At 38.6% G+C, this 288,358-nt stretch overlaps 1 protein-coding gene across 2 annotated transcripts; it reads left to right on the top strand.

Annotated features, from left to right (window-relative positions):
• The first annotated feature begins 94,972 nt into the window (after window positions 1-94,972).
• On the top strand, window positions 94,973-207,815 carry Plppr5 (phospholipid phosphatase related 5). Of its 2 annotated transcripts, none has more exons than XM_052178511.1 (6): window positions 94,973-95,685; window positions 138,452-138,584; window positions 141,825-142,075; window positions 179,842-180,018; window positions 190,965-191,084; window positions 206,902-207,815. In XM_052178511.1, the coding sequence occupies exons 1-6, from the start codon at window positions 95,449-95,451 to the stop codon at window positions 206,932-206,934; spliced, it is 951 nt and encodes a 316-aa protein (XP_052034471.1). In that variant the 5' UTR covers window positions 94,973-95,448; the 3' UTR covers window positions 206,935-207,815. The 2 variants fall into 2 exon arrangements, with proteins under 2 accessions (XP_052034471.1, XP_052034470.1); XM_052178510.1 differs by having other exon boundaries at window positions 190,965-191,099.
• The last annotated feature ends 80,543 nt before the right edge of the window (window positions 207,816-288,358 follow it).

The following is a 288,358-nucleotide window of genomic DNA, read 5'->3' as shown; positions in this document are numbered from 1 at the left end:
AAAAAACCACCGGCCCCTCCTCATTCTACTGAGACTAAGACACAGAACATATTTTAAAATCATATGAACACATTTTGGAATAGAATAAAATTGACTACAAAAACATGAGTAGCAGAATCACAATATGCCTCTTTCGATAATAAGAATTATCAAAGACAATGAGATGTGCCTACTTAGGAAAAGGTTTCTAATATTAGAAAAACATTCTTTATACACGAGTGGTGTTCTGGTTGTATTTTTGTTTATTTTATATTTTAGAGTTCTCTGGGTAGAGGAGCCTGAATTGAGGAAATGCTTCCATAAGACTGGCCTGTGTATAAGCCTGTGGAGCATTTTCTTAATCAGTGACTCATGTGGGAAGACTGAGCCCACGTGAGGGGTGCCAGCCCTGGGCAGGTGGTACTGGGATGTATAAGTAAACAGGCTAAGCAGGCCATTAGGAGAAAGCCAGCAGTCCATGTTCCTATATGACTTTTGCTTCAGTTCCCAATTCTAGGTTCTTGCCTTGAGTTTCTGCTTCAAATTCCATGAGGGACAATAAATGGCGTAGAACTGTATGCTGAAATGCTTCCACCCACCACCACTACCACACACACACACACACACACACACACACAAGTTGCATTTGGTTATGATGTTTTGTCACAGCAAGGAAAGCCAGTTAAGGCAAGCAGGCACCAGAGTTGTCTCTAATATCTTTCCCAGCTAAGTTAGCTTCAGCTATGTGGTGAGGTTCCTAATAAAGAAGCAGCTTTCATGTTGAAAGCTCTTTGCTCTTCTTGAGTCTGGCGCTGTGCAGATAAAAGATAGATTGATATCAAATGATGCCCAAGAAGAAGGAAGGAGAGGCTCCTGGTCCTGGAAAGGCTTGATGCAGCAGTATAGGGGAATACCAATACAAGGAAGAGGGAGGGGGCTGATTGGGGAACAGGTGGAAGGGAACAGGCTTATGGGACTTTTGGGGAAGGGAGAAACCAGGAAAGGGAAAATCATTTGAAATGTAAATAAAGAATAAATCTAATAAAAATATTTTTTAAAAAAGAATTGCTGATGAATAGTTATGAATTCTAAGGATTTAGTGTAAATATAACTGATTTTTATATAAAAATTTAGATTTGTGATTCTTTTAAGATTATAATATAACATTCAAAAGTAAATAATAAAATAATGATTCCTTAAAAAAGATAGATTAAATCTCAATCATCAGATGAGCAGACCAGCAGAAAGTTCTCAGAATCTAAGGGAGAAAGAATTGTCTCATCACTTTATCTGTCACTACAAGTCAAAATGTTGAGAGAGAAAATCCTTGTGTGGATTTAAATTTATATATTGCACTTATCAGCAATACATAAACAGGATCATAACATCCCAAATCAAGGTGGCAGGTAACCACAAGGAAGGGAGAGTCTATGGTAGGACAATTAGGAAAGAGAACCAAGGAAGCCTATGTGCTTATGTGCCTATGTTTAGAAGAATCCATGTCATTAGACACAGAGTTTCCTTTAGACCTCTAAGTGATGTTGTAGTTTCCTAAAAAAAAGTATGCTTAAAATAACGCATGAATAGCATTTTGGATAAGTTAAGCAGTATCTTTTACTTTCTTCTTTACACTTACTTCTAAACATAGTTGAGTACTTTAAGATTTGGAAAAGAGTAGCCCCCTTTTTGAAGATAGAAATTACAACTAGATTTGTTACACTATATTTGGCAAGATATAATGTAAACATAGTATAAAAATTGGGGCTAGTTCAGCTTATACCACAGAAAGCTAAAGTGATTAGTTAACACCATAGTGGCTTCTTTTTCTCAGCCAATGGATCTAATCAAAACTTATACTACAATTTATGTTGCTATTGACAAAAAAACGCTCTGAGCCTTTGTGTGGTCACATGTCTGAAAGAGCAGATGTTGGGACTCACTGAAAAGTACCCTATGTGTGTGCACCTCTGATCAACCCTGTAGAGTGGGCTGCTGACATCACAGGAAGCCCAAAGATGTCACTTGTTGGTTTTTCCGTGTCTGAGTTAAGATTTGTGGGAGAAAAACAAATCTGTCTATTTCTTCAAGTAGTGGAGATTACTCATCACCTAGACTTCTACCTATAAATAGGAGCTCCAGTGGGGCGCATTTCCCAGCTTCCCACATACTAGCTCTGGTCCCTTGATTATGTGCAAGCAAATCTGGGATTATGTGTACATTTCCTTAAACAGGGAGAATATATTCTTTTACCAACAATTTTTCTCTCCTATTACTGCAAATGCAAACATCGTGAGAATGGACTTTAGACTACAAAGGAGAGATACTTGGGGAGAGTGGAGAACTGTATTGTAAGGCCATTCCACATCCTGTTACTAGAGTAGGATTTACAGCTCTCTTTTTGGTAATGTTACTATGTTTTTCTTCATTAAATGTGATGACTAAAAAACTCCTAAATAAATAACTTGTTTTCAAATTGACAGAGTAATAATGGAATTGCCCTTTCCCGGGGTAGTCAGTTTGAATGTGTCTGTCCTTTTTAACGAGTCACTATTAAATTCAGAGTGTGATATATGATTCTTCCTGTCCTCATGGAGACCTGGAACACTTGTTTGCCTTTTAGAACTCACAGAAATCTTACGGTTTAAAAATCAAGATGAGAGCTCATTGAACATAAAGTTTCCCTCTTCCTTCCCCCCTTCTCTGCTTCCTACTTCCTCTCTCCCTCCCTTCGTTCTTCACTCACACTGTAGAAAATTGTACCTAGCCCATTGCCACAGTACCCTAGAGCATACAAGGTTATTGGAGTTATTGAGCATTTCAACCATTTTGTAAAAATCTTCAATAGAAGTTACAATCAATAGTCAACACAGTGATTTTTGCATGAACACCTTGCTTATGTTTATGAAATACTTGTGGCACAGAGGCATGATGAATGAAAATTAATTAATACAGAATAGGATTATAAATGTAGGAATACTAATAAAATGTAGAAGATTGTGGGAATCTTTGGCAATAACAGTATAGCACTGATTCAATACAATCATATGAATTTCTCTTTGGAAATCTTTTCTGCTAATGTACACTTTTAAGGATGCAATTAACATTACAAAATAGTAATAATGTCCAGTCTCTTATTGTTTTAATCACCATTATTACTTTGCTCTAAGGACTAATGATGAATAGTTGTAGTGAAATTAAACTAAGTTACTGATGTTTCTTAAGTCATTTCAAATGGGATGCATTATTTAGTTTGAGGAATACAAAAAGTACCAGTTTTACCTTCTAATTATGTTTTTCTGAGACTAATAGTAACATTAATTAGCATTCAATTTGCATTCATAATGAAAATGACTCTAGAATTTAAATTTTTCATAGTAAAGCCATAGGCAAGTTAAGTAGTTTTTCTATGTATATTACTTCCCATGCAAAAATAAAAAATTTCCCCTGAGTAGAGGGAGGAAAAATCCAATTATAACATGGGAAAATGTCACCAAAATTATGTCATTAATGGTTTGAAAGACCTCCCTTCAGTAATCTTTTCTTGAGAACAGTGCCAGCTATTTCTGAACCGTCACAATAAAATTATGAACAAATGTAAAATATCATTTGAGGTTATCATACCTTGATGGGTATTACCTAGGGTATTTGTTTGTGAAGGCTACTGTAACCATGTACCAAGTAACACAAAATTTCCTCCCACCTCAACTCTAGCCTCATTCTAGAGCTAGAGGTCAGAAAGAAAAGTGTTAACAAAATTGTATTCTTTCAAGAACTATCTTGTTGGTTATGGAGGGCCAGCTTCTATGGTCTTAATATGTGTATTCAGATTCCTTCACACAGGATACTAGATGGATCAGACTAGAGCCTACAAGAATGGCTTCATTTTACCTTACTTGAGGTTGTAAAGGCTTTCTTTCCAAGTACTGGAAATTAAATGTAGTGGGGATTCAAATTTCAACATACAAATTTGGGGGATGTACTAGCTATAGCATAACATCTAGGAACTATAATGCCCATTTTCTAACATGAAGAGATCTCAAACATCACTTGACAGAAGGGTACGATGCATCTGTTTCCCTGAGGTTTGAATTCTGGATGATCATATTGAACACTCACAGGCTGCTTGTGGTCCATACTGTTAAAAGCTCAGATATAATAGTTGACTTGAACCCCCAAATTTACATTTTTGGTGGACATTTATTAGCCAATTTTTTCCTCATTACTCTGATCAAATACTTGCAGAGAAGAACTTTAGACAAGAGGATTTGTTTTGGCTCATTTGTTTGAGAGTGTAAGCCACCATGGCAATGGTGTTGTGGCATCGGGAGTCTCAGGTTCCTGGTCACATTGCAGAGCAATGAAGGCATGTAACAGGAGCATGGAATGGCTGCTTGTCCCAACCTGCAGGACAGTCAACAGGGTCCCTGGAAACACCTAGGAAAAGACGAGAGACAAGAGACTCAAGGAAATGGACAGCACGTCTGTACTCTGATCAAGCTGTCAATCTTTAATTTTCACACAAGGTGTTATAAAGGCAAGCAAGCAGGTGTGGGGAGGGGTGAAAGGGAAAAGTCATTGTATTCGGGGAACAATCTCAGGGGGCTAGCATCATTTCTCAGCAACAGTTTCTCTGAATTGTCTCTCAGAATCTCAGGGAAGATTTGGCATGTGCAGTAGGAACTTGGCATCATATTTCCATCATGAGGAGGTGAAGTGAAAAGGAGTTGCTAAGGTAATCTAACCACAGGTGAACTTCGTTTGTTTGAGCCCACTCGGGTGAGCTCTGTATGTACTGACAATCTTGCTTACTTGGCTAATCTTTAAACTAGTACATTTCCGTCTAAAGGCAGCCTAGAGAAAGCAGGCTAGAAATGGCTGAGAGGAGGGGGTTTTGATATCTCTGTGAGAATGGCTCCTGGCAGCTGCTCACACTGAGTCTCTAGTAGAAAATCAGAGATGAGTGCTGGTGTCAAGCTTACCTTCTCATTACATTTTCAATCCAGGGTGCCAGCCTACAGAACAGCTCTGCTGTATTCAGAGAGAGTCTTCTACTCTGGAGGTCAAAAACTCTGGAAATGCACTCACACACACTCAGAGTTTTGCTCCCTAAGTGTTTCTAAATCTCACTGAGTTGATAACCATTGCAGTATTGTTACTATATATATGAAACTGATGGGGAAAAGAAAAAAAAGGAACCCATAAAGGGTTCATAAAGGAAGTCATAAAGTCCCAGAGTGACTGTCAAGGTCAAGATTTAAGCAGTCACAAGAAACCTCTCTCCTATGGGCAAAGAACTTAACCAAATCCTGCCTTTTTATAAAGTTTATCTGAGTTCCATGATTGTCCATTTATTTTAGCTAGCATCATACTAAATGTAAAGAGCAGGGTACAGGAAGTTTTAGCTATGTGGAGAACTGTCTGCAGCACTTCGGAACCTACACCATCTTTAAATGCCAATAATAGGTCCAAGTCATTAGGAGGACAGACTTTTCTGAGATAATTTCCAAATAGGCCTAGAGGTAGGCATTCTGCTTTCTCTCCTCTTGAAGGAGACTGACCACCAATGTATACAGAAATAGGACTTACAATATGGGAATTTAGGATTTTCTTTCTGTTTTTATATTATTCTTACACACTGTACTAGTCGCTTTCATTATTGCTGGGACAAAATATCAGACAAAAAGCAAACCAGTGGCAGACTTCATTTTGGCTCACAGTCTTGTCATGGTGGGGAAGGTATGGTCATGGGGTGGAGTATGAGGTGGCTGGTGATGTCACATAGGCAGGTAGGAAACACAGGAACGGAGCTGATGCTCAGTTCACCTTTTCCTTTTTATCTAGCTCAGGAAGTAGGTTGGCTCCTCCCACCTCGTTTAGATCTCTGGAAATACCCACCCAGGCACGCCTAAGGCATGTATCCTAGGGTGGTTTTTTTAAATCTTGTCAAGCTGACAATGTAAATTTACCTTTGCTTCAATCACTCACATAATTCCACATAAACATCTGATCTAGACATTTAAAAAAGATTTTGTGTTTTTACTCATCTGCTTTTGTAAGTGTTGACTTGTGTCGTCCATCATGAAGAACGTCATCAAAACATTTCCTGATCATTTTGAATAACTAATTCACGGTCTTGACCCAGGTATGCCCCATTAGGTGGTTTTCATATCAAGCTCATTTTACTTTGAAATTTCCAAACAGTTTAACAGCAATGATGGGCATGTCCTTAGACCATTAGCTGGCATTGAACTCAGCATTGAGGATAGCAGCTCCCTTCTCTACTTTCTTAGAAACAGGGACACATGTAGTGTGAGACAGGTTTCCTGGTGAGATGCCTTCTAAGAACATGCTTGATATTGTGAAGATTTTTTTGGACAGGCACAGGGGTTAGGTAGAGGTGCTCACTAGACTCCTAGCCATCTTACCAACAGATGCAGTCCAATGTCATTTACCTGACTGTACATGGGTAGATGTGGAAGTAGTGGATGATCTTACAAGCCAGGGGCCCTGTTTAGAAAAAAAAAAAAACAAAAACATCCTTTTGGAAGCTGAGCACAATGCAAGCAGAAGATAAGACAAAGTTAGCTTTATAATGACAATTTATTGAACTTCCACAGAGCATGCCACCATATGCAAACTGGATTTCACAGTGTCTCTGCTCTTTCCTCTATGCCAACAGGAAAATATGTTTCCCAGTCACCAAGGCTCAGAGTATAGAAGCAACACAATTTTCCCCTGCTTCATCTTTGTAGAGGTAAGTACACTAAGCATTCGTGTCTAGAGTGTGCACTTTTCAACTGAGAGATCTGCCATTCTGTGTAAGAGGCCACAACCATTCCTTCCATATGGACTCCGTGCACCTTCCTCCTGACACACTGATGATGTCACTGTGGAGCCCTGCAGTGGCTCAGGTCATTTGTGGCTGAAGTTTTTAATGACTAGGGTGGTTGGGAGCTCTGATACCATACTCACATGTCACACAACTGTCTTCTTAAATCTGGAATTACATTTTTATCTTTATTGGCACACCTCTTCCTTTCTGCCTCCTTCTATTCTCCTTTGTATAAGGCTTTCCGTAGCTTGGTACTTCGCAGTCTCCTTCTACTCCATCTAGAATTTCACAGGGTGCCTTAGCTTGATTGGTTAGTGTAACTGAACTTGAAAACAGATTAGTTAGGAACGCAGAGGTTGAGGTTGCAGCCACCATTGCTCACAGATCTATGTCCATTCCCTCAGCTTCATTTCCCTTCTCTTACTTTCATCCCCCTGCACCATGATAGTTTCTACCAGCTCCATCTTGCTCTTCTGTTAGCCTCATTTTGTCCATCATAAATTGAACTTGGGGTGAACCATCACTAACATTGGCCTTTCTAGATCATGCCTTTACAGCCTACATGTTAATAGCAGATTATCAATCACAAGGGTACTTGAAGCCAGCTCAAACTGCTAGTATATGTGGCCTTTTTTCTGACTCTGTATGTGTCATAAAAAGTGCACATGTACTAGCAGTTTTATATGTATATGTAAAGATAAAGTTGAACACATTGTAATATATCTTACAGTGATATGCATGCAATTCCCATGTTGTGATGAATTATATTAAATTTTTGATTAAGCCAGAAATGCTAGACTGAGAATAACATCTTCCCATGATGTCTTTAATAGGATTACAGCTTAGGCTCAGACATCACAATTACTTTCTTGGAGTCTTCCTTCTCTTTGATTACTATGTCATTAAAAAAATGACCTAGGGCAATCTAATGAAAGGAAATGTAGGAATAGCTGGTGGTGAGATGGGAGTATGAACTTGCCTGGGTTTTAAAGTTTTAGATGTTTTAAAATACACTCGAATGCTTTAAGAAGACAAGGTTCAAGATTCTTATGAGAGACTAAGTGTTATAAAACTCCAATAAAAATGGAATGTTTAGTCAAACTAACAAAGGACTACTGCTTTAACATGGGCAACACATTCTAAAGATAGCAGCCAAGTAGAGAATGAGGACAGTTCTTTGTAGTTGGGTGTAAACACACCTCTGGTGCTAAATCCGCCAGTCTTTATTTTATGCTATGAAAAGCAGAGGGAACAGGAGGAAGGCTCTGAAAACACAGTCAGACCATAAGTAAAACAAGTGGGTGGGAGCTCCTAGACAGAGAAGCAGAGCTGGAAGCAAGCACAATGGATGCTCTGTGGGAGAAATCCAGCCAGGAAGAAATCCTAGGGTGAGTTGGGGATACTCGCCTCAGCACCTGCAGAAGAAATCCAGGCACATAAGTGGATAAGTGAGGGAAGAAAAAGGTTGGGCCTGAAAGGCAGCAGGCAGGATGGCAACGAGGTGTCTGCATGTGAACTTGGGAAGAAAAGTTTTGGACAGCATAGCATGGGATTTGGACAGGAAGTGGGGGATAGTTTCATCAAAATACATTATCTACTTGTATGAACTTCTTAAAAGTGGAGAGAGGGAGGATTAGTTTAGATGGTATTTTAGCAGTTGTTGATGTATGAGCAGAGGTTGTTAGATGTTCAACTTACTTGAGTGATGGTAACTGATGCATGAGAGTTCAGTAAATGGAGAATACATTTAAAAAAAAAAAACATTTCCATAGCAGCCATAAGTCCACATAGCTATCTATGCTCAGCTAACGAAGGGTAAAAATAGACATGTGAGGTTTCACTTAAGAATATATATGTATGTTCATGTAACAACCATCTATGGGAAAAGAGGTCATGAATTTGAAATAGACCAAGGTGCAGTATATATGGGAGGATTTGCAGGGAGGAAAGCGGAAAAGGGAGATGTTGTAATGAATTATAATCTCAAAATAAAGGAAGTAATAACAATTTAAAATCATAAACAGGTATATGGTTTCTTCACTTACCCTATCCATTGTGGTTGTCAGGCGCTGAACACTGTGCACAATAGCCAGTCCTGTGGCTCTGTTTTCTCTGTGAAAAAGAATAGCTTTGTTTCATGCTCTACGGGCAGGGAGGCCAGGGGTTACAAGCTCAGCTCTTCTTCCCTGATGCGTTTCTGGCAAGATGATATACTGCAAGGGATGCTGGGAGCTATGTGCCCACTGGAGGTGGAGGAGGGCTGTTTCAGGGCACAGGATCACATACCTTTTCCCAGGTCAAGTCTTCTTTTGTGGGAGAAGTTATCTGCTGCACAGGGGAGCTAGAGATTGCAATGATCAGAGGACACAGCTGAGAGGATCTGATTGCTCCTGGAGTTGTTTATTATTTCAACACTGGCTCTGAGCCTGCCTTGAGTGCACTCTGGAAGGGTTTCCTGCAAAACACCTTAAATGTCGTGCTAGCTGAAGGATTTATGCACATATATACCCAAGCCTAAAGCAATTTCATTTAATTAGCTAGGCAAAGTAGAAGGTAATGGTTTGGCTCTTTCCTGCACTTTTTCCTTGTTGCTTGACTCTTAGGCGCCTCAGGTCTCAGGGCAGGTTTCTCAGCACAAGCGCTTTGCCTTAGATGCCCTACTCGCTCAAGACACAGCATAACCAGCCCTCCAAGACGGACTGTTGTCGAACTCTCCTGCTCTCTTCATAGGGAGCTTCTTGGCTTTTTCTTCATGATGAAAATAACTGCATGTGGGTTCCATGTTCAGAATTTAAAGCAATCATGGTTAATAAGTTTGAGAAAAACATTAAGGAAGATTTCCACATTTTCATGTATTTATTTCAATTTACTGAATGCTGTCTATGTAGGAGATATTATATTAGGGATATGTTGGTAAAAGTACATTCTAATTCTGTCTTCATAGATGCTACATTTTCATAAGCTAGGGAAACAAAGGATAGACATGTGAGCGGAGCATTTGGAGCCTCAGCTGTGATGGAAGACGAAGTGTGGATGGAGAATGGGAGGGAGGCTGTAGAAGTGCCATCCCATAATTTTTCCTGATAATGTTGCCACTGCTGTTAATTCTGTGAATATTTTAACATATAAATCACCACAATTTCATCTCTCAAATTTTATTTTAGCTTTTTAGACTTAATAAGACATGGACAGAGTTTGAAAGGTCAAAAAGTGTTTAAAATAATGAGAAGCTGCAGAAAACAAATTATTTGTTTCCTTCCTGTAAGGAACCATTTTATCAACCTTTCTGAAACGCGCACGCGCGCGTGTGTGTGTGTGTGTGTGTGTGTGTGTGTATGTGTGCGCGCGCACGCATGCATGTACGTGTATGTGTGTGCATGCATATGTGTGTGTGTATGTGATGCTGTGTACTGATTAATAAACAGGTATTATTTGTAGCTCTTTCAAAAGTGATGAGGAAATTTGCTTTTATAATACCTATGTCTCCTATGTGTTACTGAGAATTCCATTATAGACAGACCACAACTTTTAGGAAAATTGAAACCGTGTTTGTTTGTTATTCTTATAGTCTTGTGGACTCTACTCAAGTATGGTACTGTGTATGGGGATACATTTAATTTTTACATATTCCTTTTTGTTTTTCTTGCAGTTGATTTTTACAGAGAATCTAATTCTTGGCATGGTTTGATAGAGTGTTCATTGGTTTTTCTTCTGAATCCTTTGGGGCTACTCATTCTTCCGACTTTAGGTATGGTCCACAGCAGCTGTCTGGGTTTGCCTTTGCTGTCACCTTGAGAACACCTTGTCCCCTCCGCCCTTCCTTCTGTTGTGATATGTCCTTCTATTCTAGGTCTGTTTCTTGGTATATTGTCTACTTACTAGAAATAATCTGCTAGGAGATGCTCAAAAAGGCTTGATTCACTTTCTAGTGCTATAACAAATTACTGCAAGTTTATCACCTTTTATTTTTCAAGCCTAGAATTCTGGTTTAGGTGGTAAAATAAATGTGGGCAGGACTGTCTTCATTTCTAGAAGTCAAAGAAACAAACCCTCTCTTAGCTTCACTTTGAAAAAACTGTGGACATGCCTTGGTTGGCTACACAGACTCAGATCTGCAAAAGCTAACAAAGACAGCAGTTGTGCGTGAGAACTCATGATACATCACCGTGGCAGCCTCTCTTGTCTCCCTCTTATACCTAAACAGTGTTGATTCTTTTATTTTTGTGTGTGTCTATGTATATGGCTGTGTCCACAAATGCCACAGTGTATGTGTGAAGGTAGTATGGGAGGTGATAATGGGAGTTAGTTTTCTTCTTTCATGTATGTTCTCTGATAGAATTTTGGGGGTTACTTATATATACTATCATATCAACTGCAAATACAGATGTCTATATTTCTTCTTTGCCAATTTGTTTCTCCTTGATCTCTTTTTGTTGTCTTATTTTTCTAAGTAGGACTTTGAGTACTATATTGAACAGATATGGGGAGAGTGGGCATCCTAGTCTTGTCCCAGTTTTAGTGGGATTGTTTCAAGTGTGTCCCACTTAATTTGATATTGGATGTTGGTTTGCTGTAAATTGCTTTTATTACGTTTAGGTATGCACCTTGAGTTCCTGATCTCTCCATGAAGAGGTGTTGTATTTTGCCAAATGCTTTAGGGCTTGAGTGCAAATGCCTTAACCTGCTGAGCCATCTTGCTATTGTACACTTTTAAGGACACCTATGATCACACTGGTCCCACTTGAGCCTCTTAGGGCATCCTGCCTGCTGTAAGGTCAGTTTGATGGTAAACTTTTCTTCATCCCCAATCTTCATATTTCTTGCCACTTAAAGCACCACATTCACAGATTATAGGGCTTAGGACATGTGCAGTGTGTTTGAAAAGTTCATTGCTTTGCTCACCATGGATGCCTAAAAAATATGACTTGAAACTTTGATTGCACATGAGCATCTAATTGATGGATTTGCTGGATGTGAAATTCTAGATTTATAATTCCACTCACAAACTGTAATATCTAACTTCATTCTCTTATAGCCAGCATATTATTCTTTAATTCAGATTATATTCTGAGTTTCAAAAAATTTAAGGAATTTCTTAGAACTCATGGCATAAAATTTTACAAATATATACATCTATTTAAATATATTTTATTCACTCTTTGGGGCTCTGAAACAGGACATTCAATTCTGGAGAGCATATTCTTTACTTCTGAGACTGTATACTAACTATTCAAATTATTTTTAAGTTTTCTTCTGTTTTCTCTATCTGGAATTTAGAGTTTGATGGATGGAGACCCTCCATATGACAACACATAAGTAGAGAAATGCTCTCCCTTTTTATGTACAAGCACACAGAAAAATGTATTCAACATTATACATATATTAATGTATTTATCATTTATTTATTATAAATAACATGTAAGAGTTCCTCTGTTGTCTTCACCAGTGTCCTGACTGAATTAAAAAAAAATAGGTATAGCTAGACATGGTGGTGAATGCTTTTAAGTAGGTCCCTTGGGTAGCAAGGTTAGGATGATTTCTGTGGCTCAAGTACAGCCTGGTATACATACTGACCTGCAGGCCAGCCAGGGTGATATAGTGAGATACTGCCTACAGGAAAAAAATACATTATATATATGTATATATACATATATATATATATACACACACATGCATATAATATGTATTATTATATAAGACTGAACTCTTATTCTTTGGTCATCAATTTTTCTCAATTTAGAGATATAGTAGTTTTTCATTTTAGAAAAGGGTTTACATAAATGTTTTGCCTGATACTGTATTCTTGTCACCTTGTAAGATTTATTTTTATATCTTTATATTCTCTCATTATCTTCTAACTTCTTTCTAATATTTAACAACATGAAAATATGTATCTCATTAAAAATGGGAGACAGTGTTCAGAGCTTCAGGGCTAATTAATATCCACTTATCAATGATTGCATTCCATGTGTATTCTTTTGTGATTGCGTTACCTCGCTTAGGATGATATTTTCCAGTTCCATCCATTTGCCTAAAAAATTCATGAATTCATTGTTTTTAATTGCTAAATAGTACTCCATTGTGTAAATATACCACATTTTCTGTATCCATTCCTCCATTGAGGGTTATCTGGGTTCTTTCCAGCTTCTGGCTATTATAAATAGGGCTGCTATGAACATAGTGGAGCATGTGTCCTTATTGCATGCTGAGGAATCCTCTGGGTATATGCCCAGGAAAGGTATAGCAGGGTCCTCCGGAAGTGTCATGCCCAGTTTTCTTAGGAACCGCCAGACTGATTTCCAGAGTGGTTGTACCATCTTACAATCCCACCAGCAGTGAAGGAGTGTTCCTCTTTCTCCACATCCTCGCCAACACCTGCTGTCTCCTGAGTTTTTAATCTTAGCCATTCTGACTAATGTGAGGTAAAATCTCAGGGTTGTTTTGATCTGCATTTCCCTAATGGCTAATGATGTTGAGCATTTCTTAAGGTGCTTCTCAGCCATCCGAATTTCTTCAGGCAAAAATTCTTTGTTTAGGTCTGTACCCCATTTTTAATAGGGTTATTTGGTTCCCTGGGGTCTAACTTCTTGACTTCTTTGTATATATTGGATATTAGCCCTCTATCGGATGGATATAGGGTTGGTGAAGATCTTTTCCCAACTTGTTGGTTGCTGTTTTGTCCTTTTCACGGTGTCCTTTATATCAATATGATTCCCATGAAGAAGGAAGAAGAGGGCCCTAATCCTGGAAAGGCTTGATCCAGCATTGTAGGGGAGTACCAGGACAGAGAAAAGGGAGGGGGAAAGATAGGAGAATGGATGGAGAAAAGAGGACTTATGGGACATATGGGGGGGGCACTGGGAAAGGGGAAGACTTTTAAACGGTAAACAAAGAATATAGAAAATAAATTTTAAAAAATTAAAAAAAAATTAAAAAAGGGAGACAGGAGCTAGGGAGAAGGCTCAAGCAGTGAAGAGCTCTACTCTGCTCTTCTAGAGTGCAAGAGCTCAATTCCCAGAACCACAGGGCTGCAGTCTTCTGCAACTCCAGATCTAGAGTACCCTTTTGGGCCACTTCTGGTTACTGCACATGTGTGGTACCTAGATATACATTAAGCAAAAATATTCTCACAGAATTTTTTTTTTGAAAAATCAGCATCCTCTCATGCTAAAAATCTTGGAAAGAACAGGAATTCAAGGCCCATACCTAAACATAGTAACAGCAATATACAGCAAACCAGTAGCCAACATCAAACTAATTGGAGAGAAACTTGAAGTAATGCCACTAAAATCAGGGACTAGACAAGGCTGTCCCATCTCTATATATGTTTTTAATATAGTACTTGAAGTTTTAGCTAGAGCAATTAGATAACATAAGGAGGTCAAAGGGATACAAATTGGAAAAGAAGAAGTCAAATTACCACTATTTGCAGATGATATGATAGTATACTTAAGTGACCCAAAAAACTCCACCAGAGAACTCCTACAACGGATAAACAACTTCAGCAAAGTGGCTGGTTATAAAATCAACTCAAGCAAATCAGTAGCCTTCCTATACTCAAAGGGTAAGCAGGCTGAGAAAGAAATTAGGGAAATGATGCCCTTCACAATAGCCACAAACAATATAAAGTATCTTGGAGTAACTTTAACCAAAGAAGTGAGAGATCTGTATGACAAGAACTTCAGATTCTGAAGAAGGAAATGGAAGAAGACCTCAGAAAATGGAAAAATCTTTCATGCTCATGGACTGGCAGAATTAATATAGCAAAAATAGCCATCTTACCAAAAGCAATATACAGATTCAATGCAATCCCAACTCAATTCTTCATAGAGTTTGAAAGATCAATTCTCAAATTCATCTGGAATAACAAAAAAACAAACAAACAAAAAACAACAAAAAAAAAACTAGGATAGCTAAAACTATTCTCAACAGTAAAAGAACTTCTGGGGGAATCAGTATCCTCAACCTTAAGCAGTACTACAGAGCAATAGTGTTAAAAACTGCATGGTATTGGTACAGTGACAGGCAGGTAGAACAATGGAATAGGATTGAAGACCCAGAAATGAGCCCACACATCTATGGTCACTTGATCTTTGACAAAGAAGATGAAACCATCCAGTAGAAAAAAGATAGCCTTTTCAACAAATGGTGCTGGCTCAACTGGAGGTTAGTATTCAGAAGAATGTGATTTGATCCATTCTTGTTTCCTTGTACTAAGCTCAACTCCAAGTGGATCAAGGACATCCACATAAAACCACACACACTAAAACTAATAGAAAATAAACTGGGGAAGCCCCTTGAGGACATGGGCATAGGGGAAAAGTTCCTGAACAGAACACCAATAGCTTATGCTCTAAGATCAAGAATTGACAAATGGGACCTCATGAAATTGCAAAGTTTCTGTAAGGCAAAGGATACTGTCAAAAAGACAAAACGGCAACCAACAAATTGGGAAAGGATCTTCACCAACCCTACATCTGACAGAGGGCTAATATCCAATATATACAAAGAGCTCAAGAAGTTAGACTCCAGAGAACCAAATAACCCTATTAAAAATGGGGCACAAAGCTAAACAAAGAATTTTCACATGAAGAACTTCGAATGGCTGAGAAGCACCTTAAGAAATGTTCAACATCATTAGTCATTAGGGAAATGCAAGCCAAAACAACCGTGAGATTTTTACCTCACACCTGTCAGAATGGCTAAGATTAAAAACTCAGAAGGTAGCAGGTGTTGGCGATGATGTGGAGAAAGAGGAACACTCCTCCATTGTTGGTGGGAATGCAAGTTGGTACAACCATTCTGGAAATTAGTCTGGTGGTTCCTCAGAAAACTGGGTATGACATTTCCAGAGGACCCTGTTATACCACTCCTGGGCATATACCCAGAGGATTCCCCGGCATGCAATAAGGACACATGCTCCACTATGTTCCTAGCAGCCTTATTTATAATAGCCAGAATCTAGAAAGAACCCACATGTCCCTCAATGGAGGAATGGATACAGAAAATGTGGTATATTTACACAATGAAATATTACTCAGCAATTAAAAACAATGAATTCATGAAATTCTTAGGCAAATGGTTGACACTGGAAATTATCTTCGAAAGTGAGGTAACTCATTTACAAAAGAGCACACATGGAATATAGTCACTGATAAGTGGATATTTGCCTAGAAGCTCTGAATACTCAAGAAACACTCACATATCAAATGATTCCCAAGAAGAAGGAAAGAGAAGGCCCTGGTTCTGGAAAGGTTTGATACAGCATTGTAGGGGATTACCAGGACAGAGAAGTGGGAGGGGTTGATTGGGGGAATGGGCAGAGGGAAGAGGGCTTATGAGACTTACAGGGAGGGGGGAACCAAGAAAGGGAAAATCATATGGAATATAAACCATGAATATAGAAAATAAAAAATGATTTAAAAGAATTGAATGAAGGTTTTGAGAGTAGGGTTAGAACTATAAGTGACTATGTTACTGTTTGGAAAGTAATATTTGGATATTGCTTGTAATTGATTCTGGCTGAACTAAGTCCATGGTCACTGATATCTCCAGGATTCATTACCACTGGCTTATTCTGTTTTAGTTTTGTACTGTAGAACTTACTGCCATTATTCTAAGTACCTATTACATGTAATTAAAATAATTTTTGTAAGGTTGAATCAAGAAAGAAAGTAAAGTTTGAGGAGATATTAGCAGTATGGATTACCTTGGGTTCAACTCCACTCTCTTTTATTGCACTTTGTGACTTAACAGCTATCTGCCTTCACATGCTTAGAAGGGGAAATTATTTTAAGGACAAATTTATCAATAGGTGCAAGATAAAAATACAATTTTCAATCTTCTCTATTATGAGATTAAAATCAAAGCATTAAATTATTTATTCTCTCATGAAAATCTTACTGCATTTCAAAATTATTCTGATTTTAATTTTATATTTTCTTTCATACTTGGCTATTTCATTCAAATATTTTCTCTCAACTACTGTTATGGTCATTATAAATAATTATTATAAAATATACTTATATTCAACTCTAAATTTTATTAACAACAAAGTAGAAAAATTAATCACTACTTTGATTTCCTCATGGTCTCTGTAAAAATATTATTGGTCTATCACACAGCGCAGTTACATGATAAACTCTGTGGCCCTCAAACAAGTAGGAGTCCTGTCCCGACACTGAGAATTATTCCACAAATCAGTTGTTTATAGGTCTATTATCATACTTTCTGAGTATTTATGTAAACAGGAATTGTGAACTTCTGAGGCCTTATGAAGAGTCTCCTTAAGGCTTTGTAGATTCATTGGATGGAGGGAAGAAGAGTCATCTTAGCCTGTTTCACCAACTCAGAGGGGAACAGTGGGAGGAGTGCTTAATAGTTAAGGAAAGAAGATAAAAAAGAAATCTATGTTATTTATTGGCCATTCCTTCTGCAGAGGGGTATGTCTTAATATTGGTAGAAGATGCATCTCCAGCATCAATATATTTATCTTATAATCTAAAAGATGACAGGAACAATTATAGATTGTTTCATTGTTAATGAAATAATTGCATCAATGAAGTAGTGGTTAGTGGTGGAAGTTTCCTGGGAATATATTTTATTTCTCACATTATGACAATATGTTACACATATTGCGCTCAATGGATGGCCTTATACTCAAGTACATGGATCCAGTGGGCTATTAGAAAGAAAAATCAGAGATATGAAGGTAGGAGGGGGAAAGTGGAAGTGTCTTGGAGGGGATGAAGAGAAGTAGAAATAGATAAAACCAAAATATACTGTATATGCAGACCCAAACACACACCATACATATACCACACATACACACACATACATACACACATATACATACATACACACACATACACATACATACATACACATACATACACACATACCCACACATCACATACATACCCACACATATGCACACATAGCCACACACACACATATACACATATATACACACATATACATACATGCATACAGAGAGATTAAACTCTTAAAGACTAAGCAATGTAATTTAAAATAATACTGTACCATAAAAAAACTCATGCCCATAATATCACAAATATCTTAATTCTCCAATATTTTAGAATAGAGGAATGTGGAAGGAACTAAAAACTATGTTGGAAGGAGGGAAGAAGGGCTATTCTAGCCTGTTCAGTAACTCAGAAATTGTCTCATGTTTTCTCCATTTCTCTTTGATTGGAGCATACATTGTCTTCACATCTGCCACAGATTTTTTGTTTCTCTGCAAACCAGTAGCACACCACCTCATTCCTATCCCATGCGGTACATTGTAGACTTCGTTAAATCTTAATCGCTACTTGTGATTGCTGATAATTCTCTCTCTTGTTTCCTTTTTTCCATCACTGGATAAATGTGTTTTGGTGAATTACTCCTGAGCGCACAGCCAGCGCATTGCCACCTGCACATGTTCCCCCTGCCGGTTCCAGGGCGTTGGGAACCTGGCAATCACACTCTCTCCCTTACAGGAGCATTCAGACCACACAAAGGCAGCTTCCAGGGCTGTCTTGTCGCTTTCTCATCCCTTCAGACTCTTGTGCTGAGATGACTTTAGATAACAGAAGACAGGCCTTCTAGCCAATTGTAACTCTTGGACGCTGGAACACCCGGCTGTGATTTTTTTAAATCTAAGATAAGAGACCTTGGTTGCTGTACTGCTAACTTTCAACAATAATATGAGCAGAATCGTTGAGAAGATTCAGCGATTAAGACTCTACCAGAATGGGCTTAGTATGAACAATTGTGAAAAAACAAAAACAAAAACAAAAACAAATGCCCAGCAAAACCCACCTTATGAAAAAAATCCACTGAGGTGAAGAATAGGAATCAGTTAAATTTTTTTTCAGTGGCTGTGTTCTAATGAATGTTTGCCCTTTTCTTACTAGGTTCATTTTTAAGAACAACAAAACAAAGAAGAACCAGTCGCTGTATGCTCAGTTTCTTGATATAGCTGCCACAGATCAGTCTGCCAGGTGATCTAAGTTAGCAGAGCCTGCTCTGCTCCCTGGATTTCCTGACTGGAGCTGTGTTGCTCCCCGTTGCTCTCCCTGTTGTGCTGTTCTGTTTTAACACAGACCCACGATGCTAACCTCTCCCATTATGTTCTACTCTTTAGTGTTTCTGTTGTCCCCCAACAGTGATACCACGTGAGGACCAAATCTGTAGCACATGGGACCTTGGGAGATGCTGACCACAGCAGCAGCTTTGGTTTTAAGAACATTTTTAACTGTGAGACCATTTCTAACATTTGATCTTTAAACTGTACTTTATGCCTGTCAGTCAAGCACAAATACCCACATCTTAGCAGTCAGGTTTATTTTTCTTTCATTCAGTTCCCAGGTTTTCACTCTGTAAAAGTCAAAGCACTAACCCAGAAATAGTGGCTTATGCTACACTTGCAAGGCTGGGGCAGAAGGTTTGCCATGAACTTCAGGCCTACTGGGCTATAGTAATGCATAATATATAAGATATTAATAATAATTGTATTTAATTTTATAATAAAAAATGCCACACATTGACTAAGATAGGTGATTTGATAGGAAGAAATTTTCAGACATGGAAACAAAGTCAGATCTTAAAGGAAATTTATTGTTAGTCATAAAAATGAGGAGTTCATTTAGGGAAAGAAAGGTAAATGCTGAGTTGAATCAGAGTGGGAGAAGTAGTTCCTACCAAGGGTCTACTCAGACAGTGAGGCATGTGTACAATACCATCCCTCCTTCTGGAAATAGGGACTCAGGTTACTTTTAGGCAAAATGGGACTTCTCAGAGTACTTATTATCTAAGCTCATCAAGGCTGTAATTTGGAAATAAGATTTATTAGCAAAATGAGAGAATTCCCCCCCAATACTATGTCCTCACAATGCCTTGAGTAGTCCTTTCTGTCCTCTTTGCATAGGATATAGAACTTTATACATATTAATTACTTAAATTCTACAACTTATAAAATTAATACACACTAGTTTTCTGAAAAAAATGTTTGAGGTGGTACTTCACACTAATTATTTGTACTAATTAACTATATAAAATATGCAAATTATCTTTGGGTAATCCTGTGATTATTAATGTTTGACATTCTAATTTTAGTTAATTATAAAATTAGAACTTTAAAACCATCTGTCGATCATTTTAAGTGCTAGGGAGGAGCTCTGGTAAAAAGTAAAACCAGTTCTATCTAAATATAGACTTCTGCATGTTATTGAGCTCCCAAAGAGTGCAGTTTTCATGTGGATTTAATTTTGGCAAACCAAATATTGACAGCAAAGAAAAAAATGAGCAAAAGCTTTCCCATTGGGGATGAGACCATGGAAGACAGTGGATGTCTGAGAGCACAGCGTTCCCTGAGGCAGAGGTCTGAAGTACTTTACCCCTTTCTCAGGAGAAAAAAAAATCTCCTTTCAGAAATATTTGACAAATTGTTCGCTCCTGTAGAAAGTGCTATTATTTAATTTAAAGGGTTATATAAGTTGTGGATTGCCCTGGTGCTGTTTGTCTTTTGATGCTAATTCTGCATCTCCAAGGGGGCTGCCCCGATTAAGAGTGGATGGATCATTCAGGTGATTTCATGTGAACCTTCTCCCCATTTTAACCGATTAAATAAAGGCTGGAGCCTGTGATTGGGCAATGGATGGTAAGGTGGGGCTAGAGTTTTTAGAGAGGGAGAAGAGGGGAAGGAAGAGAGAGGTAGGAGACTGGAGAGAGAGAAAGATGAAGAGGAGGTGGAAGGAGGAGCAAATCCAGTGGCCCAGAGAAGCCACAGGTAGCAAGGGCTCTCACAGTTGGAGAACAGAGTGGTGTAGTGGTGAATCTGCCCAATCTAGGCATGCAAGTTATAAATATTGTAACTGAGTTGTGTGGTTTTTGCACAGGCTTATTGGGATTGGAGAGTTACTACACCATGAAGTTCCGTGGCAGACATAACTAGAGGAACAAGAACTGTGTTTATTCTCTCACCTGAAACAATAAAACGCAATCATAGTTAACTAGTTTTCAGGCTTCAGATCTCAGCCAGGATGCCAAAAAAAAGGAGACTCAACAAGGTTAGTGTTTGACGCTGCCATCTCAGAGAGTTTACTTCATAGGAACTGAGGGCCCGTGGAGAACATGGGCTCTCTCTGAGCTGAAATATGAAGTGACTCTGTATGGTGGGGCAGACCCAGAGCGCCACAGAGGGTCTTCCCTCAGCATTCACCTAAGCTCTGTTCAGTGCAAGCATGTGAAGGAACTAGTCAGGGCAGGATAATAGTAGGGACAGCTAGTGGGAAGGAGTGGGATAAACAGTCCCTGGAAATTATGTAAGGCTGAGAATAATGTATGCTTACTGAACAACTCATAATTCAAGGGGTAGTATGCAGACTGCTCAAGAGCAAATTGACTTACAGTTGGTAAGACTAATGTTACCTCTCATGCTGCATGCTCATGACTCACAAGCTTACGTCAGGCCTTCCAAAGATCAGTCTATTACCAAGAAGCTCTGCCATAAAACCATGATTAAGAATTTTTGGGAAGCTCTGTTAGTGACTGTTAGGTACTGGCTGGCGTTGCTCCTTCTACCTGTCGGTTATACTAAGTTCTTTGTTCTTACATTCACATGATCAGCTGCTGGCTTTAGCATGGGAGAGAGAGAGAGAGAGAGAGTGAGAGTCTGGTCTGTTGCAACTAGCAGCATTGAAAGTGAGGACATGAGAGAGGATAATGTATGTATACCATACATACTCCGTGGCTTTAAGAGTAGAACAGGAGGTGTGTGCCATCACTAGCTTGTGCCCTGCTCTACCCTCCTCTGTCTGTCTTGGTTGTCTCATACCCATCAGCATGCCTCTCCTTCCTCCTCCTCAGCATTCTGGATCTTTCCATGTTAGTCCTTCATGATGCTTTTAATTCTAGTTTCTCTTCTCATTTCAGTGTTGGTGAGCAACTCGACATTGCCATTAAGGGGCTTTCCCCTTACTGCGGAGAGAGAGCTCCCACTTCCATCAATTATCTGACCAAGTGGTTAAACATAAGAAGGCTGGCATGGTGCTCACTGTTCTATTACTGTGAAGCGACATCATGACTAAGGCAACTCATAGACAGAAGCATTTCCCTGGGGTCTTGCTTACAGTTTCAGAGGGTTGGCCCACTATCACCAATGCAAGAAGCCTGGAGGCATTCGGACAAGCAGGGTGCTGAAGAAGAAGCTGAGAGGGACAGCCCAGTGGGCAGTCAGAGAGAGGAGAGTACAGAGGGTCTGATACAGGCTTTTGAAATCTAAACGCCTAACCCTGCGTTTCAACCCTAACTATGTGCCATAGTTTCTCCAACAAGGCCACACCCACTTTTAACAATCCTTCCAAACAGCTCCTCAGCTAGGAACTAAACATGTAAGCCTACGGAGGCTAACCCCTTCAAATCACCACACTGACCAAGGGGACTGTTCACAAAGATCTGAATCAGTTCATACAATCATCCTGAAGGACACATCAAATGTCAATCAATAAGTAGAAGATGAGTGGTTCTATATCAACATAGTGAAATGTGTTTCAGCAGTAAAGGGAGAAAATCAATTTATGAATTTATCAATACAGACGAACTTCAAAATAAGTATAAGTATGGGAAACTGAACGTCTCCACTTTTTAATTTTTTTCAGATATGTTAGAAGATGAAAATAGTGGGTAGTGAAATAGGCAGAAGAGTCTTTGCTGGAGTGGGAGGAGGGAGAGGATTGCTGTATTAGCTACTTTGTTGATGTTTCTGATATCCTGTTATTGATGCTGTTCCTGTGATGAAACACCATGACCAATGAAACTTACACAAGACAGAGTTTCTTTAAGCTTGTGGTTCCAGAGGGATAAAAGTCCATCATAGAGGGAGAGAGCCTGGCAGCTGGTGGCAGACAAGGAGCCAGAATGGGAAGTTGAGCGCTCACATCTTCAAACTGAAGCACAAGTAAGAAGCAGGAAGAGGAAATTGGAAGTGGTTTTTAATCTCAAAGCCTATCCTTGTAGGGTGTCTCCCCAGCAAGGCTCTAGGATCTAATCCTTTCCAAAAACTACAACTAGCAGGGTCCACAAATAACTGAGCCTGTGGCAGGCACTTTCATCCAAACCCTTGACTGGTTTTAACCAATGTAAACAATATGGGCAAATTTGGGAGTTGACAGATTTGGTCATTGTTTTGATCATGGGGACTTTTATAGATGAACATATCTCCACTCTGCTAAAATTGTCCAAAAACTTGAGAAAAGTTTTTAACAAGGAAAAAAATGTCATTTTTTATATTTAAATTACTTGTATATATTTTGAAATTTTCTTTTTTTATATCTTTCTTTTTTTTATTCGATATATTTTTTATTTACATTTCAAATGATTTCCCCTTTTCTGGTCGCCCATTCCCTGAAAGTCACATAAGCCCCCTTCCCTCCCCTCGTTCTCCCACCCACCCCTTCCCACTTCCCTGTTCTGGTTTTGCCTTATACTGCTACACTGAGTCTTTCCAGAACCAGGCTCCACTCCTCTATTCTGGTTTTGCCGAATACTGCTACACTGGATCTTTCCAGAACCAGGGGCCACTCCTCCGTTCTTCTTGTACCTCATTTAATGTGTGGATTATGTTTTGGGTATTCCAGTTTTCTAGGCTAATATCCACTTGATGGTGTGAGTACATACCATGATTGATCTTTTGAGACTGGGTTACCTCACTTAGTATGATGTTCTCCATCTCCATCCATTTGCCTAAGAATTTCATGAATTCATTGTTTCTAATGTCTGAATAGTACTCCATTGTGTATATATACCACTGAAATTTTCAAGTAGACCAACACATATAAATTTACACTGGAGTACTTATTTGACAATTTTGTGTGTCTGTGGCAAAATAGAAATAAGAACAATGTCATTGATAATGTTTTGGGGGATAATAATTGCCCATCTTCAGGTTTGTTTCTTAAAATTATCTCTACTTGCTTCTATGTTTCTTGCTTATCTATAAAGCGTGTCTACTTTAAATTAAAATTGATTAAAATAGTTAATTGAGTGAATAAAGGGTGAATTTATTTTTTTAATTTATCACTCATTAATAAGATTCTCCATTTTATGGTTATGTGTAATAGCTCCTTTTGTCCTTTTTCGGCTCAACAATTTTAAATGACATATTTTTGAATATTCATCAATAAAGACAGAACACCATGCTCCTCCTCCTCATTGCCTCTCACTATGAAATGTTTGGAATGCAAAGCCCTTGTCTTGATGCAGTGAACCAGACCATTGCCATGGAGGAGAGGTTTATCTTAGATCCTTTGCTGATAATCTGTCATATGAAGGAATGCTATTCAGCGATAAAAACAATCAATCCACATAACAACACGGTGAAGTGTGGGAAATCAGTCTCCACAGATTAAACACGTAGTGATTATGTTTGTATTTCATTCTGAGAAATTGTAATACAGGGGCAGGAAACACAAGTTCGTCAGAGGTTAGGACAATGGACTCTGGCTACACAAGGCTAAAGGAGGGAAAATTCTGGGCTGCTGGAAGTGTTTTATGTTGTGTGTGTGGTGACACAAAATTTCTTTCAAGTCTCCATATTCTTGATATATAAGCTTTTGATTTGATAATGAACGTTCAACAAAAATGTTGAATTACTCAAGTTGTGATTCCAGAGACACGCGCTTTTCTATGTTAGTAAAAATATACTTAGTTTAAGGATAATTCTTGTCTTTATATAGGGTACATGAGTACTTTAGTGATTGATCAAAGAAATAATTTCTTTTATGATTTGTCAGCATGATCATTAAATCTCTAGTGACATTTTGCCTACGTGTCTAGACTCCGCGATTTGCACCTATGGCATTTCATCAGCTTGCTAGTTTGTTTATGTTTTAGAACCCCGACCCAGAGATCAGTCCCTCTTATTTGCTGCTTATAGCAGCTTGAATAAGATTAACTCTGGGGAAGAGCATTTCCCTTAAAGTGGCTATTAAAAGAATGGAATAAAATAAAAGCTGCTAGTTCGTAAGCTAGAACATGAAATACAGGGTTTTCAGAGGTTAAACACCCATACAAATGTAATGCTTAAAACCTGCCCAATGTATAGCTTGTTGAGAGAATAGAGACAAGTCAAGACGACTAGTGTTCCATTGATCCGCCTGCCTGTCACTGTACCAATACCATGAAGTTTTTAACACTATTGCTCTGTAGTACTGCTTGAGGTCTGGGATACTGATTACCCTGAAAGTTCTTTTACTGTTGAGAATAGTTTTAGTTATCCTGGATTTTTTGTTATTCCAGATGAATTTGAGAATTGCTCTTTCTAACTCTATGAAGAACTGAGTTGGGATTTTGATGGGTATTGCACTGAATCTGTAGATTGCTTTTGGTAAGATGGCTATTTGTACTATATTAATCCTGCCAATCCACAATCATAGAAGATTTTTCCATTTTCTGAGGTCTTCTTCGATTTCCTACTTCAGGTCAAACATTTTGCAATGTTAAAATTGCATCACTATATTCAGTGCCCAGGAATATGTCTGGTGCATAGTAATAAAGAAATTAAGCAGAGTACTTAAAATATGCTGGGATGGTGAAGAAAAAAATCATACAGAACATCATACTTTCTTGCTGTTGTACTTTGTGTATAGAAGCTGGACTTACATCTCAAATAGGACATCTTTGAAGTATGAACTTGACTGTACTTCATACCTAACAATCTAAAATGCCTATGCACTAAGTAATTGCATAAGATTAATCATGACTAAACCCAATTTAGACAGCAATAAAACAATGGCACGAGAATTGTACAGGAAGCTGGAACTCTCACAAACATAAGTAATAACTTTGGAGAATTGACTCTGTAACTTGCTAGACCATTTTCCAGAACAGCGTGAACACTTTAAACTGCTTTGAGTCATAGTTATTGTTTTCCTGATACTTATGACTCTCTGCGAGATCTAGTTTAGCAATCCATTTATCTCCATTTATCATGAATGTCCAGTTCAGTATGATTTGCTCCCTTCTGAGAATATGTGTTATCTGTTGGTTGATTTAAGTCAATTAAATTGGGAGCACTGTGCTATAAAAAGTGAAGATTTGAAGAAAGAAATGATATAGTTTCTGCCTTCAAAGTGTCTGTTACTTCTAACATTAGTGGAAATCAGGTCTTTTGCTGAATGTGACATTTGGTCTTTTTCCTGCTGAGTCAGTCTTCATCTTAAATTCCTCAGCCAATAAAATAAAACTAATAATATCACTGTTGGGGAAAAAAGTGAAGAATAGTATGGCAATGTTTAGAGATGGAACTTGCTAGTGAGCTACATGTTAGATCAGTGCATTTTGGAATGCTTGGTTGTATGAAGCAACAAACAATGAAATCAATCTATTGTCCTTTGTGTTGGAGCTGAAATCTAATATAGAGTAGTATTTATTCACGTTTCTTAAAATGGAAATTATGTAAAATGGAATTTTAAAGTTAAGGTAAATAATCAAATCCGTGGGTTAAGTAGAATAATTCACATGTATACATTTGAATAAAGCTTGGCATCTCTTCACTCTGCCACTTGGGGATGACTCACATAGATGTGAAGTCTTTTCAAGTAGTGCCTGACAGTGTCATGGTCACTTACACTAATTTAGATGCTACTCTGTCTTCGACAGCATGGGCCAGCATGATTAATTTCCAAGACCACAGTCTAAAGTTGTTCCTACAAATGCTAATAGCCATAATGCTTAGTGTGCTGGCTATAAAAGAACTCTGCTTTTTATCTTAGAAACCTGAGTTTTCTGAACTGTAACCATCCTTCTTAGTTCATGCTATCCCATCTCAGTATGTGATGTTTCCTGAAAGTTTTGGAGCCCCTCTGTGCCTCACACTGGCCTTAGAAGTTATTTTGTATTACCCCTATACACACACTCATTTACATATGAGTACATAAATCATCTGATTCTACAAAGCTGTTGGTCCCAGGAACAGAATGGATTTGTTCACATCTGCACTTAGAAAAGACTTTATAAATTTTGCTTTCAGGTGAATTCCAAGATACAATCACACTGCTTTGTGTTTATATGTACACACACATATAGATATATCTTTTTTATTTATTCATTACTCAATTAGACATATCCATATTTTCTCTGGATCTAAGTAATAATGATGGAAAATAAATTGGCTCTTGCCTTCATGGAATTTACAGACATAAACATGAGTAGTCTTTCAATATTTGGGAGAAATTTTAGTTTTAGAGGAGGTATAATTTACATCAAACTGTTAACAGAATGTGGGAAATATCCCATATAGTCCCTGGTAGGAAAATTGTAACTCTTCTTTACTAGAGCATCTTCACATACTCGAATATTGCTATAATTGATGAATCTACATTGATGTTCTGTTACCATGACTTCTATTGTGCTTTCTCTTGGTGTTCTACATTCTGTGAGTTTTGAACAGTTCATAATGATGTATATTGTCCATTAATCTATTTTGAATGGCTGAAGAGATGGATCAACCAATATAGTTCCTGTCACACAAGCATGATTTTAGATTTCCTAGAATCCACATGGTTGTGTATGTCTCTGACTCAAGTACTGAATAGGAAAGGTAGAGACTGGCAGATTATTGGTTCTTGCTGGACAGCCAGTCTAGGCAATGAGAAAGTTTTAGATTCAGTGAGGACCTTGTCTCAAAAGATATTATGGAGATTTATGGGGAAAATAAACAGTTAACATCAGTCTCTAGTCTCAACATGCATGCGTTGGTAAACATACACACACACACACACACACACACAAAACTTCACTGCATTTAACATTTGGATCTCTTAAAGTTTATAGAAACTGCATAAAGTTATCATTTTTTTTTCGTATTTCCTATACAAACGTTTCTAGCCTGAATGATATTTGGATTTCTGAACCAGACCATTCTATATGTAATGCATTTTTAGAGCAGATGACCTCACACTTGTGTAAAGACTCTGGTTTCTCATTACCTTACAGGAAAGTTGTTTTGGGAGACAGACTGTGAGCTGAGGCTATTTGTGGGTGGGAAAGTAATTCTCTCCCTTTAGCATCACTGTGCACTTGCATCATTGGACAGTTATCTTGAGGCTTCTGGACCAAGCCTCAGGTGGCTGATTTCTGTTTCAAAAACCCACAGAGTTTCAAGTGATTTGTTTGGAATTTAGAAATGATTCTTGGCACGGAGGGATTCAGCCTTAACATGCCATGAGGTGTTTGATTATACCAGACTTCCTATGTACAGTCTGAACACCATTGTACTGTACACAGAACTATTTCCTTGATTCAGTGACTCCCGAGGCAACAAATATTTGTGGAGGCTAAAGCACTTGTTTCAGAACACAACAACTAAGTGACAGAGTAGGATCCCCCAGGAACTGGAAGATTCTTTCTACTACTTGGTATTTATAATCTGTACTATGATGTGCTGAATTCCATGTGTTCAAGCCAAAAATAATAACCAAGAAGTGTAATGGATTTTTCACAGGAATAACATTCTTGATTAGCAAATATCAGGCAAAGAGGAAGAAACATGTCACCCAGAGAGGCAGTACCAGAGAAATTAAAACCCAGCCATTGTTATCTGCCATCCTTTCCATGTCTGAGGCACATTCAGGGAGTCTGTTGATGACACTTCAATTTCTGTTATTCCACATTCAGGGAACCCAAAAGCAATGTCCTGGACCCAGGATTCTTTCAAGTTCTATTTTGTTTGATGTAAGAGTGTGACTAGGAGAAAGATTATTCAGTTTTATATACCTTTTGGTAAGTGTATGTATATTTTGTTTGTTGTTATACACACATGAACATTATTTCCTCCATTCAAATATAAGCACAAATGTGACCAATATAGCTGTGCATTGAAGACCAGAATTAAAAAATAATTTAAGTTTCTGAAATCTGCAGGGAGCTTAGGCAAACCAACTAAAATTATTCCGTTGGAACTTAGCCCTGGCATGAGCCGAGACACCATCACCCCAGGGAGAATGGCATGGAAGTTTTTGTAAGAAGATAGAGGAAAACATTGGTTTCTCCCTTTAGGAAAAAATATCACATTTGAATTATTTGAGAATAGTGCAAGAGTTCATAGTTATTCCATCTGGTCCTAAACTTTGAGAATTTCAGAAATAGACAGAAGCTGACAACTTCATTGAGCCAAAGGGTACAGCATCCCTCAGGGTTTTCCTCCAGCATGTATAGCAGATGGATGTCTAGACTGTTTCTGAACACCTCAGGGACACAATTCCACAGAGTTTTAATTATGGTGAGCATTTCTAGAATATGTCAACATGCTTATACATAGTTTTCCTGCTTCCTATGGAAATAGTGAGGATAAGATTAGATAACACAAGCAGAATGCTGAGCATGGAGATTAATGCATCTTATTTCTACTTCCTTTTCTCATAAAATTAAGAGGAAAAATTCTAGGAAGAGAATTTTAATTTATAATTGCATGTATAATATTTTCTAATAGAATCAAATAAAGTGAAGGAGATGAGATTTCATTTCTCTCTGCACTCTTGGCAACCATTCCCAGGTATGAAGAACAATCAGTCTTGCATAGCAGCATCCCAAAAGTTGAAATAATCCATTTATCAGAGGACCTATTAAGGCTCAGAAGATTCAGGAAATAAGGAAAACTCCCAAGTTTCAGGAAGTTCGTCAAAACAATGTTTTACTATATCTTACAAAAACTTCCATGTCATTTTCCCTGGGGCAACAGTGCCTCTGTTCATGACAGGGCTAAATTCCAAAAGAATAGCTTTAGTCGGTTGGCTTAAGCTACCTGCAGATTTCAGAGACTGAAGTCTTTAATTCTGCTCTTCATTGCTCAGCTGTATTGATCACATTTATGCTTAAATATGAATGGAAGAAGAACTAGTAAGAAGCATGGGGCCCATCCCCAAGGCTATACAAGCATTAAACAGCAGGAGGGAAGGAAGACTCTATGATGTACAGTTGCTCGCAGTTCATAGAGGGCATCTCTAGAGATATGTCATACTTTCTAATGGTAAAGCTAGAGGCACTTGAATTATCATTCATGATCCTATATGCAACTCTTCACTCACACTGCTAAAAGTGACACCAATAAACTTGTAGGTTCCCTGAGACAGACTTGGTAGGAATTGTGTCTTCGATTTGTTATTGGCCTTCTGTATGGAGGAAGAATACATTTTGTTTGTGTCTTTGCAGAAAAAGACACACAACTGAGAAAAAAGTATGAAATGAATAGATAAAAATAGAGGGATTGTGGTAAAGAAGGTGAAGAAGGGAAGGAGGAAAGAGAAGAACAGGGAGGAGAGGATGAGGAGAAAGGAGAAGAGAAGGATGAGGAGGAGAAGAAAGAAAAGGAGGAGAAGGAAGAGGAGGAGGAGGAAGAGGAGGAAGAAGAGGAAGAAGAGGAGGAGGATGAAGAGGAGAAAGAGGAGGAGGAGGAAGAGGAGGAGAAAGAGGAGGAGGAAGAGGAGGAGGAAGAAGAGGAGGAAAAGGAGGAGGAGGAGGAGGAAGAGAAGGAGGAGGAGGAGGAGGAGGAGGAGGAGGAGGAGGAGGAGGAGGAGGAGGAGGAGGAGGAGGAGGAGGAGGAAGAGACTGAAAGGGAGAAAGGAATACCAGACAGGATATCAATGACACACCAAAAGATCAATTCCATCTGAGTTGTTTTTTTTCTTTTTTAAAAAATGTTTTTAGAACTCAAGAAGGTAGAACCTAGAGAACCAAATAACCCCATTAAAAAGTGGGGTACCGAACTAAACAAAGAGTTTTTCACATGAAGAACTTCGGAGGGCTGAGAAACACCTTAAGAAATGTTCAACATCATTAATCATTAGGGAAATGCAAATCAAAACAACCCTGAAATTTCACCTCACACCAGTCAATGTGGCTAAGGTCAAAAACTCAGGAGACAGCAGGTGCTGGCGAGGATGTGGAGAAAGAGGAACACTCCTCCACTGCTGGTGGGATTGTAAGATGGTGCAACCACTTTGGAAATCAGTCTGGCGGTTCCTCAGAAAACTGGGCATGGCTCTTCCAGAGGACCCTGCTATACCACTCCTAGGCATATACCCAGAGGATTCCCTAGGATGTAATAAGGACACATGCTCCAGTATGTTCATAGCAGCCCTATTTGTAGTAGCCAGAAGCTGGAAACAACTCAGGTGTCCCTCAACAGAGGAATGGATACAAAAAAATGTGATTATTTACACAATGGAGTACTATTCAGCCATTAGAAACAATGGATTCATGAAATTCATAGACAAATGGATGGAGCTGGAGAACATCATACTAAGTGAGGTAACCCAGGCTCAAAAGATCAGTCATGGTATGCACTCACTGATAAGTGGATAATAACCTAGAAACTTGGAATACCCAAGAAATAATCCACATATTAAATGATGTCCAAAAAGAACAGAGGAGCGGCTCCTGGATCTGGAAAGACTCAATGCAACAGTATAGGGGAATACCAGAACAGGGAAGTGGGAAGGAGTTGATGGAGGAACAGGGGGAGGGAAGAGGGCTTATGGGACTTGCGGGGAGTGGAGACCCAGAAAATGGGAAATCATTTGAAATGTAAATAAAGAATATATCGAATAAAAAAAAAAGAAAAAAATTTTATCTATTGAAAAGGGAAGTAAAGGGAAATAAAAACAGTTTATGATAAGATTAAAGATTTACATGGAAAATATCTCAGATAAAGACGTTAAAATTGACAATTTTCATGGAAAATTAAAGAATAAAATGGTAGACATGTAAAACATTGCTAAATTAATTGAGATGAGATAGAAACATTTTATGATAGAATTGAAGATTTACATGGAAAATATTTCTGATAAAATTGTAGAAAAATGTAGAAAACACATAAGAATTGAAGATTATCATGGAAAATTTTATATAGATATAAAAGTATCCTAAGTTGATTGAAAGTGAAATTATAAACATTTTCTGATAACTTGAAGATTTGCATGGAAAATATTTCTGATAAAATTGAAGAAATATATAGAAAAACATGTTAAAATTAAAGATTATCATGGAAATTATACAGATAAAGTGATAGCCATAAAGATAATTCTATGTTGATTGAAGGTGGAATTATTAACATTTTCAGATAATATTGAAGAGTTACATGGAAAGTATTTCTGGTAAAATTCAAGAAATAAATAGACAAAGATGTTAAAATTGACTATTTCATGGAAAATTTTACATATAAAATGGTAGATATAAAAACTCTTTCTAAATTAGTTGAAGGTGGAATTAGAAACATTTGTGATAAAATCAAAGATTTACATTGAAAACACTTCTGATAAAATAAAGGAAGTATATAGAAAGACATTAAAATTGAAGATTATCATGAAAAATAATGCAGATAAAATGGTAGACATAAATTAATTTCTAAATTAATTAAAAGGGAAATTACAAATATTTTCTGATAAAAGTGAAGATTTACATGAGAATTATTTTGTTAGTCTATGTCTTTTTATTGGGGAATTGAGTCCATTGTTGTTAAGAGATATTAGGGAATAGTGATTGTTGCTTCCTGTTATTTTTGATGTTATTTTTATGCTTGTGTGGGTATCTTCTTTTGGGTTTGTTGGAAGAAGATTACTTTCTTGCTTTTTCTAGGGTGTAGTTTTCCTCCTTGTGTTAAGGAGGTGCATTTTCCATCAATTATACTTTGTAGCACTGGATTTGTGGACAGATATTGTATAAATTTGGTTTTATCATGGAATATCTTGTTTTCTCCATCAATGATGATTGAAGAGTATGGCTGGGTATAGTAGCCTGGGCTGGCATTTGTGTTCTCTTAGGGTCTGTATGAGGTCTGCCCAGGATCTTCTAATTTTCATCGTCTCTGGTGAGAAGTCTGGTGTGATTCGGATAGGTTTGCCTTTATAAATTACTTGCCCTTTTCCCCTTACTGCTTTTAATATTCTCTCTTTGTTTAGTGAATTTGCTGTTTTGATATTCTTGGAGGACTTTCTGTTCTGGTCCAGTCTGTTTGGAGTTCTGAAGGCTTCTTGTATGTTCATGGACATCTCTTTCTCTAGGTTAGGGAAGTTTTCTTCTACAATTTTGTTGAAGATATTTACTGGGCCTTTAAAATGTAAATCCTCGCTCTCATCTATACCTATAATCTTTAGGTTTGGTCTTCTTATTATGTCCTGGAGTTCCTGGATGTTTTGGGTTACCAGCTTTATGCATTTTGCATTTTCGTTGACTGTTGAGTCAATGTTTTCTATGGTATCTTCAGCACCTTAGATTCTTTCTTCTATCTCTTGTATTCTGTTGTTGATATTTCCATCTATGACCCCTGATTTCTTCCCAAAGTTTTCTATCTACAGAGATGTCTTACTCTGTGATTTCTTTATTTTTCCTACTTCCACTTTTAGATCCTGGATGGTTTTGTTCAGTTCCTTCACTTGATTTTGTTTTCCTGTAATTCTTTAAGGGATTTTTGTGTTTCTTCTTTAAGGGCTTCTGCCTGTTGACCTATGATCTCCTGTATTTCTTTAAGGTATTTTTGTGTTTCCTCTTTAAGGGTTTTTACCTGTTGACCGATGTTCTCCTGTATTTCTTTAAGGGAGTTATTTAAGTCTTTCTTGAAGCCCTCTATCAGCATCATGAGATACAATTTTAAATCTAAATCTTGTTTTTCCGGTGTGTTGGGGTATCCGGGACTTGCTGTGGTGGGAGAATTGGGTGCTGATGTTGCCATGTGGGCTTGGTTTCTGTTGGTAGGGTTCTCGTGCTTGCCTTTCGCCATCGGTTATCTCTGGTGTTAGTCGGTTTTGCTGCCTCTGGCTGGAGTTTGTTTCTCCTGTGGGCCTATAAGCCTGTGTCCTTACTCTTCTGACCTCCGAAGTGAAAGCACTGCTGGGAGATCTCTCTCTCTCCTGGTGGGCTATGCACAGAAGGCTGTGGACTTTCCCGGTTCCGTGGAGCAAATGGCAGCAAGAAGACTTCATTCAGTCCCAGCCACTCCACTGATCTTAGGCGCTGTGTGCTCCTAGCTGTTCCCCTCCAGAGAGAAGGTGGAGATCTCACCTCTGTGCTCAGAAGTGAAAGCGCTGCTGGGAGATCACTCTCTTCTGGCAGGCTATGCACCAGAATCAAGACTCTTAAAGTTTAATTAACAAATTAGATTTATGTATCAATAATAATTTCAGAGCCAATTGATAATGATAAAAGCTTTATCCCAACATTTCTAACCTTGTGAAATCCTAGCTACTTGTGGTTAGTAAACACCATGTGGATACAGGTCAGCTGCCATCTTGGTTCCTCCTCTGCTGAGTTGTTTCTTAATAATTTGATTTTTCTGGCATTTGACACAATAGATGTACGTGCTTTTAGATTATAAGTAAAACACATTTGATATTACAGATTCTATTTGTTTTTGAAGTAGGAAGCTCTGGTATCTAGTAAATGAAGAATTCAACCAGGACTCTCTGTCTTTCTGTCTCCATGTCCAAGTCCTGTCCATGACTCTCTCTGTCTCTGTCTCTGTCTCTGTCTCTGTCTCTCTCTCTCTCTCTCTCTCTCTCTCTCTCTCTCTGTGTGTGTGTGTGTGTGTGTGTGTTCCGTTTCCACAGATGCTCATTGTTGATACCAGTTAATTTAAGCAGGAGAATACCAGTTATCTCTTCCCTATTAGTAAGTCTATTCTTCTTGTCATCTGTGTGATAGGGCTCAGTTCTACTGACTATGTCCTCACAATTGGCAGAATGAGTTTGCAAGAAAGTCTGTGGCCAGGTGCAAGCAGTTCAATTTCCTCAGCAGAAACTGAAGCACTCTAGAAAGGTGGTGGAACTTTAGTTTTCCACTTGATGCCCTGTCATTGATTGCCCTGAAGGGAGGGAATGGAAACTTGCTGCTTGTTTCTCTCTCTCTCTCTCTCTCTCTCTCTCTCTCTCTCTCTCTCTCTCTCTCTCTCTCTCTGTGTGTGTGTGTGTGTGTGTGTATGTGTGTGTGTGTATGTGTGTGTGTGTATGTGTGTGTGTGTGTGTATGTGTGTGTGTTTGTATGTGTGTGTCTCTGTGTGTCTATGTATCTCTGTGTATCTGTGTATCTGTGTGTAAGGCTTTTATGCAGAGTGTGGAGCTATGGAAGTGATCTTAGAGCAAGAAACATTTTTTTGCTTGTTTTGTGTTTTGTATGTGTGTGGGAGTGGGGGTTCTGTTGTTGGGAAACATTTTCTACAACTGCTATCTGATTTGGAGCAGCTTTCTCCAGAGCTGCATTTGGGTTGTATCTAATGGCAGCTCCTTAGCCTGCAGTGGAGGCTCCACTAGCTTCTGGGATAGATAAAAGGCAGCAACGAAATGACCATGTGGTTTTTTTTCTTTGAGTTTGTTTATGTAGTGAATTGCATTGATGGATTTCCTTATACTGAACCATCCCTGCATCCCTGGAATAAAGCCTACTTGATCATGGTGAATGATCGTTTTTATGTATTCTTGGATTCGGTGGGCAAGAATTTTATTGAGTACTTTTGCATCGATATTCATAAGGGAAATTGGCCTGAAATTCTCTTTCTTAGTTGGATCTTTGTGTGCTTTTGGTATCAGCGTAATTGTGGCTTCGTAGAAGGAGCTGGGTAGTGTCCCTTCTGTTTCTATTTGGTGGAATAGTTTGAAGAGTATTGGTGTTAAGTCTTCTTTGAAAGTCTGATAGAATTCTGCACTGAAACCATCTGGTCCTGTGCTTTTTTTGGTTGGAAGCCTATCTATGACCCCTTCTATTTCTTTAGGGGTTATGGGTCTGTTTAGATGATCTATTTGATCCTGGTTTAATTTTGGTATTTGGTATCTGTCTAAGAAATTGTCCATTTCCTCCAGATTCTCCAGTTGTGTTGAGTACAGGCTTTTGTAGTAGGATCTGATGATTTTTTGAATTTCCTCAGTTTCTGTTATAATATCTCCCTTTTCATTTCTAATTTTGTTAATTTGGATACTTTCTCTGTGCCCTTTGGTTAGTCTGGCTAAGGGTTTATCTATCTTGTTGATTTTTTCAAAGAACCAGCTCCTGGTTTTGTTGATTCTTTGTATGGTTCTCTTGGTTTCTACTTGATTGATTTCCGCTCTGAGTTTGATGATTTCCTGTCTTCTCCTCCTCCTGGGTGAATTAGCTTCTTTTTGTTTCAGGGCTTTCAGTTGTTCAGTTAATCTTATAGTGTATGCTCTCTTGAATTTCTTTTTGGAGGCACTCAAAGCTATGAATTTTCCTCTTAGCACTGCTTTCATTGTGTCCCATAGATTTGTGTATGTTGTGCCTTCAATTTCGTTAAATTCTAAAAAATCTTTGATTTCTTTCTTTATTTCTTCCTTTACCAAGGTTTCATTGAGTAGAGTCTTGCTCACTTTCCATGTATATGTGGGCTTTCTGTTGTTTTTATTGTTATTAAATACCACTTTTACTCCATAGTGATCTGATAGGAGGCATGGGATTATTTCAGTCTTCTTATATTTGTTGAGGTCTGTCTTGTGACTAACTATATGATCGATTTTGGAGAAGGTACCATGAGGTGCTGAGAAAAAGGTATAATCTTTTGCTTTGGGATGAAAAGTTCTATATATATCTGTTAAATCCAATTGTTCCAAAGCTTCAATTAGGCTCACTGTCTCCCTGTTTAGTTTCTGTTTTCCTGATTGGTCCATTGATGAGAGTGGAGTGTTGAAGTCACCCACAATTATTGTGTTAGGTGCAATGTTTAGTATAGTAAAGTTTCTCCCTTCACAATAGCTACAAACAGCATAAAGTATCTTGGGGTGACTCTAACCAAACAAGTGAAAGACCTATATGACAAGAATTTCAGATCTCTGAAGAAGGGAATCAAAGATCTTAGAAAATGGGAAAATCTTCCATGTACATGGATTGGCAGGATTAATATAGTTAAAATGGCCATATTGCCAAAGGCAATCTACATATTCAATGCAATCCCCATCAAAATCCCAACTCAGTTCTTCATAGAGCTAGAAAGAGCAATTCTCAAATTCATCTGGAATAACAAAAAACCCAGGATAGCTAAAACTATTCTCAACAGTAAAAGAACTTCAGGGGGATTCAGTATCCCAGACCTCAAACTTTACTACAGAGCAATAGTGATAAAAAATGAATGGTATTGGTACAATGTCAGGCAAGCCGATCAATGGAATAGGATTGAAGACCCAGAAATGAACCAACACACCTATGATCACTTGATCTTTGACAAAGCAGCTGAAACATCCAGTGGAAAAAAAGATAGTCTTTTCAACAAATGGTGCTGGTTCAATTTGAGGTCAGCATGCAGAAGAATGCGCATCGATCCATTCTTATCTCCTTGTACTAAGCTCAACTCCAAATGGATCAAGGACCTCCACATAAAACCTGACACACTGAAACTAATAGAAAAGAAACTGGGGAAGACCCTTGAGGACATGGGCACAGGGGAAAAGTTCCTGAATAGAACACCAATAGCTTATACTCTAAGATCAAGAATTGACAAATGGGACCTCATAAAACTACAAAGTTTCTGTAAGGCAAAGGACACTGTCAAAAGGACAAAACATCAACCAACAGATTGGGAAAGGATCTTCACCAACCCTAAATCTGCCAGAGGGCTAATAGCTAATATGTACAGAGAACTCAAGAAGGTAGAACCTGGAGAACCAAATAACCCCATTAAAAAGTGGGGTACCGAACTAAACAAAGATTTTTCACATGAAGAACTTCAGAGGGCTGAGAAACACCTTAAGAAATGTTCGACATCATTAATCATTAGGGAAATGCAAATCAAAACAACCCTGAGATTTCACCTCACACCAGTCAGAATGGCTTTGGTCAAAAACTCAGGAGACAGCAGGTGCTGGCGAGGATGTGGAGAAAGAGGAACACTCCTCCACTGCTGGTGGGATTATAAGATGGTGTAACCACTTTGGAAATCAGTCTGGCGGTTCCTCAGAAAACTGGGCATGGCACTTCCGGAGGACCCTGCTATACCACTCCTGGACATATACCCATAGGATTCTCCAGCATATAATAAGGACACATGCTCCACTATGTTCATAGCAGCCCTATTTGTAGTAGCCAGAAGCTGGAAACAACTCAGGTGTCCCTCAACAGAGGAATGGTTACAAAAAAAAATGTGGTATATTTACACAATGGAGTACTATTCAGCCATTAGAAACAATGAATTCATGAAATTCTTAGACAAATGGATGGAGCTGGAGAACATCATACTAAGTGAGGTAACCCAGTCTCAAAAGATCAGTCATGGTATGCACTCACTGATAAGTGGATAATAACCTAGAAACTTGGAATACCCAAGAAATAATCCACATATTAAATGATGTACAAAAAGAACAGAGGAGTGGCCCCTGGTTCTGGAAAGACTCAATGCAACAGTATAGGGGAACACCAGAACAGGGAATTGGGAAGGAGTTGATGGAGGAATAGGTGGAGGAAAGAGGGCTTATGGGACTTGCGGGGAGTGGGGACCCAGAAAATGGGAAATCATTTGAAATGTAAATAAAAAATACATCGGAAAAAAAAAGAAAAAAAAAGATTAAAAAAAAACAAAAACAAACAAAAACAAAAACAAAACAAAACAAAACAAAAAGGCAGCAACAAAAGCCTGTGAATCCATCTTTTTCTTTTTAAGATGGCTCTTCTACCAGGAGCAGATGTTCTCTAAATTGCCCCATCTTGTGAAATTCCTCTGTTCAGGTCTGATTGCCCAATCCCCAGATGCCAGACATTTGAGAGTTTTGGGTCTGTCACACCTTTTTTTGTGCCTATTATGACTTCATCAGTCTTGCCAGAATTTGCTTGTTCTCCTACCATGGACAAACAGTCACCATCTATGTTGGAACAAAAGCTAACTTCCCAGACAGTGTGCTTGCTAACCTGGGATCTCTTCCTGTGACCCAGCAATCATTCTTTCCCAACAGCATCCAAAGTTCTGTTGAGCAAGGGATCTGGGGGGAAGAATGCTACTCCATCTTGAGGCAATTCAAAGTTCTCAAATGCTCTTTAATATATTTACAAAAGGGCATAAGTTTAACAGTTTCATATATGAGAACATGTATTTGTACATTGTAAAATATATGAATTATGATGAAATGCAACACATGCCATGTATTAAAAACCTGCATTATTCACCCTGTTAGGGCATTACATAAATCTTGCAATTAAGTTTTTAAAACAACTCTACATTTACTATGCTAATTAACAGAGATTCAGGAGATGAGATAATTTTCTTAAGACCACACAGATAGTTAAATTGCAGATATATTCCATAATCCATTCTAATGTCAAAGTCCACATTAATAGCTTCCAAAGAAGATTAAACATTTTGGTTTGATACTAATTAAAATTACAGAAATAGTTATTATAGATGGTATTTATCTATAATAACTATTTGAGTAAATAAAAATGGAAGGTATATGTTTTCAATTTTGGCCTTAGGAGATTAGAAAGTAACGTGTGAACTTGAGTTGAAGTATGTAGGAAGCAACTATATTAAAATTCAGGAAGAAAGAACATCCCATAAAGAGGTATTAACTATCAAATATTAGAAAGGGCTCACAAATCATTCAGTGGAGAAAGACCCTTGCTTCTCATCTAATAACCTGAGTTCAACACCTAGACTTCACATATAAGTAGGAAAGAACTGAGTCCATAACATTGTCTATGGAACTAAAACCATTACAGGAAGTTTGGCAAGGCAGAGCAGGTTGAGACCTGAAGACTCAGGTGGGCAAACACCTGAGACTTAGGCAACCCTGGCTCCTTGCCAGATTCCTGACCTAGAACCCAAACCATGCTTCTCCCATAAAAGAAACATACCCTATGGTCACATAGGCCCCAAACAGAGTTCTCCATGCTAATGAGGTACCTAGAAGTCCAGGGGTCTTAGCCAATAAGCTTCCCCTTCCAGACAAAAGGTGTTTCATCTCAGGCCTACCCTGACAAGACAGGTGGGCAAGGTGTGCTCTGCATCCCTTTCTCACCATGAATAACCAATAAACTCACTAGAGCCATGGACTGTCCTTTTCATCAAGTTCCACAGCAGGGAGCCAAAACGAAGGCATTTGCCTACAGACCCACAGCTTAATTCTCTTGGCACTCCCAGCACAACTGCCATCAAGTCTGCCTTTGCCAAGATAAGCACAATCACCACCGGGACAAGTTGTAACTCCTCCCCTTTCTCTTTGTCCCTGAGCTAGACAATGTCCCCAGTCAGAAGGCAGCAACTCCATTCTCTGCTGTTCCACAACTCCCAGAAGTACCTGGATGTTCAAGAGTCTGAGAACCCCACGGCCTGGAACCCTCACAGGCCCAGGAATTGCCCCCTCCCCCGTGTGACCTTCTCACATTTCAGACTGTACTCCACTCAGTGTCTACTACCACTACTTATACTAGTATTGCTATTGCTATTGGTTTTTATTTTTTTAATCTGGAGAGAACAATGTGAAGCAATAGGAATCCCTCAAAGCACTCATAAGAGAGTTCCTATCCAAGATGAAAAGAGATAAATTCTTTCTGTTCTAGGTTCACAGTCACACTGTATTTCTTTCTTTTTCTTTTTTAAGATTTATTTATTATATTTATATGAGTGAACTGTGGCTGTCTTTAGACACACTAAAAGAGGGCATCAGATCCAATTACAGATGGTTGTGAGCTATCATGTGGTTGCTAGGAATTGAACTCAGGACCTCTGGTGAGCAGTCAGTGTTCTTAACCACTGAGCCATCTATCCGGCCCAACACTTTGTTTCTAAGATTCCTCTTTACCCTCTAATGATCCTTTTCCCTTAAACAGTGTAAGATGCTAACCAAACTTTACTCATCAAGTTTACTCACATTAAACTTTTCATTCATTTTATGCAAATTCCATTTCTTATTAATTGGAATGAATTTTTGAAGTTTATTTTTATTTCTATTTGTGTGCATGTACATGTACATGCATGTATGTGTGTGTGTGTGTGTGTGTGTGTGTGTGAATTCAGATTCCATGGATGACATAAGAAAGCATTGGGTTCCCAGGTACTGAAGTTATAGGTTGTTATGACACATTCTGACATGGGTGCTGGGAATGAAACAGATCCTTTGGAAGAGCAGTTGACAGCCAGGCTCTAAGGGTGTGAAAACTGGGATGTATCTTTTACTTCAGTATTCCACCATGTTGGTCCATACAAGAGTGGACCAACTCAAGAGTGCAGCTGGGAACTTAGTAATCAAGTCTGCCTCCTGTCTATATTAACTCTGTCCCCACATCCAACTCATTCTCAATTTTAAGTATTTTCCCCTCACCAGTGTTTCTAAATCCACCTATTTTTACCACATGCACTGCCAGCCTCTAACCAAGTCATCATCATGTTTGGTTAATGCCCAGCTTTCAAGTAGAGCCAACAAGCTTCCTGTCAGACAGCTGTCAAATGACCTTTAAAAGGAAATAAGTACATGTCAGTGTTGTCCTTAGAAGTCCCCAGTGGTCTTGCTTAAGATAAAGAAGGAACTTTAAGAGTCTGTTTAAAACTATTCTGAACATCAAGTCTTTCTCTTGAGGGTGTATTCTCTCCCCACTGTTTAAATTTCAACCTCACCTCTACTCTGAATTCCCTACTCATGCACTGTTTCCCAGACTGCCTTGTCATTTCAAGACCCTTACCCAAGGAGGCGTCTGTTCAGAACTTTGAGATCTGCTTGAATCCAATATATGAACCCAATATATGAAATGCTACTTTGATTTTGTTAAAATTCGTAGTTATTTATATTTTACAAATGAGGGTTCTGCCTATGCATCGTGTGCATGCAATGCCTACAGAGGCCATAAAAGGGCACGGGACCGTCAGGATCTAGAGTTACAGATGGTTGTTAGTTGCTGTGTGGATGCTGCATTCTATTAGAGAAACACAAACTGGATTTGACACAGATGCACAGGGGAACTGAGCAGGCATATCAGACCTTTACCACTGCTGATTTTCTGGGTCAGTGTTGGTCCCGCAAGCATAGCTGCAAGACCAATCTTAAGCTATTGTAATCATAGCTCTCAGTTGAACTAATTGGCCTTTTGATACAGTGCCATGATTAGCAAAGTCCCAGAAACATCCATCATGTTGATTATGCAAAATATCTGAAGGCTCTGGTGGTTTTAATGAGAAATGTCCCCCATAGGCTTAGGTATTTAAATACTTGGTTTCAGTACATTTCTAAAGTCATGCATATTCCTCCAAAAATTGATATTGTCAGGTTCTTTACAGCATCTCACTCTCTTTTGGGTTAGTGATTTCTCTGTTGCTGTGATAAAATACCCTGATGAAAGGTGACTTAAGAAATAACAAGTTTATTTTACCTCACTGTTCCAGAGGGAGAGGTTGTGATGGTGGAGAAAGCAGGCACCAGGAGCAAAAAAGAGTGATCACACCTCCAACTACAACCAGAAATCAGAGAGTGAATGAGAAGTGGGGCTGGGCTACAAACTCTGAGAACAGTCCTGATGACCTATTTCCTCCAGCAAAGCTCTACTTTCTAAGGGTTCTACAACCTCGCTAAAATGTGCCAACAATTAAGGACCAAGTGTTGAAATATATGACCTCATGGGGGACCTTTGAATCATCACAAGGACCATTGATTTAGGAACAGATCAGTCATAATTCTACTATGTCTATGAGGACATGCTGGATTCCTCTGATGACGAACAACGTTTCTGTGTCTTATTTATTTATATGTGCATGTATATGTGTGTGCATGTTTCAGGTATGTGCAAGTGCATATGTGTGTGTTTGGTATATGGTTTGTGTGTGGGTGAGGTGCATAGAGCACAGAAGTCTACTGGGCAGAGCAGCACTGTGGATACCCAGTGCCACCTTCTGAGTGTCAGCTTGGGAGAAGCTCCCTGTGGAATCGCAGAATCATTTGTGGCCAAGTGTATGGAGTTAATGAGATATGTGTATAGGGGAGGCTGATAGAGCCATCGGAGAAGGGATGCTTCAAAGGTTGGTTTTCTCATCTTGAACAATTTCCATTATGATAGAATACAGAGTTTCAAATTATGCTTAAATTGTGTCCCCCCACCTCCGTGGATGTATACAGCCATCCAGCTACACCTATGAACACTTACTCATTCAATGTACTTAGTAATAACCATCAATTTTCCTTCTAAAAGCAGAAACAAAATTATTTCCCATGATATATTATTGAACACACATTATTCAAGCCATTTTCATGTTTCTGTCTGGTTTCAATAGTCTATGTTTGTTTCTTGTCCTTAAGCCTCTATGTGCCTTTGATTTTATTGAGAAAACTGTTCTTTGAGCATCAAAACAACCACATATCTGTTATAATGACCATATCCTTTGTAAAAACTGTTAGTTACTAATTACTGACCATTGTCTCTTCTGGTTCTAACCAACTGCAAAATAGTATCATGGGACTAAATCCTAAAGACATTTAGCACTAACTTATCCTGCTTGACTCTGAGATTAGACTGTATATCAACTTTTCTGAATAGAGGCTTCCTCGATGCCAGAGATAAGTACTCTACAATCATAGACCGCAATGGCAATCAAAGCAAGCAGAGAAAAATGGGATCTGCCATGACTTTCTTGAGTTTGATGTCCAACATGGTGATGGGATTTCAAGTTGGGTCCTCATGTAAGTAGATTCTAGGCATTCACAAGAAAAGTCAGAGTTATTTGGCAATGGAGCATTTCAATACCTTGGTCCTGTTTCACTTAGTCACAGTATATAGACACTAAATTCTCCAAGAGCTTCCCAGGCACGCAGCCTTACACTGTGATCTAATGTGTGCTCAAGCTGCTTACTCTGCAAGAACTAAGGGAAAGGGAAATTGGAGAACGAACATTCTTCCTCAGAACCACCAGACTTTGTATTCACACGTCTTCACGTCTTCACTGCCAAGCCCAGGGCCAGCCATGGCTCTCACCTTTTCTTGACATCTGGGAAGTTCTGATACAGCTTAAGACAAACCATCATGGCATAGCCCAATGGTCACAAAGCCAAAGATCATTCCTTATTCAGTCCCAACTTCAAACTCTGCCCATCTACGCTGCCAAACACTTATTTGAAAATCCACCAAAATCCAGCACGAAGTGAGAGCACACCAGTAACACAGTAAAGCTCCCCAAAAGGCCTCACCATGATGAACGTGGGTCCTCTTATTGTTACATTCCCAGCCAGAGGCCAGAACCAAATCCTATTTCCCTCTCATTAAATTGTAATGAAATTAAAATAAAAACTTTCTTTCCTTTCCTGTTTTTATTTTTGGCAACAATTTCACTCATGCGGAAACTGCATTCTTTTAGGAGCACCACCGTCTAATAAACTGAATACATCAACTTCCGGTTTTAATTACTCCAATTTGAATTTAGTCAGTTTCCAACCTCTTCCCTGATGAAATGCCATCAAAGAATCCAAAGGACCAATGCAATTTCCAAGGTGCACTCAGCTGCTCTCTGTATAGAACAGACTCTATATAGAACAGACAAAATAATTTCAGTTCCCCACAGCAAGGATCCCTGTCCATCTTTACCAGTGCTGAACCAGAGCAGAATGAGAAAAAAACGTGTGGATGCCTGGTAATCTGAGTCAGGTCACACCAAGTGTAACCTGGACCATCAATTCATTGTGAAAAAGTCTCTGGTAAGAGGTCACTTGTGACATTGCTTTGAAACATTTTTCTGTTTTGCAAAAACTAGAAACTTGTTTTGATGGTTTTCCCAGCCTCCAAGGCTTCTTTGAAACCCTCTCAGTTCACTTTGCTGCCTTTCATCTCCCTATCTCTTTTGAGCCCGATGATGATTCTGGCATGTGGATGGGCAGATGTGAGCACACTGCCTGTCTGGGGATACACTCCTGCCTCCCCTTCAGATCTAGGCACTCTCCCTTTCAAAGAGCTCACACTCCAGAGTGATTGCTCTGCATACCTTGCCTTGCAGATCTCCTGCCCTGTTCCTGGATTTCCCTAAGTTCTAAACACCTAAAGGCATCTTAGGCCTTGTGCCACTTGCCTGCTATTCTTACCTCTTCCTCCAGAATTACCATGGTCTGTGAAGCTTGTGTCTTATAAAGAATCTTCCTTTTCTCCACTTGTGCCACAGCTGGATATTACCTGAGCTTAATTAACTCACTGCTATTGATTTTTCCAAGGTTTCCTTTGCTGGATCAAAGGGGGATAACTCTTTTCTTCCCATGGACACTTTGTCAAATGCTTCCTTCCTTAGGGAGAGCAGAACTGGTTTCCTTCCCTGACATTTTAGACACTGCTCTTTGCTCTTTTTCCCTGAGGTTCTCCATTTGTTCCTAGTTTACCCCTCACTGTTAATCATCTTTCCTGTTACCAAGGCCCAACTCAGCCTCCAAGCTTTCAAAATTTTAAAAAACATCTTCTCTACTTTCTTGTAAGCTCTTATTAGACACTGGATCTTTACTTAGAAGATATGAATGATTAGTTCTTATTTATTGATGAGAACATGAGGAGTAATGAGGGTAAAGAGCTAACTGAGTTTAAGAGAAACATACAAAGAAGAGATAGTGGAATTACCTCCCATCCAATTTAGTAGAGTGTCCTTGTCTCTAATAAGTACATGCCCCATTTCTATTTTAGCCAGCACTCTCCTGGAATTGAGAGAAGCAAAGAGTGGTGCCCATGTTTTCCTAAGACATTCGATGTACCGGAGAAGGGCCATGTGTCCTTGTAGTCAGCTTTCTAGATCCTGAGTTTCCAAAATGTTATAATATGCTAGCTCTCATTACTAAAATCAACCATTTCTGTTTGAAAAAAATTGCAAAATTTACTCTACCTTTCCAGATATGACAGGGCAAAGGGGTAATTGCGTTGATCAATAGAATCCAAGCTCATGACATTATGCCTGGGATGTGAGCAACCATAGTGGAAGGAGAATCTGTCAATCAATTCATTTCATATACTCAATTCAACTACATGAAGACCTTGGTACACTGATCCTATTAAACTTGGGAATATTTCTTTATTATGCTCTGTGATACTGATACCTTATTCTAGTGTTGTTTATAAATATTAAGAATGTTTTATTCTACCTAAACTTCTAAAAAAAAGGGGGCAGAAAAAATTTAATATCTAGAAGATCATGAAGGTTGCTAGGAAAGTTTATCTTCTAGGAATGTCAATAGCCATGCCTAGAAAATCTTACCAATATGGCTGCTTAACCATGGGCTGAACAAGGGTGACACGATAGACATGCCAACATGGACTGGGGGAAGACCTCAAAGCCTTGACCCTATGCAGGCAACTAAGGGAATGCTGAGAATGGGAGAAATCACCTTCTCCAGAGAGGGTTTGGAAGGAGGACAGGGAAAGGAGAAATGTAGTTGTTTTATAACTTCTAAAATAATTTCTAAATATAAAGTAAGTCGTAACAAAAAGATTCAAATAATATTTAAACTGAAAATTTTACCCCTGGTTCATTTCTTTGGAAAAAAATCCCATTGTTAGTAGTTTGAGGATAACATGTTTTCTATTCCTATGAAAAATAAAATACTTGATAATGCATAAAATGTTGTGTCCATTCTAGAAGGGCTTCTAATTAGTGAGGATGTTTTTTGTTGTTATGTAAATTCATCTGTGTTTTAATTCCTTTGAAAGGGTTCAGTGAATAGATGTGTGCTAGTTTTTTAATCCAATTCCTTACAAATTGGTCACCCAAGTTAGTTCTGATGTTTAATTATGAAAATCTGTGCTAAGATGAGTGTCATATGTGTATCCATTTGTATTTTTCCCATTGTAGCTGGAAAAATCAACAAGTATATCATATCCTTAATATTTTGTAGATGTATTAAGAAGTTTGAGATATTCTCAGACACCTACAGACTAAAATGTATCAGTGGAAGAGACACCTACTGCTCAACTTTCTTAACACCAAGCAAGTCTAGATCATAAGCTACTCCTCATTTCAGTTTCATTACCTACAGATGAGGCTACTTTCCAAAAGGAGGGATGGCTCAGAAATAAAAGCATCTGTTATCTGTTTCAGAGGGTGCAGGTTGGGTTCCCAGCACCCGCATGACAGCCCTTAACAGTCTGTGACTTCAGTTCCAGGGGATCCATCACCCCCTACTGTCTTCCATGGGACTGACTGAGCATGGTATGCATACGTGCAGGCAAAACACCTAGACATATTAAAAAAAGAACAAAGAAAAAATAATTCTGTAAACAGTTTAGAATAAGTTTGATTGTGATGTTTCCCAGTGTAACCTGTTTCTCAGTGTCACTGTGATTTTTCTGTTCTTCAATGCTACATTGACCTGTCTAGTAATATTGCTCAGAAAAGTATGCCAGAAGCTGGAAAGAACCCAGATGCCCCTCAAAGGAGGAATGGATACAGAAAATGTGGTATATTTACACAATGGAATACTACTCAGAAATTAGAAACAATGAATTCACAAAGTTTTTAGGCAAATGGTTTGATCTGGAAAATATCATCCTCAGTAAGGTAACCCAATCACAAAAGAATACACAAGGAATGCAATCTCTGATAAGTGGATATTAATTAGCCCAGAAGCTCTGAATACCGAAGGCACAAATTGCATAACAAATGACTCCCATGAAGAAGTATGGAGAGGGTCCTGATCCTGGAAAGGATTTATCTAGCATGGGAAGGGAATATAAAGACAGAGAAAAAGGAGGGAGGTGATTGGAGAAGGGATGGAGAGAAGAAGGTTTATGGGACATATGGAGAGGGGGGATCCGGGAAAGGGGAAATCATTTGGAATATAAACAAAGAATATAGAAAATAAAAATATTAAAAAAATAAATGTATATTATAGTTAAAAAAAGAAAAGTATGTAATATATTTTTTTCATTTATTTATTCACTTTACATCTTGATTGCAGCTCTTTCTTGCTCCTCTCCTCAAAGTGCCATCCTTTCAAATATCTCCCCATGTTATCCTCTCCCCTTCTCCTCAAGAAAGGGGAAGCCCTTCTTGAGTACCACCCCACTCTAGGACATCTTGTCCTAGGAAGACTAAGCATTTCCTCTCCCACTGATGCCCAACCAGACCGTCTAGTTAGGATAAGGGGATACAATAGCAGTCAACATGGTCAGAAACAGCCCTTGCTTCAATTGCTAGGTAACATATGAAGACTAAGCTGAAGATTTGCTCCGAATGTGTAGGGGTCCTAGGTCCAGCCTCTGCATGCTCTTTAGTTGGTGCTTCAGTCTCTGTGAGCCTTCATAGACCCAGGTTAGGTGACTTTCCAGGTCTTCTAGTGGTGGCCTTGACCCCTGAAGTTTGCTCAATACTATTCCCAACTCTTCCATAAGACTTTCCAAGGTCTTTCTGATGCGTGGCTATGTGACTTTGCAGCTGTTTCCATGTGATGCTGGATGAAGCCTCTCAGGACACAGTTATGCTAGGTTCCTGTCTATAAGCACATCAGAGTATAATAAATAGAGTCAGGGGTTGGCTCTCTCATATTGGGTCTCAGGTTAAGGTACTTCTTGGTTGGCTATCACCTCAGTCTCTGCTCCATCTTTATCTTTGGGCATCTTGTAGGCAGGGAAAATTTGGGGTTGAAGGTTTTGTGGGTGGGTTGATGTTCCCCCTCCCTCCTGTGAAGTCCCACCTGACAACAGAAGGTGGTAACATCAGCCTCTATATTCCCCGCTGGTGGGAATGCCAGCTAGGGAGAAAAGTATGTGTTCTTTAAATATAAAGAAATGAAAATGAGATAAAATTAGAATAACTTTTGAAACACTGTCTATTTTCATAATAACCTCATAATTTGGATGTGTTGTTTGTTTTATATTTTTGGTTTCGGTCATAACTTTGCCTCTCTATTATTATACAGTTCCTTGCTAAAACACCAGTAGCCAAAGAAAGAAATTATATCATAGATTCATAGATGGCATCACAAACAAAATTTTTATGCTTTGCTTTTAAGGAGATAATCTATTCTAGGCTTACTTGTGAGACAAAGCAGGTGGGTTTGGGAGCCTTAACTCAGCTGTAGTTCAATATTGCTCACATTTTCGTCCTTAAAACTTTTAAAGCCACAAGCTGGGAGCCAAAAGAAAAACAGTAAACAAAACACAGAAACTAGCTACCCAAGATAAATTAAGTATTTATAGATAAGTGGACTTTAAGTCTACTGACAATCAATCTAGTAGCATGTATCAAGGTTAGCATATGAGTCTGAATTATAGTACTCATTTATTTGTTAATTTGACCTCTAGTTTTCTTCACCGTAACATGCATATTTCATTCTTTTTTCTATTTTTTTTAAAATTCAATATATTTTTTATTTACATTTCAAATGATTTCCCCTTTTCTAGACCCCCACTCCCTGAAAGTCCCATCATCTCCCTTCTCTCCCCCTGTCCTCCCACCCACCCCTTCCCACTTCCCCATTCTGGTTTTGCCGAATACTGCTTCATTGAGTCTTTCCAGAACAAGGGGCCACTCTTCCTTTCTTCTTGTACCTCATTTGATGTGTAGATTATGTTTTGGGTATTCCAGTTTTCTAGGTTAATATCCACTTATTAGTGAGTGCATACCATGATTCACCTTTTGAGTCAGGGTTACCTCACTTAGTATGATGTTCCCCATCTCCATCCATTTGCCTAAGAATTTCATGAATTCATTGTTTCTAATGGCTGAATAGTACTCCATTGTGTACTATTTTTTGCATCCACTCTTCTGTTGAGGGATACCTGGGTTCTTTCCAGCTTCTGGTAATTATAATTAGGGCTGCTATGAACATAGTGGAACATGTATCCTTATTACATGCTGGGGAATCTTCTGGGTATATGCCCAGGAGTGGTATAGCAGGATCTTCTGGAAGTGAGGTGCCCATTTTTCGGAGGAACCACCAGACTGATTTCCAGAGTGGGTGTACTAATTTGCCACCCCACCAGCAGTGGAGGAGTGTCAAGGAAGAAGTCAAACTATCATTATTTGCAGATGATATGATATTCTACCTAAGTGACCCAAAAAACTCCACTACAGAACTCCTACAGCTGATAAACAACTTCAGAAAAGTGGCAGGTTATAAAATCAACTCAAGCAAATCAGTAGCCTTTCTATACTTAAAGGATAAGTAGGCTGAGAAAGAAATTAGGGAAATGACCCCCTTCACAATAGCCACAAACAGTATAAAGTACCTTGGGGTGACTCTTACCAAACATGTGAAAGATCTGTATGACAAGAACTTCAAAAATATGAAGAAGGAAATGGAAGAAGACCTCAAAAATTGGAAAAACCTCCCATGCTCATGGATCGGCAGGATTAATATAGTTAAAATGGCCATTTTACCAAAAGCAATATACAGATTCAATGCAATACCCAACAAAATCCCAACTCAATTCTTCACAGAGTTAGAAAGAGCAATCTTCAAATTCATCTGGAATAACAAAAAACCCAGGATAGCTAAAACTATTCTCAACAATAAAAGACATTCTGGGGGTATCAGTATCCCTGACCTCAAGCAATACTACAGAGCAATAGTGTTAAAAACTGCATGTTTCATTCTTAATTCATTCATATATCAATTCATTTGGTTGGTGATTATTTATTGAAATTTGATTATATTAAAAGTTGTGTTGTAAGATATAGAGATACATTAGTGAACAACAACAAAAAATTATTTGTGCCTTCATAACTAATGGACAAATAAATAGTTTACGATTCACTAAACTGCCTCAACTATCCACTTATATTTAATATAAAATTCAGAGATTTTCACATTTTATAAAGCTTTCTTGAAACCATCTCAGAGCACATGAAAGCCATTTTATAAGGTTTCAAATATAAATTCACCGAGGGAGGGCCATATAATTCCTAAATGTTCATGTGCTTAATTCCACATCTTCCATAATTGTGAAGCAACAGTTGATACTACTATAGAAAAGAATAGATATATAAGACATGATTGCTCTTAGCCTAGGCAGGCCTCTAACATGATGTGCTGAGAAGCTGAACTTGAACTACTAATCTTTCTTCCCCCATTTCCCAAACACTGAGATTACAGAGGTACACTACCTGTCTTTCTGATAATTTGATTTTTATCTATTAATATTATGACACTGGTAAACTCTATCTTGGCAACTAAAGCCAAAACCTTGACTTCTCAGTTATATGCTAAATCAGTGTTTGTGTGTACAAATGAATTCCAAGGTCAACACCTGGAAGCTATGGCTTACTTTTTGTTTTTGAAGTGCGATTTTTATTTCTGTATCCTTTTCTAGTTCCTTAGAAAAATGGTAATATAGGAACCAACAAATGATGACTTATGGTACAGACTATGTCAAACTTTATTTACTCTGAAATCTTTCCTGCATAAGCATTCTGACAAGCATTCTGTAAAGGTGAACTTTAGCTAATTCTCATCTACCCAAGCAAATATCCAAATCAGCTGTTCAAGAGAAAATACATTAAATTTTGTATTTTAATAACAGATGTAGCATTTCTTTTACATTCCTTCTGAGTTTCTCTTACCAATGATGCTGGAGGAAGGGAAAGAGCAATTGATATTGATTCAGTAATTTAAAATTTTGGTGACAGTCATAGGTAAAATTTCCATCCTTCAGATCATCTCTCCTTTTCTATGTCCAAAGGAGTTTCATAAAGTAAAATGGAGAACTATGTTATCTCCAACCGAGTGAGAAGCAACTCAATGAATGTGGCATTGAGTCTAATGCAACGTGATCTGGGAATTCATCCTATCTTGGTCTTGTCATAATCTAGATATCTTCTATTCTTGACCCAAATTATCCATCACTTGTTTTTTCTAACAAGTCTTGGGAGTAATTTCTGGATATTCTAATTGTCTACATTTGACTATAAGGCATCCAGTCCCTGTCACACCTTAGTGGAACCTCCAACATTTATGAGTCAGGATCTTAAACCATCTGCATTTTTATATACATCACACCCCAAACGCATATCACATTTTCCAAGATACTTCTGTGACATGTAAGGGTTATAAACAACTTGGAAGTTTCCTCTAAGGAAATTTTTATTTAAAAACCTACTACACTACATATTAATAAATGTCTTTTGCATTAATTCTTAAATGAGTTCCTTCTGGCTGATTTTGAAGGACTTCAGGAAGAACAGTTTGTGAGTTGTGAAATTCTTCAATGTAGCATATTTTATATAGCAGCTGATAGACCTGTCTACTACTGAGTGCTGCAGAGGACAGGTGCATATATGCTTCAGTGTGAAACGAACTCTGTTTTCCAGGTGGTGCTAGAGAATATCTGATTTTTCCTGGTACTTTTTTCAATTTAACAACTGCCCTGGCTTATTTGGGCACTTGGGATGGAGCTAGAGAAGTTGTAATTATAAAGCATAACCTCCATTAGGTAGATATTTGATGGATGCTAACTTACCTGTTGAAGTGAACAAGTGTAAGAGAGAATGCGATCCTTTCTCTTGGGGAAAAGGGACTGGAATAGGTATTATAGTATAAAAGTTGTTACCAGCAATTTTTTCTAAGTCATTTGCAATTTTAGAGACATCCAGTTTGCACTAGGGCATAATGAATCCCAGGAGATTTGAACATTGTTGGCCCAGTTTTAAAAGTGTTTAACTGGCCTGTTAATGTCCTGTGAGTTCCTAGCACTGCCATTAGGTCTGTCAGTCTAATTAGGTTGCATGCTCACTGGGCACGGCCTGTGAGGTCTTTCCTTACGTTTCCTGGAAGATGCTGTGCACTGTATCTTAATAAATGTCTTTGGCACTAACTCTCATAGAACAGCATTCAAAACAGTTTAATATCGTAAAATATATCACATGATTTATGGAACTAATATTCCATTCATTTTAAAAATTGGTGCTAATTTTTATGGAACACCCTTGGAAGTTTTTATTTTTTTCTTTCTTCTTTTTTTAAACGGTGAAGAAAAGTATTTAGTCATGCCTGTAGGTGGTAGGTAGATGTTAGGTTGTTAGACTCTTTAGGATTTTATAGTTCTGTGTCTACATATATAAATTTATCTTTAAAGCATAGTATACTATTTATTCCTGAAATAATGGGGAAGTGATTTATTGATTAACTATTTAAATCCATAACTCAAAAATACCCTGAGGATACCCCACTTCTTTATTAAACTGAATTGATTAGTATTAGTTTATGAAAGTCTACTTTTTGGTATCCAAATGGCTAATTTTATTGAAATGGCTCAGTGAGAAGGAAAGCTTGCTCTGTAAGCATGGGGATCTGAATTCATATCCTCAGTACCTATGTCAAAGAGCCAACCCCAGCTGTGAAGCATGAAACTTGGTGGATCTGAAGAACTCGCAGGCCACCCTAACAAGCTGAAAAGGCAAATACCCAGTTCACTGAAAGACCTTGACTCAAAACAATAAGGCAGAGAGTTATAGAAGAAAATGCTCCCCCTCCTGCTACACATATATTCACAGGTATTCGCACATTCACACTAATTTACATGAATCATACGCCCACATCCATCATACTCATGTGCATGTGTGCATGTGCATGCCCCCTTCCCATACACAAATTATACCCAGGAATGGTATATCTAGGTCTTCAGGCAGAACTATTTCCAATTTTCTGAGGAACTATCAGATTGATTTCTAACTTGGTTGTTCCAGCTTGCAATCCCACCAGCAATGGAGGAGTGTTCCTCTTTCTCCACATCCTTGCCAGCAACTGCTGTCCCTTGAGTTTTCGTCACCATTGTAATTGGTGTAAGGTGTATTCTCAGGGTCGTTTTGATTTGCATTTCCCAGATGACTAAGTATGTTGAATATTTCTTTAGGTGCTTCTCAGCCCTTTGAGATTCCTCAGTGGAGAATTCTCTGTTTGGCTCTGCACACCATGTTTAAATGGGGTTATTGGGTTCTCTGGAGTCTAACTTCTTGACTTCTTTGTATATTTTGGATATTAACCTACTATCAAATGTAGGATTAGAAAAGATCTTTTCCCAATCTGTAGGTTGACATTTTGTTCTTTTAACAGTGTCCTTTGCCTTACAGAAGCTTTTCAGTTTCATGAAGTCCCATTTGTCAATTGTTGATGTTAGAGTCTGAGCCACTGATGATCTGTTCAGGATACCTTCCCTTGTGCCAATGTGTTCAAGGATATTTTCTACTTTCTCTTCTATTGGATTGAGTGTATCTTCTTTTATGTGGAAGTCCTTGATTCACTTGGAATTGAGCATTGTACAAGGAGATAAAAATGGATCAATTTGCTTTCTTCTACATGCATATTGCCAGTTAGATTGGCACCATTTGTTGAAGATGCTTCCTTTTTTTCCACTGGATAGTTTTGGATCCTTTGTCAAAGACCAGCTGACCATAGGTGGGTGGGTTTATTTCTGGGCCTTCAATTCTATTTCATTGATTTATCTGTCTGTCTCTGTATCAATATCATGTAAGGTTGGGGTTTTTTGTTATTGTTGTTCTTTTTCTTTTAATCAGTATTTCTCTGTAGTACAGCTTGAGGTTAGGGATTGTGATTCCCCCCAGAAGTTCTCTTATTTTTGAGAATAGTTTTTGCTATCCTGGATTTTTTGTTATTCTGGAGAATTTGAGAATTGCTCTTTCTAACTCTGTGAAGAATTAAGTTGGAATTTTGATGGGGATTGCATTGAATCTGTAGATTGCTTTTGGTAAGATGGCCTTTTTTACTATGTTAATCCTGCCAATCCATGAGCATGGGAGATCTCTCTGTCTTCTGAGGTCTTCTTTGATTTCTTTTTTCAGAGACTTGAAGTTCTTGTCATACAGATCTTTCACTTACTTGGTTAGAGTTACCGCAAGGTATTTTATATTATTTATGTCTATACTGTATGGTGTTGTTTCCCTAATTTCTTTCTCACCCCATTTATCCTTTATGTAGAGGAAATCTATTAATTTTTTGAGGTAATTTTATATCCAGCCACTTTGTTGAAGTTGGTTATCAGCTGTAGGAATTCTCTGATAGAATCTTTGGGGTTGCTTATGTATATTATCATATCATTTGCAAGTAGTGATACCTTGACTTCTTCCTGTCCAATTCATATTCCTTTGGCCTCTTTTTGATGTATAATTGTTCTAGCTAGAGTACTATATTGAATAGTAAAAAAGTGGGCAGCCTTGTCTTGTCCCTGATTTTAGTGGGATTGTTTCAAGTTACTCTCTATTTAATATGATGTTGGCTGTTGGTTTGCTCTATACTGCTTTTATTATGTTTAGGTGTGTGCCTTGATTTCCTGATCTCTCCAAGGCTTTTAACATGATGGGGTGTTATATTTTGCCAAATGCTTTTTCAGCATCTAATGGGATGATTGTATGATGTTTTCCTATGAGTTTGTTCATATAGTAGATTCTGTTGATGGATTTCTCTATCTTGAACCATTCTTGCATCCCTGGGATAAAGCCTACTTGATTTTGGTGAATGATAATTTTGATGTGTTCTTGGATTTTGTTTGCAAGAATTTTATTGGGTATTTTTAATTGATTTTCATAAGAGAAATTGGTCTGAAGTTCTCTTTCTTTGTGGGGTCTTTGTGTGGTTTGGGTATCAGTATAACTATATCATCGCAGACTGAATTAGGTAGTGTTTCTTATGTTTCTATTTAGTGGAATAGTTTGAAGATTATTTGTATTAAGTCTTCTTTGCAGGTCTGTTTGAATTCTGCACTAAAACTATCTTGCCATGGGCTTTTTTGGTTGGGAGACTTTTAATGACTGCTTCTATTTGCTTAGGGTTTATGGGACTGTTTAGATAGTTTAACTGATCCTGATTTAACTGTGGTATGAGGTATCTGTCTAGAAAATCATCTATTTCTTCTAGATTTTTCATTTTTGTTGAGTATAGGCTTTTGTAGTAGAATTTGATGATTTTTTTGAGTTCCCTCAGTTTCTGTTATTATGTCTCCCCTTTCATTTCTGATTTTGTTAATTTGGATACTGTCTCTCTGCCCTTTAGTGACTTTGTGTAAGGGTTTAACTATCTTGTTGATTTTCTCAAAGAACCAACTCATGGTTTTGTTGATTTTTGTATAGTTCTCCTTGTTTCTCCTTGGTTAATTATAGACATGAGTTTGATTATTTCCTTCCATTGACAGGTGTCTTTGTTTCTTTTTGTTTTAGAGTTTTCAGATGTACTGCTAATTTGCTGGTGTAGGATCTCTTCGATTTCTTTATTAAGACATTTAGTGCTATGAATTTTCCTCTTAGCCCTGATTTCGTTGTATCCTATATGTTTAGGTATGCTGTGCCTTCATTTTCATTAAATTCTAGAAAGTTTTTTTCTTTCTTTCTGTATCCCCTGATCAAGCTATCACTGAGTAGAGAGTTTTTCAGTTTCCATGAGTATGTGGGATTTCTATTGTTTTGTTGTTTTTGAAATCCAGCCTTAGTCTATGGTGATCTGATAGAATTCATAGGATTAATTTAATCTTCTTGTATCTGTAGAGTATTGTATCTTGTATCTTGTCAATTTGGAAGAATGTACCACCTGATGCTGAGGAAAAGGTATATTCCTTTGTTTTAGGGTGAAATGCTCTGTAGATAGGTTTTAAATTCACTTGGTTCATAAATTCTGTTAGTTTCACTGTTTATTTTCTGTTTCCATGATCTCTCCATTGGAGAGAGTGGGGTGCTGAAGTCTCCCACTATTATTGTGTAAGGTTCAGTGTATGTTTTGAACTTTAGTAAAGTTTCTTTTGCAAATATGGGTGCCCTTGCATTTGAGGCATCGATGTTCAGAATTAAGAGTTCACCTTGATGGATTTTTCATTTGATTAGTATGAGTTGTCTTTTGCCACAACTGTTTTCCTGTGTTTCTTTAAGGGATTTATGTGGTTCCTCTTTAAGGCCTCTATCTGTTTGTGTGTGTCCTCCTATATTTTGTTAAGGGAGTTTTAATATCTTCCTGAGGTCCTCTATCATCTTCATGAGATGAGATTTTTAGGTCAGAATCTTGCTTTTCAGGTGTATTAGGGTACTGAGGGCTTGCTGTGGTGGGAGAACTGAGTTTTAATGGTGCCAAGTGGCATTGGTTTCTGTTGCTCTTATTCTTGTGTTTGCCTCTCACCATCTGGTTATCTCTGGTGTTTTATTTTTTCTTATATTTTTTTATTCGATATATTTTTTATTTACATGTCAAATGATTTACCCTTTTCTGGCTCCTTGTTGTCTCAGACTGGGGATTGCCCCTCCTTGTAGGCAGATGGAGCTCTGTGAGCTGGGTTAAAGCAACCCATATCTTCTCGGAGGCAACAGTGCTATCTGTGGTTAGGGAGTTTTTCTGTGTCCCTCTTTAAGGCAGGCCTCCTATGACCCTTGTTACAGCAGACCTCCTATGATCCTGGTTACAGCAGGGTTCCCGGGAGACAGCCTGTGTTTGGGAGTGGGAGTAGGGGCTGGAGCACTAGATCTGTCCTAAGCAGAGTTGCAGACCACAAGGAAGATGTATCTCTGGCCGGGTAGATAGGTCCTATGTCTTCTGGGCTCAGTGGGGGTCCCAGCTAGGGCAGGTATTGGGGTGTAGAAGGTATCACCTGTGACCCAGGTTATGACAGACCTCCTGGATGTCAGGCTGTCTCTGGGTATGGAAGGACTTATTACCCCTTCTAAGTAAGCATTAAGCATCATTTCTTGGTTGACTCTAACCAATCAAGTGAAAGACTTATATGATAAGAACTTCAAGTCACTGAAGAAATTGAGGAAGATATCAGAAGATGCTCATGGACTAGTAGGATTAACAGTAAAAATAGCCATCTCACCAACAGCAATTTACAGATTCAAAGCAATTCCCATCAAAATTCTAATATAATTCTTTGCAGATCTGGATAGAGCAATTCTCATCTTCATATGGGGAAAAAACCCAGGAAAGAAAAGACAATCCTGAACAATAAAACACTTTTGGAGGTATCACCATTCCTGACATCAAGCTATATTACACAGCAATAGTAATGAAAACTGCATGGTATTGGTATAGGAACAGATAGGTTGATTAATGGAATGGCATCAAAGACACTGAAATAATCCCACACATCTATGGACACTTGATTTTTGACAAAGAATGCAAAACCATACAATGGAAAAGAGAAAATATTTTCAAGAAATGGTGCTGATCTAACTGAATGTCTGCATATTGAAAATAAACATAGATCCATATCTATCACCCTGTACAAAACTTAAGTCCAAATAGATCAAAGACCTCAACATAAACCTAGACACACTAAACCTAATAGAACAGAAAGTTTGGGATATCCTTAAACTCTTTGGTACATGATCAAACTTCCTGAAAGGAACACCAATAGCTCAGGTTCTAAGATCAACAATTGATAAATGAAACTTCATAAAACTGAAAAGCTTCTATAAGGCAAAGGACACTGTCAATAGGACAAAATGGCAGCCTATAGATTTGGAAAGTATCTTCACCAACCTTACATCTGATAGAGTGCTAATATCTAAACTTTATAAAGAACTCAATAAATTATACACCAACAACCGAAATAACCCAATTAAGAATGGAGTACAGAGCTAAACAAAGAATTCTCAATAGAGGAGTCTAGAATGGCTGAGAAGCAAAAAAAATAAATGTTCAAAGTCCTTAGTCATCAGGGAAATGCAAATCAAAGAATTCTGAGAATCCATTTTACACCGGTCAGGATGATTAAGATCAAAAGCTCAAGAAATAGCACATGCTGAGGATGTGGAGAAAGGGGAACACATTTTCATTGCTGGTTGGAGTGCAAACTTGCAAATTTGGAAATCAGTTTGACAGCCTCTCAGAAAGCTTGGAATAATCTACCTCAAGGCCCAGCTATACCACTCCTGAGCATATACCCAAATGATGCTCCACCATGCCACAAAACACTTGCTCAATTATTTTTATAGCATGTTATTTGTAATTCCCAGAAACTGGAAACAACCTTGATGTTCCTCAACTGAAGAATGAATGAAGAAAATGTGGTGTCTATATAAACAATTAAATACTGTTCACCTATTAAAAACCAGACATCATGAAATTTGCAAGCAAATGGATGGAACTTGAGAATGTCATCCTGTGTTAGGTAACCCAGATCCCAAAGGACATGCATGTTATGTATTCACTTATAAATGGATATTAGCCATAAAATACAGGCTACCGATGCTACACTCCACTGACCTAAAGAAGTAGTATTCTCTTTTATTATTTGTGTCTATATAATTATGATACAAATAAGTCCAGACCGTAGGAAAATGTGTGGGAGGGAAGAAAGAAACTGTATGTGTGGGACAAAAAATCTTAGTCTAGAGAAAATAATATTAAAAAAATGACTAATTAGAATAACTCATACAGCTAAGAGAATCAGGGACCATGACAAAATAAAGAGCAGACACACTTTTAGGCCTTAACTGAAATATGTTAACCATTAATAGTGTGGAATGTGTTTTGGTAAAATCAAGCAAACAAATAAACAAAAAACACCATACAAAATTAATAATTAAAAAACCTCATTTGACTACTTATAAAGATTTAAAAATAAATAAAATGATAATAACATACTTTTTAGAAGTTAATAAGAGTTAAATTTCTAATAGAGCTTGTGAGATACAAGCCCAGCATGTCAACCATGTTCTTTTGATATCATGTCCCATGTCTATAACCAAGTCTAGATAAGAGAGCTGATTTCAAGTCTGTATTAGGAAATGCCTGTGAAGTAGGAACATCTGTCATGGAGAAAACAGGGAAGGTCTCATTGCACACAGGCTTCCTATCAGAATGAACGTGGAATGAATGGGTTTTCACTGGACAAGCAAGGAAATTTTTGAGCACTTATAAAAAGAGTAGTTCTCCAGGTAGAAATTCAACAAATACACTTAAATCTACAAATTCATGAGAATCTCATAAATCTCATTTATTCTCATAAATCTACAAATTCATGAGAATAAGTGCATCTACATCTCTCCATACCTCCCGAATCCTTGGGTCCTTTGGAAAGTACCAACTCAATTATTCTGAACATTGCAAATTAAAACAGGTATTATATGCCTTAACATTCCCATAAAATATATATTTCAAAATAATCAAATATGAATCAAAACTTCCCTTTAGAGAAATCTTATTTTACAGGTGTGTATCTGTGCATGCACCTGCATGTATAGATATGGCATGTTAGGGTATGTGAGCACATGCATGCTACAGTGGGCATATTGAGGTCAGAACAAGCCCTTGGTCTTTGGTCCTGTGTTTCTTCTTACTTGAAAAATAGGTCTCTGTCATTTGTTGCTATGCCACATATGCTAGACTAGATGATTTAGGTGCTTACAAGTCTTCTCCAGTATCCACTTACTATCTCACCTTAGCATCAGTGGGATTATTGGCATATATAGCAGTGCCTATCTTCATAAAGGTTCTGGGTATTTGAGAACAAATTCTCACACTTTCATGGCAAGCATTTTACCCATGATCCATCTATACACCTCTCTTTATCACATGTTTGGGCTAATAAATGTAAAGGGAATGAAAAACCTATAGATCACCATTCTGCACCTCCTACACACAAATGTTATATAAACAATCTAGGTAACAATCATACACAGATTCTAAGATGAAAGGGCAATCAATACTCTGTGTCTTTGTAGGTGTACACAATACAAAACTGAATTAAGATTGGTCAAACTTGTTCATGACCAGGAGCCATTTATAGGGCGATATGGAATAGAAAAGAATACAATAAATGATATCAAGGAGAATCAAGTTAGATGCAGATTATAAAAAAATTAATTATATGTTGAAAATTCAAATTCCTGCAATTCCAAGAAAGATGTAGAAAATATTAAAGCAGAAGAATAAGGTGGAGAAGGAGAGACTAAATACTTCAAAGACATAATATGTGTGTGTGTGTGTGTGTGCATGTATGTGTGTTCTATAAGGATGCTTATCTTTTAAGAGGATGAGAAAAAGCAGTGTCTGAGATTGACTTCAAAATTTCTCAGTGGTAGGAGATATATCCACAGAGCTACTAGCAGTGGCTTTTATTTATTTATTTGATACAGCTGCAGCTGTTTTATTTTCTGTATGTATCAAAATTTCTAGAACGGAAAGTTTTTAAAAAGTCATGGAATAATCACATCACATTCCTTAGAGAAAATATTTGAGTCAGATAATTTCACCATTAAATACACTGTAAGGAAATCATTCAGCTCAAGAGCTTAAATTCAGTGTGTTATTTTAAAAAAATGATGAATTTGTTAGTGAGCGTGTTAAGGAAGATGTGGAGGTAGTTGGAGTGGAAATGAGGGCGGATATGGTCATAGTTTATTATTTACATGTATGAAAATCTCAAAGAATAAATTAAAAGTTCACAAAATTAAGTAGAAAATTAAATCATACAGTATTTAAAAATATGCTAACCTCTGTATTATATCTTCTGATTCCTAATTTCTTCAGTGACCTGGGCAAGGGTAACTAGATTAACCAATCTTAAAACCTAGCTTTGTCACAGAAAATGTCTTTAAACTGGAATTCAGCTAGAATACCTTCCTGTGTCTTCATTTGCACTCCATGTTTCTAATAATATGTAGAATTCTGGAACCAAAGAGTCAACGGAGATTATGAGGATTCCCTTGGGACCCTGACTTGCCTTGGAATTTCATATTTCATATTTCAATACTGTTGCTACTCTTCTGATGTGAATGCTTTACCATAATCTGAATGCCACCACTCAGCCAGGACACCTTCAATCACTGTCAAGGTCTGTGTTATTCATGGAATTTTCCAGTCAGCCTATCCTAGCTGCCAGCTACCTTCCTGTTTCTCCTCCCCCTTTGTCCCCAATCTTCTTCCCTGGTTTCTCCTTTTCTTACTTCTGTGCTTGTGATGAATACCTGGTTGCAGGGTTTTTCACAATAGGTTGTGTTCTACTCAGTCAAAGTGAAATTCCAAAGTCAAAATTGTTATATAAGCAGTGACAAATGGATAAATACCCTTCTTATAAAAGATGCTAATGTTCAGCTAGCTAAAGTTTTTATGCATGAAGTCAGTTTATAACTGATCTCTAGTAAGAACTAATGGTTGAGCTATTGTTTACAAAACATTTCATCATATTTTATTAAAAATATTTTCTCTAAATTTTGAAATGTCCATAATTCTAGTAAGCATTGTTGTATCATTTATATAGTCATCTAGTTATTTTCTGTATTCCTCTGAATATTTTAAAGTGTTTTCTGTCATTTAAGCTGAATTTCTTTTTAGATAATGTAGAGATAGTAGCAATGGCTTATGTATTAGAGACCAAAATAAAATATCAATTTATCCCTGACTTACTGTAGGTCATTATTGTGAACTGGAGAGCAGTTGGAATTAGCTAAGAAATGGATCTCTGGTTGTGTCTGTGAGGAGTTATCTTGTGTATTTGAGATGTGACAGCTTGCCCATTATGGTTGGAATCATTCCTTAGTCACGGAGTCCTGGGCTGCACAAAGTGGAAAACATGAGCTGAGGATTAGCATGTACACATTTGCGGTGTTCTGACTGTCTGTGGATGTCATGTGACTAGGTACTTCAAACTCCTGCTGCCTTGACTTTTTAGCCATGATGAACTCTACCTTGAACTGTGATCTAAAATAAATCCTTTCCTCCTAAAAATTATATTTAGCAGAGTATTTTATTGCAGCAAAAGGAAAAATAAACTAAGATATAATGATATGCACTTTGCATGGATTAGGTTTCTTTTAACTTTTGGACTTAAATATTACTCAATTATTTATTATTGGTTTTATTTTCCTCTATTATTAAGGTGGTAGTGCTGAGTTATTTGGGTAAAAATTTTGTGTGCTTATTCAGAATATTATTTCTCCTCACTACTTAAAAATCTTTTTAGGAAAAAATAATTTTTAAAGTAATGCAGTTTATGTTTTTTCATCTTAATGATAATATAATTAATATTTTATTTATTATAGGGATAAATAATACTTTTTATGCTTTGAATAATATTTGATGAAGTTCAAAACAGCACTTATTTTCAAAACATTAGAAAAAGCTTACTACAAAGTATTTATTTGTAGGCCAACTCATCTTATTTTCTACGGAATCACATTGCTATCTTTTGGTACCAGGAAAATTGAAATCTTGCCTACATTAATATTATTTTGTTTTGTCTTTTTTCCTTTCAATCTTGATTTAAGTCCTTAATTTCAGTGCAGATTTTCAAGTCCAGAAACAAGCTTTGAGTTGTACACAAGAGATGCAACTAGGCCCAGCATGCTAACCACTGACAGCAGCTTGGAACCATAGGTAGGGTATGGTAGCAGCAGGGGATTTTATTCAATTGAAAGTTCATGATTATTTTATGTGTTACATAAGACAGCAGTCAAAAGTTATCCAAATAGTATTCAGTAGGGCTCAGATCAAAGTTGGTGAAATTCAGATCTTTTATGAGGTAATCTTTCTTCCCTTTTCTTTTATTTCATCATAACTCATTTATTCCCACCCGGTTAAAATATCCCTATGTAACTTATAGACTAATAAGACCCTTGTATTTGTGACTGTCAAATTCCTTAATTCATTGCAACTTTAATTAAGGCCACACTCCATGCCCAACAATAAATGGCCAACACAAAATAAGCTCAAAGGCATTTTTGAAGATTTTTTTTTGTCTTATTTTGCTTTGCTTGAGCATTTTTTTCTTTTGTTAAATCTTCCCGGTCTCTTGCTTGTTTACCATGCTTTCAGATTTTGAATTTAATGTTGTATGTATGGACCTGTATCTGTATATACTCATTTCCTCATGCTATTTCTTACTTTATTTTTTATTGTTTGATAATTTATTTTAACTTTTTATGTTCGCCTTTTTTACTGAGTTTTTGTTTTCTTAAAAGAGAGAGAAAGCAGACCTGGAATTGGAAGGGTGGAGAGAATCTTAGAGGAGATGAGAGAGGAAAAATCATGATGGTGCATGAAAATAACTTTATATTTAATAATAAAATAAAAACACTTCTCCAACTCTTATGTCTCTACTTTTCTTTTTATTTTTCTTTCCCCTTTTCCCCCATTCCCTTCTCCCTCTTGCTCTGGCCCCGCTCATTCCAGCCCTGTCTCTACTTTTCTATATATCAGTTTTCGGCACTTAAGTTTTACATGTTTTTTTAATCTTGTGCTAGCATATATTATAAGAAATGCAAATTGGCATTATGTATTTTTCTAAGTAGAATTATACTTTTAATGTAACCTATCTCAAGAATATTTTGGATAAATAATCATGTATGTACAATAGCCTACCATATAACTTCCTGTAACCTATTTACAACATTTACAGTTCATATCCTTGGTTTTATTTTATTTATTAACATGATGTATTTTATTCTGTGCGCAATCCAACATCTGCATATATTAGCTGTTTGATCTCTTGTGGCAACTCTGAGAGACAATTGCTATATCTTCATTTTATAGATTCTGTAATACGATCTAATCCTGAAAGGTGCCGACCCTGATGCAGGTCACCAATCCTATTCTACTCTGTTCCCTTTCCTTTTACGTGATATTTGAGCTTGATTTTATATGACTTAATTCAGCTTGTGTTGTTTCTTGGAAATTTCATTAAATTACGTATCAGATCAATTAAATGAAAGTATCACATATATCCTTTTAAAACTTGGGTCCTAGAGATTGCTATTGAATTAACTACTTGGCAAGAACCATTTTCGCATTTGCCTTTGTTTTCTCCTACATTCACTAATGAAAGCACACATTCATTAACAAAAAACACACTTAAAGTTTCACAGGATATTAGATTTGCCTAAACTGCTGGGTGTGAGAGACTAGAAAACCACACAGATGAATTAATTAAGGGGGGCATTGAAGTTTCTAATTTTAGAAATATTTTTGGAAAAAGTAAGGTTGAACATGGTTCACAAAAATTTAAACTAATTTTGGTTCTTTCATCTATGTTTTTCAGTAACTCAATCTTTAACTTTTCTTTATATTTAATCATTTTTACCCAAGTATTTTTTGATTACATTCTATACCACAGCACCATAGCATCTCGAAAACTCCTTTGCTTTTCAGTTTTTACAGATATAATACAGGTTGGAAGATTACAAAAATATATATAAATTTGCATTAGTAGACTCTTTTTGTAACTTTTCTATATGTCTTTACCTCATTCAGAGAGAAGCAATCGTGTGGGAAGTGTTGCCTCAAAAGCCATTGAGTAAACAAGAAGATCTCCACATTGGAAGGGCAGAGGGCAGAGTTTCTCTCTCTCTCTCTCTCTCTCTCTCTCTCTCTCTCTCTCTCTCTCTCTCTCTCTCTCTCTCTCTCTCTCTCATTAATGTATTCTCTTTTGATGCCAGGGACTGAAGATTCTATAGATCCATAGAACAATACCTAGGTACAAAACCTAGAATAGCCTCTCTATCCCTATCCTTTACCTGTTCTTACCTTTGTGATTGCAGGTCATGGTTATACCATCCACCCAGAGGCATAGAACCTGTTTCTGTCATTCCTGGAGATCATACTGACTTTTCCTCTCTATTCTTTTTGGACCCTGTAAAAAAAAATCATCACTGAATCCTATTACTTTCTGAATAGCCTTTCGAGATCTAGCAATTTCTACCTCTGTCTATTGTAACAGTTTTGGTCCAAACTTCCACATTCCTGCATCAGGTTTTAGTGCTACTTTTTAGGAAGCTTTGCAGATAAACAGCTAGTGTAAGTTGCTATGAACACCAGCCAGATCAGATGTAGGGAAAAAACAATAACTGTCTGCTATGTTTAGAAAGACATCAAATTCCTTACTGTCTGGCTTAGGCTGTCTCCTCCCTCTCTCACAGTTGACCAGGCACTTCTGTCACTTCATTTGAACTTTGCAGATGACCTTCCCTTTGCCTAGAATGTTCTTTCTCTGACCCTGAAGCACTGGATTTCAAATATCTTAAATGCCCTTCCTTACGGGGCTTTCTGTTACCACCCATATTAAAGTCATGATTCTCTTTGCATCTTCTGCTACTCAATCATGTTCATTTCCTTTTAGTACATTTTGCATTCACAATTGTATATTTACTCACCTTATGTGTCTCTCATGAGACGCTAATCTTCATTTGGATAGAGACAGTTTCTATGTGCTTTATTGGACAATGAGCCTTTCTCCCAAAGAGTTGATGGTAAAGGACTGGGAAGATGGTTTAATAGGTTACGTGTTGGCTGAGAACATGAAGACCTCAGTGAGGATCCATAGAACAATACCTAGGTACAAAACCTAGAATAGCCTCAAATATATGCACATGACTACAATGGTAGAGGTAGAAACCGATGTATCACTGGGGCTTGCTAGCCAGCTAATCTAGCTAAATGTCAATGTGTGCTGATTAATTGGGTCTCCCTTGTCTGGCACCTTGGAGGCCTGTGAAAACAGCAGCCTACTGCAATTCACTGTTTATCTTGTACACATACAAGCTAACTTTCTGTTAGTTTTCGTTATGTCCTTATAACAGTTATCCTAAGCAAATGTGCAAAATTTTATAAAGTATTTTTAGTTGGAGAGTTATGAAGAATCATTATGGAAAAATTCTACTGAAATTGTATCAAGGGGCAGACATGAATTATGTTTGAAAAGATGGAGCAAGGGATTCCTGGGTGTCAGTAGAGAAGGGCAGAGAATATTCAAATGGGAAATAGCATAGTCTGACTAAATCAGGACAGCTGATTAATTGGGTGTGTGTTTTAAGTACGTTTCCTTTGCTGTGGTGAAACATCACAGCTAAAGCAATTTGTAGAAGATCGGGTTTAGGTTTATCTGTGCCTTATAGTTCAATAGAGCCTTTGATAGAAGAGATGAGACACGATGTCAGACACAGCTGAGAACTCATGTCTGAAACCAGAAACAGGAAGCATACAGAGCACATTCAAAATCATGTTAGTCTTTTGAAACCTCCAAGTTCTCCCCATACAGCCATCAAATATGGATTAAGTATTCAAATCCCCAAGATTTATGGGGGTATCCCATTGTATAAGTTCATCCTTTCTTAGTTAAAAAATCACTTTAATCTGATGAAAAAAATCTAATACTTTAATGCTGTTTCAGCTGTTTTAGGATTTCATGAATTTTCTCCCATGTAGTGAAAAGTAGCATTTTGGGATCTAATTCACATGCTATGCAATTACGCATTTGCCTTCTCATGACTCTCTTATTGAACTTAAAATCCCCTCCTCTAGCTGTAACCCAGGTGTCTCATATGGCACAATGTAGTTCTTTTGAAATTATCCTTTTAATAATAGGCTTTAACTTTGGTTCTGGATGACCTCCCCTTTTATTCAATGCAAACTTTATTCAAAGGATTATAGTCTAGAAATGCCTCAAAATACTGTTCTTACTTTTCACTGTTACTGGAGATTAAGTATGACTATAAACCTGAAATAATAACTACAAGTGTCTTCATTATAGAAACATTAAATAAAAGACAAGTTAGCAATCATCACTTATTCCTTCATTTACTTCTCAGGGGCATGTTGTTCTTGGTAAGATGCTAGATGATTATTTATGATTCTGTTGAGGCCAGTCTCATTTTTCTTATAAATTCATGGAAAGGTGGTTCAGTTAAAGTCAGACTAAGTGTAATAAGCAGGAATCATAGCTAGAGGGCCCCTTTGTCTCTACATGCTCTGGTCTGTTGATTCCAGAAAGCTGAGAGGGTGGAAGTTGGGTTGACATCATTGTTCTTGATAACCAAAGACCAACTGGCAAAATTCGTAACTATGCAGGTTTGTAGGAATAAGAACCATGGGTAAGAACTGCCATTGCAAGCTTATTTTATGAATATGGATATAGAATATATTGAATGGATTCAAGATTTGGGTATTAATAACAATGTGTTTTAATAGCTTAGATACAACTCTATAGTATAGCATGCTCTCTCAGGTTTAAAGGAAATTTCAACAGTCAATGAAAAACAATAATCAAGATATAATGTTATCTGTGATACAAGTTTGTGGTTGTGCTGTTCCATGAAAAGACCTGAAGTTGGCCTGAAAAAATATTTAGTGATAAACAAATGGTACAAAAGAATCCAAATGTTTGAAGAATCCTAGCCTTGCTGCATTCAGTGGCTCCGTCTGAACAGGAAGGTTAGCAATCCAGAGTCTGGGGAAGAAAGCATTTCCCATGTATCTGTTTTTAAAAGGAATTAAAAAAAAAAACATGCAAACAAAACCATTTGCAATCAATAATAATGCTTTCCTGGAGCTTTTATTATGGATTACGGCTGCTTAAGAGAACATTATATAATTGTGTGCCTGTATTTAAGATACAGTTACAACCCAGTGAATATTCCTCCATGCTATTGAAGGAGGTTTGCAGGCTAGCATGTAATAATTAGAGTGACACGCTGTATTAGGGTAAAACAGAACTAATTGCTAGTTTTGAGAGTTCACATAGAAGTTTGGAGAAAAAGACTGCAGATACTAAGTTAGAAACAAAGTTTCTAGGAGAAAAGCAAACTTTGACTTGAAGTAACTTCAGGTTATTTCAGGCAGATAAGAACAAGAGGTCAGGGAGACCTTGTCACTTAAGGAGCAAAGGATGGCCGGAGTGTTGAGCTAATCCCACACAAAGCTGTTTTCTGTCTGGGACTTTCCACTTTGCCTCATTCTTTACTGATTGATTACATATATGGCATATCAGCTCTTCTGGTCTCTGTGTGTTTGCAATTGTTGAATTGCCAATCTAGATCAATAACAGGTTCATGACATCTTCTATATTAGTTACTTTCTTGTTCCAGTGACAAAATATATGGCAAAAGCACATATACACAATCTAATATTATTCAACCACAAATAACAATCCTATATACAACACACATAGGAGAATATTATCCAAATACAATGAGGTCATTTGCAGAAAAATCATGGAAGCAGAACGATTACTTTATGTTAAGTAAAACAGGAAAGGATGAAGCAGAAATTTCTGGTTTCTTTGGAGACTCAGTTGCATTATGGAGCGTTTTTCTGGAGATCGTCGTACAAGAGGATGTTTTTTGCTGAAGGAGACACATGTTGAGAACAAACATGTGTTGTTTTATTGGGAAGCAGCCTGAAAAAGGGCATATGATGTTTTACTTGAGTGGACGCTTGAGACAACATGGGATATTTGGAAAGTGTCTACATATAACCCAACAAACAGTGGATGAGGGTTGTGGTATTGGTTCACCTTGCCACTCTTAGATGATCATCTTTTGCCGTGACTTTGTAGAGAGAAACACACCAAGGAACTTGTTGTTGGTGTTCCAGTGGCTTCTTGCCACTTCCACAGACTCAGGCCAGTTGGTAGAGCCTCTCTGCTTCTTCTGCACCAAACAGTCATTGTTAATTCATTAATGTGTTTGTGGGTGGATTGAGCTACTACAGCTGATTCATGTGTACTGAACTGCTGATATCCTGATAACACAGACTGAATTTGCTTCAATGAACTATTGCTAAACAGGATCACATCCTCCTTTGCCCTACTAACCTTTCATTTCCAGTTCCTCTGGTTGGTGGTGGGCTAGGAGGGAGGCTAACACATTTAAGTGCACTTTTTTTTTATATTTGTTACTCATTTTTTTAATATTTTTATTTTCTATATTCTTTGTTTACATTCCAAATGATTTCCCCTTTCCTGGATCCCCCCTCCCCATATGTCCCATAAACCTTCTTCACTCTATCCCTTCTCCAATCACCTCCCTCCTTTTTCTCTGTCCTTATATTCCCTTCCCATGCTAGATCAATCCTTTCCAGGATCAGGACCCTCTCCATACTTCTTCATGGGAGTCATTTGTTATGCAATTTGTGCCTTGGTTATTCAGGGCTTCTGGGCTAATTAATATCCACTTATCAGAGATTGCATTCCATGTGTATTCTTTTGTGATTGGGTTACCTCACTTAGGATGATATTTTCCAGATCAAACCATTTGCCTAAAAATTTTGTGAATTCATTGTTTCTAATTGCTGAATAGTATTCCATTGTGTAAATATACCACATTTTCTGTATCCATTCCTCCTTTGAGGGGCATCTGGGTTCTTTCCAGCTTCTGGCTATTATAAATAAGGCTGCTATGAACATAATGGAGCATGTGTCTTTATTGCACGCCAGGGAATCCTTTGGGTATATGCCCAGGAGAGGTATAGCAGGGTCCTCTGGAAGTCTCATGTCCAGTTTTCTGAGGAACCTCCAGGACTGATTTCCACAGTGGTTGTACCATCTTACAGCCCCACCAGCAGTGGAGGAGTGTTCCTCTTTCGCCACATCCTTGCCAACACCTGCTGTCTCCTCAGTTTAAGGTTTTGAAACATATAAGCCTACAAAAGGGCAAGAGCCACAGGTTCTTTCTCGTATGTGGAAAGCAGCAAAGTTGAGCTGCACATAGAATAGCAAATTCTGTAGAGCCAGAGAGCGAAGCAGAAGACTGGATAAAGAGAGGCTTTAATATATTAAAGATCACATGGACACATTAGCATATAGAATGCATGCCAGTCAATGAAATTTATCTCCAGAGGGAGGTAATTTAAATCTATGTAATGTTTGGGAAGAATTAAAGGGCTAATAGTTTATTTCCTTCCCTTGGCACAGTACCTAGCACAGTCATGGTTGGTATTCAATGAGAGCATTTAAAAGAGGATGCTCACTGTTCTTTAAGAATTAGATACTGCATTCTCTTTGCTATAGACAGACATAACACTGCCAGCAAGCATCCAGACAAAAACAGCTGGATAGAGGTGGATGACCTGATTCAGCAAAAGTGCTTCCAGGGGCTAGAGAGATAAACAGGGTTTAATAGAGTCACACAATTATTTTTGTGTAAAAACAAACAAACGAAGAAAAGCTATTTTCAATTGGCAAAAAAAATCTTTTTGAAAATGTATAAATAATTTTGAGAAGTATTTAACCAAGAGGCAGAGTCTGAAAGTGACATTCATTGTAATTAATTTGATGGATATAAGCTTTTTCTTCATTAGGCAAACTTCTAAACAGTTTTATTTAAATAAAATTCAAGGAAACCTAATTACATTGACTTATAGTAGAAGAGTTATTTCTCTGATCTTCTGTTTGATTTAGACACCTTTCAACATTCTCTAGCAATAAGTCAATGATCTGTCAGCATTTAAATGCACTAGGAGCTTTCTATGAAATACGTATCTAATATACATGGTCTTTGTCAAATGAAAGCCATTTGGATAGACTGAATTCTCCTAGGAGCCAGAACCTCCTTAGCATTAATTCTTGTAAGAGTTTACTATCATATTTAGAAATAAAATATAGAATATGAGATCACTTAAAACAGAGTAAATACTGAAGTATTGTTTTACTGTGTGTAAAAAAAAAAGTAGATACTTTTTTTAAACCAATTTGAGAATTTGTGTGGCCATCGAGATTTCTAAATTCAGATCATTGGAGAGCAAGTGTTGAACTCCAAGCTGGAGGTTGTAAGTTGTTTCAGGAGTAGGTATCGGAGCTGCCTTTTGGTATGTGTGCCTATTTTTCATTTTAAGTGAAAATCAAGTGGAAGTCAATAAAGTAGGCAGCGATATCTATTTCAAACCACCCACTTAATTTTTGTTGTTTATTTTACTTTATCAAACTATGAGTCAAACTAACTTTAAGCATGTTATTCAGGAAAAACAGCCAATCACCTAACTCTGCATTTATTTAGCAGGTAAATTAGCTTTCTGCATATTAGTCGTGCTCAATGTAAACAACAGACAATGTCCATAATGAATTTCAGGGAAATAAAGCAAAAAACCACAATGCTGTGAGGAGGCAGGTGTGCTATGCAGGCTCTATAGAATAATTTGGGGAAGGAGAACACTGATTGCTGAATTCATTATAAGAGATTGTTTTGTTTATTTGTTGATACAGTGTAATAGGCAAAGGTTCTTTTGTGTATCCACTCCACCATACAGACTGTCCCTACACACCCCAGGGAAGCTGTGTGCACTGAGTCAGGTAGTGGAAGCACCGCCCCATCCTATGGAGGTCTGAAAGCTTCCCTGCTCTCAAAGCATCCTAAGGTTCCAGCCTGACTCAGAATGAGACGACATAGAGATAGGATCTTAGGCCAATATGAGGACATCATGGTGGATTGAAATCTGATATAATGGCTGCTCTTATAATCCAGATAATTTTGGACAGAGGAATGGGGTGCACACATGAAGATGGTGTAAAGGCTAACAAGAAGGCAGGCAGGCATGTGGCTGTAGTGATTGTAGTATCAGCAAAGGAAAGCCAAGGATTACATCTGTTGGAGAGGCTGGACAAAGCATGAGTCTCACCTGAATGGTCCAAGAAAACCCACGCTGCCCACATGTTGACTGATAAACAAACTAAGATCTGAACTTGGGGATTCTGTAAGATCACCAAGTTCTCTTAACTACTTGGTCAACCTCTCCACTCCTCAATGTCAGTTTTTAACTGGTGTAATTTTATGCACATATGATGTGTACAGCTTTTTGATTTATGTATGTTAGCATGACTAAACCAACACAATTTTCAGATCTTTTATAGTTACTATTATCATTTTCTCTGGAGAAAAAAATTCAAAGCTGTTAGCATAGTGATTATGTTAAATAGCATTATGTTCTTTAAAAATTGCTCTTTCTGAGTCAGGAGAGAACATCAGGATACTTTGAGAGCAGGGAAGTTTTCAGACATCTATGCTATACTTCTGGCTTACCCAAGTGAACTCTGCCATTTCCCATACACTGATGTCAAAGGCACATTTCTGAGAACTGCCCCTTGTGTGCCATACGTTCCTATATCTAGCTCTCTGCCAGCACTGACGGCCTCAGCTGAGAATTGTCTTCCAGGACTAGTGGACTCACAGCTCTTGGTCTAAGTTGGGGAGCCACTTGGAGAACTATTCTGCCACCAACTAAGGTTTTCTTTCATCAGCATCTCGGTTGACAAGTCTGTTTTTCCTGGAATCTGACCATGTCCTCATTCGACCCTCATTAACTCTCTATTGGTATAAATGCCAGCAGTTAACAGCTTGTTTCTTAAAGTCTGATTTGTATTAGGAGTTCTGAGAACTCTACTGTAGGCAATGTCTCATTGGATTTCCACAAGTTGTTTCTGGTAAATTGGCCATTTAACATATGAGAAACACTAAGGTCCTGAGAAATTAAGTCATGTTAAATTGTGTTATTGCACAGCAAGGGATAGACAGAGCCAAAATATAAACCTCAGTCAAATTCTTGACTGGATTTCTTTGCTTGCCACTTTCAAAAAGTGAATTGGTTTCTTAGACTTCTTCAAAGTTGAGTGATGACATAATATATGATTCAGTTGACTTATATAGTAATATATTAATTATACTAGCAACTATGTTACATTCTTAGAAACTATCTCAATTCTGTTTTGTGTTCATATCTTTACCTTTGGAATAGAAAAGTAAATAACTGGATGATTAATAAATTATTTTCATTTACTGTTTTATTTTTATTTTTTACTTAATAAATATTTATCTTACATTTTATATTAAAATTATCTTTAATTTTAAAAATAAAATACTTAATTAAAATAAAATAAATTAACTTTATCTATATAAATTTTATTTATATAAATATAACATATTGTGCATATGTATGTGATATGTATAAATAATATATATTATATGCATAGTGTATAATAGACATAAATATATAAAATAAAAATAATATATTAGAATAAAATAAAACAAATAAATTTAAATTTTGTATTAAAAATAAATAAATATTTATTAAATAAATTAATAAGTAAATGTTTAATTATTTTATTTATTCAATTAATTTACGTAATTAATAGTTTTTATCTTTCTCAAGTTCTGTACAGAAAATCATTATTGAAAAGTATGATTTTAAGATGGTAAGAGCCAGATGAGCTGAGTGATTAAAATAGAACTGTTTTCCAGATACAGTTAGGGGAGTTTCACATGCTAATTCACAACAGCTGTGACAGCTTGTTAAGACCTGCATAAATTAAAACCAGATAAAATCACAGCATCAAATCAGGGTCAGTCATCAAGTCCAACCTTGGGGCTGATAACTGCTGGACCATGGGGAGTCAGATTTCCTAGGGATGGAGACACGAGAGGCTGCCCATGCTCTAATTCTCCTTAAAGCACAGACAGATAGTGCTAAGTCAATTCAGTGGGTTTAAGAAAATACAGTACAAGAAGTTGGGGTAAGTGATAGAAAGGGCAGAATTATAGAAAAGGGAGTAGATTTGATTAAAAATATTTATATTTGAAATTATTAAACAATATAAAAATAATTTTATTAAATGAATTGTGATTTGGGATTATTTTCCCATGACCATTCCAAAAATTTATTAAATAGCCCCAGATATACTTTTGCCATTTTATGCTACATATTTATGTGAAACAGCATTATCAGAGTTATTATGCAGTAAAATATTGATTTATTCTAAAGAATGTTGAAGGTGCTCTGTGCTGTGTCCTACAGTATCAAATATTCAACCAAGATTAAATACTTTATGTAAAAATGATCTTTTCCATCTCATTAGTATGCATATTTGCTATTGTTGCTAATAAATGCTAAAATTCTATATATACTAAAGAACTGTTTAAAATAAATTTCATGAATTGTTATCAGTAAAAAAAATTTTCCCATAACCATTTTTGTAAATATTTACATCTCTCTTGTCTTCTATTTTGAACACTGAGCTTTTAATCATACGTTTGCAATGTTTTCATCTCTCTTATCAAAAGAAATGGGCAGAGGGACCACACAGTACTTATTTTCAAGGCAAGTTCTAGCTCTGGAGTTTCACATGGGAACCCCTGTGAGAATCCCTTCTTGCTCTGTTGTTTCAAAACATGGCACTGGATCAATCGTTGGATTTGGCAGAACTTAAATTATTCTGATATCCGATTCTTCACAAAGAAGGCATATTCAAGCTTTAGTTTCTAAAAGAAAAATAATAGTGTTTGTGTCTTTGTTATTTTTCCAAAAGAGAAGGAAAAGAAGGATGGGGAAAGGCTGTGGAAAGATATTATCAGGAGAGTGAAAGAAACATTTTCTGGGTCTCTGGGACTGCCTTTGAACTTCAGGATAAAGCTTTGTCCTCATAAATTTTCTTTTAGGGTTTTAAATCTGAACACTTGGGTCCCTTAACACACACACACACACACACACACACACACACACACACACACACACTCCCACATCCATACTCACACACACACATACACATACACTCACATACATACACATATATCACACACATACACACATGCACACTCACACACACATACACATACACTCACACACATACTCACACACACACTTACACACACACTCACACATACACATACACTCACACACGTACTCACACACACACACTCACACGCACACACGCACACTCACACACATACATACACACTCATACACACATACACGCACACACACACTCACACACACACTCACACATTCACACACACACACTCATACACACACCTATAAATACTTCAAAAAACTCTGCTTTTGAATTGGGTTGTCTTGTTTTATTTTAGGCAACTTCTCATCTAAAATCTGGAAGAGGGGCTTTAATGTCAGAGCTAAATTAAAGAGAAAGCAGTTCTTGTTTTCAGATAACCAAGAGTTGTCTACCTGCGTGAGAACACTCTGTTGGGAACGCTCCACTTCCCCCTGACCTTTTTCTTCCCACATTGATTGGTGGAGTCCTGCCTACACTCACATTCTTTTATATCTCCATGAGTTTCCAGACTTCCACTTCCCTGATCACAGTGTCAGATGCTAATACCACAGCTCATCTTCCTATTATTGGTGATCACCTTTAAAATTGACTCCGCACCCCGCTCATAAGAGGTGACTTTCAACCATTTTCAGATTGGCTTTAAGCCATACTCCACAAGGTGAAACCTATTCCTATGGAGCCAAGAACCTGTGGCTAAACAGATCATAGGAACTTGAGAGAACCTATGACTACTAGTCTCCTGAATAGGCTAAACTAACTCCTAATGATGTATTATTAAACCTGGAGACTAATGCATCTTTCAGTCCTCACCAAAGAAGCCACTGTTTTCAAGAGATGGCAATTTTCAGGTGATAGAGACCCACAACTAGTTAGGGTACAGAGAATGAAAGAGTACAGAATTCTTAGCCCTAAACAAAACCTGTGCCTCATACCTTTCTCCTAAGGCTCATGGATCATTGCAGAAGATGAGGCAGGCAGATTTTAAGAGCAGTGGATAATGAAAAGGAAGCAGTGCTTTCTGGATTCAGCAGGGCAGATGCACATACGAGCCCACAGGAGTTATTTTGCTACCCTGCACAGGATCTGTGCAAACTCAAGTCAGGAAAAAAGATCCCAGTATGGAGGGGATCCATAAAATCCCACCTTTCTGAGAAGTATTGCTTAATAATAGTTGCTGGAAAAAAAAGAGGAAGAATATGTTTTAAGAGTTTAACCCCTAGTAAGTCAACTATGTTCTAATGGAAGGCCACATGCTTCAAAAGTAAAAGGCCAGTACAAATAAATTTGACTGTGGAATAACTTAATTGGGGAAAAAAAAACACCAAAGAGTAGACCTGGAATGTGTTGATTGAGCGGCTGAATATAAAAATATTATTAAAACATACTGTATAAAATTCTCAAAAATTAATTTTTAAAAATGAGGAGCTGGGCAATGGTGGCACACACTTTAATCCCAGCACCTGGGAGGCACAGGCAGGCAGATCTCTGAGTTCAACACTAACCTGGTCTACAGAGTGAGTTCCAGGACAGCCAGGGTTGCACAGAGAAACCCTGTGTCAAAAAAACAAAAAAGAGAAGGAAAGAAACTGACCCTGCCTCACCCCCCCCCCACCCCTCAGGAATGATTTGCTCTCTTCTAGTATCATTTTTGCTATGAGTACCTCTATGCATTTTTAGTGGTCAAGAAAATAAAAGGGGGACAAAAGATCTTCACTCTGTTATGTATTCCAGCCACTGTTCTACTGCCTACATTATTGAGCCTCAAAGTCGTGTAACAAAAGAGTCAATACAGTGGTTCTGTTTTCTGAAATGGAATGTTCTTTTTTGACTAGTCCACGAGGGTTTTCTAATTGTCTAGATGCATGGTTGCATGATTTCCATGTCTAATAGCTCAGACTCTGTTGTATGACATGTCCTTGCTTGATAGGAAGACCCTGTCTCTGGGCTGTACCTATCATCGTGAATATCCCTCTTAGTGTTTTTGACCAAGAGTAAGCAGATGAAGTACTCTTCTTTCACGGGCTGCTTTATTCTCCTTCATCTTATACTTTTCTCTGAAAAACTTTGTAAAACATCATGCACTAAGGAAAAACATCTGTAATATCATTTAATTCCACTACAAGTGGAACATTGGTGAGTAGACACATATTAATTGCAAAGATCCATGACCCAAGAGGGAAGCTGCAGTTTTCTGTTTCTTTGATAATCACAGACTCTGGGGCTGAAAGAACCTATTCTAGGAAACAGTTACTCAGAATAGCTGTCTCACTCCCTATGTCAAAAAAGGAATTCGATCTGCAGATCCTTCAATGTTTAGAAGAATAAAACTTTCCTGATGGAAACTGTGAGCCAATGAATGTCACTGTTACACAGTTGAGTGAATTTCTGCCTCCACTGGTGCAGAAAGGAGAAACAAAATAGGCAAATACTATTGCTCTACACTCTTGTCTCTTATGGTTACTTAGGTGACATTTAAGATCATTTTTTACTCAATCACGCTTTTTTCTTCCTTCGTAGAGGTTCTTTTTTTTTTTAAAAAAAAAAATCTTCCAAGATTATCTTTTATTTCTAAATTTTCTTTTCTTTGATTCAATTGACATTTTATTTATTACACACGTATTTACTTATTAAATATTTGATTAAATATTTGATTAAATACATGCCAGATGCCATGGAGTTTGAGTCAGTGTAAATATAGAAGCAAATATTTATTTATTTTGTAGGAGGCATGGTGGTACAAAAAGAAAAAATGTTATACCCGCATATATAATCTCAATGATGGCAACTATAGTAACTGTAAATCACTTTGAATTATGTGAGCCTAAGTAGAGGGTTAGGGAAATTGGAGATGACTTCCTCAGGAAGTGATGCTAGTATTGAAATATAAGGAGTGAAGAGTTGCTAGTTAAATGGGAATGAGGGATATCCCAGGTATTATAGCACAAGTACAGATGTTTTATGATTGGAGGTAGCATCGCCATAAGCTACACAAAGATAGGTGTAGAGTTAGGGGACTATGGAAGCCAGAGAGGTTGGCCTATCACTAGTGGGGCTTCTGGGACAATGTTAAGAAGACTTCTTTGTGTTAGGCAGTAAAGGAAGCCATGGAAAGGATTCAACAATAGAGAGAGGACATTAGATTGAACTTAACAAGGATTGTCATGCACATGGGGATGGCTTACTCTGCTGCCCTATGTGAATGTATGTTGTTTTTTTTTTTCCCTGTACCATGTGTGGATCATTCAAATCAGTATCAAGAGAATCTCTAGGTCATGCGGTTTGTACCTTCTTTGTTTTTCAATCAGGTAATGTACATGGCTTTTCATTACTTTTAAGATAAATTGTAAGCCATTAGATCTATTATTATTATTATTATTATTATTATTAAATTTCTACCATCTGGATGCAATATTCTTTCTAAACTAGCTTCCCTCATCTCACCAAAGCTAGCCCCACTTTTTGTCTAAGACAGTCTTCTACCAGTTTCCCAACCATGCCTGTAACTGTCATTTGTTTGTTTTTAAATGGAGACTTTTGGAACTTGTGGTGTGTCATTTTATTTTACTAAAATTTAAATATATCTGAGGTTCTACTCAAATCTTATTAGTTCCATGGACTGTGCACTAACAACTCTAGACCACTAAGTAGTCTCATATTCATTATGTTCTACCAGCACAAATATAATTATGGCTAAAGCAAGTCTTGCAGGAGTAGATTATTTGCAGGGATATGATTTACCTTCCACTTTTAGGTACCATCATCCTGACTTTCTATCACTACTTAGATTATTAACCTCCTTAAGTAATGCCAATTTTGCTTGATTTTGTCATGATGGCTTATTTTAGTGAAAATTTAGAATATAGAGTAATATTTAAGAATATATTTATCTTAAAATTCAAGGAAAGAAAACACAGCATTACAAAGGAATTTTAATCCAGCAACAGGGCTTCTCTGGCAAGTGTTCACATCCAAGCACCTTCTAGGTCTGTGTGATCTGACTGGAATAACATATGCCCCTTTAATGCCCCTTGGCTGGAATACAGACACACCCTTAATACACACCTTTAATCCCAAACAATGAAGATAAAGTTACTTTAGTGTGAAGGAAGCAGTCACATATGAAAGTGACATCTAATTGAAGGGCAGGGAAACTGATGATTCAATGGAAGATTTGACAAAATTAGAGATAATCCTATCTCTGACAAAACAACACAAGGAGAAGCAATTTGAGGGAGAGAGAGAGGCGGGGAAAGGGAGAGAAGGGGAGGGGAGGGAGAGGGATTGGGAGATGGAGAGGGAAAGGGAGAGGGAGGGGGAAGGCAGTTTTGCATGGACAGTTTTACAGAGGCAGGTTATAGGTAAAGAGAGAATGATTGAGAGAATGAGAAGGAGCCAGAAGATTAGAACAGATGCCAGAGTTAGTTTGAGTCAAGCAGAGCAATTCAGCCAGAAGCTGAGAGAAGCCAATTTGAATCAGTCAGCTAAGAGAGGCCACTGGGGCAAAATAACTTAGTTGTTACAGCCAGTCGGTGCTCAGAAACTGCTAGAAGTGGGTGCGTTTATTCAGTAGTAAGCTGCTGAGATGACAATTAGATATGGAAAATGAAACTTGCTTTAATATACCAGAATTTGAATGTAAGTACAATCATAAAGTTTCAAAAAAAATTCTTCAGAAATACTTTTACTTGCTACTTGATAGACTGCTGTGACATAATCCTATAATGTCTTTTATTGTACATTGTTGCTGGACAGTTTTTCCATTTCACCATGGGTGTGAATAATGCAGTTAAATCATACTTTCTTTTGTTAAGCCTCAATTATTTCCTTAGGAGAGACTGAGAAATATATATCTACTAATTCAAGTGTCCAATTACTGTTACTTATCACCTAGTAGCCTTCCTGCAAACTTTAACTTCAGATAGTATAGAACAATATTCATTTCAGTACAAACTCATTAGCAGCAATTTTTATTGTTGCATATATTTTCTGTGTTTTTCTACAAAAATTATGGTGGCATTGCTTTGCTTTGAATGTGGATAAGTAACATCACTTTTTGAGTATTGGAAAAATGCTTCAAAAATGCTTCAAAAGAGTTATTTCTTCTTTATTCTTTTGTCTCTTTTTATTATCTTCATTTCTTCCTTTTTATTCCCTTCCTTTCTTCCTTCCCTTTTTTTCTCTACTTCTGTCAAGGTTTCATTATGTAGTTCAACCTAGCTGGAAACTTCCTGTGTAGCCCATGTTGTATATGCCCTTATGTACATATTAGAGTAAAAGGGAATGGAGTTGCAGAAGACAATAAGGAATGGGGAATGGTAGCTTCATAAATAGTCTAAAAAGGTCACAACACAGCATTTAAATCTGATAGAAGTTCCTTCCACAGTTACTCGTGACAGTGACTTTGGACATTGTTTTTGCTTTTCACAAGCAAAGACCAAGAATTTATCCGAATGAGACACTGGTGATAAATCAACAAGTATTACTACCATAGTCTAAATCTGAGTTTTCAGTTAGGAAGCCTGGAAACCACATATGCAGGAAATGCAACATTCTGGAAATCTTAGGTGCATTAGGTAGAAGAGTGTCATTCTGCCTGGGAAAACTATTGTTAATACACAACTCAATCAAGTCTTATCCAGCAAGCCTAGTGAAAGATGTTACTATAATGTTGTCAAAGTATTTAATATTTGATCTGTATGAATTATGCCACAAGCTTCCTTATTTCCTCTGTGAATAGCTTATTACAGAGCTATCTTTCTAGCAATATGCAAATATGTGTGCAAAGAATTTTATCCATCTCATTTTGACTTAGTTATCAGAACACATAACACCTTCCGAAGCTGAAGCCGAAAGCCTCAAAAAGTCTTTTCATTCCACTCCCAGTTCTCACATCATCAGCACAATTCAGATGGAAATTCCACAGAGATGTGCTATTGCTAGTGGATTGGATGTCTCTGAAAAATTTGACCTCCCAAATTTGATTTATTTAGCATATTTGCATTTTAATAGTTTTCTCCCTGAAAGGATAATCGTCTCATCAAGATGGACGGCTACGGTTTTACAGAGTCATTCATATTCCTCAGCTCATTTATCTGTTTTTATTACTGTTCCATATAACTATACTGTGCAATATGCAAGCACGTGTGGATGGATCCTATGCACCTGAAACGAATGCTTCAGCATTTTAAAAGATGGAGGGTTTGGAATTTTGGTGACCTGAGAGATACTCATGTTGTAGTTCTGACAGTATGCTGAGTCAGGTTCTCAGTTTGAAAGTTAAAGACAGCCAACATTTCTGTAGCTCTTTTCATGTATATGCGCTCATTTCATGACATGTCCAAATTCTTGAAATGGTTCAATAACCTTTTAAAAGCTACAAGTAAACCATTGAGAGAGACAACTCCTTCCCTCCTGGTATCTGCCGTCAGGATTCTAAGCTTGCTGTAAATCCCAGATTGAGGGTTGGTGAGTGGGCATGGCTAGTGGCTGCAGTGTGATAGTAAGCAGCTGTAGACTATTACCAGGTTGAACTGTTACATCTCCTTTTTACTATATGCTACTCCATACCAAACTCCATTTACTCTATTTTATTTTTTTAATTTATCTAAGTTGAAACAAATCACTTTATCTCTTTCATATTATATCTTCTAGAACAATCTATATCTCCAAAGGAATTGCTACACTTCTTTACCACTAAAACAATGTTGCCAGTTATCATGGAAGAGGGATAGAGAGACTAAAACCACATCTACAGCCTGCCTAACTCTTGAATAGGATCGTCCTCTTAATATATTGGTATGTAGCCTGAGAAACCCACAATATTCCTTATAATAATAGAAAAGACTGCTATATATCAGTCCCCATCATTGTTTAGCACCATCTTTCAAGTGTCTATATATCAGAATATGGATGGGCTTGTGGAGAAAAATATACTAGATCTACAGAAGGCATCACCTTCTGTGTAAGACTAAAACTATAATATATCATAAGTTTTATTAAGATGCTGATATAATCTATAATATTTTTATGTTGAAAGTCTTTATGGGGTTTCTTATTGCAACACTTCTCCTGTCTTTTGAGCACTTCTTACAATGTGTGTTGAATGCATTGACCGCCCCCCCCCCCCCCGGCCTCTCCGCTTACCACTATTTCCATCCTCATACTCCTTCTCATCCATCTTTGAGATTGATGCATGTTTTCGTCTTCTTTCTGCCCATTGAATCTAGTGTATGTTGACCAACTAGTCTTGGGAGTATAATTGCCCTGTTATGTGTTCAGCCTATTAGACATCAAGGAACGGAAAGGAAGGAAAACTGACTCCCCCTTTCCCAAAAGCTAACAAAGGCCAATAATTTCTCAGCTAGTAGTGAGATTTCCTGCCCACCTTCATTCTCCTATGCTAGGATTTTGTCTGGCTAGATTTGCAAAGGTCTGGTGTGTGCTGTCACAGTTACTGCAAATTCATGTGCCTCCGCCATGTTGTAGCTGTAAAATCCTATTTATTTGATGCCCGTGCAATCCCTAACAAGCCCTGATCTAGTCGTCAATGCCAGGGCTCTGTCTTTTTTAAGAATGACACAATTGAGTCATTTGGTAAAGGAAGCCTACTATTAAAACAGGCTTCCTTTACCAAACAAAAATGCCTTTGAGAGGTGATGTATTGTGTTTACTTATTTTTAGTATTGTATATGTTTTCTAATGGTTGATGCACCATTTTGTGTAATCAAATAATTCACTTAATTCACACAGCATTTGTAGGACTGGTATATTATATTACAATGTGTTGTGACTGTCTTAAAAATAGCTACTTCATGGGTCAAACATCTATTCTGCTTGTCATTAATTGTGGGCAAGTTGTCAAGGTTCTAAAAATAAATGGAAGATAATGATCTTTGTTTCATAGAATTTTATGAAGAATCATGTAGCACTAAAACATTACATATCTGAATATGGTAAATAGTCAAATGTTTCTCTTTGCCTTTCATTATGTCAGTAAATAAACAGCATAGTACAAAGTTTTAGAAAAAATTATTCTACTGAATATCCTGCTTTGAGTGTGGAAATGTATAGTACTTATTTTTGTTAACAGATGGAAGATAATCTGTTGTACCATACCTGATATGGATTCTTGTGTAGTATTTGAAATTTTTAAAGGATATGATTTATTTTTAAAAAACTGACAACCACTAGTTTGTACATTTCCTAACACAAGATTATGTTAGTCAGTGGTTTTTAAGAACTGTCTGAGCAGAGCTGGAGTCTCCGTGCCGTGTGAAGGTACGATGAGAAGTGAATGGTTTCCCTGGTGGTCCTCATCATGTATTCATCTCAGCAGGAGAGAAAGGGGCACAACGTAAGTTCAAAGAAGGCATGGCTGCTGCGGACAGCATTAGGAAACCCCTGAGATACTACCCACTTCTCACCACCCTTATCTCCTCTCACACTAGACGCCATTACCTGCCAGCAAACGACTTGTTGCAATATCTGAGTGTAGCCAGGGGTTTCCCTATAAGGATTAATAATAATAGGCAAATAAATTTCTGATTCCTAGATAAAAATTATGTCCTTTTATTCATGTTTATTCCTGGCTACAGCTGAAGGGAGACCACACTTCAGACGCCAGTGTTTATGGTATGAAAATCATATTGAGGTGGCTGTAGTGAAGTGGTGCTGTTAGGGAGGTGTTAAAATGTGCGCCATTGATTCAGCTTTAACTTAGGCTTCCTGACATTTACAATGAGGTTGTAAAAATTAACTTGCTCCCTAACTTAACTTTAAAGAGCTCAACCATATATCTATTGGATCGGGATGCTTAGACATCATTAAACATGAGTATTTGTAATTTATCATTCCCAAGTGTTATAACTCATGTGATCATCAACTAGATCTCTCAGCAAAAAAGAAGCTCGGTGGTGACCTTGACAGGTTGACACATTTTAAGTTTCCAGCAAACAGCTGTTTTCACCACTAAAAATGGAGCTTCTCTATGGCTCAGCTTGATAATGTCTGTCTGACTGTCCGTCCGTCCATCTGTCTGTCTGTGTCTCTATCTATCTATCTATCTATCTATCTATCTATCTATCTATCTATCTATCTACATCTATTTATCTATATATGTATATCATCTATAAATATTTATATCTAGGTAAATAGAGAAATATAGATAGATAGATGATAGGTAGATTTGGAAGGTCAATAGGAGCTGTGATGGACTGAAATGTATCCCCTTGACCCTCAAAGCCATGTTAAAATACTGACCCAACACAATTATATTTAGAGACAGGACCTTTGGGGAGACCATTGAGGACAAATGAAGAAATAGATGTGAGGCTCTAATCAGATAAAAATGGTATTCAGTAAGAAACTTCATTTATGTAGGCTCAGAAGAAAGGTCGTCTGAGGACACACAGAGACATGTACATTCCTGCCATATGCAGACCCTTGTGAGGGGCTTCCACTGAAGCCACTTCCTATGGCACCTTGGTTTTGAACTTCCCATAATCATTATTGTGAGGAAAGAGATTTAAATCCTTAAGCTCCACAGTCTGTGGTTTTTGTTTTGTTTTGGTTTGGTTTGGTTTGGTTTGGTTTGGTTTGGTTTGGTTTGGTTTGGTTTGGTTTGGTTTGGTTTGGTTTGGTTTGGTTTTGGAAGCCTGAATAAAGTGCCTTGGGCTCTCTATGCTTCATGCCCATGGTCTTGTCCCCAGGCTCACCAAACACCAAGGTAAAAGATCTGTGTCATTCAGAGTGCCTGGCCTTGTTAGTTTTACTGCATCAGGCTGCAGATAGATAGTGTTTAAAAGTCTGAAGACTCAAGCTATAAAACAAGGTCTTGGAGAGTGACAGCCACGTCGATGCTGCTCCTTCTGTCCCAAATGTACTGCAGCAGTGCCAAAAGTCAGGTATTTGTTTCTTTGAGGTTAACAAGCCAAATGTGAACCTCCTAGCACACTTCTGAGGAAGGTTTGACTAGGCTACTCATCTTTCTCTTTGGATCCAAACCATATGATCAACAGGCTCATTATTCAAATAAAACCTTGCCACAAGTGCTGTTGTCCTTAGCATTTATATTGGTATGAGTCTGATGAATATCAGGGGGTCCGAGAGTCACATAGCCTAGATTTGCAACCTGCCTGGAATCTGGTTTCATCCAGTCATTTAGATCGATTTCAGGATAAGAAATACACACACTCTGTTAAAATAAGAAGTATACACAGTCTGTTGAAATAATTAAGCTGCTTGATTGTGACAAACCATGATGTCTCAGTGAGAAAAGCACTAGCTGAAGTAAAAGGGGTTGGGGGGACCAGGAAAAGTGGGTTTCTCTTCTTTACCCTGTAGATAGGTGACTTCACACAGGTATACACTTGGGACTGGGCTTCTTCCTGAAAGGTTAATTGGATTCAAATAGAAGATCAGCCTCAAGTAGGTGGATTCAACTAGGGGATCTCTGTTGTTTGCTGTCTTCGAGAATGATTCTGGACTTAGGGAAAAGAGGCTTTCTCCGTGATCTGTCTGCTTTGCTCAGCATCAACACCACGTGAGGAACGCAAAGATGAGAAAGTCATCACCAGTTTTGAAGCGCCTTTCCATGGAAATTAAGTGATCTTCTAGAGTTCCATTTCAGTGAGGTTTTTTCTCTGCTTATTTGAGATACCCATTGAACCTGGGTATTAATTTACTCAGGGTTATTAAATTACTCAGAAATTTGAGGGATGGCCCAAGGTGGGCAGGGGAGACTGCTTAGTGAGGATGAGTGATTGGTGCTGATTTAATAATAAAATGGAAACCAGAAAAGTGAACAGAAGAATTTGCAGTGTTCTTGAGTTCTTGAGATCTTGAGTTCAAATCCTCAGATTCAACATTATAAAAAGTCACTAGTCACACATGCCTTTAAGCCCAGCATTAGATGGCAGGGACCGGTAGATTCCAGGAGCTCACTGGCCAGGAAATCTGCAGGTCCAGTGAGAGACTCTATTTCAAGGGAATAAAGTAGAGGCTGATAGAACAATTAACCTCTTCCCTCACACACTACACACACACACACACACACACACACACACACACACACGCACACGCACACGCACACGCACGCGCACAAGTAAATAATAAAGTATTTCACCTTCTTCCTATTTTCTCCAAGAATTTGCAAAGATACACAAAATAAATTTTAGTTAAGAAAAGAAAATATAAATACTTTAATTGGTAAATCAGAAGATATTAAATAGTTGAACAGTTTATCCTTAAGGATACAAATCTTTAGAAACTGCATCACTGTAAACAAAGTAGTTTTAAGAGAAAGTTGGAGGAAGAACTCATGAGAGAAATATGTCACTGCAAATTCTTTTGTTTGCTTTTCTGGTTTCCATTTTATTATTAAATCAGTGTTGCCAATTGTATTTCAGTATCCTTTCCCACCATTATTATAGTCAGTGTTTCAATGTGTAATGACATCTTCAATATAATGCAGTGGATGAGGATAAAATATTTGTTTGGTTTTACTCATTGATGATTTTCTTTAATATGTCTTTTTGATTCATATTGATATCCAATAAAAATAGAACAATAAATCATAAAACCTTAATTAACTTCATAAACTAAGGTATCCTGAGGGAACTTTAGCTTTTATTGGTAGAAAACTTCCACATATTTTGTTAGAACTCTAAATACTCACCAAAGCATGCATTTTTTGCTTCGATGACATGGCAAAGCATGACAAGTTTGAAACTCAGATCTTACTGTTTGCTACTATAGTGGTTTGAGGTATAACAGGTTTTTTTTATATGTTTGAATGTATAATGTATGTGTATTTGTGTGTGTGTACATGTATGGTGTATGTGTTGTATATGTGCAAGAGAGTGTATGTAGTATGTGTGTATGTGTGTGCTTTGTATGTGTGGTGGGTGTGTATGTATTGTGGTATGTGGTATGTATGCAAATCTGGTTGTGTGTGGTATATGTATGTGGTATGTATTGTGTAGTGTAAGTATGAATGTATGTATGTGGTGTGTGTGTGTATCAGTGTATGTGTGTCATATGTTTATGGGAGAGTAGGAGACTGCATGCATGTGGCAGCAAGCATATTTCATGATTGTTTTTTCTTTTAATTGCATTTTTGGGGGCAGTGTTTCTTGTTTCTGCCACACTGCACTCCAGGCTAGCTGACCAGGCTGTCTTCCTGGGGATTCTCCAGACTGCCTCCCATCTATATGCAGGATTTCTGGAATTCCAGAGGAATGGCACTGAAGTCAACACATTTTTTAAGATGAGTTCCAGGAATTCATGTTGCCAAATTTGTAAGCTAGTGATTTCACCCACTGAACCATCCTACCAGCTCAGGAGACAGACTTTGTTAAGATTCATACTAAAAAATAAATAAATATTTTTTTTAAAAAATGCTAGATAACTTGTTTAAAAAATAGCAAGCAAACAAAAATCTCAACAAGTGGAGAGGAGGTTTCTTCAAATACCTTGGGTTTTCTCTTTCTTCCTTCCTTCCTTCCTTCCTTCCTTCCTTCCTTCCTTCCTTCCTTCCTTCCTTCCTTCCTTCCTTCCTTCCTTCTTTCTTTCTTTCTTTCTTTCTTTCTTTCTTTCTTTCTTTCTTTCTTTCTTTCTTTCTTTCTTTCTTTCTTTCTTTCTTTCTTTCTTTCTTTTCTTAAATCATGATAAACCATAACTACTTCCTACAGAACCAGAAAATAGTTCTCTTCAAAGACCATTAATCCTGCCAACTCCCTCCAGTTTCCTGAAGTGATAAGACAGGGGTCACTCTTAGTTTCACTCTCTTCTGAAACACAGTGTGCAAAATGTTAGCATTAAAATTACTCTTCCTATGTGAGACTCCTGAGAGTGCAGAGTCTAGTTATAAACACATCAGAGAATTAACCACTCAGGATTATAACTCCTGATAATTTCAAATTTCAAAAATGCTAGTAGTTGCTGTGGTCTAGATATGGAATAAGGAATCACTCTGAATGTCTACCATCTGCTGTGTTCCCATGTCAATCATTTTCCCAGCACATTCAAGGACAAGCAAAGGAATGCCAGTCAGTATTCACATTTTTATATTTGAGCATCGACATGCAAATATCACCAGCTAGATTTGACCCACATCTTTTGCTTCACTGCTAAGGACCCTCTGTTTCTCCAAGCATTGGAAGGATTTGTGATTTAGTTTGGGATGATTCTCATTAATCACAGCACACATAATGACTTCCAGGTATTCTCAAGGAGCATGAAGCACAGACAGCTCAGCAGGGCTTTAGGCTGGCATTTATCCAAATGGATCAATGAAGATTTTGCTGGTGTCACCGTGGCTAGATTATATTGCTGTGGTAAAGAATGAAAGTTGTAGTGCTGACCTCTGATTGTCATGAATGGCCTGGACTCTGCATTATATTTAGGTGAGGAAAGCAAGGCTATCAACAATTTTGGAAGCTGTAGAAGCTGTGACATTGAAATGCCATGGCCAGGACCCTGTACTCAGGACTTTACAGAGAAAAGATACTAACACAGATTGGCAGCATCCCTGATCCTTGGGCTAAAGTGTTGACACTTCAAGTTGTCACATCCTTATGCCCATTTTCTTCAAGCTGTTTTAAGCTATTCTCAGGGAATCTGAATACCTTGAAATGCCCCCTGGGATCTTAGATCTACAGATTTATACCTAACACAACAATGTGCATTTTGATGCTTAAAACATACAGCAAATAATCCGGCACCTAAAGCCTGGGAAGCAGAGCGTCCAGAATTTATCTGAGTAATTGTGAGTTGAAATCAGAGATGGAAAAACACCTAGAACTGACTTAGATGAGACCGTCTGTACAACTGATCGTGTGTGTTTTCTAATTCAGAATTTCCCAAGGCATTAATATTTATGAAGCATTTTGTAAATATAAGCCTTTCAACATCTGTGCAGTTATGATTTGTAAGCTGAATTTTACAGAAGAGCAAATGGACTCAGAGAAGCTCAGTCATTTTTAGGGATACACAGTGAATATGACCAGCATGTCTCAGTTAATGCTTGCCAACTTAATAATTTGAATTTCCATAACACAGAAGGATTCAGTTTGGGGCATATTAACTATTTCTATTCTTTAACAGCAGTCATATTTTATAAACTATTTGTCTCTTTTGGATAAGTCCATTAATTTCATACACACACTGTCAGGGGAAAAGGTAGTTTCAGCAAAGAAATACATGGTTTGTTTATGGTAACCATGTTGAAAGTAAAGATTTAAGATACTGGGAATGCAGAAATCTCAAATAATTATAATATAGTCACAGTGTAGGGCACCTGGTGGCCTCTGTTGGAAACAACCAACTACTTGTCAAGTCAGAAGCATCTGCCCTTTGAGATAAAGATAGTGTTGCAGCTGGAACATCAAACACACACACACACACACACACACACACACACACACACATTGTCATTCTAGCACCTCCTCTTGAGAAAGCAGCTATCTGCCTGCCTAGTGCTGGACCTCCTTCTGTGAGAATGCAGTCTTCTCTGATGTTAGTCATGATAAGTCAAGGATGTTATCAATAATACTCAGACCTTTTCGATGTGTCTTTCATGATGTCATGTTTTGGGCTTATAGAGCACTTCTTTTTAAAAAAATATTTATTTACTTATTTGTTTGTTTACATCCCAAATGCTGCCCCCTTTCCATCCCCCCTCACTGGGGCCTCCCTGGCTATTCCCCCACCCGGTGCCTCAAATCTCTGTAGGATTAGGCACATCTGTTCCACTGAGGTCAGATATGGCAGCTCTGTTGATGAATGGGTTCTACAGTCAGGCTACAGTTTTAGGAACAGCTCCCACTCCACTTGTTGTGGGGGCAGGTAGAGCTGCATATCTGCTACATATGAGCCATGGGTGTAGGCCCAACCCCTGAATGCTATAGAGCATTTTTAAGGACCTTATTTCATGAACAATTCCTCATCCCATTCCTCCTCCCCCATCTCCAAGAGGATGTAGCACCCCTGGGACCTCAGTCTCTCAAGGGTTAGGTGCATCTTCTCTCACTGAGCCCAGACCCATGAGTCCTCAGCTGTATATGTGTCAGGGGCCTCATATCAGCAGGTATACGCTGCCTGGTTGGTGGCTCAGAGAGAGGTCTTAGGGGTCCAGGTTAGTTGAGACTTGGTCTTCCTATGGGGTCACCCTCTGTATTAGTTTGGGTTCTCTAGAGTCACAGAACATATGGATAGTCTTTATATAGTCAGGAAATTTGTCGATGACTTACAGTCTATAGTCCAACTCCCCAACAATGGTCAGCAGCAGCTGTGGATGGAAGTCCAAGGATCTAGCAGTTTCTCAGTCCCACGAGGCAAGCAAGCAAGGAAGAGAGAGAGAGTAGAGAGCGAGTCTTCCTTCTTCCAATGTCCTTATATATCTCCAGCAGAGGGTGTAGCCCAGATTAAAGGCTGTAGGTCTCCAGCAGAGGGTGTGGCCCAGATTAAAGGTGTGTGCATCCATGCCTTTAATCCCAAATGATCTTGAACTCTGAGATCTCCTTGTCTTAGCCACTATGCTTCAAGGTCTCCATTGCCAAGATCCAGGTCAGAAACTTATATCTCCGAGCCTCCAAATTAGGATCATAGGTGAGCCTTCCAATTCTAGACTGTAGTTCATTCCAGATATAGTCAAGTTGACAACCAGGAATAGCCACTACACCCTCCTTCTCAGCTTCTTCAAATCTTTCCCTAATTCAACCACAGGGGTCCCAGACTTCTGTCCTTTGGCTGGGTTTCAGCATCTGCATCTGACACTCTGACTCTTTTAGCTGCTTATTGGGCCTCTCAGAGGGCAGCCATGCTAGGCGCCTTTTCTTATTCTATTTCAGCACTAGTCTCTATTCTCAGCAGAGTTTCCATCAATTTATATGTTAATATTTAAGATTCTTCGTTAGTGCAAAGTCATCTAGCTTTTCAGTCCTGAGTCTCCACAAACATCACTCACTCAAGCCTGGCAATGTAAATCTGGGTTGGTTGTGTAAATGAGGAACACTTAATTTTCCAGAATGGTCCCTACCTAACCTCATGTGAAACCTCTGTATTCACCACAGTCCACCATCCCAGTTTATACAGAGGGTCAAGTTCTTTCCTGGGTTTTCTGTTCATTTGTGGGTTTTTGTTTTTGATATTTCAGGGTGACTTTCATTAAACTGAACACTTGGGGGGAGGTGGGAGTGGGTCAGGTAGAGGGGCATATACTCAGAGGCAGGGGGTGGGAGAAGGGGTTGAGGGCTTTTTGGGGGAAGGTGGGAAAGATTTTAGCATTTGAAATGTAAATCAAGATTATATTCAATTAAAAACATTAAAAAAATCTATATATTGTATAGTAGGAATTGTAATTTACCTACTAAGAACATGTAAGTAAATTTAAACATATATTTATTTTAGAATATTGCCCTGCAATGTTAGTAAATTACATATGAACTATGTAAGTCATCTTAATATGAAACATTAATAAAATGGATATTAAAGTGTTCAGTTAAATGAAAGTCATTTGTGGTTTTCTTTCTACATTCAGGATTTGCATGTTAGGTGTTGTAAATACATGGAAATAAACATTTACTATGTCTTCATATCTTCTCTGGAATACACACAATCCTCAATCTCACCCTCTCCCCCATCATATCCACGCCCCCTCTTCAGTAAACTGAATGTATAACTACACACGATCCACAAAATAAAATCTCATGATTAATTCGGTTCTAACCCTTGTGCCTTAGAAGATTATTTCAGTAACAGAGAAGCTGGTTGCTAACCATCTTAAAGAGCAGAGATGAGATATTCTGCATCTTTCCAGCAAGCATCTTGGGTCCTCAGAGCTCAGCAGGGAGAACCCTTCATTCACTTTTCATTTGTCATGTTATTCACAAACACTCAGCCCATGGTGAGTCTCTTTGTTCCTGTACGTGGTGTCAGCGTAGATCTTTTAGATCTTCGCTTTTGGCACATCTTTCCTCAGTCGGTGGGAGGATAACTATGAAGCACATGGGGAAGGGCCACGCCTTTCTTATGCTGCTGTGCCATCTTCCTGTTTCCTAGCAGATCAGATGCTCTTAGATGGAATGCAAGGGAGATACTAGAACTGATCAAGAGTTCCCCGAGGTTTGTCTTAGATGTTTACTGTGACAAAATGAGGGATGGTGATGCCGCTGGTGAAGGCATGCACATCTGTATATAATACGTATTACTATGACGTGAAGATAACAGGTTGAGCTTTCACAGTTTCTTATGAATTATACAGTCTCCTTGGGTGGTATTATATGGAGGAGTTTGAAGGACAGAGCAGCACTGTGTAAAGAGAAGTTGATTACTGTAATACGTTTGCAAACACAAAGATATGATTAAGGTGCGATTAAGAATTAAATTAAATTACAAATTTAGTTCTGATTAAATTTAATCCAAAAGATTAAACATCAATATTGCTATTTTTAATCTGACCAAGTCTAGACAAATATTAAGGCAGGACTTCGAAAACTTCTTTGTAGTTGAGAAGATATATGTTAGGAAAGGATTGCTTAAATGACTTAATAGAAAATAAGGTGTAAAATACACTGAAATAAGTACCTTGTTTGGAAAGGGTAATTTAAATATTCTCACTGTTATCAAAATTTTCACAGAGGTAAGAAAATATGGTCACTTTTTTCCCAAAAGGAGCTCAGGTGTAGCAGAGCCCAGGGATCTATAACACATATGGCCTGGAACAGGGCTATGGATATGTAGTCTGCTAAAATATTCATAGAAAGTGATAGTTATGACGTCCTTATAATGTAAGGAAAGATTCAATATTAACTTTGAATTTTAACCTTTGATGGTTAGCTAACCATGGTGCAGCCAACAGCATTCTTTGGCCATCTAAAATGAACAAATCACGAGTGACCTAAAATTCTGGAAGGGGAAAGTATCTTTAGTTCTGAGAAAGAGAAACTCTAAAGGAGCAGATAAAAAAGAAACACATCTCTGTACTGTGTACTGTGCAAGCTTCTAGAGAGCCCAGGTCCGTTACAAAGGCTCCCATGCCAAGGGCACCAGCTGACTGGTGACAAATTTTGGATTAACCTCCATTACAATAGGTTCATTAACTATATTTACTTTTAGAAAAAATAATTAAATTAGGAAGAATTTAAACACCATTTTATGGTTGATGCAACAGACTCTAGAGTATTTATCTCTTCTGTTGACTACGTTGAGTGGACTTAGGCTGAGGGGTGGTGAGGCTTATAATAACTAGACTAGAGATGAAGCAGAAGCCCAAAGAAGCCATGATTCTTGTCCAGGTGTCTAGTGCAGGTCACTGGCAGAGCTCCCTTCCAGCCCAGGCAGGGCCACATTTGCTGCTCAGCCTATTCTTTCTATATCTCTGTGACTATGGCCTAATATGGGCATCAAGACCATGAGTCACACCCCTCTGAAAGGTTAGGCATTAGACAGGAGGAGCCACTCTATGTGCTTGGTAGCAGAGTGAACGTGTTCTTTTTTTTTTTTTTTTTTTTAAAGACATTAACTCAATGCCTGCAATGTGTCCTGCTGCCAACAGAGTGTGAGACAGAGCAAGGGCTTTGCTACAAGCAATCAATACACACTAGGGCTATCACAAAATGTTTTAATTTTGAAAATATATGAACATTTCCATCCACTGTTTAAAGGGTGATACTTTTAATAATTAACATGCTTACAAAAAAATAATCTACTGAGTTGGTAAGGCTAATGAGTTTCTTAACCAGGAAACCAGAGGAGCAGTTCAAACCCCTCTATATGGCCTTGGAGTGAATTTCTGAATGAAGTATTACATCCTGCATCTTTCCAGTGGCCACATTTTCATACAATGGCAGCTCACTCGCGTACTTTACCCCCACAGGCCAAAATTGCCTGTCACACACATCACTAAGAGTGATCTATCAAGCGTGCTCTGAAATAATTAGTTGCTGAATGATATTTGTGATTACATGGTGGTCCATCTCACATTTATTTAATATTTCAGATATTCAGTGTTGTTACCATCACATCCTCAAATTCAGTGATTTGCCTAATTAAAACTGCTGCCTAATAAAAACCTGTTGTATTTTCATGTTGATAAAGGCCCACCTCCAAAAGCCATCATATTACAGTCTATTAAAATGTATGAACATCCCAGAAATCTGGTGGGTAATTCCAGATTCTAACGAAAAGAGCAGAGTTCTTAAGGTTATCTTCCCCAACTCATCTTCTGCACATGATTTTTTCCCTGCCCGGTGGATTGGTTGGTGTGAGCAGGGTCAGGGTAGCTTGAAGATACTGCTTTGTGTGCAGAGCTCACGAGTCATTGCAGGATGAGCTCTGCATACATATAGCTCCTAAGCTACTTATATATCCACGCACACGCGTGGATACCTACGTAAGATTGCATTTTGTATGCCTGTGCGGTGACTCCGTAGTATAGGTCTCCTGACCTCAGAGGAATCCCTGCAATCCCCTCAACTCTGGGAATAGCAAGATGAGGCACATAGTTCTTTTCCTGTCCCTGGTGACTGGTACCCCTGGGTCCCAAGAATCTGCAATGCCTCATCTCCCAAGCAGCTAATCAGAGGAGGCTAAACGTGGAACCAACCAGAAAAGAGCCGGTTTACCCAAGATGATGCCTCTGAAGCTAGGGACCTTGAATCTGTTGGTTTATTTACAAAGCCTTGGGAAACTGGAAGGGAGGCAAACCCACCAGAATCTATAATCCTCTGAAGTAATTTCTGTCATCGCCTTGGAAGCTACACTGCTTTGGCTGCTGTCCAGCGCTGGGGGGTCACAGAGTCCGGGCAGCGCTGTGAGCAGAGACTGCAATTCGGCGGTGCTACCCGGACACTTTGCGCTCTGGTGGGCTTTGCGCTCCGAAGATGTGTCCCTGCACCATCTTTCCAGGCGCTGTGCGGGAGGTCTGAAACAGCCCAGCTGGTGCCTCGAAAGGGAGTTTCTAGAAGCTCTATCTCTGCTGCCTCCCCTCCCCTTCAGATTTGGAATTTTACCCTCGCCGGGGAGCTGCTGCAGCTCCACAGCATCCGCCCGCCCTCCGAGGGAACGAGGTGCCACCGACGCCGCTTGCCTCCAGGCCAGCCCAAGGGCTTGACCCCAGTGTCGCGGTGTCGCGGATGCTCCCGTGCAGGGGCTGGGGACTCCCCGCCCTTGCGCGCGACCCCGCGGCCAGGCAGGCGGCGCTTGCGGCGGGCAGGGGGCGAGCAGGGCAGATGGGACTCGTCCGGGGGTAGCCGCCTCCTCTGCATCCTGCCCGCGCATCCCGGAGCCCAGCCGCATCCTCCGCCTCTGCCTCGGCGGCTGCCAGCCTCCGCCTCACGCCACCTCGGCTTGCCGCCGCCCCCGCCTCCGCGCCCCCGGTGGCTGTGCCTCGGTGGAGCCCGGAGGGGGCCTGTGGCGCGTCGGCCGCCCGCTCGGCTCGGCTTGGCCGGGAGGCGTGCATGCCCCTGCTGCCCGCGGCGCTCATCAGCAGCATGCTCTATTTCCAGATGGTGATCATGGCAGGGACGGTGATGCTGGCTTACTACTTCGAATACACCGACACGTTCACTGTGAACGTGCAGGGATTCTTCTGCCACGACAGCGCCTACCGCAAGCCCTACCCGGGCCCAGAGGACAGCAGCGCGGTGCCCCCGGTGCTCCTCTACTCGCTGGCCGCTGGCGTCCCGGTGCTCGTGGTAAGCCCCAGGCTTCTAGCCTTCTCTTGCCTTCTGCAGGTTGAGGCTCCGCCAGGAGGACCAGGGAACACCAACCTTCACCATCTAAGTTCTTCTAACTTGGTGGCAGCCCTCTTCCCCCAGAGGACATCCTTCTGGAGAGCATGGGGGTGGGTGAAAAGAAAGCAGCCCTGTCTCTCCAAACCACTTCTGCACCCTCTGCTGAGCCTGCAGGGCTGCTGGGTGGCTCAAAGACAGGGACTAGACCTGCAGGTGTTGGGTGGGTGGTAGAGATGGGAAGGGGGTGAGCCTCTGAAACAAACAAACTTGATCCGTTCTGTGGTCCTTATCTGGTCTTAGTCCTGAATTTCGGTAGGTAGGCAGGGGAGCAGCAGCTTGGGGTGGGGTAAAGGAGTCACATGCTGGGATGGGGAAGTGACCCCCTTCAGCTGAGGCTGGGGCACTGGACACATGCTCCTGTTTCATCTGCCTCCTTTCCCTATGGATCACAGTCAGGTGGATTAAGCTGAAGACCAGCTCACAAGTATCTAAAAATGTCTTTGGGCATCTGTAACTGAAGAGGCCTCAGCAACAGGGCTTTGCTGAATAGCAGGGGCAGAGAAGCCCGCCTCACAAGAGCACTTTAGATTTATTTAAAGGCTATCCTCTCCTTGGACTACACTAGCGTGTCCTTCTCTCTTCCTGGCTGGATTTAAAGTTTCTCTCTCTCTCTCAATCTCTCTCTCTCTCTCTCTCCTTCTCTCCCTTCCTCATGTCTGTGTGTGTGCACGTGTGTGTGTGTGTGTGTGTGTGTGTGTGTGTGTGTGGTGAGAGAGAGACAGAGAGACAGAGAGGCAGAGGCAAAGAAAGAGACAGAGAGGGAGAGGCAAAGGAAGAAACAGAGACATGACAAGACTTTATTAGACTATATAGAATGCTTTCACACACAGGAGATATAACTCTTAAGCTAATAATTACACCACAATATACATACATAAACACAATACTAAGATTTTTTTAGTAGCAAATGAGTGATGCTTCTTAGGAGACCAACCTCCCTCACTAGAGTTCCTTTACATTGACAAAATATCTGAGGCTCCTTTCCCATGGTGCTCCATGTTCTTTCTTCCCTCCCTCTCTCCCTCCCCACAGAAGGACTAGTGAAGTCAGAGAATGAAAGGGAAGGCAAGGGAACTTGAGCTTTTATTTTCCAGAGCCAAACTGGGGAATCATGATTGTAAATAAATGTATCTGCTTCATTCAATTTTAAAAGTCTTTTGTCTCCTCTTCAGGGAAGTGATTTAAGAAATTTCAAAATGAAAAGTTCTTATCACAAAACTGGAGTTAAGCAAGCAAGTTCTTGCCAGCTTCAGAGTAACTCTGTTTATCAGACAAGGATGATTTCAACCTCGGCTTGAGGGCGATGGTTGGGGATGTGTTAAGACTTTCTTGTCCTTGAAAGCCTTTACTTTGTTATTGTTTTTGACAATGGATTTGATAAAATGTGTCAGAAATCCTCAGCGCAGTTTCAAGCTCCAGTTCTCTCCCTCCCAGTCTGAAAAGTTGCCAGAGCAAAAGCTGGCCTAGTTTCCGGGGACTTTTTGACTTCGCAGCTTCTGTGCTTTCGGGCACACGCTTTCTAGGAGACTAAATGGCTCAGAGATTTTTCTTTTTTAATTTTTTAAAGGAAAATGCCAATTGCTTTTGGGTCATGGATATATGTGCAACCACAATCAATGATGTCTGTGATTTTTATTTCGGTAATAGCCATTCAGTTTCTTCCACGAACTAGTACTCATGAGTCTCGAACCAACTATCTTTGGCGGCAGGTGCCAGTAGAGAGTTGAGGGTACATTGGTCCAAGATTTTTGGTGACTCCTCGCTTAGAGGAGACCCAGGAAGAACATAAGAGGGGGAAGGGAGCTAATCACTGAGAGGAACTGTACTGCTGCACTCGTGCATTTAAGGATCCCACCTCTCCTTACAGCAGAGGAAATGTGTCATGGCTAAACACATCATGAAATGACCGGAAAAGGTACATCTATCTGGTGTTCATATATCCATAAGACCAGTGCCAAGTGTCATGCTCCTGTTACTGTCAAAGAGCATCTGTGAGAGACGATGAGGGCTGGCCGCCGGGGCTGGAATGCAGAGACAGAAAACACAGATATTTGTGAGAGGGAGGCTACACCTGGGCTTTCTCTTTTGACCATTAGTGCTCAGATATGAATGAATAGATTTAAGACTGACTGTGAAAAGAAGGAAGTGTTGAGTTTTGGATGGCTGGACTAGGTTTCACTCTCTGCTCAGAGGAACAGTACGTTCTGTGATGACATGAAAAGCCACAACAGCAGTGGCAGCTCCTCTTCTCCATTCTTGTCAAGAACATGGCCTTAAGCATAAAATAGCAACAACATCAGCAATATCCAACCACAGGGGAGTTAGTACTTTATTTTTGGATCCTTGAATATATTCTCCACACACCAATGTGAGAAACCCACTATTTGCATCATCTCTGAGATCCACCAATATTTTCATAAAATATTTTGTTTTCATTATTTTATTTCCTTCATATGGGTCTTTTCCCTGCATGTATGCCTGTGTACCACATACATGCCTGGTGTCCAAAGAGGCAAAAAAAAAAAAAAAAAGTATTGGATCCCTGGAACTGGAGTTACAAGCAATTATGAGCCGCTATGAGGTTGCTAAGAATTGAATCTCGATCTTCTTGAAGAGCAGGCAGTGCTCTTAACCACAGAGTGATCTCTCTACCCCTTTCATGAAAGTATTTTGGGAAGCAGGTGCTGAGCTCAAGGGTCAAAGTTAAAATGTAGCCCTAAAGCCCTAATGATTTTAACCCTAGTCTATCAAACGTCTAAGCTTATACTCTTTCTATTATAATATGTAAATTCAATCTGCTCATGAATAATTATTCTAATTAAGTGTTTCAAACCTTTTCCTTGTATCACATTTAATATATTTTGACTGGTAAGGTTTATCTTTATTTATTTGTTTACTTAATTTTTATATATATGTTCCTAAACCTGAAAAGTGATCTTGAGAAGTTAGTCTCCTCAGTATTCCAACCTGTCGATTACTTTTTATCTGTCCAAAATTTAAAGGCTGTGTCTTTTGAATTGCATTACATTTATTTTATTTGCCTATTTATGAGAGGTAAGGTATACCCTTCCTGTATATAGGAAGTAGCCTGAGACTTGAAATACTTAATCTTGAGATTCTAGGCACATGACTTTACATGGCTGAACTTTAGGATTGGAAAATCCATTTGCTGTGAAACTTTTTGTTGCGAAACCTTGAACAATTTGTTTAAAATTTTCATTCTCAGTTCTTCCAGTCGCAGAATTTGGCACATCAAATCATTTATAATATGCAAATATCCTTCTTGGCCCATGACCCACACTTTCTCACAGGTCGGTGACATGTATGTTGTACTTTTGTGGTGCTGAGGATTGAACCCAGAAACTGATGTTCTTAGCCCATTATTTTATACAAAAATACTGATCAGGAAATGTTTCTTGAATTCCCTGTATTCTAAATATTTGTTAGAGTACCTTCTCCAAGGGTAATTTCAGACATGAACTCCAGTTGCACATTTAAGTAGTTTACAGTGTAGTTTGAGAAATTAAAAACACACTAATAATCACAGTAACTGTTAAAATGTATATGCTTGGCTGGGTGTGGTGGTACATAACTGCAGTAGTAGCACTCAGCGACTGAGGAAGGAGAATCATCAACGTCAGGCTAATCTGAATTACTTAGTGAGTTGAAGATTAGCCTTGGGTATACAATAAGACCCTGTATCCACAAAACAAAAACTATCAAAACAGTTTAGTTCCTGTCACTGAAAAAAAAAAAAGGAAAGAAAGTAGATTCATATATATATATATATATATATATATATATATATGAGAGAGAGAATATTCAAATGTACCATCTAACCTCTGGTGACACAGAGGACAAGATCACTGTCTTTTGAAGGTCTGAAGGAAGACTTCATGGAAATGGCTGCACTTGAGAAATACTTTATTTATTTAAGTAACCGTTGACAGTGCAGACATCAGAAGCCTTGTGTAAATAGTAGGAAAGTGCTGTGTTTCAGAGCTACATTCCCAGACTTTGGAAGGTATCCTAAAGAAGGGTTGAAATTAATAGTGGAGTTAAAAATTCTCAGGAGCAGTTTTGTGGGCAAACCCATGAACTCAGAAAATGTAGAACATTCTTTTTGAACAACTGTTGGTCTGCCTTCTTTGTGAGAGTGGCATTTGTTGGGGGAAATGGGGTACACGGTTGGAGACAAAGGCTGAAGTCATGTGAGTTTCACCTAATATATCAGCAGTGGATTAGGGACATAGTCTGATGGGTGGTATTTCAGAACATGACAGGGCAGATAGGTGGACATCTAGGATTTTTTATATTACCAAAATAGGTACCAAAGAGTTTTAACTTCCATGGCTGGATCATGTGATATTATTTCAATAGTACATTCAAGAAAAACAATACAACTTTGATTTTTCACAAAGATGACAAGCCTTATAGATGCTGAATTGATTGACCCACTTAGCATTTCTTAAAGCAGATTTTCACCTAATATGAATATAAGCTTAATAGGTGACTTTGGTTTTCACTAAGTAAAAGAACTGGTGGTTGGAATGGCCTTTGCTCCCCAAATTTAGATTTGGAGGCTACCAAGATGTATCCCCCTCTAGATTTTTGTGCAGCATGGTTGCCTTAGCCAGTGTGGCCACAGGGGCAGAGCTGGTTTGAAGGTTGGGATATGCCCAGGTAATGTTTTAGAACTCGATTTTTAGGAAGGAGCCACTAGCTCCTGAGACTTGGATTTGAGGAATGTGCCCACAGCTTCATTCCGAGCGCAGTAGAGGCAGATGATGACAGACAATAATTTTCTCCTCAGGGGGTTCTTTCTTTTATAAAGCCTTGCCTTGGAAATCCACATCTGTGCTGTGCCACAAAAGGGTGTTAGATGAGTCTGCACTCTTAGTCTGGATTCTCTTACTAATTAGCCAGCTGCTTAGACCAAATTTTCTTATTTCATAAACGAGAGATTTTAAAAAAACAAACTCATAATTCCCAGTGGAGCAGGGAGGCTCATGCCTGTTATTCCTGAAAAGGCAGGTAGATCTCCGTGAGTTCTAGGCCAGCCTACTCTACATAGGGAGAGCAAGGCCAGTCCAGGATGCCTAGTGAGATCTTATCTGAACTAAAATGAAAAAAAAACAACAAACACACGCACACAAACAAATAACCCAAATAGCCCCAAATCACATTTAACTCCTGGAGAGGTAATACATGCCGAAATTCAGATTCTGAATTCTCTTGCTTGGGTTGAAGTCTAGTTGGTCATTTTGCAGTGGTAGGAACTTAAGCCTGTGTGTCAATATATCTATTTCTTCCATGATAAAATGGAGATGACGGGAGAATTGGCTTTGTGGGGTTATTGTGGATATAAAATCAGTTACTATGCATGAGAAGCAGAGTAGGGTCCCTCTACACTTGATGTGTTGCTTTATTCAGTGCCACTGGGACAGTGCCCTCCCCAGTCACAGGTCCCATCCTTACAGCCGTTCTATCAATGGCTCAGCGAGGGATCATTTTCAGAATATGGTTATTTAAATTCATTAATACAGTTCATTTCCATAGTACAGTTATGAAGGCGACTTATGTGTAGGGAGGATAAATGGACTGTTCCAGGGTCTTACAATGACTGTGCTATCCTTGTAAGCCTGTGGGTTTACCTCCCTCTTGGTAAAATCCTTTACTCCTGACATGCTAACTAGTCTGCTAAGATTTTTTTTTAGTCATAATGATTCAAGCCAAGAAAGTCAACATCTTTCTCAAACCTTTTGTCCTGGATTTCAGTTTTTCTAGTTTGATGGTAAACGGTGTGGCCCGCTGTAAAGGATGGTCTCCATGTGTGATGTAGGAAATTGCTGCTTCCTCTTCAGCTTGGAAGTGTTTGCAGAGAAGTGGGTGGTAGCAGGAGGGAGTCAGAATTCTGTTGTTCTGCTTTGAAGCCTGGCTGTTATCTCAGCGCCACACACACCGAGCAGGGGCTGCAGGCACCCACATTTGTGGAGATCCAGTCTCCTGGATTTGCAATCTGTGGTGAGACCCTTTCTCTAGGGTCTGTTTCTGAAAACAAGGAAGAATCAGTACTAGAGTTTCACAGTGCCATAAATGCATGGAAACTGGATGCATGTGTATACATGCACAAGCAAAATTTAAGATATATTATTAAGATTCCCTAAATGAACTACTCTTGGGGAAGGGTCTGTGGATCTGTTTGAATCTCTGCTAATTCCTTTTGTTGCTCCTTAGGAATAAGCAATGGTATCCATTCACCCAGATGCCCCTTTCCCCTTACTCCTCCCATTTCCCTTCCCTTTCTATTTTTAGAAGTTTCTCTTGGTCCCTCCTCATTTTCTTCATCACCACTTCTTTTCATTCTGATAAGGAAGTGGTGGCAGGAAGCAGATGCATGGCTGGATGTCTCTCCCTGCCTTCTCTTTTTCTACCTCTGCTCCCTCTCTTTCATCCTTGCCTCCCTTCCTGCTACCTGTCATCGCCAAGTCATCCTTGTCATATTTTTCAGTTACCTTAACTGAAATATGTGGGCTTACCCCTCTCTATCTTTCAAAGCTTTGATGAATAGCAGACAAGAAAGGAAGTAGACAACGTCACTTCATAACTGCGATGAAGAGACATTGTGAACAGGTCTGTCAGGCTGTGTATCCACCCAGGCCTTGGCCGGAGAGGTCTGTTTCTGTAGCTCATTTTGACAGACTTATGCATGTATTCGTCATCTAGAAAAATGTATGACTTTTATATTTTTTCACTGATTTTCCTATACAAAGACTGGCAGAGGTAGAGAGATAGCGTCTAAATGGGTCTAATTATTTGGACTGTAACTCTAGTGTGTTATGTTGCTTGATAAAATACTTCAGCAATTAAATATTTTTAAGATTGTTATTAAGAACCATCTTGGTCATATTTGCATAAGTACCGTTTTGGGGAACGGTACTTATCCCATCAAGCAGAAATCTATAGACTTTTTCTATGATAACAGGGCATCAACCATGCAGTAGGCACAGTGCTATTAACCAGACTGATACAAAGGATAAGAACTCCTACTCTTGAACAACTCAGACCCTGTGAGTAAAATTATCTCACAGCCTCAGCTCTCTTGTCTATAAAACAGACATAAGAATACTTAACATGATCTCTTACATGAATTAAAAGCCATGTGTGTGCTAAGTATTCTGATGCTGGTAGTTGCTCTTCTACTATAAACGACAGCTAGTCTTACTGATAGCAATGAATAAAATAACATCACACATGCCTAATTATTTTTGAATGAATGAGGTAAGCCATTTGCTGTTCACATTAATTCTTTCATCTAGTGTGTGCACCTCAAGAGAGGTTTAGCAATTTGCTTCCATTGGTCAATGACATGTTGAAAATCTGAACCTATTACTTCAAGTCCAGGATTCTGGTAGCTCTGTAGAGTTGGCCACTCATTTGATTCATAGTATAAATCAAATCTGCCTTTCTAGCAGCAGAAATGTTGAAGCATATTGAGTTAATATCATTGTGGTCATATGCCCATTTATCTAGAGTCTTAGTTAAGAAAAATCAAAGAAGATAAAAAAATTAACTCTTGGAAATAGGAGCTTAAAATCTATGTTCAAAGATATAAACTCTATTTCTAAAATCATTACAAAGGTCGGTAGGACTTGATTTTCTGAGATCTATATTCTCTCTCTCTCTCTCTCTCTCTCTCTCTCTCTCTTTTGTTTTTTTTGTTTTGTTTTTTTGAGACAGGGTTTCTCTGTGTAGCCCTGGCTGTCCTGGAACTCACTCTGTAGACCAGGCTGGCCTTGAACTCAGAAATCCACCTGCCTCTGCCTCCCAAGTGCTGGGATTAAAGGCGTGCACCACCTCCACCTGGCTTGAGATCTACATTCTCAATCACATGATGTCACAGCAAGAATCATTGCCTATAGTTAGGAAGATCTTTTTAACAGGCCTGGAAACTCATGGAATATTATTTGGATGAATGATATTCTAAAATATGTAAAATGGAATTATATCAGTACTATTTGAACTATTTCTGAGAATGCCAGTTTTCACTCAGCAGGCTGGTTACTTTTTTAGTTTTATTATGACAGATGTAGTTTGAGAATCATTGTCAGCAAAATTACCGTTTTTGAAGGGATTAAAAACAGAATTTTGGATTTTTTCAAAACAGGTACATTAAAAAATAATGACAAATTTTGTATACATATTTCACACAGAGAAAATGTGAGTGCATCAGTGTGTGTGCATGTGCACGTGTGTGTGTGTGTGTGTGTGTGTGTGTGAGAAAATGTGTTTAACATTTAATGCATTTATAAATTCAGTTTTATCTCCCCTGTGCCTCACTTCTCTGATGCTTTTTCTTCTCCAAATCAGCTTCCTAGAACATTCTTTGCAGTCTAAGCAGTAATCCCTTGGCTTGGATCTCTTGGATTCTACAAGTTGGATGTGAATTATGATATTCAAATAATTTTGTGCTGTAGATTTTAATGCATTATTATTCATATTCCAATTATTAGAGTAGAGAGTTTTTCTGAGTCAGAATTTTGACAATTTATTCATTCAGTTTTGTTTTGCTGGATATCTAGATTGTTGTTTTTGATAAATAAGTTATGAGGGCACTCATTGAGGTTGTGTGATGAAGTTATAATGAATATTAATTCAAATATTGGGCCAGATTCTGCTGAGCTTTCAGTTATTTAATAGCTTTCCATTACTGCAGGCAGAAGTGTCCAAATAACTTTTAAGTTTCATGAAGCCTCAGCTCTTTGTCTACAGAGATGTTTTAGATTAATGAAACGCTGTTTGAAGGGTCAGCACAGTCAAGGTAGGATTTACGTCATTGAATTGACACAGTGAAAACCAACAATACTTGGATTCTTCTGTATTCAGTAAAACTCAACCATTATGGAATAGGGTATAGACCACACCAGAATCTTAATCCATTTTTATTTAGGTATGGGAATATAATCCCATTCACATTGCTTGAATTTTTTTCTTTCTTGTATAAATAGACATTTTTAGTAACTCATCATGATAATTAAAAGTCACTCTTTTCATCAATGTAGAAAATCCTTTTATTTCTGTTCTCATTGCTAATTAAGTCAGCTGTTAATTAACATACCGATAACAAAGAGGCTTTGGCAGATTATTTGAAATAAGAAGACCTGTTTTAGATTTCTGTCATTGTGACAACATACCTGGGATGATTAGCATAAAAGAAAGAAGGGTTCAGTGTGATTCATGGTTTCAGTCCAGAGTCACTTGGCTTCTGGGCCTTGGATGAGGGAGACAGTTTATCAAAGTCCAAGTACATGAAGGGACAAAGCTATTGACCTCGCATTGGCCAGGCAGCAGAGAAACAATGTTTGCATTTATAACAAAGCCCTTCTCCAAGAAGCCATTTAAGTATTACTTTGTCAATGGATTAATCTTCCAGTGAACTCAGAGTACTCATGATCCAGTCCTTCCCTAAAGCCCCAGCCCTACACACTGAAGGACCAGGGACCAAAGTCTTCAACGCATCATCTTCATCCCTGGAATCAGAGCATCAGTAAGCTTATATGTACTCATGCATATGACAGACATCATCCTAAGGCCATTTGCAGACATCATAATTAAGGGACTTAATCTTTTTTTAAGCCATCATTTCTTGGACATATATACTCCAGTTACCTCAGCTAGACAGTGGAAAGATAATTACATTTGTCTTATAGCCACTTACATAGTATGTTAACCTGTGGAATGCTTATTTATTTACTGAGAATATACATCGTATTAGGCACAGTAAAGAAAGTTCTAAAATAGGTGCAAATGGCATAATAGAAAGCAGGGCTACGAAAAGTTCCTTTACTTCAACCCGTCTCTGTTTCCCCTCCTCTCCTTTCAGATTTTCTTGCTCTGAACAAATATGTGGTGAACAGCTTTTACAGGCAGCTTACTTTGAGGTGAAGGCTTGAAGGGGTTAAATTAGTTGTTGTGACTATCAAAAACAGGGATGAAAGTCTCTCCTATACTCAAAGGAGAATTTAGCAATGGTTAGAACATTATAGGGTATTGAAACCAATGCATTGCAGACATATCTGCATTTTATTAAACTAATAGAAGTCAGACTTGTGTAGCTATAGCCCAAACCTCGATGTGTTTCCCATGCATTCAATAGTGACAGCAGAAACTGTACTTTGTTGAAATCTCCATTTTGGACTCAGTACCCTCTCAGCTGGGGTACATAGAAGCATCTTGTGTTTCCAGAGACCTCATCAAAGCAGAATGTCACGATCTCACAGACACTGAACCCGGGCAGTCTCTGAGAGATGCTGCACCTGGGGATTCATCTTGGAATTTCAAATGAACCCTTGACATTTTCCTTTGAAAGGACAAAACAGTATCTTTGGGTTGGTGACAATGACCTCTTCCTTCCCATGTGCCTGGGCAGTATTTGTTCAGTTACTAAACTGAATGAAGAGTCTTAGTCATAACTACGTGACACTCCTCTTAGTCTTTCACAAAGGAATGTCTGTTTCCTCTTTTTTTTTTCTGGTTTCTCATCACATGGTTACTTGGGGTCCCCTTGTTTTTCTGGGCGAAGTCTGGAATACAGATATCAGCCTCTAGAAGATGCTTTTATTCAAACCACACAATCCGTCTCTTTCTGGCATTGCATTTTTTGAGGTTTGTAAATTTGCTGTGAAATAGAACATGCATCCTCATAGCTAGACCTCTTCAATTATGAATGAGGAACTTAGGAATTCTCTTTTTTTGTCTTTTAATTTTCTAATGAGTTGCCAGAGAGATAAGGTGACATGTTCAAGACCACTCAGTTAATGAGCAGATTACACGGGCAGCTAATGTTTTTAGAACACTATACTGTTAAGCATTGCTGCAAGTGCTACACCTATACTAATTTAGCCTTCTTCTCAACATTGGGGTTATAGGTGAGAACATCAAGGCTCAGAAAGAGTCAGCAACTAACCTATGACACACAGCATAGAAGTGCTATGCCTTGACCGGATGCTTCTCCTGTCCTGGTTTTGATTTCTCTTGAAAGCATGAAACTTAACCCATGGCGGATCTCTTTGTTTGGCAGTGTTATTTAGGAAAGAAAAATGGACAGTGTGTGTTATAATGACTTTTTTTCTTATGAAATATATTATTGACCCAAAAATTCCACTTAACACTGTGTTTATATTTAACACGTACTTAGGATTTGAAGATGCAACAAAAGCTGTGGGGGAAAAAAACCTTTAAGGGGCTAAAGAGGTTGCTCCATGGGCAAGTTCAGATCCCAGGCAGCCATGTAAAATTACTGGGCATGGTGGTGTGTGTGTTTGCTTACAACCCCAGTGTTTTTGGGGCTGGATACAGGTAGATCAAGGGGCTTATAACTTAGGCCAGGTAGCACAATCAGTTCTAGTCAGCTCCAGGTTTCTTGAGAAATCCTGGCTTAAAACCAAAGTAGATAGCCCACCCAGAGACTGCCCTACCTGGGTATTCACCCTATAAACAGCCAACAAACCCGGACACTAGTATAGATGACAAGAAGTGTATGCGAAAAGGAGCAGGCCATGGTTGTCTCTGGAGGGGCCCTGCCAGAGCCTTACAAATACAGAGGCAGATGTTAGCAACCAACTATTGGGCTGGACATGGGGTCCCCAATGGAGGAGCTGGAGGATGGTTCAGAGGAACTGAAGGGGTTTACAGCACCATGGGAAGAACAATGATTTTGGCCACCCAGATACCCCAAGACGACTCCCAGGGACTGAACCATCAACCAAGGGGCACACATGGTTTCAGCCAAAAATGTGGCAGAGGAAGGCCTTGTTGGGCATCAGTGGGAGGAATGGCTCTTGGTCAGGTAAATACTCAACAGAGGCCCCAACATAGGGAAACCAAGTGGGGGCAAGAGGAAGTGTGTCAGTTGGAGGGGCAGGGGAAGGGGTTGGGGTGGTCTTAGGAGAGGGGAGATCTGGAAAGGTTTTATCCTTGGCAATGTAGATGAAGACGATATTCAATAAAAAGAAGATAAAAGAAAAAAATCCGAGACAAACTTCTGGCCTCCACACATGGTTGGGTATACCTCCTCAAACACACATAAACACGCATGCACACTAATACATATGAAATGAATGAATAAGTCAATAACATTTGAACCCCAACTCAGTGTTGGCTTTTCGACATTTTTTCTTTTCATTTTTTTAATATCTATTTTCAACCAAAATGGAAAGCCATATTTGGAGTTTGACAGGTAGCTGAAAAAGAATCCATCCATCCAGTTTTGAAGTACACATTTTAAATTCTTACACTGTGGTTTTAACATAAATAACTATATCACTATCATAGAGAATATCATATACAACTAAGACACTGTATTTACCATCAGTTTTTGAGCAAGAGGATGAGAATATTATTTAGTTGTATAAACATAGTTGGGGAAAAGCATAGACATTATGTGTGCATAGTTTAATCTCCTGTTTTTTAAAGGACACAGTGTTCTTAGTGCTAGCCTGAGAATAACAGACACAACTCTTTTCTGGTCTTTTGCACTTTCCTGCAATCCTGAGGCTCGAAGGCAGTTCTCTGTGATGCTGAGCTCATGATATTCTCTTTGTACATTTACATATCCTCATCCTTAATGTTGGCAGCTTAAATTTGGGCCATCTCTTTGATACCTCTTTCCTTGATGCTTGGAGCCAACTTCTATCTGCTGTCGCTATGGTTTCCTTTTTACACGTGAGCATTCTTTTTTTTTCTTGCCTTTACACTCGTTTTTTAAAGATAAAGGACTTGTGAGTATAGAATAGATTGCTTGGGTGAAACAAGATGTAACAAAGAGCAATTCATTGGCCTGCCACACATGAACCTTGCTCTCCTCCTTGCCCTGCTGCTGACCATCTTCTGTACCTTGAAAACAAGCCATTTTTTCCCAAGCCTATGCATCACCAGCTATCATGTTTGGAAAGGGTGAGCTCCAACTGGGCACAAGACTGATCCCTTGCTGCCTCAGGCAGTCCTTTCTGTGTATAAAACAAGGCTGACTATAAGGATATTTCATTTTAAGATGAAATAGTGTGTCCCTCTGAATCCTTGGCTCCCTGACCTGTCTCAACCCTTTGAAGACAAATGGACTCACTTCCATGGCTTCCCAATATTTGAAGTCATTTCTCAGTTTGCCTGCCTTTCAGGAGTCTGAGAATAGTCCTCACATGGCCATGGATTTAAATGTGCTGTACTGTTCCAGTGGCTGCCCACAATTGACTGTGCTTGAGATCTAGTGTGTTCTCATATTTACCACTGATGGTGTACCTCAAGAGGACTTTCACCCCAAAGCAAGTAGAAGGGGGATTTTTCCTTCTTAATGCACTACCATGCCCATAAACCTATTAGCCTTTGGCTAATATGTATAGGCATAGAAGCTTCTTGTGGTCAGGTACTTAATTTATACAAGGAACAGAAACAAAATCTCCCAGAAGACTGACTTCTTGGCTTTCCACACTTTAAACTTGAGCCTCAGGCAAATTGTTCTAATTGAATTTACCATGTTGGAATTAGATGGTTAATAAAACACTTAATTAAGTATACAACATACAGTATATTACATGACGACCACATGGTTGGTTACCCATTGTGTTAATTGCATAAAAGCTTGTTGGCTGTCAAAGATTATAGATTCCTATAGAGTAACAAATGTGCATTATAAATATGTTTGTTTCTTGTTTACCACCTAACTACCTTTCAGTGATAGCCATAAATAATTTGTGTATTTAAAATAATAGAATTAATAGAATTAAAAATCTTTTTATTCCAATTTTGCATTAAAATATTTAAGAATTTCATAGATAAACACAAAGTATCTATCTTAATTATCGCCATGTGTCCAGTTCCTCCTGGACACTCCAAATAAGTCCTTCTGCCAACTCTGTCAACTTCATGCCTTCCCCTTTTGTGTCCAGTTGAATTCAGTTATTGCTGCTGGTATGCACATAGATTTTGAGGCATTCTGTTGAAGCATGTGCGGTATCCTAGGGGCCACACCTCTGAAGAAAAATAACTAGTAGCTCTCAACTGCCAATTGCTCATCGTTTATGGATAGGATCTTGGGTGTCCCTCCATATTCCTCTTGGACTGTTTACTGGTCTGGTCTTGTTCAGATCTTGTTCAGCTGCTGTGGCTCTGTTATGTCGGGGTAACAGTGATTCCCAGAAGTTCTCCTGAGCTTTAGGGATGTACTCATGTATCTGTCCCACTTAGGGCTGAGTACTCACAAGTACATACTCTCTGCACCTTGATTGACTGTAAGTTCCCTTATTAATCATAAGACATTCTTGTTAAATGTTATTAATATACACAAGTGCATGCCATATTGTGATAAAATGTACTTAAGGGCATTATCTACTCACAGAAACTTACGTTGTCAAGCCCATTATTTTTCTAAGCTCTAGATAGTTAACGATTTACTGTATTTTACAGGCGCTAATTTTAAATATTTTCCTATGTGTATTCATTTATCTTTTCATTTAATCTAAGTTATGTAAAACATACTCCAAAAGTAAGCCTCATTTACTTTAAGTGAAGAATATTTCTAATACCTCTAATTTTTCATTTATACACCCCTGACATCCTTATTATTTTGCTCTATAATCACTGTTTCCTTCTTATGTTTTAAATTATATCTAGCACATACTTTCAGAAGTTTAAATTGTCTCTACAAGAGAGTTTTCGTTGTAGCTGTCCATTTTTAAAAATAAAGCATGATATTTTATGTATTTTAATATACTTATGTTTTTTTCTTAACTAAATCAGAAGTGCTGGAAATATTGCTAAGTAATATGGTTAGTTTTTGCTTGGTTAGCATGCATGTGTTAGATTCCTAGATTTCGGCATACAGACACACACACAGACACAGACACACACACACTCACACACACATACATATATACATACACACATACACAAACAAACACATACATACACACATATACACACATAGACAAATGCACACATGTACACACCCACACCAACACTCACACACATACACAAACACACACACACACACACATACACACATAGTTACCTAAGATCACATTGTTATCATTTTTCCTGTTCATCAGTTAAATCATTTTACATCTGAAGCTTTTATGTGTGATCAAATTAAAAAACCTTGTGTGTTTGCTCCCACATGTATGGGATTCATACGAACGTGGAGGGAGGGTAGAGGTTGGTGGCTGGTGTCTCTCTCAGTCAGTTTCTACCTTAACTTTTGAGATAAGGTCTCTCCCTGAACCTCGGGCTCATCCATTCAGCTATACTAACTGGCCAGCAAGCTCAGGGCCTTTGTTTCTCTTCCTCTCTATCTCTGATATTGTAGGAATACTTCACTGCACCCACATTCTTTAAGTGAGTGCCACATATTTGAACTCAAATCTTTATCCTTGTGCTGCAAGCACATTGCTGATGGAGTCATCTCTGCAGCCTCTAGAAAACTTGTTGATGGTGTTCTGATGTTGCATTTAGATGGCTAGCAGAGTTCATGAATGGCATGAGTCAGGAGTTTAGAGTCATCCAGGGTCTCTGAAACGTGCTTTGTACATTTTTATTAGCGATCATATATTAAGATGAAACACTAGCCTCAGTACGTGGAACTATTTTTGAGGAGAGTTTCTTTCCTTAGAGAGTGATAAAAAATTAGTGGCACTTTAGACAATGACATTAACAAGGAGAGACAACTCAATGTTGCATAGGCAAGCAAATCACGCACAATGTCAATTAACTCAGGCAGAGCCGGGAACATGAAATTACCATTTTATTGTTTATGGATTCTCTCACAGAAACTTCCCAATTGGACTTCCCAATTAGGCTGAAATGCCAAGTGTGAGGAAATTAGCTCTCCACCTTCTCAAATAGGTGCATGTGAAACAGTAGACTGATATCTTGTCATAGAACATGATGTGGTCCTCAAATATATCCCCTCTCACTTGTATTCGCTGAAAGAACAACTGTTGGGTCCTTCCTGGCATAATGGTGTTTTATGGTAAACGGGTTTTAGATGTTCAGACCCAGAAGGCAGGATTCACAGGCTAGGATATTTTAACTGGTCGTGACAGAGGAATAGTGTAGGAGGGTGAAGGGATGAGGGGGATGGAAAGGGGAACCATTAAAACAGAGGATATGGTAGTAAAGGAAATGAAGGAAAGAAGATTCAAAGAAGATGGTATGTGCAATCATTTGGGCAGAGAGTTTGGTAGGCTGAGGGAACTATGCAAGACTGGATAGGAAGTTATTTACAATATTAAAAGACTGAGTACAGAGCAGGCTTTAGTGAACACTACATTTCCAAGCACACGTGAAGGCCATATCCACTGCTTGTGTAAAGAGCTAAGTCTAAACTGTATATTCTTGCCTCTCAACCTCATTTAATCTTCTCAGCCTACCTGTCAGCCAAAAGTAATTCTATATCTGTGAATTATTTAATTTAGTAAACTGTCAAGAAAAATAAAACTATTGGTTTAGAGTTTTAAGGAATCTAGGACAATATTTAGCACATGGGTCTTAGGTGACAAAGTTGTTTCAGAAATAATATGTTTGTCCTTATCAATTATAATTGCAGCTGCAAATTAAAATTAGCTAGAAATTAACTTTTGTGATATATATATATGTATATATAAATATCATAATATATGACTAGTAAGACATTAACTTGTGATATATATATATATATATATATATCACTTTATATTTTCAATTAATTCTTTTCATGGACAATACTAAAGCTACAAAGTAAATATTGTACAATCTTAAAGGTTATGCTGAGAATCAACAATTAAAGTTTAAATTATTACAGTTATTTCTGCTTTGCTTCTGTAAATTATTAATTCATCTCAACTGAAATTTTCCCAAATTGAATAATTGTGCTCATCGGTATTAACTGCCTTCAATCATCTCAGTACGAATTGAAAATTTAGGTGAACTGTATCCATTTCCACACTGTGGAAGCTAGCAATTTAAAGTTTAATGCTAAAATTCTTTCTTGAAGATATTGGCATTTCTATGAAATACAACTATAGTGTTCTGGGTAGGTGAAATGCAGATTTTTCCAGTTTATAGAGTATCAAGGATTAAGCATGTCTGGCTTTCTTGTCAGATGCACTGTCCTTCTAAATTTGGTCATCTAATTAAGATTTCTATTCATGGGAAATGGCTTCAAAGAGCACATAAAAACCAGCTTTTCATGAAAGTCCTTTCATTGGATTCATTACATTTGCATAGCCTTTATGGTGGGAATGTACTGGTGTCTTGGCTTCTTCCACTTAGGAGGGAGAGCTGAAAGGAGTCGAAAAGGAGAAATGCATAAAGTTTGCAAAGGATGCTTGTAAGAGCAGTTAGGTCTATGGCATGCTGATGAGAACAGACCATAAGGAGCTGAAGCAGCAAAATGGTTTGGCAGTATCAGCAGTCCAAGTCCAAAAAACCGGACATGGAAGAAAGGAGACAGAAGATTCAGAGGAGTACATTATTTAATTTTTTAAAATAAAAAAGACACTATAACAGCCCTGATGCTCAAGGTAAAAGTTTGATCAAAGAAGCAGATGAAACCTCTGTTGAACTGGGAAGCGGGTGGGCCAAGACAAGCTTGGATGCTTGGGCAGGTGGGCTTCTGGGAAGCACCTCTAACATGGAGTCACCCAGATATCAGATACCCGGGCTGACCCAGAGCTAAATAAGGGATGGAAGCTGAAAATGGAACTCTGGGAGGGAGAGCAGAGCACGCCCATGTGGAGGATGGAAAGAGCTGGGGAATGGAAGGAGCACCTGGAATGGAAGGAGCACCTGGAATGGAAGGAGTACCTGGTTGATCAGAATTAAAGTCAAAGCAATAGATTGTGAGATGAGGTTCCAGGCACACATCCTGGGACATAGGATCTGATAGCCCATATCAGGTTTATCAGCCATTATAGACCAGAAACTATCCTCAGAGGCAGTATTCTATGAGTTGGGATGATCCAGATAGAGTTTAAATAACAGATAGAATATAATTGAATTAAGGAGTCTCTTGTGTGCATATAACCTTCTGGACTTGCAATTTTTAGTCTAGAACCTCCATGCCATTCGTCCTGGCATTGATGTAGACCATGACAATGAGACTATGTGATAATGAAAAGAGCAATAATAAAGTCTCTCCCATTAAAAAATGGCACTTTAAAAATGTGTGTGTGTGTGTGTGTGTGTGCGCGTGCTCACATGCACATGTATATGGATATATGTGGAGACCAGAAGAGGCATTAGATCTCCTAGAACTTGTGGTCGGCTGTGAGTCTGTGAGCTGCCTGATGGGGATTTGGGAACTGAACTTTGGTCCTCTACAAGAGCACTCTTAACAGAGGAGCTACGGTGACAGCCCCAGGTCAGCACCCACTTTTTCGACATTCTACTACTCAGAGAATAGCTCAGTGATACTATGACATTGTATCACAGTCATTTACAGATGATAAAATCATGGCTGAGAAAATTTTGAGTTGTCCAGTCACACAGACAAAATAGTTGCAAAGTTTAGATGAGAACTTTTTTGCTAGCATTTTAAACCTAACATAAGGTTAGGTTAGGTTTAAAATGCTACAAGGAGATAGCATTTCCAAACCTTATTTTAGTACCAAGGAGAACACTCAAGATGTGCCTCCCCCCCCCCACTTAACAAGTGGCTATTTTGGGTTACCTTGTTGGGTATATTTTGATTTGGCTGAGAGATAATGAGAACTAATATGTATGAAGGTAGATTTAAAAATCAGACGAGGCTGGGTTTGCTATTGCATCTTCTATTAATTAGTGCAATGGGTGAGGGTGATCAGTCACTGTTCTCTTTGCTTCCCAGTTTCCCTACAGTGGGTGCTCATTGTATAGGAGCTTATACTTTGAAAGATGCTAATGGAGAAGGAGATTGAATTTTTACCACAGCTATGTTGTCACTTTTTTGTTTCGTTTTTTTTTTTTTTAACTTGCACTCCTATTCAGAAGAAAAACCTGCAACCCAACCACTAAGTTAAGTAAGTTAAGCACAATGTTAAGTAATTTGAACTGGAATGTATTGGTTCTATAACCCACTGTTTCCCATGACTCTCTACCACACATTCTGGGGTCCACTGGGGGATTTGAAAGGAAGAAGTGTCTGTGTTTCACTTCGTCCATTTGATTTTTGTACCTTGTGGAATTTGTATGAGAATAAAGAGTCTCAAACACATGGGAATAAAGAGAGCAGCGATTAATGTGCGTTTGAGGTTTCCAAAGAAGCCTCAAACCAACAATAATGGAGAGGGTTAGCACAAGGAATCAAAATTCAACACATAATCAAATAGCTAAGATGCCACTGGATGGCACAGCACTTACAACGTAAGAGGTACTAGTTCTGCAGATAGAAACATATTCGACTAAAGAGCCAACCTAGCTTTGAACTGAAATATACAACCTTATTAGTTTATGTACTATGGGAATTTTGAATTAGGAGAAAATTAAGAACATAAGTAGAATGAGTATGTTAGAAAATTTCAATAGTTGCCCCCTTCAGAGTGTTGTCTTAAATGTGTTCATATTTAAACACTATCTTGTATGTTTTTCTGTTAATTTTGTTTTTCTAAATTACTCTCAATTTATGATAGCTACCAAATGAGTAGAAATAATAAAGATGATAAATTTTAGGACTTGTGGATGCTAACAATGAAAGAAGAGACTTCCCTGTGCCTGGATATCTGGGAGGAAAACTCACCGAAGCACTGCTGAGGATGTGCTTTGATAAATTTTCCTCCCAGGTGTACAGTCTGGATATGGTTGTGTGGAACAGAGACAAGCATCTGCCACTGGTGTTGTGCCATGGACTGCATGGTAATGGAACATATGCATTGCCCTGGTTAGATCTTCCTGCAGCATATCTAGGGACACAATTTGTGACGTGGTTTTAATTTACATCTCCCTCCTTCCTCCATTCCTTCTTTTCTCCTTGCCTTCTCACCTTCCTTTTTCCATGTCCATCCTCCCCTCTCTTCCTCTTGTATCCCCATCTTTCTTTCCCATTTCTCCCATTCTCTTTTCTTCTGGCTTTACTTTCTATATGTCTTAAGGAGTAAGTGGATGGGTGCCTTCTTCATGCCAGGAAAGGATCAGAGTTCCAGTGATGCAAAGATTAAAAATCAAATATCAGAAAATTGTCATTGTGATACGGTCAGTGTGGACATTGTTATTGGAATCAAAACTGTTGATGGGCCAAAGTTGGAGAAATCTATAGATTTTATAAGGCTTATGTAAATTCACATTAATGATCTGTTTTATAGCTATACCATCAGAGGTTGATATTTTTGAAAGGATGCCTTTATGGTTTCTTTTCTAATTTATGTGACTGTTTCACTAAACCTTCCTTAAAGCTCTATACTGAGGAGATGTGAGTGTGTGTGTGTGTGTGTGTGTGTGTATCTGTGCAAGTCTATTGATGTGTGTGTGCACGAATGTGTGCAACATATCATACAATGAAAATATTCTGTGAGAACATGCCCACTATGAACCAAAGGATAAATCTTCCTCTTAAGCAAATACCAGAGATCAATAAAAGCCTAATACAGAAAACAAACTAGTTAAAAACATACCAGAAAGAAATTATGTTTAAATAATGTCAGGATGAAGAAGTATACAAATAGAAATAACTCATAAAGAAGAGTTTATTAAACTTGCTGTATTTCAGTAGTTCATGGGCCTACAAAGGTCATTTATGAATCCTCTGTGGTAGAGAAAGATATAGTCAAGAAAAGAAGAGGTTAGAAATCCTAGAAATGTTAAAGCATGCCCAAAGAAATAGTAATAACATTGGTTTTAGGTAGGAAGGTATTAAAATCCAGCTTGATGTACAAATTTTGTGAGCTAATTTTAAACTATGTAAAAGTAATGGATGATAAATTTATCATCCATTGATTGGTACAGATTAGACATCAGACGTAATTGACATGTGAGAGTAGGATCTAATTCAGGAACATGAGTGATGTCAAGACAGTTAATTAGAAACCCCACTTGGCACATCTAATGTATTGGGTTTATATTTAATCAGTCTATCTATCTATCTATCTATCTATCTATCTATCTATCTATCTATGCCCAGTAGCTTCATGAACTCTCCAACATGTGGGCATTTTACTTTTTAAAGATCAAGACATTATAATGAGGACAAATAATGAATAGTTTTCTCAAAGCTTTCTCTATATTTAATTTTGTATCTGTATGCTCTTAGAACATTGATCAGATATGCATGCTAAATAAAGCTCTGAAAGATCTATCCATGACATTAATGCAGTTCTCTCCTGAGATCTGGATCCTTCTGAAATCTTAAATGGTTTTAATAATCATGGTTTCTATGCCATTATTCATAGCTTGAAATAGACCAGAAGATATGATCATCCAGATCCTGAGAACCAATAAAAGTTTAATGAAAATTATACTTAAAATTTTCTACTTTCAAAAATAAAAAATAGAAGAAATGTGCATAAATACACTAGCCCTATATATCCCAAACATAATTCAAACATGTAACCAATATAAAAGTATATTAATTGTGTCCTCTCCATTCTTTTGTATGTGTATGGGACGGGGCTTTGAGACTTCAAAATCCACTCACTGTTTTATTATTCTTTAGGACTTTTTAGTTTGTACCAGCCCTTGCTGTAACACAAAGCTTGGTAGATGGGTACTCAAGGCTGTTGACAGTTACTTTGCTAGGATAGTCTAGATTCTCCTCTGCATTGTTCTAAAGAATCTCATTGGTTCAGATTTAGTTTTCATGTAAGTTAAGGAGAATTGATTTAACATACTATGTATCTACAACATATGATTTTCATCTGTATTTCAGAAGAGAACAGAATAGATTTTAATACACACCTGTATCCAAGTTCTACTGTACTAACACAGAGCAAATAGCTTGGACAACTAAAAGCAGTGATGGACAACAAACATGAAGATTTGAAATTTCCCTACCTAATTCTCTTGCCACATTGTGAAGATTCTCATTCTCTAATAGTTTGTGAATTGTTAGGCATGCAATGTGCAGATGCAACTATGTAATAAATGACTCTTTATAATACATCCAAATAATTACAATACCATACCAATTTTAAGTATATTATATATATATATATATATATATATATATATATATATATATATATATATATATGTATGGGTCAATATATATTTCCCTTCCATGTATCATCCTATGAGAGGAAATAATTAAATAATTTACCTATGTGTTCAGATTCTTCCACCCTCTTCTTTTTGCCCGTTCTATGCATTACAGAAGCAAATAAATGTTTCTCATAGCATAATTATACATTTTTGCTCTTAAAGGGGCTTATCTCATCTCTAGCATGCACCATGCCAATGTACCCTGAAGACTGAAGGTGTCTATATTTTATGGACCCACATTTCTCTAGCTCTGTAAGAGTCATTTATTACATAGTTGCATCTGCACATTGCATGCCTGACAATTCACAAACTATTAGAGAATGAGAATCTTCACAATGTGGCAGGAGAATTGGGTAGGGAAATTTCAAATTTTCATGTTTGTTGTCTATCACTGCTTTTAGTTGTCCAAGCTATTTGTTCTGTGTTAGTACAGTAGAACTCGGATACAGGCCTTTCTATATGTTGAAAACAGAACCTACTTATCTCTTCCTCAATTTTACTATAGGTTCCTGATCATGGTAACATCTACAGGTTCTGCTTTCTACATTTCCTACACAATTAACTCTTGCAGAAGTTTGTGCCTCTATTTGTGCATAAATCACAGAAGGATAAGCTCCTATTAGATGGATGGTAAGGGAAGACTGTATTTTACCATCTCCAAATACATGCAGATATCTTGTTGTAATTAAGGTACTATTACCAATGTGTCTTTGTGGAAACCTACATTCAGAATGCAAACATTGGTAACAAATGCACTGCTGCAACCTTAAATGGCTTCAGTTCATTTATATGCATGAGTTCACACTTCTCACTGCTTCCTGTTCCTATCCAAGTGCATGAATCACATGCTGTAATTTTTGTCAATGGAAGGGACAATGTAAAATCTGTCTTCCTTTAGTTCTAATTTGCAAAAACATCACTTGCCTGGATGCTTTTCTGCAAAGATTGAATTGGATCAAAATTCATCATGCATATGAACTACATATAGTGGAGACCTACTCACTAACTTGGTGGAATGGATTAAGTAATAAGAAGCCTAGGTATGACATGTTTGAGAGTAGAGAGAGTGAAAACATAGTATGCTGATGGATGCTTTAGATATCTGGTCTTTGAACAAAATATGTACTCTGAAAGGAACTGTGGCAGAAGACAAGCATTCTAGGGGGGAAATCTGGTACAGAGAAGCTTTATAGACAAAATGGAACAAGCTGAAAGACAATGGAATTCAGTTCCCAGAAATCCAGGACTGGGAATATTAAGAAAATCCTTTGCTAAATTAAAGATTATTGACTTAGCCAGCATTACAATTCAGCAGCAAGACATTGGAATTGGGGTAACAGATAGGAAAAGAAAATGGTGGCCTTAAGAGATGAGGAGCTCAGGGGGTGATCACAGTAGAAACCCAAAAATGAGGATCAAGTAACAGAAGTCAAGTACAAAATAGAAGCTGTAATTTCAGAAACAATACATACATTTGGTTATCAAATATTAGTCAGAGTGTTCACCCTGAACTAGGAGACTGGAAACTGAATATCACAGCTGGTGGAAAGTATGCAAATCTCCCCTTCCTAAGGAAGGAGTCTTGGGAGATTCAGGAATGACAGAGCATAGTTTGACAATGGAGAAATGAATGCATTTTTTCTTTCATCTTTGTGAAGAGTATACGAGGCAGGGGGCAAAGCTAACACTGACATAGGAAGAAATCCCTGCAATCCATTTTAGGTTCTTTTCCTCCTACTCCTTCCCTAATTGCTTCCATCAGTCAAGTGAAATCCATTGTCAGGTCCTTTAAGGTCATTCTGTTTGGTTTGGGGAATTACTTCATGGATTCACAGAGCAAGGCTTCCTTGAGTTGCAAACGTTGTGTGAAAAGCTTACTGCTCACACCACATCAGTCAAATTAACACATAACAACCTGGAATGCTTGAATGCTTGGATTCTTACCTCTGGCATTTTCTTGCAATACTGAATATGGCTGGTCACAGCCCCTCCTCTTGAAAGTCTGCCCAACGCTTCCATTACTCTCCTCTGCACTGATATTCTCAAATCTGGTCTTTGTTCCTGTTTTATTTAGCACTCCCCAAATACAGGTTACATCTCAAAACTCACTCTCACCCCTCCTGCCTTTTCCTGTCATCATTTGCTCACATTCCCTTGCTTTTCTGCAGCTGGATTATTACTGGGAAAGAATTATTGCAATAGCACTAATTGAGATTTTTTTACTTTTCTCTTCCCTCCTTTCCTCCATGAGCACATGTCTGAAAAATAAATCTGAGCTCCCTATGCCCCCTTACAGGCACTCATGGCCTTTCACTGTGATGAAAATTAAGTTCCAGTGTCTCCGGAGAATCCCAATACATTCATCTCATACTACGTCCATAGCTAGTCTATATGGCAGTCAAATGAACTAGCTATCTTCTAAGGACAATTTTTGTGTGTGTGTCTTCTTCTCAAAGACTATATTCTACTTTGTGCCACATGGTAGCCACTGGCCCTAGTTTGCGTTTTTGTTCCTATTATTTTGGTTTCAGTATTACTAAGTTTCATATCTCACATTCAACAGGAGAGTAATTTGGGTGGTAAATTATATTTCCACCCTACCTAGTAGGCTGTTCCTTCTCAATTCTTGTTTCTCCTCTTAGTCATTCCCCTCCCCCTCATGTTATGAGAATTCCTTCCCCAGTGGATATAAACAATGTTTCTTCCCTTCTTACAAAGTCTGAGCAGCATAACAATGTTTGTTTCACTCCAGTTCATTGTCGAAACCAATATGTTTATTGAAGTTGCAGAGCATGGGTGACCCTAAAACAGTTACATTTGCATGGTTCATAGCCAGCATAGATGATGAACCAATTACATCAGTGGTTCTCAGTGGACCATATACATCAGTGGTTCTTAGCCTTCCTAATTCTGTGTTCCTTTAATAAAACAGCTCCTCATGTTGTGGTGACCAACACCCATGAAGTTATTTTCTTTGTTCCTTTATAACTGTCATTTTGCTAGTGATAAATCATAATATAAATATCTGTTTCCCAATGGTCTTAGGCAACCCCTGTGAAAGGGTTGTTTGACCCCAAAGGGGTTGTGACCCACTGGTTGAGAATCACTGATATAGATATTTCCCCATCTCGGTCCTCTAATGTTCTCCCCGACCCCCATGGCAATATGTAGTTGAGCAAAGTTGCATAGAAATGGCAGCGAGCATCTAGAATATCAGTGCTGCATAAATAACTCTCCTCATCTCATTCTTTTTTATGAGTGGATGTCAACAGGCCATAGGCCTGCTCCTGATTGACTCCTGAGAGCAGGCACACCTCATCTGATGAAGATGGCAGCTGCCTTGCTCCTAGGGTAGTACCGTACAACACCTAGTCTCCACTTCACTTCAACTACCCTTGTAAACATAGCTTGATTTTTTCACAGACTGTGAAAAAAATATTGACTTTCATAATAATTTCCCCCATTCCTCACACTCCTATCACTAATTTAAGGCAGTCTGTTCTTGCTTTTAATCTCCACATCTACCAAAATGATAATGGAGTCATCTGTATTTATGAATAAATATGCTTATATATAAATCTATATTAAATCTTGTCATTATGGTACTTTACAAATTTAGATCCATACTGTATCAATTAAATTGGCTTTATTTCCAAACATTAGAAAACTCTATCTTAACCATTTACAGAGAAAAGAAGCTATATTAGGTCATACACAATTGAGTCAATGTGTCTCCATGATGATTAATTCAGTGTTGACAATTAAAGCAGTGATCCAGGTACCCTATCCCTGAATCCTGTCCTATAATAAGTGTCTTCTCAATGGCGATTGGCTTTCTTCATGATTGAACAATTGATTGTTCTAAAACCAAACCTGAATATGATAATATCCAGTGGAATCAACAGTTCTGAGACTCAAGGATCTTTGAAAGCAAGGAGACCTGATTTAGAAGTACCCATCTCCAGTAGACATCTTTTGCCTCATTGGCTCAGATTTTTTTCACATATCAAGTCTTAGACACTGTTGGTTGAATACACAGGGCCATTGGGATTGACAATTTATTTATACTTTGGGGCTGAAAGTAGCCTGGCCTAGAAAGGTCATTTCTTCCTGAGAGAAATGGAAGAGGTAGGATTAAACAACGTTCTTTATGAAAATAATAATATTAGCTAGAAGCAACTTTACATTTTATGCATGATTGTTAAGTAGAGCTATAGTTTTATTAACCTTACAATTAAAAAAAATTAATTTGTCTCACTATTCCAGTGGTATCATGAATTATTAAAAATGTATGCTAAATAAACTTTTCAAATGAATGGTCAATATTGCAAATAGGTTCACTGTAACAGCACTTTAAGTTAATTTTAAGCTAATATGGAGAAATTAAAGTTAAGATTTTGAGAAATAAGAAAGCTTGCTTGGGGTTTTAATATCTATTTAAAATTGGTGGCCAACAGTCTATGCTCAGAATTGCTCATTACATGGAATCTTTCCCAGTGATTTCTGAGAGACAATGTTGCCAAGTATTTTAGTCCCAGGACTCAAGTGTTTGCATGATTTCAAGTTTCTGTAATAACTATCTTTTGGTATTGAACCACAGATTTCCCATGTCTGTCAACTGTGAAATGGGATAAGCATGGGGTCAGAAAACTGTAATTTTTGAAATGTTCTGTAGCTCTCAGGAGATCTTTCCAAGTGGGAGTGTTTACAAGTCAAGGAGCAATACTGTTTCTAATATGTAGGTTCAGACTCAACAGTATGCAAGACCCTTCAAGGTTAACACAAGGTGAAAGCAGAGAATTGGAGGCAGTTGTTGGGCTTTGGCACAACAGTGCCACGGTCTGCAGATGCGTGCTAGGGGAGCCTTCTGTTTTGTACTGTCACAGGGAGCAGAATGGAAAGTGTTAGAAATGACACTCTCTGTCATCATGAAAAGAAACTAGAACTAGGTACACTCAAAATAAAATATTCTAAAGAAAGCATAAAGTATGGTCAAAGGACAGTGCTTCTGTAGCCATCCTTGGGCGTTGATGAGCAGTCATGAATAACAGAGCCAGAGGCCCAGGATATGTAATTTTATGTTCTCAGCAACACTCTGGCTAAGAGTTAAGACACCAGGACTATAAATATTTGACAACTGGCAATAGGACTTGCCAAGCAACCAGGCCCTAAGATTATTTATGTTCAAGTGTTCTCAAGAATTGGAAGGGTTGGACTGGGTAGATTGATTTCTTACTGAAAAATCAATAATTCTGATTTCTTCTCAGATTCATAAGTTCTTCTTAATTATTATTGTTACATATATGAACACACACATATTAATACCACCTACTAAGTCAATTTAGTGTTGACTTACGCATATGCATTTCAAGCTAACTATTTAGGGTTGGCTAAACTATTTGTAGACTCATCACTGGAGAAGATTTATTCTCTCTCTCTCATCAACCACTGATTTCCTGTAGCTCTTCATCTAAGGGTGGGGCATTGCTAGATTTACCCCTCCCTCCTAAAATGTTACTTCATTCCCCTTCTTCAAACTGCATTCTGAAGGAAAAGAAAGAACCTGACTGTTCCAGGTATGGTGGAAAAGAAATTTTATGTAAATATGTAGGAGAGCATAGCCAGAGACAGAGACATATCTGGGGGCATCTAGAGTGAGCGTGACCATGTGAGGAGGGAAGGAGAGCATTACCAAAATGTGTAAATTATATAGAGAAGACCTCTGAGATAGGGTAGGTAGTTCAGTCTCCGGGCTGGAATGTGAGTTGTGAGTTGATCATCTCCCAAATCATATCTACATACATACATACATACATACACATATTCCCATGAATTTATGGGATAAACATGTATATACAATGTATATAATTATATAAAATATATAATTTATAGGATGAATACCATATGCTGAAACTAAGGTATTTTGACTGATTTTTTTTAAATGTATTTACTATTATGTAATGGAAGCCTTTAAATTGGCTTTCTTAAACATTCAATTGCTTTAGGGATGTCAGAGTTCCACATTTGAATTGTAATTATACCACTTCCTAATATACCATGAGCTGCTCAGGTATGTTGTCCTTGTACCAGTAGCAAATGAGGCCACGCTGCAAAATGAGTTTATTTTCCAAGATTTGTCTCATTCATTTATTTTTGGGTTTCAATCACGCCTTTCTCTGCGCTTCCTCATTAAGACCAATAGCTCAATGAAGTGTAAGGATTTCCTATGTAATCATCATTTAGTATCCTGAAAAAAGCAGGTTAAAAATAAAATCTTTCCAATGTCTAGTCTTTATTTTATTCTTCAGTAAAAATCAGCGGCCTTAAGGACAGTCGGTTTAAAGATGGAAAGAGATGAAATACCCCCCCCCCAAAAAAATTGACCATCAGGAGCCACATGGATTAATATGAGATTGGAAGGAATTTCATTTCTACTTTCCCAGGCAAACCTACTACCTCAAAAGCTACTTTTCATTAAAAGGACAGTGAGGATTTCTTTAATGTAGCTGTGGACACTAGAAGATAACTAAACTTCCAATCCCAGCATACAATAGAAATCATTGTTTTATTACAGAAAAGACAAAGGAAACGAAATTGCACAGCAATGGCAGATAAAGGAAGAACTATTTGGTGCTTGGCTGCTGCCAGAGAGTGAGGAAGAGACTCATGCTAGGTCCATGGCAATCCTCCAATACAGCTGTCAGGAGATACCTCACAGTCAAGTGGGGGAAAAGTGTATCTTTTTTTATACTATAAAAAAAAAAATCAGTGGCTCTTTGTAATTTGTAGATCTGAAAACAAAGGTAAATTCAAGTGTTCTCCCCTGGTTATTTTCTATTGCACTCAACTTTCAAAATTCTGTTTGAGTGGCTTTTATACCATATCTTAACCTTAAGAGAAATATTTATTTGCTTCTCTGTTAACCGTTCATCTTTTTCCTAAAACCTTGTTTCCCAGTAAGATGATGGTAAGATTTGTTGAGAACTTTCTTTTAAGAGATTGTTCCTGAGCTTAGACATGTAGCCTAGTTGTAGAGTACTTGACTCTTTTGCAAGAAGACTTGGAGATGATTCAAAGCATAGCATAAACAAGACTTGTGGCACAAGACTGTAATCCTATCCCTTAGGATATAGATTCAAGAGGTTCCAATTTCAAGCTGATCCTTGAGTACATAGCAAGTCTGAGGTTATAGGTTATGAGACACTGGCTGGCCTGCTAACTTCAAGGATCTAGCTGTCTTCATTGGCCTGTGCTGGGAATACAGATGCTCGGGGCCACTCTAGCCTTTAATGTGGATGGTGGGATCTGGTATTGGCTTCATGCTTAAGTGGAAAATACTTAACTTTTATACTTGGAGCTCTCTCTCCAGCCTCTGAATGTGCTTAGCTTCATTACCCATGGTGTATTGCAAACTGTGATATATAGATAGATAGAGATAGAGATAGAGATAGAGATAGAGATAGAGATAGAGATAGAGATAGAGATACATAGATATGATATAGAGATACGGATACATAGATACATATATATGTATATATACATATATGTATGAATATTGTCCCCCATAGAGACTGAAAAATTAGTGTAAGCATTTCTCCATTATCCCACATTATCAGAGTACTCAAATATCCTGTCAAGTGTTGCAGGATCTCTTACTCCATTACTCTATTACTTCAGGCACTGCTATCGTAATATGAGTTGGACAGAACCTTTCCCACTGACCTTTAGTGACAGCTATTATCCCCGCATCAGAGAGATCCCTGAGCTTACCAACTACCCAGCCTAATTTACTAGACTAGTGACAAGCCAGTGAGAGGCTCTGTCTCAAAAAAAATACAGAGAGTGCTTAAAGACAAGCACACATGTCCAAAAAGTGTGAGTGTTGAATTTCTTTTCATTTTACCACTCATTTAAATTCTTTATACAAACCCATCTTTAGTTATAATACTTGGAAATATTCAGTGCAGCACAAAGACATAATCATTATTTGTTTAATCTAAATACCTAAAATCCCTTTTAAAATACCCCTCACACGTTTAAAAAACTATGACTGGAGTTTCAAATACTTTGAACTCTCTAGGGTACCTGTGAGAATACTGATGGCTGGACAAAAACCCCATAGTTTCCATGTCAGAAAAGTACCGGGGCACTGCTGGTGCTGGTGCTGGTGCTGGTGCTGGTGCTGGTGCTGGTGCTGGTGCTGGTGCTGGTGCTGGTGCTGCTGCTGCTGCTGCTGCTGCTGCTGCTGCTGCTGCTGCTGCTAACCCAGGCATCACCTTGAATACCACTGCCCTCTGAGCTGTCAAAATGAGCAGGAGCCTTATCCTTTGCAAGTAAGGTAGGAGCTGACACACTTACTGTACCCAGTGGATTGGTGACAGCTTCCAGTGTTTTTAGACCTTGCTAAAACCTTTAGTATGGGTCAACTAAAGGCTGCAAATCATGACCCAAGGGAATGAGTCCGATTCTTGGCCTCATATCTTCTCTGCTGCCTTTTGATCCAGCAGTTATTAAAATCTGCCCTTTCCCCAGGCTCTGGGGAGCCTGTCACTTTAGGTCCACCCACAATCCTGACTACTATTAGTATTACAGAAATCGCTTTATCCGAGTGGCCTTCCTTTACATCATTTGTATTGAGTGAAAATAGCAGCATACCCTTGGTTGTGGAGGGGGTGGGGTACTGCTTTGTGGATTAACTATTTACAGAGCAGTTAGCCCCCATAAACGGTACAGAGCCGAGCTTTCAGTGTGTACGCAGCTGCTCTCAGTACGCCCATCAGGACAGCATGTCACGCAGTCGTGGTTACAGTTGTTACTGTGAAGAAACACCGTGGCCACCACAGATCTTACTATGGAAAGTGTTTAGTGAGGGCTGCCGTACAGTTTCGTCCATTGTCATCTGTCATCATGGAGGCAAGCACTGCAGCATGCAGGCCGACATCGTGCTGGAGAAGAGCTAAGAGTTCTTCATAAGAATTGGCAGGCAGCAGGAAGAAAGCGTGACACTGGGCCTAGCTTGAGGTTTTGAAACCCCCAAAACCCACACCCTAAGATCAAACCCTGGGCCTTATGCATGCTAAGACACAACGCAGCCCCACAAACAAATTTTATAAAAGGACATTTTGTATCATTGCCATACATTTTCTTTAAAAAATTTCCTAAATAGAATGAAGCCATAACATACAATGCAAACCAATATTATTTTTTTAATTTTAAAATTTTAGACAATTCCTGTTTTCTGCTACAGACTATGCCTGCGAGTCTGCTGAGAACCTAGGATAGTCTTATGACTGAAGAATTTTTGATCCTATAACCACTGGCTCCCAAGATCTGTTCAAGCACCTCAGGAAAGAGAACATGTAAAATCACTCCTGAGTTTTTTTTTTTTTTTTATATTTTTAACCCAATATGGATACATATTCCTTTTATACATTTCACTTTGATCCTGTGAAAATCTTAATTGCAAGTGTGCCCAGAATAGTGCTCAAATTAGTAGACACTCCAGCAACAACTTCACAGTATGAATGAGGATATGTAGCATGTGAGGCAGTGTGTGGGCTATTCATTGTTATCCAACAAAGTGCATAGATTTTAAAGTACCATTTTGTCTATGACAAATGAATATGCTTTGGCCAATAAAATATAATTGAATGAACTAATGTACAAAGAAAGTGTAAACGTGAGTTTTCAGGGCTCAAATTGTGAAGATATTACAGTAGTTTGTAAATGCTGGGAGAGGTTGTATTCCTATTGTAGCACCAATTATTTTTCATTTCCTCAGTTCATTCAATTCCATACGAATCTTGTAGCTTATCCTAGGAAATCATGTTCAGACATGCCAGCCCCTACATTGTCATCAGTAATGGAGAAATACACAATGTGGTTGGTCTATGTCAGGACACAGAGCTCATGAAACACTATCTCTGACAATATTTTGCCCCAGTTGAGCTCATAACTTCCTTGACTAGACTGAGTTTCATGATCTAAATAGAAACATACAAAAATTTTAAATGTTTGCCCTGGCTATACTTTCCCATATTACTGATGTTTTTCAGATATTATTTTACTCGTGTCTGAAATAAGTCAGACTTGACAAATACTATTACACTAACTCCATCACTTCTGCCATTGTAACATATCTGCAATGGTTTTCTAGCATCAAACCAGCCATGAATGATTATCTTTGATGAGACTTTCTGATTCGATGCTTAGGAATGAAACATGAAGTTATTTGAACTCTGACACTGGGGAAAAATCTATCATGATTGCATTTATTTTGAAAGGTTTGCTTTATTATTTGGCCATTTGGGAGTTTAGATAACCAAGAGTAGGCTTGTGTGTGTTGAGGCATAAGAGCTAAGTTATGTGCTCACATTGCAGATGGTTCTATAATTATATCTGGAGATGCATGATTCGTAGATGGATTTATGTAAGTTACTATTTGCCCGGAAGGCATGGCTTTTTACTCACTGGCAAATGAGTAATTGATAAGAAAGGATAAGATAGCATATCAGTTCCCAGAGAATGCATGGAGATGTAGCTGCGTCACTAGGAAGGTACAATAGGTATTGTAGATCCAGCTTGATAGGCGAGGGGGCATTTGAGGTTTCCATAATGCTCAATAATGCACAAGATGGCGAGCCAATAGGAGCTATTTGCAATGTGGAGTAATTCTAGTTCTGGAAGATCTGTGCATGGGATGCAAGGCTTCTGACCATCAGGCAGGGCTAAGGAGAATTCTCTTGCCCCCTAGAGCACCATCAGTTTCAATGGAGAGAGGACACTCTTTCAAAGAACAATGTTTGCCTGGTCCTACATCTATGGGTAAATAGACACAATGTTTAGCCCTTCATAATATACCTTCTAAGCTACCACATTTCCCACTGGATTAACAAGGACAATAAACTGTCATATGTTTTCCAAAGAGGTTGTGTGAGAATATCCTTCAAAGTAGAGTACCAGGGAGGATTTGCCTCTGTTGATAGAAAAGAGATGATAAACAGTCCAGAGGAGGAGAATTGGAAAACAAGATGTGGGATGGTCCTGTGGTTGCTGTGCCAGCAAAATTTAGTCCTCAGCTGGACTTTAATTTCCTTTCATTCTTTTCTTGACCCAGGGAATGGATAGCTTGTGCTGAGGTCCATTGAAAGTGCCCATGAGAGGCTGGCCTGTGACAAACTGGCTAATGCTTCACATATGAGCCATAATTGTCCCTCTAGAAATGTTGTTCCTTTTTCACTCTTATGAATGAATAGCTGCTGCCCATGGCAAGCAGGAGGGGATGTGCTCTTGAACTGATCTTCGATACGTATCCTTGTTCATTATCTCAGCTGTCTTTGGAACCAGCTTTTATTTGTTAGCCCATAACGGAAAACACACGTTACAAGGAAAACTCTGCTAATGATGTTTCTACCATGCCTACATCTGGCTTTTATAACTATACCGTTGTGCTTCCATCTCTCCAAATGCCTGGAAAATCAAACCAGTTTTCTCTCTTCCCAATGGTTCCTGCTTTGTATATCTAATGAGAAGTGCAGCCAACGATGGCAGAATCAAGAACCCCTTAATAAAGGTGAGACGATGCTCCAAACTACAGGTCCTCAAGTTCTCGTGTGAGCCATCTGGAGGAAGTGAAGTGATTCCCCTGAAAAGAGAATCTACAGAAGCAATATGGAGTTAGGAAAGGTGGTTGAATGCTCCTTGAGTTTGTATTAGAGAACTAGAATATATCTGAATGAGATCAGGAAAGTCTTTCTGTCTTCGATTGTCTTGTAGATATCTATAGTGTTGTGAGTCTTAATGAGATGCTCGGTGCCCAACATCTTCTTAAGACTGCATGTATGCTAGAAATAAGGTAAAACTCCAAGGCACAACCTGTGTTCCAAAGCAAGGGTCCACCCTGAAATAGTCAGAGCTTGAAGGTTTGTTCCTAGACAGAAGCTGAAATGAAATGCTTTCTAACTTGGATTCAGATATGGGTTAGACCAGTAACCCTGTGGCTCAGGCTTGTTTGGTTCCTCTTTTTCTCTCTGAATAGTTTTCTTGCCTATTAATGAGTAGAATGAGCTGGATTTCATTCATCCATATGGTGTTCACATTTACTGTCAGTCACTGAGCTGTAAAACTGGAAGCATAAACACTGTACAATCCCTGTCTCTGAGAAGCTGTCAACTGAGTGCAGGAGACAGATGTCGCTGACAGTTATAAAAGCCATACGGAATCACCATAATAAATGCACGAAATGCCACTGAAACACAGAAAGAAAGGATAGACTACAGTAGGCATGGAATAAATTTGCAACAGAACAAGTGATAATTAAAGCATGCCTCAAAGCCCTGAACATCAGGCCATATTAAGCCATGCATAAAGGCATGGAAGCATAGAAATAGCTGGTATGTTGTGGGATAAAATTGTTTGGTCATGTCTATAGCATAGAATGTCCCAAAGCTTTGTAAGAATTGCAGAAGCTGAGAAAGGTTGGTTTAAGTTCAGCAGTAAAAGGCTTCCTATAACCTCCTGTTAATCTGTAGGCTGTGAGTTTATGCTGAAAGTCTAAGCAGGGCATTTGGATGGCATGAAATTTGGGTTTAATAGAGCAAACTGATAGTAGACAGTTTGAAAAGCAGAAGTGAAGCTCAAGTATACTATGATGCAGGGAAGAAATGACAAGGTAATAGATTTTAAAATAGGAATAGAGAAGTAAATGTGTTTGAAATAGAATTAAGGTATAATCAGGATTTGAAACTGATAGTTGTTCGGTTAGGAAGAAAAGCATCTTCTTAAATAATACTCTCTCCTAAACAATATGGTAACTTTAGTAAATAATGATGATGATGATGATGATGATGATGATGATGATAATGTATTATAAATAGACCTCAAAATTTGCTAAGAAAGTAGACGTTAAGTGCTTTTACCACAAAGATATCATGTGAAATACTAATACATCAATTTACTGTCCATCCAAAATGTGTGTATATTTTAAGACATCACTAAAATACACAATTTTGTTATTAAAATAATATAATGAAAAGTCACTGGTGGAGAGAAGCATGTTAGAGAAACAGAGGAGCTACTGTGATAGGGAAGAGCTTCAGCTTGAGTCTACCAGCGGAGGTTGGTGGGTCCACAGAGATCACATGGGAGATCAGGAGGTTCAGAGTGGGAGCCAGCGATCCACTGTGGATGCCAGAGTACAGTAAGCAGACCTCAGCTTCTTAAGCTATCTCACCCTAATGGGAGCCCTGCATCCAGAGTTCATGGGAGACATTAGTGCTTAGGACATAAGTGCTCTGTCCTCAGGGGACAGAGGTTGTTAAACCCTTAGGGTAAAGAAACTTTAATGAAGAAGCCTCCTTAGAGAAAAGGCAAAAGAACCAAAGTAAAATACTGGGAAACATTAACTTTGTGTCTGCAAATGACTAACCAGAGCTTTGAATTCAAGCTCAAGATAAAAATGAAATGGAAGTGTTAGAATCCATATATCCTAACCTTAAATCAGTCAGAGAAGAGAGTATAATTGGAGGAAAATCTCAATTTGAAATGCCCCTACTTTCACCAAGTTGTAGTTTGGACTAGTTTGAATAGTCTTACCTGTTGCAGATAAGACTGACTATAGGTTATTTTTTTTAGTATAGGATAGGGTTTATTTAGGGCATGGGGAAAGGAGTTGAGAGGGTAGAAAGAGAGAGACACAGAGAGACAGAGACAGAGAGACAGAGAGACAGAGAGACAGAGAGAGACAGAGATAGAGAGACAGAGAGACAGAGACAGACAGAGACAGAGACAGAGACAGACAGAGACAGAGATAGAGAGACAGAGAGACAGAGAGAGACGAGAGAGAGAGAGAGAGAGAGAGAGAGAGAGAGAGAGAGAGAGAGAGAGAGAGAGAGGAGTAGAGGCCTGGCATGAGCATGTGGAGGGGGAAGGGCAATGGGGAGGGGAGAGCAGGGGAAGAAGAGCATAGGTTATTATTAATAACATCATCTGACTGAAGCCAATGCTATTGGCATGGATACCTTTATGACTATTCTTAATGGTACCACTGACTATGACGATGGCTAACATTTACCTCTAGTGCCCATGTCTCTGCCTCCATGACAACTCTGTCTAGCATAGCCTTTACTGAAGTCAAGCTGAAAGCTCCCATGAGAAAGACTTCCTCCTCACTCCTAACACTGACTTTTTTGCTCAAACAACTGCCCAAAAGCAAACTGCATTGAACTGAATTGCATTGAGTTCTTTCTCTATATTGCTTTTAAAGTAGCCTCTCTTTCTTGTCTGTCTCATGAGAATTGGGACTATCCTATCACTGACTCATTCTGTCAGATCTTTCTGCGATTTGTCACTTTGTCTGCCACTCAATTAGACAGAATTGTTTTGGATTAAAGGTGTACACTAAAGGCAAGACTGCACTCCAGCCAGAGGGATTAAAGGCGTGTGTTCCAACCACAAGAAATAAAGGTGTGTGGCATGTCTGCATTCCAGCTGGATCATATCTATGGATGTGATCCCTTGCCAAAGCAGTCATGTTCCTGGATTAGAATTCCTCTTCAATTGACTATGAGGGATACTAAAAGAGTGAAATTAGTATTTACACACAGGTGAGCCCAGAATAGCTGGCTCATTTATCCACAAGTCATCACAGATGAAGCCAGTGACTCATGACACCATTCCCAGAATGTCCTACTTGCCCACATTTTCTAAATCATGCAAAAAAAAAAAAAAAAAAAAAGCACCGCATATGAAGTCCTTTACAACTCTCAATTATTTTGCTTGAGATCATCAAATTGTATCCTGATCCCTTCTTTGAACATCAATGTTTTACTATATCTTTAACACAGAAGATTGTTTACCTAACTACAGCCTAAGTACGCCATATTTGATTACAGTTCTGGGTAGTTAGGTTTGAAAATGTGAGTGCAAAAGCCATAGATGTCAGGTCCTCCAGAACGAGATTGTTGTGAGCTACCTAACATGAATGATGGGAACTGAGCTTGAACCTACTGAAAGAGTAATATTCGCCCTTAATATTCAGTCATTTCTCTGGCCCCTTAATTTGCTATTTGGGATGCTTCTTTGAATTTATCGCTCAAGTTCAAGATAAGGTTCTTATAAATTGTTAAAGCAACCAAAGAATCCAGGTCTGGCTTTCAGAAAGATGATAACAATGTAGATATTCATAGAGCAGCCAGGATATAAGATGACGTGACTCCATGGAAAGAAGAAAAATGACATTGAGTGACGTGTGTGCCTTTACCTAATCTCTGCCCATTCCCCAATTAGGGTTTGAGATATCCCTCCACACTGAGAACTATTTCTGGACGGTTAATCTGCTTTGACTTTGGATTTCTTATCACAACAGACAAATGACACTGAGCAATTTCTGCAGTGCACAAGAAAGGAGCTCAGTGTGAAAGAGGCTGAAGTGCAAGCAAGCAGGAGGACAGTGCGAGGAAGCAACTTGAAAAAGTAACCCTAGAGCCAGTGGCCCAAGGAAAGCAGCTCTGAGTCTGGAAGAGAGCTAGTAACTGTGATTTACCAAGATCTGGTTATAAGAAGCAGAATATTGGGGGAGGGGGGAAAAGAAGCAGAATATTGAATAGACCTTTCCTACAGCAAAAGGAAGATGTGAAAGGTAAAACACAGACCACAACATTTTAATTTACTGAAGTTATGATGTACTGATGATGGGGTTCAGTCATGTATTCAGTAAGCATTACTGGCTATCTATGGTGTTGTAAGGAGTCTGTGTGTTCACAGCCTAAGAGGGGCATAAAGCCGAGTAAGGCAAGATCAGCCTGGAAGCGCAGGCTCAGTGGTAGCCGCCTGGTGAAGAGAAAGGACACAGCAATTGTGTCAGGAAACTGGGACATCACAATGTGAAGTAGATGGTACATTGTTAGAATATGGGCTATTTTTGTGGCAAAACAATTAAAATGAATATTGTTCCCAGAAAGCATCACAATAGCCCTTTCTTTTGAGAAGCATCCAATAACAGAATATGAGAGACTGATTCAGAGAGGGAGACTGAGGTAATATCAGACACATAGCTAATATATCTTACTTCTCCTGAGGTCCTTCTGAGAGGAGATGTACCTGTGAAAAAAGTTTCTTGTCTCCTTTGGCCTCATGCACTATTTTATCACACAGCCATTCTACTTCACTAAAGCCAAAGTTAAAATACAGGAGGAAGTTGGAAGCTTTAGTCATTTAGAATTCAATCCAGCCTCACCAAAGAGAACTAGACTTAGATAGAGCTCATCTTGATTTGTTCTGGATTAACCTTGAACTTTTACTGTCTTGGATAAGAAAAAGGATACAGCCACAAAAGGAATCTGGAACAAAGAAGATACACAAAGGTGTTTTTCATACGGATGTGAAGGTAGATCAAATATTTAACCTTCTGTGGTCTCCCCTTTTCTGCCTTTCATTTGCTATTTTGAATATCTTATTTTCATAGACATTAATTTTTATAGAGACCTCAAAAAAATTTTTTTTTGCTGTTTTAGTTTTCCATTGCTATAGCAGAGTTCTTGAGACAGGGTTGTTCCTGGAGTTTTTAGGGTCAAATCCCTAACCTAGGCTTGGCCATCCATTCTCAACAGGCCAGTTATGCAAAGAAGTAATTATGAAGAACAAAAAAAAAAAAAGACTTACTCAATGCGGCCACATTTGGAAGAGTAGGAGAGAAAGAGTTCCACTGACCTTTACTATCTGTCTTTGGGAAACTAACATGAACTTAAGATTTCTTATTTTTTAACTTTTTTAAGGTTTATTTTTACTCGTGTGTGTGTGTGTGTGTGTGTGTGTGTGTGTGTGTGTGTGTGTGTTGGTGTGTGTGTGTTTGTGTGTGTGTGTATGAGAGAGAGAGAGAGAGAGAGAGAGAGAGAGAGAGAGAGAGAGGGAGAGACTGCTGCATGTATGTACTACCCATGGGGACCAAGAGTTGGAGTTGAATTCCCTGAGTTGGTGTTATAGGCAGTTGTTAGTCACCCAATGTGGGTACTAGGAACCAAACTCAGGTTCTCTGGAAGAGTAGTAAATGTTCTTATCCACTAAGTCATCCCTCTAACCCAGAAGTGTGGGTTTAAATAGAGAACAGCAGATACACACAACTCAGCAATTATCTATCATCAGGGTGCAGTCTTACACACTATCACTGTCTGGTTTGACAGGCTGTCAGGACTGTGTGTAATCTTTTTCTTAGAGCCAAGTGTCCCCATGGACTAGGGAAAGTCATGTTTATTTGGAACCTTTTGGGTTTTTGTTGCTGTTTTTGGTAATTTTTTTTATTGTCTGATTACCAAAAGGATGGCATAGACACATGGCTTGGGGAAATGTGTTTTTAACATATGAATCTGGGGGCACATAAGCAAACTATAGCATATAGGGAATGTCAGGAACTCCTTAAAGCATCTTAAGTAACCTTAAAAAGAGAGACTGAAAACAACCAGTGCCAAATTAGCAGACAAATGGTTGGTTCTGGTTTCTTTTTCACTTAATTTTAATTTTTGTTTGTTTTGGTTGTGGTTTTTCAAGGCAAGACATCTCAGTGTGAAGTCCTAGCTGTCCTGGAACTCACTCTGTAGACCAGATTGGTCTCAAATTCACAGAGATCCACCCACCTCTGCCTCCTTGCTGGGACTGAAGGCACGTGCCACCATTGCCAGGCTATTTTAATTTCTTAATACTGGGCGGGCACCCTTGTCGTGGTGTGCATGTGGGAATCAGATGCTAACTTTAAAGAGTCTATTCTCTCTTTCCTTCCTTACCTGTGCCCTGAGGGTCCAAGCTGGGCAGCCTAGCTTGCATCATACAGGCTTTGCCAGCTGAGCTATTGTCCTGAAGAGTCTTCTTCATTAATTTCATAGCTAATATCTGTGGTACTAAATGAAAGCAAAAGTTTCTGATTTAGCATCAGATCTAAGATTTCATTTAAAAACTTTTTATTGATTTTTGTGAATTTCACATCATGCATCCCAGTATCCCCCTTCTTTGTGTGCCTAGTCTTTACCCTTGCAATACCCTCAACAGAGGAAAAAAAATCTAACTGTGGAAGCTATAGTGTGTCGTAGTGTGTCTCACATTATTCCCTTTTGTCCATACTTCTTTGCTTGGTACAAGGCCTCTGGTTTCTGCTACTCTATCAATACTGGAACCTCATGGGGACTCGTCTCCAGTATCCTGTTGTTACCCTGAGTCATTGAGATACTATAGTTTTGGATCTGTAGGAATAACCCCTTCATGCACTCCAAAAGTTCACCAATGGGGCAACAGTATTGAACCAATTCAAAACCCTGAATCTGTGTCTGAGAGATATCTGAGCAGGTCAGCCTACAGGCTATCCTAGTCTCAAACCCACAGGGCCAGCTCACCCAAACCCTCCAAAACCCAGGCTAACTCTATCCTGCTGCCCAGGTGAGATGCAGGGCCTGCTCTCCCAAATGTTACAACATGTGAAGAGCAGGGACCTCTCTTGCTCTTATGACATTATCAAGACCAGCTCTCCTGTCCACCACTGATTGTAAGGGTAAAAGGGAGAGGAGGATAGCTCTCCCTTGCTGACTCACCCAACTGGTAGACAAGAGGCTGGGGGGGGAGGGGGGAGGGGAGTGGCTCTGCCACACTCACATGCTTGGGGCGGAATCATCCACAACACCCACATCTAGAGCCAGCTTTGCTGTGTCTCCCAGGTGAGGGCCAGGGCTTGCTCTCCAGAGTGCTGCTTCTGCTTGACTTTGTATTATCCTGAAAGAGAACTAAAAGTGTCATCCTGAGCGAAGTAACCCAATCACAAAAGAACATACATGGTATGCACTCACTGATAAGTGGATGTTAGCCCAAAAGTTCAAAATAAGTTACAATTCACAGACCACAGGAAGCTCAAGAAGAAGGAGGACTGAAGTGAGAGTGCTTTGGTTCCTCTGAGAAAGGGAACAAAATACAGGAGCAATAAAGGTGACAAAGTGTGGAGCAGAGACTGAAGTAAAAGCCACCCAGAGACTGCCCTACCTGGGGATTCATCCTATAAATAGTCACCAAAACCATAAGACTATTATGGATGACAAGAAGTGCATACCAAAAGGAGCATGCCATGGTTGTCTCCAGAAAGGCTCTGCCAGAGCCTTACAAATACAGAGACAGATGCTAGCAGCCAACTATTGGTCTGGGCATGGGGTCCCCAATGGAGGAGCTGGAGGGTGGTTTGGAGGAGCTGAAGGGGTCTACAGCCCCATGGGAAGAACAATGATTTTGGCCACCTAGATGCCTCAGGACTCCCAGGGACTAAACCATCAACCAAGGGGTACATATGGTTCCAGCCAAAAATGTGGCAGAGGAATGCCTTGTTGGGCATCAGTGGGAGGAAAGGTCCTTGGTCAGGCGAAGGCTCAATAGATGCCTCAACAAAGAGAAATCGAGGAGGTGGGAGTGGGTTGGGTGGAGGGGTCTATACTTGGAGGTGGGAGGAGGGGTTGGAAGTCTTCTGGGAGGGAGGAAACTGGGAAAGGTTTTACCATTTGAAATGTAATGAAGATTATATTCAAGAGAGAGAGAGAGAGAGAGAGAGAGAGAGAGAACTAAATATTTAACTTTCCTACATTTTCATGTTCTTATCATTACAATGAAATAATTTTCATTCTAATACCTGGCTGAGGGCATGTAGGAAAACCACTGCAATTGTACGAAGATCAGTAGAACATAGCCAGGTCTTTGTACACCAGAAAATGAAGCCTAGTTCTCATCACTCATCCTTGAACATTCCCTCAGCTTCTTTACTTACAAGACTTACGGCAATATTTTACTTTACTTGTCTTACGAAGATTAAAGTAACACATTTGTAGTACAGTGTAAATAATAGACTAATTATTAGAACTTTTTAATAATGTCTCAGAATAGAACCATCACAAGGTTATACATCCATGAACTGACTTTTTCTCGTAATAAATATTGTATTGATATGTTTTCGAATCAATATGTTTATATAAGATCTCTCCAAAGTATTTGCAGAAAACATAATTTATATAATCTTTTATCACGAGAAATCTTCATAAATACTAACTGTACAAACCAATGGGATACACTGTGCCTGTTTTCCCCATCTCTCTCTATAAAATGCATTGACCATAGAAAATTCCATTTTGTATTTTAGAGAATAGTCCAGATTTAAGCAAGGTACAGCCAGTTTTTAAAAACGTGAAAATTACATACTAAAATAGCTGAGAATTTTCTTAAGGACTTTTGTATATATCAAGTATTATATTTCATTTTTATTTAAAAATTTATTATTTTAATAGTTCATAAATTTGAGAGAAATATAATTTATGTATGCTGAAAAAAATTAAAGTTGAAGGGTCTTCATAGCAATTGTGCATTGTGTTTACATAGAGATAGTTACCACCTTTTAAATGAAATTAACTTTCATTCTAGTGAAACTCTAACATTCTTTAATCTTTTATTTCTTTGCAAGATAATAGTTGGAGAAACTGCAGTGTTTTGCCTACAATTAGCCACAAGGGATTTTGAAAACCAGGAAAAAACTATTTTAACCGGAGATTGTTGCTATATAAATCCACTGGTACGCAGAACTGTCCGATTTCTTGGTATGTATTCGTTGACTTATTTTTATTCTTCTCAATAACAATAGTCATGTCTCTCTGAAGACAACTTTTAAGATCACCCTAGACATAATTTCCACATTAAGAAAGAATAAAGCCCATGAATATTATTTTTTAAGAAACTGAAGTGTATGTACTTAAAATTAAAGACTTATACATTAATGGGGTTTCAGAGTGGATGCATGGGGAGGACTAATAACCTGAGTAGGTCATTGGAGAATGACAACTTGGCAAAGAATGAGTATGATGCTTAATAGACCATACTCCTTAGACTGGTCCTGAGCTGGTTTTCGCAACAAACTAAGATACACTGAGAGTTTTGTTAGAGAACAAGAGACACCTACACTTTCTTTCATACTATTCAACAGAAATAGAATAGATGAACCAATTTTGTGGAACAACAAAGTTTATCATGAATTAGCTGAATTTTGATAAACATTCTGAGGTTTCATTTGTGAGCCTGAAACGTATGAATGCATGTCTCATGTTATGTGGCTCAAGATGAAAACTTTGGAGACAACAAACGGTGCACACTATTCGATAGATAGTTATTACACTAGAGACTAGGTTTAGAAGATTTGGGAGTCATGGTCTCTCTGAAGACTAATGGTCTTTACATGGAAGGCTCAACTTCTCACTATTGTCAAGTGACAGATCTTCATAGCCTCCAGGTATCTTTTGAAGGACACACACACACACACACACACACACACACACACACCCTAAAAACTATTTTTCCTTTGCATAAGTAATGGAATATTGACTCTCTTTGCAAATGTGAATGATTTAATAACAAAATAAGTAGCAAGCAATAACATTTGCAAAATTAAAAGAACTTGAAATCAGTATGTTCCTAAGTACTATTAAATAAATTTGGTTGGGTTATTGTGGTAAAACAGTCACTGCATTTGCATGCCTCTTTGTAAAGAACATGCATCCCAATGAAGAGTGTGCCTATTGATTGCCATGCTTATTGATTATACGGTTTTCCTTCCATTTTTGCTCCTTCACGATGACCTGAGGGTTCTCATCTGCTCTAATACAATGAAACTCATTGAAGCAATGCTGCATAAAAGTCTTGCACTTCACATAGGGACTTCGTTCTTTGGGTCAAAAGAGTGGCTGTGCCTGCAGGATCCACTTTGAAAATTATCTGTGCCACCAACAGCAATAATGGCTTTGGACCTGAGATACTGACATTTGAGATCTAAGACATATTTGGAAACTTTTCAAGTATCAAGAGACATTTCTATACTCTGCTCAAGTATTTCTATTTTAAACAAGGAGACCTATTACACTAGATAAAAAGAACAGTTTAGTTAAGAAAGTGAGTACATCTTAACCTACATTTCAGGGAGTATAGATGTTTCAGATGCCAGTACTTTTCTTAAACATTCCTGGAGGACAAAAATACGTGCGCTTTTCTGCATTGCATCTCACTGGCATCAGTTTATGCCCAATTCTCTGCCACGCCCGATTTTCTGCTTCTATTAACTGTCTTTGGTATGATATTTTAGCCACGGCTAAGAAGTTAAAAAAGAGACGCTTGCTGTTTTCTTTCAAAACATAAATGAGAAAAATCAGTTTGTATCACTTTGACATTTGGATACTCAAGAGTTTTGTTCTGTGTAGGCTTTTGTGCACAAAGAAATCTTACACAATATTTTGAAAATTAAAAGAATATTTAATACTGGAATGCCATTTGATCTTTTGCAACTTTCTTGATGATTTCCCAGTACAACAGCCAATCATGGAAGGCTTGGAAAAATAGTCCTGAAATCTATAACTAAAAGGAGAACATCTCACTTTCATAATAATATAACTTTTTAATAGACATACTCTTTGGGAAAAATTATGTCGCCATATGCTTGAAAGTCCTTGGAAATGAAGAAATGGCTCAGCAGTTAAAAGCACATTCTGCTTTTATAGTGGCCTTTGGTTTTATTTCTAGAACCCACATCGAGGGGCTCTTAACCACCAGGAACCCCAGTTTCTGGGCATCGGGAATGCTCTCTTCTGACCTCTGTGGGAGCCTGCACAGATGTATTGCACAAATATACATCCAGGGACACACACATATCTGTCATATAAAAGAAATAAATAAATCTTGAAAAAATAAAGATAAAATACAAATCCTCGTGGATTTAATTACCTCAAATTAGAAACCAGTAGATATCTTCACATTCAAAGCACACCTTTAAATGCTGTATTTGATGCATATCATTGATATTAATGACAAGAATTATAGAAAAATATTTTTTGATCATAAGCAAATCTTCAATCATATTTTAGAAATGAAATGGACATCCACACATCTAATACTAGTAATTTATTTGGCCTTTGCAGCTTTCATGGGGTAAAGGGCCAGTGACCTTCAAGTTAAAAAATGTTTTTGGTAGTCAAGCAAATGCAAATTTATTACAAAAGGAAAATAAAGTCTGCATAATTAAACTTTTACTTTCATGTAACCACAGTAAAGAAATATTAATGCTGTCAAGACAGTGGAGAATTGGAGCCTTGATTGCCTGCTTGTTTCCTAACTCGTTCCAAAGCAGATAACTAGAAAGCAAATCTATACAAGATAAAGTGGGGCACTTGGTAGCTGGGCTGTGCCTCTGACAAATGTGTTTCTGAAGGCAACGTGGAAATTTAATCCAAGAACATTCTGCTTAAGATTTCTCTGTGATATTTAAATGCAAACTGATGACATTAGATTTTCCTGCTAGCGGGTGACTCGAGCAGAGGTGTTACCCATGTGAATAGGCTTAGGCCTATTCACAAAGAGACACAACTGTTTTGCTTTATGTTGGTGTGATTTAAAGAAAATGTCAAAAATAGGGAAAGAAAAAGAGATTGCTAACATTAGCAAAATGTGCTCAACTGCATTCTCTTAGGGGATCTGTCTCTTCATTTAAAAACCTGCATCATCCAAACATAGTCTCAGAATGTATTTTCTTCCTTTATTTTGTGGTTTACAAACCTGCCATGCCTGAAAATGTAGCCAGTGGTAGACAGCTCAATATGTTAAATAATTTAACACCCTTAACTCTGCCAGAAAGCCAAGGAAGAAACCGAGGAGAGGTAAAATGTAAAGAACTGAGAATAACCCATGTATGGAATCCGGTACAGTTTCTAAGATATTTTCATACCGTCTTATTATAGAATAAAGTTATTTTTTTTAAGAAAAAAGAAAGCTAATACTGTTTGTTGTCTTTTCTTCCTTAGGAATTTATGCATTTGGACTGTTTGCTACAGATATCTTTGTAAATGCTGGGCAAGTGGTTACAGGAAACCTGGCTCCACACTTTCTGGCTTTGTGTAAGCCTAACTACACAGCACTGGGATGTCAGCAGTACACACAGTTCATCAGTGGAGAGGAAGCGTGCACAGGCAACCCAGACCTCATCATGAGAGCAAGGAAAACATTCCCATCCAAAGAAGCTGCCCTGAGTGTCTATGCTGCCATGTATCTGACGGTAAGCATTGGCCAACAGCGCATGCTCCTGGGCACTGGCCAACAGCGCATGCTCCTGGGCATGTGTTTGCCTTCCTTCAACTGTGGATTTCTTGTCTGCCCCATGGCATATATAGAGTCATATATAGAATCCTAATGGTTTTCTTTTGGCCATTCCATCTATTTCTAATCATTGCTGATTTTTCTGTGATGATGTTAACTCAGCTGGCTCTCTTGAGGTCATGTGTAGGTAACTGATTTCATAAAAAAATATATTGCCATTGGAATTTTGGTTAGTAAATAAGTCTGCGTTTATATTAAATAAGACTCAATGGAAACAAATTTGTTCCTTAGCACTCCCTACGATGTTGTAATAGTATAATTTAGAGTTCTGGGAGTATAATCTAGAGTGTCTGGGTTCCTGACTGCCTACTCAAGCTCTTAGATTCTCTGGTGCTGGTGGAGAAGGGACTCTTATTTTTGAAGACTCTTTTGTTGCTGGTAATTACATCATTATAATATCTGCATTGATATTTTAATATTTCCTCATAAAACTAACAAAAAATAACTTTAAATATTATTTTCCTTTTATTGGTGAGTATTTGCCATCATTTTGGTGGTGGGATCCAGGCTCTGAATGTTGGCATCCTAAGACCTTGAAGCAGGGAAGACTGATCACAGTTGCTTGTTGACTGATCACAGTTGCTTGTTACTGACAGCAGGGGTGGGGAAAGGGCAGCCTTGGCAGATAGGTCTTGACCCAGGTATGTGTGTCCTTAGCTTTCCCACCATCCCAAAGGGTGTTCAGCTGTGGGGTTGAACTACAACGTACAAACTTGTTCTCCGAGGCTTTCTGCAGTGAGAAGTTCCGAGAGCTTAGAGGTCTGTGGGGCTCCTTCTCAGATCTACTCCTTTCAGATTTCAACGTAACAAGAAAAAAATTGTGAACAAAATAAAAATCAAAAATCTGGCCCAGTTTGAAAGCAAATTTGATTATTTCTAATGGCTTGGAAAAGCTCAGAATTATTTTTATACTCCAGAAGCTCTATGATGGTGGGGGTGTGTCAAATGTAATTGTCAGACAGCCATTAGAAGCATAGAGAGTCTCTAGCACTACCTAGTGATATTTCTCTCGAAGACTGGAAATAAAGATTGCTAAGTAGAAGAAAACTTTAAAAGGGAAAAATACGTACCAATGTGCATAACATTTCCAGTGCAAGATAAATTTAGAGGTCACGGAGTATATATTTTAGATTGCCATGGTTCATTTTTTTTAACATAGCATTTTGCTTGTTGTCCAGATTGGTTTAGAATCCACCCTGCAGTTTAAGCTAGCCTCAGGCTTGTGGCAATCGGTTCACTTTAGCATCTCAAGTGTTGGGCTGAGACTTAATTTTAAGCCTATGAACCATGATAATTGTACCCATCACTGCCTGGTCTTTAAAAATGATGCTATCAAGAAAATTTGTATAGCACTTGGGAGTCAGTCTTAGCCCATCATTTTGTATGCCACTTCCTGCTGACTGTTGTAAAATATTTGCTACAATTTCCCTAGTTCTTATTCATGCTGCTCCCCCAATATGTTTCCAAATTCCCTAGTTTCTTCAGCCTATCAGCTTTGCATTCTCCTATACATTGTGAGGTACCTTTCTTCATTGAATGAAATGTGCTAACATGCATATTCTTTCCCATTCACTTGAGTGCAGCCTTCTCCTCTGCTGGAATATGCAGCACTCAGTCCTACAAGGAAGGTGTTAAATGAGTGAATCAGAAGGCATGAGGCGGTTTTTTATCTACTGTCTTCATTTAAATCTGATGTTGACTTTTGGTATCTGTGTAGGGACTCTAAATATATCTGCACATGAATATGTGATCAAACAATGATGGAAGGGAAATTGCAGAGTGCTTTTTGAAGCCAGAGACTGCACCCTCTTTGAGTACTAATAGATGATAGATTTTCTATGTATCCAGCCTTTGCCAGTGATGATGAATATGCAACTAGAATAAAATACTTAAATGTTTAATATCCTAAATTGTCCTTGAAAGACATTGCTACAGGACTATGCGTTGGCCCCTCATGTTCTAGAATAATTTAGACTCTATTCTGCTGTCCACCTGAAGGTATTTCTTTCAGAAATTCATGCTTTGTAAACTTCATGCTTTGGACATAATGAAAACTTTACATACTTTACTAACAATAATTAATTATAATGACTTCAGCAAATATTTACTGACTCATCACTTAACTTTTTTGTACATATTACTAAATGTTAGCTTCTATTCATGATTATTTGTACTTAATAATTCATCATGTATAACGGATTTTGAAAGCGTGTAACATCGTATAACTGTTGGTACTTATTTCTCGCATTTATAGCTGGAGAGACTGAGAGAGTAAAGTTCTTTATTCAACCACAGCTTTTCCTGGTGATGAAGATCTTCAAGATACCTCAAATAGGGAAACACTAAATGTTGCTAGCTCCTGTTTGTTCACAGTTAGCCACAATATACCTTCCTCCTGCATTACTTCACAATCCAGTACAGTTTAAAGCTGAGGCTACATACAGTGAGGAGATTAGAGAGCAGTCCTGTGCTGAGAAACCTTCTATCCTTAAGTGCTGTTCAGACTGAGTTAAGACCCCTGCTTGTAATTACAATGATGGGCACCTCTGTCTTTTCAACAATAGATTCTGTTCTCTGCTAACTGCTCTCTCCCCTTTCCTCACCGCCCCTTTGTGTGTGTGAGAGAGAATGTGGGTGGCTGCTATGGCAACTCTGAATATAAACCTGCTGCAAACACAGGATTTCCAGTCAGGATTTGCCATTATATGTGAACTTATATACAATTGTATTTTGCCCCAGTTTAACTAGTGACACCTTGGGAAAACTTCATAAGAAAAAAATGGGTGTTTCAAAATAATTTGGTCCCATAGAATCATTGCCAAAAGTTTAACAAGTAGGTATTTAAGAATGGTCTTCTGAGCAGTATTCTTTATGAAAATGATCTCATGATTGTGTATAGAGATTTGTTTCCTTACTGTGAGGACATATGTAAACTCATGAGAATAAAGAGATGGCAGTATTTGAAAATGAACTGAGGAATATTTACTTGATGCTTCACTGTGTGACTTAGCATAAACTCAAGGAATTGGAACTATCTCTTAGGATATGACTTAAATTAAGGTTTTCAGTGATAATTTGATTATGGTATTTTCATATACACTGACTAATGAGTTTTCAAATTAAAAGCAAGCAAGAAAAACAAAGCTTCAAAGTTGAGAATGAAAGATCATGTTTGATGAATTTCCAGTACACCCATACAATTTGAGACAGAAAAGCGTGCTATGACCTTAATTTTTCTTGTAATAAATATAATTATAATAAGGGGGTTGGAAAGATGGCTCAGTGGTTAGGATCACCGGCTACTCTTACAGAGTATCTGAATACAATTCTCAATACCCACATGGTGACTCACAACCATTCTGTAACCCCAGCTCCAGGGGATTCTGATGCCCTCTTCTGGTCCTCTGCAGGAAGGAGGCATGCACATGGTACATAGACATTTATGCAGGTAAAACACCTAAACTAAAAATGTAAGAACGTAGAAAATAAGTAATAAACCAGAGTGGCTAAGTCATTGGCCCTTAGTTTCACCGGGTGGTACTCCCTGTTAGCCCACTCTAATGCTAGGAGACAGTAACAGCTTCTCTCCTGGGCTGGAGTCAGCTCACCAGTCAGCTGGAGTTTGCCTCAGTTAGTACAACTGGAATAGGTGGGTTTCGCTCATTCCTATGAGATCTTTCTTAGTCAACTTGCCAGGTTGTGTCTCAGCACTGCCTTCCAAAATGTTGAAACCCCAAACTTTAACATGCTCAGAGCCTTTTGTTCCTAGTTCCCTCTGCATTTCATCACGATGGTCTATCTATCCAGGTCAATCACGGAGTACCTGTAGATGGAGGAGTTGTCCACTTAGATTGTTAAAAGTGGATATAATGCCACAGGAGGAATTGGTGGCCATTACATGATTTACCAATTTTTCTCCAAATAATGGAGAGAAAAAAAAATACTGCTTTCCTCTGTCCTTGGTGCTAGTGGTCAATTATTGGCACTTCCCTTCCCTTTCTTCCCTCCCTTTCCACACAATCTTCTGTTGTAGTGATCTCACAGCACCCCACGTATACTAACCACAAATCACAAGATGCTAAGACAAGGCTTAGAAGAACACACCCTACTAGCCTCATAAGACACATCTGAAATCATATTTAAGGGGTAACATAGGGTAGAACAAACACATCCTGGGCTCCTATTCTGTATTCGTCTTCATTGTCTTGTGAGGTCCAGGTGCCATCACCAAGCTGTCTTCTCAACTTCCACTTATAAGAGTAATTTAATCTTAAAGTGTATAAGGTCAGTGTGCTTCATATTCCACTGGGGCAAATTTGATCAAGTGTCTGCTCAGACAAATACCAAAAATATTTCTTGACGCATGGTCAATTCAATGCTATATGACTTTGATGACTGGTGTCACAGCTGTCATTATTAGTCAACTGACACTTTTCTTGTCAGCTTTCAGCTCAGTGTTACTGTGTAACATGAGAGAAAAGACAAAAGCCACGTAGAAAACGCCCTCCGTGTTCCTTTAAGTCATTCTGTATCTCCACTCTCTTGAACTTGGCATTTTAAAATTTTCTATCTAATGCACAACTTCTAACACTACGTTGGGAAGATACATTAAAGAGTTATTCATAACAATAAAGCAATACTGGCACTGATCTGAAATTGTGCACATAAAATTAACTAAATGGGTAGAATGATGACAAACAGCTAAGCAAATGATTAAAAATACACAACTACTGCATATTTTTCTGCATAGGTTTGTCTTTCCTGGCTTCTAGAAATAAGATGTATATTTGTATGTTCAGTGACTGACATGTGGATTTTTTTTAATTGTATCTGGCTTTTCAGTCATATCCCAGAAGTCTCTGCATTAACAGTGTGTCAGAACCTCTGAGCGTTCTGGGTTCTCCAGTGCTGCCAGCTGACTTATTTCTGGCTAAAAGCAAATAGCACTGACATTTTAGTTAGAACATGTGGGCTTATTATCGGTGAATATAGTATTCACTGTGCTTTTTACTCAAATACTGAAAAGAATGTCATAGACAGTCCTATGTTGGGCTTTCTTAGGAGTTAACAGAGCAGTTTGGGGACTGCAGTAAGCTGGATGTTCTCATTAGGAAAGGAAGTCTCAACAGGACAGGGTAAGACAGGAAGAGTTGCATTGTAACTATTGTTGGCACTATCCTTGGGACACCTTCACCATATGAATCTTCAAAATTACATTTTATGACAGCGTTATTATGAAAAGGACTTTTGTTTTGCTTTCTGTTTGTTTTTGAGACAGAGTTTCTCTGTCTAGCCCTGGCTGACCTGGAACCTAGTCTGTAAACACAATGGCCTTGAACTCACAGCAATGTGCCTGCCTCTACCTTCTGAGTGTAGCATTTAAAGATATGCATCACCACCATGAAACTGAAAAGAGACATTCTTTAGGTATTGGAAGTTTTTTAAAATATAATTTATAATGTAATATAACAAAAACCAATACACATGTATTGGAAAAAACAGGAAAATAACACAAGGAAAGGGATAAGAAACATAAGCTTAGAAACTTACTCCTTTGCACATGCTGGAATCCATAAGAACTCTAAACTGGAAGCCATGTGTTTTATATGTATGTATATATATATATATATATATATATAGATAGATAGATAGATAGATATAGAGATAGAGATAGAGATAGAGATAGATAGATATAGACATAGATATAGATATAGATATAGATATAGATATAGATATAGATATAGATATAGATATAGATATAGATATAGATATAGATATAGATAGATGTGGATGTGGATGTGGATGTGGATGTGGATGTGGATATAGTTATAGATATAGATATAGATATAGATATAGATATAGATATAGATATAGATATAGATATAGATATAGATATAGATATAGATACATATATATACACACACACAGGCACACACACACAAATATATATGTGTATACACACACACACAGGCACACACACACATATAACAATGCAAAGGACCTTTATAGTAAAGAGAAATATATAACAGATATATTATATATGTTTATATATACATAAGATAAAATTAACAACGACAACAAATCCCTCCTATGACACTGAGATGAGGAACTGCCAGTGATGTCATTGATGTCATTGTGTTCAGTTTCTGTTCACCATCTACTGCTGGGCGTGCAGCCTGCCCTTGGTAATAATTTGTTTCCCCAATGAAACTTACTTGGAGAAAACTAAATTTTCATTTGCAAGCAGTTATCGTATGGAGATAGCTTCTGGGTTAGAGATGGGGGGGCATGTGCCCACTTAAACTTTTATCTCTAGGTCCTCAGCTGGTACAGATCCCTGCCAGTCAGTCCTGTGCATGCTGCCTTAGTCTTTGTGAGTCCATATGTGCTTCAGTTCTGTTGATTTAGATGGCCTTGCGGTTTTGATGTACTTCATCCATACTGGCTCTTGCATTCTTTTTTCTTTCTTTCTTCCCTTTTTTAATTAGGTATTTTCTTTATTTACATTTCAAGTGTTATCTCTTTTCCTGGCTTCCCCTCCAAAAACCCCTATCCCTTCCCCCTCCTCCTGCTCACCAACCCACCTACTCCTCCTTCCCTATCCTGGCATTTCCCTACACTAGGACATTGAGCTTTCACAGACCAAGGGCATCACCTCCCATTGATGTCCATGAGTGAGATAACAAAATCACAAAAAAAAAAAAAAACCACACATGTTATGTACTCATGGATAAGTGGATATTAGCCCAGAAGCTTGGAATACCCAAGATACAATTCACAGACCACGTGAGACTAAAAAGAAGGAAGACCAAAGTGTGGATACCTTCTGTCCTTCTTAGAAGGGGAAACAAACTACCCATGGGAGGAGATACAGAGACAAAGTGTGGAGCAGAGACTGAAGGAAAGGCCATCCAGAGACTTCCCCACCTGAGGATCCATCCCATATACAGTTACCAAACCCAGAAATGATTGTGGATGTCAACATGTGCTTGTTGACAGGAGTCTAATGTAGCTGTCTCCTGAGAGGCTCTACCAGTGCCTGACAAATACATAGGTAGATATTCGCAGCCAACAATTGGACTGAGCACAAGGTCCCCAAATGGAGGAGCTATAGAAAGAACCAAAGAAGCTGAAGGAGCTAGCAGCCCCATATGAAGGACAATAATACGAACCAACTAGTACCCCTAGAGTTCCCAGGGACTAAACTACCACCCAAAGAGTACACATGGAGGGACCCCATGGCTCCAACCACATAGCAGAGGTATTTGAAGTTTTATTGAACCTAAAACCTTTGAGTATTTGTTGGTTTGTCTCTAATTTTAAGAGAATTTAGTACATTTCTCTGGATCTTTAGAAATCTCTTAATCCGCAGGCATGCTACAGATACATTGAAACATGGATAAATCTGCTATGAGCATGGTATGTAAGACAAGAATAATTGGAGTGACAACTGTCGGTCTGTCTGGCAGCGAAGATGAGTGCCACACACTTTTGGCAGGCAGCAGGATGGGTCCCTCAGAAGTGACACCTGGATTGCGCTTGAGGTTGAATGTGGTTTAGAAAGTTGAAAAGAAACAAAGGCAAGGGCCAAGAAACAAAGAAACAATCAATACCGAGGGCAAGACCTCAGGGTTCCAATATATGGGTGTGTGAAAAAAAATGTGAGATTTAAGTAGTAGAGAGAGTAACAGAGCAGAAAGGCTTTGTAATGAAACTCCCCAGTTCCAGTTAGTGAACAATATGTAGTTAGAAAACGATTTGGCCTAGAAGCAGCACCTGATATGATTACCTTGGACCCAATTTCACATATGCTTCTCGCATCCTTGAAGGTACCTTGGCCTCACTCTCTACACTGAGTTAAACCTGTGATAAAGTTTCAAAATGGTCTGACAGAGAAGATGGTCACAGGATTTCAGACAATGACGATTTGGATTTGTCCAGCTTCCCGAACACCGAGATCCCTACTGCTCATGAGACCAAGTTCAAAGAATATGAAGAGACATTTCTGGTTCTAAAAGCTGAAATGAGCTAGGAACCTAAGCTGCCCTCAACTGGAGTCCTCATAGACTGAGACCAAGGGTCGAGCTGCTAGGGACTCTTGAATATTCTCTCCAGAGCCCAGGAATAGGAAGTTAGGCCAGCATTTGGACCAGTACCCAGAGCGCGCATTGGGATTCTTATACCATCACCAACGGACACTACTGTTCATGTGGCCAAGACCATTAGCCACACTATAGATTTCAGCTTGCCTGATTGAGCTCCAGCCTCTGTCTCCAACTACATTTACTGGAAAGCTACCACTGCGTAGCTTCCTTTTGGATACTTTATAAGGTACTGCCCAGCAAGGGATTTCCAGCCTGAAGCTCAATCTAATGAGGTTCTCTACTCATCAAATGGATTTACATGTAAGTGGTTCAACATCCAGGGACAGCTTATAGCACTTTAATTTCAGCCATCAAACTGAACCAAAAAATATAGTTTGAATAGAGGCAATTTCTCGGAACCTCTGCTGTTTTATTACCTCCAATGTTACATTCTTACAAACACAGTCTACCATGAGCTATTTGTTGATGCCATTTTAGAAAAACCTTGGAAGTGGAATGAAGGGCTTCAAATCACAAACAGAAGTTCCTCTATAATAGCATAGCAATCTGAGGCATTAAATTGTTATTATTAGCAAGGGCTTACAGTGAGGAGCACTTTTCACACGATGTGTTTGCTGTTTTCTTCCTCTACATAGGTACTCAGCGTTGTTAGATTCCAGACAATGTAGAGAAATGTACCCTTAAATTCCCCTCTATCAAAACAAACAGCTAACGGTTGCACAATTAGCTTTCCATTAATTTCAGTATCTATCTATAAAGAAAGTTCTAGAAAGACAAACTTACACTTCTTCAGCAGATGATCAAGTTACATCATAGGTTTTACCCTCATGCCCCATCCCCCAACAAATCTCTTCCTTTCCTCCTTCCTTTCCTCTCTCTTTGTTTGATTCTTTCCTTGTGCTGTCCATAGTCTCTCTCTTCCTCTCTCTCTCTTTCTCTCTCTCTCTCTCTCTCTCTCTCTCTCTCTCTCTCTCTCTCTCTCTCTCTCTCTCTCTCCATCTTAAACTATTGCTCCTGATGAAGCATAGCTCCAGGTTTTCAAAGGAAGCGTCCTTTTGCCTTTAGGCACCGTCATGCTATTTCTGACTGGATGCTCTATCTCTCCTAATTGCTCTCCCATCTCAAGGCCCTGCATGGCCACAAGTCTCTCTCATTCTGAAGGGTGATTGATCTCAGCCCTCTTCTCCATGAGCCAGGGGCTCGATCTTTCCTTATGCTCGGGAGCGCGGGTGCTTTTCATCTTTCTTCTGCATTGGCTTCCCTCTCTTTAAGTCATTAAAACCCTGATCCTCTCCAAATTCTCCAAGTGTGTTTCTTCTCCCACTCAAATGCCTTACTGAAGTGTCAGGAAACCATCTACTTGTCTCAAAGAACAGATTATTGGCTCTCTCCAAGGGTGACCTCACCCTTCCCCCACTTCAATGTCTTTTCTAATGAAATCCAAACTGTCTCGATGGGCTTTATCTCTTTTCTATCTTTTTTAGCTCTAGTCCTAAAAATATCAATGTAAGGAGTGTCCCACCAGCTCCTTCAACCTAAGATTTCTCAGACCAGAATCAACCCGGTCGACCACTGTTTTAACTTAGCTTTGTGTGTGTCTTCTGACTTGATGATTGACATTCTTCCCCTCCCAGTTACCTAGCAATAAACTGAGTCATTCTGAACTCCTCCTTCTCCAGCACCCCCACATCCAGATGTCTGACTAATTCTGTTGCTTCCACCTTTGAACTATCTCTGGATCCCAGACTTTTCCTTTTCCCTCTGTGTTCCTACTGTTTTAATTCAGTGCCTTTGTACTGCTGGCCTTGACAGTTAGAAGTGCTTGTTAAAAAAGATTCTTAATATAGCTTTCCCCACCCATCCACCCCACAGTAGGTGCTAGAATAACATGAGTTTTAAGTACTTCCCTATTTGTATAGAAACTTTCTTTTTTTTTTCTCTTTTTTTTAAACTTTTTTTTATTCAATATATTTTTTATTTACATTTCAAATGATTTCCCCTTTTTTAGCCCCCTACTCCCCGAAAGTCCCATAAGCCCCCTTTTCTCCCCCTGTCCTCCCACCCACCCCTTCCCACTTCCCCGTTCTGGTTTTGCCGAATACTGCTTCACTGAGTCTTTCCAGAACAAGGGGCCACTCCTCCTTTCTTCTTGTACCTCATTTGATGTGTGGATTATGTTTTGGGTATTCCAGTTTTCTAGGTTAGTATCCACTTATTATTGAGTGCATACCATGATTCACCTTTTGAGTCTGGGTTACCTCACTTAGTATGATGTTCTCCAGCTCCATCCATTTGCCTAAGAATTTCATGAATTCATTGTTTCTAATGGCTGAATAGTACTCCATTGTGTATATATATACCACATTTTTTGCATCCATTCTTCTGTTGAGGGATACCTGGGTTCTTTCCAGCATCTGGCAATTATAAATAGGGCTGCTATTTATAATTAGTATATAGTATATAGTATATACTATAATTAGTATAATAGTAGAGCATGTATCCTTATTACCTGCTGGGGAATCCTCTGGGTATATGCCCAGGAGTGGTATAGCAGGGTCCTCCAGAAGTGTCATGTCCAGTTTTCTGAGGAACCACCAGACTGATTTCCAAAGTGGTTGTACCATCTTACCGCCCCACCAGCAGTGGAGGAGTGTTCCTCTTTCTCCACACCCTCTCCAACACCTGCTGTCTCCTGAATTTTTAATCTTAGCCATTCTGACTGGGGTAAGGTGAAATCTCAGGGTTGTTTTGATTTGCATTTCCCTAATGACTAATGAAGTTGAGCATTTTTTAAGATGCTTCTCCGCCATCCGAAGTTCTTTGGGTGAGAATTCTTTGTTTAGCCCTGTACTCCATTCTTTAATAGGGTTGTTCGGTTTTTCTGGAGCTGGCTCTTATCACCCCTCCCAAACTTTTTTCATTGGATTGCTTTGACTTACACTTCAAATGTTTTCCCCTTTCCTGGTCTCCCCTTCAGAAACCCCCCTATCAACCCCCCCCCCTATTTCTATGAGGGTGCCCTCTCACCTGCCCTCCCACTCCTGTCTTCCTGTCTGGGCACTCCCCTGCACTGGAGCATCAAACACTCAGGCCCAAGGGCCTTTTTTCCTACTGATGACCAACAAGGCCATCCTCTGTCACATATGCAGCAGGAGCCATGGGTCCCTCCATGTGTACTCTTTGGTTGGTGGTCCAGTCCCCACGAACTCCAGGGGGTGTGACCTGTTGACACTGTTGCTCCCCCCCATGCGGCTTCAAACCCCCTCAGCTCCCTTAGTCTCTTCACCAATTTCCCCATTGGGGACCCCATTCGCAGTCCAATGGTTGTCTGTAAGCATCTGCCTCTGTATTTGCCAGGCTCTGACAGAGCCTCTCATGAGCCATATCAGGCTCCTGTCAGCAAGCACTTTCTGGCATCCACAACAGTGTCTAGGTTTGGTAACTGTATATGGGATGGCTAATATCCACTTATCAGTGAGTGCATGCCATGTGTGTTCTTTTGTGACTGAGTTACCTCACTCAGGATGATATTTTTAAGTTCCATCCATTTGCCTGCGAATTGCAATAAGTCATTGTTTTTAATAGCTGAGTAGTATTCCATTGTGTAAATGTACCACGTTTTCTGTATCCATTCCTTTGTTGATGGACATCTGGGTAGTTTCCAGTTTTGGGATATTATAAATGTGGGTACTATGAAAATAATGGAGCATGTGCCGTTATTACATGTTAGAGTATCTTCTGGGTATATGCTCAGAAGTGGTATAGCAGGTCCAATTTTGTGAGGAATCACCAGACTGATTTCCAGAGTGGTTGTGCCAGCATGCAATTCCACCAGGAATGGAGTAGTGTTCCTCTTTCTCCACATCCTTGCCAGCATCTGCTGTCAGCTGAGTTTTTGATCTTAGCCATTCGGACTTGTATGAGGTAAAATCTCAGGGTTATTTTGATTTGTGTTTCCCTGATGACTAAGGGTGTTGAATATTTCTTTAGGTGCTTCTCAGATATTAGTTGAGAATTCTGTTTAGCTTTGTTCCCCATTTTTAATCACACCCCTCCCAATCTTATATGATGTATCCAAGGCCCTTTTGATTCTAGTTAAAGTCTTTTAAAAATAATCCTCCTGCAATATAGGATGAATTGTGCCCACTCTCTGATCATTATTTTAATCACCTCCCAAGGTGATCTGGAAATACCAACACATTATGGGGTAGATCAGCAATGTAGGAATTGGAGAAAGAACACAGTTTAACCTGTATTGCAGAGGTCTTTTTTAAAAAGCTTTCAACTAGATACATAAAAGCCTTTGATCCACCATAGAAGATTGTACAGAAGGGACAAGGGCCAGCTACAGAAAGTTCCTATGCAATCAGGGGTTTCTTATAGCTCTTGCCACTCCAGGTACCTTGTGTGTTCTTAGAAGCAGACCTTAAGATGCAATTACTGCCTTTGTAAGAACAGGAACCAGAGTGAGTCCTTCCTCTCTTCCTGCATCCCTAAGAGGATGCAACAACTCTCTGGCCATCCTCTAGTCTATAGGAATGTTATCTGCAGAACTTGACCATTGTTGTAAGACTTCCAAATTTCTGACTTTTACAAACTATTTCTGTTGTTTAAGTAATCCAATCTTTGGCATGTTTGTTCGGACTGCTGGGACTAGTTAGAAGACTGCCTTTATTTCATGACTGCCCTATTAGAAGTTTACTTAATTTATGTGACTTCATCTCTGGATGGAGATTTCTACCATTTGCTAAGTGTGGTAATTTTTTCATTTGTGTACTTTCGCTCTCACATTCACTCTGCCTACCATGTTTCCATGGCCTTCATCATCTACCAGAATTCCATTCCACTCTGTGTTCTGGTTGGGGTTGTGCATTTCAATTGATTAAGAGTGATTTTGCCAGGCTGAGCCAGGCAAAAAGGATGTAAAAGGACAGGACAGAAAAAGAGGCTCAGCCAATGAGAGGGAGCCACTGAAACCAGGTAGAGGCCAGGTAGAATCAACCATAGGAAAGGTAAGATGAGGAACAGAGCTGGGACTGTACAACCCTGGTACCACTGCTATCCATAAGGCAATTCTTCTACCTGTCTTACTGCTACCAGGCTGGCCAAAGAAGTGGATGCTTCTCTGTATCTGGCCCATGTCAGCCACAGTAGCATATCAGTTTGAGTGAAGAGGCGGGACCCTATCGTCAGGGCACTCAGGAAGGTCAGACAAGATAATTTTTGCTTTGGTAGTAGATCATTGTGTCCCATCCAGAAGGCTACATGCATGAAAGAAAATTTCCAATCCCCTCAAGATACTTTATCAGGAAGAAAATCTTAATCTCTACCACAATTTAGCTCCTCTTGGAAGATTTATCTCATCTGATTGAAACTAATCTTTCTGTTCTTGGTGGTACATCAACTATATTTGACATTAAAAGCAAATCATTTTTAACATCCCTCCTATATCAAAAACTATTTTTAAGCAACAGTCATGTGATGATAATAATTAGGGATCCTTTATATGTTTTTAATCTTTTAAATCAACAACATATAAAAATGGGTTGGGGAATTGCTCAGTGGGTAAGCAAGCAAGAGGACCTAAGTTCAGTCCTCAGCATTCAGGTCAGGCTATAACAGCATCCAGCTGCAACTTCAGCTCTGAGATATCAAAGACAGGAGGATGCCTGGAGACTATTGGTTGTCCAGTGTAGCCAAATTGGCAAGCTGGAAATTTTGTGAGGAAGTCCATTTTAAAACATAAGGAGAGTGAGAAGGAAAAGACATAAAATTTGTATCTCTGGCACACACACAAACATTCACATGCATGCAGAAACACATATGTATACTCACAAACACACACACAATGTGTATTCAAAATTAAATTAAAATTTGTATTTTAATTTAATTTTGAAGTATTAAATTAAAACTTGAATAAATGTTATGACTATATGAAAATAAAAGCATATTTATGTATGAAAAGATATCAATACTTTATTTCACATATGAACTAACATCCATATTTATTCACTGATGTAAATTTTAACTATAACGAAGCACTGTAAATATTCACATAGATTGGAAGAATTGAAATACACAAGTTGTTCCTTTTCATCTTTAATAGCCATGCTAGCACACTGGTCCTTTGCTTCCCATCAAACTTGCCATTTAATGGAACCCCTGGGACCTGGGGACATTAAGTGTTGCTGTAAAGCACTTGGAAGATTCCCAGTCTTTTTACCAGCTTGCTTTCCAGACAGATCTGAACAGCTGAGTCCACATGCCAGGGATAAATGGATGGCTGGGCATTCTCTGAATTAACATCCAGATACAATACAGTGAGTATTCACAATTACAGAATAAAATGGGCTAATCGAAACCCATATATATCGACATTCAGGAAGAAGTACAACAATCATTTCACCTAAAAGCAACATTACACTTAATATCTCTCTACATAACTAATCACCCCAAAGCTGGTAGAGCTGGCAAAGAACAAGCATTTATCACACTCACAGACTCTATAGGTCAGATCATTGAAATAAGACATATTGTGGTTTGGTCTTGTTTACACTGTTTATGGGCAGACTCATAGGTAGAGCCAAGAGTGACAGAGGTTAGAATGAACTGCAGAGTTTGCTTCTGTCTCTTTCCCCTGTCTGAGAGAGATAAAGAATAAGAGCAGCTGGATATGGACAGCTCGCTTGCTTTCTCTTCCCCATAGTGTTGCAGCAATAGATACTTTCTGTCTACAAGACTCTGGGCACAAATGTACCAGGGCATCCCCCAGTTTCTATATCAGCCATTCATTGTCACTCTGTGTTTTTCATTCAGGTGCTTGGGATCTGAACTCAGATTCTCATGCTTGTGTGGCGAGCATTGACCAAGTGAGCCATTGCTCCAAACCCTCACCTGCCTTTTAGTAGTTCCCAGTGATGTACCACATCATTCTGTTGTGAGAAACACAGGGCTGTGCATATTCCCCAAGCTCATAGCCTTTGATTCCTTCCTACCTAGTAGGAAGGTAGCTAGGCATGAAAGTTGGAGACTACTCTAACCCTTTAAAAACACTAGATGTAGCCAGGTGTGGTGCCATACACCTTTAATCCCAGCACTTAAGAGCCAGAGGCAAGCTGGTTTCTGTGAGTTTTGGGCCAGCTCCATTTACATGGTAAGTTCCAGGCCACTCAAGCCTACTCACTAAGACCCTGTCTCAAAGGACAAATACCACTGTTCGTTACAATCCTTGAAAGACTTTAGAGGGCAGAGGTATGGTTTCACTGATGACATTTAGAATGACCAGCACACGGTAATAATAAAGACCAGCAGACATTTAGCAGGTTTTATTTTTGCAAGCTTTTATCACTTGCACTTGGGATGGAATCTTCTCGTAGCATGCCCCTGTGTATATTCTAATCTCCAAAGGCCTGAGTAATGTAGTACTTCACAGCGTTTAAGCTTAGCCTTAGACTGTAGCTGTTTGTATAGTTTTACCTCAAATCATAAAATCCCTGAGACTGAAGAACATTATTTTAAAGCTACTTTGATACTAATCGTGGCATCAATGTAGTCCAGACAAGAAAGTATTGTGATTGGCTCAAATAACTGCAATCATCTATTAAGGGCTTATTATTTGGAACTTTGAGTTTTAACTAAGATGCATTACTTGTCCTCTAATATATTGAATACCTCAAAGTATACTAATTCAAAAGAGAAAATACTCATGATTTAGGAGGCCATGCCTTTCTGAAACTCTGGATCGATGGTTCTAAATAAATAGCTCCTGGTATTTAAATAAATCAAACGCTTGCATTTTCCTGCCAATGCTATCAGAGCTATGAGTGGTAAAAGCAATGCACCTCGACACTGACGCGTAACCCCCAGCATCTGCCTGCCAAGCAGCCTCATCGCTTTAACTTTGTCTTAAAGAATTTTTAATCAGTCTCATGGTTGGTTGCAGATCCTGCCTGAGGGGGATTTACACACATTTCAAGGACAAACCTAGGTGTCCATATAGTGCCTGAGGATATGGAGGAAGCAAGTTAGCTTTAAAGATGCTGGTTGGTGGGTGGTTTCCTGCCCTTTCCTTGGTCATGTCCCTAGCATTCTGCAAAGTCCAGCATTGGACTCCTCAGTAACCAAATTCAAAGTGATATCTGTAAAATGACCTAACAATTGCCACTATTTGAGTCTTATTCTTTTAAACACACACACACACATACACACACACACACACACACACACAGTATTTGTATGATCAGTTGAATAAGTAGCTTCCTCGTATACTGTATACGAGGCTACATGCTACATGCATGGATTTTCTTATTTAATCCTTATAGCCTCATGCCATAGATACTCCTCAGCACAGGTAGTTTTTGTCAACCTCCAAAACACTAAGACAAAGCAGGGAAGAAGACATTTTAACTTATAAATTGCCTCCATCAGATCTGTGAATGGGTGTTTCCTGAAAGCATATACTCTTTTACTAAATTGCTCTACAAGGGTCCCTCCCACTGTGAACAGTGTTATTCCTAGGCAAGGGGACCTAGGCTGTGTAAGGGAACTGAGGAAGCCCCAGGTAGCAAGTCATCCATACATTGCCATTTAAGTTCCTGAAACCAGGTCTTTGCCCAGAGCTATTTCATGACTTCACTCAATGATGGATTAGGACCTAAGATTTGTAAACTGAGATAAACTTTTTCCTCCCTAAGTTCCTTTTGCAAATGTTTCAAGTAACAGTAAATCAACCTAGAGCACTCCCATAACTTCTAAATTAAGTATGAGAAAAACACATGGACTCAGAGGAACTTAAGGCTTGACTGCAAGTCATACGGGACCCAGGATCTAAACCAGAGAATGCTCTCCAAGTTCATTCTCTAAGTGGTCCCATCCTGCGGCCCACCTCATGCTGTCAGTAAACTAAAGGACACACCCTAGGGTGCGCACAGTGAAGAATTCCAGGTTCCTCAGTTCAGACCCTTTGTTTGCATGGCAAATATTTCTCCAGCTAGCAAAGTGGAATTTTGATTCTTCCCAACAGTCCTTGACCACTCACATAGCCATAGCATAATTGTTCTGGAAAGACTCAGTGAAGCAGTATTCGGCAAAACCAGAACGGAGAAGTGGGAAGGGGTGGGTGGGAGGACAGGGGGAAAGAAGGGGGCTTATGGGACTTTCGGGGAGTGGGGGACTAGAAAAGGGGAAATCATTTGAAATGTAAATAAAAAATATATCGAATAAAAAAATAAATATAACAACCTATTACCCAATAAATGTTTATTAAATTCTAAAAAAATAAATAAATAAATAAGGAGTTGTAGTAATAACTGCCTTGGTGGAAAGGATTAAGCAAGATGTCACAGTAAGCCCATTAGACAAAGGCTGTGAAGGCACACACAGAGACACACACACAAACACACACACACACACACACATACACTACATACATGGTGGTGGGGTGAGGTGGGGTGAGGGGAGAGAGAAAGGGAGAGGGAGAGGGAGAGGGAGAGGGAGAGGGAGAGGGAGAGGGAGAGGGAGAGGGAGAGGGAGAGGGAGAGGGAGAGGGAGAGGGAGAGAGAGAGAGAGAGAGAGAGAGAGAGAGAGAGAGAGAGAGAGAGAGAAATGTCATATATGTAAGTATTCTTAATGGCTTTTGCATTTCCCTTGCTATTAGGTTTGATTTACAGTGAAACTCACTCATTCAGCTACTTTATCTTGAACAGAACTGCAAGGGCTTTCACTTTTCCTTAGGCCACATCGTTTTCTTACTGGACACTTTTAATTTCACAAAGCTTTGCTGTTGTTCAGGCTAGAACGTTGGCGTTATTACAAATAGAGTGAAGACAGACAGGATCAAATAGTAAAAGTGAACAATACAGCAAAATACCTTTCCAGGGTCATCAAATGCCATCCCCATTCATTCATGCAGCCTTAGTTGAGGCCCCGTCACTGCTCAAATGTATAAATTCATAAATTCATGGGGGCACTTCCCAAACTGAAGCTCCTTTCTCTGTGGTAACTCCAGCCTGTGTCAAGTTGACACACAAAACCATGCAGTACAACTTTGAAACGGTCATCAAATCTCTGATGCATTAATCAGTGTAACAAACAACTATTGAACACTTAGGAGGTCAGATATCAGAGGTGGTATAGACAAGAAACTCAGTCTTTGATCTGAGGGGGACAAGCACCAAGTGCAGTTGGGAATTGGAAATAAACTCCTAAAGTTACCAACAGAATAACTAGCAAATATTTTCCCAGCCTCTCCCCACAAGGGCACACTCACAGGAGCTTTTCCTGTCTATTCTTTCCTTCTGTCTATATCTTCTTTTCTTTCAAACACAGTTCCTATGGGATATAGGACCTAGCCTAAATCCAGGTTGCTACCACCCTGAAATTCCTAATAGAATTAGATATGCAAAGATGCTTCTTTTGTTACAATGAGGAGATATTTACAGGTTCTTGGAATTAAGATTTGCTCACATCTTTCCAGGGAGATACTTTGAACCAATCCCAGGAGTGATGGAGATGAGGTAAAATGACAGAGAACAGGGGTACATGGGTGTCTTAGAGCGAACTGTGAGCAGTTTGGCATGGAAAGAGCATAGATCTGGGGGAGTGAGTGTGGAGATAAGGCTTGAGAAATAATGAAAGGTACGTGTGCATCTTCCTTAGAAATGGGACCTCATTGCAGACTGTATTAAATGATATGGAATCACTTATCAGAAGCCCTCCAGGGAGTTTCCCCTGCCCTCTTGCTCACCACTTGAAGATATGAATTAATGGTGACCACCAAGTCCAACCAGCAGGGTTGCTTAGCAGATAGCATCCTTTTAAATCACACTTATTAAGCCAGCTTTAATATCAATACATTTCATATCAAAACTCTCATATCAACTTATTCTTGAGCCGTGAGTGGCATGCAAACCCTAGATGAATGTTCCCCAATGGCGTTGACTGGAAGAGATGACAGCTTTGTCCACTAGGAGGGCCTAGTTCTCCTTGGCCTCAGATGGTTATTTCCTCAGTGTACTGTGGAGTCCCTTCAGCTGTGATTTTGCTGTTGGCTGTTTGGACTGCTGGACTCATTTATATTACCTGACTTGCCCTTAAGGTAAAGGAATTTGTAACTGTCTTTTTAAGATTCTACAAAGTTATTCCCTCTGCTTGAAATCCCACCCTCTCTGCTTGCAGCCTCATCTTTCAACTTATTACAAGAAATTGCTTAGCTCTCCCTCCTCTGAATTGGTAGTTTTTTTTTTTTTCTGCAAGCCTCTCCCTTTCAATCTCTCTCCTGCTTCCTGTTCTCCTCATATCTCTCCTACCTCCTCTCCCCACTCTCACCCCCCCCTTTCTTTCAGTAAGGTTAGGTATTAGTTTCATGGTTAGGGCCTAAAGAAAATTATTGATCACTCTGAATTCTATTTTCTCCAGTTCCCCTCTATTGTTTGTGCTCTAAGACATATACGTCAATTATTGTTAGAAACTAATTATATACATAGATATAGCTAACATCTACTTAATGAGGTACCATCTATCTTTCTATCTATCTATTTATCTATCTATCTATCTATCTATCTATCTATCTATCTATCTAACTATTTATCTATCTATCATCTATCTATCCATCCATGCATCCATCCATCTATCCATCTATGTGTCTGTCTATCTATCTATCTATCTATCTATCTATCTATCTATCTATCTATCTATATTTTTATTTTCTTTTATTTTGAGTCTGCTAGATAGATCAGCCTGCCTGCTGGCCACTGTGCCTACCTAGTAATGAATCTGCTTGTGTACATCTATCATTTCTAGCGACTGATAGCTTCTTTGGGTCGGTTAGACAGAATTTGTTGTCTCCATATCTCTAGTTCCAAGACAGCAGAATGTCCCCATAAGATGGAGCAAGGGATGGGGAAGACAAGGAGCAGAAATGAAGGTGATACAGAAAAGGAGGAGGGAGGAAAATAAGATAAGAGAAAAGATAGGAGGGAAAGGGGAAGAAGGATGAGGGATAAATAAAACAGAAGAGGGGTGGAGGGGATGAAGGAAGGCAAGACGGATGGAATTAATTAATTTTGCATATATTTCCTTTCTTCTCATGAAAACCCATCCCAGATCCAGATTTTTGACAACAGCTCTTTCCAAGTACTTATTGAGTTACAGTGATTTTCTATGCTTCCTATATTTCTAACTTTGTGTAAAGAGCTAATGCCTGAATAGGGGACAAAATAAGTGTCTCCATGTGCTAGAGGAACAGTCCCTTGTTTTAACTGAGCTACTTGAAATTGCGAGCATGAGACAGTACTTTGTTTCCCTGAGCTTAGTGTTCAAATGGTTATTTCACTTTTTCATTATGTATTTTTTTTACTGTTAATAGCTATATTAGAATCCATAGCTATATTAGGATTACCATGAAGTGGATGCATAGGGACATCAGATGGTTTGATTCTTGGTGTAATTATCCATCTGGATAGGAATAGAAACTTCTGGACTAGTATGTCTGTTGACTTCACTCAACAGACCTTGTGTAAGACAAGAGGTAGGAATGTGATGCTTACCCCCACCTCACTGTTCACCAACGATCTTCTCCTGGATCATACTTATGGGCATGCACAAGCACACATACTATTTAAATATAAAAAAGTCTATCAAGTCAAACTCCTAAATATTTGTTCTCTTCATAGCCATATCCAGAGTATGACAACTCAGCATTTGAAATCCCTTCAGCTAACGTAGTTAATTTGAAATCTCAAGTGTTCTGAAGACCCTATAGCACAGGCCTGTAACCCTAGCTGCTGAGTGGTAGGGGGGTGCGGTGTTAGGAAGACAGTCAGTTTGTATTTGTATTTTTAATGAGTTACATCATGAGTTCAAAGGCAGCATAGATGAATGAATGAGACCCTGTATGAGAATGAAAAATAGAAAAAGCCTGGGGATCTAGCTCAGTGACAGAGCACTTTGTTCTTAGTGAATCATAGCCATGCACATACCGATACATACACTCATACAGAAAGATACACTGATGAAATGATTAATATGATAATTAACTTTGAATTTTTTATAATGTATGCATATGGATATATTATTATATAATATATACATTTTATAATATACACATATGTATATATTTTTATAATGTATGTATTTTCTATGGTATATACAAACATATAGATTTTCCATGATATATACATATGTATAATTTTCCATAATGTATACCTATGTATGCATTTTTATATAATGTGTACATGTTCTATAAAAGATACATATGTATGCATTTTCTGTAATGTATACATACACTATTTTATTTATATATATATGGATCAAAATATCATATCCTACCCTATAAATATAGACACATATTTCTCAATTAATTAAAATAATTTATAAAATTGAATTTACCCTTGTCATCCTCTCACATCCCTCTAGCTTCTCATTTTCTTTTTAATGAAAATCTAAACTTCTTCACTTGACACACAGAACCTCTTGTAGCCTGACCCCATTAGCCTTCTGGATTCCTTCCCTGCCTTCCCCTTCTGCACTCACTCAGAGGGCCTACCCACCAATCCTTCAGTCTGTCACACTGAGTTATTTTCAGGTTCTCTGGTTCTGTCTTAGGGCCATTCTTCCCTCTACTTGAAGACTCTTCAACTCTTATACCATTTTTAAGGCCGAGGGAGGTCTGGGCCCCTGACTTCTGCACTGCACTCATCATTTCCTGTAGAGCAGGACTCTGTCACTAAACAGCTTCAGTCTGAGCACAGGCTTTATCCATCACTAGCCTTCAGTCCTTGGATGAGTGACTTAATCTCTCTGTGCTCTACCTGCCTCTGTTAGGTACCAACTGCAAGGGATTGTTTGCCTCATTTGAGAGCATGCACATGGCGCAGATAGGTGAACTCTCCACCTCCAGTACACTGTAAATGTTTTCTAAGACTAACTTGTTACTAAACTAAACACCATGCTAAGAACATTGGAAAAACTGGAAAGGGTACTTCTACCCGTCTAAGCTGTCACAGAGCAGGGGATACAGCATTACAGTATAAAAAGAATAGCATGTTCACAACCACCAGGAACAAAATTCTGGATACTAAAAGGAGGATCCTCTGTCCTCAATAGCTACAACTTGTCTGGGGATGTGAACTGAGGTGCACGGGTGCAGAAGTTTTGGGGTAATGTTCTAAATTAATCTAAGGCTTTTTAATACCTGAGGGGGAAGCTGGTGAGCAGAAAGAATCAGTCCCAGGAGACCACTTTCCTTCCTGAGACACAAGTGAGTTAGAAATCCAATCAGGACAGGACAGGGGTGAATCTGGGGGAGGAAATAAAGTGTCATGAGAAAGAGGAAGAAGGGGCCCCCCTTGTGACTCTAAATTAAAAAACAAACAAACAAACAAACAAAAACCCTTTGTCTTTGTTTTCCTATTGTTGGGAACAAAGAGATGAAAAGGGTGGCTCAAAGAAGGAGGGTGGGGTTTGAGTTGGCTCAGAGTTTGAGGGTGCAACTTCATGGCAGGAAAGACATGGTTCCTAGGGTGATCCTGCACCCCCAGTTAGGCAGCTGCGAGGTAAGAAGGCTGGTCTTCACCTGGCTTTTCTCCTTTCCTCAGTTCAGAACCACAGTCATGGAACAGGGCTGTCTATCATGCTGTCTTGTCAAGCAGACAGTCAGCACTCACTGTCATCACACACTGCCTGGCTTACCCCCCCATCCCCCATCCCCCATCCCCCCGGGAGGTTAGGAATTAGGTTAGAAAGAATCAGGCTCTCGATTGGAAGACATCCTTTGAAATGGCACACTGGAACATTTACCGTGCCATTGAAAAATGAGCATGGAATTGGCACTCTGTGGCTGAGGCAAACCTTGATACTATTTGTTCACCAACATTTACACCGACAGTGACTGAAAACTTGGATGTTATGGCATGCATACTTTTCCTATTGCAATAATATACTTGTCCTTCCCAGATATTATTTATGTCTTTCCCTATAATTATAAAATTTAAAACATCTTAAAATTTAAAAGCTACTTCTTTTCTTATTTTATGATACATAGGCTATTTAATATATATTGAAGTTCATTCAAAGATCACATAAATTGGGAGCTACAGAGTGATTCAGTGTGCAAAATGATGTCACCCAAACATATGCCCAGCACTGAGCAGAAACAAGCAGATCCCTAGAATTCATTGGCCAGACAATAAGTGAGCTACAGATTCAGTAAGAGACCATGTCTCAAATATAGAGTGATCAAGGAAAATGCCTGATGTTGACCATTGGCCTAAACACACACATACACACACACACACACACACACACACACACACACACACACACACACACACGACACCAAAAATATCATATTGCTAATAATTATAATTTCGTTCCTGAACACAACAAGCTCCTAAAGATATAGCTATAGGTGAAACATTAACGGTAGTTCAGAGATACTTGAAATACACATTTGCTGTTTCTCTTTAACATTCAACTTAAATTTTTATAGACATCTTTAACAGCTTTTTTAGGGTTTTACTTTCTTCGTTTGCCTGTAGGCAAAAGCCAAAACAAATCCCTTAGATTTTCCTAACTCTTTAGTGTACCATTTCTCTGTAGGACTTAAGTTTCTTAAATTGGCCATTTGCATGCCGGTTTTAATTCCTTACTTTCTACTGACACACTTTCACATCTTGGAGATGATGCAGCCATTGAAACCACAGCAATCAAATGCGTTTTATTTACTGGTACCTCCTCAAACGTCACAACTGTTTTTCTCCTCTTCTATACAGAACACAAAGAAGATAGCAGGCTGCCTTTATGCAAATTTTGCTTTGCTTTCTATTTGGTGTACGGAAAACAGATTATGTAAGAGGAGCATCAATGGTACTGACTTGAGAGATGATGACAAGGGCATTTCGAAAGTGTTTCCCTTATTCTGTCTGATGGATGAATGACCATGTGTGCAATGTGAATGACTATGTGAGAGAGAGAAATGTTCTCCATGTGAAATCAGCCATTGCTGCACTTCAGGGTAAGGTGACTGGGGCGATGATGAAGGAGCTGTTGTTCACAGCGAGGCCATCAATCACCTATTGTGCCAGGGGCAGCTGAGTTACTGAGCATATTCTAATCGTAACTGCGTGTACCAGCTGGTCCTGAACACTGAGGTGCTTGTTACTTACTTCACATTTGAGACTCGCTAATGTTACCCATTCAAGGATGTCAATGACATGATAGATCCTGTATTTGCGATGATCTAATCTTTGTTATCTGTCCTTTGACACTATTAAAGAATAAGGATGCTAATGCCTGATTTCTCAGCTTTTATAAAAAACCTCTGCATCCTGCTATACCACTCCTGGGCATATACCCAGAGGATTCCCCAGCAGGTAATAAGGATACGTGTCCCACTATGTTCATAGCAGCCATATTTATAATAGCCAGAACCTGGAAAGAATCCAGGTATCTGTCAACGGAAGAATGGATGAAAAAAAAATGTGTTATATATACACAATGGAGTACTATTCAGTCATTAGAAACAATGAATTCATGAAATTCTTAGACAAATGGATGGAGCTGGAGAACATCATACTAAGTGAGGTAACCCAGTCTCAAAAGATTAATCATAGTATGCACTCACTGATAAGTGGATATTAGCCTAGAAAATTGGAATACCCAAAACATAATCCACACATCAAATGATGTACAAGAAGAATGGAGGAGTGGCCCCTGGTTCTGGAAAGACTCAGTGTAGCAGTATAGGGCAAAACCAGAACAGGGAAGTGGGAAGGGGTGGATGGGAGAACAGTGGGAGGGAAGAGGGCTTATGGGACTTTCGGCGAGTGGGGACCAGAAAAGGGGAAATCATTGAAATGTAAATAAAAATATATCGAATAAAATAAATAAATAAATAAACAATAAAAAATAAAAACCCTCTGCTCCAAGTCTGTAAATGACATAATTAAAAATGTACATGCATTCATTTATTATATGTGTGTATACAAATTCATGTGCCATGGACTACAAGCGGAGGTTCTCTTTATATATCACGTGGATTACAGGGATAAAACTTAAATCATTGAATTTGATGGTACATGCCTTTAGTACTGAGCCATCTTGGTTACTCAAGTTAAACAATGAAAATTATCGTATCTCCTATATAGTTTTCATCTAACTATTTTATTTTAATTCTTTATTCCACTCTATCTTCTATTTAATAATCTAGGTGGAATTTCCCTGTGCTCATGATAATAATAAAAAACTTCCTTATATGGTAACTGTGAAATCTTACAAACAGTGTTGCTGTTTTTTATCTATCAATGATTCAGAAGAACTCATTGGAAGCTAGGAATTCATCTAAGGTCAACAAGCTAATCAGTGGTAGATTGACTTTACCTAGATTATTAAACTCATAAAATATAAAACAGTTCATTAACTTTAATGAAGTAAAAACTTTAGTAGCTGTTATGAAGACTGGGATATGAAAAGTAGGCTGTATAAGTTTAATTTAGGGCATTCAAATAATTTCACAAAATCATTTTAGTGGATTGTGTGGTATTTGAAGTGTTCATGTATTAGTATTATATAAAACACGTAGAACTGCTCTCTGACAAAGCAAAAGTGATCTGAAGAGCAGCTTTCAATTTAGTAGTTAGCATCAACCAACACCAAATAAACCCTCAAAAAACAAAAACAAAAACAAAACCCTCTATAAACAAAAACCAAAGAACCCATACAATAACAATAAATGATGGGGAGGATGGAATGAATCTTCTAGAAAAATTCAAAAATAGTTTTTGTGTTTTCTTAAATTATGGTGTTTCCTGATAAGACAGCACTATTCAATAGAAATATAAAGTGAATGGTTGAAGAGATATCTCAGTTGATACTTGGGTGCTCATTCCACAGTATAAGGATCATTGTTCAATCCCCAGTAGCTAGACAATAAAGCCCACACAACTCTAATCCAAGCGCTGGGAGGTGGGGACGGGAGTATCCAGCCAGCCTAGCCTGAATGCTGAGTTCCAGGTTCATCTATTTCTCAACTATGGTGGAGAGAGACTGAGGAGACAAGTGACATACACACACATGCATGTGCATACTACAAACACATATATAACCCTGCACAGATATACTCAAAACACAAAATATAAAGTGAACTATGACTTTTAAATTTTCTAACAGTCACATTTAAAGAAACAATGTTCATGATATTTGGAAAACATTTATCAGTATGTCTAAAACATTATCATTTAACTTGTATCAATGTAAATGTAGGTAGATGTGTCTTTATTCATCTTTTGGGTTTTATTTAAAATTCAGCACAATTAACATCTTAATTCAGATACTGAGTATTCATATGAAATATATAGATTCACTTTTAGATTTCATAGAAATCAGAGTGTAAATTTAAGTTTGCATACCCAATTAGTTCCAAAGGTTCTTAAAAAACTGGCTGGTAACCTCATCAAGTAATAGTTTTGAGGTTAGTTTAATTCAATTAAACTTAATTTAATTAAACCAAATAGAAGAAAAGATTTGATCCCACCGTCACACCAGCTACAGTTGAAGGAGTCATTAGCTGTGATAGCTCCAGCTTTCATATTGGATTCAGTGCCTTAGAGAAGGGCAGGCTTTAAAAGGAGAGTCAGTGCCAATCAGAAAAAGAAGCTGGTGCTTAGTTCATCATTGAGTTAGGATGTGTCTGCCAAAAGAACAGGAATTTTTAAATCTCAAATCTAATTTGGGCATATCTGAAATAAAACTGGAAGAACTAAGAATTTTATTTAAGGCAATAATAGAGCAAATGCAGAGCATAATTAATACATGGGAGAGAGAATACGACCCATTTAGGTTGGAGTGCTGGAGAAACAGAGCAGGAAGAAGGGCCAGCGAACTGTCTTGTGCATTTGCCTATGTATGTGAGTAACTTTAAGTTAGACTCTATTGGATAAGAGAATATATAGGGTCTTGCATTTCAGTTTTGGATTGAACTGAGAGAACACCTATCTTAATATGTCGCAGATACAGGTAATTGGGTAGCAGATGGGAGAACTTTTATGGGAGCCTGTGGCAACACAGCTGTAGATGGGTGATGAGGGATATTCCTTACTTTTTCCAGCATGGTTTGGATCATATGTGTTCCTTTTACCATTCAGAGACAGGGTTATGGCTTCACAGAGTCTTTCTCTCTGTCCACCACCAGGGAACATTGCTTACATACAATGATTTGTGTGATTAGGTAACATGTTCACCAGAAATAGCATAGCAATGGATTATAGTTTATTAAGATTAGGAAGCTCACAAAATTTTTAGGCAAATGGTTTAATCTGGAAAATATCATCCTAAGTGAGGTAACCCAATCACAAAAGAATACACATGGAATGCAATCTCTGATAAGTGGATATTAATTAGCCCAGAGGCCCTGAATACCCAAGGCACAAATCGCGTAACAAATGACTCCCATGAAGAAGTATGGAGAGGGTCCTGATCCTGGAAAGGATTGATCTAGCATTGGAGGAGAATATAAGGACAGAGAAAAAGGAGGGAGGTGATTGGAGAATGGATAGAGAGAAGAAAGTTTATGGTACATATGAGATCAGGGAAAGGGAAAATCATTTGGAATGTAAACAAACAATATAGAAAATAAAAATATTAAAAAAAAAAACAGATTAGGAAGCTGGGACCAGAAGAAGACATCCTGAGGATGAAAAGATGCTTCTTGTTTCTGAGTTTAGATGGACCAAGTAAATGTCGGTGCATGGGGTATGACCCTGTTTTCTAGTTCTGTGTTCCAGCTAGGGAAATAGGAATTTTGGTGTCTATGATTTCCTTTGGGTGAGAAAAAAGGGATGAGGCTCAGGAGGGCAGAATGAAAAGGGACTTTTTTTCCTGAGGCCTTCTAATACCTTTACTTTCAACCAATATGCCAAAAATGCCTGACTTGGTATGGTGGCTTGATAGAATACGGCCCCCATAGGCTCGTAAGTAGTGGTACTATTAAGTGTGGCCTTGTTGAAGTAGATGTGGCTCTGTTGAAGTGTGTCACTAGAGGTGGGCTTTGAGGTCTCCTATGCTCAAGTCAGACCCAGTGTCTCACTGTCTCTTCCTGCTGCCCGTGGATCCAGATGTTGGACTCTCAGCTCCTTCTCTAGCTCCATGGCTGCCTGCATGCCGTCACACTTCTCACCATGACAATAATGGACTGAACCTCTGAACCATCAGGTAGCCCCAATGTTTTCCTTTGTAAGGGTTGCCATGGTCATGGTGTCTCCTTACAACATTAAAACCTAATGAAGACACTTGGCAATCACCTTCTGACTTCAAACATTTCATCATATCACGGTTTCTTGTATCCCACCCCACCCCAGGCCCATTACAGTCCTTAGGGGCTGGGTTACTGGAATACAAATCTGTCTTATAAAACGCTTGGTTTTCCCCCATTGCAGTATTCCCATTATATTCATTCTGCACATATTCTTAGATGTCTTTACATTACTCTTTGAGCAAATTTATAAATGCAGATAATAATATAAAATAAAGTTATAACAATAATAAGGCTACCAGGTCTAAAACATGAGCTTAAATAAACACCTGGGCTTATTTGCATTAAAATTGCTGTGTATCCTATAGCTTTGCTACCTTGCCTAAACTCAGGGAATTGGCTGCTGTACCAACCACCCCTGTCCCCTGAGCTTCCCTTGAATCCATGGATAAAAGACACAGACACACACACAGTTGCTTAATTTTAACTTTCCTTTTGACATAATTGTTGGGCACTACTATCTCCTGCCTGAAAAAGTATATTCTTGTCAATATTCTTACCTCCAAACCTCTTCACCTGCCCTCAACTTTAGTTGCTCAGATACATCTAGTCTCTTCTAAACACCCTTGAATACTGTGGCAGCTCCAAATTTAATTTTCATGGGCTTTTTATACTTTACAGTGTCGTGGGAAACAAAGTCACAAGCTAGCAGAAACTGACTAATGCACATAGGAAATCTTTTCCTTTCTGGAGGCCACACTGTCTTCCACCAAAATTAATAGAATATTCAGTCCCTTGCCTTGAGCTTCAAGTGTATCTCCTCTTATCGTTCCATGTGCCAGCAGGCCAGGAAATCTGCCAGCAGATCCTGACCTGCCTTGACCCTGCATGACAGCCAGGCTTTCACAGAAGCAGAAAAAAATGACTCCCAACAAGAGGCTCCCTTTAACTAACTAGAAACTAGGGAAGAACAAAAAAAAAAAAAAGAAAAAGAAAAGAAAAAGAAAGAAACTAGGGAAGAACTAGTATGGTAAGTGCCAGGATAAAAGTTTAAGGTGGTTTTGACAAGATTGAGAGCTACTTTGAAAAATCTCTAAGCTTATAGAAAAAAGAAAACTTGAATGGGGGCTTCAATCTCCGTTAAGAAGTAACAGAAGACTCAATGGATCACAGGCAGAATAATATGATCAATAACGTTATGTAAGTATGAAATAAATCCCAGTATTTTATTAGATTGTGTTAACCAATTTTGTCAAAACTTAAGACATTTAAAGATATTCCAAGCTTGACCTAATTGCTATCCTGTGTCTGCTTCCCACTCAACATAGCCAGGTTCATCGGGCACCAAGCTGGACTAGAGGCAGGGAAGCTTTGCTGGCTTAGTTTAGCAGTCACAAAGTATCTCAGTTGGCAAATAGTGCACTAGCAATGAGCACACTTCAAAACAACTTGGGAGAAATCTTTCAGTTTATTGGAGAAGGGGTATTTATGCCCCTGGGGTGGGGCCTAGGGTCTCTGGAACAAGTTTTGTATGGCCTTACACCATTGGCCAGGGCAGGGGTGTTGTAACAAGCTTCATCTGAATGCTCAGGGCCTGTAGAGTGGGGCAGGGACACTTTATAAGGTCAAACAAAGAGTAAAACCAGAGAACTGTGAAAGTAATAAAATTCTTATTAGGGTTAATAGTGGAGGAATGAGCTTTATAGCACCAGATTGGGAATGAGGTGATAGCCAACTCCTGTAGTCCTCATGTTTGAGGTATCTGTAGTTGAAGCTCCCTCAACCCTTTCTCAGTAACCCTGGGTCATTATGATCCCAGACGTAATTACCAAATACGGACCAATAAGTTGGGTTGATAGTTTGTCATCCTCAGGTTAGTCAATGTGTGGGTACATTAACAGGGAGGGCACTTACATTTGTAAACTTTCTCCATAGATTTCCCATATCTTAAAAGAATTAGAACTAGACATCGTAAAACAAAAATTTGTTTTTTTGAGTTTGTCTAACCCAAGGAGGAGAAAGCTTCTCATTTCTTTCTTTGCTGTAGCACTGTGTATAATTTTATCAAGAAGGAGGAAGGAAAAAAGAACAAACATTAATAGGGGATGATGTTGAGATAACAAGATGTTCTCTGTAGTCTTAGGAATTTGAACACTTGGTTCCCAGCTGATGGTCCTGTTTGGGATGTCTAGGAGACATAGCCATATTGCAGGATGTGTCTCTGGAGGAAGGCGTTTGAGAGGACTCTTGTCCTTTCTAGTGTGCTTTCTCTGGGATGCTTGTGGTTCAAGATGTGAGCTGTGGGCATTCAGTTCTCATCTCCATAGCTACTATGCATCTCTACCATGACAGAATCATATTTGTCTTAAACTGTAATCCAAATAAACTAGCCCATCTATAAATTTCCTTGGTCATGGTGTTTTCTCACAGCAGTAAAAAAGTAATACACATAGGACAATTTGACAAAAACAAAGTGAGAACTTTCTGAAAACTCTTCCTGAGAGGCAAGTTCCTCCTCTGGCTAGAGCTGCACTTCTAGCTTTTTGTTTTGCATAGTATGAAATTTCCAGTGATTTTTTTTAAAGAATTCTTTGGAGTATAGTCTTTCAGTATTCTGATAGCCAAAGAGAAGGCTACAGGATTATCTCTTTAGATTGTCTATTCAACACCAGGCTACTAGTCCGTGGTTACATGTGCATTGGTGATCCAGGTTTCTCAGGAGTCTGGTCACTGAGTTACTTTTATCTTAGGGGAGAATTTGAGCTGTTTAGTTAATTGCAAAGAGGAATCAAAGGGAAGGAATACATGACCATCATTTATAAGTAATCAAGTAGCATGCCCCTTCTTCAGGGTTTAAATAGAAGGGAAGAAATGATGAAACCACATGATGAAAATCATGCAGACTAGAGAAGGAATCCCCCAAGTCCTTGGCCATGATGAGTACTTCAGTCTAATGAGCACCATCCATCAGGCATTTCTCCAGAATCTTTATCCTAATAATGATGTTTCCCATTCTTACTCCAACTTAACAACTGTAGGTATGTAGGCTTTACTGCAAAAGTACTGTGCCAAGCACTTTAGTTATGCTAGAATATTAATCCTTATCACACTGTGGGGTAATATTTTGTTTTTCATTTGTGCTTGCAATCTATTACAAATCTCTAAAACTTCAGTTCCTTACTATTTCTTGTGAATATGTTACACAATCACATGAGTCTTTGAAAACAATGTCCCTTGGTTGTAGCTAGAGAGAAATACTTGGTGAAGCCATTGGTGGAAGGAACACAAATATACTATGATAAAGCTAGGAAAAGTAAGGGATTAATTTGCCAGTAGAATGTCCTCATGGTTGACCAGATGACAAGTTCATTTTAGCCCAATTGGGTCATAATCTTGTTAGAAGTGACTGTTCTATAGCAAACGTTGTTCCTGAAAATACAAGACCTAATACAAGCAGGAAGGCAATTTAATAAACAAATATGTATTTAAGACAATTTTAAATAGTGATGTAAACAGACATGCTTTCACTTGTGCCTTATTTATTTTTCTATTCCTGTGACAAGACAATATGACCAATACAACTTACAGAAGAATTTGTTTGTCACTTACAGTTTCAAGTGGTTAGAACCCATGTCCATCACCCTCTCCCTCTCCCCCTGTCTCCCCCCTCTCTCTCTTTATCTCTCTCTCTCTCTCCCTCCCTCTTTCTCTCCCTCTTTCTCTGTCAAGGTTTCTATTCCTGTTACTTAGTGGCTTGCTTCCCCTGGCTTGCTCAGCTTGCTTTCTTATAGAACCCAAGACTAGCAGCACAGGGATATCACCACCCCCAAGGGGCCCTCCCCCTTGATCACTAATTGAGAAAATGCCTTACAGCTGGATCTCATGGAGGAATTTTCTCAACTGAAGCTCCTTTTTTTGTGATAACTCCAGCTTGTGTTAAGTTGACACAAAACCGCCAGCACAATTGACCCCTTGTCAACTTGACACACAAACACATCACTATTAAGCCTCAATCCTTACTTTCTTATTCATCCCAAAGATCTAAATAACTTTAAATGTCCCACAATCTTTTCTAATTCTTACATATTAAAAATTTTATCCCTTTAAAATATCTAATCTCTTTTAAAATTCAGAGTATTTTTACAGTTAAAAGTCTCTTAACTGCGGGCTCCACTAAAATACTTTCTTCCTTCAGGAGGGAAAAATATCAGGGCAAAATCAAACTCCAACCATCTAATGTCTGGGATTCACTCATGATCTTCTGGGCTCCTCCAAGGGCTTGGGTCACTTCTCCAGCCCTACCCTTTGTAGCACAAACCTAGTCTTCTATGCTTCAGCTGTCTGTACTCCACTGCTGCTGCTGTTCTTGGTGGTCATCTCATGATACTGGTATCGCCAAAACACTGCTATCTTCTGCTGTAACTAGGTTTCACCAATAGCCTCTCATAGGCTCTCTCCATGGTGCCAAGCCTCAACTCCTATGCATGACCTCTTCAGTCCTGGGCCATCAATTGCAACTGATGCTGCACCTTCACCAAGGGCCTTTCATGGCCTCTCACAATGTAGAACCTCAGCTGCTCCTCATCACCCCTTCAAGCCTTCAAAACCAGCACCACCTGGGTGACTCTTACATAGTACCAAGTTCATCCACAGTGCAAGGTACAACCTTGGCTATCTCTGGAACACAGCCTCTGTGCTTTCAGAAAACAGTTTCCAGAAAATTTCACCTCAGTGAAGCTGGTCTCTTCTTAATCACCACTAATTTCTTAGCTCCAGCTAACCAGCATTAATAGTCTCAGTAATGCAAAGTTTTTACTTTAGTAGTTCTGGTGTCTTGTTAATCACAGCTGGTTCTTCAGCCCCAGCTAACCAAGACCACAGAATCTTCACAATGAAAATAGCAATGGTCCTGATAGGAATCTTTAATCTTCCCTCTGAAATTTCATAAGCCAGGCATCCATTTTCAGCACTGCTCTCAACATTATCTTCTAAGCTCCTACAGAACATCCCACACAGCTCTTAACATCCCAATGGCTCTTCAAGCTCAAAGTTCCAAAGTTCTTCCACAGTCCTCCCCAAAACATGGTCAAGTTGTCAAAGGAATACTCCACTATCCTGGTACCAATTTGCTTTAGTCAGGGTTTCTATTCCTACACAAACATCATGACCAAGAAGAAAGTTGGGGAGGAAAGGGTTTATTCAGCTTACACTTCTACATTGCTGTTCATCTTTAAAGGAAGTCAGAACTGGAACCTAAGCAGGTCAAGAAGCAGGAGCTGATGCAGAGGCCATGGAGGGATGTTACTTACTGACTTACTTCCCCCGCCTTTCTCAACTTGTTTTCTTCTAGAACCCAAGACTACCAGCCCAGGGATGACACAATCCTTAAGAGGCCCTCTCCCCTTGATCACTAATTGATAAAATGCCTTACAGCTGGATCTCATGGAGGCATTTTCTCAACTGGAGCTCTTTTCTCTGTGATAACTCCAGCTTGTGTCAAGTTGGCACAAAACCAGTCGGTACACCCTCTTTCTTGGCTCATTATTCGCACCTCAATCTTATTATTAAGTCTAGTTTTATTGAGAACTTCCTGGAAGTTGAGCCAAGAGCCAGCACAGAGTTTATAATGAAGGACTGGGCTTGATTTCCCTGGGGTAAGGGAAACAAGTAAGGCAAATGTCAACCAGACCCAGTGGCACGAGCTCTGCATTGATGAGCAAGGTTCTTTGAGAACACACAACTGGATTTCCTGGGCTGTGTCCTATATCTAGGTTAGCTCCCCGCAAGACTTTCAGTTTCCTGAGCCTGGATCACCCATGCTCATCCTTCAGGATCAAACCTTAGATGTTTCTTCTTTTTGAGAAATTTAACACTGCCCTTGGCACATAGTAGGTGCTTAATAAATGTCTACATTTTCTTAAATATGTTCATATACCTTAATACAAGCAAACTAGTTGGCAAACACCATATATATATATATATATATATATATATATATCATTGTGTATTTTTAAATAAGGAAAGATACATATGAAGTATCTATACATATATACATATTATATATTTATATAGTGGAATATTAACAGGAATCAAATGATGAGCTTTGGCCTTCTACATCTTCTTTATATTGGGCATGAGTTGAGAGGGTGAATAAGGGTTGATAATATAGCTAATTGCACAGGCTGTAAGCATCCACAGACCCTTGAGGATGGAGGAAACACCATCCTGCTCAAATCACACTCTCCTTCTGTTTGTGTTTATTTTAGCTCCATTTTCACATCTGCTTAACCTAGATGGTTTCATAAGTGAATTAGAAACCGACAAAGCATAAATAATCAATTCCTGTCCTATATCCAGCTTCTTTGAAATGCCATTATGCTATGATTTCTCCTTTTGCAAATTAGTAATAATAGACTTTCTGCAAAGATAACACAAATAAACTCTTTAAATGGCACTTGTTGTCATAAAGTACTAGAGAGTTGCCAGTTTCAAATGAAAATTTCTCTAATTTGCCTTTTGTTATATTTATAGTGGTTATGCTTCAACAATATGTGTATTTTCCAAAGCATTGCTATAATCAATTTTAATGTTATATTAATCGCTTGTAAAATTCTTGTCACCTTTGTAAATCCCATAGCTCTGGAAATTCTGTGACCTCCTATTCTCCATTCTGGATTGGGATATTAGCCTCAAATTTAAGAAAAGTTATACTTTAATTCTTTCTAATAAAGGCACTGTCACATTAGTCTGCACAGTGGGGAGGTTGTTTGGGAACCTCTCTGTGAGCCTTCTGGAGTCAGTAGTATAATTTAGGAAATGAGTCATCTTTGAATTTGAAGCAGCTTTCACCCAAGCCAACAGTTAGGAGCAGCAGAATTGACCATGTGAAGAGTTAAGTTTTATCTAAGATGACCTTAGGGGAATGATGGAAAACATTTCCCAAAGCTATAGAGATTCTTTAGGGTTTTTTTTTTCCTTCTTCATACTTTTCCCTAATGATGGGGCAGGGTGTCTTGTCACTCTTAAAATGCTGTGCTGGCATCTTTTTGTGTTTGTTTAGCTCCAGCTCTCTTGCATTATCAGGTACTCTGCTGAGTCTCTTAGCCATTTTCTCACCTACCCCCCCCCCCACACACACACAAAAAGAAGTTCACGTAAGAGATAGGAAATAAGTCTTATGCTCAGGAAGTGACTAAGTCCTTTGTTCATAGTCCCTTTCCATTTTTTCTTTGCCAACGGTGCCACCTCAAAAATAACGTTGTGTGGCCCACAATAAGCTTTATCTCGATGCTTTTCTTTCATTTATAAAGTGAGGGTAATAATGATATGTAATTATATTAAATTTATTAAATATTTAGTGAGATGAAGTCTTAAAAACATTGCCTTGGACAGAAAGCACACACTAAGTGACAGATATAGTAGCTATTATCATGATTCCTTTTATTCAGTTAACTCACATTTATTTCAATAAGGGTAGGATATCTTTTGAGTTTTGCAGATGTAAAGAGATCAACCAAACTTTTGTGTTAAAGAAGATCACAGGAGAGGTCAAAATTCTATGTACCATTCAAATGAGGGATTACCCTCTTAACAGGATCAGTGCAAAGTCTCCCTAGCTTGGCATCCTTGCTATTCTTGAAGGCAGATTGCTTTAACACCATCTCACAAGGGCAGAAACATCTTTGCTCTTTCTCATCTCCCCCTGGGTATCCCTGTTTTCTCTAACAGACATGATTAAAGACCCAGAACACAGGCTTAAAATCTACAGATCTTACTCCAGATGTCATTGGCCAACTGAAGCAATCCCTCTTTCTTTCTTCCTTCCTTCCTTTCATAATTCACCCAGAATATTAAGCCCTGACACAAATTACAATGGGATAGAATTTAGCCATGGAGAATGACAATCATTTGAACTGCTTATGGATGCATACAGCTTCTTCTGGATGATAATAGGCTGCAAATATTACCCTGGAAAAGGGAAAGCAACGAAGATAACTATTGGATTTCATAGTATTCTAAAATGGTCATTATGAAATGAAAAGTCTAGACACTACTCTTTTGATCTACCCTCATAAGCAAATGTATTTTCTATTTGACTTGAGATAATAGTCAAGATTATAGAATGTAATGCATGATACCCACCCATACGTGTTTTTCTAGGTACCAGATATTCCTGTTATCAACACTATACAATCTAGTTGTACTTTCAAACCTGCCTCTTTCATAATTTCGATATGGTTGACTTGAACACTGACACTATCCACTTGAAGTTAACAGGTTCACTAATAGAGTGATTTGTGATTTCAATTTTGAACAATGAAACTATAATAAGTGAGATTGGGATAAAAGCTAAATTATTCCTGAGCATGCCGGCTCACTACGTGTATTTATTTCCTTCCGTGTAACTAGTTAACACTCTGTGCTCTGTATTTCCCTTTAATCTCATGTTTTCAGACAGCAACATATAAAGCCAGCCTTGGCTTTGCTCTGACTAGACTATCTTCTTTACAGGCACATCAGTTTGGTAGAAACTGTCACTTAACTTTTTTCTAGCTATTTTTACAATTCTTCTTTGATCAAGTATACATCTTTTCCATACAGAGAATACAGATGGAAACACTGACACAGCATCAATGTTCCCCTCATAGCCATAATGTTGAGACTATCTAACATGCAAACTCAGGTGAAACAAATGTGCAAAGAAAGCATGTGAGAGGAGGAGGATAGGAGGGTACTTGGGATAACTCTGTTTATGTTCCTAGAAGTCTGATGTCGGTGCATAAGAATTGGTTGTTATAGGACTGGAGATGTCTCAGCAGATAAAAACAACATACCTTTGTGGCTTCATTCCCAGGATCCACATTCCACAACCACATCCACAGCTCACAACTGCCTATAACTCGAGCTCCAGGGGCTCTGATACATCTGATCACCATCTGCATGTATGTGCACACATGGTCATTAGCAAGAAATGGCCTGCAAGAGAAGTACAATTAAATAATCCGCACACTTAAATTCCACATTTATGAAATCATCATCAAAAACTTCATTCCAAGTGTGGTGAGACACACCTATCATTCCAACACTCAAATTCAGTTCTGTGTAGGGAGTTGGAAGGCAGCCTAGGTTACACAGCTAAAACAACACACAACCAACATTTTTTAAGCCACGAAAAATCATACACTGTAGTTGATTACTAAATCCATACAGGCATATATAATTGACAAATAAATTTTTGTAATTTATACATAATGTGTCTCATGTATATCTCAAAAAATGCTTTTGTGTAAAGTCTTGTTTTGTTTGCTGTTTCAGATGTACATTACCAACACTATCAAAGCCAAAGGAACCAGACTTGCTAAGCCTGTCCTGTGCTTGGGATTAATGTGTTTGGCCTTTCTTACTGGACTCAACAGAGTAGCAGAATATCGAAATCATTGGTCAGATGTGATAGCAGGCTTTCTAGTTGGAATATCTATAGCAGTATTTCTGGTAAGTTTGACTTTATAAGAATATTTTTTAAGTAAACTTTTAATAAACCACCTCTAAAAAATGCAAGGATGAATCACTGTTTGTGATAGAGAACATGATAATATTTATGTTTTTAACTACTCATTTCTTCTTCCTTGCTTATTTATTCTTAAGATCAGGTTTGAAGAAGAAGAATAAATTAATTCCACACTTAAAATACTTTTGCATAAAATGGGGAAAGGCTATAGAGTCCTCAAGAACTAGTTTTTACATTTATTTGTGTGTGTGTGTGTGTGTGTGTGTGTATGCATGCACATGAGTGTGCATACATGCACAAGTGCACATGTGCCATTGCATGCATGTGGAGATAGAAAGACAACTTGTAAGAGTAGGTTCTCTCCTTCCACCAAGTGGTGTTTGAAGGTTAAACTTGGTGATCAGATACCTTTAGCCACTAACCCAATGGTTCTCAACCTGTGAGCCACTAATCATTATCTCTTTAGGGGCTTAACAAACTTTTCATATGCATTGCACATCAAATACTTACCTTATGATTCATAACAGTAGCAAGTTACAGTTATGAAGTATCACCAAAAGTGCTTATATTTGGGGGATCTTTACAACCTGAAGAACTCAGGTTGCAACACTCAGAATATTGAGAACCATTGCTCTAAGCAATCTCACTTGTCCCTCCTCAATTAGTTTTATAGACTGAGTTGTTTGTATAATTTCAGCTTTCCTCAGAGCAGTTTACCTCTATTGTATTAAAATAAATATCCTCGAGGACCCAAATGCCTCATGCGTTTAATCTTTATCCTCCGGGAGACCTGTGCCACAAACACTCCCACAGCAGTGATTGTAAAATATATCACTTCACCTCCAGAACTAAATAGTCAAAGACAGTGACAGAGACTCAATCATGCCTTGTCTTGTCTGCTGCACAGTGAAGAGCATGCAGAGACTTCTAATGGTGTGCCACCTGTATGTATGTCTGCTAAAATTATGCTTGCACTATATCTATAATTTGGTTGGAAGATTTTACTGTGAGTTTCAGGTTTATCAGTCTATTATTTGTGGGGTTCATACTGACTTACCTAGATGACCAAGTGTATAGTTTATAAATCAAAAGGCTTCTGCAGGGACACGTTATGGTTTAGGAAATGCTTTATGTCGATTTTAATACAGTTTAAGCTGTTCTTACTCCACTACTTCTTCCTCAGCCACCTTTCTCTAGTTAATAATCAGTAGTGTGTGTGTGGTGGGGGGGGGGGAATGTGTGTGAGCTTTCTACTTATATGTCTGAGTACAAATGATGTGCCTGGAATCTGAAATGAAATGTTCCCTCTAAGTGCACCCGTAGCAGATCTGTGGGCATGACTGCATGTCTGCTCTACATCCCGAGAGAGCATCCGGCTCTCTTTTCTTTCTTGTAGCATCATTCATTGTGATTTTCAAGGTCACTGGGAGACTTTCGATGGAAAGCTTTTAAAAAATCCGTGATGGGTTGAAAAGTCAGTTCAGAATGTCCCTCCCTGTCACAGATTGAGCTAGCATTTACAGTCAGAGAACAGGAAGAGATCTAAGTAACCTGATCCACTGCCTTTTATGGTAGTTGTCTGGCCACTCATGGCCTCTGATTGGCTGGAGATTGAGCTGCAATGAATGACTGGGAGTCAGTTGCTTGGTTACAGGTGTAGTCCTAGATAGGATACAGATTGTTTACTGTTGAGTCTTGCAGGCGCTTTTGGCTAAATTTCATCATCCAACTACAGCAACAGACTTGGGCTAAAATTATCATTTAACACCTCTGCCTCTTTGAATTCTCTTGCTGCTTCTTGAAACTCAGGAGGAAGAATGGATCAAAAACTTTCCCTGCTTTCACTCACCAATGTTGAAACTGGTTAACATTTAAAAAAACAAAACAAAACAAAGATTTGATGCAAATTATGATGTCAGAGCATTCAGCTCCCTGAGTGTGGATTATCTTCTCTGGCATATCATCTGCCTCCTGCTATTCTTCCCTTGGCCATTGCATCTTCCTCTACTTCCAGAAAGCATCTTAGTTTCTTAAGGAGATTCTTTAGAACCAGAAACCTAGTGACTTCTCAGAAATGTGCCTGAGAACTTGACAAATAAAGAGCTATGCTGTGGATTTCTCCTGAGCTCAAGCCCCTCCCTCTATTGTGCACATTCAATAAAATAATGTGTATTATTTAGATTCTATGGTTCCCCTTTAAATATTATGATACATGAGAAAGATGACTCTGTGATCAGTTCAAATCAAAACAGTGCTTCAGCCATGTAACTAAATATGAATTTTTTTGTTCATTGATGATAATTGATTATTGTGAATGCCTATAGGTAACAATTGGTGAGCCAAGGAAGCTCATGTAAGCCTGTCTACAGTGAGTTTTGTTTTGTAGATTAGCTTCTTCCCTCAAAGTCCACTTCCCTCTCCTCTATCATAAAATAAAATGCTGCCAACTTCCTACCTAAATACAAGTACTGTACTTAGTAATGTGAATAAATATCTAAAAATGAAGAGCTCATATATTTAAATATGTTACTATCCTGAAGGAAAACAGTCATGGAGCTTCGTAGAGGATTACATACAACTTACCAATAATACTGGAGACGTTAGCTTCATTGGGAAGATGTACCTGTCAGGAAGAATGGATCAGCTTGGGAAGCTCATAAAATATATAAGTCTGGACTCGGTGCAAGGAAGGAGAACAAAACATGTGACGCAGAGTAAATGTGACCCTACATAGGGACAGCAAGCATGCAGCCTTTCCTATACTGCAGACCCACCACACAGCTTATGCATGAGACAGAGTAGAATCCTAGAACAGTACAAGTGCCCCATCACGAATGATAGCCAGGGTGGAAAGGCTGTGTGAATCAGGAGAACAAGGTGGACTTTTGTTTAAAATGTAGATGAATTAGGAGCCACTGCCTTCAAATGAGTAGAACAAGAACAAGCTCGTTTGAGTCCCAGCTTCTTCATGTACTCCATTTTTCCCCATTGACTACTTTGCTGAGTCTTTCTGTGCTCCTGGATCTCTTTAATGAGGGAAATCACAACTTCCCTAAGGACTCATTCTTGAACTTACAGAAGGGTAAACAAAAGAGTACATGCTTAGTGAATGGCCCCAGCAATGACCTTTTACCCTAGGAGATTTGTGCTTTAAATATATGCTCTAGAATTAAACTGGAGGTGAAGATATAGGAGACATGCTATGAAGAATGAGGGAAATAAGCCAGTGTAAATTTGACCATAGAGACATGGAGAGAAGGGAGAGTCCTTGGAAGGGAACGGAAAGGAGGAGGGAGGGCCTGGGGGACCAGAAGATGATGTGCATGAAGTACAGGCAAAACTTGTGATGACTCCCAGGTTTCTCATTTGGACAGCCCAGTAGAGTATTTATCTTGTGTGGCAATGCCAACTCTGGCTGGCAAATGTTCTGCAATTATCTCACAGTGTTTTCGGGATTCTAAACAGATTCCAAAATAAAACGAACATGACTCTACTCTGAGCCGCTGTCTTGGTTGAAGGACACCTCCTCCGATCACCATTATCCATATGTGGCGTTTGCCTCTGACTCATTCTACTGCTTCACCCCCACAACCAGTGAATCATCTACTTCAAGTTCATTACCAATACCCAAGTTATTCCTTATGTCTTATACCAGTCCCTCTGACCAGAACTTCTTGCTTCCTATCTCATGAATGCATACAGTTCCTTCCTGATCCTTTGCTTCCAACATCCTTCATACAACCACCTTGCTGTTTTTATTTATATTATAACAGTTCATTGCAATAACAAGAAAAACACAACTCTCCCTGATACATCAACTGCAGACACTTCTAGGGAAGTGATCTGCTTATTTCCCAGGGAGAAGTTTCCTACCCATTTCACCATGTATATAAATCCAGTTCTTGAAAGTACAATCAATTCCTTTCCCTTATCACAAACAAGTCCTGTCCTTCCTACATCTTTGTTCTGCGAGAATTCTGTTTTGTGTGTGTGTGTGTGTGTGTGTGTGTGTGTGTGTGTGTGTTACAATGGTGAGTAAGAAGGGGGAATATCTGAGAGCCGCCTTGCACGTGTGTGACACCACATATGTCACTTACATATCACTAGTCCTCTAATAGTAACACTTTCCCCAAGCTATACTCAGGAAGACTCCTGTGCATTCTTCCTTCGTGCTTTTCCACAACACAAGACCTAGATACCATGTCTGACGGTTTTGTTTCACTGTCCTTTTTTGCAACAGAGAAAAACTCTGTTCACTTTGTTCACTGTTTGTCTTTGAAAGTATCCAGGACAGGGTCAGGTATATGGGTAGAAGGAAGGAATGAGAATCTTGAATTGACTACCTTGATGTCTTTGAAAGGCTCTATGAAATTCCATGTGTAGTAAACATCGCTTTGTTGCATTCCTTACCAGGCCCATCCTTTACAACGCAACCTAAATCCTCAACATAGCTGAGATTTGTCTTGGACAAGTCCCATTCTTCCTAGGCAGTAACTTTGACCACTTAGTTCTCTCATTTCCCCCTTGATTTCTGCCACATATAAGTCTGTGCTGTTAGCATCCTACAAGGAGTTATATTGTATTCTAAATCTGTCACTCATCCCTGTACATTGTGCAAGGGTGAAGAATAGAGCCATCATGCTTAGCAAAATACTAAACAAATAACTCTTGAGCACTAGTTGTTAATATTACTGTTGTTATAAAAATGGATGACATGAAATTTATTCCAAATATGATACATAGTATTGTTGGCAGAAGTGCTCAACTTTATTGATCTCAATAATAGCTTGTCATGTTATTTTAAATAAAAGTAAAAGTCATTGCAGCATTTCATTGAGATATATTGTCCTCACTTTACAGATTAAAAGATTGAGACCTAGATACAGTAGATAGCTTGACCGTGGTCTTGTCTTTAAAGTTAGTATATAACCAAACACCCAAATTAAGAGCCCATGCTGTTTTACTTCTCAATATTAATAATGCAGTAATTATGGGAAAAAGAAAAGTAAATATATAAATAAATTTATTATCAATACTACATAAGGAATCCAAAATGTATACAGTGGTGCTTTATTGGTGTAATCTTTATAGGAGAATATTGGCATACATGTAGAGCAACCATTGATCTAAAATTACAGTGTTGGAAAGGAAATTAAATTTAAACCATTATGGCATAGGCATATATTATAAAATTTGTCACCTGAATGTATGTTCATTCATTAGTGTGCTCATTTATGAATGATTCCACTCACTGTGACAGTGGGATGCAGAGGTAGAAAACTTCAGATGGTGATCCTGATGTGCAGTGTAGAGTCTGAGAAAAGACACCAGTCAACATATTCCCTTATCTAGTATGAAATGTCATGATGAGACTGGTGCTCTAACAGACAGACTCAGAGTTCTTTCTATTTGATCACAGGGCAAACAAACTCACCAAACACAGTAAGCTGTCCTAGCTGAGGGCTCAGAGAAGACTTCTGTAAGATAGCTAGGAGATAAAGTACTTGTTGTGCATCTGTGAGTATTTAAGATCTAGAGCCTGTAAATATGCTGAGTGAGTAATATGGCCTGTCTGTAAATTCAGCACATGGGAGGCTGAGAAAGGACACCATGGGGACAATATGGCTAGCTAGATTAGTGAGTTTGTTGAACTCTGAGATGAGGTAAGAGATCATGCTTAGTAGATAATGTTTAGTAGAAGGTATCTCTTGTTAGCCTGCGGCCTAGGCATATGCACACACACACACACACACACACACACACACACATGCGCGCACGCACGCATCTTCTTTTTCTTATTTGCTAGTGGGACATCAATTCTAGACTTTCGAAATTATCACACAAAATTTTTTATTTATTTAAGTAAGAATCTAAAGAAAATCTAGTTATTTCCTTGTAGTTAAAAAATGAAAAGTGTTAAAAAGAATAATTAGAGTTATAGAAGTTAGTCTCCAGAGAGTCAAATAACCCTATTAAAAAAAATAGGGTACAGAGCTAAACAGGGAATTCTCAACTGAGGAAACTCCAATGGCTCTAAAGCACCTAAAGAAATGTTCAGCATCCTTAGTTAGGAAAATGCAAATCAAAACAACACTGAGATTCCACCTCACAGAATAGCTAAGATGAAAAACTCAGGTGACAGCAGTTGCTGGATAGGATGTAGGCAAAGAGGAACACTTCTCCATTGCTGATGGAATGCAAGCTGGTGAAACCACTCTGGAAATCTGTCTGGCAGTTCCTCAGAAAATTATAATACTAGCTGAGGACCCAGCTATACCACTCCTGAGCATATACCCAGAAGATGCTCCTACGTGTAATAAGGACACATACTTCACTATGTTCATAACTGCCTTATTTATAATAGCCAGAAGCTGGAAAGAACCCAGATGTCCTTCAACAGAGGAATGGATACAGAAACTGTGGTATATATACACAATGGAGTACTATTCAGCTATTAAAAGCATGATTTCATGATATTCTTAGGCAAATGGATGGAACTAGAAAGCATCATCCTGAGTAAGGTAACCAGTCACAAAAGAATATACATGGTATGCACTCACTGATAAGTGGATATTCATCCAAAATCTCAAAATAAACAAGTTACAATTCACAGACCACAGGAAGCTCAAGAAGGAGGACTGAAATGAGGGTTCTTTGGTTCCCCTGAGAAAGGGAACAAAATACTCACAGGAGCAATAAAGGAGACAAAGTATGGAGCAGAGACTGAAGTACAAGCCACCCAGAGACTGCCCTACCTGGGGATTCATCCTATAAACAGTCACCAAACCCTGACAGTATTATGGATGACAAGAAGTGCATACCAAAAGGAGCATGCCATGGTCGTCTCCAGAGCGGCCCTGCCAGAACGTTACACATACTGATCATAGGTCTGGGCATAGGGTTCCCAATAGAGGAGTTGGAGGGTGGTCTGGAGGAGCTGAAGGGCTTTACATCCCCATGGGAAGAACAAGGATGTAGGCCACCCAGATGCCCCAGGACTCCCAGGGACTAAACCATCAACCAAGGGGTACACATTGTTCCAGCCAAAAATGTGGCAGAGGAATGCCTCATTGAGCATCAGTGGGAGAAGTGGTTCTTGGTGAAGTCTCAATAGATGCCCCAACAAAGGGAAAGGAGGAGGAGGGGAGGTGGGAGTGGGTTGGGTGGAGGGCCATATACTTGGAGGCAGGGGGTGGGAGGAGGGGTTGGGGGTTTTCAGGGAGGGGGGAAGCCCGGGAAGGTTTTAGCATTTGAAATGTAAATGAAGATTATATTCAATTAAAAAAAAGAATAATTAGGCCAATAATTACCATTCTGTGTGTATCTACATAGGTTAGGTGCTTAAGCATTTCACAGATAAAGCCAAGCTGCTTCTGACAACCTGAATTTTCATTTAAACAAAAAAATAACCAAGAGTGCTTCAAAGAGTTTTCTAGACACACACACACACATACACACACACACACACACACACTACATGCAGTCAACAGACTGAATTTGACCTACTACCTGCCTTATTAAGGGAAGCATCACTTTTCTCTTACAATAAAATCACTGCTTTTCTTTCAAAAAGGAAGTTTAGTAGTTGCCATTGACTGTGTTCCTATAATGCCCAAAATACATTTATGTATATATATATGCATTATCATATTACTTAAAACTGCAACTTCTGAACATAAAATTAATAAGTAGCATAATAATCATACCTAATTTCTGAAGCTCACATTGATGCTACAGTTACTTCATTTCAACTGATCTTGTTTTAAATATTTCAACCGTTCTTTTCAAAAGCCCAAATTTCTAATTATTAATAATTCCAATGAAAATGTCTAAGTGTGTGTGTGTGTGTGTGTGTGCATGTGTGCTGTGATATAACTTTGAAACTGTTTCATTGCAACTGTTACATACAGTTATTAAATCTGTCCTTTGTATGTTAGAACAATGCTCATTCATCAAGCTGCAGCTTGCAGACTGAATTTAACCTGTTGCCTATGTTAAGAGGAGAGTCATATCAGCGTGTTTACACACCTCTTCTCTCAGGAACAGATGACATTGCTGCTTTCCAGGCAAAGAGGAAGAATTGTGTAGTTTCCATTGACTATGACCCACACCACTGAAAATATTTACTAAATTATGTAATAGCGTCCCTTTACAGACAGAACATTAAGACTCTGTTTCTTCAGCAATCAGTCTCCTTTAGTCCTCAGTGGGATCATGGGAGTGTCAGCTTCATAAGATGGGAAGAGGGAAAGAGTACTGAATAACTGCCTCCAAACCCGGGTGTATGCATGTGTGTGTGTGTGTATATGTGTGTGTAGGGTCTGGGTATGTATATGTGATGTGTGGGTCTATGTGTATGTGGTATGAGTGTGTGTGTATGTTTATGTGTGTGTGTGTGTGTGGTGTGAGTGTGTATATGTCTGTATGTAGTGTGAGTGTGTGTATGTCTGTGCATGTGTGTGTGTGGTGCATGCGTGTTTGTGTGTCTGTGTAGGCACATGTATGAGTGTGTAAGTGAGTGTGTGTGCATGTGTGTATGTGTGTTTGTATGGTGTGATTGTGTATGTGTGTGTATATGTGTATCTATGGTTAATGTATATGTGTGTGTGCATTCATGTATGTGTGCATGTGTATATATGTGTGTATGTATGTCTGTGCAGGTGCATGTGTAAGTGTGTGTGTGTGAGGGTGTGTGTGCATGTGTTTGTGTGTGTGTGTATGGTGTGTGTATGTATGTGTATATGTATAGTGAGTAAGTATGTGTGTATGGTGTGTGTATATATGTGTGTATGTGGTGTGAATGTGGTGGGAGTATGCATGTGTATGTGTATGTGTGGTGTGAGTGTGTATGGTATAAGTGTGTGTATGTCTATGTGTGTGCATTCATGTATGTGTGTGTGCATGAGTGTATGTGTGTGTGCATGAGTGTATGTGTGTGTGGTTTGTGTGTATGTGTGTCTGTGGAGGCACATGTGTAAGTGTGTGTGTGTGTGCATGCATGTGTATGTGTGTGTATGGTGTGAGTGTGTATGTTTTTGTATATGTGTGTGTGGTGTGAATGTGGTGGGAGTATGTATGTGTGTAAGTATGTGTGGTGTGAGTATATATATATATGTGTGTTTGTAGTATGAGTGTGTATATGTGTATGTAGTGTGAGTGTGTGTATGTCTGTGCATGTATGTGTATGTGTGGTATGTGTGCATATGTGTGTGTTGTGTGAATGTGATAGGAGTATGTGTGTGTATGCGTGTGAGGTGTGAGTGTATATGTGTTTGTAGTGTGAGTATATGTGTGTGTGGTGTGAGTGTATATATTTCTGTACACATGTGTGTATGTGTGTGCGTGTGCGTGTGTGTGTGTGTGTGTGTGTGTGTGTGATGTGAGTGTGTATATGTGTATGATGTGTTCATATGTGTGGCTGTGCAGGCACATGCATTAGTGTGTGTGTGTGTGTGTGTGTGTGTGTGAGTGTGTGTGTGTGTGTGTGAGTGAGTGTGTGTGTGTGTTTAGAAACCTCTCTGAAAGGATCTTGGTTTATCTTTTTAATGAAAATTCATGGAAAAGTGTATTATTGTACTATCAGGTTTTGATCTATTTTTTAATCTATAGTTTTGCTAGGACAAAGGAAGGTTTAAAAAGGTAAATCACAGTTTGCAAGAAAATAATTTTGTGGTATAAAGTATCATTTTATATATTATTATCTTGTAACCTTGTAAATTTTATTCAAGAATGGGTGAGTAACCAAGACGTAAGAGGTATTTAGAATTTTGAGTAACATGGAGCTCTTGCAGACGGCCTGCATTTTGCTCCCAGCACACACATGCTGGCTCACAAGCTTGTGACTCTAGTTTCAGGGCATCAGTCTTCCCCTTCTGACTTCCTTGGACACCAGGCATTCGCATGATGCACATACAGAGTGCAGACCAAGCACTCATACACATAATATACAATAAATCATTTAAAAATATAAATAAAATATCAGTAATAAGTTTAACAAAAGTCTTCCAATGATGAATTTCTGAAAATATAAAATTTAAATATATCACTATTGATCAAGAATTCACTTAAAAAAATAAGTGTTAGGCTGAACCTACAAGTACCATCTATTCTAGAATATAAAGCCCAGGAAAGGAGACCAATGCACTATCCTGTGGTTAGTATAAACTCACCATAGGAAATAATTTTTCTGTGTTACTTAGATCATTATTTCTTAAATTTGATTCATCTGCTTCATGAATTTTGCAGTAAATTTAAAGGTTCCTTCTTCTGCACCTCATTCTTCAGCTACTAAATCAAAAACCTTAGAAGATGAATGAGAAATGTGTATTTTTAACATGACAGGAACTTAATTTTCATGCCTGGTTCAGTTCAGTCTTTCACCTCTGGGAAATAATCAGCTGAAATGAGGGTCAATTGTCTTTATGTGAAGGGTCTTCTATTTCAAGAGTAGCTCTGGTAAGCTATTGTTCAAATCGTAATTAAAAGAATGTTACTAAATTACAGAGTGCCAACTGTCAAGAATTGGTGTGAATGTAATAATCTTGAAGCACTGGGAAATAATGAGCATAAAAATTAAGTTGTAGATTAGCTGCATTAAGAAAAGGTTAGCTTCCTACAGATTTTTATAAGGTTATGCTGTTAATTTTGGATTGGTTTGAACATTGTCTATACTTAAACGAACATTTCAGAATGACAGAATTGTCATTATTCATTCTTTTACATATTCATTTGTGAATTTTATTGAGCTTATCTGCATTAGAATAGATATTCGAATTTAATCATGGTAAATCTGAGTGTAAAGTTTTATTCATGGAATATTTTGGTTTAATTTTAAAACTTGGTTGCTATAGGAGTTTTATGAACCTCCTCAAAGGAGGGTTAGTTGTGGAATATGTAATTTACTTACTGAAATTGTTTCCTGAAATTTTAGGTTGTATGCGTGGTAAATAATTTTAAAGGAAGACAACCAGAAAATGGGCATATACACAGGGACAATGTGGCCCGGATGCCGATGACCAACATCCCTCGAGTAGAAAGCCCTTTGGAAAAGGTAACATCTGTGCAGGTGATTCATAACTTCAAAATGTCATTATCGAGGCTAAATTCAACAGTTATTTCTGTTTGTGTATTCAGAGAGTGAGCAGTTATTATTTATTTATTTATTCATGCTTATGTAATCTCAGAATTTAAGGTGTCAATTAGCAAGAATTTACTACTGGAAAGATCATCTTATAAAATGCATATCTCATTTAAAGTGCCCACAGATAGCAGCCATGCTGGCATCTCTGTAACTGTGCATTAAACTCACAGAATGACAGAATTGTCATTATTCATTCTTTTACATTGCTAGAGTGGCTAAGGAACAGTGTTCCCTGGCTTCATTCACAGGCAGAAAGGAAAAGGCACATTCATTTGCAAATGCGTTCACTTTTTCTCAAAGTCAAATGAGAAAGTGCTTCATACATTGTCACCATGCAGTGGGCAGACAAGTGTCATGCCCGGAGTCTCATTGCACCAAGATGAGGTAACATGTAACCAGCAGCTGCATTTCCTGATGCAAGGGAGGCTGCCGGTCAGGCTGGGCTGAGTTTGCCCCAGACAATGTTTTAAAGGACAGGTTCAGGCCTCAGTGGGTGTCACAGTGGCAAGAAGTCAAGCATTTCTTGCACCTTCTGTGTTTTCATAGGCTATTATTGCATTCTCTGCATTCAAAATTCCTACTGCTCCTGTATGCTCCTTCCTTTTATTTACAATAAGTTTCATGATAATAAGTTATGTGAGCTAGAATTTTCCAATAGAATCCCTAAGCTGACAGAGACAAGTGTTTATGAACTATTAATTTTGTTATCCATATCAAGTCCAAGTGATTTGTCTCCTTCATTTTGGGAAATAAGGCTGAGATAAAGCAGATTCTGGGCTTCCTTGCTTGCTGGGATATCATCAAATGGAGATAGCATTCTCTCTGTTCTTTTTCCTTTCATCCCCAATCAGAATTCTTTTCTGCACTGGCTTGTGTTCCTGACTGCATCATGGAAGGATCTTGGCAGGAATGCTAGAGATATATACTAGGGAGAGATTTTACCCTTTCCCTAGACTCTGCACTGCCGAGGGCCTCATTCCTGTGCGTCTCAGCCAGAACTAGAGGGCAGTCACTTAAAGGAAAGAACTTTCTACTTGTGTGTGTGTGTGTGTGTGTGTGTGTGTGTGTGTGTCTGTCTGTCTACCTGTGTGTCTGTCTATATGTGTCTGTGTGTCTGTCTGTCTGTCTACCTGTGTGTCTGTCTGTCTATGTGTGTCTGTGTGTGTGTCTGTCTGTCTACCTGTGTGTCTGTCTGTCTATGTGTGTCTGTGTGTGTCTGTGTGTGCCTGTGTGTGTGTTTGTATGTGTGTGTATGTGAGAGAGAGAGAGAGGGAGGGAGGGAGAGAGAGAGAGAAAGAGAAAGAGAAGGAGGGGACTTTGTGGAATAAGTATGTTGCTTTTTGTTAGGGTTCACATTGCAAACAGGAGGGAAGAGGAAGGAGGAGACAGAGGAGGAGGGGAAGCATGCCAAATCCCCCTCTTCCTTTGATTGTGATAACCAATAGTTAAAGAACATCATTTGTTCCTTCACAGTGATGAGTGAAGAGGAGCATTTTGTCAACATTTGATGGGCAGGCAGGGCTGAGAGAATTAGTATCATGCCAAGATGGTGCTTTTCCATGTCTGTGTGTTTCTTCTACAAGTTATGTAAACTGGTAAACCTCTTCTGTTCAAGCACACATTTGATGAACTATGACCTATAGTATAATAATAATAATACACAGGTATACTTCATCTCTTTGCAAATGACTTTTCCCTTAATTGTGGGAGTTCATCACATGACAAATATCATAATTTATGAGGAAAAGTCATGGGTTCTTTCAGATCTGAGTCAGATTATCTGAATAATCATTCTCTTTTATGAAATGAATGGCTAATCTGTGGTAAGCATCTCATCAGAGTACAATGACCACTAAATATTGAAGAGGCTAATAATTTTATTCATCTGTTTATCAATGAAGTCATAAAGACTCTGAGTACCTAGCCATGGAAGATTATTTAATCAGTGGTGAATGTCCCCATGACAGAATTCATATCATACAATGCCTCTGCTCATGGACCTATGAGGAGTCTGGCTGGAAATTTTGAAAAATGTTGACCTTAGCCAATTCACTCAAGCTCAGTGACTAGTGTATTGATTCCTTTTATCTTGCTGTGACCAAATATTTGACAGAAAGGAAATTAAAGGGACAAGAATTTATTTTGGCTCCAGTTCAAAGGTGAGAGCCACCATGGCAAGGAAGAAATAGCTGTAAGAGTGTTAGCTGTCCTTTCACATTGCTTCTACAGTCAAGAAGCAGAGGGAGAGGAAAGCGGGTCTTTGTCTTACTTTCGCCCACTTTCCTTTATAATTAGTCCAAGACCAGTTTGTGGGATGATGGCGTCCACTGTCAGGGTAGGTTATCCCTTCTCAATCAGTCTTCAAGGGAAGCACCATTCTATGGTAGTACTCTCCCAGAGAAGTGTCTCTTAGTTTATTCCTAACCTCCTCGATTTGACATTGATGATTAAACATAGCATTTGACTTTTGCTTTTTAGATTTTGTTTGTTTTGGTTTTGGTTTTATAAACTGGTCATTTGTGAGAGTTGCTTAACTTACTCATAAAGTACTCAGAAAAATGTCTAGAACCTATGAAACTAAACAATAGCCAATTATTATTTTACAGCAGTAGAATGCAACAGGTACATCAAGATACAAAAGGATAAATTTTAATTTTAAAGTACTTTAAAAAAAAAGGTTTTGGGGTGGTAGGTTGTTTGAAAAAGTGTCTCATGTTACCATAGTTGGCCTCAGATTTGGAATATAGCCTAGGATAGCCTTGAACTCTTGATTTTCCTGCCTTCATTTAAGTTCTGGTATTATAGGTGTCTACCACCACACTTGACTCCAGAGAAATTACATTTGTAAAATCTTGTGAATGTGCAGAGTGAAGGCAGTTACTCAAAATACTATACAAGATATTCACCTCCTGTATCTGGAGAGGAGTGTGTGGGTAGTGGGGTGAGAGAGAGTGACAGAGAGAGGGAACGAGACAAAGAGAGACAGGGACAGAGAGACAACTGCAGAGACAGAGACAGAGAGAAACTGACAGAGACAGAACAAATAGAGTAATGCTAAAACCTTAAAATAAACTGAGCCAATGAAACAAGACTTTGTGTCACTTTACTAGCTTGCTTTTCTGCCTCTACTTCTTCCCTACCCCTTTCTCTCTGTCTCTCCTCCCTCTTTTTCTCTCTTCACTTTTCCCTCTTCCTTTCTATAATCAGTTACTATGCTGTTCATGAGTAAATATAATTACAATTTTAAAATATTTCATTTTTATAAGCTAACTTCTGGAAGGTCTGGTCTCATTAGACGATCTAAATGATACGTTCAGACTAACGAGAATTCCTTAGGGGGGGTGCATTCAGTAAAATTTACACCTCTGTGCGATATCCTTGTGATCTGTATAATCCTTATGAAAGACCTTTGTTTTCCTCTGTCATGCACTCCATCTGCAGCCCATCTGAAGTCCTCTCAGAACAGAAACTCTGGCTCTTGCATATGCAGGAGTCTTTCTTTCTTAGAATTCCTCCCCTCTCACTCCCAGAAAGTCAGCTCCCTTCAGATGTCACATTCTGTCCCCCAAACTCATTCTCTTTGAACCTTTGAGATGCATTTCCAGAAGAATTGGCAGTGTTGCTGGCTCTGGGATGTTTCCAGAAGCTTAAAAGACACTATTAATTTCCCTTAGGAATCCAAGAATCAAGGATCTCTGTTTTCTTCTAGGAAATAATGATGCAACCAATTATAGTTCTACTGCCCTTTATCTCCTATATTAGGAATAATAGTGAAGGTCTTGACTTTATAATAGCTGATTATGAGAATGAAAATAACAGCAAAATGTTAGGAATTTCTACCAGATGCAGCATAAACAAATCCACAGTGAAGGAAATTCATCCCTACCCCAAATTTGCTTAATGATTCAGGACAGATAAAGGGGCCCTTTTTAAAACTGAATAAGCATCCCCAAAGTGAGTGGGTAACTATTTTATTTCAAAACAATAAATGCAAATAAACAAAGAGCTTGGCAAATGGCTCTTCCAGAGAACCCAGGTTCTCATCATCCACACAGCAACTCACAACTTCCCGTATGTCCAGTTTCACAAGATCAGGTACATACAGTCATTTGGATTCTTTGGGTACCCGATGCACACATAATATACATACCTGAAAACAAAACACTCAAAGACATAACCAAAAACAATTCTATCTTTAAAAATGACCAAGCATATAAAATGCAACAGAAACAATTGCCTTCAAAGATTCCCACAGCTTTATAGAGTAGAAGTTAAGCTGCCCAGAACCATAATCTGTGGTGGGTCAGCAAACATGAGACAAAACTACATAGGAATAAAATTATCTTGCTAAAAATGCTCACATGAGTCTCCTCACACATTCTGTTCAAATGAGGACAGAGAAGTGCCTCTTCCCTCTCCTTCATGCAGAGGAGGAAGATCCCATAGTTACTGTGGGGAATGTTTGGACTGTTCATGAAGCCTTTTCACACAGTTTAGAAAATTTAAATGAGTTAAAACTAGATTGCTTCAAATGGGAATAATCAGGAGACGAACTTAGATCTCTTAAAGTGGCTTTGTGAGGGACATTGCAAACCTTTTATTGGGTGAGGGGTGACAAGGAGAAAACTAAGATGATGCCATTGGTAAAGTGCTTTTCCAGAAGCATGGGGGCTAGTTTGAGTCTCTGACGTGCACATAAAAGGCAGGTAATATCATGTGTGTCTATAGCGCCAGAGCTATGGAGGCAGAAACAGGTAGCCATTTTTAACTCTTGGGGTACCTCTACTCTCAAGGAGCAACCCTGTCTAAAAATAAGGCGGGATGGAATTGAAGGAGTTGCTCATGGTGATTTTTTAGCCTGTGCACATTCGATCAAGCGTTCATGCACCCCCACATACAAATGCATACATCTTAACGAACACCGCAGCCCCCTCCTTCCCTCACACACATCAAAAAGAGCTTGACTACATTTACGGTCCATGGCACCTCCTTTCCACAATACAGGAAATTAAAGAGAACACGTGGGATGGAAGCTAAACCTGTGAGATTAGGAACCAGTGAAAGAACACAGGTACTAGCATGGTGGGATTTCAACCAACATTGGAGGTCAGAAAGAAGAAAGTCCATGCAGAGGAAAGCAAAAACAAGTAAATTAAGACTAAAGAGAGCCCTGGAGAAATAGCTCAGCAGTCAAGTGGGGATACTGTTCTTAGGTCAGGCCCAAGTTCTAGTTCCAGCACTGGTGTTAGGAGGCTTATGACAGCTTAACCCAGCTTTAGGGGATCTTACACCTCTGACTTTGGCAGGTACCTGCGTTCAAGTGCACAAACTCACACACAGATATACACACGTACACACAATTAACATTTAAAAATATTTTGCTGTTTTAAAAAAATAGATTAAAGTGTGAAAGAGCTATTCAAAGAAACTGACATGAGAAAAGGTACCAAGCAGAGAAGACACTCACCAAAGCTTATCTTCTAGGAAAGGGTGACCATCAGAGCAATGAAGGTATTATCTAATTTTCTTTATATATTAGGATATATTGTAAGAATAAACCTCTTTTTCCAAATAAATATTTGAATATGTAATATGGGAAAGTTAAGCAGATGCAAGGTCAAATTGAAATATTTACTAGAACCTCTCAGAGATTCATTGAAAATTAACAATACTGAAAAAAGTATACAATTACAGATTGTAACAATGAGGAAAGTAACAATTACAGATGTTGTGGTAGTAGACAGTGTCAGTCTCAATTACTAACTACTTCTTCAGGCAGAATACCTTTTCTGATTCATTTAATTCAGACTTGGCTACTGGCCTGTGAATAGAACTGACAGAGATTTTATTGGCCAGAAATTTACTGAGCTTTGAGAATTTCTGCCTACTTTGTTGGCCTATGCCTTCTCCTGGTAGGAGCCTGCTCCAGCCTACATTCCAGGACAATAAAACGTGGGTAGTGGATCAGCTCCACAGAACCTAGTCACCAATGTATAGTACGAGAAACAGGCGTTGGGAACCACAGGGTTTGGAGGTTGTCAGTATACCTTGTGAAGGCATGCACACTACCAGGCAGTAAAGATAGGAATCTGCTCTCTTAGGGTTCTCTAGAGCCATACATACATACATGCATACATGCATACATACATACATACACCACAGTCTCTTTTTAGTAGTAGTAGCAGTTGTTTTGTTGTTGTGTGTATGTATGCATGTGTGTTGTTGTTGCTTTTAGTTATTAGATTGGAAATATGTGATCCTATAATGGCTATCCACATACTGGAGATCCAAAGAAAGATAAAGTAGATAGAAACAGTTGTAAATATAAATTTCACTTCAGACGATAAGACATTAATCAATCAAAGGAAAAGAAACTGGTCTTGCCAACAAGAAAGAGAATGAACTAGAAAGAATAGTTTACAGGTAGAGTTCCTGGTAGGAAAAATGGCTTATCATGAGCATGTAACCTGTGCCAGTCGATGAAACAGGTAATGTAAGTGAGCACCCTGATTAAACAAACCATCTGTGGAGTGAAAAACAATTAAGCAAGGTTCCAGAAATCTCCAGATGTTCCAGAGACAAGCACCACTGTGAAGGAAATCATGATGCTTACTATCACAGCATCTGCAGAAGCAATTGATAAAAATAGGAACATTCTAAAAGAACTTCCAATGACCGGAACAGCCTGTGTAGTGACCTTTCCATGGTCTTGGTAGCAGATTATAGGATGACAGAAGTCAAAGAGAAATAGGAGCTGAAAATGTATTCAGAATGGTGTGTGTGTGTGTGTGTGTGTGTGTGTTTGTGTGTGTGTGTGTGTGTGTGTTGGCCTGTGAAGAGAGCTAATTGTTAACAGTTCCTTTGTACTTCAAACCCAAGATTTCTGTGGGTGTTGTGGGCTTTTTTTTTTTTTTTTGCCTAGGCAAATATGATTATATATTGCTATGTTCCCTGAAAAATTCCTTTGGAGTTTCAGAATGTTGTAACTATCCATCTACTTAAGATTCAATTGCTTTTCTATAAAACAAATCTTTGTTTCGTGAAACTGCTGAATGGTATGTAATGCTCTATAGGACCACACAAGACAACTTCAGTAGTGATTAGATATTGCAGTAGCTAATGGGCATAAACTGATACGTACTTTAGGCACTGAAGGCTAGTTTTGAGCATCTATGGAAAGTAATTAAAGAAATAAGAATTTATATGCTGTTCTCATGTGCTTTATTTTGCTTTAAAACCGAATTTTAAATGGAAATAAGTAAAATGTGACAGGTATATACTGGGCTGTTTTATTTATTTTGATTTTCATTTTTAAAAAATTTTATGCATGTTTTTAAATTTCTTCTGTTTTGATCTGAGATAGAGATAGATAAACAGACAGACAGATAGATAGATAGATAGATAGATAGATAGATAGATAGATAGATAGTTACATAGATACAAAGATGATAGTTACATGAATACATGGATGATAGATAAATGCATACATATATACATAGATGATAGATACATACATAGATACATCGATGATAGATAGATACCTAGATGACAGATAGATACAGAGATGATAGATAAATAGATAGATAGAAAGATAGATAGATAGATAGATACATAGATAGATAGATAAATAGATACATAGATAGATACAAACATACATACATATGCATACATTAAATTCCCAGATGATTGGTAGTTAGATAGATAGATAGATAGATAGATAGATAGATAGATAGATACAAACATACATACATAAGCATACATTAAATTCCCAGATGATTGGTAGTTAGATAGATAGATAGATAGATAGATACATAGATAGATACATAGATAGATACATAGATAGATACATAGATAGATACATAGATAGATACATAGATAGATACATAGATAGATGAGGTTGGATGGAGAGGTAGGTAGGATATGGAAGGAGTTTGGGGAGGGGAAAACATAATCAAATATATTTTATTAAAAAATCTTTAAACAAACAAGCAAACATACTTGTAGCAGCCATTAGCATCTTGTGGACGCACTGTGCACTAGACACTAGCATCCGTGGTCAGTCTCACATTGTTTTTGCTGTTTAGGTCTGCACATTCAGGATTGGGTTTTCCACACTATCTGTGAATTGTATTAGATAGAGAATGACAAGCAGGCTTTTTTTTTTCAGTTTCCCTTTGTGAAAGCTTCTTTCTGAGAATTACTTTTGAATGGCATCGTGGGTGATGACTATAGCTTAAGCGGATATGATTCACTCTGCTGTTAGTTAAGGGAGAGTACGCAGTGGCAGAGTGATGGGTGAACAATTTCTCTCCAGCAGCACACACAGTCATACACAGGCAGGGGTTCAGAGCTGTCCACCACGCCCCTCGGTGTGGAACATTTAAGAATGATGAAAACTTTCTGTGGAGAATGTATCCCACAGAGAAATACTCTACAGTAGAGAAAAATAGCTACAACTAGGGGAATAAACAGTAAACCAAGCCCAATGTCTTGGAACTAAACCATACCACCCTTTTTAATTCATTGTTTTAGGTAAAGAAGGAGTCAAAAAGCACAAGTCAGCAATCTGGATATCTTGTTTCTTGTTTAAAAAATTAAAAAGCAGGGCTGAGGTTGTAGTTTAGTAACTGATTGCCTACTGTGCTTGAGACCCTGAGATGGCTACCCAATCTGAAAATAAATAAATAAATGAATAAATAAATGAAAAGAAGAGATGAGAGAAGTGGGAAAGTGGGATAAGAAGAGATGGAAGATAAAAAAAAAGAAGGAATGAACTATTCAGTTAAACAAAACAAAATGGACAGGAAGTACCCATATCCAATCATAGTGATAACTTGAAATTCTCTCTTTCTCTCTGTCTCTGTGTCTCTGGGTCTCTGTCTCTCTGTCTCTATCTCTCTGTGTGTATGGGTGTGTGTGTGAGTGTGTGTTATGTTTGTGGGGTTTGTGTAAGTGTTGGTATGTTTATGTACACATGTGAATGGGCATGAACATGTATTGATTTTTGTAGGGAAGCCAAAGGTTTGTACCTGGAGTTTTCCTATGTTGTTTTCTATGTTGTTTTTTGACATATTCTGTCGCTGACCCTGAATCTGGGCATTTCAGCTGTAATAGACGCATATACTATGCCCACCCAGCTTATTACCTGGGCACTTAGAATTCAACCTCAGGTCCTCGTGCTTGTATGACAAGTATCTTTCTTGCTGAGTTATTGCCTCAAGCCCTCTGAAACATTTTCTTAAAGCAGATTGCGAGGCCCCCTGAGAAAGTAATGTGTGGCAACACATCCTTGTAACATTAGCACTTTGAAGCCTGAGGTCGGGAACCACGGTGCCTACACAGAGACTATGAGATTAGCCCAGGCTCCATCATGAGAGCCTGTCTCACAAAATAAAAACAAAACCTTTGGGATTGTGTACATGGATTTCTATACAAGAAGGCTTATACCAAATAATATGTTTGCTCATATCCATTACCATAGATAAAGTTATAAACCAATAAATAAAACAAACATATCATCAAACTTAATAGTAAAAACTAAGCTTCTGTGAAAGATTAACAGATGTCTCAAGCTAGGTGAGAACTTCACACATAAAATGGCATTTTACTGTCTATAAGAAAACAGTGAAATACATCCTATTACTGTTATATAATGAAGGAGAGATAGAAGTAGCTTATTTTAAATGTGTTATTAGGATATTTTCCAGTACATTTATTTTATAATTTTCTTGTGGAATCAAAACAATTGGATATTGAAATAATGATTCCATGTCTGAAAACACAAATTCTGAACATTAGTAACTTGCCTTTGGACAGCTCATGGCTCTTAGTCCTATTTTTTTTAAATTAAATTCAGGCATATTAAAAAATAATTTATATCTTGTAAAATTGTCATTACATGTGCACATGTATGTGTGTGTATGTGTGTATGTGTGTGTATGCAGGTATCTGTCCACATGTATGTGGGGTAGCCAGAAGCCAACCTTGGATGTCATCTACCTTGTTTCTGAGACATGATCTCTGAACACCATAGAGCTGACATGAATTGTGAGCCCCAGGTGTTCTGCTGTCTCTGGTTGTCCAGCCCTGGGGTTACAGATGTACACCGCCATACCTGGTGGTTTTGATGTGGGTTCTGCAGGTGGAACTTGGGTCCTCGAGCTTGTAGAGCAAGCTCTTTACCTATGGAGGTATCTCCCTAGTCCCTAAGATTCCCAGTCTTATGGGTTCTGTTGAAAATAGGTTTTCACGTAACAATCAACACTAGTAAGCTACGGAATTTTCAGTCTACCCACAACAGCTACCGTTTGATAAGCAGCCCACTTCCAACATCTACCCCTGGTAACCACTGAGCAGCTTTCTGTGCCTGCACTTCTTTCTGCCTTTCCCAGGGTGTCCTAAATAGGCTGACATTGCATATAAGTTTTTAGTCTGCCTCCTATTTGGGTATCAGTGGGCTTTCCACTCTTTCTTTTTTTTATTGATGAGAGGTGTTCTGTTGGGTAATTGTACCTCAGCTTCTTTTCCCATTGGCTGGCTGGAGAGTATTTGGATTGAATGTCATTGAAGGAAATCATGAATGCAGCTGATATAAATATTAATGTACAGGATTCTGTATGAATAAACACTTTTTATTCATTCATAAATTGCAGACACACACATACACACACACCTGGAAAAGAAAAGTGGGCCATCTGGATTTTTACCGACTAGTGCTTTTTTATGGAAACAGGCAAGCTTATTGGTGTTAACCAGCAACTGGTTATAAAGGAGTCTGCCGTACATCTGCTTCTTTGTCTATGCCCTCTAACTCTTCTTCTTGGGGGAGTGCTCTGTGCTTACGTAGCCAGTCCAAAGCATTTTTAAAGGTTAAATTAATGTGAAAGAAACATGAGAATAACTTATGGGTAAGTTCCAGTTACTAAGAATATAAACATGATTTCTATTAGGGCTGTAATAAATGAAACTTGAATAAATACCAAGTCCAAAGGCCTGTAGTAGATGTCACTGGCCATGTGAGATTGCAATATCATGATGAGGGAGACTGTTTTGAAATCAAACACGGGGGCAGTGCCAAGAGCTGTGGTGGATGAGGACATTCAGGGGACATCCACTTATACTTTGTAGCATCTCCTAAGAAAAGATAGAATCATTGCTAACCGATAAAGTAAGTGCATGAGGATAAGAGGCTTGGGGATGGTAAGTGTACTGGCTGGTTCTGTGTGTCAACTTGACACAGACAAAGGAATTTCAGTTGGGGAAGCGCCTCCATGAGATCCAGCTGTGGGGCATTTTTTTGATTAGAGATCAAGCGGGGAGGGCCCCTTGTGGGTGGGCCCTCTGGGCTAGTATTCTTGGGTTCTATAAGAGAGCAGGCTGAGCAAGCCAGGCGATGCAAGCCAATAAGAAATAGCCCTCCATGGCCTCTGCATCAGCTCCTGCTTTCTGACCTTCTTGAGTTCCAGTCCTGACCTCCTTGGTGATAAACTGCAATTTGGAATTGTAAGCTAAATAAACCCTTTCTTCCCCAACTTGCTTCTTTGTCATGATGTTTGTGCAGGAATAGAAATCCTGACTAAGACAGTAAGCATCAACTGAGGGGGTCAGATGAGTGGGGAAAAATAGAACCTAAAACTGGGGTGGATGTAAGAATTAGCAGTCAAGAAATGTCCACATGGTCAAACTTTGCAGTCAGACAGAAACTAGGGAAACTAGGAGTTTACATTCCTAACATGGTAGGTTTCTGGGAATATAGCCAAGACTGTGGACTAAAGGTGTGACAGACATGAAAGTGCTGAGCCCTAGGAAGAATACAAACCTTAAAGGGCAAATCATTTTATACTTACATCCACCAAGGACCACTTTTTACAGCACTTTCAAAACTGGTAAATTTCTGGGCTGCCAGTCCAGGGATTTCTGCTGTAACGGGCACTCACTGGCTTAGATCTGGAAATCAAGATTATACACATCAAGGTTCGAAGAAGATTTAGATATTAAGCCATAGCAGGGATTGTATGTAAAGGTGTCAGCAGATCCTCTGATGCTGCAGCTCTCAGTAAGGACTGCACACTAGGATCAGAGGGAGAGCCCATCAGCATTCTTGTGACTGGGTAAGGACTTGAACCAATGAGATCCAAGCCTCTGGAGCTATTCCTGTCTTTAGTCAAACTCCGACATGAAGTCCAGGAGGAGCACCAGCTCTACTAAAGACCTGGGCTGGGCACTGCATCTTCCAGGACTACCCAGTCTCCTAAGCTCTGTAGCTAAGACTCTGGCATAACCTAGACCAGCCTTTCATTTAATGAACTTGTCAAAGGAAGCCTTCTAGAGATCCCTTCTTCCTAGGGAGAGAGGATTCTCTCACGAAGTAGCTTTTTAGCCCCTTTTAATTGTTCAAAAAACGAACGGCAAGAAGACTGAATTAATATAAAACTCTGCATTACAACAAAGCTAGTGTCGATAGACTGTCCTCTTGCCTAATGAAGCTCATTTCTCAGTTTTATTTTCCTGCATTCCCACTTTCTATAAACAAAATAATTGCCTACTTTGAAGTTTACACCCAATTCCACAGACCCAGGTCTTAACTTCTCTAACAGTGTCTTCATCATTAAAACGTGATCTCTTTTTACTAAGTGATCTTACTCCTTTCACAAATCATTATGAGGAAGACTTACCATGACATATTAGTGGGGCTCACAAAACTCGTTCTCCTTTCCGTTGCTTTTCTTGTTTGGATGTTTTGTTTCTCCCGGAAGAGTCTCTGTAACACCTGGCTGATCGTACGCAGCAGCATCTGCCCTGAACTCTGTCTGCATCCTATCTTTCCGTTGGGATTATAGGCATGGACCATCACATCAGGCATTTTCTGTTCCCTCTTCTGTCCATCCTCCCTCAAAGCAGACAAAGAAGAAAATAAGGACGCAAATAGGAGAATGAAGTTTGACGATGTTTATGATTATGGCCTGGGATCTAGCTTCACCTGGCAAAATGGAGGCTGCGTTCTCATAACAATGGACTCGCTGGTGGATTTACAATAGCTCTATGGCATTTTTATTCAAAACCCTTAGTACCAGATGTTTTTCAAGATCTGATATATTTTGTATTTTAGAAATCTATGCATCCTGAGGCTCACACACCCAATACAAGAAGGGGACTTTGTAATAAAAAATTATTGCTTATGAAACAGAACACAGAGCATAAATTGTCTTGTGTCATTAAATGAATCTGTATTCTTCTTGTAAGAAACCCTGGGGTTTTGAAGTTGGTTTGGCTATTATAGTGGTATGCTTTCAGAATTGCTGATGTGATGATGAAAGAACAAATGGTAAATTTTATTTATAAACTATAGACTATTTTTAATTCTTTTTCCCTTCCTTTTCATTGTTGATTCTCTAAAATGTTTAATTTTAGCTTGTTCCTTTCAATTTTATCAACCACGAATAAATAGTAGATAAACCCAATAGACTGTTGGAATCGGGACAACAAATACTATGGATGTATCATTTGACATTAATAAAAATCCATTCATAAGTATATCTGCATTTGATAGGTGAGAAAGCTAAGGGGTTCGATGGTCTAATTGCTTGACGATCTTCTATTATGATGGAGCCCATTTTAAACACTTGATATTCAACCCCTTTGCCTATAGAGTCTACTATAGCTTCCTCACTTAGTCAATAAATCAGAACATAGACATCTCATTTTTTGTTAAAATCTTAAGCTGACTCTAAACCTTCTTATTAAGTTACAGGGTCATTTTTGCCATCTTGAAAAAAGAAATTTTATCCACTTCTCTCTAATACATGACCTTACTCATTTACAAATTGTTTTGAAGAAATCGCCACATGACAATTTATTGAGGGTCACGGAACATACTATCCATTTAGGATGCTTTTAAAGCCTTATTTAAAAATTGTGTGTTATCTAACTATGTAACAATGTCGAACTTTGAAGCAACACGTACTTTCACTGAAGCAAAGAAGTTAAATTTAAATCACTTGTAAACACATTTTGTAGGTGTTCCAAAACCAATATATTGAAGATGATCAAGAAGAAAATTCACAGGGGAGGTCCTTTAAAGACTGCCTTGCCAGGCTCTTCGGCTGGATAATGGGGATTAGCCACTGTGAACACCTCCAATTAAGGCAATAAACGTATGTGCGCATTAGCGCACTGGTGTTGGAGAATAAATACAGAGAGCTATGTCCTTCTGAGCAGGTTCCCCACACCACTACAGAAGAGCTGCAGCTCATGTTAGCTTGTCGGCTCCTGTTATTCTTGGTTCCTCAATGTGCCCACTCCCAGGAAATGCAGTATTCCTTAATGAAATAGCCCTTAGTAAGTCTGAAAATTTGTTTTCTAAAATCTTTTGATTTTACTTTTCTGAATTACTTTTCCATCTTCCTGGTTTGCTCCATGGCAAATCTTGTCAAATAACAAGCCATCACCAAATTCTGGTATCATGAAAAAGAATCAGCTCACATCACATTCTGATTGTGCTACATGCTTCCATTTATATGGTATAATCTGTATATAGAGAGAAATAATTAGTAAAATGGAGATTTTTTTCACATAGAATTTGGACTTAATAGAATGAATTCACATAGAATTAAGTTTGGACTTAAATTGGCCTGGAGAGATGGCTCAGTGGCTACGAGCAGTTGCTGTTCTAATGGAGCATTTAGCTCAGTTTCTAACACCTGTATCTGACTCCTCAGAAATGGGGAATATCAAAATTGGTCTTAAATTTTTGAAAATTCAGCATCTGAAATTTCAAAATGACTTTTAAGACACAAAGTTTTACCAGGGGACACCTGCACTTAAGGACGAGCCTCAGTATTTTGCCTGCTGCTGTGCTGTGGACTAGAAAGAATACTTGCTAAAGGGCACTTGGCAAGTCCTATTCTTCAACTACTTAATCTCTGTCTGTGTAACTCTGAACACAGCTACTCTGAACGGGCAGTGTGACGAGAGAGCCTTTTTGTGATGTTGGTGTGATACAATGATATTGAGCTTCATGCTCTATCTTAATGTGATCCCACATGTGTCAGGGCTAATTATACAGTGTCAAAATTTTACTATGTTATCTTAGTGTCTATGACATAGTGACAGGTCTGAATCTATTTCAGTATTAGCCATTCTAAAAGTTTACCTCTCTATAACTTATGGCTTTTTAAAAGAAGAAGAAGAAGCAAAAGGGATGAGGCTATAAGACTTCTGAGGTTGGAGTAAATCAAAACAACAACAAAACCCGACTTGTCCCGTGGAGTCTGAATTTATACCTCAAAAATGAAGTATGGAAGTAGATCTCTGCCAGCTAACAAATGCTATTTCAGTCCATGCATTTGCCCACCTCGCTCCACACCATCTGTTTCACAGGGAGCAATTACTCTGGAACTACAGCATGCACACTGAAATTCTGTTAAGCTCGAGCAGAATATTAATGTGTCTGCCATGGCCATTTTAATCTACCGAAATTTTAGTGCTAATTTTGAATAAAGCAGGTATAACATTTTTAATCTATTCGGTTAATTAAGAATACTGAGTAAAGATATACTTAGCTAACATTATGTAACAGAACAGAGAAGTAAGTTTAACAACACTGTGTTTTAGCAACAAACACGTGGGCCACAGTTCTGTATTAATAGTCATTTGTCAAAAATGCTAAATACTTTGTTAAATCAGTTGACCCAGGACTCTGACTTTGGAATCCCCTTTTCTTTTACAGAACCACATCACTGCCTTTGCGGAAGTCACATGATATTGAAGCAGATGGTTTTTCCCTGCACTGGACATCATCCCTATTTACCATACATTCATAACAAAGTTTATTTGACTACACAGGAAATTTATAAAGTTGATGGAGTCTTTTTATAATTTTAAAACTTGATAGCACCCTCCCCAGCCCTCCCTCCCACTAGACTGTGAGCTCCTTGGGAGCAGGACCATGGCTTTCTCTTCTGTATCCATCTCTACTACCCACGACAAAGCCCAGCACAAAGTGTGGGTGTTCAGTGAAAACGTGATGATAAAATGAACAAGTCAATTCTTAAATAAAATGGTTGCTTTAGTTTCTCAAAAGAATCTCTGTGACTATGTGGAAAGAAACCCTCACATGGGCTATATTTGTATAAAAGAAACCCTCTATTTTGGGCTAGTGAAGCCTTTTTAATTTTTCATATATCTATTCAGCAGTACAACATATTTAATTTGAAGTGGATTTTGAAAGTCCTGGGGGCTTTTTATTATGCAGCATGACATTATTCCCATTTTAACAGACTTCAGTGTGTGAAATCACTTTACTTTTAGAAAGTATGTCCTATACTAAATTGTTTGCTCATTATATTATGCTATATTTCACTTAAAACACCATTCATACTACATATTCTAAGACTGGTGCTTCTGCTTTTAAAGGGGAAAATGCCAATTTTTACTGTCACTGAATAATGTATCACAATTAAAATTATTTATTTGGACTTTTACTTTGACAGTTGTGGTTTAATGGTTGTGCTGCAATTTTTTAATGCAGGCAATATTTAAAATACATTAAGGTAAATCCAGCCATGATACCTTTGTTGTTGAGTAACTTTCCGTCATTAACCACCTCTCAAAAATGGCTATGGTCCATTATTAAATTTTCTAATTAGTCCAGAACTCAAATAATTTAAATGATAAAGAATCACACGTTAAAATACTATCGTGAAGATTCTAGAAATATGATTGTCTAAAACTTTAAATAAAACATATTTATCATTTAATCCTTGTGGCAATCCTATATAAATATTGAAAGATGCTTTTATTTACATTTGATAAAAATAAAACGAAAACTGATAGCATGCCCAGTCCATACCACTAGTCAGGGTAAATTCAGATTTAGCCTGAAACTCTCATTTTTCTCAAATATGCCACAGTTGCCTCAACATTTGTGACACTGGGGCCATTAAGAGGCCATTAGGGTCCTGAGAAACTACCTATGTTTAAGAAAAAAAATGAAGAACTGCTAAAATAGGGACACAGGAGATCTTCAGGATGTTAAATGCTTGCTTATGTGGAGGGACACAAGGCAAAGCTTTCAAACTCAGAGCTGTTTAGGATTCTATTTATAATTCTATTTAAAAATATTGAAGTTCTAGTGTCTGGCTGTGAGGCTATTGGTAGAAGAGAGGTCAAGTGAAGATTCTCAGCCCTGCTTGCTTCTCGGCTATCAGCCAGGAAAGAGGCTGAGGAACAGGCTGCACAGTGACCATGGGAGTTAAAGATGAACCAGGTATCTCCACAGAAGAAAGAGGATGAAGTCATGAGTCACTCTGCAGCCTCCAAAGCTAAAACAGGATACTTTGACTTAAATGTGCAGAAATTGATTCTTTTTAAATCTTTCTAGTCTTGAGAGAGTTGCAAAGAAACGTTTAATTTACTCTCTTAATTTCAGCAGAAATCAGCAAGTGATTAAAAAAATAAAAATAAAATAAAATAAAATAAAATAAACCAAAGGCTTTTCTGTTACTTCCAAATGGATTTCGATTGCCCAATTTCAGTCCTGCAGAAGTCAAAATACTAAAAGCCAATTTTAAAAACAAACAAACAAACAGCATTTCTATGAATTGCAGATTTCTATAGCAATTTTATTCCTTTGGAAGCATACTTTGCATGTCTTGACAATCGTTAGAGACAGTGTTTAGAAAGCATTAGTAATGGCCAATTTGCCTCCTAGAACTGAAATAAATGGTATGAATACAATGTCAGGCAAAGGCAGGGTGGCTGGCCAGGTGTGTACAGTTGTTCAAAGCTACTGGTCCTATATTTATTCAGAAGGATCCAGACAGGAATGGTTTTTCCCTTGGAGGCCTTAGCATTAGCAGAGATGAATTTTTTCCACCTTCCTAAAACTAATCAGATTAAAAGAGTTATAAATTAAAGAACCAATCAGGGTCAAAGTTAAAATCACTTCTGCTACTATATTTAACCATCATGAACCCAAGATTGTGCAATGACAAAAGTCCAGGAAAAATTAAAGATGCATGTGAATTAACCAAGGCCACCCAAGAGTGCTTAACCATGATATGAGTACTTAGAATTATTTTTAAAAATAAACCTTTAAGAGAACGTTAAAAAATGGCTGGAGCTGGATTTCAGTGATACAGCACTTGACTAGCATGCACAGGCCCTGGGTTCAATCCCTAGGACCTGTATAAGAAAGCACTAATATATAAATATGTACATACATAGTCTAGTATAAGCAGGCAACCACATGCCTTTCTGATAGAGACTCTCATTTTTACTCTGCTTCTTTGGGGCCCAGGTCAGTGTAAATTGTTCAAGCTGAAAACTTCAGTAGTATCTGTTTGCATGGCAGAAATTCTGCACAAGTCTTATCCGATGATGCCTAAGGTAACTTAAAAGGCTCTTTTATGTTAAAAGAGAGGTGAACCTTCTTTGACAGAGTTTGTCTATTCAACTTCTAACTGGGCCTCTCTTTTTCTCAGGATCTATCCTAGCCAAATATCTCATTACATTTCCATAGTTTTCTTTGTGAAAGAACAGTGGGGGAGAAAAGAATTCTCTGCTGTGTATTGTATTTTTCAAATAAAAATTTAAAAAATAAATTAAAAAAAATAAATTTCTTTTTCCCTCCTGGATTGGTCTTTATTGGGATTGAGGAATAAAGAATGTCTGCTAGTGTGCATGGAGTTAAGAGTTCTCATATTGGCTGGAGTTGTGTTTAAAAATGTCCCAAACTAGTCATTGTAGAGAGCTTCTAGATAAAGCAAATGGTATATCCTATATTCCATGAATATCCTGGAATCTGGTCAGGCTGCATAGTTACTAATTATAAATTTCTGGAAACTACTTTAGACACAAAACAGGTGTGTAATTTGTAGCCAATCTTCTTCCTGTGAACGACAAGGAACTAAGATGCAAATGTAACCCTTCATCCGGTTCCTATGGGTATCATCTATTAAACTTTGATTGTGTGCTCTGAAAGGTTACCCTTACAATCGATTGTTTTTGTACGCTGAAAACATGAATCTCACAAATTGCTTTGTATTTCAATTTCTTGGAATGCTATAAATTATAATTCTTAAAATATACAAATCAAGGTATTACATTCCAGATTACAAGAGACCACATCTCAAGTTAAAAAAAAAAACAAAAAGATATTTATGTTTTTCTTCTTTTGTCACCTTCAACTTAGATCATAGTTGTTTATTATTAGTGTAATGGTTGCATAGGATATAATTGATTAATGATACAGTACCGGTTTCCCCAAACGAACTAACTCAAAAGATCTGTGTTACACAAAGAGTTTCAAACAAGGAAGCATAGAGAAGGGAACACAAAGGCCCCTCCTCTCTTCAGATGAGACTCCAGATCTGAGTCCTTCTTTAGAAAGGTGATATAGACCACAGCTTTGCACAATGCAAACACATTGGTATTTCATTCTGATTTATAGAATTGTCATCAGTTGAAATCTGGTAGTGTTTTTTTTTCTCTTGAGAAGAAAATAAAATATATCTTAATTAAATTATTTTTAAAGAATGAAAAACTCCTTGTCTTAGTCAGGGTTTCTATTCCTGCACAAACATCATGACCAAGAAGCAAGTTGGTGAGGAAAGGGTTTATTGAGCTTACACTTCCATGTTGAGGTTCATCACTAAAGGAAGTCAGGACTGGAACTCAAGCAGGTCAGGAAGCAGGAGCTGATGCAGAGGCCATGGAGGGATGTTTCTTACTGGCTTGCTTCCCCTGGCTTGCTCGGCCTGCTCTCTTATAGAACCCAAGAACACCAGCCCAGGGATGGCACCACCCACAAGGGGCCCTCCCCACTTGATCATTAATTGATAAAATGCCCCAAGGCTGGATCTCATGAGGCACTTTCCCAACTGAAGCTCCTTTCTCTGTGATAACTCCAGCCTGTGTCAAGTTGACACACAAAACCAGCCAGTACAATTGACCCCTTGTCAACTTGACACACAAACACATCACTATTAAGCCTCAACCCTTACTCTCTTATTCATCCCCAAGATCTAAATTACTTTAAAAGACCCCAGGGAACCAAATAACCCTATTAAAAATGGGGTACAGATCTTAACAAAGAATTTTCATCTGAAGAAATTCAGATGGCCGAGAGGCACCTTAAGAAGTGCTCAACATCATTAGTCATTAGGGAAATGCAGATCAAAACAACCCTGAGATTTTACCTTACACCAGTCAGAATGGCTAAGGTCAAAAACTCAGGAGACAGCAGGTGTTGGCAAGGATGTGGAGAAAGAGGAACACTCCTCCACTGCTGGTGGGGCTGTAAGATGGTACAACCACTGTGGAAATCAGTCTGGAGGTTCCTCAGAAAACTGGACATGAGACTTCCAGAGGACCCTGCTATACCTCTCCTGGGCATATACCCAAAGGATTCCCCGGCATGCAATAAAGACACATGCTCCATTATGTTCATAGCAGCCTTATTTATAATAGCCAGAAGCTGGAAAGAACCCAGATGCCCCTCAAAGGAGGAATGGATACAGAAAATGTGGTATATTTACACAATGGAATACTACTCAGCAATTAGAATCAATGAATTCACAAAATTTTTAGGCAAATGGTTTGATCTGGAAAATATAATCCTAAGTGAGGTAACCCAATCACAAAAAAAATACACATGGAATGCAATCTCTGATAAGTGGATACTAATTAGCCCAGAAGCTCTGAATACCCAAGGCACAAATTGCATAACAAATGACTCCCATGAAGAAGTATGGAGAGGGTCCTGATCCTGGAAAGGATTGATCTAGCATGGGAAGGGAATATAAGGACAGAGAAAAAGGAGGGAGGTGATTGGAGAAGGAATGGAGAGAAGAAGGTTTATGGGACATATGGGGAGGGGGGATCCAGGAAAGGGGAAATCATTTGGAATGTAAACAAAGAATATAGAAAATAAAAATATTAAAAAAAAGTTCAATCATTTTAAAATATCCAATATCTTTAAAATTCAAAGTCTCTTAACTGTGGGCTACACTAAAATACTTTCTTCCTTCAGGAGGGAAACATATCAGGGCACAGTCACAACCAAAAGCAAAACTCAGACTCCAAATGACCAATGTCTGGGATCCAACTCACAATCTTCTGGGCTCCTCCAAGGGCTTAGGTCACTTCTCCAGATCTGCCCTTTGTAGCACACAGCTTGTCTTCTAGACTCCAGCTGCCTGTACTCCACTGCTGCTGCTGTTCTTGGTGGTCATCTCATGGTACTGGCATCTCCAAAAACGCTGCTATCTTCCACTGTAATTAGGCTTCACCAATAGCCTCTCATAGGCTCTCTTCATGGTGACAAGTCTCTGCTCCTATGCATGACTCATTCAAGTCCTGGGCCATGAATTGCAACTGAGGCTGCACCTTCACCAATGGCCTTCTGTGGCCTCTCACTGTTCCAAGAGCCTCAGCTGCTCTTCATGACCCCTTCATGCCTTCAAAACCATTACCATCTGGGTGACTCTTACACAGTACCAAGTCCAGCCACAGTACAAAATACAACTGTGGCTATCTCTGAAACACACTCTCTGTGCTCTCAGAAAACACTTCCAAGAAGATTTCATCTCAGTGATGCTGGTCTCTTCTTAATCACTGCTAATTTCTTAGCTCCAGCTAACCAGCATCAATAGTCCCAGTAACACAAAGATTTGCTTTAGTGGTTCTGGTATCTTGTTACTTACAGCTGATTCTTCAGCCCCAGCTAACTAAAACCACAGAATCGTCACAATCAAAACATGGCCACTGTAAGAGTCTTTAATCTTCCCTCTGAAATTTCACAAGTCAGGCCTCCATCTTCTGCACTGTTCATAACATTGTCTTCCAAGCTCCTACAGAACTTTCCACAGCTTTTCTAGCTCAAAGTTCCAAAGTCCTTTCACAATCCTCCCCAAAACATGGTCAGGTTGTCACAGGAATACCCCATTATGCTGGTACCAATTTGTCTTAGTCAGAGTTTCTATTCCCGCACAAACATCATGACCAAGAAGCAAGTTGGGGAGGAAAGGGTTTATTGAGCTTACACTTCCACATTGCAGTTCATCACTAAAGGAAGTCAGGACTGGAACTCAAGCAGGTCAGGAAGCAGGAGCTGATGCAGAGGCCATGGAGGGATGTTTCTTACTGGCTTGCTTCCCCTGGCTTGCTTAGCGTGCTCTCTTATAGAACCCAAGAACACCAGCCCAGAGATGGCACCACCCAAAAGGGGCCCTACCCACTTGATCACTAATTGAGAAAATGCCCACAGCTGGATCTCATGAGGGCACTTCCCCAGCTGAAGCTCCTTTCTCTGTGATAACTCCAGTCTGTGTCAAGTTGATACACAAAAGCCAGTACACTCCTCTAAACCACACAATAACTTTTCATTTTAATCCTGTTTCCTGGAAGATATTCTCCTCATAAACAAAGTCCAGCCTTCATTGTTCCAGAATTTTACTGAATGGTCTGTGTATCAAATGATTCACATATAGTGAGTAAATGAGAGTTTAAAACACATGCATAGTCTTTCTCAGGAGCATGAAGGTTATCATCAGACTATATGCTGGTCTTAGATGGCTTGAGAAACTGATGGAGTGGATGCCAAGACAGATGAGAAACTGGGGTTGTGTTTTATCTTAAATTTGTCACAAACTTCTATTGCTTCTAAATGTTCAAGTATAATCTTCCTGATTGAATTCCTTACCTTTATGAGGACTCTGTCTATTAAGTAAGAATACTCCAAAATAACAGTGAAAAAAAAAAAAAGGCTATGGTAACCGAACAGGGACAACTACAACACCAGGCAGCAGTTACATCCACAAATGGTCAGACTCCTTAGGAAGCTTTCTTTCTTTTACTTAAATTTTCAGAAAACTTGATAAGGCTTTTAGTTAGAATTTAACATTTTACATCATTCTTCATATCTTCATATGCAATAACTAAGAAAGAAGACATGTTATATGCATGGTGGCAGGAACAAGACACTGACTGCTCACACATTTAAAAAGCAGAGCACAATAAATGATTGCTAGTGATCAACTGACTTTATGCATCTTATAAAGTCTTGTATATGGAGTATATTATATATATATATATATAATATCATATGTATTATATATATTAAAGGTATAAAGACATATACACATATACATTATATAGCTCTTGTTCAAGAAATGCCCCCCCCCAATTAAGATGAATAGCCCCACATTAATAAATATGATCAGGACTGCTTTCCACAGGCATGCCTGAAGTCCCATTTTCCAGATGATCAAATAGTCTATCAAATTGAAAATTAACCCTACCAATCACAGCTTGTGTCTAATAATGTCACTTCTTTCAGATTGATCACTAAACATTTGATATTCTGTTCAAACACAGAGAATACAAAGGTAACTTGTGGAATCTTTTACAAAGTGTGTAATTAAAAGCAGACTTGACCAATGAGACTGAAGCTGAGCAAAGAAAAGTGAGAAGATGATTTGAAATTAGGACATGTTTAGAGACTCAAGAGATATTAATGTTGGCGCACCGTCTAAGAGATTTAAAAACTGCGGCCACAGACTCTCAATTGAGGTGAGCTTATTGGTAGTCAAGGAAGGCAGTCAAGATAGAAAGGTTGAATTTGTCCCTGAGGCTGAGGAATGGAGCCCCATTATCAGTCCTTGCTTATCATTTCATGAGGGCTGGGTCCAGCTTCTAACACCAAATAAACTAAATGTAGAGGCGCAAGCCCATCATCCCAGTGCCCTGGAGTGGGATGATCAAAAATAGGAAGTCATCTTCAGATACACAGTGACCTTGAGTCAGTCTATGATGTATGAGACTCTGCCTTTAAAAATAAACAAACAGGGCTGGAGAAAAAGCTCAGCAACGGTTAAGAGCACTGCTCTTCCAGAGGTCCTGAGTTCAATTCCCAGCAACCACATGGTGGCTAACAACTATCTGTAGTGGGGATCTGATGCCCTCTTCTGGTGTGTCTGAAGACAGCAACAGTGTCCTCACATACATTAAATAAATAAATAAATAAATAAATAAATAAATAAATAAATAAAACAAACCTCATAGGTAGCATTTCCAACAAAAGCCTTCCCATTATTGCAACTCTCTGAAATACTCTGCAACAATAAAAAAAAAAAGATAAAGTATTGATATCCAATTCAAACTTTGGAACCAGAGAAACAAATCAAAAATTATTGGAAAGATACTCCGTAGACAAAGTTAAATGATACAAACAGGAAAGTCTGCAAACACTTTTCTAATGTATCTTAGCTTGGACTGATATGTTTAAAGGCCATAGTCTAAGTTGTTTAAAACCAAACCTGTGGGCTCGGGGGGAGAGGGGGAGGCACAGATCAGTGCAAGAACACTTGCTATTCATACATTTAGACCTGAGTTTAAGTCCTCAGCCCCTATGTAAAAGTATGGGTGTGCCATTACAGCCCTGAACCCTCAGCGCCTTGGGAATGGAGACAGGAAGAGGTCTGAGACTCCTGTCACCAGGTTCAGTGAGAGACACTCTCCCCCTCCCAACATGTAAATGCACCCCCTACTCCCAACACCAGTGGGGGGGACTGGAAGAGAGAGAGAGAGAGAGAGAGAGAGAGAGAGTGAGAGAGGTGTTGTAAATGATAAATAAAATATATACATTCGATATACATTCCTTGATCACCATTATCGGTGCTATGTTATGAATTCAGTTGACGAGTTGATGTGGTCAAAGTCTTCTACAGTTTCTTTCTCAGTAAAGTTGAAGAGAGAGCCAGGAAGTGAAGAGACAGTGACAAAGATTGAGGGAGGAAGAGTACTTCTGCAGGAGGAGAAAGGTTTTTCTCTGTTCTCTTGCTTCTTGGGGAGATCCTAATCCATTCCAGGAGAAGGGTCCCACTATTCATGACCTCCCAAAGTTCCCACCTCATTTGATATCACACTGGGAACAGAAGCATTGACATTAGAATTGGTGGAAGGCAGCTAAATATTCAGTCCTTAACAGAACTACTCAATGGCATGTTTATAAAACAAAACACAAAACAAGACAAATAAACAAACAAAAATTCTTTCTTAATGTTTCTGTTTTAAAATACTGAGTAAATTGCCTTGACTACTCTTAATTCTTTCTTTCATTCCTTTTTCTTTTTTCTATTTATTTGAGACAGGGTTTCATTATATAACTCTGTCTGTATGTTGTATGCTGGGATTAAAGGCATATGTCACTATGCCCAGTAGCTTAAAATTATCTCATACATTCAAAAGTATGAGAAAATTTTTATGCATTGACTAAGATTTTTTTATTAGTATGCTTTTTTATTTACAGTATGCTTTCAGCCTGTATGTCCACTCTTATGGTCCATACTACTATTTAAAGCTAGAGACACCTGTGTATAAATATATACATGTATGTGTGTATGTATATGGAGATACAGAGAAATATATAGAGGTGTGTATATGGATATGCACATGTATAAAATCTCATATACAAGTGTTACGTGCAAAGCACTTACGTATAAAGGCTCCTATATAAAGTTGTTTTAAAAAAATATTCTATTTATTTTACAATAACAGATAGAAATAGAAACCATCTCATGTTAATTTTAATTTGAATCTGTGCCAATTTACTTTTTTTTAAGTCCAAATCAAGGAATAATGGTCTGACCCGTGGTCTAGAAGTGTTTGCATTAGGAGTGCATCAGCCAGCCAGACGGTTCATTGCCAAGGGAGGAGGAGGAATCAGACAAAGCAGATTTCCCTGAATAATTTCGGCTTGCTATTTTCAGCAGTCTTTTATAATTACATTGCTCAGTTTAGCCTTTGACCATGAATCATTCCTCTCTCTGCTCGAATGCAACAAAACTCTTGGAAATAATAAAGAGGCAAAGAGCTCATTTTCCTGACGTAAAGAATCTCAGAAGCTGTGATTGCTTGTTTGACCATTACTTTTTCTGTTCACTTTCTTCTGGAACTCTCTGCCCTCTGCTGTTAATTCTCATTATTTCTTGTCTTTAAAACCATCTCCTGGGAACTCTCCCCTTTGATTCTAGTTTTCTGCTGAATTACCACAGGATGCCAGGAGAGAGTGTGAAAAAAAAATGGCTAAAGAAATAAATGTTCATTTTTAGAATGGTCTGTAAGTAAGAAGCTTGATTTCAAAGGTTTTGTGTTTCTAACTGGCTGAGGGGTGTCTCTGGGTTTGGATGAAAATCAGAAAAAGGAAAACTATAGCTCCTTCTGCGCCAGCAGCCCTGTATTCTGGGTACCCGAACCCTTGGTCTTAGTACAACAACCTTCAGTATCGGTGACCCAGAATGAGGGGTTGATATGGCAGGTCTGCCCCCAGGGGTTAGGATGCTGTTACTGTTCTAGACTGTGTTTTGACAGCTCAAGTTCACAGCTCTGGGTGGCTTTCTGGAACCCTTCTGGCTCCAACATTTGCAGGTCTTCCAGTCTGGCGCTCTCTTTCTAGTCTCTTACCTTCTTACTCTGCTCCTAAGTATTCACTGCCCTTTGCCTCTCTGCAGCCCCTGCCTCAGCTGCTCTCCTGAACTCTTCTTCCTTGGTCATCTTTGCTGTTGTTGGGTATGCCAGGGCTAGACATTCCTAATGTTACCTCCTCTTTATGCAACCAGTTCAGTCACCTCTACCAGGGATAAAAGACCAAAACTAAACACAAAACCCACAGGATGTGCTTACACTGAAGTCAGTGGTGCTGCAGGACATACCACACAAAAGAAGTCCCTGCCCATTACTGCCCCAGGGTGACTGGAGTACTGTCTAACTAGTTATGTGTGAGCATTACTGTCAAAGGTGCTGAGGCACTCCTCCAAATCTGCGCTAGTGACAGCTAAAGTAGCTGAGGATGCAGTTAGCTGGAACTATCTGGGAATGACCTCTAGGGGGAATCCTCTAATCATCTAAGCATCAAAGTTGTCATAGCTCTGGATGGCACTTCATAAATTCCCTAACCTTAGAAAATTTGGGACTTCCATGGCTACTCTGGCCCCTTTTATATGTTGGCCACTGAAATACAATTTTCCCTTGGCAGTCAGAAGGACTTCAATTCAATCAGATGGTGAAATTATGGAAGAAGGAGTGGCTTTTTGATTGACAGCTCTCTGGACTTCTCAGAAAAATGGTGCATGGAAGTTGCAATTACCACTTTACTCAGCCTAGATCTTCCAAAGTGCCAGCGCATCAGTTATGATCTCAGCAGAGTCGGGAAGGAAGAGGACAGCAGTTTCCGAGCCAAACTTCATCTCTGCCCACCTTGAGGTAATTGCTTGCTTTCAATCAGAGAAAATTACTCTTTCAGTCCTTCATGGGGGAAGAGACCAGCAGTTTTCAATCAAGCAAACATATTGCTGAAGCTTTGCATCTTCTGTCACTTCAAAGGATTGATAGAAGATGCACACAACGAAGATTTAACATGGAATTAACAATTTCAGTAATTTGTTTTATCTGATAATGTCTGTCTAACCTCTCCTCCTGCCATCTAACTTTAAAGAGAATAAGGTCCTCTTGTTCTGTCTCTCAGCCATGGCAGCTGCCTTCTCTAGGGAAATAGAAAGAGAAATCGCTAGTCTCTTCCTCTAATACAAACACTGATTTTGGTGAGATACAGGCATCACCTTTGTGACTCCACTTAATTTTACTTGACTCCTTGTTTCTAAACACAGTCACATTCAGTACTAAGGTTCCTGCACATGAATTTGGATAGGTGTTGGGACAGCTCTCCACTGTAAACAAAATTTCATTTTCTATGATTATGGCCTATGGGAAAACTGAAGAAGGCTGCTATAGTTTCATTTCCAGTGCTGAGATAAACTATTCTGACCAAAGTAGAATAAGAAAGAAAGTATTTTAGCTCACAATTCCAGCTTAAAGTTCATCACTGCAGGGAATCCAAGAGGCAGGTGCTTGAAGTGGCTAGTCATGTCTTCAAGTCAAGAACAGAGAACAAGAACACATGCATACCAGTGCTCAGCTAATAGTCTTCATTCATACAGTATATGATCCTCTGTCCCAGCAATGGTGCTCCCCACAGTGCATGGATCTTCCCACCTCAACAAATTCACCCAAGGCAATCTCCACACAGACACGCCTCCAGAGCAATCTAGTCTGAATAATTCCTTATGGATTTTTAATCTACCCAACTGATTCCACATTGGTAAGTTAAGCAACAAAACTCACATTACAGATTCCCTATATCCACATGGACTTAAACCAGTTAGGATTATATAGACTCTACTTGTCTCATAAAGTAGCTGGGGTTTGTGATAAGTTTTTTCTCTTTTGTTAATCTAGCATATTTGTGGACTTCAGGTGCCCTTTAAGATTTAAATTAAATTATTTAATTATAAAATGTAGGGCAATTATTATACATTTAATATAGATAGGTGTAGCTTGTAGTAAGTTCTTTCTTACTACTAGTAAAAGTAAAATTAAAAAATGAGATTTAGAGATGCCATGGTGTAGCATAGTTTGGAAGAAACCCAAGAAATATCAAATAATTGGTCCACTGTTACAATTCTTTTTGTTAAAAGTTCAAACATTTGGGGCATGAAATATCACTGCTATGGAAATTTAAAAATCTTGCTATGTAACAATTACTTTTCCAGGTACAATGATAAAAATCCTCTGACAAAAGCAACTTCTCAATATAAGGGTTTATTTTGACTCACTGTTCAAATGTACAGTCCATAACTGTAGAGGAGTCAAGATGGTGGAGCTTGAAACACCTGTCTACATGGTATCCTTAGAAAGATGAACTCGATAGAGACTCACTGCTGAGCTACCTTCATCCTTCTTATGTAGCCCAGAACCAAGCCTAGGAAATGGAACTGTTCTCTCTCCAGGTTATGTCTTCTCACCTCAATTCACCTAGCAAGAGGACCTCTCATAGAAATTCTCAGAGACTTGCCTAATCTAAATGTTCTCCCAAGATGCACATGGAGGCCTGAAGGTCTCTCTCCTACGTGCGTCAAGATCCTGTCAGATGGACAATCAGTATCAACCATCACAATTAGCTACCTCTATCTGTGGTTCAGTGCCTTGTATTATAAGAGAACAACTTGTGTATTATAAATCAAATGAAAAGGGTCTTCAATTTCAAATGCGAAATTTATAACATATGGTGATAGGCTGCTGGGATCATAGCCATACGATTTCAGTTATCTTTGTATTTATTCTAAATACTTGATCCTAATCATAAAATACTGAAGACATATGGACATGACAGCTGGGCTATGATCAACTGAAACTTTAATACTGTTCATTTTAACAATATATATGTTTTAAATAATATTACTATATTTCAACTCCCATTTTTCACTATTTCTACATCTTTCCATTTCAACAAACTTCCAGAAAAAATGTGCAGATAACAGAAATAACACAGAGCTAATTATCGTCCAACCAGTCTACATTTTATGACATAATTTTGGTACACAGTCTATATCTGTCTAAGTTTTGCTATGATGAAATACCATGACCACAAACAAGCTTGGGAGAATAGGGGTTTATGTAGGCCTAAACTTCTATATTATTGCTCATCATTGAAGGAAGCCAGAACAGGAAGGCAGAAACTCAAACAGAGAAGGAACCTGGAGTCCAGAGTGAGTCACAGATGAGTGCTGCTTACTGCTTCTCATGCTTTGATCAGTCTGCTGTTTTATGGAATCAAGGACCACCAGCCCAGAAATGGCACCACCAACAATGGACTGGGCTGTCCCCTATCACTCACTAATTAAGAAAATGCCCTATAGCCAGATTTCATGGAGGTATTTTTCAATTGAAGTTTCTTCTCTCAGATAACTTTAACTTGTTTCAAGTTTACATAAATTTATTTAGCATAATATCCTATATAAATGTTGATGTATGTATATTAAATATATACATTCATGTATATGTAGATTATATGTAGATTATATCAATACACATATACAATTTTGGGTAATTGGCTAGTGAAATACTTTTGTTTATCTTGTTATATGGTGAACATTGAACTTCTGACATTCATTTCAAGTTCTAATCCTTATTTTAGAATGTGATGTGACCTTATTTGGAAATAAGTTAACTTGTATATATGTGGGGGAAAAAAGGAGAGGCAAGTATGGTGGGTTAAATCCACAAGTTCATAGTTTTATACTTTATTATTAAAGAATAAAACAAAAAAGGAGAAAGAGAAGAGAGAAAGAGAAGATAGATAAGGGATGGACATGACCACATAGAAGAGGGAGAAAGGAGAGAGATGGGGAGACACGAGAGAGATAATGGAGCGGGGATAAGGGAGTGAGGAGGGGCAGGAAGCCTCCATTTATAGTAAGCTGGGTTAACTGATAACAGCCAGGTAACTGAGGAACGGGGAGAGCCTGGCTGTAGCCAGGTGACTGCAGAGGTGGAGTCCAGCTAGAATACTAAGGCATGGGGCATGGCCACACGTGACTTATGGCCATAGGATTATGGAGTTGAGTCTCCAGAGTGACCTTGTCCAACCAAGCTACACACACTACAGTCCCACAGATATAAAATAATTAAATTATGAAATTGAGATTGAAATGACACCATACTGTAGTAGGAAATGTTTCTAGTTCGGTATGATTGGCATCTTTATAAAAATGAGAAATTTGGATACACATACAGAGGGAGAGAGGGATGGATATGTAAGGATGAATCCAGAGATCACAGTGATAAATATCATTTGTAAGAAAGTTAGTGCCGTGAATCATCAGAAGGTAGGTGAGAGAAATATGTTCTGATCATCGCCTCAGACACAAACAACCAGGATGCTAACTATATTTAATTTGTTTTAAGAAATCTCATTTAGTTCTCCAAATTGGTCTCAAACTCCAGGGCTCAGGTTATCCTGTGACTTCTGCCTGCCAAGTGCTAGGACTGATGCGATGGGGCAGATACCATGATCAGTCCACATGCTGTTTGGAACATGCTCTAGACATATGAGACAATAGATTTCCACTGTTGCACAACCTGACTTGTGGTAATCCAGCCCTAAAATGTTTATGCCCAAGGTAACCTGGAATAAATGCATAAGCATCAAGTGCGTATCTTGGCTTCCCCACTGCTAGCTCTGTGATTAAGGTCATGCTATCTGAACTTGCCACATTCAGGTTATAGAAGATTATAATAGGTTAGAGTAGACTCTAGTATAGTGACTATGAATCTCAGCCTCCTGGAATGAACATTATTTTGGATTCTTATTACATGTCTCTCAAGTGTTATTTAGAAGTGCTGGCCTATTTAATAGCTGCCTTACAGTGAGATCTAGTCTAGCAGAACGAGCTGTGGTGGAGAAAGAGGCTAGGTTGATGCTGGGATTATGTACTCTGCCACAATCATGTCATTTTAACCTTTCATCAGACAGAGCACATCCCTGTGGCTATACTCAGAAACAAAAGCATTGGGGAAGGAATAGACAGACCAGGCATCTTTAAATAGTCCCAGTGACCATCTGTCAGATGGATACATTAATAAACAGAAATTGATTAATCAAATCATCATTCAACAATGTTTATCAAATTCCTGCCATGGGCCAGGCCCTCTCACATATCTAAGTGCCAAATAGTATTATATAAACCAAAGCTCCTGTCACCAGAAAATTTCCAGTGTATTGGAGGATTCAGAAAAATTAAGAGGTACATAAATGCACAGTATGATTGGAGATACTCATAATTATTGTGAAGAAAAAGTAAAGCAAAACCACAGGTCCAGAAGGCAGAGGCAGGGTGGACACTCTAGGCAAAAATACCTCACAAACATTCTATTTCCCCCTCTACTCTAGACAACATCATCATTAGCATAAATGAAAAGAGACTTACAGTGACAATTTCAAAAATTTGACTATGAAACACAGGGGAAAAAAAGATTAAAGTACCCAATTTTGAAAAGGTTGTAGTGTTAACGAATGCAGACCTGTATTTCTGCTAACAGTATCCCGCACACACCCCTGCACCCCTCCCCTGGAATGTAATTTGGTGCTATATTTCATGAGCCACTAAAATACTTATAACATTCACTCAGTAATTTCATTCCTGTGAATTGGTCTCCAAAAGTAATATAATTTAATAATCACAGAGATGATTGCTGCAATGTTATTTATGATAGCAGAAACAATCTAAATATATGGCAATGGGGGAGTGGTTAAATAGATTATGGCTTACCAATTATACAGAATACTATGTAGACATTAAATTATAATTATGCACATTATGTAGCAATGTGAAAAAATGTTTATGATATAATTTAAGTTTTAAAATATGCAAATTATACCCCGTGATTACTATTATGTAAAAATCATGTATGTAAATGTGTGAGATTAAAAAGAATGTATAAAAGTGAAATGTAGAGTGTGCAAATTTCTAGTGATTAAAACATACATTTTAATGATTTCTTTACCTCTAGCAAATGTTTAAAATGTACTTCTGTAGTATTACTTCTGTAATGAATTTACTAACTAAGAGAATCATGGAAAATAAGAATCTTTATCCAACATATTTTATCTTAATTGAAATCTTAATTTGTACATGACCTAGTCTAACTGGCTTTATTCTATAGTACTTTATGTCCCCTCCTAATCCACCTATTTAATATCCACATTAAAATTATTAAACAAGGATTTCTGTCTTAAACAAACACATTAATACTGAATTTAGGTACTGACATATTCAGCCTTAACAATATTTTTGAAAATATCACTTGAAGATTATTATGAAGAAATGTGTGGAAATGGAGAGACAATTCCTAATAGCTTATAGCCATAATTTCTTTTCTCTATGCAAATATTTTATGCCTCTCCAAAGAGTATTAATAAAAGCTATAAGAAAATAAAATAATATCATTTGCTGTTTTTTTCTTTTTTAACATAATATTCTTATTGATGTTTTGAAGGAATTTCACATTATATACCTCATTACACTCATTTGCCAGTCCTTCCATGTCTGCCCCAATCTTTGTAACCTTTACGTGTGTGTGTGTGTGTGTGTGTGTGTGTGTGTGTGTGTGTGACACAGTTGGACAGGACATGCAGCTCCAGGTACTGAGATATCATAAGTTTAACATCACTTGGGACATAGACCACCAGGCTTCTGCCTGAACCCAAGGCCTGGGCAGCTCTGCGGTTTGTCTGGGTTCCAGCCTGTCATGGGTCCTTTGCCCTGCACTTGGAGGGGCTCCTGACCAACATCTTAGCTCCCAGGTGGCCAGGATAGGCAGCTCCAGGTACACAGAGACAACCCTGAGTATAACATTGCTTGGGGAAAGGCACACCAAGGATCCAACTGCACCCAAGAGTAGGGCAGCTCATCAGTAATCTGTGCCAGGGGAATCCCAGTCATCCAGAGGACCAGAAATAGACTTACAGGCCCACAGGAGGTTCAAGCACCAGGCAGTGACAACAGGACCAACTAATGCCAGAGACAACCAGATGGCAAAAGGCAAATGTAGAAACCTTACTAACCAAAATCAAAGCAATATGGTAGCATCTGAACCCAATTCTCTGACAACAGCAAGTCCTGGATACCCCAACACACCAGAAAAACAAGATTTGGATTTAAAATCACTGGTCATGATGCTGATAGAGGAACACAAGGGCATAAATAAATCTCATAAATAAATACAAGAGAAAATGGATAAAAAGTTAGAAGCCCTTACAAGGGAAACACAAAAATCACTTAAAGAAATGCAGGAGAATATGGGTCAACAGATAGAAGCCAATAAAGAGGAAATGCAAAAATCACTTAAAGAAATACAGGAAAACTTGAGTCAACAGGCAGAAGTCATGATAGAGGAAACACAAATATCTCTTAAAGAATTACAGGAAAACACAAAGAAACAAGTGGAGGAACTGAGCAAAGTCATCCAGGACCTAAAAACAGAAGTAGAAACAACTAAGAAATCACAAAGGGAGACAACTTTGGAGATTAAAACAAACAAACAAACAAACAAAAAAAACAAAAAAAGCAAAACTTGGGAATAAATCAGGGATCATGGATATCAATATCAACAACAGAATACAAGAGATAGAAGAAAGAATCTCAGATGCCAAAGATACCATAGAAACCATTGACTCAACAGTCAAAGAAAATGCAAAATGCAAAAAGCTTGTAACCCAAAACATCCAGGAAATTCAGGATACAATAAGAAGACCAAACCTAAGGATTATAGGTATAGATGAGAGTGAAGCTTTACAACTTAAAGGGACAACAAATACCTTCAACAAAGTAATGGAAGAAAACTGCCCTAACCTAAAGAGAGAGATGCATGAACATACAAGAAGCCTATAGAACTCCAAACAGACTGGACCAGAACAAAAATCCTCCTGTCACATGAGAATCAAAACCCCGTCACATAATAATCAAAACCCCAAATGTACTAAACAAAAAAGAATATTAAAGGTAGTAAGAGAAAAAAGGGCAAGTAACATATAAAGGAAGACCTATCAGAATCACACCAGACTTCTCAGCAGAGACCATGAAAGCTAGAAGATCCTGGGCAGATCTCATGCAGACTCTAAGAGAACACAAATGTCAGCCAAGACTACTATACCCAGCAAAACTCTCCATCACAATAGATGGAGAAACCAAGATATTCCATGACAAAACCAAATTTACACAATATCTTTCTACAAACCCAGCTCTACAAAGAATAATAGGAGGAAAACTCCAATACAAGGAGGGAAACTACACCCTGGAAAAAGCAAGATAGTTACCTTCTTTCATCAAACCCAAAAGAAGATAACCACTCAAATATAAAAATAACAACGAAAATGACAGGAAATAATAATCACTATTCCTTAATATCTCTTAAATTCAATGGACTCAACTCCCCAATAAAAAGACATAGACTAACAGACTGGATAAGGAAACAGGACCCTACATTTTGTTGCATACAGGAAACACACCTCAATGTCAAAGACAAAAACTAACTTAGAGTAAAAGGCTGGAAGACAATTTTACAAGCCAATGGTCTCAGGAAATGAGCCGGAGTAGCCATTCTAATATCAGAAAAAATTGACTTTCAACCTAACGTCATCAAAAGAGATACAGAAAAACACTTCTTGCTGGTCAAAGGAAAAATCCACCAAGAAGAACTTTCAATTCTGAACATCTATGCACCAAATGCAAGGGCACCCTCATTCGTAAAAGAAACTTTACTAAAGCTCAAAGCACACATTGCACCTAATACAATAATTGTGGGTGACTTCAACACTCTACCATCAATGGACCGATCAGGAAAACAGAAACTAAACAGGGACACAACAAAACTAATTGAAGCTATGGACCAATTGGACTTGACTGATATTTATAGAACATTTCACCCTAAAACAAAAGAATATACCGTTTTCTCAGTACCTCATGGTACCGTGTCCAAAATCGACAATACAACTGGTCACAAGACAGACCTCAACAAATATAAAAAGATCGAACTAATATCATGCCTTTTGTCAGATCACTATGGAGTAAGAGTGGTCTTCAATAGCAACAAAAACAACAGAAAGCCCACATACACATGGAGGCTGAACAATACTCTACTCAATGACACCTTGGCCAAGGAAGAAATAAAGAAAGAAATCAGAGACTTTTTAGAATTTAATGAAAATGAAGGCACAACATACCCAAATCTTTGGGACACAATGAAAGCAGTGCTAAGAGGAAAACTCATAGTCCTGAGTGCCTACAAAAAGAAAATGGGGAGTGCATACACTAGCAGCTTAATAACACACCTGACAGCCCTGGAACAAAAAGAAGCCAATTCATGCAGGAGGAGTAGAAGACAGGAAATAATTAAACTCAGGACTGAAATCAATCAAGTGGAAACAAAGAGAACCATACAAAGAATCAATGAATCCAGGAGCTGGTTCTTTGAGAAAATCAACAAGATAGATAATCCCTTAACCAGACTGACCAAAGGGCACAGAGAAAGTATCCAAATTAATAAAATTAGAAATGAAAGGGGGATATAACAACAGAAACTGAGGAAATTAAAAAAATCATCAGATCCTACTACAAAAGCCTAAGTCAACAGAACTGGAGAATCTGGAGGAAATGGACAATTTCCTAGACAGATACCAAATACCAAAATTGAATCAGGACCAAATAGATCATCTAAACAGTCCCATAACCCCTAAAGAAATAGAAGGGGTCATAGAAAGTGTTCCAACGACTTCCGGCGGCGGCAGCGGCGGCGGCGGCAGCGGCAGCAGTGGCTGCTCCAGCTGAAGGGCCATCAGCAGTGGAACCAAGGCGTCACAGGGACCAGTTAGGCCCTGCGCCCACGACCACTGACCTTCGCTGACCAGCCGGGCAGCAAGCAGCTGCAGTTGTGCTGCGCCTTTCCTGCACGGAGGCCACTTCAGAACTCGGCCTCCTACCAGTCAGGAGAGGTGCATCCATCTTGGTTCCGGACTCCGGGGATCGGACAGACTGAGGTACACAAACATAATCCGAGGCCAACACCGCGGTGGTCTGAGCCCGACGGGCGTTGGCCTGCACCCAGGCCCTGGGCTGGTCGGGGGGCCATCCGGGTGCCAACCCAGCCAGGGGGTTTTTTGCCCAGGACTGCACGCACTCGCTCGCTGCCGCCATTTTGCCTGCAGGACAACAGAGAGCTCTGGCGGGCAGACCTGTAACAGGCATAGCATGAGGCTAACAAAGCGAGGGTCTAGGCACCAAAAGGCACAGGACTGACACCAAGGACTGGGCGGCTTGGTGGGCCATCTGTGAGTCAACCCGCCCAGGGGATTGTTAGCACAGCAGACTCTCCCGGCGCTTTCGCGCACGCCCGCCATCCTAGTCACCTGGCAGACCCAATTAACAGTCATAGCCCTAGGGGAACTTTGCTCGGACCTTGGCCTCTCAGGCTTTTGCCTGGACTCAGGGACTGGGCGGCCAGGCTAACCTTGTGTGCGACAGCCTGGTTGGCGGATCGGCTGCCCAGCGGAGTGAGCAGAACACAGGGGAGATCACAGCAGCATACACCATCGGCACTCCCTGGGGGTGCACACGGGCTCCATCTGCTCCACAGACACAATCTGGGGCAAGGCCTCAGGCAGAAGCCCTCAGCTATACTCCCTCCGCTTCCAGATCCAGATCAGCCTGGGCGGCAGCACCACATCTCCAAGTCCTGCAAGTGGCTAGCTGGGCTTCCGGGAGGCCAGTTGTGAGAAGTCAGTGTGCTCCAGTGAATCCAGCGGGCCCCAGCGGGAGCCTTCGGGTGCCTGCTTTGGGATCTGAACAGCCTGGGCAGCAGCACCCTGTCTACAAGCAGTGCAGGAGGTAAGCTGTGCACCAGAGGCCAACTGGGAAGGGGCAGCTTGCACTGGTGAGTCCAGCACTGACAAGACAAACTAACACCAGTGAGAACTAGATAGCAAAAGGCAAACGCAGGAACGTCACTAACAGAAATCAAGGCAATATGGCAACATCTGAACCCAATTCTCCTCTACCAACATGTCCTGGATACCCCATCACACCAGTAAAACAAGATTTGGATTTAAAATCACTGGTCATGATGCTGGTACAGGAACACATGAAGGACATACTTAAAGAAATTCAGGAGAAAATGGATCAAAAGTTAGAAGCCCTTGCAAGGGAAACACAAAAATCATTGAAAGAAATCCAGGAGAATACAAAAGCCAACAAGGAGGAAATGCAAAAAACACTTAAAGAAATACAGGAGAACTTTTGGTCAACAGGCTGAGGTCATGAAAGACGAAACACAAAAATTTCTTAAAGAAATACAGGAGAACTTTGGTCAACAGGCTGAGGTCATGAAAAAGGAAACACAAAAATCTCTTAAAGAATTACAGGAAAACACAAACATGCAAGTGAAGGAGCTAAGCAAAACCATCCAGGATCTAAAATCAGAAATAGAAACAACTAAGAAAACTCAAAGGGAGACAACTTTGGAGATAGAAAGCCTTGGGAAGAAATCGGGGGACAGAGATGCAAATATCAACAACAGAATACAAGAGATAGAAGAAAGAATCTCAGATGCTGAAGATTCCATAGAAACCATGGACTCAACAGTTAAAGAAAATGCAAAATGCAAAAAGCTTGTAACCCAAAATATCCAGGAAATCCAGGACACAATGAGAAGACCAAACCTAAGGATTATAGGCATAGATGAGAGTGAAGATTTACAACTTAAAGGGCCAGCAAATATCTTCAATAAAATTATGGAAGAAAACTTCCCTAACCTAAAGAGAGAGATGCCCATGAATATACAAGAAGCCTACAGAACTCCAAACAGACTGGACCAGAACAGAAATACTTCCAGTCACATAATAATCAAAACACCAAATGTTCTAAACAAAGAAAGAATACTAAAGGCAGTAAGAGAAAAAGGCCAAGTAACATATAAAGGAAGACCTATCAGAATCACAGCAGACTTTTCACCTGAGACTATGAAGGCTAGAAGGTCCTGGGCAGATCTCATGCAGACTCTAAGAGAACACAAATGCCAACCAAAACTACTATATCCAGCAAAACTCTCAATCACCATAGATGGAGAAACTAAGATATTTCACGACAAAACCAAGTTTACCCAATATCTATCCACAAACCCAGCCCTAAAAAGGATAATAGGAGGACAACACCAATACAAGGAGGGAAACTTCACCCTGAAAAAAGCAAGATAGTAACCTTTCATCAAACCCAAAAGAAGTTAAGCAATCAAATTTAAAAAATAACGTCAAAAATGATAGGAAGTAACAATCACTATTCCTTAATATCTCTTAACATCAATGGACTTAATGCCCCAATAAAAAGACACAGACTAACTGACTGGATACGTAAACAGGACCCTACATTTTGCTGCTTACAGGAAACACACCTCAGGGTCAAAGACAAACACTACCTTAGAGTAAAAGGCTGGAAGACAATTTTACAAGCAAATGGTCTCAGGAAACAAGCTGGAGTAGCCATTTTAATATCAGATAAAATTGACTTTCAACCCAAAGTCATCAAAAGGGACCCTGAGGGACACTTCTTGCTGGTCAAAGGAAAAATACAAAAAGAAGAACTGTCAATCCTGAACATCTATGCCCCAAATGCAAGAGCACCCTCTTTCATAAAAGAAACTTTATTAAAACTAAAAGCACACATTGCACCTAACACAATAATTGTGGGTGACTTCAACACTGCACTTTCCTCAATGGACCGATCAGGAAAACAGAAACTAAACAGGGACACAATGAAACTAATTGAAGCTTTGGACCAATTAGATTTAACAGATATATATAGAACATTCTATCCTAAAACAAAAGAATATACCTTTTTCTCAGCACCTCATGGTACCTTCTCCAAAATCGACCATATAATTGGTCACAAGACAGACCTCAACAAATATAAGAAGATAGTACTAATCCCATGCCTTCTATCTGATCACTATGGAGTAAAAGTGATCTTCAATAGCAACAGAAACAACAGAAAACCCACATACACGTGGAAACTGAACAATACTCTACTCAATGATACCTTGGTCAAGGAAGAAATAAAGAAAGAAATTAAAGACTTTTTAGAACATAATGAAAATGAAAACACAACATACCCAAATCTATGGGACACAATGAAAGCAGTGCTAAGAGGAAAACTCATAGCCCTGAGTGCCTCCAAAAAGAAAATGGAGAGAGCATACATTACCAGCTTAATGACACACCTGAAAGCCCTAGAACAAAAAGAAGCTATTTTGCCCAGGAGGAGTAGAAGGCATGAAATCATCAAACTCAGGGCCGAAATCAATCAAGTAGAAACAAAGAGAACCATACAAAAAATCAACAAAACCAGGAGCTGGTTCTTTGAGAAAATCAACAAGATAGATAAACCCTTAGCCAGACTGACCAAAGGGCACAGAGAAAGTATCCAAATTAACAAACTTAGAAATGAAAAGGGAGATATAACAACGGAAACTGAGGAAATCCAAAAAATCATCAGATCCTACTACAAGAGCCTGTACTCAACACAACTGGAGAATCTGGAGGAAATGGACAATTTCCTTGACAGATACCAAATACCAAAATTAAATCAGGACCAACTAGACCATCTAAACAGTCCCATAATGCCTAAAGAAATAGAAGGAGTCATAGAAAGTCTTCCAACCAAAAAAAGCACAGGACCAGATGGCTTCAGTGCAGAATTCTACCAGACCTTCAAAGAAGAGTTAACACCAATACTCTTCAAACTATTCCACAAAATAGAAACAGAAGGAACACTACCCAATTCCTTCTATGAAGCCACAATTACGCTGATACCAAAGCCACAAAAAGATCCAACAAAGAAAGAGAACTTCAGACCAATTTCCCTTAAGAACATCGATGCAAAAATACTCAATAAAATTCTTGCCAACCGAATCCAAGAACACATCAAGACGATCATCCACCATGATCAAGTAGGCTTTATCCCGGGAATGCAGGGTTGGTTCAACATACGGAAATCCATCAATAAAATCCACTACATAAACAAACTCAAAGCATTTGACAAAATTCAGCATTCCTTCATGCTTAAAGTCTTGGAGAGAACAGGAATTCAAGGCCCATACCTAAACATAGTAAAAGCAATATACAGCAAACCGGTAGCCAGCATCAAACTAAATGGAGAGAAACTTGAAGCAATCCCACTGAAATCAGGGACCAGACAAGGCTGCCCCCTTTCTCCTTATCTTTTCAATATTGTACTTGAGGTACTAGCTCGGGCAATTCGACAACATAAGGAGGTCAAACGGATACAAATTGGAAAGGAAGAAGTCAAACTATCATTATTTGCAGACGACATGATCGTCTACCTAAGTGACCCAAAGAACTCCACTAGAGAGCTCCTACAGCTGATAAACAACTTCAGCAAAGTGGCAGGTTATAAAATCAACTCCAGCAAATCAGTGGCCTTCCTATACTCAAAGGATAAGCAGGCTGAGAAAGAAATTAGGGAAATGACCCCCTTCACAATAGCCACAAACAGTATAAAGTATCTTGGGGTGACTCTTACCAAACATGTGAAAGATCTGTATGACAAGAACTTCAAGACTCTGAAGAAGGAAATGGAAGAAGACCTCAAAAAATGGGAAAACCTCCCATGCTCATGGATCGGTAGAATCAATATAGTTAAAATGGCCATTTTGCCTAAAGCACTATACAGATTCAATGCAATACCCATCAAAATCCCAACTCAATTCTTCACAGAGTTAGAAAGAGCAATTATCAAATTCATCTGGAACAACAAAAAACCCAGGATAGCTAAAACTATTCTCAGCAACAAAAGAAAATCTGGGGGAATCAGTATCCCTGACCTCAAGCAATACTACAGAGCAATAGTGTTAAAAACTGCATGGTATTGGTACAGTGACAGGCAGGAGGATCAATGGAACAGGATTGAAGATCCAGAAATGAACCCACACACCTATGGCCACTTGATCCTCGACAAAGAGGCTGAAAACATCCAATGGAAAAAAGATAGCCTTTTCAACAAATGGTGCTGGTTCAACTGGAGGTCAGCATGCACAAGAATGCGAATTGATCCATCCTTGTCTCCTTGTACTAAGCTCAAATCCAAATAGATCAAGGACCTCCACATAAAGCCAGACACTCTGAAGCTAATAGAAAAGAAACTGGGGAAGACCCTTGAGGACATCGGTACAGGGAGAAAGTTTCTGAACAGAACACCAATAGCGTATGCTCTAAGAGCAAGAATTGACAAATGGGACCTCATAAGGTTAGAGTTTCTGTAAGGCAAAGGACACCATCAAGAGGACAGATCGGCAACCAACAAATTGGGAAAAGATCTTCACCAATCCTACATCAGATAGAGGGCTAATATCCAATATATATAAAGAACTCAAGAAGTTAGACTCCAGAAATCCGAACACCCTATTAAAAAATTGGGTACAGAGTTAAACAAAGAATTCTCACCTGAAGAACTTCGGATGGCAGAGAAGCATCTTAAAAAATGCTCAACTTCATTAGTCATTAGGGAAATGCAAATCAAAACAACCCTAAGATTTCATCTTACACCAGTCAGAATGGCTAAGATTAAAAATTCAGGAGACAGCTGGTGTTGGAGAGGATGTGGAGAAAGAGGAACACTCCTCCACTGCTGGTGGGGTTGCAAATTGGTACAACCACTCTGGAAATCAGTCTGGCAGTTCCTCCGAAAACTGGGCACCTCACTTCCAGAAGATCCTGCTATACCACTCCTGGGCATATATCCAGAGGATTCCCCACCATGTAATAAGGATACATGCTCTACTATGTTCATAGCAGCCCTATTTATAATTGCCAGATGCTGGAAAGAACCCAGGTATCCCTCAACAGAAGAGTGGATGCAAAAATGTGGTATATCTACACAATGGAGTACTATTCAGCCATTAGAAACAATGAATTCATGAAATTCTTAGGCAAATGGATGGAGCTAGAGAACATCATACTAAGTGAGGTAACCCAGACTCAAAAGGTGAATCATGGTATGTACTCACTAATAAGTGGTTATTAACCTAGAAAACTGGAATACCCAAAACATAATCCACACATCAAATGAGATACAAGAAGAAAGGAGGAGTGGCCCCCCTGGTTCTGGAAAGACTCAGTGAAACAGTATTCGGCAAAACCAGAACGGGGAAGTGGGAAGGGGTGGGAGGGAGGACAGGGGAAGAGAAAGGGGCTTACGGGACTTTCGGGGAGTGGGGGGACTAGAAAAGGGGAAATCATATGAAATGTAAATAAATTATATCGAATCAAAAAAAAAAAAAAAAAAAAGCACAGGACCAGATGGCTTCAGTGCAGAATTCTATCAGACCCTCAAAGAAGACCTAACACCAATACTCTTCAAACTATTCCACAAAATAGAAACAGAAGGAACCCTACCCAATTCCTTCTACAAAGCCACAATTACACTGATTCCAAAACCACACAAAGATCCAACAAAGAAAGAGAACTTCAGACCAATTCCCCTTATGAATATCGATGCAAAAATACTCAATAAAATTCTTGCCAATCAAATCCAAGAATACATAAAAATGATCATCCACCATGATCAAGTAGGCTTTATTCCAGGGATGCAGGGTTGGTTCAATATACGGAAATCCATCAATGCAATCCACTACATAAACAAACTCAAAGAAAAAAAACCACATGATCATTTCATTAGATGCTGAAAAGGCACTTGACAAAATTCAGCATCCTTTCATGCTAAAAGTCTTGGAAAGGGCAGGAATTCAAGGCCCATATCTAAACATTGTAAAAGCAATATACAGCAAACCGGTAGCCAACATCAAACTAAATGGAGAGAAACCTGAAGCAATCCCACTAAAATCAGGGACTAGACAAGGCTGCCCCCTCTCTCCATATCATTTTAATATAGTTCTTGAAGTCCTAGTTAGAGCAATTAGACAACATCAGGAGGTCAAAGGGATACAAATTGGAAAGGAAGAATCAAACTATCACTATTTGCAGATGATATGATAGTATACTTAAGTGACCCAAAAAACTCTACTAGAGAACTCCTACAGCTGATAAACAACTTCAGCAAAGAGGCTGGCTACAAAATCAACTCAAGCAAATCAGTAGCCTTTATATACTCAAAGGATAAGCAGACTGAGAAAGAAATTAGGGAAATGACCCCCTTCACAATAGCCACAAACAGCATAAAGTATCTTGGGATGACTCTAACCAAACAAGTGAAAGACCTGTATGACAGGAACTTCAGATCTCTGAAGAAGGAAATAGAAGAAGACCTCAAAAAATGGAGAAACCTCCCATGCTTGTGGATTGGCAGGATTAATATAGTTAAAATGGCCATTTTGCAAAAAGCAATATACAGATTCAATGCAATACCCATCAAAAATACCAACTCAATTCTTCATAGAGTTAGAAAGAGCAATTCTCAAATTCATCTGGAATAACAAAAAACCCAGGATAGCTAAAACTAATCTCTTCAACAAAAGAAATTCTGGGGGAATCAGCATCCCTGACCTCAAGCAATACTACAGAGCAATAGTGTTAAAAACTGCATGGTATTGGTACAGTGACAGGCAGGAGGATCAATAGAACAGGATTGAAGATCCAGAAATGAACCCACACACCTATGGCCACTTGATCCTTGACAAAGGGGCTGAAAACATCCAATGGAAAAAATATAGCCTTTTCAACAAATGGTGCTGGTTCAACTGGAGGTCAGCATGCAGAAGAATGCAAATTGATCCATCCTTATCTCCTAGTACTAAGCTCAACTCCAAATGGATCAAGGACCTCCACATAAAGCCAGACACTCTGAAGCTAAAAAAAAAAAAAAAAAAAAAAAAAACAACTGGGTAAGAACCTTGAGGACATCGGTACAGGGGGAAAGTTCCTGAACAGAACACCAATAGCTTATGCTCTAAGGTCAAGAATTGACAAATGGGACCTCATAAAATTACAAAGTTTCTGTAAAGCAAAGGACTCCATCAAAAGGACAAATCGGCAACCAACAAATTGGGAACAGATCTTCACCAACCCTACATCAGATAGAGGGCTAATATCCAATATATACAAAGAACTCAAGAAGTTAGACCCCAGAAAACCAAATAACCCTATTAAAAATGGGGTACAGAGTTAAACAAAGAATTCTCACCTGAAGAACTTCGGATGGCGGAGAAACATCTTAAAAAATGCTCAACTTCTTTAGTCATCAGGGAAATGCAAATCAAAGCAACCCTGAAATTTCACCTTACACCAGTCAGAATGGCTAAGATTAAAAACTCAGGAGACAGCAGGTGTTGGCAAGGATGTGGAGAAAGTGGAACACTCCTCCACTGCTGGTGGGGTTGGAAATTGGTACCACCACTCTGGAAATCAGTCTGGTGGTTCCTCAGAAAACTGGGCATGTCAATCCCGAAAGATCCTGCTATACCACTCCTGGGCATATACCCAGAGTATTCCTCAGCATGTAATAAGGATATATGCTCCACTGTGTTCATAGCAGCCCTATTTATAATACCCAGAAGCTGGAAAGAACCCAGGTATCCCTCAACAGAAGAATGGATGCAAAAAATGTGGTATATATACACAATGGAGTACTATTCAGCCATTAGAAACAATGGATTCATGAAATTCTTAGGCAAATGGATGAAGCTGGAGAACATCATACTAAGTGAGGTAACCCAGTCTCAAAAGATCAGTCATGGTATGCACTCACTAATAAGTGGCTATTAGCCTGGAAAACTGGAATATCCAAAACATAATCCACACATCAAATCAGGTACAAGAAGAACGGAGGAGTGGCCCCTGGTTCTGGAAAGACTCAGTGTAGCAGTATAAGGCAAAACCAGAACAGGGAAGTGGGAAGGGGTGGGTTGGAGAACAGGGGGAGGGAAGGGGGCTTATGTGACTTTCAGGGAGTGGGGGGCCAGAAAAGGGGAAATCATTTGAAATGTAAATAAAAAAATATATCAAATAAAAAAAATGGGTAAAGAGCTAAACAAAAAATTTTCACCTGAGGAATATCGATTGGCTGAGAAGCACCTAAAGAAATGTTCAACATCCTTAGTCATCAGGGAAATGAAATCAAAACAACCCTGAGATTTTACCTCACACCAGTCAGAATGGCTAAGATCAAAAACTCAAGAGAAAACAGGTGCTGGCCAGGATGTGGAGAAAGAGGAACACTCCTCCACTGCTGGTGGGGTTTCAAGCTGGTACAACCACTCTGGAAATCAGTCTGGCGTTTCCTCAGAAAACTGGGCCTGATAATACTGGAGGACCCCACTATACCACTACCACTCCTGGGCATATACTCAGAGGATTCCCCAGCATGTAATAAGGACACATATTCCATTATGTTCATAGCAGCCCTATTTATAATAGCCAGAAGCTGTAAAGAACCCAGATGCCCCTCAATGGAGGAATGGATACAGAAAATGTGGTATATTTACACTATGGAATACTATTTAAAACAATGAATTCATGAAATTCTTAGGCAAGTGGGTGGAATTAGAGAATGTCATCCTGAGTGAGATGATCCAATCACAGAAGAACACACATGGTATGCACTCACTGATAAGCGGATATTAGCTCAGAAGCTCAGAATATCCACCAAACAATTCACATATCAAATGATGCCCAAGAAGAAAGAAGGAGAGGCCCCTGGCCTTGGAAAGGCTCAATGCAGCAGGGTAGGGGAATACCAGGACAGGGAAGCTGGAAGGGGTTGATTGGGGAACAGGGGGAGGGAAGAGTGCTTATGGGACTTTAGGGGAGGGTGGATCCACAAAAGGGGAAATCATTTGAAATGTAAATAAAGAATATATCGAATAAAAATAAAATAAAATTATCTAGATAAAAAAAGGTGTGGCCCTGTTGGAGTATGTGTGGCCTTGTTTGAGTGGGTGTGTCACTGTGGGAGTGGCCGTTAAGACCATCATCCTAGCTGCCTAGAAGCCATTCTTCTCCTAGCCTTCAGATGAAGATGTAGAACTCTCAGTTCCTCCTGCACTGTATCTGCCTGGATGTTGCCATGCTCTCACCTTGATGATAATGGACTGGACCTCTGAACCTGTAAGCCAGTCTCAAACAAATGTCCTTTATAAGACTTGCCTTGGTCATGGTGTATGTTCACAGCAGTAAACCTCTGACTAATACACCTTTAAAACATGGACTGCACTCCATTGGAAGGCCATACATCTAAGAATATGTGGCCTGCGTATTCTTGTGGATCTGATCCATTTCTTTTAAACTAGTAGAGGAGATAGTTCCTGTATACAACCTAGGCACCTAATAAATGCTGCCTAGTCCATTAGTGGAAGTAAATCACAGGGGAAAAAATGAAAAAAAAAATAGACCATTCAACATGCAAGGCTTTCCAAGAAGCTAGTGAAATATGCTGAATGCTGAAAAGTTTTGAACAGTAACAGAAGATTTGGACTGCCTAAGTGACCTTTATTTCTGTGGGCATGAAGCAGTTAAGTAGCAATGTCCCAGCTAGGTGGCACTGTGTTTTAAGCAAATATTTTTTAAGCCTTACTATAGTAAGTCTCCTTGGAAATGTGATGCATAGAACCTAGCCTCTGAAGAAAAAAGGCCAACTACTGATGCCAGAATACAAATGAAACCTGATTGGTATGTTTGCTCATTTTTAAATTGAACTACAAGATTCCATTTAGCTTTGAATTAGGGATAAATAAATGAATAACTTTTAAAAAATGTAGCAAAGAGTTCATGGTTTGAGTCTAACAAAAAGATTCACCACTTTTCTGAAAATTAAAGGTAAGTGGCCATTCATTCCACTTATGTCTGCCACCCTTCTATAGACCTCCAGCACACCTCCGACAGGATATCAAGCACAGAAAGCCTATCTCCAAGTCCCTCTTCCTATTCAAACCCTATGCTCCTTCTGCTTGCCCTCCATTTCCTACATTTGTGTAGTAATTTCTGCCACAAACAGCAGAATTCCTTTAAGCACAAACACTGTCTTATCGATCAAGCTGGCATCCTTCCGACATCTCTGTTCTCCTACAGTTATCTTGGCTTCAGGTGAGCACCATCACCCTGGGTTCCAGACACTATAGAAACCAGTGGGAAGACTGATACCTCCACAAGGACTATCTCCTTTACTCAGGTTTGAATTCCTTTCTCTAAATATTGCTGACTAATCCCAACATGTTGTCACTAAAGCCAAAGTGCCAGACCCTCTCGTTTTAACATTACAGAACAAGATTCTTTAGAACAGTTGTATGTATAGCTTCTCATACACACACCAGAGAATATTTGCTTGTGTTCTAGTACTCTAATTGGGTTTTAAGTACAAGACTACAAGTGAAACCAAGACTAATTCTAAAATCCATGTCTTGTGAATCACTGACAGTATTTGGTAAGATTTTTATAAGCACAGCCATAGGTACATCTTACAGCTTTGTTAAAGGCTGGAGAATCAAGCATAAATACAATAGCAACTTTAACTGTTCATTTTTACCTTACTTGTGCTATAGCCCAGGGTCAACAAACATCTACCCTATAGTATCCAATGTGAACTAGATTTCAACTGCATTTGGAGGCGGACCTTACTGGCATTCCCCCACTTTCCAAGGAAGAAGATACGTGTTTCTAGGTGAAGTGGGGTTATTGTTCTTCCCAAGAAGAATTCTCTCCCAGGAAGATCCACAGTTCCTCAGTAGTGACTCTTCTGGTCAATATTTGTCACTTGATAATGACTAATGTTTAAGCTATCTAATGAGAAAGATGTTGTTTTTTTCCCTAGTTATAAGGAATGTGACATGGGAAGTAAGCCATACATGTGAGAACTGTGTCTCCAGCACCTGCTACTCTGTGCTTTACTGGCTTTAGCTTGGATTCAAAATGCACCAAGATCATTCCTGCCTTCACACTTGATGCATCCTTTGTCTAAAGAGACCACTCTTAATATAGTGTCTTACCACTGGCTTTAACTCTTGAGAAAGGTCTTCTCATACTCATTTCTATAGCAGTTTTAAAATTTGTTGAAAGGATAAATGGGTTATAATACCCAAATATTTAATAACATCTAATATTAGAACCAATAATAACTATCAAAGAACTCCCTTTTTAACAACTGGAAATATTTTATAAAATATAAACAAATACACACAGGCATATCTTGAAGAGACATCACAAAAGTTAGAGAATCTGTTGGCGTAGTTAATATTGGAAAGAAAAGGAGGGCATGTGAAAAAAGATTACTTTTTTGACCCAAAGTAATACGTAGCCAATTTTCAATTTTCAGCAGTAACTCTTCAGGAAGCTTACTTATCTAATTCAGTGGAATCTATTGTTCAATATATATATTTCATAGTATTTCTTTTCTTTTCTCTTAAGGGTCAAATGATATCTCTATAGGGCCAAAATATGGAGTATTCTTGGAACTTCACTTGTCATATAAGCCATCACTTAAAAATTTAAATACTACAAGAGTCAGAAGATGAGAAAAATGAGCAGTCCTTTGGACTTCCTGTAAATATAACTTCAGTGATAAAGAGAGTATATGAGTAGACAAAGTGTAACACCTGTTGATTATTCCCACATCCAATTTCTGATCTTGAGCTGTTGGATCATCTCATGTGACCAAATATTCCAGAATTCTGTATTGTGATGGGAAGATTTCAAATTTATCCTTGACCTGGATTTTTATACATTTTCTTTAGGTTACATTAAGACAAGCTTGTATACCCAATGCCATGAGCTAGCCTTGGCTTCCAAAACTAAGATGAATCTCTTCTCAAGACACATGCAGCCTTTGGCTGTTTAAGACCTTTGACTCTCTAGATTAGAATACATAGTTTACCAGCCTGTGTGGCCCAGGTGGCTTATTATGTGGTACTGTCATGAACAGTGATTACAGCCTGTTCTTTTGGCTCATACAATACCTAAGGCAGTCATGACAATTGACAATGTTGTATAACATTAGAATAACCTTGCTTCTCTGTAGGTCATATACAGTTTTTAATGTTGGTGTTTTCTATGCTTTTTGTTATGAAAGGCGATGCCTTATTTTCAGCTATGGTTTTTGAGCCACTTGTTTACCTGACGCATATTATCAGGTAATGAGTCTCAAATACACGATGGGTGCAGCATTTATTTTCTTCTGCAGTTCTTCATCTAATAAACTCATAGATCACTTCAGTTTGGCTCATTCACTGTACTTGATTAGCATGTTATGTGTTTTGTATTTGAGCTATTGATTATTCTTTTAAAATTATCTCATAAATCCAGGCCTTTTATTCTACCTGATTAGTTTCTGTCAGTTTAATCTCCGTTCTCTAGTTGTACTAGGTTGACCTTAAATCTGATACTCATTTTCAATAACTCTCATAGTTGATCAAATAAATATTTTAAAGGCATAGTTTTATTGTGCTGAGATAAATATTTGAGGAGGTTTAAAGGATAAAGTCTAGTAAAGAATCACACACTACTTTCCCAACGATATAACCTACTCTGATTAAGAATTAGGGTTAATTAGGTTTAGAGTATTAGTTAGGTTTAGGGTATTAGTCTTTCTTTCTTTCTTTCTTCTTTTTTCTTTTTTTCTTTCTTTTTTCTTTTTTCTTTTTCTTTTCTTTTCTTCTTCTTCTTCTTTTCTTTTCTTTTTTTTTTTTGAGACAGGCTTTCTCTGTGTAGCCCTGACAGGCCTGGACCTCACTCTGTAGACCAGGCTGGCCTTGAACTTAGAAATCTGCCTGCCTCTGCCTCCCAAGTGCTGGGCTTGAAGGTGTGTGCCACCACTGTCCAGCATGGGTTTCTAGTGCTAGAATGAAACACCATAACCAAAATTCTTACCTCTCCTCCTTGGAGAGGAAAGTGTCTTAAATATCCTGAATCACAGTCCATTGAGGGGAGTCAAAACAGGACCTCAAACCAAACAGAAACATAGGCAGGAGCTGTTGTAAAGCCTATGGAGAAGTGCCACTCCCTGGTGTGTTGCACATGGCTTCGTCCATCAGCTTTCTTATAGCATCATGGACCACCCTCCAATGGGAAGTACCACCCACCAGGGTCTGAGTTCTCCCATATCAATCACTAATTACAAAAACATCCTACAGGCTTGCTTAGAGCCTGATCAAATGCAGGCAATTTCTTGATTGTTCTCTCCTCTGATATGATTTCAAATTTTGTTAGGTTTACATAAAACAACCAATCCCAACAAAAACCCAAAACCTTTTTGGATTTCAGGTTTATGCTGAAGAGGGTTATCCTTTTTTGGTCATTTTCCCAGCAGCACCATGTACTAAGTCCTGTTCTGTGCCTTACTACATCTTTCTGTGCTGTTCTTTTCTTCCTAAATTTGTCTTTGATTGAAGGTGCACAGAGGCCATGTTTTGTTCATTTAAATTAATTCTCAAGAAATGAATGTGCAGAGCGACAGACACTCATTAACATTATGTGTTGATATAAATTAATTAGCCCAGAAGCCCTGAATACCCAAGGCACAAATTGCATAACAAATGACGCCCATGAAGAAATATGGAGAGGGTCCTGATCCTGGAAAGGATTGATCTAGCATTGGAAGGGAATATAAGGACAGAGAAAAAGGAGGAAGGTGATTGGAGAAGGGATGGAGAGAAGAAGGTTTATGGGACATATGGGGAGGGGGAATCCGGGAAAGGGGAAATCATTTGGAATGTAAACAAAGAATATAGAAAATAAAAATATTTTAAAAAAAGAAAAAAAATTAATTATTTTATTTTTTAGGAAGATAGCATAATAAGTACAAGCTCTAGTGTGGAAAACAAATAGACTTAAATTTAAACTCCAGACCTGACACAGATGAGCTGGGTAACTTCAGGCAAGGCATGCATGGGTCTTGGTTTCTGCTACTCTGTTTACTTTTTGAAAGGTGTCCTTAAGGAAATGCAGGGTCAATACAGAGCTGGGAGAAAATCTTTAGGATACTTATCTAAGGAAAAACCTTCCATGCAAAATGTAAGACAGACTCAATACAACTTAAAGACACAAGCTACCCAATTAAAATCTACAAATGGTTTGAATAGGCTTCTCAGTAATCAAAGAGGATCTGAGAATGGCAAATCAGCACAGAAAGAAATGTTACAGCTCCTTAGAAATTAAGGAAATGCAAATTAAAACCACAGTGAGACATTATAAAACTCATTAGAATACTTTACACTTAAGTACAAAAAGCTTAACGAAAAACAGTATTTCATCCCATAGAGAGATAAGTAGAGCTGCCCATCTTTGCCAAGAAATCAAAACTGCTGCCTGACTTCATCCAAAAGTTCAGCAGTGTCATAAAACATATTCACCTTGTACCTAGCTGTCTAGTCCATTTCCAGCATGTGCTCCAGAGACACTAAGATAGGTGTTCCCTCCAAGATAAGGAGAGTGATTGGAGAGCTTTATTTGCCACAGTCTAAAACCAGATACATTCCAAAATGGTTATCAATATTTAGACCAAACAACTAAACCAAATCACATAAAAAAAACAGTTATTGTAGATCTATTCAATGGATGATAACACAACATAGAGAAGTATTATCAAAACACACAGCCTGGATTAACATGAAAATCCTTATGCTTAGAGAAAGAAGTCAAGTAAAAATAAATCAGCCACTATATTTTATTGAAGTCAGATTATAGAAAATGCAATGTACTTCATTGTCACAGAAATTGTATCAATATATTCATGGAGGTGAGAGTGAAGAGAGTTGAACACAGAGATACAGGAAGATATTCTGGATAGCCCAATGGTGATGTGTATCTACAATCACCTGTGTTGATTCCTAGAGTCTATAAATCAGTCACTTTAGCCCTGGTTCACGTTCAGTGGGAGTTCCCTCTTCAAACAATAAGGCTAAGAAGTGATTGAGAAAGACATTCTGATGTTACTCATGGCCTCAAATAAACCCACATAGCTTTGTAAACTCCAAGTTCTCTCTCTCTCTCGCCCCTCCTAAATCACTTTATTTAAAGAGTAATGATTGTCAAACTAAAAAGGAAAGATACAGATGAATGCTAGTTATAAGGAAATGGTTATGCTGAAATGAAAAGAAAGGAGAAAAAAAAGCTGGGCGTGGTGTCACATGCCTTTAATCCCAGTACTTGGGAGGTAGAGGCAGGCTGATTTCTGAGTTCGAGGGCAGCCTGGTCTACAAAGTTCAAGGACAGCCAAGGCTACACAGAGAAACCCTGTCTCAAAACAAAACAAAACAAAACAAAACAAAACAAAACAAAACAAAAAAAGGAAGGAGATGATATACTCTAAAGTATAAATCAAATTCTTATGTATTCTTATGTACTGATATCCATCAAACATACCACTGAGTTTTGAAGTGGGATTTTTTTTGCTTTTGTCCATTTGAAAACTTCTAAATATACATTATGTAGCAGCCAAACACTTTTCCATTCAATTCCTTCTCATTCATTTCTATCCCCCAACACTCATGTGCTCATTTCTGTTTGTATTTGTTGTTTGAGAATTTCATATAATATATTTTGATCATATTCTTTATATTCCTCCAACTATTTCCAGATCTTCTCCACTCTCTACTCACCCAACTTCATGGCTTTTCTGTCTCTTAAAAACACAACCAAAAATAAATACTAAACAGTAATAAGCCATGGAGTCTCATTTGTGTTGGTCAATGTGTCAACTTGTTGGGTGGATTATAAAATGTCTTAAATATATGTAACTGAGTAAGACAATGTTTAGGTGCTTAAAATAATAAGGAGGACTAAACGGTTATAAAAGCCAAAAATTTCACTTGAATATTATAGTACTGTACCTTTAATTTTTCCAAATCTTATTTTTAATGATGGTTCTTAAACACTTTAACCTCTCTTATAGCCCTCCATCCACCAGAAGTAGTGGAAAAGAAAGGATATGGGGAAGTGAGCCTGTTTATAACGGTTCTTTGGATCAACTCTCATCTGCATTGTCTGGAAATTGACAGCTCAGTTCACAAGTTGGCAGGCAGCTGGTTCCACTCGCAAAAACTTCATAAATAGAGGATACACCAGCAGTCCAGTTTGGTAGAGTTAGGTTAGCAACACTGGTGATGTGACCTAGCAGAGACAGCCAGGCCTCAGCCTTGACTTGAGTTAGCAGGAGGGACCTGGAGGGACACTAGGAGAAGTTCTCAGCTGTGCCTCTCTCAGCAAAGCTCTCTCTGTCATTCAGGTGAGTCCTAGTTACACCCTCAAAACTTTCCATGCCCTCCACATGCCTTGCCTCAGCAGGAGCAGCATGTGTCTTATCTCAGCACGTGCATTCAATCAGCCCATGAGTCAGTAGGATAAAGAATGTGGTACTCAAGGTGTCAAGTGGCACTTCCAGGGTCAGCTTTCTTAAGTCTGCTTGTAGGTCCCATAGATAAAAATTGGAAATGACCATTGATTTAGGACATGCCAACTGATGAACTGAAAAAGGCCAGTTGTAAAATGAGAGGTTGTAAATGTGACTGTAATAAGTTATAGAGAAGAAAGATGTAGAAAACAGTGTGCAGGCAACTATTTTGATTTAACGAAAGAATTTGTATAGAAGAGAAAGGAGCTATAAGGGAAGTCGGGTCAAGGGTGGTATTTTTAAGGTAAAAGAAATAATAGCATTTGGACACATCAGTGAAGAAAACTTAATAAGAAACAACTACCAGTTCTTGTATAAAAAAACTGATAATTGGTTGAAATAGTGTCCTTAAATAGAAAAGGATGGGAGAATTTAACACAAAAGAATAGGTAATTTTGTTATAACAGATGGAACACATGGTGTTTACAAATGAGAAGAACTTAAGTTCTTTTGATTGGTTAATCAGACTGAGAATGAAGATGGTAAAACAGACATGAAAGTCTGAAGTTTGGAGGGACAAAGGAAGTAGGAAGGGGTCATCTGAGAGAGCAGGGAACGAATGGAGTAGGGAATTGAGTATTCAGGTTAAATGATATTAACAACCAGGGTAAAGTTATTAACTATGAGCATGTGAGTCAACTCAACTAATGGGTTTTCTCAAAAAGTGTTCATCTGAGTAGGCACCAAGACGAAGTAGGCAAAGAGTTAGATATAGCCCAGAGTGGAACTTTGACACATATGCAATAAACAAGAGAAATTAAGATTGACAATGAAATTGTAGGAAAGAAGGGCAAAAACAAGATAAATAATTATAATTAAGGGGTTTCAATTCAGAAACAAGTTGAAAGAGCACGTCGAAAGCTTAGTAAGAGGGTACAGAGAAGATGAAGGGCGCTATGAGAAGCCACTGTGCTTGCATTTAGGCTTAGGGAGGAATTTGGTCACTAGCAGCTTTTGATTGAAATGGAATGAATGTGAGAAATAGTTTAGAGGAGAAAAAATGATGCCAGAGGAGATCAGATAAAGAAACAAATGTTAGGATTGAAAAAAGTAACTTCTATGAGTGTTGTCAACATTCACAGTTAAAACAGAAAGATTGTTAAAGTGACAGTAAGCCTGGTGTGACATCCTCGGTCTAAGGCGTTATGAATGGGGATCTGATGACTTGGAGTTAACATATAGCAGAGAGAACTTGGGAAAGGACAATACCATGATGATTTCACATTCTTTTTATGTTCTAATATAGACATTTATAAAGTATAAGTTTAGGAAGAAAAGCAGTCACCCAGGGGAGAGTCAAGGGACAGGGACAATCCTTAGGAAAGAGCTTAGTTTCAAATGTGTTTCCAATGACAGAACAATCTTTGTCTATAAATAGCCCAGAAATGATTTTGCTTTTCTGGCTGCTGAGGATTCTGTCTACTCCATCTTAACACTTCATGTGGAGCTGTGAAGACTCACTGTGAGAAGACTCACTGCTGCATCTCTGGCACCCTTGGTCAATCCTACACCCACACCCCGCACCACTGACAGCTTAGACTTCAAACCTACTGATGACAAAAGTTTTTGTATCTGAGCCTCTCCTCTCTTCCTCTCCCCTCCCCTCCTAAACCTCCCCTTCCCCTCCCTTCTCCCATTTCTTCTCCTCTCCTCTCCCCTCTTTTCCTATTTTCTCTTCCTCTCTATCCCTTCAGAGCTACTTTTGAGCCATGCAACCAAATCAACTTCTCCTTCTTTGGAAGGAAAAGGTATACAAAGAAATAATGAGATAGTTCAAAATATTTTAGGACATACTTAAGTGAGAAGACAAGAAAACTATATTATCAAGGCTCATAATATGAAGTTGAGTGTGTGATTTGCCAATAGCCCTAGAAATGTCAAGTGGGATGTGATGGACCCTAGAGAAACTAAAGAGTATAGCCAACTCAATTGGATCCATAATAAACCAAGAGGCATCCCTCTGAATGGCTCCCTCAGAGAATTATCAAGCTTAACTGGGCCAGCATCTTCCATTTGCAGCAACCCAGATGTGAAAAGGTCCCAGGGAAAAGAGTGCTATCTGCCTGCTTATTTCCCTGTCCTAAAGATGGGTCCATTTAAGCCATTGCTGCTGCTGCTGCTCCATTACGGCAATCAGAACCCAGCAAGCAACTGGCTCTCTAGGAATCCTATGGGGTCTCATCACCAGACGGGCTGTTGAGGCATCTAGTTTTGAGTGGAGCAGAATTCCCAACATCTCTCGCCTGGCTATTGCTGAACTATCCAGCTTATGTCCTGTAAACTAGTCTAATACAGTCCCCTTGCAGTACCTATTTATCTTGTCCATTCTGTTCCTCTTAAGAAAGTTGATGAATGGAAGCAGCAAAGATATACCATGAAAAGAAAAATCTCTAAGAAAGAGCAAAATGAGAAAACAAACAAACAAAAAAAAAAAACCACCAAAATAGGAAAAAACAAAACAAAACCCAACTTCTTGATTTTGTGGCTTTGTCTTAAAAGCCTCACTATGCCTGTAGTAAGATTCAAGAATGTGATTTGAACAAGTGCCTTCCAAAGACTGCAATCTGCAGGAAAAAAGAAGATATTCATAAAGAACTATCTTTTAGTCAAATCTGTTCAACAATACCAGGCCTCCTGTCCTTTCACCCAAAATTCTGATGTTTTTAATTCAAGGAATTAAGCTCTGATTCCAGCATTTGCCAAATAACCCTGTATTGATGATGTGCAGTAAAACTGATCACCAAACTCATGTGCAACACTAAGTGAAATCTGTCCTTTTTTTTTCTTCTGGAAGTGAATTTCCATGTCATCTGGTTTACTGCATTGACGCCCCCCACCCACGGTGATAATAGCATGCCTGATACACAGATTTTTTTTTTTTTACAACACACTTCACAGAAATGTCTCAGGTGATCCTTACAATGCTTCTGTGAATTGGAAAAGACAATTCTTACTTTACGTTTGTGCTTGAAGAACCAACCAACTGTGCATGACAGAGGAGTGACAGAAAATCCCTAGTTAAATTCCTCATCAGTGCTTCCTTTTCTATTCTATGTTACACATTAGAGAACAAAGAGTTGTTAGAAAAATAACTATATGACATGTTAATTCTTCTAAATTTTCACTTTTAACAAACAAGTGCCTTCATGTTCCTTCATTGTGCCTACCTGGTAAAATAGATGTAGTTCCCGTCTTGAAAAGGTTCATTGCACAGCAGAACAGAGAAGGAAGTTGTGATTTTCCAGAATAATGGTGAAAGATGGTATTGAAGTGAGTACCATGTTAGAGAAATAGGCAGCAGTGGACTCTCATCTCTGAGTGCAGGCGTTAAGGACTTCTTGAAGGTGATGACTCAGGTTTAACAACTGCAGTTGATAAAGTAAAACAAATGAAAGCTTGGACTGGGAAAAATATTTCAGGAAGAAAAAATGAAAGGGCTTGGGAATCTACTTCTATGAATGTCTCTGCATGGTAGAACATCACTCATAATATATGAGAACCCTATTATTTCATACATTTCTCCTGGTGTGCAAGCACTCAGTGATGAGCTTCATTGACCCAGAAGGATATTTGAAGACTGACGTTGATGTCTCAAGAGATTAGCAGACTGTCCTGATAATCAAGTGTTTGTTTACTCTTTACTTCTAAGACTGGAATAACAAAAAACCCAGGATAGCTAAAACTATTCTCAGCAACAAAAGAAATTCTGGGGGAATCAGTATCCCTGACCTCAAGCAATACTACAGAGCAATAGTGTTAAAAACTGCATGGTATTGGTACAGTGACAGGCAGGCAGATCAATGGAACAGGATTGAAGATCCAGAAATGAACCCACACACCTATGGCCACTTGATCCTCGACAAAAGGGCTGAAAACATCCAATGGAAAAAAGATAGCCTTTTCAACAAATGGTGCTGGTTCAACTGGAGGTCAGCATGCAGAAGAATGCGAATTGATCCATCCTTGTCTCCTTGTACTAAGCTCAAATCCAAATGGATCAAAGACCACCACATAAAGCCAGACACTCTGAAGCTAATAGAAAAAAAAACTGGGCAAGACCCTTGAGGACATTGGTACAGAGAGAAAATTTCTGAACAGAACACCAATAGCGTATGCTCTAAGAGCAAGAATTGACAAATGGGACCTCATAAAATTACAAAGTTTCTGTAAGGCAAAGGACACCATCAATAGGACAAATCGGCAACCAACAAATTGGGAAAAGATCTTCACCAATCCTACATCAGATAGAGGGCTAATATCCAACATATATAAAGAACTCAAGAAGTTAGACTCCAGAAAACCAAACAACCCTATTAAAAAATGGGGTACAGAGTTAAACAAAGAATTCTCACCTGAAGAACTTCGGATGGCGGAGAAGCATCTTAAAAAATGCTCAACTTCATTAGTCATTAGGGAAATGCAAATCAAAACAACCCTGAGATTTCACCTTACACCAGTCAGAATGGCTAAGATTAAAAATTCAGGAGACAGCAGGTGTTGGAGAGGGTGTGGAGAAAGAGGAACACTCCTCCACTGCTGGTGGGGTTGCAAATTGGTACAACCACTCTGGAAATCAGTCTGGCGGTTCCTCCGAAAACTGGGTACCTCACTTCCAGAAGATCCTGCTATACCACTCCTGGGCATATACCCAGAGGATTCCCCACCATGTAATAAGGATACATGCTCTACTATGTTCATAGCAGCCCTATTTATAATTGCCAGATGCTGGAAAGAACCCAGGTATCCCTCAACAGAAGAGTGGATGCAAAAAATGTGGTATATCTACACAATGGAGTACTATTCAGCCATTAAAAACAATGAATTCATGAAATTCTTAGGCAAATGGATGGAGCTAGAAAACATCATACTAAGTGAGGTAACCCAGACTCAAAAGGTGACTCATGGTATACACTCACTAATAAGTGGATATTAACCTAGAAAACTGGAATACCCCAAACATAATTCATACATCAAATGAGGTACAAGAAGAAAGGAGGAGTGGCCCCTTGTTCTGAAAAGACTCAGTGAAGAAGTATAGGGCAAAACCAGAATGGGGAAGTGGGAAGGGGTGGGTGGGAGAACAGGGGAGAGAAGGGGGCTTATGGGACTTTCGGGGAGTGGGGGGCTAAAAAAGGGGAAATCATTTGAAATGTAAATAAAAAATATATCGAATAAAAAAAAAAAAAGAAGCACATAGATGAACAGAGCTGCCATTTCATGATGACCAGAAAGTAAAGGGAGAATTAGGGGCCAGGGTCCCATGACTCTTTAATACTGCTTCCTCTAGTAAACTCATTTTCTTCTGCTAGGCCCTACCTCCTAAATTTGGCATCATTCCCTGCTATCTTCATGTTTGGTAAAGAAGCTGTTAGTTTAGGGAAGTTAGAGGACAGATCAGATCCAAGTCATAATACCTCTCACCTACCTGGGGTTTACCACAATTTTCTATGTACCAGGATTAAGTATGTATATGGTTAAAAAAACATTTTAAAATGCCATTAGTATTTCACTTTCAAGAATATGTAATTCCTAAAGCTTATGATGATGATGATACACTGTAATAGCTTAGTTATGCCAAATCAAGGCAAATGCATGTCTGCTGACTGATAACACACTACCCTGTTGTATGCTATGTAACTTGAATAGCTAGAAACATTTAAATAAGGAGCATGTGGGAGACCTCAAAACAAGTCAATAGCTGTCCGCGCATTCAAACTTTGCATCTAGATGAAGTGAATTCTTTTATTTAATATGACAGAATTCTTATTCTTGTACATTTTAGACATAGAAAATGTGAATCTCTTTAAGCAATCTCAACTATAAGATTTCCTTATCTGTCTGTGTCTGAGCTAACATTCTATACCTGCCAGCATCCTTTTAATTTAATTGATAGGTTTTTCTTATGTTCCACAAAGAAGCTAAGTGTGTCATTTGAGAATATCTGTGGCTCATAGCACAGGATTCCTGCTTTATTTTGACCCACCTACAGAATGCTTCTACCAAGGTATTTGGAAAGTGTCTTGGTTTACAAAACATGAACCCACCTTATCTTTAGAATTTCTGGTAAAGTAATGCTCACTCATGAGTCATGGTCCAAAATAATTTGGCTTCAAAATGAACTTCTATCCCTTTTGAGTTGGAGAATTGTGTTCTATTACTACTACAATAATACAAAAAAATAAGGCATATGTAATTTCATCAACAAATATTATGAAGGCTCATGAGCATATAATATATAATCTGTTTGTCTACAAAATTCATGATGTCTTGGTTTTTAACAGCTGAACAGTATTCAAATGTATAGATATCCCACATTTTCTTTATCAATTCTTTAGATGAGGGACAACTACGTTGTTTCCAGTTTCTGAGTATTACAAATAAAGGTTCTATGAACATAGTTGAGCAAGTGACTTTGTGGGATGTTGGAGCATCTTTGGGTACACGCCCAGGAGTGGTATAGCTGGGTCTTGAGGTAGACTATCCTCAGTTTCCTGAGAAAATGCCAAATTTATTTGCACTTCCACCAGCTGTGAAGAAGTGTTCCCTTTCCTCCACATCCTGACCAACATGTCCTATCACTTGAATTTTTGATCTTAGCCATTCTGATGAGTGCAAGGTAGAACCTCAGAGTTGATTTGATTTGCATTTACCTGATGACTAAGGATGTTGAACATTTCTTTAAGTGCTTCTCAGACATTCCAGATTCCTCTGTTGAGAATTCTTGTTTTAGTTCTGTGCCCCATTTTTAATTGGGTTATTTGGGTTGTTGGTGTTTAAGTTCTTGAGTTCTTTGTAAATTTTGGATGTTAACCAACTGTCAGATGTCAGGTTCCTTTTAATTTTTTATAAAAGCTATAAAAGATATGGCAGAAAGAAATTAGTTACTGAATTTAAAAACACACTATGGATGACTTCAGGGGAAACATTTATGCTACAATTCTCCATCATTAGAGAAAGTAACAAGATTTAGTTTGGATAACTATTCACTCATCTGTTTTAGTACTAAATTACTCTAGTTCAATGACTCTGAGAGTTTTATGGGTCTTTCCTTCAGGCTAGAGATTAACCAGTAGTCTGAAACTCCTCTGAGATCCCAACCTCACCCTTTCCCCAGTAAAATTACAAAAATGAGACTGTAACTATGAGAAAATTGTTATGCAATTGCCATAATAACACTTTTAAAGATGATATGGTAACCAAACTCAGTTTCAAAACCAGTAGATAGTACTACGAATCCTTGATAGTTATATGTAGTATTCTGCAGTTGGGTTGTGAAAGAGACACTTTCAATCATAGCAGGAAAAATTAACCAAACATTAAAAGCAAACCACTTACTACTGAGAAGAGGTAACCCTTCACAAATGATTTGTTGCTGCATGTGTTGTCTCATTAACTTTCTCACCCAGTCATAAAGTAATGGTTCCCTTGCACATTGCTAGTACAAAAGCCATTACTTTCCAACAAAACCAAGGGACAAACTTGAAAAATGATCCTGAGAAGAGCCATTTAGAGTTTTATTGATTTCCCCTTCTACATTAAAGTAATATGAATTCATATTTACTAAATGGATTATCATACGAAGGCAAGAGGATTAGAGGAATAGATTGTTATTCTACTCTAAAATTCGTCTTTCATGTAAGAAGTCAGGTGATTACAAATAAACACGTTCTGAGTGTCATTCCAAGATCAATAGTAAAGCTCAATATAAAGACTAGGCTTACAGGCTCTTCTGTGCTGTGAGCCCACTGTCCTTCACTCTGACTCAAAAGGCAAAAGCAAAGACCACATGATGAATACACATCTGGAGCATTCTTTTCTACTACCTTCAGTACAGGTTCTCTTCTGAGAGGAGAATTTGCAAAGTCAAAGAAATTATGCCAAAATGACTGGAGTTTTAGGATTTTTTCCCCCTAGGCATGGCAAGTAGGCATTAAATTAGCAGGCTTTTTGTTCATTCACAAGCATCCATGGTAGTAATGAGCCAGCTTTCAGAACTTCAAAACTTGTTTACTTCTTGCAGAAGGGCCAGGTTTTCCGCTGGTATTATAAACTAGAGACGAGCTCTTCTGGTTTAAGCAATTTCCCCTTGCTCACTGGAAAAAGGAATGGAAACTAAAGGAGGAGTAAATGGATTCAGCATAGATTGTAAAAAGAACTCAGATATTTGAGTTTATGAAACACAAATAGTTCTATCCTAGGCAATTTACAGTCCTATTCCTGAGAATTCATTCAAAAAGATCAGTTTTCCACAGTTAATTTCCCTCAAATCCTGACCACCCATTCTTGTCACTGAGGTGAGAGAGCTACTGAGTGATGCTATTGAGGGATTAAGCAGATAAGTGAATTAAAGCAATCCGAACTTCCAGATAAAATGTGTCTATCTATATATTTTCCACTCAGTTTAAAATGTACTGTAGCTTGACTCAAGTCTAAACAAACAAAAATCATTTATGCTTGATGGCAGATGAATTAGGAAGGATGCTCTTGAGGAACCAATCATAAAGGATGTGATGCTCTCATGCTGACAGTGACACTTAGCTTTAATTGTCAGTGTGGCACAACCTGGAGTAAGCTCAGAAGAAGCAAGAAGAATTGGCCTGATCTGGCCTGTGGGTATGTATTGAGGAGACTGTCAAAATTAAGTTAATTAAAATGTGAAGGCTGGAATGTGATGTGACTGGTTTGGTTTTGAGTTCTTCTCAATGGTCGACTATAAATTGGAATTGTACATTGAAATCAAAAACAACTTTCTCTTTTAGTTGTTTCTGAAACACAATAAACCTGTGTTAAGCTGACAACTGAATGATACTGGGTCTTCCATTCTATGAACACTATATCTATAGATCCTTATTTTAAAATTTTTAATCAGGGAAATTTCATTGTATTAAGTGTATAAGGCTTTCATTTTTGTCAAAACTGTCTATGTGTTTAATCTGTTAGATACTTTCACAAATGATATCCTAATGATATTTTTTCTATGAAGGATTTATTTTATGTTTCTTTTTAATTGATTGCTAGCAAATTAAAAAATATTTTAGCTAATTGACTTAACTTGTAGTCTCTAGTTATTACATGCATATGTATTCTTGTGAGTGAAAGAGTATTGAAAGAGGTTGTCTACGTATTACTCAGAACACATTAAAGTATAATGTTGAATACGAGTATATTTTTTCCAGTCTCAAGGAAAAGCAATTCTCCATTGTAATTCTCCATTCAATATATTAATTATACAATTAAACAATCATGTGTGTCCTTTTCTACATTAAGAACATACTCTTCTACTCCAGTTATTGTGAATTTTATAAATATCACAAGCATTGAATACTTCAAATTAATTTCCAACATGACTATCATGTGAAACCTAACGTAAAAGCTAAGGATGTCATCAGAAAGTATGGAACCCTTATATAGAGTTCTCTTCACTTCTTTGTGCCCAGTCTTCCTAATGCTCTTTCTGGGGGGCCAGCCCCAGCACCTCTTTTTTGTTCTTGCTTCTTCTTAAGGCAGTATTAGGGGTAAGATATTTAGGGTTGCTGTATGATAATAAAATGTTTACCTGAGTCAAATCTAAGTCACTTTGCCTCAGCAGCTGACCTGACTTGAGTTCCTCTGAGGTGAGAAAGTATTCAGCACCTCATCTTAAATCTGCAGGGGACTAAGTACCATAGCTGTTGTTCTTTCTCCACAGGAACCAGGCAGCTTTAACTCCCAGGCTTCTAGCTGAAGTTTCAAGAAGGAATTAGGACACTTTGAAAATGAGTTTAGTCCTTATCTCTAAGTTCTCTCTAAAAAGTTTCCTATGGAAGTTCTCTAAGAAAGGGAGGAAGGGGGCTTCTAAGAAAAGGGGGATAAGGATTGTCTAAGAAAAAAGGGGATAAGGCCCTGCTCTTCTCTTTGTCCTCAGCACTAATACCTCTTTCAGAATACAGTATCATATGATAAAAGTTCATCACAAATTCTCATTATAAATCGAATAATAAGTTTACTACAGAGAATGTTTACATGTATATCCATTAGAAGTAATTATCTGGCTAAACATTCATCATCTGCCACAGCTCTACAGGTTTATGGAGAGTTAAAAACTATGACATTTTGTGATTGTGAGTAAAGAAGTTTTGTAGAGATAAACCCAGCCAATATTTTATCTTCTGTCCTTGCATGTATAGTAAATGAATAGTTCCCTTTTTATGCCCTTTGAGTAACAGTTTTACAACCTCTTAGAATGTTCTCTGTGTAGTAAATGCTTGTTTGCTATCTCAGAAGCAATTAACTCATGACACTTGAAGACTGGCAGCGTTCTTGCTGTTTTGATGGTCAGAAAACAACTTAATAATAATTATAATTTGAGGAACTCTTATAGGATCATCATTGAGAATTAAGAAGACACCTATTGGTCTATATTAGTATCACTACACGACAATAAGCACATCTTCATTGTTCTGCAGAGGTCTGCTCAAAAGGGTGAGCTTATACCTAATTATATAGATTTAATAATAAGAGAAAAAGCATATTAATAGCAGGAATCATTCCTAAAATGAAATTCTCCTGATCGTTGCCTTCAATTGGAAATCCATCGTAGATTTTAATCCAAGGTGGACCCATCACAGGAAGATCACCTGCTAGTTTTAGCTTCTCCCGGATGGCTCCTGATATGTTCTCTTAAATATACCTGAAAAAGGATCTTGATCCTTCATTTCTTTTGTTCAATGGCTATTAAACCTTATGAAATATTGAAACAATTTAACTTAATAATTTGAGCAACCTAATTTTGTGTTCTAGGATCATAGCTACACACACTTGACCTATAATAAATTCTTCTTCTTTTCTTGGGGTGAAAACCATGTTTCACATGAACATTGTCAAATTGAGAACATCTTTAGATGCCTTTTCATGGTTTGTCTTAATTTAATTCCATTTAAGATGAATAAAATATCTTGAAAGATTTAAATAGTTTGAGAATTATTTTTATGGTACAACAGATGATCTATTCTGGGGAACATCCCATAGGTAATTATAGAAAAAAAATGGTATTCTACAGTGTACCATATAGCAATGGTATTTGTTATATGTTCTAATAATGTTAATTTTGCTAAGTTGACTAGGAACACTGCTCAGTATGTGCTTGCTAATTTTATAGTGCATTAATTCTATCAGTTATTATTAGGAGAGTGTAGATTCCTGTCTGTAATGTGGTTCAGCCTATTTCTCCGTTCGGTTTTATCAATTTTTGCTACATGCATTTTAACATGATATTATAAGATACTCTGTACTAAGGAAGTCTGATCTTTCAAAACTTTGAAATCACCTTGGGTAATAGCTTTACCTTTTGTCACAAGTCTAAATAGATGTTTGCTCTTGCTTTAAAATCAATGCAGAACTGAATTCTTTCTCACTGCCTTCACTTTAACCACCATGACCTACCTTTCCAATATCTCTTACTTAAATTACTGCAAAGCCTCCTATTGGGCTCCTGGATCCTGTCCTGGATAGTTTATTGTTTAATCTCTGATATACCAACTGTCAAGACCTCACACTGGCCCTATGGGAGACCTGCATTTGGTTTCCAGTATTTACACTGGGCAGCTCACAACCACCTGCAACTCCAACTCAAAATCTGTTGCCCTCTTGTGGACTTCTTAGGGAATTTCACTCATCCATGTGCATACCCACGCAAAGACACATACACATATGTAATTGAAAATCTTTTAAAATACTCATATCTGTCCTAGCTAACTTTGCTGTGATAAAAACAAAACAAAACAAAACAAAACCACGAACTTGAGCAGTTTGGGGAGAAAAACAGTTATTTCACTTCCATTTCCATACCTTAGTCCAACATCGAAGGAAGTAAGGGCAGAAACTCAAAACGGAAGCAGAGGCCATGGTGGAAAGCTGCTTATTGCCTTCTCTTTCTGGCTTATTCAATCAGTTTGTTTTGTTTGCTAATTATACACACAGCACTATCTGCCCAGGGGTGGCACTGCTCACAGAGGCCTGTGCTCTCTCATATCAACCATTAATTTAAAAAATGCCTCACAAACTTGCCTCGCAAGGAAAAAAATTAAATTTTTTATGATCTAAAGGTAAAATTAGCATTGATGTTTAATGGAAAAAGAATAAAGAATGGCTACCAAGATACGTTAGTTGGCAAGGGAGCTTCCTGCCAAGCCTGCCATCTTGAGTTTGATCCCTGAGTTTGATTGTCTTCTGACCTTCATGCACATATGCTGTGACACACATCACCCCCAATAAATGTTCTAAAACATTAGGAAAAAAACAGTTAATGAAAGAGATAGATAAGGTGAAACAAAGACAGAAAATAAAAGCCCTGCTTTCATCTGTATTGCTGTGATTATCAGATTTATTTACTCACATGCAATGACAATGATCATTGCAAGGACAGACTGGGCATTAACAGGGCAATGAATCAATTCCCTGGGCGTCCCTCTCTGAGTTCTCCAGGTCCCCCGCTGGGCCATAATAGGCTTTGTTTGACACTTCACAAAGTCATTTTTGTCAGGTAGTTATCGATGTATTGATGTATTGACTTACCGCCTTTTTATTTTAATTCTTTTCTTTTTCTGAATTTGGAGCTGAGGATTCCATTGTGTGGTACAGCCTGTCCCTCATTAGCTTCCGCAGATTGTACTGGGACACCGGGAGGACTGTAATGGGGGACGGTGGTGTGCTTTCGAGTGACAACACTCAGGCACTTTCAGGTTTTTTCACTGAGCACTGAGGAATATTGTCACCGGGGCTTCTGGAGGATGGATTGTTTTTTTGGCAGGTAGTGTGGTACTGCGGAGGAGGCTCCTTAAGCTTTCTGTTGGGGAGATCTAAAGTGCACCATTGAATGTTGTCATAAAGAAGAAAGTGGTTGCAGACTGATTCCTAATGGGACTGCAAAGACTACAGCTATTTTTTTGATCTCTGAATTCCAAGTGGGTCTTTTATAGTTGTCATATTATTGACTGTTCATTGCAGAGCGGTGATTTGCCTCTGTTCTGAATCTTTTATGTGCCCAATGTTATTCTGATGCTTAGAAGTATATAAGCTGATCAGCCCCCAGTGCCCCCTGTGTATTTAATAATATCAACATTTCTGTCTGATTAGCTTTGGTAGTGCACACACATGTGTGCGTGTGCATGTGCGTGTGCGTGTTTGTGTGTGCGTGTGCGTGTGTGTGTGTTTCATAAAAGAGCAGTTCTTTGCAGGACATAGTGTCTCTAGATTAATCATTTATGTATTAAATTTGGTTGTCTTTTCTCTCTGTTCATTTTGTAACTACTTTTAATATCCATTTGATTACCGACAGGAAAAATTTTAAAGATTGATTTTACTTATTTTTGCTTATTTTCTGTGTGTGAGTGTTTTCTATGCATTCAAGCAAATAGGTGAGTGCAATTGCCTTCTGAGTCCAGAAACACCAGATTTTTCTGGAGCTAGAGTTACAAGCAATTGTAAACTTCTCAACATGGGTCCTTGAAAGCTAATTAGGGTCCTGGGCAAAAGCAGAGCACACTCTTAAAACCTAATTTCTCTCTCTCATCCCAGAAAGTATAATATATGTAGTTAGAAGGTAAAATGAAATAGAAGAAATTTCTCTTTTTGTTTCTAATTGTATGCATGTGCATTTGTGTGTGTGTGTGTGTGTGTGTGTGTGTGTATGTGTGCTGGGAGGGTGCATTGTATGTCTCTTTACGTGTGCATATGAGTGTCTTCAGAGGCCAGAAGAAGGTATCAGGTCCCCTGGAACTGGAGTAACAAGTGGTTAGAGCCTCCTGATGTGGGCATGAGGAACTGACCTTGGGTCTTCTAGAAGACCAATAAGTGTTCTCACATTCTAAGTTGCCTCTTCAGTTCTCAATTTCTTATTTTTGAGAGGAAGATGTTTATCAAATATTGCCCAACAATGAGAGTTGCCATTGTGGTTGGTGACTGGACTACGCTATTCTTTAAAATGAAAGGCCTATATCTAGTTACAAAAGCTGGAAATTTAAGAGGGCATTTAGTACATAACAAATATGTTAAATGTACTACTAAATGTACACAAATTGTGTTTGTGTCTCAATAATGATTATTTCCTAATGTTTTAGGAAGTATGATTAGGGAAAACTTTTATTCCATCTCATGAAATAAAACATTTGTCAATTACTATCCTCTTTTCAATTTCTTTTTTTATTTATTGATATATTTATTTACATTTCAAATGATTTCCCCTTTTTTGGACCCCCACTCCCCGAAAGTCCCATCAGTCCCCTTCCCTCCCCCTGTTTTCCCACCCAACCCTTCCCACTTCCCTGTTCTGATTTTGCTCTATACTGCTTCACTGAGTCTTTTCAGAACAAGGGGCCACTCCTCCGTTCTTCTTGTACCTCATTTGATGTGTGGATTATGTTTTGGGTATTCCAGTTTTCTATCAGCAATAATTGATGTACCAAGAGCCTTGGGTTATGAGTGTTATTAACATGAGACCTGATTTATGCCTCTGAGGTAATAATATTTTAACATGAAAGTTTTAAAATTGAAAATACTGCTTAGAAAGGAACTTTTAAAACTACTTCAAAATTTCCTTGAGACAGATTGTTCATTTGTAGGAAGGGTAGCAGGTATGTGTGTTTCAATTTCTTCTTCGTCTCAGAAATAATATTTATTTTGTTTGACATCTTTTCTGGATGCTTATTATACACAATTAAATGTTTGTTTATGGGTAAAAAATTAATTTGCATCACTTAATAGTTTAGTCATGACACCTGTGAAGAATTTGATTTTGAACAAGTGAATAGAGATGTACAAAGAGAAAGTCTGTATTAAAGGAAGAACACTGCAGCTATGCCAGGGGTACCACAGCCATTTTGCAAACAACTCCCTGGCTGTATCTTCATGTTTCCAGGATTAGCAACAACAGTCTAATCAGGCTGTACTATTGTACCAATAAAGAGAATAATGACCATCCTATGAGAAAATTCAATATAATTTTATAAATAGGAAAACAGTGGCATGCTATCTGGTCTTAATGAACTATTTGGATGTGTTGTGTGTTCATTTGTAATCCTTGTCTATTTGCATTTATATTTTTATGCAAAATTCACTCCACTTAATGCATTCACATGTACTTCCTTGGGATTTTGAGCAAGTTTCATGATGGTCAGGTTCTCAGCAAAGGCTGCCTTATTTCAACAGTGTGTAGGTTTGTGTTTTTCTTATACAGAAAGCAAAGCACAGACTGAATGCCAATTAGCTGCCAACCCAATGGCGCATCACTGCTGGCACAGAGACCCAGGAGGCAGCGTTCTTAGTGCTCAGTTGTCATGTAGAAGTGGGACTTTTCTCCAGTAATGAGACCCAAAACTACAAATAGCACATTCTTGTTCTTGCAAATCCCAGAGTGTAAATATTGCTGCACAAGCTCAGATGATATGAAGATCAAAGGGGTATTTTCTACATAAAATATTTTGGTGTTCATTAAAACCAATGGAATAAAAAAGTAACTGCAATGAAATGTTTGAATATGTTTCCTATTAGAATAAACATAAAAAATGCTAGTTTGTCAACAAGTAAAGCCCAGTAGCAACAGACAAGGCATGTTCTCTCAACCCATTTCCTCATAAAAGAAAAAAAAAACAAACAAGGAATATTATATCAGGAGACATTTTGAATTAATATTAAGTTGACATAGTACAATTTAATAACCAAAAATGTTCTTTAAACATAATTCCTTAAAATAGCAACTGAATGAGGGATTTACTATTACTAAATATTTATTTTTTGCAACATGTATGTTTTATATGGAATCTGATAGTATTACAAAATTAAAGGTTTCTCATACTTGCAAGTACAGAACTGCCTTTATAAGCCTAGAATACTAACATCATAAAATTTATATTTACTATGATAACTATCTGGTGGACACAATATAAAATATGATTTACTTTTGTTTTCACACTTGAGTTTTTATTGGCTATATTTCCCTGCCCCCCCAATTCTGTTTAGACCCTTGTCTTTGCAAAGCTAAATATCTACAATGTGAAACACTTCAAAAATTAGAAACTTTTAAGAATATCTGTGACCACATTGTTTAATTTTTTTAATATGGTATCAGTAGGGAAAAACAGAGAAAGAATTACAGTGAGTAGTTTTGCTTCCTAGTATAAAGTATTAATAAGGCTTGTCTGGAAAATTAAGATCTCAGGGTATGGGTATGCAAATGGCCTTTCTTCCTCAGTGGAACTGGATAATCTTTTTTTTTTTTTTTTTTTTTTACTATTTTGAAGCTTTTATTTTATTTATTTATTTTAATATTTTTATTTTCTATATTCTTTGTTTACATTCCAAATGATTTCCCCTTTCCCAGATCCCCCCTCCCCCTATGTCCCATAAACCTTCTTCTCTCCATCCATTCTCCAATCACCTCCCTCCTTTTTCTCTGTCCTTATATTCTCCTCCAATGCTAGATCAATCCTTTCCAGGATCAGGACCCTCTCCATACTTCTTCATGGGAGTCATTTGTTATGCGATTTGTGCCTTGGGTATTCAGGGCTTCTGGGCTAATTAATATCCACTTATCAGAGATTGCATTCCATGTGTATTCTTTTGTGACTGGGTTACCTCACTTAGGATGATATTTTCCAGATCAAACCATTTGCCTAAAAATTTTGTGAATTCATTGTTTCTAATTGCTAAGTAGTATTCCATTGTGTAAATATACCACATTTTCTGTATCTATTCCTCCTTTGAGGGGCATCTGGGTTCTTTCTAGCTTCTGGTTATTATAAATAAGGCTGCTATGAACACAATGGAGCATGTGTCTTTATTACATGCCGGGGAATCCTTTGGGTATATGCCCAGAAGAGGTATAGCAGGGTCCTCTGGAAGTGTCATGTCCAGGAACTGGATAATCTTAATTTAACAAGAATCTCAGCACAGCGGCAGTTCTCAGCTCCCAGAGAGACTTCCATTTCTCTGCCAGAACGGAATGATCAGTATTAACTAACTAAGCACAATATGGCTCCTCTTGGGGGCAAATGGCCAATGTAACCTGTCTGCAGATTTGTGTGTAGGAGAAGCCGCCATGCACATAAGACGCCATCTAACAACTCCATTCTTCCATACACAGCAATGCTGCTGCTTCAGCCATGACCAAGCGAACTCTAGTTTTGTATTAAAAGTGGGGTCGACAGCACCTTCTGTTTAGGTGTTGCCACTGTACTCTTTGTGATGTACAAATTATAAATAAAAATGTTCGTTCTCTTTCTCCACTTATGTCAAAAAGGCAGTATCCTTGACCTGAGGGTCAGGGCTTTAAGTTTCCCCAGCACAAAGAAAGAACAGATGCCCATGGTCATCATTCCATATCACAATGTACTCCATGAATATGTAAAGTTGCTTTGTGCCTTCAATAGTGAAATTATATATATTAAAGGCACTGTACTGTGCAGTTTTCTATAGGAAAATGTGCTCAGTTTACTTTCAGAGATTTATACTTTATTCATCTTAGAAAGATAAACACAATGTTTTTAATACTTTTCTTGCCAACTTGCCGGACTGGAGTGTTATTGAAGAGACTCAATAATACTCTCCACATGGCTTCCTCACTGATTTAATATAGATATTTTCTTGTCTTCTTAGTGGTAAGGAAAGATGTTAAGCTGTAATTATACTCTAGAGTAACATTACAAGATGGAGGAATTGCTAGATAAATAATGTGAGAGACATTAACTATTCTTTTGATACTAATGATTTCAAATTCTCTGTCTCTCTGTCTCTTTCTCTGTGGTGTGTGTGTGTGTCTGTGTGTGTGTGTTTCTGTGTGTGTGTGTTTGTGTGTGTGTGTGTTTGTGTGTGTAGTATGTATGTGGCATGTGGCATGTGTATATATGTGTGTGTGTGTATGGTGTGTTGGTGTGTATATATATCTATGTGTATATGTTTGTGGTGTGTATGCATGTGTTGTGTGAGTGTTTTTTGGAGACGGGGTCTCACTATGTAACCCAGGCTGGCTTAAAGCCCTCAGTCTTATGACTGACAGGTGTCTCAGTGCTTAAAGTTCTCATACTTCCCACTCCCCTGCACAAAGTCAGATGGTCACATGCCCCTGAGATTCCAGGGCGTCATATGCCACTGGCTTCCCAGGGTGCTTGCACTCTCTTACCCATACCCACCTCCCCACACCAACCCCATCATAATGAAAAGTGAAAATAAATCTGAAACAAAACCAAACTAAATCCTCTCTCCCTCCTCCTCTCTTATCTCAGCCACTTGAAACACAAGTTGGATAACCTGCTTGGACCACCAACTCCATCTTCGGAGTTGCTATATTTTAAGTCATGCTGTTCTAGGGTTTAAAATTATCATTAGTTAAATAATTTATTATATATCAAATTTACTACAGCTAGAAGTAAAATAAAGTCTATAGTGTGATTACTCAAGTAGCTGAGACTTTAGGTTGGAAAGAAACAATTTTTTATTTATTTACTTTTTTTCCAAGGTGTCTTGCTGAAATCCAATATTTAGAAGTTTGGCTATTTACATTGGTGGATTGGAAACACCTAATTTGCTATGACTCTTGTGAGTCAGAATCCCCAGTGATGATGAGTTCTGAACAAAGCAGGTTAACTTGCTTTATTACATAATATTTCATTATGTGCATCAATGTTTATTCATGTGTGGGTACCGGCATCTGCCAAGGCCAGTGGATTCTGGAACTCGAGTTATAGGCAGTTGTGAGCCACTCAATGTGTGTTCTAGAAACCACACTCAAATCTTCTACAGAAGGAGTATGTGCTCTAACCACTGAGCATCTAAAACATCTCCACTTGCATTGATTTCACACTTGTCATGCACTTTTCTAATATCCTATGTACCTGTCCCTCCTGAGACCTCAGGCCCTGGGTGGGAGTGAGTCAGAGACAGGGGACCCTCCCATGGGACCACTTGGGCTGCCAGGGCAAACAGCAAACCTGAATGGCTACCAAACTGGCACCATGAGGCCCAGAGAGGGTGCTAGTCTGAGATGACCACCAGATTGGTGCTGCCCACACCTTGGGAAGTAGACCATGCCTAAGTGATTCCTGCCTGGCACCATAATGCAGGTGCTGGGTATAGCACTCCTGAGACAACCCAGGCATTCAGAGACTCCATGCACTGCCAAGGAAAGCAATTAAGTGGTGGAGAAATGGAAAAGAAAGAGAAATAGGAGGATGCGGGCACATTAAGAGACTCAAAGCTAGCAAGGAACAGCCTGATGTGAGTAGCTGGAGATGCCACCTGAGAACATGGTGGGTTCCTGGCCTGTGCCAGGGCTCTGCAGTAGCAGGGATCTGTTACCACCAAAGGACAAAGAGAGGCCCTTTGTCTGGGCTGCTGCCCAGGGTCATGTTGAGTTTGAAGATTGTGCAGAACTGGCCCCATCCTTTACCTGGGCATCATGGAAGATCTGCCCCTGGAGAGATGAGAGCAAGAGAGCTAGCCCCACCCCTAGCCAGCTGCAAAACTCAGGAGAGCATCCCCTGCACATTGTGGAAGGCATGGGAGAGCTGGTCTCACCACTCATTTCTTGCTTGGTGGAGTGCCTGAGGGAGAGATATACCCCTCCCACCTCACCATATTTGGCAGGTAGGAAACATGGCCTTGGGATCATGAGAGAAGGAGAATTGTCCCTGCCTCTCACCAGCTGTAGCACTCAGGATATCAGGTCCTGGGCAACCCAGTAGAGATGACCCTGGTGTCAGGGAATGGGTGATCAGACCCTGAGGGAGTAAGCTTGGGAAAGCTAGCCCTGCCTCTTGTCTACCATTCAGTGACTAAGACAAGGAAGAGGTGCTCTCTTCCCTCATCCCTTGTTGCCACTGTCAGGTTGAAGAGTTATGAAAGTGGGAAAGCTGGTCATACCCCTCACTAGTAACACTCAGGAGATCTAGCCCTGTACCTTGACAGGGAATCAGAGAATAGCTGCCCCTGGTTATGGGGGTTTTCCAATGAGCCATCCTGAGGGTGTGAAAGTAGGAGACCTTACAGGCTAACCAGCTTAGAGACCTCTCAGGCCCAGATCCAGGGCTGTGAAATGGCTCACCTCAACATGTACCCTGCTAGAGAGAGAACACGAAGAAGCCAATCCTACAGATTTAAAACTACAGGATCTCCATGGCACAGGGTAACAACGGATATCTGAGAGGAGTCTCAGTGAGGTTCCAGGACTGACAGAGTAGCAGAAGCCAGAGGCCTTGTACCAGACCAGTGAGGCATTGCGATGAACAACTGCAGACAAAGAAGTGTGGAGACAAGTGTACACTGTGGAACACACTATGACACATTACAGTGTCTATAATCAGATTTATTTTCCTCTGTTGTGGGGGAAGGGTGCAAAGGTGGAGTGTGGGTGAAGGAGAGGGCGAGATGAATGGAGTGGATGATGTGAAATTCACAAAGAGCTAATAAGCAGTTGAGATTAATTTAAAACTTTACAAAGATATAAGGAAATCATGCAGTAGACAATGAATTGAGAGCTAACCAGACATCCAAATGGGCTTCTATGTTTTCCAGATTGCTTTGCAATTAATTAGGTTATAGCCAGAACACTGAAGGGCATGTCATCTTAAGAACAAGTAACTGATGGTAACATTCTCTCTCTCTCTCTCTCTCTCTCTCTCTCTCTCTCTCTCTCTCTCTCTCTCTCTCTCTCTCTCTCTCTCTCTCTCTCTTCTCTTCTCTTTTTTTCTGGTAAGTTGATCTTGAAATTTCCATGTTTCAGAAAAAGTTGACATGAATTACAGCAAGGAATTCTAAGCTGATTAGATTTAAATAAGCTCTCCTGAGCTTTATTGGATCATGAGACACTGGATCATAACACGGGAGTCATCAGGGTTCCCTTGATATAATCCCTGGAGTTAACTGCTTTCACCAAACAGGAAATGTTGGCAATCTGCTAGAACTTTTAGAACATAGTCATGTGTAAAAGTAACAAGATTTAGGGATGTCAGTCCCTAAATAATAGAATTAAACACAAAAGGTAATCAAGACAGAAATGTATGTGTGTAGTTTAAATTATTGCAAAATCAGCACTATACAATGGCAAATTTGGCTCTTACTTGAGCCCTGTAAGAGTGCCACAGGTAGCACGAGAGGTTGAAACAGTGTCCAAAAGAAAGCCACGTTGTTCTGGAAGATGTTGTTTTTCTTTTTTTCTTTTTTCTTTTTCTTTTTTTCTATTCTTTCTTTTTCTTTCTTTTTTCTATTCTTTCTTTCTTTCCTTCCTTCCTTCTTTCTTTCTTTCCTTCCTTCCTTCCTTCCTGCCTTCTTTCTTTCTTTCTTTCTTTCTTTCTTTCTTTCTTTCTTTCTTTCTTTCTTTCTTTCTTTCTTTCTTTCTTTCTTTCTTTGACATCCTCTGCTATATAATCGGCTAATGAATAGTTCTCTTCAAGGCCTCTGGGAAGCCCACAATGCTTCTTGCATAATTTGGATGTGAAATTATTTCTGCATGCTCATATGTTTGAGAAATTAGTCCATAGTTGGCCTGCTGTTTTGGGAGATGTAGGAGTCTTTTAGTCATGGAGCTGGGAGGCAAACATATAGCTTTAGGGCAAGGCTTATGAGATATGGCATATGAGATCTTTACTGATCAGTCAAGATGGAAGCAGGTGGCTTCTCATAACACAACCTGAAGCTTCTCCCCCCATTGTTCCTCTCCTAGCTGATGGATGACGAGCCTTGAATTGTGGGGCACAGGAAATGTCTCCTTCCTTCCGTTGCTTTTATATGTCATCACAGTGATGACACAAATGGCCAAGACATTCCAATGACAACCAACTTGTTTGTTCTTCATTGTACATATCCAGGAATGGTCTCTCTCTTGACCCCATAGGTCATCAATTGGTCCAATTGTGTTAGTCTAGCTAGGCAGCTGGATCAGGAGATACCCTGTCTCTGGCTTTGAAGCTAGTATACAGTCAGGTTATCAACCTTACTTGGCATTTATGATGGTGCAGGGGATCCAGATTCAGGTCTTCATACTGTGTGTCAAGTGCTTCGACTCACCCAGCCTTCTCCATAGAGCATCTCCTGCTCTTTGTTGTGAACAATTAAATTAGTGTTCGCTTCATCATGCTGCCTTGAACCTGAAAACTGGCTTAGCTTTTAGCCATTTTTTCTTCTGTTCTCACAGCTCCTGATTCAGGGTTTTCTTGCCATATACTTTCTCTTTCAATATTTCTGTCCCTGCATCCATACTGGTACTTTTTGAAGCCTATGACACTACATTTTTTTCACTTACCTCATGCCTTGCTGCCTCAAAGGTGAATTTGGATGCTGTCTTCTAGAACTGGACTTGTCTCTCTGTGGAAGGTGAAGCAGTGCACACTTGCGATTTGTTCACGGATTGAACTCCCTGAATGCTACAGTGATAACACAAAATCTACTCAGGAAAATTTGCATTGACAACTCTAAATAAATCTTAGGAATGTGGGCACTGTTCTTAGACAGTTGTCTTAGACAGGGTTTCCATTCTATGAAGAGACACCATGACCACAGAGACACCATGACTACAGAAACTCTTATAAAAGAAAACATTTAATTGAGATTGGCTTGCAGTTTAAGAAGTTTAGTCTATTATCATCATGGCAAGGAGCATATCAGCATTCTGGCAGACATGCTGCAGATGAGGGACTGAGAGTTCTAGATCTTGATCCGAGGACAGCAGAAGGAGACTGTGTGCCACAGAGACTTACCTCAAAGTCTGCCTCCACAGTGACATACTTCCTCCAATAAGGCGACACCTACTCCTACAAGGCCGCATCCCTTAATAGTGCCACTCCCTATGCGTGGCACTATTCCCAAGAATTCAAATCTGTGAATCTTTGGGGGCTGTTCTTCCTACTCAAACCACTATACCATTTTATTGATTTTTACCAAGGGACACTTTAAAATGTGTAGGATGTATCAATCGGCAGCAAGTTGACACTGATTCAATTATTTAAGAATTCTTTATCGGGGACTTTCTAAGATCTTAAACTCTAGAAGTATCTCTGGATCAAAGAAACAGATTAGCAGTCTCCCTGCCCTCTTAAATTTTAGATACTAATGGAAGTGTATGGACAAAAACGTGGAGGAAATACACATTAAGTAATTATCAATGAGTGATATGAAAAAAAAAACCTGCCAAGCTATCTGACTGAAGTACTCGGCTTATGATCGATGAGTTGCTAATATCACACTTCAGGAAGATTGACTTGTTCAGGAAAGTTACTTGCAATTATTCTCAAATGTTATTTGCAGTTGACAGCTGCTGAGAAAGGGGAAATCAGTTTTCTTCTGTGGAGTGGCACTGAGTTTATTAACCATACCCCAGGGAAAGCCTTAGTGCTAAAACAAAACAGAGTTCAGATTTTTTTCACCTGTTGGTTTAGGGGTGTGTGTGTGTGTGTGTGTGTTTTAGAGAGAAAAGAGGAAATAAATACAGTGGAGATGAATATGGGAGGAATTGGAGGAGGAAAAAGAATATGCCCTAAATATATTTCATAAAATAAAATTTAAATATGAATTATAAAAGAATAAATTTGTCTTCATTCTAGCTCACACACATCTGTATTTCATAAAAAAATTTCCACTGTGTACCAAATCTGTGATGAAACTATTGGCTCAAAATTAAGAAGTGCAGCAGGACAGGAAGAAGAGAAGAGAGGCAGCATTCTCTTGAGAAATAGAATGTCTGCCCACGAGATAGCAGGATGTAAAGTTCAAGCAACTTTTCGGAGAAGAAGGACAGAGCAGAGCAGTTCAACCATAGCATAGCAGCCCAACAGCTCGTCCTAGGCAGAGAGAAGACACAGATGGACCAGGGATTACTACCATATGCAGTCTAAAGCCACTGCCAGACCAGAGGAGGGGTCCTCAGAGTTGGTGTGCAGAACTGAAAGCCCACACTCGTCTCAGCCAGCCCTCTGCAGTGTGCAAGTCCCACTGCACATCCCACTGGTACCCCTTTACTTTTTAAAGATGGCATTTAAAACCGCTCTGGCAGATGGAGGGAAAGTACGTACTAAAAGTTGACATTTCATTTCACTGTGTATGTTTGTTAAGATAATTTTATTATCATCCACAGGGAAACTCATACTAAATGGAAATGAACTCATGGTGGAAATGAACTCATATAAAAGTGTATCTGTTGCTTCCAAAGATCAAATAGATATTAAATAATGGGCAACCACCACAAGAAATTCATTAGATTTTGAGATTCCAGGATGACATAAAAAATAAAAGCTGAGTGAAAAGTTGTGGAAGGCAATGTGTGTGTTGGGTCACGTATGTTAGCACTCTTGGTATCGGACATTATTATGAAGACAGAGGAAGGCAAGAAAAATGAGTGATGAAAGAGGACTTCAACATTTTAGTTTTCGTATTTTCTCACAATTGAGGTGAAAAGGTTTCAGAACCTCAATACATTTTATTGAGGGAGAAAAGGAAGTAATGAAGGTGTGGAGGATGAGAGGAAGGAGAGGAAGAAAGGGGAGGAAAAGTTGGAGGGAAGGAAGGGAGGGAGGGAGAGGAGGAAGGATTTTCATTTGTTGTTCACACTTTGTGAGAATCCTTGTATCTACTGTCAGTACCTACCACCTTTTTTATTTAATTTTAAGAAGTTGTTTGTAGCAAGATAATTCCTAACTGAAGCGTATTCCTTTTAAATCAGAAATCTCCTTGGACATATATCCTGCAAGGTTAAATATTACGTATTTTAAAGCTCTTAATTCTGTTACTTGACTCTTAAAATCACAGTAGTCTTCACGGATTTCATATAATTTCATATAGTTGTAAAATCTTTCGGATAATTGGTTTTTCTTCCATCAAAGGATATCTTTCTCCTTGCTCTGTTTCTGTTTTCTCATCAGCATAGCGTGTCTTCTACTTCTGTTTTCCTTCAGTAGGCCACTTCAGGAGATCCTCCTTGGCCCCGCCCATGTATATGAGCCTTCCACAGAGGTCATCACAGCCAAGTAGGCGAGGTCTGCACATGCCGATGGTTCTTCGGAACACCTGGGCTGAGGAATGACTGGGATGGTCCGATGCTTACTCCTCTCTGGTAGGCCACTCAGTACGGATGGGACTAGGGAATTAACGGTCTGACACACCGGCATCCGCACATATTAGGATATTCTCAAGTGTGGACCGTATAGCACTTAAAAGAGCCTCAATGCATATGGATAAAGTCTTACTTACCCACTTTGAACCCTTTGTACCGCAACCCCATCTCCTTTCCCAGTATCCCATTCTATTTTGTGGAGAACAGTCTCAAATAAAATATGTATGGCCACCTCACCTCTTGGCAAAGACAAAACATCACCGATATTGTAAAAGAAAGGAAACTATCCATTAAACAAATACTGAGTACCAGGCACTGTCTAGGGGGGACAAAGGAGGAAGGAACGTCTTGCCCCCCCCCTTTTTTCTTGATTGTGAGGGGAGCAGTGGGAGGTACCATGTAGATCAGGAACTGTTAGATCTGGTGGTGGAATCCACCAGAATCTGCCACCAGAAAATTTCTAACATAGATGAGTTAACGAGTTTAGGATAGAGCCCGTGCCCAGCGGTTGTGTTATCGGTTGATTCTAACCTAAGATTGTCTGGTGTTTTCCATTTCGAGGTGGCTCGGCTGAGCTCCAGGGGAAAGGTAACCAAAGCAGAGAATGAGTTGGTGAGATGGGCCCTCAGCTAGCCTTGGAAACTTAGCAGCAGCTAGCCATAAGGCCCATGAGAACAGACTCAGAACTCTAGAGAGGCAGAGCCAGAGTTGGTGGGAGAGTCATCGACAGGGGAAACGTGGTCTTGGTCTCAGGCTGTGTACCCGGGATGGGAACAGACCGAGACCGCCGGCCTGGGCCAAGCCAGCAACAGTGTGGATGTGGATGGCTTTATAATAATTTCATGCTACATAAGTATGTTAATTACTCACTCTTAGAAAATTCTTTCTTTAAATATCTCATTAGAATAAAGTTGTTCCTTATACGTGGGACAAATAGAATATTGTTATTTTAATTAATAAATTATTAATTTTCACATATGTAGCAATCAGAAGCGGAAAGGAACTGAAGTCTCTGTGAAGTAAAGCCCCAGCTCACAGCCTGAGAGACAAGTTTCAAAACACAGTTCATTTTAAAGAACAGAGTAGTTCTTTAAAGGGCCATGGGAATCCACATATAAAGAAATTTGGGGGTGAAATATTGGCAATACTGTCTTTCATTTTATAAAATATAGACCTTTTTATATTTCTATTTTATTCAAAAATGAACATAAGATAGAAAACTGCCAATTTTTCATTGATGAAACAGCATTTCTTTTGCTTTGGTTTATTTTTTGCTTTTTTGTTTGTTTGTTTGTTTGCTTGCTTGTTTGTTTCAATTCATCCTCTGGAGTGTGGGCGTCGTGGCAGCTTTATACAGAACTCTTATCACAAGTTCAATAAGTGTTTATTGAATGAGTAAACTGCCCCATAGTATAACATCTTTAAAAAAATGATAAGCAGCAAGTTAATAATTTCAATATACAAAACATATATACAGATCAATATAAATTTCCAAAAAGAAGATTTTTAAAAAATAGGTTTTATATATATATATATATATATATATATATATATATATACACAAGTGATTTATAAGTGACTTATAACTAGGTAATTTTTGTAAGAAATACTATCTGGAGCAGGGAGGGTTACCAAAATGTAGCTGTGACAATATCTGACATTCTATCATTTGATCTTGAGAATCCTGAGCCAATGATTTCAGCTGAAGTGATGGCACGTGACATCTGAATTCATATTCAAATCGCCACCCATTGTCACCCACTTTTGAGGAATTTGTTTCTGAGCACAGCCAGAATGCTATGAGGAAGTCCAAACAGCATGTGCCAAGACCCCTCTGAAGAAACTCTGAGGTCACAAGCCCACATCTCTGGACTCCAAGCTTCATTCAGCCTTATTGAGCAAAACATCACAAAACAATGGTTCCATGTGGAACAACCTGAAGAAAAATGAGTTACCTCTTTCCACATTTCATAATTATGAACAAAATAAATGTTCATTTTTTAGACTGCATGATATATATAATTTGATAGGAAGCAACAAACAGTGGTTCTATCACTTGATACCTATAAATGGTGCTGTCTGAATCCAAACCTAAGCATGTGGTATTGGTTTGAAGGCACAGAAGTCTCTGCAGCTGGATAGAGCTTGAATCTGTTGGAATAATCTAGAAACAACTTTATGAGGTCTTTAATAGCATCTCTACAGCCCACAGCTTAGCAATGGAGACTTAAGGAAAAGCAATAATGATATTACAGAATTATAGCCATGTGTTTGCTGTTAGGAAGCGATTGAAAGCTTGGCGATACTGAAAACTAAAATGTGAAAAATAAAAAATGGGCTTCCTGGATGTAATATTTCAACTGAGAATTCCAAGCATAACATTAAAATTGCTTCCTGACTTCTTCTGTGTCAGAAATCAAGACTTAGGAGACTTGAACACAAAACCATTTCTCATTCCCAGTTTCTGCAGATGGCAAGTGATTTTTGTATTAAAGTGTAATGCCAAGGTTCAAATCCTGGTAAACTTTGTTGCTTGGATTTCAGAAAGTTTTAGTACAGTACTTCAGAAATAAATATGCTCAAATAAAGACGCTTCAAAATCTTAAGAGAATATGTTATGGATTCTTATTTCCAAACACAGGGCTTATAGAGCTTTAGAAGCCTTTGTCTTTTGTTGGCCTGTTATGGGGCTGAAGAGAGAATATGGACAATCTTAGTGGTACTCATACTTGTGCATTAGAATGAACTTCATTAAGACTCACAGGAAAATGTATCACATCTTTTACGAAAATCATTATGGTACAATTAGCTCTCAGAAATCAAAAGAGACAGAGATTATACAAAGCACAAGAAACCACTCCATACATGAAGACTTACATATATGAAGACTTACATACAGGAAGCAGTCTGGGGAATTTTCCTAACTGAGGCCTCAGACCTGCTCTTCTACAAAAGGAAGAGGTCAGAGGACAGACCCCCAAAGATACTGTGGACTACAACCAGAGGCCGACAAGGAATTGGCAAACTCTGCCTCCCTAGATTTCAGAATTGTGAAGAACCAGCAAGTTTGCATCTATCATGTCCCTTAAGTTTTTAGCAGTTTTTTTAATCCTGTTCTAGGATTGTATATTGAAGAGAGGACCTGGAAGAAACAGGTAATTTGTCTCTGTTGGTTCTCAGGTCTTTAAACCAAGGACTGTAGGAAAAAGGCACACCTGTGGAACGAACCCAGAAAAGCCTCCTCCTGATCTAAATGGTGCCATACTTGATTCAAGGCAGATGTTGCAATGGATGAGACCTGGAAGGATTACAGTGGGGATGGATGGGTTGATTTTCAGTGCAATGTGAATTGTGGTGAAAAGAGGGTGGGATGTGCTAGGTTATATTTACAAAGATCTGTGTATCTGGTCTCACAATCTTATACTCTTGTCAGTGGGTGGTAATATCTATGTTCAGTACTGGGGAAGTGATAAGAGGTACCTTCCAATTCAGGGTGATGAAAACCTTTCAGAAAGAGTGTTAAGAAGAGTGGAAGTGTCTTCACAAGCATGGCAATATGGAATTCAGAGACTATGTCTGGTAGCAATTCTTCAACACTTCAGTGAAATATGACACTTGTATCACTACCCACTAGAAAGGTGAGACCAGTTGGAAAACACCTCCATAAGCCCTTATTTTGGATCAGTAAAACTAATCCTCAAAGTTTTCTGCTCTCTGTTCTCTGACTGTGTATGCCAAGGAACATGGCAACTCCCAATCTAATAACCCAAGTCTCTGTTAATGTAAGAATTAATTTGGGCAGAAGGCTAAACCAATAGGAATGAAAGTCCTTCACTATCAGTTGGTTTAAAAAAAAAAAGCAATTGTAACAATTAGCTTTGCTTGTAGTCTTAGTCTATGAATTGATTGCCATGTAGTTACTGGACCACCAAAGGCAAGAAACCTACTCAATAAAAAATAAGAGTACTGAGGAGTCCCAGTGCAGATTTCCTGTTCTCCCTTTCTGTCTATTCATTTTAATATCATTTAACATAAAATTTTATTAAATAGGTTTAGAAAATGTATTTATAACATGAGCTGGATTAACATGATAGGAAAAGGTAATATTGCCCCAAAACAAAGCATTTGCACCATTAGAAATCACAAGTCTCCAGCTCCATCCATTTGCCTAAGAATTTCATGAATTCATTGTTTCTAATGGCTGAATAGTACTCCATTGTGTATATATACCACATTTTTTTGCATCCACTCTTCTGTTGAGGGATACCTGGGTTCTTTCCAGCTTCTGGCAATTATAAATAGCGCTGCTTGGAAAGAACCCAGGTATCCCTCAACAGAAGAGTGGATGCAAAAAATGTGGTATATCTACACAATGGAGTACTATTCAGCCATTAGAAACAACGAATTCATGAAATTCTTAGGCAAATGGATGGAGCTAGAGAATATCATACTCAGTGAGGTAACCCAGACTCAAAAGGTGAATCATGGTATGCACTCACTAATAAGTGGATATTAACCTAGAAAACTGGAATACCCAAAACATAATCCACACATCAAATGAGATACAAGAAGAAAGGAGGAGTGGCCCCTGGTTCTGGAAAGACTCAGTGAAACAGTATTCAGCAAAACCAGAACGGGGAAGTGGGAAGGGGTGGGAGGGAGGACAGGGGAAGAGAAGGGGGCTTACGGGACTTTTGGGGAGTGGGGGGGCTAGAAAAGGGGAAATCATTTGAAATGTAAATAAATTATATCGAATAAAAAAAACAAAAAAAAAACAAAAAAAACAAACAAAAAACAAAAATAAATAAATAAATAAATAGGGCTGCTATGTACATAGTGGAACATGTATCCTTATTACATGCTGGGGAATCTTCTGGGTATGATACTAAGTAAGGCAACCCAGACTCAAAAGATGAATCATGGTATGCACTCACTAATAAGTGGATATTAACCTAGAAAACTGGAATACCCAAAACATAATCCACACAACAAATGAGGTACAAGAAGAACAGAGGAGTGGCCCCTTGTTCTGGAAAGACTCAGTGAAGCAGTATAGGGCAAAACCAGAACAGGGAAGTGGGAAGGGGTGGGTGGGAGAACAGGGGGGAGGGGAGAGGGCTGATGGGACTTTCGGGGAGTGGGGGGTCTAGAAAAGGGGAAATCATTTGTAATGTAAATAAAAAATATATCGAATAAAAAAAAGAAGAAATCACAAGTCAATGTTTTAAATATCTTCTCCAAATGATTTTGCAATAAAATAAGTATTAAATTATGATTACTTATTTATTATCAGAATGTACTTTTAACTAAATGCCTGTCACAAATTTATAATTCAAATCTCGTTTTACTTGGACAATATCCCCAGCCTTAAGGTAAGTTACAATTACCTTGGAGTATTTGTTGGGGAGGAAGGTGAGGAATATAGTCATAAATTCCATGAGAAAACTCAAGCTTTCTAGGATAATGTTTCACAAATGGGGATTACATAGCTCAGAAAGCAAGATGGTTGATTAGAAATGAACAGCATAAAAGAAGAGCTCCACAAAAGGAAGAGATGAAAATGAGGGAAATGTGTCGTTCTTTTGGCTAGAATGTTGGATGGCAACGTGGAGGCATGTGACAGGCGCATAAGATCAGGGAGCATGGCGAGGGGACAGAGGACGGCCTTGGGCACAGCACAATGGCGTTTCACATCTTGTGCGTCATAGGGCTTCATCAATGCCTGCTCCTGTTTCGTTGAATCCCAGAGACTCCCCTCCTACTGCACAGTCTTCTCGACCAAATTCTGCAGCACAGGGGCTTTTGTCATCCTTCCAGGAGGAGTTATTATGTATATATATGTATGTATATAATATATATATATATATTACAACTTAATCACATGTTCCAGTCTTTCAAGTTAAAAATTATGCAGAAAATCTAGACAATTATCCATCCTTCTTTCTGTCCTCCTTTCTGCATCTTTCCTCCCTTCTTTGCTCCCCTCCCTCCCTCTCTTCCTTTCCTCTCTGCCTCCCTCACCTCCTCCCTTCCTCCCTCTTCATCTCTGTCTTTAGGTCTTTCTCTGTCCTCTCTCTCTGGCTCTGTCTGCCCCCTTCTCTCTCTCACTCAGTGCTCTAAATCTTCTAGGACTCTGTGCATGATACATGGTTACTGTACCACTGAACTATATTCCCATCTCACTATTTATATTTTCCGATTCACTCAGTGTGTTGCAAGCTCTACAATATTTTTTCAAAAATCTTAAGATGGAAATCACTCCGTCCCTTTGTATAGGGTCCTCACTTTGTCCTTTCATCAGAGAATCGTTAATATTTAATTGCTACTTATTAACCCCCAGCATCTCTGTGGATGGAAAAGTCTGGAAATTGACTCCATGTATCTACTGGTATCCCAATAGCCTGAAACATAGTTGATACTCATTAATATTTTAAACAGTAGAGAACATGTTTTATTGCATTCTGCGTCATATACTCTGTATTTGCCCACACACAAGCAGACGTCACCCAGAGTTACACCAGCAGTGACAAAAATCTTAGGAAAAAGGACAAGGTACATGAAAACTAGGCCTTCAGAACTCTCTCAGAATTATTCTCATGTTTAAGAAACTTTTATTTCCAGCCTCTGCTATTTACCTGACTACCTTCCAGCAAAGTAAATTTCCAAATGAATGGATTTCAGGTAAAATCTTAAGGTGAAAAGTCAATTTATCTCATAAATAATAGTTGATCATCTTCTATGTGTGAAGCACAGAAAACAATGACTCTCAGCTTGTGCGTTGTGACCTTTTTGCAGGGTTTGAATGATCCTTAGGAGGCACCTAAGGCCATCGACGACCACAGATATTTACATTATGATTCTTAGCAAATTTATGTTATGAAATTAGCAAAATTATAGTTATGAAGTAGCAACCATGTTTTTATGGTTGTGGGTGACTACAACTGTCTTAAGGGGGTCACAGTATTAGGAAGGTTGAGAGCCATGGCTTTAGAGTTAAAGCGGTGCTGGTGCCGTTACTTTCTCACTAAGCAATGCTGGCTTCTCAGGTTTCACTTTTAGCTTTCATTGTGGACTCCAGGCAGCTGCCTGTCAACCGCCCAATCTCAGGGAGTTGCCACCTGCTGACAAAATACCTTGATCTTCCAGAAGAGACAGGAGATTTTTGCTTTTGTTTCACTTTCCTTTTTGTTTTTGTTTTCAATTTTTACACAAAATTTCATTACAGATGGAAAGATGCCAAAATTTTCAGGAAGAAGCCAGCATCAAAGGACACTGAACCTTCATTGCACAGCCATGGTTCTAGAGTCATTTTACACAGATGGTCAGGCACCTTCCCGCTGCCTGCTGACCATGTGCTGGACATGCATAATGAGCCATAGTTTTCATTATTAGCATGACAGTACCTTCGTGTTTGATGAAGTGTGGACTGGAGAGATGGCTTAGCAGTTAAGAGCTGCTGACTGCTCTTCTGAAGGTCCTGAGTTCAAATCCCAGCAACCACATGTATGGCTCACAACCATCTGTAATCAGATCTGACTCTCTCTTATGGAGTGTCTGAAGACAGTTGCAGTGTACTTACATATAATAAGCAAATAAATAAATAAATATTTTTTAAAAATCGGTGCATTTGTCAATGGATGAATGTTTCTATCAATAGTGAAAAATACTAAAGCATCATATACAGAGAACGTTGATTTATGTATCATATCTCCTATTTGATATATTTGGAGCTGGATTCCCATAAAACAGAATGTGGTGATACTAAGGATGGGCAAAATCAAAGGAACCATGCTGGAGCTAGGAAGGGAGAAAAGGATTACATTAAAGGTTCATGCCTTTCTGAAGATCCACCACATCCCGAAAACAAAACTAATACTAGTCAATGTACTTTTCCTGAATAGGCTCATTTTAAAGCTCAGTGCCGTGGTGGCGGAGGCCGATATTTAGAAGCCTGAGGTCCTCTGAAGCTGCATATCCACTTTGAGGGTAGACTGTATTATGCGAAATCCTGTATCAAAACCAAAAGCAATAAAAAGCAAACTGACATTAATTATATTTATATTTTATTCCCAAGTGAATGATGAGGAAATTAATGCTAAAAGTTTTTTGTCACGGTAATAAATATATATCTTCAGGATTAGTGTGCTCTTGTGGTGTGCTGTGTGTGTATGTGTGTGTGTGTGTGTGTGTGTGTACTTTTGTGTGCCATCATAGTAAGACTTCATACCACAGTAATAAAGAGCATGTATTGACAATGGACAGTGTAGAGTTAAGTGACCGAGGTGGCTCAGAATAAAAGAGCAAGCATGAGTTCAGGGGAAATATTAAATATTAAATGGACTTGTCCCACGGGGGAAATTTTTCTTAATAAGGGACTTCCAAACTTTTGAAATTAAGAGACAGGAAAGCAGGTAAGCTTTGGTGAGGTGTTTTGAGATTAGTTGCAACAGTCCTAGTAGCCCATGACTGACACCACTCACTCTCAATCATTCAATTGAGATCTTCCTAATGACTGTGTGGTGACAGAGACCAATGCGATGAAGGGTGCCCGCGGGATGGAGCATGGCTGAGAGGATACAGGGTGTGAGTATGGTCACAATAGACTGCATATGTGTATAAAGTGGACAAAAACGCAAAAATCAAAATATATTCGAAAAATAGAACTCTACTCACCAAGAGATTATGAAGATGGAGTGTGATGACGTTAAGGACATTTACCAAGGTCACAGCATTTTAAATGTCAGAATCAGGACTATAAGATGGGACTGTATAGCTCTAGCCCTGTGCTTCAGGCATTTGACCGACTTACTTCTCCAAAGAAAAGCAAGGTCCAAGAATCAAAACCAGAGTTCTAATTCCTGGAAGGCATGCAGTTGGGGCTGATAAAAGATAAAAGACAGAGTATGCAACTAAAAGAATTTCAGATTATTTATATATATATATATATATATATATATATATATATATATATATATACACAAATACACACACACACTCACACACACACACACTCACACACACACACACACACACACACACACACACACACATATATATATATAAAATCTGATATGTAAATAATTTGAACGTTTTTATGTTGCATACACATAAGCACTATGCACACACATACACATATGGGACAGTTTTAAATGCTAGACTAGGCCAGAAGCTAACTTTTTTAAACTCTGGGTTCATTCTCGTGTCATTATTCAAGAGAGAGGCAAAGCAACATGGTTTAAGAATCAAAGGGCGGGGAAAGCTCGCTTGATAAAGTGCTGTCATTGCAAGCATCCGGGAACTCAGTTCAAATTTCCAGCACCCATGTATGAAGTCAAGCGTTGTGTATTATTTTGTCTCTATTTTCATAAAGCTTTAGAACAATTACTGATGCTATTTTAATGCCAAAGATGTGGAAAACAAAACTTTTGTAGGAATCTGTTATTTTTGTTCCATTGTGATACGTAGGTTCTAACCATTTCCTTTTAAGCAATGTATTGCTTAAAGCAAAGCATTGTATTGTAGCTGGCCCTACCTGTCACAACACAGAAGCTTAATCCTATCTTCCAGAATTCTAATTCCTCAGTATCCTGGTACTTCAATCTGTTTGCTTTTCCAGACCAGCCTCAGGTGAAGTAAAGCATTGGATGGAGGAGCTTCTAGCGCCTCCTAGTGGCCAGAGTTGCCTTAACATTTACTGAGGGCTGGAGTCTTCTGCATCTCTTGCAAACCAGGAACCATTCCCTTGTGGGTTTGCCAGAGGCCTGGCAGGCATTAAACACCTGCATTCAAACCCACCCCAAAGTTCAGAGGCCTCATTAAAGGCCTGACATCTGGAATACACTGGAGTACTTTAGCAACCAGGAGGAGCTTCATGTAGATTAAAATGATAAAATTACCCCCAAATTAATTGGGCAGATGTGGAGCAGAGACACCAGGAGTCTTGTTTTTCAGTATTTTCCTTGCATCCCACTACAATAAATATCAATGCTTGTTGTCCCAGATAATTATATGGTTTTTTGGCACCAAGGAAACTCCATTTTCCTCTCATTTCTGACACACAGCATTTAGATGTGGTTCCTCTAATGACCTGCTTCCTCCTGAGAACAGAGTGCTCTGTTCCTCCCACTAGTAATTCAACATAGAAAGCTCTTCCATCCTCCAAGCCTTATTCTTTTAGGGTTAATTTTTGAAGCATATCTTAATTACAGGAATTTACAGTCTTAAGGGGAAAAAAGCTGGCTATTTTCAGGCCTGTTTACAAGACCTCAATCTGAAACATTACTCCGAAGCAGCTTGAGCTGATTGCATCTTTCTCCGGAACAGAACATCTCACAGCAGAACATCCATTTGCTGCTGGTTCATCTGCCCTGTGATTAAGGTTGCGTGGAGTCCTGTCCCTGTCTTATTGCAGGCTGAGAAGAGATAAGATGGTCTGGATAAGATGCTACAGTGTGTGCTATTGCAGTTACATTCAGTCCCTTATTAAGCAGATAAGAGCCCAGTCTAATCTGAATTAAAACAGCAGAAATATTGGGGATATTGAAACATATGTCCACATTATTGCAGCTATTGTAGAGCATATAATGACTGCCACACTCTCTCCCAGATCCTCTTTTTCATCCTCTTCATAAAACCCACTCAGACTTTGATAAAGAAAAGATATTGCTACTGGAATGAATGATTCATTTTCTCTATGAGCTCTATGCTGTGTACTTAAAAACATAGAACTCAACCTTCTAAACCACAGGGAAATTTTAACCATGAATCTATTCTTGTGCCATTTTTCAACCAAAGGGTGAAACAATGTGCATTTTAGCAACAAGAAGTCACCAGAAGAGAAGGTTCACTTGATAAAGTGCTGTGGTATAAACATTGAGACTTCAGTCCAAATCTCTACCAGTCATGAACAAAGCCAAAGATTATGACATACTCTAGGTATCCTATCACTAGGGAGGTGGGAGGTGGTGAATGAAAAACCCTTGAGGCTTGGTGGCTACTTAGTTTAGCCAATCATTGAGCTTCTGGTTCAGAACAAGACTGTTTCAAAAAATGGTCTGCAAAGCCACAGAATAAGACATCTGATCTTGATGTTTGGCCTCCACTCACATACGGACAAACACACACACACACACACACACACACACACACACACACACACACACACACCCCAGAGAATAAGTTTACCAAGTAGGTCAAAATGATAAGACTATGGCTGAAAAGTCCAGTGTGCCCTCTCAGATTATATTGTGACTATCATTAGGGAAAACTTTCATGTGTCTATCTCTTTCTAAAGCAAGTCCTATGAAAATTAAAGTGGAGGCAGGTAAATTTATAACATATAATAGTATATTGCTAATATACCTCCATGCTCACTTGCCATTCTAAAGCATTACAAACATACAAATCCCAAGAATTCCTTAAAACAAAAACCAAAAATACTAAGAGACTGGCAAATATTTGCAGAGACTCTACTGTATGGAAATAAGTGTTTGTTAACAGGCACATAGTGATTTTTTGGCACTAAATATTTGCTCTTCATTGCCTATCCAATTTTAGAACATTCTCTCCCTTAAAATGTGATGAGTTCTACCTTCCATAGCTCCCAACTCATAACCATAGGGCCTGTACACCTTGAGGTCAAGTCAAGTGTTGTAGGGGTGTCATGCAAAAGAAGCGAGGCAGGCAAAAAAATAGGGATCTGTTCTAACATGCGAGAGCATATTTGGTATTTTATGAAACCACCCCAGACCCTCTAAAACTCTTTAGATAAGTTAGCCTATTTAACACAGTCTCTTAAAAAAAATATTTTTGAAAGCTAGTACCATCCAAATGCTCTTTATTTTCTCCCACAGAACCTATGAATAAGCATGATTCCTAGTTGATGAAGACATAAATAATTTATAAGTGGATTTAAAAACCCATGCATTTGCAAACACAGTTGTTGAAGTTATAGCAAGTAATAAAAATGCAGAGAGTATCTAGCAGTAGAGACAGGCTTTAGGAACCCCCTACTGGTTTAGCTAAAGGAAAAACAACCCCACTGATTCACTTAGCAACAGCTGTGGGATCCGGATTACAATTTCCCCCCAAGACAATCTGAATATGATCTTGAAATATTCATGTCTCCTACCAGTATGAATTTGCAGAAGCAGTGCTTTCTTGACACATCTGTAGACCAAGATGCCACCCTTGGAGTAGAGGGAGTATAATCCAAATTCTTGGGAATAAAGTGAATCACTCAGAAGGTAATTATGAAAAGACTAGCCTCTGGACTCTCAAAGAAATGGGCAAACGCAGTGAACAAATGATACGATTTTACCCCCATTTCAGACTTTTTGTGTCTCAATAATGAAATGATACTTATGGTTTGATTAAAAGTTCCCATGTGTGAATCATCTCTGTTTAATGGAAGGAGCATTACGCCATAACTTAAGACTCCACCTTCTATGATTATTTATGAGGAGTACCATCACATTGGATGAAAATACCACCACATTGGATGAAAACACCATCACATTGAATGAAAACATCATCATACTGGACGAAAACACCATCACATTAGATGAAAGAAACTATACAAAAATCAAACTTTCGGTGACTAGAAAATACTAGTGCAAACAAAAGATAAACTGAGCTCCTGGACTCATCAGAGATAGTGATAAATGAAGAGAATTGGAAATGGTCTAGATTTTAATTCCAGCTCAATAAGGATTTGGTATATTCTAGGTTCCTGATATTTGTTTTTTTATTTTTCAGAGAAATAATGTGTTCGTTGTCTATGACCTTTGTAGATGATAATGACTCATCATAATTTTCTGTTCAGGAGATAGACGTGCTCGTGGTGCCTATGCAACAAGGTCAGAGTAAGTTTTGACCTTTAAAGTACATACAAATGACATTACACAGACACCACAAATGTTTTCTTAGAGCCTACTGGAACTTTAAATGGAAAGCAACTTATTCTCTTCTATATTGAGTAGTATCAACTTGTATTATTGACCACTTTAACATCTGATTATGAGAAACATTCTGGGAACTTTAAGGAAAAGCCCTGTGTAAACTAAGCTATAATACATGATTTGAACCATCACAGATAGAGAAAAGAATGAGTACATTCTCCGAAGACAAAAATATAGGACCTCTTGACATGGAAACCACACAGCAAGGTGTGAATGAGGAGCAGTTATATATCTTTTCCTGCAGTTCATTTGCCAGCACCATCCTGACAGGTTTTTATACTAAGTGGCAGTTAGGTTTCTATAAGTGGCCGGTCATTAGCAAGGAAGGAGAAGAACATAGTAGTTATGTTTAAAGCATCAAGGATAGTTTTACACACTTTTCAGTTTCAGGGTATTTTTATTGGGCATGTTTTCTAATTTGTCCCCTACATCTGGACTAGCCCACAGATCCAGGAATTAATGGGTTTCTGTTTGTTTGTTTGATTGATTGGTTTTGATTTTATTTTTGTGAGAACATAAATGTTTATCAAAGTTCCCTACTGATTCCTGTCCCATGGGCCTTCCTATGTGAAAAAGGAAAGAACTACAATAGAGAAAATAGGAATCAGGAAAAAAATAAAAACTTTATGGCTATGGACAGGTATTTACCTGAGATCGTAAAGAAGTTACTGGTGTCTTAAAACTGGTATATGTTTCAGGTATCCAACACAGTTGAGAACAGTCTTTCTCTGTCCTCATTTCTAGGGGACTCAGGGACTAGGTTGTCTCTCATGAGGTCTGTTTGTTATCATGTAATGGGAAAGAAAGAGTTTCTTCCATATGATAAAAACATCCTTTGGCCTAATAATACATTTAAGCCCAATGATTTTTCCCTAAAGTGGATTCATCCAATACTGGAAATTTCTCCAAAGATGCTAATATAAAGACAGAATATCTTTTAATCAATTCCCAGATACTATACATGGGATAGCTTTTATTAAAACAGAAAAGGAAAAACTGGTACTAGTCTTAGTATTTCATTGAAGAACAACTAGATGAGACTTACTGGAAATATACAAATGTCTCATTAAGGTTTGGAAGCACACTTCTTAGAGTCTATCTTCTTTCAGGAATGTTGGATCAAGAGAACAAATATTAATTATAAATATTTCTTTTCAAATTTAGAACTTCCCTTCCACAGATACTGTCTTATCATATGTATTATTTTTCTTGTTCCATTGCGAGAACTGGTACATTAGATTTTTACAGTGGACATTTCAAAGACTTGGTGACCAAGTATCTCGACAGGCCTCCTGTGAATCCTTGATTAACATTGAACTTGAACTCATTTTTTGAGTCTTCATTTTCGTTCACTGTACTAATTTTTAAGTTGATTCTCACAGGAGGTTGGCTTGCCTGCCTGTTGTAGAGTTTATGCAAATTTCATATTCATACTGTTTCAGCTCTGGCTGACTTGACATGGAAATCTGCCAATGTTCTCTCTTGATATTCATATTCACATTCCATTTTATAACTATGAGCTTCAATCTTAATAATGGGGCTTCTTGGTGACAATAGGATGCAGGGAGGAGCTCATCTATTGATGACTGCTTTTACTTTAGGTGAACAACCCCCTCTTCTTTCATACCATTCAATGGCATGGACACCTCTAAAGTGACCTGCTATCTACCTCAGCAGTTACTGATTTGTTCTTTTATCTAAGTAATATGTTCAAGTAAAATTAAGAAAACTCTGTATCTTGGTTGATAATATTAATGAAGAGTCCATTTATCTAATAGATCAACTTGTGCTGGAGGAGCCTACTTCAACTATATAAAAAGCTCCTATTTGAGATTTTCTTATCGGCATATTCAGTGACAGATGTTGCCACTGTTTCTGGTCGTGCACTGACATGGTGTGGTCTTCAACATCATTCAGAGAAGGTATTGCTGCAGTACCTTCAAGTTACAGCTTTTCAGATGAAGATAAAAGATGCTAGAGAAGTGGTCTTCAAACTGTGGCCATGATCCCTTATGCAAACTCCTACCTCCAAAAATATTTATATTAAAGTTCATAACTAGAAAAATTACAAATATGAAGCATCAATAAAAATAAATTTATGGTTGGGGTCACCACAATATGGAGAACTGTATTAAAAGGTCACATAATTAGAAAGTTTGATAATTACTATGTTAGAAGGACTTAGCAAGATGTTACTCTACAAAATACTGAATTAGGCTTGTTTCTTGGAGTCTGGGTATGGTTTCAGTTTTGCACATAAGGGCAAACATATTTCGAACTTTCTCACTGGAATACCACTAAGCAAAGCTGAGAAAATGGTCTGTTATTAATAACAGTTTTGGATCAGGGGTTGCATTGCACAATTGGCATTTGGAAGCTTAGGAAACATCAGTAGTAGGGTTTTATAATAAATTTTATAATAAATTTTGTCAATTTATTCATACATTTATAAATTTCTTTGCACATAAAGCAAGGGTAGCTTTATAATATACAGCAGAGGTTATTTGGGTCAATTTTATTACATAAATATGGATGTGTGTGTGTGCACATGCATGTATGGTATATGAATATGTAGAGGTTCAATATGTTTGTGTTAATGTATATGTACATCTATGTGTCAGTGCTGGCTGTCTTCCACAATAGTTCCTCATGTCATTATCATCTTCATCACCATCACCACTACCAACACCATTATTTGAAGCCTGATATAATTAAAGGAGGGGCTGACCAAGTTTACTAGGTTATTTGGCATATAAGCTACAGGTATCTGCCAGTTTCTACCTCCTCAGTGTTGGTATTATAGACATATATCACGCACAAAGTTTTTCTTTTTAAAACGGGAGATAGAAATCCAAACTCAGATCTTCCTGCATGAAGAGCAAACACATTACTGACTTGTTAGTTCTCAAGCCCCAACAGTACATTGTAACATGCATTTTATGCCTAGTTCACTACAGCTCTATAAGAAACAGTGATTAAGAATTAAGTATTATTATTTCTCATGTTCAGCTGTCATACTGGAAACCTTTAGAGCCTGGCTGTTGATATTGGAGATATCTATCTATCTCTCTAATTGTTGATATTGGATATACATCTCTTCCTATGTGAGACCTGATGAGAAAGAGTGTAGCATTTGATTGGAAATGGCAGGAACAAAAGAGAGGGAATGGTCATTTTGTATTTGCTGATATTTTTCTATCTTATTCTTAGAGTAATGATATTAGTAGTCAGGAGTGCTTTTGCACCATTCTCTGAGTATCAAACACTAAGTGTTCTTAAGAGTCTCAATGTCCAGGTGGTCCCAAGGTCTTACCACACTCCAAAGTGAATCACAGTATTTCTATCTTTGTTTCACCACATATTTCTCTAGACAGTCAATTATTGTATTGGAGTTATCCAAACTAAAAGAGCCACTGTGCACATTTAAACATTTTATAACACCAACCAAAGAAGACCCAGTATAAATATGCTTTAATTCTCTTTCTGTTGAAATCAATATAAAGCTATTATCAATGATATGCTATTTTAGTTTGCCTCTGAAAGCTTTTCAATTTATCTTTTTATTTTTTCTCAATGTTCCTACTTCAGTGGCCATTAACATTGATGTCTTTCCAAATATTTATAACAGTACATTTTCAATATGATCATAACTCTTACAGATTTTTTCTATATGCTTATAATCTCTCTTTATCATAAAGTATACCTTGCTACTAATATATATATATATATATATATATATATATATATATATATATATATATATATGTGTGTGTGTGTGTGTGTGTGTGTGTGTGTGTATATGTATATATACATATATATGTATGTATGTGTGTATGTGTATATATATATATATATGTATGTATGTATGTATATATTATATTAGAGATAAAAATCTCACCCCATTTTCCTATCTGGACTGAAACTGACTGGTTAGATCAGGCTGGCCTCCAACTCAAAGATCTAGCTGCTTCTATCTCCTGATTAAAGATATGTAACACTACACTTATAAGAAAATCCCTGAATACTTAGATTAAAGAACCAAAATTGATATCGAAGTCTCACTTCAGCAAATATTAAAAGCAACAAAATGGCCATGTGGATGCTTCTTCCTATGACACATCAACAGGTCATTATTTTATTTTACATATAAACATATACTTCAGGTTGAACTGCTAACCGTAGAAGACAATAGCGAGAAAGAAACCTGAAGCTCATGAGAGAGATACAGGGTAGCACGTACAATAAAATCCACTCTGACCTTCTCCCTACTTCAGATTGCATGAACATCCCCCACAGGTTCAGGGGACAAAGATTAGTGCCCAGACTGCAACTCATGGAAAGACTTAGACCACTGAGCTATGCTCATGAAGGAGATAATGAAACCTTAACACTGCCCTGCATACACCCCTGCTTTCTGCTCCCATAAACTTTCTACCATAGTGGCCCAAAACAACACTGCAAGCCACCATCAGAGAGAATCTCCAAACCCAGTGCAAAACATAAACCTTTTCTCTTTTTAAGTTGATTGTGAAAGTATTTCTTCTACTATCAGAACACTGGACAGTCCACTTTCAATATCATAATCAATATATTCAAAATACTGTAGAAATAATTTCCAATTAAAGTATATATTTTCCATCCTGGAACTCTTACTGCCATTTCTCACTCTTTTGAATATGTTCTGTCTTGAGTTGTCTATTTTCGGCTCTACTATATCTTAGTGGGTTACCAAAAAATAATAAAGCCTTAAATCAGAAAGAGAATTTTTTTCAGTAACAGATATGGTAAAATAAATATTTTTAATATAAACAAAATTCTAGAGTAAAAGTGTTTTGCCTTAATGACCAGAGAAATAATTTATAGTAGTAAACTACTTAAAATTGTGTAAATGTCAAATTCCAGCAGGTTAATAAACATTTATGATATATATGTACATATATGTATATGTATATGTATAGGTATAGGAATAGGTATAGGTATAGGCATAGGCATAGGCATAGGCATAGGCATAGGCATAGGCATAGGCATAGGCATAGGCATAGGCATAGGCATAGGCATAGGCATAGGCATAGGCATAGGCATAGGCATAGGCATAGGTATAGGTATATTGCATGCCCAGGCTCACTCAGTACCTGTGGCTCCTCTCCACACTTCTTGCCCTGCCCCCTACCCTAGCCTTCTCCAGCTTATGGGCTTCCATTTCCCCAGCTTCTCATTCCTATATCATTCTATTTCATCTCAGCACTCTTGACTCCCTCTTGCCCTGCTTACTCCCCTCTCTCTTGGTCCTCCATCACCACCATGTCCAAGTTCATTCTGTCTATGTTCAGATACTACTTTCTCTCCCTGCGCTGGAATCTCCCAGAT

The sequence above is a fragment of the Apodemus sylvaticus genome, chromosome 4 (assembly GCF_947179515.1).
Source record: "Apodemus sylvaticus chromosome 4, mApoSyl1.1, whole genome shotgun sequence".
NCBI classification, from domain to species: Eukaryota; Metazoa; Chordata; class Mammalia; order Rodentia; family Muridae; genus Apodemus; species Apodemus sylvaticus.
Note: the sequence above shows the minus strand (reverse complement) of the source record. Positions and strands in the feature narration are given on the sequence as shown.

Coding starts and splice junctions, on each gene's coding strand:
- Plppr5 (XM_052178510.1), top strand. CDS start 95,449: ATGCCCCTGCTGCCCGCGGCGCTCATCAGCAGCATGCTCTATTTCCAG. Junction 95,686..138,451: donor CTGGCGTCCCGGTGCTCGTG/GTAAGCCCCAGG, acceptor TTTCTTTGCAAG/ATAATAGTTGGAGAAACTGC. Junction 180,019..190,964: donor TATCTATAGCAGTATTTCTG/GTAAGTTTGACT, acceptor CTGAAATTTTAG/GTTGTATGCGTGGTAAATAA.